Below are 244,936 nucleotides of genomic sequence, written 5' to 3' on the forward strand. Positions count from 1 at the left end.
GTGAGACAAACAGTCAACATTCGGTCTTTATCTTTTCTTCTTAAAGACTTATTTAGGGGAAATACACTTATTGTCTGTACGGTAAATAGGAAGCTGGTTAGCTTAGCATAAAGACTGGAAACGGGGAAACAGCTAGCCTGGCTCTGTCCACCAACCAGCACCTCTAATAAAGCTCACTAATTAATACTTTAAATCTAATTAAAAACAACAATAACTTCATTATTCACATGGGTTATGTGACCGACTGTCGTTTTACACTTCGGCTTTTGTTTGGATTAAATAAACGAGATATATCACGTGTTAATTAGTGAGCTTTAGAGACCAGGAGCCGGGCTAAATGTTTCCGCCTGATTCCAGTGTTTATGCTAAGCTAAGCTAACTGGTGGTCTAATTTCTCAGTTTTAAAGCTAGAGTAAAAATCCTGGTATCATATGAAACTACAAAACCTAATGAATCCATTGGTACCAACCATGTCATACTAGCTGTCATGAAGGAGGTTAAATAAAGCTCCAAACTTACGCTAAATTTTGGTGAGGAAAAACTGTCATGGCCATTTTCAAAGGGGTCCCTTGACCTCTGACCTCCAGGTATGTGAATGAAAATGGGTTCTCTGGGTACCCACGAGTCTCCCCTTTACAGACAAGCCCACTTTATGATAATCACATGCAGTTTGGGGCAAGTCATAGTCAAGTCAGCACACTGACATACTGACAGCTGTTGTTGCCTGTTGGGCTGCAGTTTGCCATGTTATGATTTGAGCATATTTTTTATGCTAAATGCAGTACCTGTGAGGGTTTCTGGACAATATTTGTCATTGTTTTGTGTTGTTAATTGATTTACAATAATAAATATATACATGCATTTGCATAAAGCAACATATTTGTCCACTCCCATGTTGATAAGAGTATTCAATATTTGACAAATCTCCCTTTAAGGTACATTTTGAACAGCCCTAGTATTAATATAACACTAAAATGCTTCTTTAAATATCTTAAATATAACAGAGCCTCTGTAGCCTCGGCTGTAAACACGTTTCTCCTCCCCACATACCAGCAACACATACAGCTGCTGTCATCCGAAGCTCGACATTGACCTTCAGCTTGAACATGTGTTCAGATCAGTTCAGACTCTCTGTCGGTCTGAACACTGATACGTCTTCAACAACTATTAGACTTTAACTATTAGACTGATTATCATGAGATTAATGTTCCCCAGAGGATGAGTCCTTATGAAGCAGCTCAACATTTACACCTATGTCGCTGTTTACTTATACATGTTTCTGATTGTTTGTTCGTATGATTCAATTGTCTGACTCTTTAGCTCCTATTTTCTGATCTCATGTGCTTGTATGTTTTCTTTAATGCCGTCAAAGTGTCAGGGACTGCAGATGAAAATTAACCTGTGTGGCTAAATCTAGTACTTTTACATGACGGCTCACGTTAATTAATGTGCATTGTCCCTTCTTAAATAAAATAAACATAAACAGGGACAAAGTCCATGATTTTATCTAATATGTTGTATTTTTATTAATAAATGAGAATTTTGTCAGTTAACCAACTAAAGCTGAAAGCACAGCATAGTCTGGTAATGCTTTATTTTAGGGGACACAAGTGATAATGTAACTCTAATATCAATTTACTAATATTATTAATTTGGTTCCTAATTACAGGATAAATGGAGACAGTGTGTAATTGTACATAATACATAAAATGTTAAATTTCAGCATACAATTCAACGTTAATTGGAAAAATAAAGCAATAAAAAATCCTCAATTAATTAATTAACAACTAATGAATATTTATTTGGGACTAAATTAAGCTTTTCTTTCAAGAAAGCTTCTCAGGAAACCAACAACTGCTGATAAACTCATCAAAAGCGACTAAATTTGAAGTAAAATCACTATTTCATAACTTTGTCTCGGTTTTCCCAACATTTACTACCAAATTACATCATTTTTTTGGACTAAATACAGATCATAACCCACTAAAACCGTCATTAACTGACTGATGCTACAAATGTTTGAGGGGTCATGAACTCTAAAGAGAAAGACTGTACATTTTATTCACACCTGCAAAGTCAATGTCATTCAAGAATGGGACAGATTGTGATGTTAATCCCTGGTTTAGTTCTGGATTACAGACACCATGTTGTGACACACTATCTGGGATTTACATACATTCATGTCTGAATCCAAGATTTACTGGGAGATTATCAGGAATTTAAAGACGAAGAAGAAGAAGAATGAGTAGAAGAAGAAGAAGAAGAAGAAGAAGAAGAAGAAGAGGTGTACTCACTCAGACATGTTGTTGTTGGTTTGTGGTCTTCAGCCTGTTGAGAGACAGAAACATTCATGAGGAGCTGTCTGTCTGTCTGACTGTCTGTCTGTCTGTCGGATCTGTTACAGTAAAGCTCAGCTGATCCTCCTGAACGTTATCGATCAGTGACTCTTTGACCTCTAGCAGGAAACACGAGACGCTTCACTACCATAGGAAACCTCCAGCCGGAGGCCACCAACCGGCTAATTTTAACATGCCCCCCACATGTCAGATGGCGGGGACCCTCTGCTCTCTTCAGTCAAACCCCTCTCAAGACATTTCTAACTGGAATTTAGCTCTGGGAACCAAATGTCACCAAGCAGAGCAGAGGAACCCAATGTGGCGCCGAGCACGTGGTGAGAACTGTTAACACCGACGCCGCTAATTCCTACATCCTGCAGGCATGCAAACCACCGCCCTGACACGGAGGCTAACACCTCAGATCAACAATTTAAACAATCAGAAACCATAAAAACTTTATAAGAGACATAAATGAAGAAGCTTTGAGGATTAAAAAAGGTTTAGAGGCTCAACAAAATCAGAACTTAAAAGAATTCAATGAACAAAAGTACAAAAGCTTCTTATCATACAACCATCAAACGATGAGTCACAAAAAAGCATCCAACGACAGCCAATAATAATCCTTATCATAAAAGAACCAAATTTATTTAATTTATAAGTCTTAATTTAGAAAGAAATATATAATTTGGTACTAATTAAAGGGGAAATACTGAGTTCAATTAGTACACCTCCAATTAGTAATTTCAAAATAAGAGTCTTATAATAAGTCATGCATAAGTAAAAGTAAATAAAATAAATAATAAATAAATAAATAACAAAACTAATAATAACAATAAATAAAGAGTCTTAATAGTCAGCTGTACATGCAAATACAAGCAAACAATTCAACGTATGTGGTAATTAGAGTTTCTAAAAATTAATGAATTAATATTAAGGTAGATTTAAATTAAATTGTTCATATAATTAGTACCAAATAACATTTTTTTTTTTGCGGGAAATTATTACAAATTATTTGTTTCTGTAATGTCCAAATATATTTGTTATATTTTGGAAGCACTTTAAAAGATTTAACATCCAAGCTGGTAACATTAACATTAACTCTTATATTATTTTAATAAATATTAACAATCAAAAATGTCACCAACACCAAGCTGGTAACATTAACGTTAACTTTATATTATTTTAATAAATAATAAAAATCAAAGATGTCACCAAGACCAAGCTGGTATCATTCAATTTATATTATTTTAATAAATATTAATAATCAAAAATTTCACCAACACCAAGCTGGTAACATTAACTTTATATTATTTTAATAATATAATAAAATATAATCAAAGATGTCAACAACACCATGCAAACTTAACTGTCTGATTTCAAAGATGAAAATAAAACTTAAGCATCAAACTTTAACCTGAACGTCCCAAAGTTACTCAGCTCCGATAAATCTCAGCTGAACGCAGCCTCAGAGGTCAAAGGTCACACCTGCAGCAGCACCTTTAAACCAGTTAAAGCACCTTAAAGTTCCACCTGGTGACAAGACCTCAGTGTGTCTGTATTGATCCCTACAGGAGTGAAACGAAGCCGAGCTGCAGAGAAGCTCACCTACTGAACGTGACGGGGAAAACGAAGACGAAGAAGAAGAGGGGGAGACACTGCCAAGTCCTGAACAGTAAAGATTAAACAGGGTATATAGGGTGTGAAGAGCTCGCTCAGCAGAAAGTCCGCCCTCTTTATGGTAGCAGAGCCACTTCAGACCAATGGGTCGGCAGGCTCCAGAAATACCTCCACAACTCTCCGAAGGAACCTCATAAATTTCTGCCACAAAAGTCTCCTCCCTGGAGTTGACGGTGAACAGATGCTATCAGGTTCCCTCCACAGAGACAGACGGAGGGATGAAGCAATTGTTACACAACAGTCGGGACGGGGGGAAGACATGAGTAATTTTAAAAATAATTTTATCTATAACAAAAATCTGGAAAGAAATATGTAATTTGGTACTAATTAAAGGGGAATTAAAATGTTCAATAAGCACATTTCTAATTACTAATTTCAAAATAAAAGTCTTTTAGTCAGCTGTACATGCAAATGCAAGCAAACAATTACTTCTTTGTCTGATTCAAACAGTTGAAATCTCAGATTCACTTCCGCTATAGTGGATTTTGTTCCCCTTAAAAACTGAAATATTGATATCATGTTAGTAATTTACATATGTTAATAGAGTGCTGATGGAAATGAGTTAGCATTTTAGCACTTCCTGTTCCCTCATCTGGAAGTCACGCGATAGTAACACGTTAACGCAAATTAGTTTTAACGCCACTAATTTCTTTAGCAGAGTGAAGATACTGGTATCATATAAAACTAGAAAACCTAAGGAATCCATTGATACCAACCATGTCATAATAGCTTGTCATGAAGGAGGTTAAATAATGCTCCAAACTTATGCTAAATTTTGGACAGGAAAAACCGTCATGGCCATTTTCAAAGGGGTCCCTTGACCTCTGACCTCTAGATATGTGAATGAAAATGGGTTCTATGGGTACCCACGAGTCTCGCCTTTACAGACATGCCCATTTTAAGATAATCACATGCAGTTTGGGGCAAGTCATAGTCAAGTGAATCCGTTTAAAATTAAGTTCTAAAGTCTTTGGTCCCACAAATGTTTAAGAAACTAATATTTAATGAAGCTTAAAGATGGAGGTAAATGGTTTCTTTTAATTTTAGACAAATTATAATCCGGATAAATTCATCAATAACTGTAAAAATGACCACCACACAAGAATAAATAACGAATTAGTTTTAAATCGGACAGACTGTGTTTATCATTAAGTATTATAGAAGGTGACTGAACTCCATAATGATTTTTATGGATTTTTTATTTTTACCACTTTCATCATTGAGTGAAATTTACTCAAATTATAATAACTATAATAACTGACAGAACTGAAATTTTGTTTATAAATAAATCAGAGATTTGGGCGGTGATTTAGGAGTCTAAAACCAGATTAAATAAGACAAACAAACAACAAAACACTGGAATATAAAGTGTTTCTTTGTTTGTTTTAACCATCAGGGTGAAACCAGATGTTAAATGTTGATTCCAGTAAGAACCTCCTGTTTCCTCAAACTTCGTTTTTTTTCTGAAATATCTTCTTATTTTGGCCAGATTATAATTTTTTTCCTCCAACCTCTAAATTCTGAATTCACCACTTGTAATAAGGCCAACCAAACTTATATATACAGCTACATTAAAAAGAATGTATGTATATGTGTGTGTTTCTATTAAATATATAATGTGGATGTTTTTAAAGCAACTTCCAGGGTGATATGAAGAGCTTAAGAGAACAAACTTCATGCAAAGATTACATTAAAAGTGAGAAGAGGAAAATAAAGTTACTCACCGTTTGTAGAACTTCATGCTGCTGCAGATTCGTTTGTGACGGAGAAGTAGAAGTGTGATTTTGATTTAAAAAAATATTGAAAATGTTTGGCAAGAAGCCATTTTTCCTGACAGAAGAAGAGACTCTGCTGACATCTGCTGGTTTGTTGTGAACACAACACTCAATGATTTAGATTTGCTGTTGTGCCAAAAGAAATCTTCATCGGTTTAATGAAAGTTAAAGGGACTTCTCGACCCTTATAACAGCTAAATTTGAGGTTCAGATCAGCACCAACATCTACCTGGTTCAGTAGAAGTAAGAGAATATAAATAAACCCTCCTTTAGTAAAGTTAATGAAATAAAAACAAACTGAATCCCAACTAAAAAAGCAACTGTCTGGAATAAACTGCAGTATGACAGTGTTGCCTTATTCCAAAAAATAATTTATTGGCAGAAGTTTTTTTTTCAATTCCATGAAAAAGGTGTGACGTAACAAAGAGGAAGTGAAAGTCTTTAGGAAGTCTCGAACATCTTCTTCCTGTCGGCCTTATCCTCGATGTTCTTACGCCAGTCACCCGCCTCCGCCGACTGCACAGAACAAACATCAACGTTAGAAGAATCACTTCAAACTACAAGAGAGAGCCTGGTTATGTTTAAAACATTTCTATTAAATTACTAATTTTTGTCCGAGGTGTACTTTGTTTTTAACCCCAGTCAGCCGTTGGTTTCCATTCATTTCACTAAAAAACAACCAGCAGGCACATTAAAGTAATACTTCACCGCCAATAATGACCATTTGTATATCAATTACTCACCCCGTTACCTTTGTTTTTCTCCATGCCTCCACGGGGATCGAAGAATTAAAAAACGGAGAAAGGTCTTGATGAATTTAAATAAATGGGGGCCAAATTTAACAAATGGTAAACAGTACTTGACGAGCAGCGTGCTTTTGTAAGCGTGAGACTATTTATGTGGAAGTGTTTTAAATAGTGAGGTTTTAGTGAAGATGTATGTGTTTGGGACGTACTGAGCGTACAACTGGATAGATGTCGATTATACTGCAGGAGTTGTGTGAGAGTTGGTAAATGATGTTTTATATAGTTTTGCTGTTAAACGTGGCTGCCATTTACTTCAATTCATCCAGACTTTTCTCCGTTTTTTGATTCTTGATTCTGAAGAATTCAAGGTAATACGCGGTGAGGAACTGATATACAGATGGTCATTTTTGGGCGTAAAGTTGTGCTTTAAACCTGCTTTAGATACAGTCAGTGATCCATCACACTGCAGTAAATCTACATATTAAGTCATTTTTGTCCTATAATTGAGTCCCTAAGATCATTATCTTAAGGCAGGTTTAAAAGCCAAAAATCCACCACTGCAGTGAAACTATTTCAACCTGTTTTTCTAGAAAATTAATAAAACAGATGTTTCATAGTCTATCTGCAGCAAGTCTCAGATCTCCAAAATCCAACAAAAATCCAACTGAAAACATTCACAGTGTAGTGAAGAGATTGGAAATCAAAGGCTGCTTGCAGAGTTAAAAAGCATTAAAACTAAACACTACAGCTTTGTAAAAGAGTTAACATTGATATAAAGTGTAAATGGTTTGTTGTAAAAGGAATGAAACATGCAAAAGGCCCTGCTATGATCCTTTAAAATATAAATAGTGTGCATTATGCATTACAAGTAACAGAGATGATGTTTCCCAACAGGACGTTTGAAGCCCATACTGAGGTAATAAATCAAGTGAGAAGTAGGCTCATTTTCTCATAGACTTCTCTACAATCAGACTTCTTTTTGCAACCAGAGGAGTCAACCCCTGCTGGCTGTTAGAAAGAATGCAGGTTTAAGGCACTTCAGCATTGGCTTCACTTCTCAGACCCGGAGGTTTCCCACTAGTGCAATGTAACTAGCTAACTGTATATGAAGTAGTAAACTAGCTCCACCTGAGCAGCTACAACAGTGACATGCTGCTCTAACATTGATGCTTCACTATTAACTATCTAATAATGTCACATAGAATCTATAACTCTCTCAGTTGACACTTTCATGACGTAAATAATCATGTGACAGACTTCTGTGATGGACTCCTTCCTCACCTCCTCTTTGACCTCCTTCTTGACCTGCTTCAGGTTGGCCCTCAGGTCCATGGTCACCTTGTGTTTTCCTCCCAGCAGAGCCTGCAGCATGGAGTCGGCCGACATACGAACCTTCTTCAGGGCCGGTTTCTTCACGCCGCCCAGCTCCACCACCTTCAGCTTCAGATCGTCAATCTACAGAGACGCAGACGAGACGCTCAGACACCAAACAAGCTGACGGATACGGTCAGATTAAAGCAGCTGTAAGTGAGACACATCTCTACCTCTTTATCTGACTTTGTCACTTTGGCCTCACTGTCGTACCTCTCCTCATCGATCTTGTCGAGGGACTGGTGCAGCTTCTTGCAGACTTCCTGTTGATATGAAAAGAGGACAGAATGAGCTCCTCTTTAGGATTCACAAAGAAGTTTTTATTGTGAGCGTTTCAGGGTTTTTTACCATCAGAGACGCCTGGTCTCCGCTCATGTCGGGGGTGGCACATTTCTCCGCCATGTAAGCTTCTTTGGCGGCTTTGAGTTCGCTAGCTTCCTGCTCCAGCCAGTTAGCAGCGATCTGCAGGATCAAACTCTGAAGGACAAGCATGGATGGATTAGTGAACGGGCCTGACGATCACAGAACCCCCAGAGGCCACAAAGAAATATAAAACAACTACAAACAGATGCAAAGCAACTGCAAAGAGACACAAAATAACTACAAAAGGGACAAAAACGACCAAAACGAGACACAAAATGACTATTACGAGACACAAAAGACCACAAAGAGACGCAAAATGACTACCTAAGACATAAACACGACACAAAACGACTACAAAGAGACACAAAACGACCACGACAAAAAATAACTAAAAGGAGACACAAAAGACCACAAAAAGACACAAAAATGACACAAAATGACCTCAAAGACACACAAAATACCACAAAAAGACCACAAAGAGACTCAAAAGACCACAAAAAGATGCATAACAACCAAGAAAAGGGGCAAAAGCATCATAAAGTCTGTGTTAAATAAAATGTTAAATCTTACCTTGAGATGATGCCTGCGGCTCGATGTCATCTTCTTTCCCCTTTAATTCATGAACAAGTGAAAATATTAATAACAACGTTTCAGGGATTCTCACGGAAATCATACAAAAGAAATTTAAATTCATACTCACTCAGACATCTCGGCTTCTTTTTAGTTTCACACTCTGTTAATAATCAGAAAAATGAAGTTAGGACAAAAATATGAAACAATTAAAACGACACCTGTTTCTGTTCGTCACTGTGGTATAAACACGTGTTTTCCAAACAGATGAACAAGAACTTGAATAAAATAAAATATTAAAATGAACAAAAACTAGAATCTAGGTTAGGAAATATCTCAAAACTTAATATATATATATATAATAAAATAAATAAATAAATATTTTACAAGTAAATAAAAAAATTAAAAATCTGCTACAGACACGAGTATTAATGTGTTTGTATATAACTGAAATGATTAGCTAATAAACTGAACAAACATCATTTAAATCTCATTATTATTATTTTTATATATATTTATATATATAATATGTATACATATATAGTCATACAAACAGAAATTTTATATTCAAACTCTCAATACTTATTATTTTAAATTCATCATCTTAACTTACAATTTTTTTAAATTCTAAAAAAACTTAACACCAAAAGCAATTCAATAATCTTTAATTAAAATGTTATTTTTTTATTTACATTATTTTATTATTATATCAATTCTTTATTTTCATAAAGATTCGTCATTTCATTTTCTAATTGTATTTCAAAATTATTTTTTTAAATATTAGTTATACTGTTTATAGAGTATACTATTGTAATCAATAGTAAATGTTTCTATTAATTTTAACATGAGATTATATTTGTTTTGTTTTACAGAAAGAATATTATTTAACATTTAGTTTTTAAGTGCTTTACAGGGCAATAGAAGGTAAAATTACCAGATAAAACATTAAAAGGCGTTAAAGCACTATAAATAAACGTTCAGTCAAAGTGGTCTGAGGGTCTCTGGGGGTCTCTGCAGGTTGCAGGTCAGAGCTAATCCTGGCTCAGGGTCAAAGGTTAACGCTGACATTTGATGAGCAGTAACAGGAGAGGTAAGAGACAACATTCAGTCATGTAATAATGGAAATAATTCCAGCGTTTTAAACCAAACTCCGTTTATATTTTGACTAATTTTATCTCAGCTGAATCAAACAGCTTCAGATGTTATTTACAAAGTGTAACATTCAATAAACCAGATTTTAAAAAGGCTTTTCAGACTTGCATTACTTTCATTTTTGATGTTATTATTATGTATTATTATTATTACAACTGTTTTCTTGACAGCAGTCAATCTCCCTCTTTAAATCTGTGAATGCAGAATTTAAAGATTTTAAGTTTTCTGCTCCAGTTTGAAAGATGTTTATTTGCAGTGTCAGCGTAATCTGATATTTAGGTTTATTTTTCACTCAAAGGTCGTTGGATATGTGAGACAACCTGGAAGGAGCCAAAGACTTTTAGAACAAATGCAAAAGTTTTTGATTCCGCAAGTTGTGGAGAGAAATAAAAACAAAGCATCCAGGACGACGGACGTGTTCTCACTCTGAGATCCACATTAACGTTAAGTGTTTGATGAACTATTAGTAAGAAATTAGAGACATTTAGAAAAAGAACTTCAGTTAGGAAATTTAGAAAAATACTAAATTTAGGCCGGACAAATCTTCACTTTTAACTTAAAAACTGGAAAGTTTTTGTGAACTTAAAAATGAAAAGGAATAAAAAATATAGAAAAAAAGAAGTCTCTGCACACTTAGTTCATTAGATATGAAAGAACTAATGTTGTTTTTTTGTGAACTAAAACATCCCATAGATATAACTTCACATCATCAAATTTGTAAATATGGGATTATTACTTGAACATAAACAGAAAATAAGACGATTTCCTCCAAACCACCCGCTGATATCAGACTATGAGGTGAAAGATTCAGAGCATCACCTTCACTTTATCCACTAAACCCACAAAGTAAAAGAGTTTCTCACCTACAAAGTGACGACGAGGAGGCGGCAGGGACTGACAGGAGGACAGTGAGGCTAATAAGTGAAATCTGTGGGAGTATATATGCGCTTGGACGGATATTCGGAGGTTCCTCTTTTAAGGCCATGAAAGAGCTCCTGAAATACTTTCATCCTTTGACCGCTCACCTCATAAATCCTCCATCAAACCGACATCAGCTCGGTCGTCAAAAACACAGGAAGACGACTGAAAGAGTCAAGACAAACATAAAATAATCACACCATCCGTCTTCTTCAGTGTTTTCTATCTGCAAAACATCTCAGGACAGATCAGAAGATCTTTAAATCACATGTTGTTTAAGTCTGGTAAAACAATAAAGTGTACTTTCAGGGTTTGTGGTCTGGATTCGCTTTTATCTGTTAAGTCACTTTTTAAAATCTATTTATGTACAAAGACACCCTCTTAACTTTTATTTTTCTAAGTGTGATTATCATAAAGTGGGCATGTCTGTAAAGGGGAGACTCGTGGGTACCCATAGAACCCATTTTCATTCACATATCTTGAGGTCAGAGGTCAAGGGACCCCTTTGAAAATGGCCATGACAGTTTTTCGTCGCCAAAATTTAGTGTAAGTTTGGAGCGTTATTTAACCTCCTTCATGACAAGCTATTATGACATGATTGATATCAATGGATTCCTCAGGTTTTGTAGTTTTATATGATACCAGTATCTTCACTCTGCTAAAGAAATTAGTGGCGTTAAAACGAATTTGCGTTAACGTGTTACTATCGTGTGACTTCCAGATGAGGGAACAGGAAGTGCTGGTGGTTTTCCCTCTCCAAAAATGTATCGTTAAATTTAGAGCGTTATTTTGTCATTACAGTAACATAATATTGATTTGATATTTGATCAGCGCTGCCTAGTTTGACCATTTGATCAGCCAATAGGAACGCTCTCTCTCTGAAATGACCTGTGATTGGCCAAAGTCTCCCGTCGCGGTTTAGATTTTCTAAAGCCTGAAAACAGAGCCACGATGAGGTGCAGAAGTCTGGTTTTCTCTCAGAACACTTGAATTACAATATGCTGAAAGGTTATTATGGAAGTTTTGCCCAATGATGCCAAAAATATTCTGCCTACTGCAGGTTTAACGGGATCAAAAGCAAAAGTACTCAGCAGAATGACCCCTCTTATATTACTGGATTATTATTACGGATGCATTAGCAGCATTTTATGTTGTCAAATTAAGATTATTTATAATGTTATTGGGTAGTTTGGTAAAATATAACAGTTAATCTGTAATGCATCAAATTTTTAATGTAAATGTAAAACGTTCATCTTCAAAGACAACTGTCAGATAAATGTAATGGGGTAAAAAAGGACAATATTTACCTCTGAGATGTAGTGGAGTAGAAGTTTAAAGTAGCAGAAAATGGAAATATATAGTCAAGTAATGTACAAGTACCTTGAATTTGTACTTAATATTCCACCACCGGGTATTTATGACATGAATACATCTGAGTATAAAGTTTTGTAAATGTGACGATTTGATATTTAACCACAATAACAGAAGTGCCAGTGATTTCACCACTCTCAAATTTAACAGTTTGTCATAAAAATGAATTGAATTCTTGTAGTAAGGAGTTTTAAAGACACACCTGAATTGTTGCTGCTGCAGTTTGGACTCAGACACAGCTACTGAAAACACAACAGAGACAGAAATAAAACGAAACAACAGTAAATACAACGATCAATAACTTCCCCTTTACATATATTTAACTGACTGCAGGTGAAATTTACTGAAGAAATCAGCTAAATGAGACATTTCTACACAAAAAACACACAATTACAAAATAAAAAGTGAAGTTGCTCACCTTCTGTTGCCTGAACAGAGTCCATCTCTGATCAATACGGTCGATTAGGAAATAATCCAGTTATTATCAGTGGAGGAACAAGGTAGTCAAACTTCAAATAACAAAAACACAGCTTTGAAAAAAATTAATAAATAAATAATAAATAAAATGTATAAAGAGGTTTGACATCAGTCATCAAACATTAGTAATAAACTATTTTAACAAACAATATTCAAACTGACCAAGGTTATAAATTATATTAAAATGATAATAATTTCTAATTAAAGTGTTAGAAAGAAGTGCTTTTAACTTTTAAATGTTTTAAAAAAATACATTAAAAACACTTAAGTAAACATTATTTTTGCCTCATTTTCAACACAAAACTGTAGTAATCTGTTTAAAAGGTTTAAATGTTGTGCTTTAAATAATCTGACTGGAGGAATTTGTCTTCTTCTGTCCAACAACAACATAATCTGAGATGTTTGCAGACAGTAAACAGTGAAGAAGACTAAAGGTGTGAAACAGAAAGTCCTCTGCTGACACTATGTGGTCGATGTAGGCAACAACACCTTCAGTCCTATTTAGTATTTACAGAAAGCAGCACACAAACATTTAATAACATATATTATAAGACATTATAATGTAGTTGTAAGCAGATATAAGGGCTTATTAATGTATTTGTAAACAGCTATAACTCCTCCAGGAGTGTATACTGCTATATGGAGAAAATATAGTAAAACACAGATGTAATAATATAAAATATGTTTTCATAAGAGACGCTATAGCTGCTGACAAATACTGTACATTAATAAAAAAACTTACATCTGTTTACAAATATGTTATTGTGCGTTATAAATAATTTATTAAATGTTGATATGCTGCTAATTAATAATAAAAGGGGACTTAAATTAAAATATTGCAGAATATATAATATATATATAAAAAATAATAAATAAATATATTTATTTATTTATTTATTTTTTCCTGAAATTTTGAAAGTAGTGACTGAGGAAAAGTTGGTAACTTTGAGTGAAAATACAGATACAATATTAAAGTATAGCTATGACATGTAAAAATATGATTATAAATAAATGTGTTTAGTGGTAAAACATAAAAACCTTAACATTGTTGATTTTCAAAACAAAAAGCTGAGTAAGTACAGTAATGTAAAAATGATGAAGCCGGGAGAGGGGTAATATTCAGAGAAAAGAAATACGAAAAAAATATATCGTAAAAAATATATAAATTAAATAAATATACATATTTTATATGTATTATTATTATTTATATGTTTTTAATATAAATATATATAATAACTAATAAAATAAGTGACAGTATTCTAACATCACACTTATGGTTAATTACTAATTAAAAATTTAAATGTGTAGATTTTCATAATACACAGTATCAATAAATGTACATTAAAAGCTTTCAACAGTCTCCCATGGCCTTCTTCAGCAAATGTTCAGGTGTTATCACGTGAAACACGGTTGAAAGCTCTGGAAAAGCTGGTAAGTGAACCTTAAGTTTAGAACATGTTATCATAGATATATTTTTTGGTTTTTTTCCATTTCATTATTAGAAATGTGAAATTTCCAACATTTGATGATGAAAATAACAAAAAGTATTTTCCTGAATCTGTGAGTTAAACGAGTAAAACGAACATTCACTTTTCACAGCTTCCCTGAACACATGTATGTCGGACACAAACATGGATATTGTGTCTCGTCCTTCACTGACATCCACAGATGCGCCACAAAGAGCATGACATGACCTCGTTAAAGTTCCAAACACAACTCTTGTTATTACAAATATTAATAACCATCAGCCCAGGTTTAATCTCAGGTTTTGTTTTTTATATTTTAATTAAATTAAAGTGTAAATGTCAGTGTAAAAATAGAAGTAAACATCATTTCACTCACAGTAAATGTCTTTTACGTCACTGAATAAATCAAGCATTAATTCTGTTTGAGGGACAGTTTTTTTTAACAAAAACAAACGCAGGTAAACGAGCTAAATGTCTGCGAGATGATTTAAATCTGATCGAGGTTTTGTCGTGCGCTTTGTCGGCCATGTTTAGCGTCACTGAGTCAAAGACAGAATACCTCATGATGACGAGCAGACGTAGGAAACAAAACACATTTATTACAAAAAACACTACGAAGCAGGAATCTGTCAAAAGTGAACATCAGCAGCACAGAAGGAAACAGGAAGTCATACTATAGAATAAAAGTCTGAATGGCTAGAAAGGATCCGTCTCGTGTAAATATGACGTCACGTTTTAATCGGAGAGAACCAGAAGCAGGACTGAGCGGGGCAGACTGTCAGACCCTGCTGCAGTAAAATTAGAGGTTTTCTAAAGGGACTCTGGTGCTCAGAAACACCACCGCTTTTGTCTAAAGGGACCGCCAAAATCAACACTAAATGAAAGTTACCCGTGGTGGCTTTAATGTGAAAACGTTTTTATTCTCTGGATGCTATTTGAATGTTTTATGTTTTCTTTTTCCAGATGAAGACGAAGAAGACGACGATGAGTGGGAGGACTGGTGAAGATGTCCCCCATCCCTGCACCTACAGCTGACACTACAATATCCTCTAAAAATCTGACTAAAATTGTAAAGTAAATGTTGTTTGAATTGGCTGTATATTTTTGCCTTTTTGTTTTGTTTTGTTATGATTAATCTGTGCAATACCTCATCTGTAACGTTCATCACACATCCGAGAGATCGGGGTTGTGTACGGATCCTGCAACAGGACAAACTAGACCGGTATAGAGGAGAGAGACAGGAGCCCAAATAAGCAACTACACTTTAGAAACAAGCCCAAATAAACACAACCTGCGACTACCAATATTTGTAAGCGACTCCTCAGGAAAACAAACCCAAAGTTGCGTATGATAAGCGGACTTACAGGATACAGGATACCTGCAGAACGTAAATACATGAACACAAGACGGCTCCTTTCTAGCCTTTCAACCAAATTAAGAGGTAATTTCTCACCTGAACCACTCGCTGTACAAATGTACAATAACAGACCGAGATGAAACTTACAGATTTAATGAAACAAAAAGTCAATTTAAAATCCCATCAATTCCATAAAAAGTGCTAACAGCCAACTACAGGAGGAGGTGAATGCTTTAGGAGGTCTCGAACATCTTCTTCCTGTCGGCTTTGTCCTCTATGTTCTTACGCCAGTCGCCAACCGCCTCTGCGGGCTGCAAGAAACAAACACAACAACAAGTCAACAAGTGTCCACAGTTTGTTTATCCGTTTACCTGTCTGGTCGTCCTCCTGTAAAGACTCACCTCCTCTTTGACCTCCTTCTTGACCTGCTTCAGGTTGGCCCTCAGGTCCATGTTGACTGTGTGTTTGGAGCCCAGCAGAGCTTTCAGCATGGCGTCGGCTGACATGCGTACCCTCTTCAGAGCGGGTTTCTTCACGCCGGCCAGGTCGACCACTTTGATCCTCAGGTCTGCAATCTAAGAGCCACAAAGGACGAGTCTGATGAAATCACATTAAAAGACTCCAAAACCAACAGTTAATGTATCTACTAGGGATGCACGATATATATACGCTTAGATAAATTATCAGCCGATGATGGGAAATTTATGTTATTATGTATTATTCCAATAATTAAATAAAATAAATAAATATTAGGATGATAATACAAAGCCAAATTGCTTTCATTGATTTAATGTCACATTCAAACCAAGAACGAAGTGAATTTTCGCCTCGCTTTACTTGCGCGAGTTGGACCGCTGGTATCATTTGTGTTCATTCGCTCTAGATGCACCGGAGAGGAGGAGGAGCTTGTCTCTATTGATACCAACAACTTTAATTTCCTCCATCAACCATGGAAGAAATAACCACTGTTGCTGCTTTGTACATGCTGGAGAAGTCCCAGATATGTCAGAAAACCAAACGCCGTCGTGTCTGGGTTCATAACATCACCCGGCGGCGAGCTGTATTCACATACTGTGTCATTGACTGTATCTAGCAGCCACACGTCGCTACTGCGGGATGAACCCAAAATAAACAGATTGTGCTGTGATTTAATTGCAATAAACAGATCAAAATGATGTGAAAATAACTACATAATGATGCTGATTTGTAAAAAGTCTGAATTCATGCTCTATCAGGTCTGTCTTCAAGACGACAAGCAAACAACTTTTAAAATGCTTGTTTTCTGAATAGAGTTTGGATCAGTGCCAGGCTATGCAGCTGCTCCATCAACACTCAACATAAAGTCATCTAGGCATAAATACAGCAGCGACGTTGTTGTTTCTACCATAGACGGTCTGTGGAGAATCTCCACACTGATTTCACGACACAGCGTCACGCAAATTTCTCGCCTCAAGTTGAAATAAGGTGGTGGCAGTATGCACTTTAAAGTTGGTTTGTAATCCGCTAATAAACACAGAAGACAAAGAAGTGTAGCACGCTGACTAGAGAGCCGAACATGTCGTCGCCTGTGTGGACGTTGTTCACAGGTTCAGAGGAAGACAACACAATTGCAATTTGCAATACAAGTTTTTTGATGTACTTTAAAAGAAAAAAAATGTATATTTGAAGAGTCAGACATGTTCTTTGTTTTTGTTAACAAAAGTAATGTCAGTTAGATTTGGTCAGAGAGCTATGGAATTATCTAATCATCCATCTTTGCTCCCTATCAGCCTTTCTTACCCTCATGTGAGCATAATAAACTACAGGTTAATAACTTCTTTTGAAAATACAAAAATATGTAAATATTATTACCATGTCATACTAGCTTGTCGTGAAGGAGGTCAAATAACGCTCCAAACTTACACTAAATTTTGGTGAAGAAAAACTGGCATGGCCATTTTCAAAGGGGTCCCTTGACCTCTGACCTCCAGATATGTGAATGAAAATGGGTTCTCTGGGTACCCACGAGTCTCCCCTTTACAGACATGCCCACTCTATGATAATCACATGCAGTTTGGGTCAAGTCATAGTCAAGTCAGCACACTGACACACTGACAGCTGTTGTTGCCTGTTGGGCTGCAGTTTGCCATGTTATGATTTGAGCATATTTTTTATGCTAAATGCAGTACCTGTGAGGGTTTCTGGACAATATTTGTCATTGTTTTGTGTTGTTAATTGATTTCCAATAATAAATATACACATACATTTGCATAAAGCAGCATATTTATCCACTCCCATGTTGATAAGGGTATTAAATACTTGATAAATCTCCCTTTAAGGTACATTTTGAACTGATAAAAAGTGTGATTAATCCTGATTAACTATGAAAAATCATGCGATTAAATATTTTAATCGATTGACAGTCCTAATAAATCTGATAAAAAAAACTAACAAGGACATTTGTCACAGGACTGAGAAACAAAAATTAACACTAGTCCAGACTGAGCGCAAAGAAGCTAATTTCAACTGTTTTTTAACCTGAACAAAAACTTAACCTGAAGCTTTACGACTCATGAACTGACCGACACTAACAGAAAAAGGAGAGAAATTATAGGAAAATAAAATCAGACTTCACAAACTCTCCAGCTGTCAGATGTGAGCGACTAACACAGCCGTCTCCTTTGGTTGCCATAGAAACACTCATCAGTAAATAAGCTCAAAGGCTGCCCAGCAGCAGGAAGTTTACCTCTTTATCAGCTTTGCCCACTTTGGACTCCAGGTCGTACCTGTCTTCATCCACTTTGTCGATGAGGGCGTGAAACTTTTTGCAGGTATCCTAAACACACAAACAGACGTGGTGTTTCACTGATGAGACGTTATAGTTCAAACTGCTGCTAATATTCCTGACAGTAGACGAAATGCAGTGTTGCCCCCTTCAGTACTGTGCTTGGCATAATAAATAACAAATCATGGAGGTAGTTTATCGAGGACAGAACCTGCCAAAATCAAAAATAATATTAAAAATAAATGTTGCCATTAATTAATTGATAAAATGTGACATAAATTGATTACAATTTTGAGTTTAATTTGCTTCTTTGTTTATTTATCTTTGTATTAATTCCCTTATTTATTTACTCTTCTGTTTAATTTTCCCTTTTATTTATTTATGTATTTATTTTTGTTATTTTTTAAATCTATTAATTTCTTTCTTTCTTTATTTATTTATTTATGCATTTATTTATTTGTATTTATTTTTAAATGACTGTATTTATTTATGTATTTATGCATTGATTGATTGATTTATTTATGCACAATTTTCCCTTTGCATTACACCCCTTATTTATTACTGCATTCTTTTCTTTATACATTTCTTTATGCATTTCTGCCTCATTATGCAAATTAAGAGGCTGTCACTCAATGGGTGTCGTTATGGGGTCAGAATGCATGACTATATGCTCGCAAGCTAGCTAGCTAACGATGTCTACTTCTATTTATGAAATCCAGTCTTTGTCCCCGGCTACGTACAGCGGGTCATCGGCCTGCCGCTGCCTCGTACCGGTACAGGTGTGCAGATCAACCGTCTGAAGCTGAACTGTTTCGCGGACCCACCGCCATTCTCCTCCCTGAAGCTGAGCTCATTCAGAGTGGGAACCTCCGTTATATCATATTTTATCAATTAATTAATGGCTACATTTATTTTTAATATTATTTTTGCTACATTTAATGACATTTATTTATTTATTGACTCATTTACCATGACCGTTAAGGTCGAGAGGGCCCTTTGCGAAAGGTGTAAGATAGGACCATTAGTCTTGTTTCACAGATAACAAAGTTTGTGACAGTCAAATAAAAGAAAACATCATCAGCATAAAATGAGATAAAGATAAAAGGTCATAACAGAAAGTAGGACGATTTTTAACTGTACTATTTTAGCTGCTAGTCTCAACTGTTCAGTGCATCATCATGACCAACACGTGGACTATTCTGGATGTGCTTTGGCTCAGGTTTTTAGATAATTAGCTTAAGTTTATAATAATTCCAGTCAAGTCAACTAATGGGATTCTGATGAAGGAATGATTTTAAACTGAGGTTTCTCTCACCATGAGGGTGGCATGGTCTCCGCTCGTACTGGGTTTAGTACAGTTTTCAGCCATGTAGGCCGCCTTGGCGACTACGAGGTCCTTTTTCTCCTGTATCATCCAGTTGGCCGCGATCTGCAGCATCAAACTCTGCAGGAAACACCAAGCGACAGTCAAAAGAAGAAGAAATCAACCTGCGTTTTTTATGTTTTTCAACCCGCGTTAATGTTTTTATTATCATTTCATTCGGTCATTTATCAGGTTTTAGGGGGTATGTGAGGATCTTTTCTCTACATGTGAACACTGTTGTGATCACTTGCACAGAGACGATCAAAAGTTGTTTTTCATATGTATAATTTGGCATTATATTTTTTTAAATTATGTGTGAATCTTCCAAAAACATGGTTTGAATTTCCATGTGGGTTCATGTGACCTTTTTCCGAATCCTTGAAGACAAAAAACAAAATCAAAATGTGATAATACAATAGTTAGTATTTAGTATGTATTAGCATTTCTTTAGTCACTGTTCTAACCCTTAAATTATTTAGAAATAAGTCCTTAATCTTGTTTTGGTCACAGACGTAATCTTGGTCCATCTATTTATAAATCAAATGATATTCTACATTTAATTCAAGTCAACTTAAAACACGGTATTATTAACAATGAATAAAACACAATGATGTTTCCCCCCCAAAAAGGGGGATTAAAGGAGAACAAAGTTTAAATAAAGGTGAGACAATAATGACTGACGTTAACCTGACCTGACCTGATATTAAATTTTGACATCTGTGTTTGTAAGAAATTAAAGTTTTTTATTCAACACATGAAACTTTCAATCCAAAGTAGTTTTTCCTTCCTATCTGCTTTTCAAATGATAAAATCTTTAAACACTATGAAACACTTTGTGTGCGAGTGTGTTGGACAGTTTCCACCAGCTGGGGGCGTCTCAGCGCTTTAAACTGTCTAATCAGGATTACACCTGAAACCAACATGTAAAAATCTAAACACTCATAAGAGAGCCAAACCAAAGAATAATATATATCAATATTACTGGGTTATACTTATTGATGCATTAATGTGTTCATCACTTTAAAGTTGCAGCTGGTAAACTTCACAGATTCAGATTATTAACATTTACAGGGATAAAAAGTGACTGATAGCTCTTTTAACAAATACATGTGTTCTTCTGATAAAAACTGTATAATAATGACTTTATATGTTGTAGTTCCTGCACTCCTGTGAAGCCGCTAATCAAACCTTTTTCACGACATATTCACTAATCAGCAGCTTCATTATCAATCACTGAATAACAGATAAATGAAACGGACTCCGTCGTACCTTCAGATGATGCCGGCGGCTCGAGTTCATCTTCTTGCTGTAAAGATCAGAAAACAACTTTATTAGTGTCTTTAACAGAAAACTGTCTTTAATCTCTCGATCAGTTCAACAACCTAAACAACAGATTAACTACTGGAGTCACTGTTTTACTATCATTCATATTTTACATCTTTCATTTTCTTTTTTCTTTCCTCCTCTCTTCACCTCCTTCCTTCCTTCCTCCCTTCTTTCTTTCCTTCTTCCTTCATTCCTTTGTCAAGTCAAGTAAAGTCATTTTATATATATATATATTGTATATACTGTAGCTCAATATCACAAATTTGCCTGAAGGAGTTTTACAATCTGTACAGGACACGATACCCTCTGACCTTTGACCCACGATTCAACAAAAACCCTGTTCTTTCCTTCTTTTTCTCTTTCTTTTTTCTTCCTTTATTTCTACATCCATTCTTTTGTTGTCTCTGTCTCTCCTTCATTTTCTTCTTCCTTCCTTCCTTCCTTTCTTTCTTTCTTTTTTCCTTTCTTTCTTCCCTGCATCTTTGTCTCTTTCATTTTGTCTCTCTTTCCTTCATTCTTTCCTTTATTTCCTCGTTCTGTCTTCCTTTCTTTCCTCCGTCTCCCCCCTTTCTTCCATGTCTTTCTTTCCTTTCTTTCTCCATTATTTGTACATCCATTCTTTCTTTCTCTCTGTCTTTCCTTCATTTTCTTCTTCCTTTCTCCTTTCTTTCTGCTGTGCTCTCTTTCCATCCTTCCCTTTCTCTTTCCTTTCTTCCTTCCCTGCTTACATTGTCTCTTTCATTTTGTCTGTCCTTCCTCCCTTCTTTCTTTCCATCCTTCTCTGCTCTCTCATTCCTTCTGTCCTATTCTATCCGTCCTTTTCTCTCTCTCTTCTTTCTTTCTTCATTCATTCATTCTTTCTTCCCTTCCTTCTTTGACTATGTGTGTTTGTCTCTATCTTTTCTTAATTTTCTCTTTCTTTCTTTCTCCCTTCCTCACTTATTTCTGTCTTTCTTTCCATCTTTCTTTCTTTCTTTCCTTTTGTCTCTCTCTCTCTTTTATCCTCCTTCTTTCCTCATTCAGTCCTTCCTTCTTTCTGTTCTCCTTTCCTTTTCTGCTGTAGAAGTCTAATAACCAAACCTGGCTGCACGTTTTCACCTAAAACTAAACTCTTATCCTTCACACGACTACTTTTTTTACTTTGGATACTCGAGTATATTTCACTGCTGATGAACTTAAATACAGCATTTTTACTGTAACATATATTTTAACACTGTGGAACAGATTATTTCTACCTATTTTCTATGGAAAATACACTGAAAACTATTTCCAATGCAGTTTATTTAACCACTAAACATCAATAATGAATAACAGAGAAGTGGCACTTACTCAGACATGTTGGCGTTTTTTCTTCTTCACGACCTGTTTGAGGAGAAAAAACAGAGCAGAAGAAGAACTCATTGAGAATAAACGATGTCATGTCATCTGCGTTCTGCTTAAATATCAGTGAGCCTCCTCGCTATGAAATGTGATCTATTAAAACAGTTGATGAGCAGCTGAGTGGTGACAGAGCTAAGTTTGGAAGTTGGAGTTTGGGTCGAATGTCGGCGCTGACGCCTGTGATAAGCTCCTTTACAGGTGTTCAAAACTGAATATCCCCCGGGAGTTAACACTTCAATTCCTTTCAGGGAGGAGAAATGTGCTGCGGCAGCGAGTCGGCTGCTAACGCCAGTCTGTCAATATAAACACTGCAAAAACAAACCAGTCGCTGAGTCCCAGAATCAGATGTCAAGAGTTATTCTTTACTATAAATAATTCAAGGTTTTAGTTTCCATCTCATTAAAGTCAGAATAATGAAGCACCACAGAAACAAGATCTCAGCACAGGCAGATTTTAACACTTCATAAACAACTTAAACACATTTATTTGCAGTGAACAAACTGCAAAATTTAAAAAGTTTTCTTAGATCAAAACAGTTTCTCAGTTTTCTAGACCAAAGCTCCAGAAACTTTAAAAACCTTCAAAATCACAACACTGTAAAAGCTTAGTCTTAACAAGTCATTTTTATCTTTTAATGCTTTTTTTCCAGACCAAAACTCCAGAAAAGTCAGCTTAGTGCAGAAGCCACATTTCTCAGCCTCTTAAGCCCAACGGTCGTACCCTTGTTGTGTAGTTACAAACAAAGTTATGATGGTAGATGATCTATTTATAGAACATATTCATGCAATACTGTTTTGAAAAGCTGAGGTCTCCAGCTTTCAGAATCTGTAAACAAACTGTATGTTGTCCAAACTGCAACTTATTACAAAGTATTTTAAGAATACATTCGTACAGAAATACATTTTGTAAATATAAAAACAATTTGAGATCAAAAGATATGCAATCATTTTCTTATAATTCTACAATATCATGCCTGGTATCGTTGGAAAATAGAATTTCTGAGCTTTCCAGTGGACATCAAACGCACCTTGTATCACAGAGACAGCAGGTGAAACCGAGTCGTCTAACTTCATATTTTACACTCACACTCACAAAATATTTCACAAAAGCATGTGTTATTTTCGCCTAAAACGAAAATCTAAAATTCACAAATATCGTAACCATAACGTAATTTTGTGAGTAAATCCAAGAGAGAACTTTTTAACTGTTTCGACGACAAACTCAACTTTATTTTCATGCTACTATTTAATCAATCCCTCGTTTTAATGCTCCAATTTCTAGAAAATTCCTGTAATAAAATAGAAATCTCAATTCGTAGCCAGATTTGGTCTCAATGGCTAAATTTGACTCCAAACTACCTGCTAAGATTAAAATATGTTGCAGCATACTCTCTTAAAAAAATAAAGTCTCATGATCTTCTCTTGAATCCAAAAGATCTCAAGCAACCAAAGATCAGAAATCAAAATGTGTAAACAACAGTCGTTCCAATCTTTCAATCTTGCAAGCTTCAGGAATCAGTCACATTTTTAAACTGCAAAACAGTCAAATGCTTCAAAAAAGAGATTATAAATGTAAGGATATAAATCTTCAGTGAAAGTGAGAAGCAGACGCAGCAGCGTGGCACATCCTGTGCTCATTAAATCTGGCAGTATATCCAGCCCTCTCCTTCACCCTGGATCACTTACTAACAAACCTCAGAGGTCAGGACTTCATCACCTTAGCACGTTATACCAACAGGACTCCCCAAAACGTCTCCACTCAGCTGCTTTGTATCCACTTACAGGCTCCGTTCAGGCATGCAGAGAGGAAAAGGAGGAGGAAGAAAGACAAACTGGTCTCACCTACGACGACGAGACAGAGAGTGGAGGAGGAAGAAGGCAGCAGTGGGAGGAAATCATCCCCGGGGTGTTTATATATACGAGGGCTTGGTTATGGATATGGAGGTCCTGTTTATGGAAATGCACAATCCTTAGACCAATCGGCCAGCAAGCTCCTGAAATATCATCATCCCTTGCCAACGTCTTGCTGCAAATCAACAAGGCATCGCCGAGGAGGAGCCTGAGTTCCTTTTAGGACTCCGCTTGGTGCCACCGGGTCGCTATAAAAGGGAGGAAAAGGACTATGAAACCATCAGAGTCCAAAACGTTTCACCAGATGAAGGTTGATGAACGTAGGAGGACAGCAGAGTCAGAGACATCTGGAGGACGGTGCTTCAGTGATGATACATACACTTTATAGGCTTCAGTTGGTCTCCAAATCACAACTTAAGGGGAAAATTAAGGGAAAATCTGTTGATTCTGTGTTGTTACATCATTTGAAATGGTCAAACATGTACTAGGAATCATATTTAGAGTCTTAAAGTCCCAGTGAAACATGAGTTAGAGCGTCTTTGGCTTCTGTACTGTGATGTATGCCCCAGTGAAACAGAATATTTGAGCGGTGTGCAGTTAAAGGAGGGATTTAAATCAGGTCCTTTTGATTGGACCACTAAAAAGTGGGCGTGCTCAGAATATTGTCACTTAAAGCTGCAGATTGATTGATGGATGGATGTCATGATATTATTAGTTGAAATTGGTCAGTCAATTCGTATTTAATCCATCGTGAACCAGGAAATATAAAGAGCGACAAAGGGCTCGTATAAGTAGGAGGTCGGAGTGGATGGGTGGGTCGAAAAACAAAGACTTTCACCCAGGAGGCCGCTGCTCGTACCCTATATGAAACCAGAAGTCAGCGTTGATTTATTTGTCACGTAACTTCCGTACTTAAGCTACACCACTCCCGTGGTTATTTTAACCCAAACTACGATCTTTTCCTAAACCTAACGGAAGTTTATTTTGAAAAGGCTGCATGCATCTAACGAGTGGAAATTTACTCGTGTTGCTGGACATTCGTAGGAAAACGAACGAAGAATGATGAATAACTTTTTGTAAGAAATCATACAAACCGTTGTATGAGGATACGTTGAATTGGTTGGCACTATGGGTGGGGGAACAAAATTGATACAGCATAGTATCGCAACTAGGGCTGTCAAAGTTAATGCGATAACAACACATTAACGCAGTTTTAAAGCTAACTTGTAGAAAAAAGGAGGTTAAATAACGCTCCAAACTTGCGCTAAACTTTGAAGAGGAAAAACTGGCATGGCCATTTTCAAAGAGTTCCCTTGACCTCTGACCTCAAGATATGTGAATGAAAATGGGTTCTGTGGGTACCCACGAGTCTCCCCTTTACAGACATACCCACTTTATGATAATCACATACAGTTTGGGGTCAAGTCACAGTCAAGTCAGCACACTGACACACTGACAGCTGTTGTTGCCTGTTGGGCTGCAGTTTGCAATGTTATGATTTGAGCATATTTGTTATGCTAAATGCAGTACCTGTGAGGGTTTCTGGACAAGATTTGTCATTGTTTTGTGTTGTTAATTGATTTCCAATAATAAATATACACATACATTTGCATAAAGCAACATATTTGCCGACTCCCATGTTGATAAGAGTATTAAATACTTGACAAATTTCCCTTTAAGGTACATTTTGAACAGATAAAAAATGTGCGATTAAGTTGCGATTAACTATGGACAATCATAATAATCACGATTAAATATTTTAATCAATTGACAGCCCTAATTGTGATATTTTGCATGGCAATATTGTATCGATACACGGACGTCACATATCGATCTTTTATTGTATAAACTAGTAACTTGTTAACAGCCTGACAGCCTGTCAGCAGGCCTGGCCACTATTCTGTCTTTCAGAGGTTGTAATGGGCTCTGTCTTAAAGCTAGAGCAAAGATACTGGTATCATATGAAACAAGAAGACCTAAAGAATACATTGGTATCAACCATGTCATACTAGCTTGTCGGGAAGAACACTAAATAACGCTCCAAAGTTTAACCTAACTTTGGACTTTCCTTAAACAGTGAAATCTGTATCTTATTAGATAAAACAGATGTTGACAAACTGCATAATTTGCAGTTGAAAAAAGGTCCCTAAAGAAGAGCAAAATAACAACCCATGAGTGCCCGATTTCATACATGATACACACAAGTTTGATTTTAGAGAGGACCACCTGGATCTGGAAGACGTTTTGTGATCATCCGAATGTAAAAGTAACGTTCCAGGAGTCAGCAGCTGACAACCTTTACCTCTCTGATCTACAGCATTTTCTAAATTATTTTCTTTTTGTGATAACAGCAGAAAAAAAAGCCCGTTTTAGATTTTCTCAAATATCGAAAATCAGGCGCAACGAACCTACAGACGAGTTCATAAAACAGGTTTAAAAGTAAGAAACCACAGGTGAAACTTTGATATGGCTTTTAACTATTGCTCAAAATAAAGTGTTTAGCAAGCTCACATTTCTGCCGTCTATAAATATCACGTAATCGGCCGGCTGGCCTAGTTAGCGTTTCATCTTGGATTGTGGATCTGCCCCTCAGAAAGGCTTCCAGACCTTTCTCTGGCTGCTGGAGGCCCTCTCATATTAACACTTGGGCTATAAAAAATATGTGGGCAGGACTTCAGGTAGGCAGGAAGGCAGATTTTCCATGTGGATAACGTTACATCGTGACTCGCTCATAAAAAGCATTCTTACTTAATTGCTTCAGATTCCTCTCAGGGGGGTTTACCTGAACATGAATGCTTCCTGCAGTATGTGAAAGCTTATACAGCAAAAACAAAACATTCTAGGATTCAGAGTGCTTAAAGAGCAACCTTTTTTTTTAAAGACTATTTGGTTAAGGGTCAGGTGAACATTGTGGTCATTGTTAAACAACCAGTGCTATCATTTTTAGACATGCTAGCGGCATGATGGCGATGTCAGTCCTCCACTTTGGTCCAGACTGAAATATCTCCGCAGCTATTGGCTGGATTGCCGTGACATTTTGTACAGACGTTCAGAGGATGAATTTTACTGACTTTGGTGATCTCTGGCTTTTCCTCTAGCACCACCAGCAGGTGACAGTTTATTCTGTGCAATGTCTTAACATCTACATGATGGATTGGTACTCACACATCAGGCTGTTCTCATACACCGTTCGTAGCTACGAAAAGTAATGCACTGTAATTCTTCGTAGCTTATACAGTATATCCCAGAAAATCAATACGTATTTAGTCCACATAATCATGAACCAGGAAGTACAAAGAGCGACAAACACTGCATAGGGAGGAGGTTGGGGTGGATGAGTGTCCCGGGTGAAACCAGAAGTAAGCGTTGACTCATTTGTCTCATAACTTCCGTAATTAAATTACGCCACTTCCGCAGTTATTTTAACCCAAACCACGATATTTTCCTAAACCTAACTGAGTAGTTTTGTTGCTTAAGTAGTCTACTGTGAAGACGGAAGTTTGTTTTGAAAAGACTGTATGCATGTACGGTGCAGAAATTGACGTTTTGCTGGATATTCGTAGGAAAACGCACGAAAAATGAGGAATAACTTTTCGTAAGATAAATTATACAAACCGTTGTATGAAGATACGTTACACAAATTCACGTTCCCGTCAGGATAAATTGTAATAACTTTGGTGATTTTTCATCTAGCGCCATCATCATGTTGACATTTGAATGTGTCCAATACTTTGGTTTATGACAAAATACCTGCAGAATTGATGACATTCCCATCAGCTTCAGCTAGACTTTGTGTTTAGTAACAATTAGCAATTGTTACAATGTTACAACTTAACATAGTAAACAGGGATGCTAATTTTGAAAAATGTTCTTAACCGATAACCGACCCTCGTTAACCGATTATTAACCGTTAACCGACAAGATTTGTGCCTCGCATGCAGCGGTGTACCAGCTGCAGTGTATGAGCACAACAGACAACTGTGTCCCCAGTTCACCCGTCCGGGAGCGTTAACTTAGCAGCCACGGTGTTGCGTGTAGTGTCACGGACATGCAGCCACTTTCCCAGTAAAAGTCTCCACCGAACATTTAGTTTAGTTTAGCAGGTTGTACGCTGTGTGTCTGCCCAGGAGGCTTTGTGCCACACGCATACAGTTTGTCAGCGAGGCGTTACTTTAGCGAGTGGCCGACAAACAGTGTGTGTATTTGAGCTACGTTAGCAGCTGTAGCGCTGCCGTGGCTTCCTGCCACACACATACAGTCTATCAGCGCAGTGTAATTTTAACGAGTGTCCGACAGACCATGTGTGTGTGGCGGCAGGGAGTGTGAATTTATCGGTGGCGTTATAGCTGTGAGGTGTAGCAGACAGAGCAGAGAGGGTGTGTACAGTTTATTTGTCGGAGAATAAATGCTATGAAACTACAACTCCTCCGCTACGCTCAAGCGAGCCGGAGAGACCGGAGCCAACTTCCTGTATCCTGCAACTCCGGCTCCGCCTCTTAAGGTAGGCTGTTAAGGTGGACCAGCTTTTTTTTGTTGTCTTAAAAACAGAGCATTTCAGGTAGAAGGTGAAAAGAGGTGCTGCAGCACAGCCGGTATGAGAAAAGTAAAGCGTTTTTTGAACATTAAAGCATGTAAACATGTTCTAGTAGGAACCTAAAATACAAGTATGAACCTGAAAATAAGCATAATAGGTCCTCTTTAATGTTAAAGGAGCAGAATGTAGGTTTTGGCGTCATCTAGCAGTGAGGTTTCTGATTGCAACCAACTGAAACCTTGTGTGCCAAACGTGTAGGAGAACTACGGTGGCCGACGCCAAAACGTTACAGTCTCTCGAGTCGGAGTTTGGTTTGTCCGTTCTGGGCTACTGTAGAAACATGACAGCCGGCTCCATGAAGAGAGGATACATAGATATAAACGGCTCATTCAAAGGTAACGAAAACACAACAATTCTTATTATCAGGTGATTATACACTAAAGAAAATATACTTATTGATATTATATTCCATTTCTGCCTATAGATCCCCCTAAATGTTACACACTGTTCCATAAAATTGACCTGACTTAAAGTCATATTTCAAGTGACTATAGACGTGATTTGTACAACATACAGCATAGTACAGCTAATATAGCAGCTAATATATACAAAATAATTAGGTACATGCTATAGCATTTAGTTTAGATCTATATGTACTCCATTTATAAAATATTAAACCAAATCTAAAAAAGAAAAAAAAAACAGAAAAGCCAGTGCAACAACACGGCACACTCACAATGGGAAAGGAGTCTATAGCCCATTTTTAGTAGGTTTTCCTGTGTTTAAAAAACTGCAAATTTTGGTGGGAAAAGCATCTGAGTAATTGATCAGCAGTGATCACCTCGGAGCAGAGTTATATAGACATGTAGCAGGTCAGACTATAGGAGCGCAGGCTGACGGTGTGGAGGTGGTGACAGGTCTGAGTGAAGTGCAGACAGCAGAGATGATGATGGAGCTGGAGACATGCTGGGAATGTGGCGGCGGAGGGTGATGCTGGGGGGGTCGGGTTCATGGTTCTGACAGAGAGACGGGCAGGTGTTTTCTACTTGAGCCTCAGGAATGTTCTGAACGGCAGGTCTGAGAGGCGTGTGGCTTTTCCTCACTATGTGGCAGAGTTTATAACTATATGTTTATGTTTACATGGAGTCTGATTCATAATCCTGATAGTAGTAGTAGTAGTAGTAGTAGTAGTTTTGATGCGTCCACCATCTGGTTATGTTTTTAGCGTGGACTTAAGTGTCCGTGTCGCCTCCCGTAGAGATGGTTTGCGGTTGCATTTACTGTCTGTCAGTAACGTTTTCTCTAATATGAATATATGTATTACAACCACACAAATCTCATCACAGCTTGTTTTTAAACATTATCACTGATGTTATTCATCAATACCTCTTACCTAGAATTATGAGAAATACTAAAACATTCATAGCATCTTTCCAGTTACTCTACAATCACCTGCAGAGCAAGGGCCAAAGGTGGAAAGTAACTTCATACATTTACTCAAGTACTGTACTTAAAGGGACTGTTTGTAACTTTTTACACGTATAAATCTACCGTGTTGGTTTCCAATGCGCGCTCGCATGTGGCTACGCTGTTCAGACTCAGACTCCAACACAAACTACACGGAAGCACCAAAACCGCAAAGTTATATCTAGTGAAGCCCCTACTTGCAAAACAGTGTCAGCTCTTCAGCCCCCCGACCACGGCCAGAAGACGCAGGGGAGACAGTAGCTTTGGTCTCCAGGACCGGAGTCTCTGCTCCTCTGCCTGCTTGCCTTCACTCACACACCGCGCGCGTTCTCGCGCTCCACTCTTACGTGCATGCACCCACACTACACACTGCAGAAGACTTCGTAGCTCTGAGAAATTCTAGTAAATGTACAGTGGATGTTTGTTGCAGAAATAAATGCTGCAGCTCCTCCAGACCAACAGAGGTTTTCCGTGTCTTGTGAAGTGACGGGGCTCCGCAACGAGAAACGTTATCGTCCCCGACCGGGTGCCGGTGTCTCCCCTGTTCCTGGTCGGGAGGCTGAAGCAGGAAAAGCCAACACTAGGATCAGATCTAAATCATGTTCATGGAGAGACCTTCGTCTGGTCAGCTAACATTACTGCCAAGCAGGTGAAATATAGAGTGATATTGTGGTTTTAGCTGACGTGTGTCGCCTCACTTTGTCAATTTAGAGCGAGCAAGCGTGAGCCCGACGCTGTCTTTCATTGACTTAACAGCCACAGGTGTCACTGTTAACAAGCATTTCTGAAAGTTACAAACAGTCCCTTTAAGTGACATTTTGAGGTACTTGTACTCTATTTTTCTGCTACTAGCTCTGAGCGTAGCATATTTACATGGATGCATTTACATTACAGTCAGTACAGACAACATGGCGTACAAATGACACGGCAAGAGCAAGAACGGTGTTCATACACCTTTTCGTGTAACCGGGCTAGAATAACAATAAAAGTAAAAGAAGTTAACTAAAAAAAAAAAGTAATATTGCACATGATATGGATATTAATGAATTCATGCACATGATATTATGGATATTGAATTAATTTGCGCATTCTGGTGAAATAGCTGTTGCTGGAAGCTCAGTGTATCCTCCTACAATGGTTCGTATGATATCTTCTATTCTCTATTCCTCATTTTCTGTGCGTTTTCCTACGAATCTATAGCAACACATGACAATTTTCACAAGTTACATGCATACTGCCTTCAAAACAAACCCTCTGTCTTCACAGGAAACAACTTAGTTAGGCTTAGGAAAAGATCACGGTTTGGGTTACAATAACACCAGAAGTGCTGTAACTTAAGTACGGAAGTTACGTGACAAATAAATCAACGTTGACTTCTGGTTTCACACCGGTCTCATGGTGAAAGTCCGGTGTTTTTTGACCCACCCATCCACCACGACCTCCTCCCTACACTGCGTTTGTCGCTCTTTACTTCCTGGTTCACTATTATGTGGATTAAATACACATTGAAATTGTGGAATATATACAAATTACACTGTATTACTTTTCGTAGGTATAGGTACTTAAAGCTAAATGAGAACAGCCTACATAGTGACAACGGGAAATATCCACTCCATCATGAAAAAAAAGAGAGTGAATCCACTAATCTGAGCAATTAGACTAAAATGTAATTGCTATAATTGCTGTGATCTTCCCCTTACAGTCCTGTTACTGTGGATGTTTCTCACAATAACGCTCACAAAGTTCTACGTTGGACAAAGTCCCACAAAAAAATACAAACAAACAGAGGTAGAACTGAAAGAGAAGTGAAAGTAAAGTAACAAAAACAGCACTAAAGCCTGAAACACACTCCGTGTTACAGTAAGTACATAAGTGTTAATGTCCAAACCCAGCTTGCACAGTGTTGTACATCCTCCTTTGAATATTTAAGTCGGGTATATTACTGACTGAAATTTATTATATTAAAGAGAACCTTGGTAAACTCCAACATGGCATGATTTAACATGTTTTTGTAACTTTGAAAATAACTTTATAACCTTATAGCCGACAATACTTATATGTTATTTTATTCTAGGTGTTTGGACTGTAATATGTTAATTTAGCAGTCACCAGGACAGAGGGTGAGTCAGTCAACCATTAATATCTTCTGAATACAATAATAATTTCAGAAAGTTTAAATTACCTATTGAGAGCCAAATGTGTTGTTTCTGCTTTTAAAAGTTAAAGTGGCAATCTCGAAGATTTTCATTTAAATAAATGTCTGTTAAGTCACTATCTGTAGCCGAGTGATGTCACACAATGACCCACTGATGAAAGTATTGCAGTATTTATATATTTGCAATATTATGAAATGGGTGTCTGTGGTGACATTCCCGGAAAATTACAGTTTTTCCCCGTTGTACACACAAAAAATGGAACTATATACACAATTCTGAAAACTTGAAGCTTATGTACATATAAATTGAATTTTTCTATTATATTTCTGCTCATGTATCAACACAAATACTCCAGACTGCTAAACTTGAGCAATTACACTATTTTCACTCTCATAAGAATTCTACATCAACCACGACTGAGATCTTAAGGATTGCTACTTCTATTTATATACTTATATATTTTGTGGAGCTTGCAGCAGCATCTAGTGGCCGTTTGAGGCGCTGCAGCTGAAGACAATAACTTCTGGCAGTGACTAGATGGCTGCTGATTCATTTATATTTTAGCTTCAGCAAATTTAATCACGTAAGACACAATTCTCAAATTATAAAACTCAAATAGTTGGGAGACAATACAGCCAAAGGATAGAGGTATAAGAGCTGTAACACTAAAGGACGACGTCTGTGTATGAAATTGGTACTTTGGTTTGTCTTCTATTTAGTCTGGTTCGGTTTCACAGTGCACAAATGAAAAAATTAGTTGTTGAGAGGCCTGTATGAGCAAATTTATCTTATTTGTCCACTTCTATGCAGGAAATCGCGGTCTTTTTTCTTATATTGCTGTTGAAGTTTTTTTGAGTTTCAGAGCAGCTCTCCGCCGGGAAAAGACATTAGGTGTAGCTCTAGTGTCGTCCGGTCTGGAAACATTGGGGCTGATACACGCTGTACAGCGCCAGAAACAGGTCGATATAACGAAAAGAAGAAAACAAACATGTGAAAGATTGTTATAAATTGGGAGAAATGCGGGAAATTGTGACCCCGAGAGGAAACCGGGAGAGGGCAATGAAAAACGGGAGTCTCCCAGGAAAATCGGGAGGGTTGGCAAGTATGCAAACGTCAAGCATTTTTATGTCAAGCAAACATCAGACTTCTGCAGAAGTCCAGGTCAGTCCTCTCACTCATGTTAACCTGTCGTTCACCTCAACAAATGTGTTTTGGTTCGCTTGTTAAGGGTCCGTGACCGCTTTTGAGAGGTGGTCTCGTTGTTTTGGTCCGCACCAGAGTACGATTACTGCGTTCAGAACTGCCCAAACCAGAGGTTGAACCACACCAGAGTTCGTTTAAATCCGACTACATGTTGGCTTGTGAAAGCACCCTGAATGACACTAGCGTCCTCATAAAACCTCTCTGAGCAAACAAACATGATACCTAGAAAATCCTCCCAGCAGGTGCTGTCAGAGTCTCCCAGCATGTGTCTGGTGTCAGTTTCCACCTTCAAAAGAAAAAACTAACCTCCTTTTTAACCTCCTTCTTCTTCTTCTTCTTTCTCTCCAGGTTCATAATGTCAGTTCTGCTGGAGCACCAGGATGTCCAGTGTTTTCTGAAATGTAAAAACATTGAACTGTAAACACAGTTGTTGTTCTAGAACATGAACTTCAGCTCCTGAGCTTCAATGTTCATGACGCCAAGACCTGAAGATGTGCGTCATTTTCTTAGTTCTAGCATGTTTCACCAACACAAAACCAGAAAAAATACACACCTTCAACACAATAAGAACCTCAGAACAGCAGCACACCAACACGTTTCTATTAAGAGCCAAAAGGTTGTTTCTACTTGATGAGGAAACAAACGTAATAGTCGCACACAACGCAAGTATTTCTCACATTTGACTCTAATTAAACGTGTCATCCAATAACTGTAATGCAATGCTTTAACGTCAAAGCGTGTTGCAACATGTTGTTTAATTTAGAAGTGCTAAAAGATGTGACATTGAGAGCAGCTAGTTTCACTGATTAACAACCTTCGTTTAGAGAGGAAGAACTAATCAGTGAAATCAGCTGCTGCGGTGTCTGATTGGAACAGAAACCTGCAGGTTGGACCAAGACTGCATTTCCCACCACAAATGAAACACAGCTATGTAATGTTAAATAAGTGCTAAATAATCTCACAAAGTGTTTATAACGCCTGAGGCTTATCTAGCTCAGAGGTCTAGAGACATTTTTAAAAAGTCAAATAGGAAAAAGGAATTATTTTTGGGCAAGTACATAATAGAAAGATGACAGGAAATAAGCGTTTGTTTGTAATGGACCTTTCAATGTGCAACCAATTTAATTTGTGCTACCTGGTGCACGTATTTGTGTTGTGAGCTTGACATTTTATATTTACAAAATGTCAGTGCTCTCTGCCCAGGTTCAAATTATTTATGATCAGTGCAAAAAATCCAGTCGCACAGCACTTCATGTCGAATAGTCGCGAAATTTTACGTATTGATTCGTGGACATAGACACGAATTTCAAATTTTTTTCATGATGGTCAGCACGAAATAAATTTGTATGCAATCCACGTACTTGTGAAGTATAAAGAGCGACAAACGCTGCGTGGAAGGAGATCAAGGTGGACGGGTGGGTCAAAAAACACCAGACTTTCACCAGGAGACCGCTGCTCATGTCCCGTGTGAAACCAGAAGTCAACGTTGATTTATTGAATTAGTGTTATTTTAACCCAAACAGCGATCTTTTCCTAAAGCTAACTAAGCAGTTTGTTGTCTAAACCTAACCAAGTCGATCTATTCCTAGTCCTAACTAAGTAGTTTTATTTTTAAAAGACTGGAGCGCTCCAGTCCATCAAAATGATGGATGGCCTTCAGATTCTTCCATCGTTGTTAAAAAAATGCAGTCAATGATGGAAGATATTCGGTTAACACAACCTCTGGCCTCGATATGCAGTATATATCTATTCTCTCTATGGCCACATTTGTAGTAATTGTAATAATACATTTTTATGTATTATTTCTTCTCTCTTCTGACTTTTCTTTAGTGGAAAAGGATCCTCGAACTGTCGGCTATTTCTTACCTGTAAGTCCTGACGACAGTTTTCATTCATGTGGCTCTGAGCAGGACAGAGATAACAGTTCACCTCCTTCCTGAAAGGAGAAAGAGATGTTTTTGTGAGGTGCTTCCACAGTATAACTGTGCACAGTGGTCAGTTGTAAAAATGCTAACAGTTGTAGCTCCTCTCTCCAGATGGCTCTCCTGCTCTGTTCACTCCTTTCTAATTCTGGCTGATGTGAGTCGAAGTGAGGAGGCAGCTGTTATCTGAGGATATGATACGGCCGTCAGCGGGGGTCAAATATAACCGGCATTAACTCTGAGGAATGAGATGCCAAACACAAGACATTGTTGAGGCTGTCTGTCAAGTGTTTACTGTTTAGAGAACTGTGTAAAATAAGCCATGCAGATTGTTTACCATCCAGTGAACCCATAAAACAGAGCCTATTTTGGACATGAAAAACCATGACATGCTTATACCTGTCAGTGCCGATCGGAGGCGGACGTGATCCAGATTATTATGGGACTTAACTGCTGTAACATTGTATGGTCGAGATCAGGACGAAACAGGAAACTCAAGCCTCTAGACTATGCATGACGTGCGAAAGAAAAAAAACATTATTTTCACAGGTTGGAACCATGACTGTATATAAGAAGTGGATGTAGTCACCATGACATCACTCACTGGTTTGTGGACTGCCGTTTTGAAGCATCGAGTTCGGCATTTTGGCCGTTGCCATCTTGTTTTTTTTTGCAACCAGAAGTGACACAAGAGGGTGGAGCCAAGTACAACCAAACTCTGAATAAGACCTTTTCAGGCGATTAAAAAGGTTATAATTAACTTTGATTAACTGAAAACAAACTATGAAAGGGTTAAAGTAGTAAGACGAAAACACGGACAACTCCCAGACCGGATAATGCCGTGGTAGCAACCTGTCAATCACAAGGTAGCCACGCCCTAAAGCATCCCCTGCTTTATGGTCTATTTGACTCTAAATGGGACCATAATTTACTAAATGAACATCATACTGTATTGAAGAAGACTTGAAATTAGCGATTGAGACCATAAACTCATGTTTACAATGTTTAATGAGGTAATAAATCAAGTGAGAAGTAGGCTCATTTTCTCATAGACCTCTATATATCTTATATCTTAACATGAAACTGAATGAACCTACCTCTGCAGCAAACCACACCAGGTCAGATTTAAATTCATCTGCAAGAACAAAAAAAGAAGACAAAATCAAATAAAAAACTTTAATGTCCACAAATAATGACACTAGATTCAATAACTCACCTCCTCTGCTCCGAATGAAAGGCAAAGCTTTTCCATTTAAGTCTGAACCAACAACAAATAATAATATAAAAGGGCTTTGAATTAAATCAAGAAACAAAATTGTTTAACCCAGCTGACAAATTATTCATTACAATAAAAGTTAACTCTCAGTATCACAATTGGGCAACATACAATTATTGGGGTCTCTAAGGGCTGTAAAACATCAAATAGACTAAAATCGACTTAATTTGTATTCCTATGAAGTTCAGAGGATCTTTTTACATTTGTAAAGTTGTTAAGTTTGTATAAAGATTGGCACCAAAATAATTTTCGGCTTTAGCTGTTTTTTGTTTATACTAACGATTACAGGTAACGTTAGCTAACGGTTACAGTTTAAACTCAAGCATGTAAGCCTTTCAAAAATCCCAAATTATTAGTATTGTTTCATATTCTGTGACCGGAGAGTTTATACATTTTGGAGAGACTTTTAAATCTTCATCATAAAATGTCTCATTAGCTAGGGATTAGCATAAAGTTGACGTTAGCATAAAGAGTGTAGCGGGTTGTTTGTTTGCCACAGAGCTTATTTTCTGCAATAATCAAAAACCCAATGGAACAATCCCATTGGTGGCTTCATGTCAAGAGAACACAATTCTAACATCCGGGTTGGCCTACAATACGTCATCCCTGTACCACCCTATATAGACAAAAAGGAACCGTGTAATTCTCAAAGCACCCGCGGAGGGTGAAATGCACCCCTAACTGCACTGCCAAACAAAAAGCGTCTTGATTCCCCTGTGCTTTGTACATTTACACATATTTAAATTAATTAATATGCAGACATTAGGTGCAAAATTGGCCCCTTTCTATGCAAATGAGCCTCCATTGCAAAACAGTTAAATTTACAAAGTTCAGTGCTGATAACCAAACGCAGCTACAATGAAATTATTAGTGTCTTCAGAGAGTTGATGGTAACTGACGGATTGGGATCATAGACTAAGAAGTGGAGGTAGTCACCGTGACGTCTCCCATTCGTTTGTGGACTACAGTTTTGAAACCTCGAGTTCGGCAATTTGGCCGTCGCCATCTCGTTTTTTTTTTTAGCTGTCACCATCTTGGTTTTTCGCAACCAGAATTTAGTTTTGGAGGTGGAGCTAAGTACAACCAAACGCTGGTCGTGTCTAGAAGGGAATCCGCAAATTGCGTAAACTTACAAAAACTCTTGTGAGACTCGCTGCCCGGCGACCTATTCTAAGCCGAACCATCTCACGAGAGTTTCGCAATTTGTGTGTTACCTTCTAGACACGACCCCAAACAGTGAACAAGACATTTTTAGGCAACAAAACGTTACAATTTAACTTGGATGAACTGAAAACACTGTGAAAGTGTTAAAGCCGTGGTAGCGGCCTGTCAATCACAAGGTACCCACGCCCTAAAGCATCTCCTGCTTTATGGTCTATTTGACTCTAAATGGGACCATAATTTACTAAATGAACATCATGCTGTATTGAAGAAGATTTGAAACTAGTGATTGAGACCATAAACTCATGTTTACAATGTTTACTGAGGTAATAAATCAAGTGAGAAGTAGGATCATTTTCTCATAGACTTCTATACACTCAGACTTCTTTTAGCAACCAGAGGAGTCGCCCCCTGCTGGCTGTTAGAAGGAATGCAGGTTTAAGACACTTCAGCATTAGCTTCACTTTTCAGACCCCGAGGTTGCTGCCTGACTGGGATATTAATGCTCAAATAGGGTTTCTCTCTGTCACGTTTAAATTCGTTGCCTGAAGTTTTCAGATCTGTAGCTAGTCTGAAAATTGAATTTGTTTTTTTTCTCTCCGCCATCATCTGCCGACTGTGTACTTGGTGCAAAGGCAACATTTATACTTTGCCACATGGACAATTTCTAAAGGGAAAATTGCACTCAGCTGCAAAACGTTTTGGCCGTGTTTGTGTCAGGTTTGACTTGAGTGGTTATTTGAGCAAGTTGTCTGAGATTTAGAGAACAGAAGACTTCATTTGCAAGAGAATGGTGAGCCAAATGTCGTTGGATATTCAAGGTCAGGTGCAAAAGTATTACAGTGAGTTAGTAATTAAAGGATGGCCACGCTGAATGTCCGACCAAAATGAACGCTGAACCAGAACGCTGAATGTCTCACCATGAATTGCTCAATGGGATGCGTAATTCATGGTGCTATCAGCGGCCGCAATCCGTTCTTTGTGAATTCGCCCGTGAGTGTTTACAAATTCAACAAGACTATAAACAAGATGAACATGAAGCTTTTGTATTTAATGTGACAGCAACAAGACGAGAAACGTACATCACATTTCCGTTTGAACACTTTAGAAAAGATGACATGATGCTAGTATAGACTGAGGGCTGAGTTATACTTCTGCAAAAGAATAGTCGCTCTTTTGCTAGCAATGCAAATCTGTTTAATTTTTTTTGCTCTACTTCATCTATGACTGCCAGGCTAAGGCAACACATTGGCTAACGTTACACTCTGTCTCTAACATGTGACACAAATGGTTCGAGGAAAGTACATCGCAGCCGGTATCACAATGTTTTGATGCAGAAGCATAAATCAGCCTTCACAGAACAAAAGCAGGTTTGATTCACCACTCGTACTAATACTGACATTAGTACATACAGTACAAATACATCACGGTATAGTGTCAATACAGGCAGAAGCAGAAGGCAGCTTAGATTCAACTGAAGAGTTTTGTTCCAACGTAAGATATCCAAAAACTACCCGAAACCTGCTTCATCTACCTCAGATTTAGACTCAGATGTAACTCAACTCATGCTGTGGATAAAATACTTAAATTTAATTAATTTGTTAAAAACACTTAACTTTTAATAGACTTAATTCAAAAAGTAAAAGGTTGAATATAATTTTATGTTTGCACAGTCAACTAAAATCACTTTTAAAATCCTGCAAACCACCTGAGAAGATTATCGTTTATCACATACTGTACCATACTAGAAGCTTAAAAACCCTAACATATTTCCTCCATTTCCCAGTTATTCACACTTGTTATCAGTATAACCTCCACGGCAGTCATGTCTTATCACTAAAAATAAAAGGTAGGTTTACAGTGGATATGCAGTATTTTGAAATAAAACTCTTCCGTCACAAAGACATTAGACCTGATTTCTGTCCTGAAAAGCACTCCAGTCAATGACGGATCACATTTAACTATCAAACATCTTCTTCCTATCAGACTTGTCTTCAATGTTCTTACGCCAGTCTCCCACATCGCGCAGCTGCTTGTCCTGTGAACACAGATGGTATTTCATTTTGTTAAAATAAAATGATGAAATAGCAACACAGTCTCACGGCAGTTTGTGAAATAGTCATGAAATTTAATCCATCAGCATGACTCTAAACAACGTATTTTTCATGCTTCTTCCTAGGAATGTCCAGCAACACATAACGCACCTGTCAATTTCCGCTCCAGTCTTTTCAAAATAAAACTACTTAGTTAGGTTTAGGCAACAAAATTATTTCGTTAGGTTTAGGCAACAAAACAACTTCGTTAGGTATAGGCAATAAAACTACTTAGTTAGGTTTAGGCAATAAAACTACTTAGTTAGGTTTAGGCAACAAAACTACTTAGTTAGGTTTAGGCAACAAAACTACTTAGTTAGGTTTAGTTAATAAAACTACTTAGTTAGGTTTAGGCAACAAAACTACTTAGTTAGGTTTAGGCAACAAAACTACTTAGTTAGGTTTAGGTAATAAAACTACTTAGTTAGGTTAGGCAAAAAAAAAAGCTACAGGTAGTTTTAGAAATATATAGACTTGGTTAGGTTTAGGCAACAAAACTACTTAGTTAGGTTTAGGCAATAAAACTAACTAGTTAGGTTAGGCAAAAAAAAAAGCTACAGGTAGGTTTAGAAATATATAGACTTGGTTAGGTTTAGGCAGAAAAACTACTTAGTTAGGTTTAGGCAAAAAACTACTTAACTAGGTTTGGGAATAGATCGACTTTGTTAGGTTTAGGCAAAAAAAAAAGACTTAGCTAGGTTTAGGAATAGATCGACTTGGTTAGGTTTAAGCAAAAAAAAAGACTTAGCTAGGTTTAGGAATAGATCAACTTGGTTAGGTTTAGGCAAAAAAAAAAGACGTAGCTAGGTTTAGGAATAGATCAACTTGGTTAGGTTTAGGCAAAAAAACTACGTAGTTAGGTTTTAAAGATGGTGGTTTGGGAATTTGAGTCTGTTGTGCCTGCCCTGTATAAACTAGCATAAACTGCAGTTCAGGATTTACCAACAGCCTTAAGATGGAACATTACATTTACATTACAAATATTTGTTATTTCATTTTTGGAATTATTTTTTTCTTATGACAATCTGTCAGTATTTGAGTGCCTTAACTGTCATAGTAAGAATTATGACCAATGAGCCACTGTTGATTGTTTACATTTTTAAAATTAAAAATAAATGTAAAGAATTTATTCACTATGAGGCTATTATGTTTTTGTTTTCTCTGTACCGAAAACATACCGAACCGTGACCCCAAAACCGAGGTACATACCGAACCGTGAATTTTGTGTACCGTTTCACCCCTAGAATGTAAGCATGTTCATGCATGAGTGTATGTATGATCTATGTTTTATGCATGTATGTACATTGTGACTTGGGTATGTATCTTATCTTATCTTATCTTATCTTATCTTATCTTATCTTATCTTATCAAAGTTGCGGGCAAGATACAAGTTGTGATAAACCAGATGAATCCTTAAACCCGTCTGCTAGTGGAACAGAAAAAGATTTTGTACGACTCAAACTATTAAAGTTGAAGCTGATGTAAAGGAGGTGAGAGAAACTAAGATGATAAACTAAACCACAGCTTTGGGGAAAAGAGGCGGTAGAATAGGGACTGAAGTCTGGATGAAGCAGGTAGCAGCTCACCTCCTCTTTGACCTCCTTCTTGACCTGCTTCAGGTTGGCTCTCAGGTCCATGTTGACCGTGTGCTTGGAGCCCAGCAGAGCTTTCAGCATGGCGTCAGCAGACATACGCACTTTCTTCAGACGGGGTCTCTTGAACTTTCCCCTCAAATCCACAATCTTAATGTTGAGGTCTCTGACCTTCAAGACAGAAATAAAGACATTTATTATAGGTCAAATTACCATATATTAGTATGGTCATTATAGTATAGTATAGTATATAGTACATATTATTTGTGTTAAGGTAAAAGAACATTCACATTTTTAAAGAACAGGACTTTCAAATGATGAAACACAAAATACAACAACAACTTTAAAACAAGGTTCCTGGACAAGAAAAAGAATAAGAACAAATTTACCAACGCGTGGTAGGCAATAATGTTTTAATTAAAATATTTTTACTTTAATAAAAACATCAAAGTGTTCCACAGGGTCTCACCTCATTCAGGACCATGTTCAGTTTGAACTCTATGCCGTATCTCTCCTCCTCACTGATGTCAATCTGCTCATGGAGTTTCTGGCAAAGATCCTGATGAGAAAACAGTATTTTAGTAGTTTTTGTTGGCTGACTGCAAGTGTTTACCACATTATTTTGACTTAATATTTTCATCGAACCCAAAGAACAGAGCCGGCAATTATGTTACTCGACATGACCAAAACAAAGTACAACAAAACGTTGTCCAACAGTTCAACCAGACTGACAACTGAAAGAGACAAAGATCCCTCTGAGCAACAGTTGAGCCTCAAAATGTGTGCAGATTTAAACAGGATCACAGGGTTTCCACTAGGGCTGAGACAATTCATCTATCTCCTGATCCAATACTATCACGATACTTGGGTGCCAATTTGATATGTATTGAGATTTTTAAGTATTGTGATTCTACAAGTATTGCATTCGATATTACGATTTTTGTTAACTTTTTTAACACTAGACCATGGGGAAAAAGCTGAATCATACACTTCTAGGGACTTTTACTTTGGAAAATCTCTAAATTAATTCAGTGAAAATGTTTGATTTTCAGCATGTATGTAGTCAGAGATGTCCTGAACTCAAATATATCAGTCATTGTCAGGAATTATTTATTTTTCCAGTAACCCAAAAATCAAAGAATAAAGATATTTCCCTCACAAATTAGTGGCATTTTCTTTTTAATTTATAAGGGACATGTAATGTTTTATACTTCTGTTGAATATAATCAATCAATCTTATTTCCATATATGTATTTTGTATATAGAGTTCCCTTTGTTAACACCTTATTTTGAAAACAGGACGTAGTCCCACGTGTATACTTCCTCCAAGGTGGTCTCTAGCTCTCCCGCCAGCTCCGTTCTCTTTATACATCCATGGTCAGCTCCATCGAGGCTGTTTGAATGCATTTAACATAAATGTCAGTATATGGGTGCTCTACAGTTGTAGCGTCGGCCCATTTGACCAAGGAGATGAGAGTGACGGCTGGCTTGACCGCACGTTACCGCAATACGATAACGTTTCCTGTCCATGACAGAGTTAGCATGCAGCTTTAGCCGTGATGTCTAGCTCTACTTTTCCTGCAATGTGTGAAATTCAAAGTGTTTCCATACTTTACTGGATGTGTAGTGTTTACCACTTTGGATTTAAAATGTGAGGGTGCAGGTCGTATCCACGCAGACCCTCCGCCATTTTCTGCTTTCTCGTTTCAGCTCGATGCGGTTTGTTTTGGTTGACGGATACGGAACGGATATGACATCACGTTACTCAGAGTATAACAATAAAAGCGGTAACTTCCCTCTACCTCCTCATAGACTCAAATGAAGCAAATATTTTGGCATTAAAAAAATGTATTTTAAAATCGTAAAAAAAAAAATCACGATACATAGGGGAATGGATTTTTTCCCCACTCCTAGTAATAACCCTGACAGCAGTTCATCCCGGTCCTGTTTGTGTCTCACCGTCAGCTCATCCTTGGAGTACGGCAGCTCTAGAGGAGGACATTTATCTGCCAGGAACTTCTCCCTCTCCCCAACCTTCACATTTGCTTCAGCGTCCAACAAATTTGTCGCCACCAGCAGCATACATCCCTGTGGATGACATCATCATGCAACTTTTAAGTATTTTCAGATAAAACGGCATCTCTGCTCTTCTTCATAAGAGAATAAAAATGTACTGATTTCTTACTTTCAGAGTATGCTTACGCCTCGCAGACAGTCTCTTCCTGCAGGTGAAAACACACAACATGAATCAGACATTTGGGCCATTATGTTATAAATAAACTGATAAATCTGTTATGATGATTATTTGTTGTATTTTATTAGAATCATAGCTAGCTAACGCTAGGTTCATTTCAGCTGTGTGCATCATTTTTTAGTGTTTCCTGGAAACTGTCTCTGTCGTCTGGTGCTACTTGCAGAGCGTTTCTGTATTCCCTTGTGGCACATATATCCACTAATCTTCTAAAATTGTTATTTTAATAATATACAAAGGAGATTTTTACACATTAAAAACACAGTGACAGATGATCAGATGGGATAAATACGCCAGTTTTCGTGTTCATTTTTATCCTTTAAAAAGTTTGTCAGCCCAGAGGCCTACATTTTTTTAAATCTGTTAACGAGTAGATGTGACATCCTGCCATCTAACAAACAGGACAACAAACATTTGATGCACATAAAACTGGTAACTTACTCGTCGGCCATCTTAGCTGCAGGATCCTGATGTTATCTGATAAAAAAAAAAACACATAAAAGACGGCATTAGAATTACATTTGTATCTTTTGATATATGATAAAACATCGATCACACTATGGATAAACTTCTATAAATGTAGATGCAAACACACAAAACATATACGCGACCTCCTCTGTTATACTCTTTCCTGTTATTAACACAGATTTTTTGTATTTATTGAAAATACCTTATTCGTCCCTCAAGTGGCAATACAAGGCAAGCGAGCGTGCAAACAGAAAAACATAATTCAATTCATACACACACATAAAAAGCAATACTTAAAGCTGACAGCGGTATATGATTTCATCTTGGTGTAACAATTGATTATAATCTTAAAAACAAATTAAGATGGTAACAAAGTTCAATTTGTCAAATTTTTGCCAGGAACTGTCTAACAACTAAGGCAACACTAAGTTATATAGTATATACCCACGAGTCTCCGCTTACAGACATGCCCACTTTATGATAATCACATGCAGTTTGGAGCAAGTCATAGTCAAGTCAGCACACTGACACACTGACAGCTGTTGTTGCCTGTTGGGCTGCAGTTTGCCATGTTATGATTTGAGCATATTGTTTTATGCTAAATGCAGTACCTGTGAGGGTTTCTGGACAATATTTATCATTGTTTTGTGTTGATAATTGATTCCCAATAATAAATATATACATACATTTGCATAAAGCAGCATATTTGTCCACTCCCATGTTGATAAGAGTATTAAATACTTGACAAATCTCCCTTTAAGGTACATTTTGAACAGATAAAAAATGTGTTTAATTTGCGATTAATCGCGATTAAATAATTTAATCGATTGAGAGCCCTAATTAAAAGACAATCAAGTGTGTGACTATACTCTGTAATTTATTCAAATAGCCTGAGCCACACTTTGTTTGATGTTTTATGTATTGTTATCCTTGTTTTAAAATATTTCATGTGTTCTTATGAAATGTGCTTTGCTCTATGTACAGTATTGCCGTTAATGTTCTCATGCATGTCTTTTGTAGCTGTCTTTACACCTCCCCACTGGGACAGCAGTTCAAAATTAGTCAGGATGGCTAAACTGGCACATTTACAGAGAGGTCTATTAATGTACACTGTCACTGTAACTTTAAACTGAATAAATAAATAAATAAATAAATATATAAAACTACTTCATGTTTGAAGCGACGTCTGCTCTTTTCTGCCGCAGAGACTCACCTGTCTCACATTTCATTTTTGGATCATGTTATTTCTATTTTAGGACTTCAATGTTAATTCCAAGACATTTAGTGGAACTGAACTTTGTAACCGAGGCCGCGTTAATGCCTTAAAGGACCACGCCGCTATTTTTAGCTGCGTGGCTCTGTGGTTCTCTACAGTACAAATATCTCCACAACTACTGGATGGATTGGCATGAAATTTGGTTTCAGACATTTACGATGCTCAGAGGATGACTCATGATGACTTAGGGGGATGTTCTTTTAGCGCCACCTACGGATCATAATATCAACTTCTCACTTCATGGCAGGATACCTCTAAAACTGGTAATTCCCTTTATTCAGGGCTCAGCCAATATAAATAAAATGTATTATTATGATAAAACTGGTAACTGAATCCCTGTCGGCCTAAGTTGATAATCAAGTTAATATCAATAAGTTAATATCAGTATGATAACAGGCTAGATTTTAGCATGTTGGAGTAACATTAGCAAGTCAAAATGTACATTTCAGTTCATGACATGATGCCTCTAAAACTGTCTGCTGACTCCAATGGCTAACATATCATGCTAACACCAGCATGTTAATATGTTAAATGTTACATAACTTACTAAACTTTAGCATTATCTTTAGTTACTATGCTAAATGTAGGCAGGAAAACATTCCAGCAAGTTAAAATTAGCATGATAACATGGCATGTATGTTCATGTGCTAAATTTAGCATCACAGTCTCTATTGCTATGTCGCTGTTGGCATTTTGTCTTGTTAGTTTACTCCATTAATTGTTCATCTCTATTAAATATTAATGCTGACCATTCTCCAAAATGTTTTATATGTTTTCAGATTAATTTCTCACTGTTCAGGGAGCTTTTGATTTTGTTTTATTTATTTGTGAAACTCAGACGTGAAACTTGCTTGAGAAGTAAACATCATGTCTGCAGCTGCTGTCGTCAGTAATGTGATTATTACATGATGCACTGCATTACCACATAACAATTACATCATTTTAACAAAATGGATTTACAATTCTTTCTTTTGATTCCTGAGAGCAAAGATTAGACTGTGCCTCTGTACACATTACTGTTACACACACACACATCAACAAGTGAAATATTTGCAAGATAATGAAGCTGTACAAGCTGCAACATTCATACAGTAATAATCAATGCACAACATCCACAACATGTCCTCCAACCTAAACAACAAATCAGGTCTCAACCTTACAAAAAGTAAATACAACTGGTTTCAACCCCCCATCAATAATTAATTTTTTTATTGTACTTTTTTATTGCTTTGAGTACCGCAAATGAAATTCCATTCACCCCCGTTGTATTGGACTGAAGACAAACATTTCAGACAGCTGAGCAGAAAGGTTTAAAAAAAACAAAACAACAACTAGTCAAATACAACCAAAACTATCCAAGTACTCAGATCTTTTACTTCAGTAAAAGTACCAACACAGCCATTTGAAAATACTACGTTACAAGTCGAACTCTTGCCTTAAAGTACAAAAGTATAATCAGCTAAATATACACGTAGTATCAAAGTGAAAGTACTTGCTCTGCAGTAAAATGTCCATTGTGACATTTTGTTAAAGGTGCAGTGTGTAGGATTTGGCGGCATCTAGCGGTGTTTTCTCTAATCTTTGCTTTGGTCAAACACATGAGCCAAAGCAGCACTGGTAACCACCATTTTTAAAAACGTGTTAGTCGTGTAAACTCAGACAACAGCTCATAAAGAGAAATAAATGGAAGAAAACACGGACAAATGGACCGATAGTGAAGTCCAGAAGTTAACTTTTTCATGAGCTCACACCCACTGATCCAAAAAAACGAATGAGCCACTGCTGAACAAGCTAACCCAGTAGCACAAGGGGAAACCCAGTAGCACAAAGGGAAACCCAGTAGCACAAGCCACACCCACTGAGCCAAAGAACAATAGCTGATTCAAACAGAAATCGACAAAGGCACTATTATGACGGCTATTTTGCTTGAGTGTATATTGTGGCATGTAACAGAGTTGTATATTTATTCTTATATTATTAAAAAAAAAAGCTAAGAGAGCTTGTGAAACGTAGCGAACTAGCCGCTCGCCGATCTCCCAGCTGAGATGTGTGCAAGCGGCTCAGCGTTCCTATTGGCGTTGTGAATGCAAACAAAAGTACGTAGTTCTGGGGGAGTCCCAGGAACTGTTGGGTCCGAAAACACCTCATGTCTCCAACCAGACAATGTTTTTGTAACAAGACAAAAAGGTTGTGAACCACTGATTTGTATTTTCTAAAGGTATCGTCTGCTTCTTTAATGTAAAAGCTGAATCTGAAAAGTAACCAGTAACAATAATTTTCAGATAAATGTAGCATAATTCCCTCTGAGAGGTAGTGGAAGTATAAAGTAATATAAAATGGAAATTGTATTTAAGTATAGTACTTGAATAAGGGTACTTTCCACCGTGACTAGATAGCACTCGAGTAGGTAAACCCAGCCTTTAAGTACGAGGCTGGAGGACTGCGAGGCCACTTCCTGAGGTACTCGGAGACCAGAGAGTCGCTGCTTGTGACGGAGCCGTGGATTAAGACTCTATTCCTGGAGCTTCAGCTGTTCTCAACATCTTCATTATGGAGAATAAAATAAATGACAGCAGGCTCATCTTTAAAGAAAAGACGTGTGACAACCAGTGCTGGCATCCCAAAACACATAGCTGGCCCAGGAACAAATGGCCGTCATCTGTAAACCAATAACAGGCCGGGGGATATCTGAGGGGCTGACAATGTATTTTAGGACACTCGAAACTCGCAGGACATAACAGCATGTTGCTCGGGAGATGGAATAATATCTGCAGGGTTAAATTTGGGGCCTGATTTTTGTCTTAAGTAAGTGTGAGTGTGTGTGTTATGTGTAGGATTGTCTCTGGAGGGAGGGATGACGGGTTCGCAGTAACCCAACACCGCAGAACATCCCTCGGACCGACAAGACATTATTGCAAAAATAACTCGCTGTTGGGCTGACCTCAGATGCACGAACAGTTCATCTGCTTCACACAGACAAAAATACTGACTGGAGGGTACAATGGCATTTAAACTCACTTCAAAAAGGAGTATCTGAAAGAAAACGTGTTGTTCAGGTCCGTGAAATTACGGAAAAAACAAAATAAAAGCTCCTCTATCGAAGGAACCTTGTTTTTAAAAGACGTTGAAATACAACTTTACGGTTGCTTAAACATTCAAACACGTTTGGTGAAGACCAGTGGTGGAAGTATTGAGATCTTTTACTCAAGTAAAAGTAGTAATGCACATATAAAAATACTCTGCTACAAGTAAAAGTCCTGCATTCAAAATCTAACTCAAGTAAAAGTAGTAATACCACAGTATAAAAATATTCTGTTACAAGCAAAAGTCCTATTTTTATATGCACATCATGATGGGTAATGAGGCGCAGCTTTCTATTTTCAGCTGAGATGCAACTGTCTGCGACCAGACAAGAAAAACAACATGCAGGGCTCAGTGCAGGATAAACGCTCGACGCCTCGTCATGCTGCTGGCATTTGTAGCATATAGTTTAAATACGCGGTGTTCCCATTGCAAAGAGTACAAAAAAGACAAAATGTGAACATAGCGGTTTGTGTCCGTCCCCTGCTGTTGGCTTGTCAATAGCGCGGTATCGCAATATATAATATACTATACTACAGCTAAATGTAGTGGAGTAAAAAGTACAATATTTCACTCCGAGATGTAGTGGAGTAGAAGTATGAAGTTATAGAAAAGCACAAGTACCTAAAAACTGTACTTGGTTACATTCCGTAACGGAGGTTTAGACCAGGTTTCTCACCAAAAACTAAAAACTTTAATTGTCACTAATTCTATAAAAAAATACAGCAAAGAACACATTCATGTAATGTGTAATTTATTTTCATATAACTTAAGGCTACACCTTAAAAGAGAAAAATCGGCGGTGCAGGAAGTACTCAGATCCAGTACAATAGTGTAAAAATACTTCATTACAAGTAAAAGTCCTGGATTCAAAATGTTACTGAAGTAAAAGCATAGAGGTATTATCAGCAAATTGTACTTAAAGTATAAAAAGTAAACATATTCATTATGCAGAATGACTCCTTTCAAAGTATTAAATTGTTACAGAATATCATATTATTCTGTTTTTATCACTAATGAATACATGTAAGAACATTTTAATGTTGTAGTTCATCAATGGAGCCAGTACTATATACCTTGTATACTACTGGGTAGATTAGTAGTATAGTACTGAATCATATCATATCAAATATCATGTTTTTATATGTAAAAAGTAACTATATGTGCAATATTTCCCTCTGAGATGTAGTGCAGTAGAAGTAGAAAGTAAAGTATGTCAGACTTGTACTTAAGAACAGTACTTGAGTAAATGTATTTAGTTACATTCCACCACTGGAAAAAATATACCTAAAAGAAAACTTGTTGTTCAGGACAAAGCTGAAACAAAATCGGTGATAAAAGCTCCTCTATTGAAGAAATCTTGTTTTGTAAAATAAAGCTTCAGCGTTGCTTTAACATCTGAATGCTTGCAAAGAAAACAGGCTAAATTTGGCGCGTGGGGATTAAAGTGAAGTGTAAAGTGAAGACAGAGACCGAGGCTGGCAGCCGCTGCAGATTAGAGCAGGTTTTCCTCCGAACCCCTCGGTGCTGACAGGAGGATAAACACTGACGGATCCTCTTTCAAGTTCATGCCTTGTAGTGGTGTTGCCTTTCAGCGCACCACATCACCAGGTCGTACATCAGCAGTGTTTCTACACCGATGCAAAAAAACAACTACTTCTGAAAAACCACTCAGGACACAAGAATAAGACTTTTACTAATAATATAATAATAAAAAAAAAAGATTCCACATTTTCACCTTATTTACCAAAAAAAAGTATATTAAAGTAATCTATTACCAATTAAACAACAACTATAACGTGCAAACTACTAAAACACTTCAAAAATCATATTAAATAATTCCAAAAAAACATCAAACAACCATGAACATTTGGCATTTTAACTGACACCTTGATAATAAAACAACCAAACGTCAGATAATCTGAAAAATCAAAGATTTCGACTTAAACACAAACCTTTTTTTCCACTGACAAAATTTGATTTGAGCAAAAAAAACATAAATTCCTAAAAAACGTACGACAAAATTAAGCATTTACACCTGCTGTCGTGCAAAGGATGTGCATGGAAACAACCAAAAATACTCTTCATCTACCAAACACACAGAGAAAGAGTTCTTACTTCAACCAGGCAGAGTATTCAGCTTGTTAGACAGGCAGACTGAGTCCCAACCAGACAAAGTGTTAAGAAGGTATATATTGCAATCTGTGATAGCCCTCTAAATCCTCCACTTTCTGTTTATGGAAGTGGATTACTGGTCAAACCAATGAGCTGGCAAGGTCATGAAATACAGTACAGTGTCATCTGCCCCTTTCCCTCTGCTCGCCTCATTATAAATAACCCGCCCTTTGAGATTGTTATCTGTATTATCTCACTCCATCCAGCTCCTGACAGACAGAATGCAGCAAAGTGATTAAACCACAGAGGCATTTTGTAATCAACAGTTTATATATTTATATCAAAAGTTAATAATCTGCTGCCACCAAAGCTTGATTGTGTCCAATCAGATGTGTGAGAGGACTAATCTATACCTCTATTTAGCTTGTAGAAAGTCCTCTTTACTAATAGATGTTATTTAATTTAGTACATGGAGAACAAAAAAAAAAGAATGTTGTTGGTAAAATGGGAATATGACGTATGACTATAGTAGAAGCTGCAGGTCAAAGGTCATCCTCCAAGCTGCAGGCGCTCTCATGATGGTTTGAGTCTGAGCAGCAAACTGATAAATCTGTTTATCTGTTTCTCAGTTTGTCTTTCCAGTTAGTTAGCTAGTTAAGTGTAGTTAACTAGCCCAACTTGTTGCATTAGCTAACTGAGGGTTTTCATTATATTTTTTAGTTTAGTTCAGTATGTTTAGTTTCACCATGGCATTTGTGTGTGCGATCAACGCAGTGAATTACATGAAATCCCTACAGCAGAATTAGCAGAACACACTGACTGTCTCTCTCACTCGCTCTCTTCTTTACCGTCTCCTCCTGCTGGAGATAAATTAACAGAAAGCAGCCGTTACCGGATGTCTGTGGGTTTCTAACAGGTTCGAACGACGGAGAGCACAACTCTCAGCTCAAAAGAAAACCAGAGAAAAGCCCCGTTAGAGAAAAGAACGAATCTCAGTGCAGCCCGGTACGGTGTCGGTACTGGAGCTGAGGAGAGAGCAGCCGGTGCTGGTGGACGGTGAATCAGTCAACTTCCCAGTAGGAACACTTAAATATCCCTCATTTAAATCATGATGTCCTAAAAGTAGTAAAATGAACTAATAGCTGAATCCAGAGTTATTTTCCTCGCCATAATGAACGGTCATCAGACCCACGGGACTGCACCGCCCTGCACGCTCATATGACATATCCGGGTTCTGCCAGCTTCCTGCTAGCTGTGTGTGGCTGTAATAATGGATCTATTGGCTGTAATTCATCACTTTTATTATCTTCTAATACACCCATGGGCTGTATGCTGTAATGCTGATGTGATGTAAATGAGAACATGAATACTCTTCATATTAATGTAATTTCACACACACGTCATAATTGTTTTACTCTGTGTGTTTGTCGTGTCTAGAAGGGAACCCACAATTGGGAGAAACTCTCGCGAGATGATCGAGGTTAGGCATTGACCTCAAATGGTTAAGGTCAGGATAAGTCATTGGGCAGCGAGTCTCGCAAGAGTTTTTGCAGATCTCAGATCAGATTTCCCTTCTAGACACGATGCACGCATCAACACACACACACACACTGACGGCCAATTATCCACACACACACACAAACACACACACACACGTATACACTGACCTCTGCGATGAAGGCGACGATGATGCAGTCCTCTTTCTCGGCGGGACTGAGCTCTGACATCAGAGAGCTGAGTGTGTCAGTCAGGTAGGAGTGGACCTCCCTCTTCACACTGGGAACTAGAGTTGAGGAAATTTCAGTGTTACAGATTACACTGGATATTTTACAAAAAAAGATGATGCTCAATATGTAGAGAGCTTAATTTGAGCTTTACCTTTGGATGGCAGTGTGTCTGGCCTCTCCGGTCCAGTTGTCGCTGCTGGGCCGCAGGTTTCCTCTTGGCGCTCCACTGTGACCGCTCCGTCCTCCGCACGACGATTACCTCATTAACGTTATCGTTCTTTTATAGCGTTGGGTTTAAATCTGAAGTATTGACAAATTGGCGCTTTTGCGTTTAACTTTGACACCAAATCCTCCGCCATCGTCTTGTCTGTCAACTGTCTCTCGTCCTGAGTGTGAAATCTGACTCCTGCTACTCTGAGCTGAGACTCCGTACTGAGTACACACTTTCAGTTTCAGTTTGTAGCTTCAACGTCCGACTAGGTATTGATAGTACATATTGATATCACGGCGCTGATACGCAAAATGAACTAAATGGGTTTTATTTCTGCTTGAACACCATGTAACAACCACGGCAAGCCTAGATTAGACCAGGTTATATTAGATTAAAACCAGATTATAGCACACTGGACCAGTTTAAATTAGATTAGACAAGGTTAGACTACGTTCTACCAGGTTAGTCCTGGTAAACAAAAACACAACAATCTGCTGTTCACTGACCGGGTGCGGTTGATGTCTCTCAGCGCCTGTTTCTCAGTGATGGTCCTCTTAATCTCCTCCAAGACCAAATTCAGCTCTTCGGAGCGCCGCAAGTGGAGGCACACCCTCAACGTCAGGAACTCCCTCAATGCCAGGAACTCCCTCAACGCCAGGAACTCCCTCAATGCCAGGAACTCCCTCAACGCCAGGAACTCCCTCAACGCCAGGAACTCCCTCTCGTAGATATCCACCACATCTCCTGCAGAGGGACGAGGTTATTATGGGTTTACAAATGTATTTGGTTAAACTATTCACATATTGGAAATCTAAATGGTTCCTCTCTCACCTGAAAAAAAAATATATATTTTTTTTATGGTTTAAAAACAGCTTTTTGGCAAGTAAAGAATGATAACCATGGATGTATTAACACTGGCTACAGGCAGCACTTAGCTAAATGATGTCACTTCCGCTCTAAAAGGAAGTGAGAACACAACATGATGCAATGAGGAAACACCCTGGTTCAGGCAAAGAATAAGGTGAATAAGGTCAAGATAAAATTACATTTAAGATAATAAAAAATATGCTCAAATAGTAGCATGGCAAACTGCAGCCGAACAGGCAACAACAGCAGTCAGTGTGTTGACTGTTGTACAGACCATTGAGTACTGTAATTGACCAATCAGTAACGTAATCAAAAAAGCATTGATTAAATGTTATACTTATAAATGCTTAATTATGGGGTTGAAATAAACTGTTAAAACAAAAGGTAAAAATCAACCAAAACAACATATTAATAAAAAAATATATATAAATATAAAAGACTTACCTCAGATCTGTTTCTCTTTTTGTGATTCAGTTTGTTGGGTGCTAAAAGTCACCAGTAGTTAAATATACTTAATTTCAGGGTTCATTTCAGGGACAAATGTTTTTATCTGACATTATTCTGGGTCATATTTCTCTCCGTCTCCATCAACGATGTGTTGAAGATGACACCTGCGGCTGGCAGTTTTTAGCTTCAGTCAGTCCGTCTGACACCATTAGAGGATTTACACCTCATAAAACAGCAACTACCAAGAAACCATAGCTCAGCGTTGGAATATGTTCACTGCTTTTCAACACTTCCAGCGGCTTAAGAGACGCCGCATTCATTTATTTGCATCCACCTGTTGTATCGATCCTCATTTTCCTCACAGTTTAATTATATATATACTTTTTCTTACTGTTTTTTTAATAATAATTATTATATTTTAAAACAGTGCATGTATTTTGTTTAGCGATTTAAATTCCCAAAATGCAATTTATATTTGTGCCATCGGAGGGCGGCGAAGCATTATCTATGAAACCCCCTCCCACATTCATTGATAGTGTATCCAAGATTATTTAGTAATTATGTTTAAAAATAATCATCATGACATTTAAAAGTTATCGTCTAATTATGTTAAAAACTATTTAATATATGCAATAAAATAATAATGTTATCTGACAGTACCTAATTGATAATGTTGTCAGCTGAGCCAAAGAGTACAGAAGCAAAGAGACAAAGCTCTGCTGTTTTTTTTTTTTTTTTTACAACAGTAGCGTCCGCTTGGTCACATGACTCGGTCACGGGGTCCCAACATCACGGTGTCGTCACGGCTTGCGCTCCAGCTACAAATAAGTATGACCAAAACGTCTCCTTCAGTTTGTTTATTAGTCAAAGTTTCTACAACTCACAAGGTAGTTTATTATTGTTATTTAATTTATTTGTACTAAACGGCAGATAACACTCTGACTTAAGCCTCGGCCTCAAACATCTTCTTCCTCCCGTCCATGCCAGCTTTGTCTTCAATGTTTTTACGCCAGTCACCGACGTCTCGCAGTTCCTTATCCTGAAACACCAAAGACAACCAAAAATCAGAGCTGGACCAGGAGGTTTCATCAAAGTTTCTCTTTCAATCACAAGTTTCAGTTGAAGATCTGAGTAAATGACTGGTCTGGTAACCCTGAAGACCTACCTGACCAGCTCCTGATAAAGGTAGTTAGAGTCAGTCAGGTTTAACTTGACTTCAACTTTTAACCACTTCCTCACCTCCTCTTTGACCTCCTTCTTGACCTGCTTCAGATTGGCCCTCAGGTCCAGGTTGACCGTGTGTTTGGAGCCCAGCAGAGCTTTCAGCATGGCGTCGGCCGACATGCGTACTTTCCTCAGGACGGGCTTCTTGAACTTCCCCATCAGGTCCTGAACTTTGATCTTCAAGTCGTCAATCTGGAAAGTGGAAACGGTAGAGACGCCACAATGAATGAAAATTAAGTCTGGGTTTACTGCAAACAGCGCAAACCAGTGTTTGGTTTGTCTGTTCTGGGCTACTGGAGCAACATGACGGACTCCATTAAGAGGACACACTCCCTATGTAGATATGAAGGACTCATTCTAAGCTAAAACACAACAATTCTCAGTTTCAGGTGATTATACACTAATGAAAACATAGTTATTAACATTATATTCCATTTCTACCAATAGATCACTCAAAATGCCACACTGGGCCTTTAAAATCTTACCAGTTAAAAATGAAGCTAAAGATGTAAAGTTTGTCCCGAGTGTGGGAGCAGAGGAAAATTATGGGACCATTAAAATCTAAAGGGCTGACCCTCTGGTTCTGTATTATGAATCATTTTATACACATTTCCCCAAAATTCAACATGACAAACTATCTTTTAAAACTCTGGAACCTCCGCTAGATTTAAAAAGAAAGTTTGTGAGTTTTGAACAATGTTTGGGAGCATAGCTTGAGTTTGAAGGTTCTGCTGGAGGTTAAATCGTTAAATAATTTAATATAATCTACCTCCTTGTTGGTTTTATTGACTTTCATATCCAGGTCGTATCGCTCCTCGTCCATCACGTCGATCTTGTGGTGGATCTCCCGGCACAGCTCCTGAACACAAACAACAGCAATATTGTCAAAGTGATGCACTGTGGACCATAGACTGTATATAAAGATGGACAACATGACTGCTCCCCAAAAGTGAAGCCAAAACATCTGGATCGCCCCCTGGTGGCTGGCTGCAGTATCGGTCATAAAGCCCGTCCCACATATACAGGAAGCATAATGCATTAACAAAGATTTAAGAGGGTAAATAGGAGCAGATCACAAAATAATAATTCATGCTAGAATATGACCAGATATACTTAAATATATAAAATACTATAAATAAAGGCCTGTCTCTAATATAAGCCTGCTTCAAATAAAGGCCTGGTACCCTCTGCAGTTAATTAAAGGCCCTGGACATTTATGGTAAGCTAATCACAACTATGGATGAATGGATGGATGGTTTTGATCCTATTATGTGTGGAGGAAGAACCTGCCAAAATCAAAAATGAAAAAATAAATGTCATTAAATGTACCAAAAATAATATTAAAAATAAATGTAGGCATTAATTAATTTATAAAATGTGACATAAATTGATATTTCTGTTTAAATATGCTTCTTCATTTAGTAACCTGTGTATTAATTCCACTATATGTCTACTCTTCTATTTAACTTCCCCTTATATTTATTAATTTTTATTAACTTTCAAATGTATTTATTCATTATTAAAATGTATGTATTTATTTATTTCTGCAGGGTTTTCCCTTTGCATTTCCCCACCGATTTATTTTCCCAAGCTTATTTATTTCTGTATTCTTTTCTTTACACATTTCTTTTTCCGTTTCTTTATGCATTACTGCCTCATTATGCAAATGAGGGGGCTGTCATTCAACATCTGTGTCATCATGGGGTCAACAACAGAATATCCAGCAGAAATAAATAAATACATACAAGTTAATAATTAATAAATACATTTTAAAAATAAATTTAAAATAAATAAAAACAAATAATTTAAAATAAATAAACATATTTAAAAGTTAATAAATAAATGGGGAAATTAAATAGGAGAGTATATAGATAGGGGAATTAATACAAAGGTAAATAAAGAAAGAAACTAATTAAAACAGAAATATCAATTTGTGTCACATTTTATCAATTAATTAACTCCTACATTTATTTTGTAACATTATTTTTTGTACATTTAATGGGATATTTATTTATTTATTGAGTCATTTATTTATTTATTCATTAATTTTTTTAATTTGGCAGGTTCTGTCCTCCATTATTATGTACTCCTTTTACTATATTTTATAAGACATAAATATATCTATAGTAATATGTCAAACTGAAAACACTGTCACTGCATGTTGTATGGAGGAATAAATAGAGTAAAGTCACAATATAAACCCTGTATAATGCATCACGCTGCACTGTGAACTGACCTGCAGCTCCTGCATGCTCCTGGGCATGGACACAGGAGGACAGCTCTCAGCCATGTACCTCGTCCTCTCCTTCTCTTGCTCCCTCTCCTCCTCCTCCAGTAAAATTTTAGCGATGGACAGCATCAAACTCTGCCAGACAACAGACACATTACATCACATATTTATAGTCTTAGCAGCAAGAGGCATCCCTCTGCTCACTGCTGTCACTGAAAAGTGTGAATGGGAAGAGATTTTTGCCACTTTCTGTGAACAAAAAATGACCCATTTTCTTTTATTACTCAATACTGTAAAAGATGTAAAAGGATCTTTTACCTTCACATGATGCTTGCGACTCGATGACATCTTTTTCCTGAAGGATTTGAGAAAACATTTATTAGTTATGACGGATTTCTTCGACAGTGTATTATGGCCATTGTAGGTAAAAAATATATATTTATGGAGCCGGGGATGGTCTAGTAATATTCTGATAAAAATCTCACAAAATGTGGATACTCTGAGATTATAAAGTCATACATTTGCTAGAAAAAAAATCTGAATTTCTGTGAAATTAAAGTCACATATTTACAAGAAAATAATTGTTGTTTTTTTCGTCAAGGAACCACGTTGCAAGGCTGGATCAACCTCATCACAGTAAAAACGCCGCCGCTTGTTTTGTATTATGCCTGCAGTTTATGATCTCATCAAATTAGACTTTGCAATCAGATTCAGGAATAAAGAAATACTCTGGATTTTAGAACAGAATCACCAGATTATCATAGCATCCGGACTTTGAAGAGACATTGTTGTGAGTTGGGTCTATTCAGAGGAAAACAACATACTGATTTGAGTTTTTTACTCTTAAATTAGTAATTTCTTTCTCGTAATTTACCACTTTAATCTCAGAGAAAGTTTTTTCTCTGAATATTACCCCCCTCTCCTGGCTCTGTAATTATTTTTAACCTACAATGGACCTAATATGCCGTCATAGATTTCTGATTGAAAGAATATATTATAGTCATAATTATCACAGTATGCAAAGGAAAGTGACTTCATTCTAGAAAAGTCCTGAAATCAATTAATCTTGATTTGAAACAATTCTTTTTACTTATTTACTTATTTTAAGGTTTTATGACTCAATAATAGACCAAATGGGATGATAAGATTTTTTTTTTCCCGTGCAAATATTTGCACAAATGTTGTTTCTGTAACACTTCTACGATATGTACTATATGTAAAATTCCTGTTTTAAATGCAACATATGGTTCTTCTGATTAGATACTTAAAACGTTTGACATGAGATTGACATTTTGAAGTTTATCTTCAGTGTTATGGGTTCAAAATAAAACATAGATGAACATATAAATGAATGAGATCCAGAATCACTCACTCTGACATCTTGGCGTTTGTCTGGCTTCAAAGCCTGCAGAAAAACATAATTTCATTTTTGACATATATAAGAAAAGTATCTGAGAAAGACAGAGAAGTCATTCAGTATGAGGTGGACAGCTGACACAAACAGAGAGGGAATAGGAAACGACTTGAAGACAGGTCAGGGTGAGGAGGACCAGGACTGGAATGTTTCTGTCTGGTCTCTCAGAAATAATAACTCCACTTAGAGGAAATAGGACACCAACTGAGAAACCTCCAGTCTAAATTAGGACAAGGGTTTGGGGTTCAGTTGTCTCCCCGTGGGCATCCTTGTCATGAAAGGTCTGTCTTCTGGAAGATTATCAGGAAACACTTGATACCTCCTCTGTTGATACAAACATCTCTGACTGTGACTGAGACGTCTTCTCTGAAAATAGAGACCGGGCAGAACAATCTATAGAGCGACAATCACTGCGTCCAAACGGAAAACAGAGAAATAAAGGCTCTCCAGTCTTTACTAAAATATCTAAAAGACGTCACAACAATGATTTCTCCACAAAGACATAGAATAGTTGATAAAACTCAGGGGTGTCACCATCATGTTTGTGTGGCCCCAAATCCCAATCCAGTGGTATAACATCGGGCCTCATGCAGGAAGCAATATATGAACAAATGTTCTCTTATTTTGTTCGTACCCACGATTTGTTCTTATTTTGTTAGTGCCCATTGATTTCTGTGATTCACCAATGTTTCCTTTTTTTGTTTGCTCTTCTCTGAGGTAAGAGAACATTTTACGAGTGGTTGAGAACACTCTTGCCAAGATAAGAAAAAAAAAATCTTTTTTTCAGAGTCCACAAATTGTTTGTCCAACGCAAGGAAACCTACGTTTTAAATTTGAGGAAAATAAAACAAATTATTTAATAATCAAATTTAGATTATGTTTGAGTAATTATAATGATTGGATTATTTAATTCATCATTCAGCACACCTGGGTAAGAGCAGATTTAAGAACGTTTGGTGCATCTGGAGTAGACTTCTCTTATTTTTTTTCTTAAAAGAAAATGAAGAGAAAATATAAGACACATTTAAGAGAATGCTGCTGCATGAGGCCCGTTGAGTAAGTGCCGATACCAATACAGAGTTTAATCCAATGTTTCTCTTACAGCACTGAGTATTTTTAGGTTTTTAACAGAACAAACAAAAAAGCATCAAAAATGTTTATATAGCCGATAGTGATCAATCAAACACAGAATCTGCATGATCCTGATTCTGCAGAGTGATCATGTTTTTTTTGTGCTCCCGATCAGAGTCCTTAAACACCGAGTATGTGCCAATACCAATATCAAGTCTGATCCAATATTTCTCTGACAACATTGTGTAAGTTGATTCTTTTTGAACAGCATAACAAACAAAAAAGGATCAGAAATGGACCTGACTTTATGTAGCTGATACTGATCCCGCTTCTGCAGATAGATTTGGGACATCCTGAGTACAAACCACATCTGTTAAACTGACTTAAAAGGATCGTGTGTGTCGTCCAAACACAAAAACAGTTTGGGAATAGGATGTCTAGCAGATCCAGTTTTTACAAAAAGGACATTTTATAATAGCCTTATTGTGTGTAACAATCTGACGGCCTCGCCGCTATTCAGTTTTTCAGAAGGCATAACGGTTTTAAAGATAGAGTGAAGTCTAAATAATGCTCCAAACTCCACAAAAACGAGCATGTCCATTTCCAAAGGGGTCCTTTGACCTCTGATCTCAAGATATGTGAATAAAAATTGGTTCTATTGGTACCCACGAGTCTTCCCTTTACAGACATGCCCACTTTACTGGGCCCAAATCACAGCATGGCTTTTTCTATGGTGTTCCTCAAGGTCTTGGTGTCTTAATGTGGTATTTTGGAGGAATTATTGATCATTTTTATCAATTCTTCAGTGGTAAAAAATTGTTAAATTTAGCACCAAATCTGTGTAACAAATGGTATCAACCCAAAAAATTACTGCAACAAAGTCTCGTTCCTCCTACAAATTCATAACGGATCTGAGATGTTTTACTGCAAAATCATACGATGACTTTGTGTCCATATTCTGAAAAAAAATATGAATTTGTTCTGTTGTACTCTGAAACCGGAGCTCATAGTAGATCCTCACTAAATTGACATTATAAACTATAAACAAAATATACTGTATGTATGTATTTGTAAGGTAACTGTATAATCCAAGCTATTCTATATTTTTCACCTTTTATATTTTCTTGGACTGTTGATGCTGCAGACTATTGTGAGCATAACTGGATCAAACATGAAGCAAAAAAACAACTTATTAAACAAAGGTGTCAGATTAATAACTAAGTCTGAGCTCTGACACATTAAATGTATTCAGTTTGTGATGATACGGCGATAAACACTGGGACCATCTGCATTTACACACACACACACCTCATCACACTTCACTTACTGACATTCTGCATTCTTGCTAACTCCTGCATGTTTACAGCCTCTATTTTATACTGATGTTCATTAACATGCTCTGTCCCGATCAAAGAAACAAATAAATGAAATGAAAATGACTTCATCCTCAGTGGACATCAACCCCCTTAGTCATCCTACAGCGAGGTTGTTTTTACCAACTTGTCAATAACAGCTTAAACATCCAAAAACAACACATTTGTTTTGACAAGAACTCATGACGACGAGGTCAAAAAGCTCATCTATGAATCACATTTGTGCAAAACCAATCAGCAGAAGAAAAGTAAAGCTTTGCTTACCTTTTGGTTCTTAGACGGAAACAGAGCGGAGCAACAGATTTTGGGAAGCAGCTCAGTTTTGGCACTATTAGTTGGTTTATATTGAATTCCCCAAAGGCAAAGGAAACCCCATCTTTCTCTTTATGGAAGTCGATTTTCTCTCAGACCAATGGGCTCACCAGCACCTGAAATATTATATCTGACCCCCCCTTCACCCTCAGATCTCCTCCCTATCTGACTTTATAAATAGCCCCTTCCTTCTAGATTGTTTCACTGATTATTATTCCTCCTTAAACGAAGCTACTCGTCAGCCTGGAGGTGAAGACGAAGAGAAGTAGAGTGGAGGTCGACAAGATGTGACTCAATAAACAGATTATTATCACACATGACCACTGCCAGGCTCAGTGTATAAAACAAGGCTGGACTCGATGAAGGAAACCAGCGAGCAGCCGTAATGAAAGTTGAAGCGACAGCAGGTGGAGGGCAAGAAGGAGTCAGGGTGTAGTTTCAAGGCGGTCATTTAAGACACACTAAGTGGATGCTATTAAGAAGCTGTTAACAGGAGAAGCTGTTAACAGGATCGTTTGGATGAAGATCACACAGGAAGTTCTGTGCAGGAAGACAAACAGGAAAGGGGCAGAAATATGAGAATAAAAAGGTCATAAATAGAAAAGACTGTTTGCAAACAAATAGTTAGAGGACTCATTTACACAACAGGGACATTTAGTTTAGTTTTAAAAACATATGGCCAACAGCAAAGCCTCTGAATATTTTCATTTAGCGGCTGAATTTAACGGCAAAGGATGAACGGAAATACAGCAAATAGTAGTGTTTGTTGGTTGCTTCATTCTAAGTTGCATAAATAATGCAGGAAGTTTCCTTAAAGGGCAGGTCTATTATTTTGTTTTGCATTTTAGGTTTTTATATCATTCTGTAGCTTCCCACAGTAGCGTTCCTTATGTAATCAGTAGCTAAACAACGTACTGCTGTAGACGCAACACAAACAAACTAACCGATCGATGCAGCGGTAGTCCAGAAACTCCTGAGAGGTAAAATTACTGTTTTTGTGAATGGAGTCTGGTGGCTTTGAAGATCATGATATAACGTCCCTGTTGAAAAGGCTGTCTAACGGCGAGGTAAAGCGGTGAAAATATTCTAAATATAGCGTAAACTTAATCTGATAAAATACGTTTTTCTGCTGCTCCCGTCCACAGCTGCTTTACCTCGCCGTCAGACAGCCCTTTCTGATGGGGAACTGAAGACGTTATATCGCTCTCTTTAAAGCCACCAGACTCCATTCACAAAAACAGTAATTTTACCTCTCAGAACACGGGAGTATACATACAAAACCACTTCAAAAAATCTAAACCAACCCTTTCAGTTATTTACAAACTTAGCACAGCTAATGTTGACTCGGCTAGTGCTAGCGTTCACATTATTCATAACATTATTGATTAGCTTACTGTGGTAACTTACATCATTGCTTTTTGCTAACGGCTGAGTGGGCGTTTCCATCTGAAAAACCCGGAAAAGAACGCAGATGGACCCTTTAAGTAACAATAATATACTCTATTAATGGTAAGAAAAAATTGGAAAAAAGCTACAAATATATAAAATAAATAAAGAATATAAAGTAAGAACAAAAATAAATACAACTACATGACACAAGAGATGACCTTGTGTTTTTGTGTCAAAGTAACACAGTAAAAATCCAAATACAGTTGTTGATTATCCTGTTCAGCTGCTGACTGCTTGTTTTGCTTACTCCTGTTCTAATTTGATATGTTGTGTTTTTTATCGGTTATTTTAATGGCTTATTTTAACAGCAGGCCGAGGGACAACAGTTAGAAATGTTTGGCTAACACTGGAACATCTCATTGTCCCTGAGGATAAAAATAAGTATATTAATTTAATATTATTATATTACGCTAAGGTATTCCTGACATGTGTAAAAGCTCTGGTGTTTCTCTATGAGAGGGGTGAGGCTAACAGATGGAGGGTTTCAGTCACGGCTGCTGGTGACAGACAAACTGCAGCATGTGAAGCCACGAATACACAAATGATACGAGACCCTTAAAACCACAACCACGACTATAACAGTTCTCCATGAAGTCAAAGTAGTTTTAAACTGGAATATCTCATGTGCGCTTGTACCAAGAATCTGTTGTTGTTGTTGCACTTTTAATCTGGTAGCTAATGTGTATAGAAGATGGATGCATTGTTGTTTCCTATGTAGTTAGTTGTTAGGTCATTACAGGTGGTTGCAACGTGGTTTTTATGGCTTTTGGGGGGGGGGGGAATTCATTATTATAGAGTTTTTCACAGCGTTCCACCCCTGCCAAGGACTAAATCCATCAGGTCCTGTCTCAGATATGTGGTGACAGGACGTGACCAAAATAGAAAGAATAGACGTCACCTAATGAGGCGGAAATTATAGTGATGACAGAATCAAAGCAGAACTCTCTACAGCTCTCTGATGCGACTGGTTTGAGGGTACTGAGCCATTTCCATTGATCAAACTGAGGGAAAATCCATTATTTCTTTTCAAAATACATCTCAAACTAGGGTGACCAGATCCCAACGAACCAAATGTGGGACAAAGAGTTTGTGTGGGACAATGTGGGACACGTTACCAAGGCTGAGAGGTAGTCTACAATTTTGATATAATGTCTGTGTAACTTAAATAATTAACATTTCTATTCAGCCCCTTATCTTGTAACATCTCTATGCTTTAATGCCCGAACACATCCATAGATCAACATGTCTCTTTTTGAGCTGAACGTTTCTTGTGACACTCACATGAACTGTGTCGCTTCATGTCGTATTCCCCCTGTGTGAAACTAAAAAATAACTCACAAAAAACTCTGAGAATCTCCTTCCACCAGCTTATCAATACTTATAAGTAGTTTCACAGTGTTTGTTGTAGCTGCTCTTCCTTTTCTTTGTGATAGTTTCCATCATATTCCTCCTGAATCTGCAGAGCTTGTGACTTTGCGGTGACTCGCAATTTTCTCCGTTGGGCGTAGCGTAGCAAAGACGGTGAAATGTTAACCTGCACTTGACCCACGTGTGCGATGTGTGTGTGTGATGACAGCCGTCCGTGCTTTCTTCACAGCCAATGGATAATAGACAGATTTTTTTTTAAAAAGCATCTGTCCTGCAGTGATTTGACTTTGAAAACTGGAGCCAAAGAAATGTTGTGGAATGATTTTGGACATCGTCTCAGTGTGGGACGTGGGACAAGGGATAAAAATGCTGTACAGTCCCTCGTAAAGTAGGACACCTGGTCACCCTATCTAAAACTGATAGCCATAACATACAATACAGTAACTTTGGTAAACACTGAGGTTCTTAAAACCTTTAGTTACTTACCAAACAAGCAGCTCGTGTGATGTCACTATACGCTAACATCGCCCCAAAAAACACCTTAACCTGCAATCCACTTTGCATTTTTTTAGGATTATTGTGGTGCCACTGGGGTCTGTTCCAGGTACCGTAAAGACAGATAGTTGTGATGTTGTCCAAGAGCATCTGAAGGGGAACATGTTTAAAGCCTCTGTTGACCCACACAGGTGTTTCCAGTTAATCTGGTTGATTAGACCTTTTCTCAGGACTGTGTGGGCGTGAACAGACTAACTGAATGACATCTTCCTGAGTTTCCTGTTAGCTTTGTTCAATCTGTTAGGGTGGGACAAATTTTATCATTCTTTTGGTACGTGTCCACAGGATCCGTCCAATGCATGGCTTATTTCTCGCCTTTATGGTACGTGTCCACAGGGGAGTTTTTTACCGCAAGGGATTGCCTCGCTTCCCAGCATTGGAAGCTTGATGGGCTGCCACTAGACACAACACACTCGGCTCCTGATTAGACGAACGCTTTCCCTCCGCGGGCTGCCGCTCTCAGCTTTCAAACCGGAAACAACATGGCGGCTCGTTCCTTTCTTCTCTTATTTCACGAAAACAGTTCACCGAAATGTGTTTCTGAAAACATTTGAGGCGAGAAATAAGCCATGCAGTTGCTGAATCTGTTTTTATTTTGGATCGACAACGTTTATTTTAAAAGATTCTCAGGGGTTTGGAGAGGCGGCGAGTCGCGTCGGACACCTGTGATTTGCATAAAGTAGACTAGACCTCAACTTTATGCAAATGAGGAGCAGGCAACGTGACGCTTCGTCTCTCGAATCGCACCGCCACGCTACCAGAATGCATTGGCTCCAAGCTATAGACCAGACCAGCATGGCGTGATCGCCGAGGCTGCGCTCTAAATATAGTTTCAATTTAGTTTTTCTTAAAGACTATAGTTTTTATTTAGTTCCAGTTTGCTTTGCGTTATAGTTTCCGTTTTAGTTTACTATAATAACCCCGGTTTGTACACCTTTAAAAAGACCTTTAGTCGTAGTGAGTACACTGGCTTTTGCTCATTTCAAGACCATTTTTTTTAAATATTCTGCATTGTACTTTTACTGCTTTGTACTACACGGTTGATTACAAAATCAGCACCAAAACATCTGTTAAGTACATACTTTTCTTTAATATTTCAACAGTACAAATTATATCTGACTTAATAAACATGACATGAGAAATACATCGCTTCACATTTCTGAATATCATATTCATTGAGAACATTCTGGGCCACTGAGAAATCACCTGAGAGAACAAGTTAGAAAACCTATTTGGTTTGATATGATGACTTTGACTTGGGAGCATTTACAACGAGGGATAAACCAAAATATTCAGATACGTTGTCTACTACAGTGCCTCGTATGAACATATGTGGAGAAATATATCCTCTTCTTCGGTCTCATCACCACCTGCATTAGTAAAACACTGGTACACTAATGACTAGCAAATATATTACAGCAAGGACCACTTTACACAAATGTCATGTTCATACTTTTGCTCAAAATAAAACATCAAAAAATATTCAACATTGTACAACATATCGAGAGAAGTTAAAGTCATACAAAGTGTGCAAATGTCACCGTACGGTCACGACTCCAAATGAAGGCACCAGCTTCCACTCCTACCACACCGCTCACATGACGACTTCACTGTGCTGCTGGGGGTTAATGTCACCAATGTTAGAAATGTCCTGTACAACTGATTCACACTGAGGCTTACCATGAACTCAAAAAATATCAAAATCAAGCCAACGAATTTAGGGGAAATGTCTGTATTTAAATAAAACGGTCCAACAGAAAAATACAATAGTGGGCTAGTTATATCTGTCTGGTTCATGCTTTGCTCAAAAAATGCTTCTAGCTTCGATGATACGGCTTCGAAGTTCAGAGCGCAATATGTTTTGTACGATGGGCATTGATTTAACAGGACATAAACCGTTAGCTAATCTGACCCAAAATTTTAACCACTAAACCTGAACCAAACTTTTAGCTTTTACCTAATTTATAGTTGTATAACTGAGCCTTTAGCTAAATACAACTTAACTTTTAATTGTTAGCACGCTACAACCAAACTTTAAGCTGCTTTATTGATCAATTAGCAAACCAGAGACAAACTTTTAGCTGCTTAATTGAAGCGTTAGCTAACGAGAACCAAACTTTTAGCTGCTTAATTGAACCGTCAGCTAAACAGACCCAAACTTTTTTTCACCGCTAAACCAAACCACCATAACACATGTAAAATGACTAACCTGAACCGTCTGATTTGCTTTTGTAACTATGGATTATGTTTTTTATTTAGTTTTTATTATCTAAATGGCATTTTCAGGCTTCTCAGGGCTGAACATTCCATAGTATTAAAATTGCATTTATAAGTATTACCCCTGTGCAATTATCTTTGCGTGATGAGACCACTTAAGCATTTGCGGTGAGTCTGATGCATAAAATCAAGCTCTCCTTAATCCTCCCTTTAAATTAGAGCACAGGTTCATGGAGCTAACCTGACTAGCAGCTAATAGTTGTTGAAAAACAGCCTTTTTAATTTTGTTAAATTTGTCATTAGCCATGTCTGTTCACTCACTGCCATCCAAACAGCATCCCTCATACTCTGCTACAAGACTGGAAAAAGGGTTTACCTTCTAATGGTGAGGAAAAATGTAATCTTAACTCAAAACATTATGATCCTCTTCATATCCAGAAACATTGACTATTGACATTAATATCCCATTATTAAGGCACAATCACACATGTGCGAAATCAACATTCGTCTCCTGTTCACTTCCATTCTAGGAGAGCGAAGTGGCTAAAAAACATTCGCTTCCGGAGGCGAAGCAAATACGCATCTTCGCATTCATGTGGAGTTCAATTTTGGTGACCTTGCATTCGTGCATGTGTGACCGTGCCTTTATTCCGAATTTGATACGGGTCATGTAAACAGCATATTCTGTTTGGATATTTTCCCAATTAGTTCTTATTCTGAATAGTTTTTTCCAATTAAGACGTGGAATATGCCGATATTATTCAGGTTTTAAAAGCATTCTTTAGACATGCATACAGCACATTCAGAATATGTCTAATTTTTTTTTACTGCAGTTTGTGACACGCGGCCTCTTGCCTGTTTACTGCCAGCTCTGTGTGTTGTACACAAACCAACTAATCAAAGAGTTTGCAGAGATGCATGCACATAGGAAAAGTTGGTAAAGAAAAAGGTAACGCCTGTCCACTACTCGGAGGAGGTGATTTAAATACCCTCTTACTCCAAAGAGAAAACTACTATATTTTCACCCTCCAGACTCTGAATCAAGAGGATGAGATCAAATATTTTCTCTAAAACGAATCATGGTGGTTGTACTATGATGGCTCTTCCTACATATACAGTTACAGTTATATATTCTGACGCGTATTCTTAAAAATTTAAAAATGTTATACAATAGGTGTCTTTTTTCCATATTGGGATTTGATATAGATAATTTATTTAGAAGGGTGTTTTAGACCCAATTTATTGTACAAGTATTAAATATTTCTTCTTTCCATTTTCCTCTACCTTAATGTAATATTTTAGATGGATTTTCTGATATATGTGATGATGAATATGACATGTTTGATATTTAGAAGTATGGCTTTTGTATTACTGTTATTATGTACTTAATGAAATTGTGAATTGTTTGTGGATGTTTTTATCACGTCGGTGCCATCACAGAGCTTGGTTATTGGTGTGCTTTATGTATAAATATGGGTGTTTTTTCCACTTTTTCAAACATTTTGACCTGATGAAGATCCAAGCAGATCGAAACATAGTCAATCAAAATATTGTGGCATGGAGTAGTGTGCAGGCGTTAACTTTTTCTTTACTGACGCTTTTCTGATAGCCTTGCACCTAAACATGATGTGCGTATAATTAATCTTCTTCTACCCAAAAGAAAAGCATTTCTGGACAGAAGGAGAAACACACCTACTTTTAAACATCATATAAAAGACTTGGAAACATTATTATAGTATGCACGGCTGCATGTAAACGGGAATATTAGTGTAATATTCATGTTCATTAGCCGTGTAGACAGCTTAGTAAATATTGTCTTTTTCGGAATAAGGGGAACAAAACGGTGTATTTTGTGCATGCAAGTCAGTGTCAGATTATTATGTTGGCTGAAAAGTAAAAAAACTAAAACAAAACATAGTCCTCCAGGTAATAAAATACAGGGCAAATATTAAACCTCAATAATTTTCTCAGTACTGGCTGAGTTGTCTATAGCACCGAGTATGAAAACCTGTCATCTACCAAATGTGGGCACTAGTGCTGAAACTATTAATTGAGCCATTAATTAGTCGATAGACAGAAAATTAAATCTGCGACAACTTTGATAATCAATAAATCGTTTAGGTTATTTATTAAAGCAGAAATACCAAACAATTCTCCAATGTGGGGATATGCAGATTTCCTGTTTTATATTATTATAAATTGAATTTTGGTAGGAAAAAACAAGACTTTTGAAGATGTCACCTGAAACTATTTTCTGCCTTTTATATAATCAATAGTTTTTATAATTTTATAATAATCAATAGTCTCAGCCCTAGTTAGCACTGGTCAAATTATTATTCTGTGATTAGACAATCACTGAGTAGTTGTGGAAAAACATTTTTGTATTTAAAAAGGTACAAGATGTTAAAAAAAAAAAAAAAAAAAAAAAAGGGTCCTGTTGAGACTGAAACTATTGTTTTAGTGGCGGGGCAACACAACAATCAAAAAAAATAATGTAAACTCAGGTTATTGGGGAAATCAGATAGTGTGAACCATGTAAACACTTTAATTGAACCATTACCTTAATCTGGTTATTGAAACATCTCCCTCCTCATATGTGAAATGTCATCAGCCATACTCCCAAAATAACAATAATTCAAACAATATCAAAACAAAAAGGCAATAATTTGCATTTTGGACAACCCTGTGAGTAGTGCAAAATCATCTCTTGCAGTGTAAATCCTGGATCGCAGTTTAGTGGCACCGATACAATAATACTGATAATCCACAGAGATGCACGTCACCCAGCTTCACTGCATACACCGAAGTTCATATTCACAAAGCCACAGTCTGAGCACCACCGAAGAGATTTAACCAAATAAAAACTGTGGCTGAAGATGGGGCTACAGTCTTCCTCACAGAGGACAGGTTGGGCCGTTCGTCTTCCATCAAGTACGACCTCGGAAAACACACAGAGAGAAAGTAAAGAAAAACAGCGTGGAAACGTCAAAGCAGGTCAGATTTAAAACGTGTCCGTGTGCAAAGTTCCCTCTTGCGATAGAAGCAGATTATTCAGTCATGTAATCCAGTCAGTGGTGATCGATCCAATAGTGATAAATCACATGTACATCCCCGAATCTTCAGAGAATCAGCAGCAGAGTTGCAGCTTTGTTTTAACAGGGAACCAACTTCTTTTTAATTAACCCACCGACTACAACGGCCAGTACATCCAAACAACCACTCTACCAGCAAAGTATAGTTTTAGGAAGAATAACAAAACTCCAAACAAATGGCCAGTTACTTGCTTCATTGACTACGTTTACATGCACACTTATACTCCGCTATTATTCTGAATTTTACACGGGTCATATAAACAGCATATTCCGTTTGGATATTCTGAATTAGGTCTTATGGTGCCTTCAAATGTGGTGGTGTTTACCGTGTTCACGAAAAGAGTCCATATGAACGCCCCCCTCATGTTGTATTCTCGACCTCGTAACCTCCGAGTTCACGAGTTGTGACGTATTAGTTGACGATGTCAGAAATGGCGGAGGCCTTGGAAGTTCATTTTTCGGTGCATAATAAGTTAATATATTGTAATTTTCATCATATACTATTTTTCTTCATAATTTCATATGTCTAAGGAGAATGTTGATATTCCCAACAGCCTCATCTTTTCCCCTGTCATGTCTTTGCATTTACTGCATTATGTTACCCACTTGCTAGCTTGCTAAATAGTTGGCCTCTGTGGCTACTAGATTCCGACAGTAACGTTAATATTGCCGTTGCTTAACAGCGGTGTTCTCATGACTTAACCACTTGAACGCCAAGTATATCGCGTACACGACTTCTTATGTTGTAAACACAAGCTCACGAGTTTCATTTGAAGGCACCAATATTACGAATGGAGCATTTTTAGATTAAGATATCTATGATATATTGATATTATTCAGGTTTTAGGATCAGTCTTTAGACATGTATATAACTCATTCACAATATGCGTCTCAATTGGGGTTTTTTCGTGAGTTTGTGACACAAACCAACTAGCCGACAGTTTGCAGAGATGCATACCCAAAATAAAAAGGAGAACCATCTAATTTTAAACATTATGAAAGACTTTGATATCAACAGGTTTTTGGATATTTCCAAATATCACAACGCCGACCTTTTCAAGAAGGTGGTTGAAGCAATGAAAGAGGGAGGCTGTGTTCACACAGTCACCACCGGTTACATTAAGGCCCTGACACACCAAGCTGACAGTCAGACAGTTTGGGGCCGTCTGTGAGCGTTATTTCATCTCACGCAGGCGCAGAACGTGGTAACTGGCCACGGTGAAGTTTAACTTGTCGGCCAAGACAAAGACGACGTGAGGCGACGCAACAGTCGGCCTTCATCGCCGCGAGTTCTTTGATGTCAGGTTGGTGTGTCATGTTGTAGTAGTCATGTTCATTAGCCATGTAAACAGCTTAGTAGGAATAATGGCTTTTTCCGGAATAAGGGTAAAAACTGGAATATTTTGTGCATGTAAACGTAGTCACTGTCAGATCTTTGCAGATTGTGTCAAAATCTGTATGAAACCGATTGAAGTTCACACCTGGCATCAGAAATATTTCTAAAATTCATCTCCAGTGACAGCTTGTGTTTCGATTTCACTTAAAATTTTGATTTTATCTGTGAGGAAAGTGAAACTGCTTACAGAATTGAACAGAATACGGGCTCAGCAGCAGTAAAGCCAGAGAGGAAGGCTTTCTCTCTGAGGGGGAAATAGTTTGAGCCTATGTGTTTTTTTAGGGCTGTCAAAGTTAACGCGATAATGCAAATTCATGAATGAATTCAATTTCGTTTAATGCATTAACGCAACTGGCGATTTTACTTTGTAGCAGGCTCAGTTTAAAGCTAGAGTGAAGATACTGGCATCATGTGAAACTTCTGTTGCAAAGTAGGCTAAATAACACTAAAGTTTGGTGAGGAAAAACTGTCATGGCCATTTTCAAAGGGGTCCCTTGAACTCTGACCTCCAGATATGTGAATGAAAATGGGTTCTATGGGTACCCACGAGTCTCCCCTTTACATACATGCCCACTTTATGATAATCACATGCAGTTTAAGGCAAGTCATAGTCAAGTCAGCACACTGACAGCTGTTGTTGTCTGTTGGGCTGCAGTTTGCCATGTTATGATTTGAGCATATTTCTTATGCTAAATGTAGTACCTGTGAGGGTTTCTGGACAATATGTCATTGTTTTGTGTTGTTAATTGATTTCCAATAATAAATATATACATACATTTGCATAAAGCAGCATATTTGTCCACTCCCATGTTGATAAGAGTAGTAAATACTTTACAAATCTCCTTTTAAGGTACATTTAGAACAGATAAGAAATGTGCGATTAATTGCAATTAACTGTTTTAATCAATTGACAGCCCTACTTTTTTTAGAACAAATATTCGAACGTCATTTTTGGCCAATTTTGACAGCCCTAATCTCTACCATCTGTCCCTTTAGCTGCTAAATGCTCTACTATGTTCACTAGCTGAACAGTCGGGTTTAAAGCAAAACATTAAAGTAGTGGACAGACAGCTGAACAATGAGCTGAAAGTGATGCCTGCTGTGTAATCTAGACGAACAGCGACCCTTCCAACACAAAGCTTACCAAGATGTATTTGAGTGCCAGGTGTGAACGGGGTTGTAGACTAACCTACTGAGTAATTTCCCACCCTGTACTGGAATGACATCAATAATCTCCTGAGATCTCCCGTTAAGAAATTCCCCTGATATAAAACACCACCACGACGGCATGGCACAGAACTGAAGCAGGACTATATCAACTATACAGCCAACACGATTACATCGTTATACCAAGAAGCTGTCTATATTACAGTGAAGTCTATTGCGTCTCCTGTTCTGAGAGGAGGGGTGTGGGGGGGCGTCACAGCCAGGTCACATTTACAGGTTTGAAATACATCATAACTTTTACAACCACTGAACTCAAGTGGGGACAATAATATCCAGTTGACCAGTCTACGTGGGAAGTACAGCTGCCTTTTAGGAACATATCTAATACCATGGGAGGGTGGAGGAGTAAAGAGAGTCTTGAGCAGCAGCCGAGCATGTTGGGAGTCAGGTCCACGCCACTTTGCGCGAGATGGCCTGTTTGAAGCACTCGGGGTCGACGTTGCCTCCGGGCCGCAGCGCCCTCTCCAGGCTCACCAGCACGTTTTGGTGGCACTCCCTGATGTTGACCGGGTACTTGGCCCTCAGCAGCTCGTAGGCGGCGATCAGCCTCATGTTCTGTTTCACCATCAGGTACTGGATGATGCACGTCGGCGCCAGAGAGAAACCATCTCGACAATGGACCAGGACGCGCTTCCTCTTCTCTGTGGAGGCGTCGATGCACTCGTTGATGTCCTCGAAGCAGCGCTGCTTCAGGGCCGGGCCGTCACCCAGGGCGTCCGGCACGTCTCCGATGTCCACTTTGAGGCGGGACCAGCTGTGGCGGGCGCCGCGGGAGCAGGTGCACGGTATGAGGTTGAGGCTGGGGCCCGGTTCTCCGGGCACACTGCTCATGTCGATGATGCTGTCAATGTTGTTGCGGCACAGAGTGCGCCCGTTGTACGCCGCGTTCAGGTTGCCCACATAGATGTAGTCCGTCACCTTGGAGATGACGGGTTCAGAGTACTGGAAGTGTTCCGGCCCGCTGGGTTTGGGCTCAGGCGTGTCGGGGCCCCTGGCACCGGCCGGCCCCGTGGCGGCTCGCCTGCTGTAGTTACGCAGCTTCTTGGAGCCCGAGCGGGACGGCGGGTTGGAGTCGGACTCGGAGCTGCTGTTCCAGGGCGGAGAGAAGAGAGAGAAGCGGCTGGAGGATTTACTCTTGTTGAGGATCTCCACTGGGCTGGACAGGCCGGAGCTGGACGCTGTGGTGGACGCCGAGGCGCAGAACAGAGACGCTCGCTCCAGAGATCCGGTGCTGCTGGCGGCTCCGGCACTGTGGGCCTGCTCCATCTGCAACAAACACACACACAGATCCAACATGTTGTCCACTCAGTTCCTCATCCTTCACTGGCCTACGATCCGGTCACGACGCTTTAATCACCCCAGAAAATGAGATTAGCACTGTCACAAATACCATTTTTTGGGCTTCGAAGCATCAGTGAGAAATATTCTCGCCGCTGCCGCACTACTGTATATATATAAAAAAATTGAAGCATTTGAATACTGACTTGAGGTTGATTACCATGCCAACGTTATGAAAGAAGCTTCGAACTATTTGGTACATTAAGCATTTATTAAGAACTGAAGGAGGATTTTAAACCTCTGTGTGTGTTCTGTGAAGTATTAATGACTTGTTTTGCTCAGTTATACTCAAGAACTCAGTAGCAGATGTGCATTTGGACGTACCTGAGCTTTGAGGTTGTTCTTCCACTCCTGCGTCTCCAGAGCTCTGAAGCGTCCGCTGCTGTCGGAGGAGACCGACATGCAGAGGGGCCGGTGAGCTCTGGGGGGGAGCTGGGGGGTGAGGGCCACGGGGACGGGCCTCGCATCGGCGTGCTCGCTCCTACTCATCATCAGATTTGGACAGGAGCCTGGGTCACACAGGAGGACACGTCTGAGATCAACAGCCAGATAACAGAGCAATCTGTCCTTGGTGGATAAATCAGTGAGAGTTGATCAGCTTTCATTTTCTTAAGTTGCATAAAGTATTTGACCGTTGCTTGTTTGGGGAAAAAAGTTTTTGCCAAACTCAGAAAAGAGCTGTAAAAATGTGCACACTAAACCTGATGCTGTGCCATTTACTACAACACTTATTGATGACACTCACTGGACCTGCCTTTACATGTAACGTACATTTAGAAAACTATAGCTTAAAATATATATTTACGTTACACTAGCCAGCCATTTTAGACCGTAGTCATTTCTTTGCATATCTGGTAAAGCCGCTAACTGAAGAACATTTTCCACAATTTAAAATGAAAAATCAGATGGTAGCTGGAAACAAATTTAAACTTTTATTATCCATCAGATATGCTGACAAAGCGAATTTTCACTTTGCTTTACTCACGCGAGTTGGACCGCCAGGTTTAGGCAACAAAACTACAACTTCTTTAGGTTTAGGCAAAGAAACAGTCAGTTAAGTTTAGGGAGAAACAACGGGTTTTGGCTTAAAATAACCTAAGAAGACAAAGACAACTACACATTGTTGACTCTGTTTTTTTGGGTGAAAACCCTGTCATAAGTCACTGTCGTGTCTTTCGGTGATCAGCCATGTAAATAGATGATAAAACCTACTAGTGTGTGTAGTAGGCCCCTATTGACCCACATGTATGGGGCTTATAGCGACTGATAACGCCTATTTCATAGCCTGACAACAGTCTAATCGGCTGGTTATGTATAGTCCTCAGTTAAACAGGATGCTGCACTCAATCACTGTATGTCCAGAGTGTCTGTACTAGCTAAACCACCAGATTAATGACATTTTTACTAATTTTTCACCTACCAGCACATTCTGAGCGGGCGATGGACTGAATCTGCAGTGTGTTCTGGGTTTTCAACAGGCTGTGGAGTGTTCTCACTATACCTGCAGAGAAGAAGAAGAAGAAGAAGAAGAAGAAGAAGAAGAAGAAGAAGAAGAAGAAGAAGAAGGGCATTTTATTGATCCCAGAGGGGAAATTCAATTTTTTCACTCTGTTATTTACACAGTACACATGGGCCCGAAATACACACACACACACACATGCACAAACAGGACCTATATACATGCATTAATGGAGACATGTCAGAGCAAGGGGGGCTGCCCCTGACAGGCGGATACCAACTGCGTCGCCCGGCGAAAATTTGCATCTATTGGCCTCTTTGCATTGACTTTGTATGTTACCGCGCTGTGCAAAAAATTAGGTTTAGTTAACAAAACTACAACTTCTTTAGGTTTAGGCAATAAAACTACAACTTCCTTTGATTTAGGCAACAAAACTACAACTTATTTAGGTATAGGCAATAAAACTACAACTTCCTTGATTTAGGCAACAAAACTACAACTTCTTTAGGTTTAGGCAATAAAACTACAACTTCCTTGATTTAGGCAACAAAACTACAACTACTTTAGGTTTAGGCAACAAGACTACAACTTCTTTAGGCTTAGGCAACAAAACTACAACTACTTAAGGTCTAGGCAATAAAACTACAACTTCCTTTGATTTAGGCAACAAAACTACAACTACTTTAGGTTGGTTTAGGCAACAAGATTACAAGGCCCCTGCCTTGCTCAAGGGCAGCTCAGCAGTGCCCTAGAGGCAAACTGGCATCTCTCCAGCTACCAGTTCACACTCAGTACTTGGTCCATGTGGGGACCCAAGCCAAGTCCCTATGAACTGAGCTACTAAAAGAGGTCACCCTGCAGTAAAGCTTGAATGTTCATAGTTTACAGTTTGGGAGGAGAAGAAGAAAAACACATGAGTCAGGGCGATGGACTGATCTGCAGTGTGTTCTGGGTTATCAACAGGCTGTGGAGAGTTCTCATTATACCTGCAGACAAAGAGGTCACCTTGCAGTAAAGCTTGAATGCATGAAGAGTATTTATAGTTTACAGTTTTGGAGAAGAAGAAGAAAACACCCCAGTCTTACCGATCCTTCCATTCTGCTTGTAGAGCACCTTTTTATCCAGCAGCAGTTTGTGTGCACTCAGGTCTTTGTTCCACTCTTCCTCCTCGGCTTCCATGTTCCTCCTCCTGCTGACAGAGGCACAAAAACACCCGGTGGATCAGGCGGCCCGTCATCTTTGGCAAGCCGAGCAACACTTCAGCTCCATCGGATAGACATCACCTCCAGCAGCAGCTAACCGTGGACGTGGACTGCTACTAGCTGGAGTTAGCCGCTAACTGCAGCTAACTCCAGTCCAGCAGACAGCAGCTCCTCTCTACTGTGTGTGAGTCATGTTGCTGGTTAGCAGAACTAGCCGCTGTCCGCTGCTGCTCTGCGGCTCATTGCGGGTTAACAGCAGCTACCGCCGCATCTTGTGTTCCGTCCAGCCGCTGCACAACACCGGAACACCGGCTACCGTCGGTGACGAACACCCAGAGTGTGATAAATGTAGCTCCGGTGACGAGCTGGCCCCGGCTAACCGAACAGCTTCACCAGACCACCAGCAGCATCATCATCATCATCATCACGGTGATGAGCCCGACCTCCTGCAGCGAGGACTCGAGTTAGTGATGTGTGGGTCGCGAACGAGCCGGTTCAAAGAGCCGGCTCTTTTAAGTGAACGATAAGAGCCGGCTCCCGTCCGAGAGCCGTTTTTTTCTTTCTTTTTTCTTAAAAGGGACTGTTTGTAACTTCTTACACGTATAAATCACCCGGGTCGGTTTCCAATGAGCGCTCGCATATACGCGCTCGTGTGTGACCGGAGTCTCTGCTGTACTCTGCTCCTCTGCCAGCTTGCCTTCACTCACACACACCGCGCGTTCTCGCTGTTTCTCTCCACCTCTACACGTGCATGCGCGCACACGACACACTGCAGAAGACTTCGTAGCTCTGAGAATATCTAGTGAATGTACAGTGGACGTTTGTGGAGAAATAAATGCTGCAGCTCCTCCAGGCAAACAGAGGTTTCCCGCAGAGAGTAACGTTATCGTCTCCGACCGGGTGCCGGTGTCTTCCTCCGGCTGCGGTCAGAGACGATAACGTTTCTCTTCCTGCTTCAGCCCCGGAGGCTGAAGCAGGAAAAGCCAACACTAGGATCAGCATTGATTCATGGAGAGACCTTCGTCTGGTCAGCTAACATTACTGCTAAGCAGGTGAAATATAGAGTGATATTGTGGTTTTAGCTGACGTGTGTCGCCTCACTGTGTTGAGCGATGCTCGTTCATGTCTATTTAGAGCGAGCAAGCCGGAGCCTGACGCTGACTTTTGGTGACTTAACAGCCATAGTTGTCGCTGTTAACAAGCAATTCTGAACGTTACAAACAGTCCCTTTAAGTGAATGATAATGGTACGTGTCCACAGGATCCGTGCTTTCCACGCTCCCCATTCATTGTCTATGTAAGCAGCCGCGCAATGCATTCTGGTATCGTGGCGTCGCGATTCGAGAAACGGAGCGTCACAGCGCCCGCTCCTCATTTGCATAAAGTTGAGGTCCAGTCTACTTTATGCAAATCACGGCATCTGACGCGACTCGCCGCCTCTCGAAACTCCTGAGAATCTTTTAAAATAAACGTTGTCGATTCCAAAATAAAGACAGATTCAGCAACTGCATGGCTTATTTCTCGCCTCAAATGTTTTCAGAAACACATTTCAGTGAATTATTTTCGTGAAATAAGAGAAGAAAGTTTCCAAACGAGCCTCCATACTGTTTCCGGTTTGAAAGCCGGGAGCAGCAGCCAACGGAGGGAAAGCGTTCATCCAATCAGGTGGGGACAGCCATGTGTCTAGTGACAGCCCACCAAGCGTCCAATGTTGGGAAGCGTCGCGTCCCCTCGCAATAAAAAACGCCCCTGTGGACACGTACCATAAGTGAACAATAATGGTACGTGTCCACAGGGGCATTTTTTATCGCGAGGGGACTCGGCGGTGCGCGAATAGCAGACAAGATGAGTGACAGTCAGAAACGAAGCAGCTTGTAAAATTATGGTATTCTGGAAATTATAAGGTTTAGTATAATTATATTTAATCATTTAAGTGATATATCTGCACACATACTAATCATAGGTCAAAACAGCGCTACATTTGGTTGAATTATAAAAGGAAGAAGTGGAAAAATGAAGAGCCGTTTGGGAGTCGAAAGAGCCGGCTCTTCTAGGTGAGCTGAGCCAAATGATCTGGCTCACTAAAAAGAGCCGGAATTCCCATCACTAACTCGAATGCGGTTTAAGTATGTGGGCACCTTTTCCCCTGAACTCAGCCTTACAGGTTGTGTTAAACCTCATTACAGACTCTACCAATTAAACACGTCAGGTAATACGTTATTAAAATGAGGTGGGCCATTGTTGGAGGTCAGGATTTGTGAATTACGGTGAAAGAGTTTAGGAATTATACGCATTTTGAGAGGAAAACAACCTGGAAGACTAAACTCTGCGTAAAAACGCTCATAGGTAGAGGTTTGCTCGATAATAACACTGGCATCTCTCAGAAAGGCGGAGTTAGTCAGTCATTCATCTCAATGAATCCAACTTCAACTAAGACGGTTGGGTTCATTTAACGGCTGATACAAAACACTAAAACTAACGCCCCCAAAGCAATGCAGCGTTTCAAGGATATTAACACAAATAATAATGATTAGAATTCTAATATTAACAAGTTATATGTTTATAAAATTATTTTGATTTTTTTTCACCTCCTTATTATTTCCATTTTCTGTTACTTACTACAACTTCACAACATGTCAGAGGGATATAATGTAATTTTTATTCCACTACATTTATTATTGTAGTTACTTTGCAGATTCAGATTAATAATACAAAATATAATCAACAAATAAATTATGATGTCTTATTGTAGGTTAAGATAAAACTTTATTGATCGTGGGGGAATTCACAATCTACCCAGTATATAAAGTAAATTAAATGATTCTAATTATAATCCATATTATTCTGATAATATACATATATATATGATATAATTTATATATATATATTTTAGATATATATCAAACCAAATAAACTTTTTTTTTTTAATATTTTCCTTTTCCTCTTCAAAATCCATTTTGCTTTAAATGAGCTAAACAGTTATTAGGGCTGTCAAAGTTAAAACAATAACAACGCGTTAACGCAAATTTGTTTTATATCCACTCATTTCTTTAACGCACTAACGCAACTTGCGATTTTTAGGTTGTAGCGGCTGTTTTAAAGCTAGAATGAAGTTACTGGTATCATGAAACTAGAAAAACCTAAAGAATCCATTGGTACCAACCATGTCATACGAAGGAGGATAAATACCGCTGCAAACTCACACAAAATTTTGGTGAGGAAAAACTGTCATGGCCACTTTCAAAGGGGTCCCTTGACCTCTGACCTCAACATATGTGAATGAAAATGGGTTCTATGGGTACCCACGAGTCTCCCCTTTACAGACATGCCCACTTTATGATAATCACATGCAGTTTGGGGTAAGTCATAGTCAAGTCAGCACACTGACACACTGACAGCTGTTGTTGCTTGTTGGGCTGCAGTTTGCCATGTTATGATTTGAGTATATTTTTATGCTAAATGCAGTACCTGTGAGGGTTTCTGGACAATATTTGTCATTGTTTTGTGTTGTTAATTGATTCCCAATAATAAATATATACATACATTTGCATAAAGCAGCATATTTGTCCACTCCCTTGTTGATAAGAGGATTAAATACTTGACAAATCTCCCTTTAAGGTACATTTTGAACAGATAAAAAATGATTGATTGAATGATTGGGATTACATATTTAAATCGATTGACAGCCCTAGTTGTTACATGAGCTGCCAAATAAAGAAATGCTTTATAGAACCATTTGACCAATAATTCAGTCACACATACGTGTTAAGAGAGCTCAAATATTCACACCATCTTTAATACACTCACCGTGTGTGTGTTTGTTGTAGTTCTCCGGCTGTTTCTCGTTTTCTCAGCAGACCGACCGAAGCAGCAGCAGCTTGCTCTGAAAATGATTATGTGGAGCTGATCTGGAGCCTGTTTTTTCTTCTTCTTCTTCTTCTTGTGTTTAATTGGACGGCCGGGGCCTCTCTCCAGGTATCCTGGTAACCCACCGACCTGCTGATGTCACTGCTCTCCATAATGAAGTGTGAGTGTATCTTGCTGCCTTTGTCAATAACCAGGCAGGGAAATTCACAAGAGATAAGACGGACAATGAAGGTCTGCCATGATGAGGACACGCTCAGTTCCTCTGCTTATTACCACAGACTATTACCTCAAATTATTTTACTTTTACTATCATTTACCTCCATGTTTTTAGGTTTAGTCTCATTTACATCCAGATTCTCTTGAGATGGACAAAACCAGTAAAATTAAAGGAGCTTTTTTTTTTTTTTTTTTTCAGCGATGATAAGATTTACCACAAATTATTTTTAATACTAACTAATATATGACTTTTAGGGGATCATATCATCCTTCCTTCCAGGCAGCCATTGGTGTCCATTCACTTCCCTCACTATGAATCTAAATCCCTTAATTTTTCACCTTAATATTACACAAATGTATCCATTAAAATTATGTAATGAAGAGATTTTAAGGAGATTTTAAGGAGATAATGTTTAATGGATAAATAAATGGATTGTAACACATTAAGGTATTTTAATTAGTAAAAATTAAGATGCAAATTATTAGGATCATCATTAGGATGAATTAATGGGTTATAATAAGTTTTAATGGATCACTTCCACCATAAGTTTTTTTTTTTTTTGCAGGTTTTATAACATTTAATACAAATGCTTTTTAATACTTAACATGACTGCTAACCACAGTGCTTTACTTTTGAAAAATATATATATATATTCTTCCGTCTTTCCAGGCAGCCAAATTTCTATTTACTTCACAACAAAATTCAGTGAATTTACCAATGACAAATAATCTAATTAAGATGTTTTTAGGGAAATAATGCATAAAACTGGAGATGCCATTTCATTGTATTGGGATGAATTAATGGATTATAATAAATTAAGTTTTTTTTTAATGGATTACTTCCACGTTTAAGAGCTTTTTAAGGAGGTAAAACCCATGATGTTCATTTTTTCAAGTAAGCTGAACATTTCAGTAATGACTCTTATGCTATTTGATAAACTCCTTAAACATGTAGATAATCCATTAAAGACCCCTGAACATATTATAGTTCATTCATTTATCTATTATGGGGTGAAATTTGCACCTTAATTGAAAAATATTTACAGGACTAGTCCTTTTAAGGTACTTTACAGAGTAAGGGTTATGGTATATAATGTTATTTTTATAAGTTAAGTTAAAGCTGAAGTAGGCGAGATTGGAGCAAATATGATTAAAAAAAAGTTGTTTTTATAAAACGGTCGCTATATCGTGACAGCAGTACATGAAACAGGTAACCCGTGCCTCTGGTGTCCTCCGGTGCTCCTAACGGCATCTGCAAGATTTCACAGACCGGAGGAAAACAAGCAGTAAGAGCTGATCTGAGGTCTGCCGTCCATCTGCTGTCTATAAGAGTCGGCTGTCAATCACTCGTGAACTCCGATCAAACGGTCAAACTAGGCAGCGCTGATCAAATATGAATCAATATTCTGTTACGTTAATGCCTATTTCTCGCCTCAAATGTTTTCAGAATCATGAGAAAGGAGAAGGAAAGGGTCCCGTCACGGGCTAGATTTTTTAAAGCCTGAAAACAGAGCCGTGATGAGGAGCAGAAGTCTAGTTATCTCTCAGAACACTTGAATTACATTATGCTGAAAGGTTATTATGGAATTTTTGCCCAATGATGCCAAAAATATACTGCCTACTGCCACTTTAAGTTAAGTTACCAATAAAAATAATCTATTTAAGATATTTTTAAGGGGATTTCAGGGAGATAATGTTTAATGCATACAAATTAAGGTGTAAGGTGTAACAAGTTAAGCGTAGCCAGCCGTGCGACCAGTGGCCAACGGCAGCGCTGTAAAGATAAATTGAGGCCGTATAAATCTTTGGATGCCTATAGTTAACTATCCTTCTGTAAAGTCAGTCAAAAAGAGAGTCGTACAATATCGGTGAAGCGTTTCAGAGATGGAGAGAAAGGGTTGCTAATAGTTTAGCCTCATGCTGAGGAACTGTAAGGAAGTAATAAATGGTGTAACGTGTTGTATCAGAGCTGAATGGATGGGTGGGACATTTGCATTTCAGAGAGAGCTCTTGAGCTCCTCACTGCCGGATCTGTTGGACCTTCACTGACCTGCTGCCTCCTTTAAATCTCACTCTGACGCTGACAAACACCTGCCTGAGGTAAACGGAGCATCACCACACTGAAAGAAAGAGCAATGATCGGTAAATAATCAGCACACAGCAGGAAGTTAAAGTATGAAAAGAAAACTTTTCTTTTCTCTTTATCGCCACTAGCATGAAAATAGAGTTTATCCTGAAGGTGGCGCCAGAGCGAAGATGATGTCATTACACTTAAATCAACAGCAGTGGTGGAAAGTATTGTATTTAAGTACAATTTTGAGTTACTTGTTCTTTACTTGAATATTAGAATCAGTAATCTCTTTTAAATAACTTTTTATAACACATTTTTATAGACTTGCTTTTATGTGATGTCATCCTTTTATCGTCTTTTTTCTGTTTTAATTTTTTTTTAATTTTATGTTTTTTATTTAATTTATGTATTTTTTGTAATTGTTTTTAATCTATTGTACTGTTTTATTGGTGTTTACATTTTACCTTAGTTTTGTTTGGCTTTCTGGTGTTATAATGTCTCATATCCTGCTTTTATTTGCTTTATTTGTCAAAGCACTTTGTGAACGTTGTTTTTTAAAGGTGCTATATAAATAAAGTTGTTATTATTATTTCCATTTTCTGCTAATTTATACTTCTACTCCACTACATCTCAGAGGGAAATAATGTACTTTTTACTGCACTACATTTATGCGATGAAGTTTAGTTACTTTGCAGATTCAGATTAATAATACAAAATATATTCAACAAATAAATATAATACACACACACACACACACACACATATATACATAAATATTATATAATAAATATAATTATTATTTAGATTTTTTTCACCTCCTGCAAAAAACTATTAGTATTATTTCAGATTTGTAATTGTTCTATATTTATGTTTCTTGACTTTTGCAGTAGTTTGATTTTATTTTTATTTCCTCATAATATGTTTATTATATGCACCTAAACACCAATGTAAATTCCTTATTTTTATATTCCTTATTATATTCCTTATTAGGTTAAGATCAAACTTTATTTTATTTATTCACAAACTACCCAGCAGAATATAAAGTCATTAAAATGAGCTCCATCTTTACCAGCTGCAACATTAAAGTGATGAACACATTAATGCATCAATAATTATAATGGATCATTCTGCATAATGAGTACTTTTACTTTTGGTACTTTAAGTATATTTTGATGCTTATACATTTGTACTTTTACTTCAGTAAAATATTGAATGCAGGTATTTTACTTGTAACAGAATATTCCTACTCTCTTTCACTTGAGTTATTTTTTAATTATATTATAAATGTAGGGAGACAAATACATGTATATAACTGATTGACATAACTTAGGTTATTTCAGACATACAGTTGTGTATCTGCTAATAGAGATGATTTTTTTTACCCCAGAGTAAATCCCAATGTTTCAAAAAATCTCTAATTTTATATTAGCATGTTATTTTACATTGTCCCATTGTGTTAAATTTATTTCTAATTTCAATGAGGGAAAGCATCCACAAGGTGTGGCAAAAAAAAAATCGAGTTTGAAGTATTCTGCCTCCTCTTAACACGTTTATTTCCTCCTCCAGGTGAAATGAGATGACATGTCAGCATCAGGTGCAGACAGTAAAAATCAAAGTTTCCTCCTGAGCTCAGGGTTTAATGAGTCGGATCTCTGGAGGCCTGAAGCAGCAGGAAGACACACCTGCTGAACTCAGCTTGATTGGTCTCCAGTCTAAATTTAAATTCTTCATCTATCGGGGGAAAGACGAGTGAACGCAGAGCAAGAACCAGATTGATTTAACCAGCAGCACATGTTGATGTTTCACGTTTACTGTTTAAACTTCTGCATGTTTGTGGACTGAAAATAAGTCAAAGTTTAAAATTACTCAAGTCCAAATATTTCTTCTGACAACCACAAAACTGAAATGATTATGTGTTTCTAGCTTTCATGATAAAAATATTAAATATTATAATTGAAGCAGCAGAGGTGGAGATACCCTTGTGATGGAAAGTACTCAAGTACTTTACTTAAGTACATATTTAAGGGTACTTATATTCTACTTTTTACTGCACTGCATTTATTTGATAATTTTAGTTACTTTGCAGATTAAACTACCAGTTTATTACCAGCAGTTTATACAAGAAAGTGGATTAATCAATTAGCTGAATATTTTGTAAGTTGTTTATTTTTTAAATTATTTGATTTTTTATGTAAAACTATTTGATGGTTTCAGATTTAATTATGTGAATGTTAAGTAATAATGTTAATAATGTTAATGTATTAGTAATAATGTTGAGGTTTGGACTAAACAAACATAGTGAAGGTGTGACTTTAGTTTCTGGGTCATTGTGACGCCATTTCTCACTTTTTTCACTATTTTTACAAACCAATCAATCGATTAATGGAGAAAATAATCAGCAGATTAATCCATAATGAAAATAATCATTAGTTAATAGTTTAAAATGAGCTCCAGCACAACCAACTAAATCCAGCTTTTACATTAATAATAATCTAATGATAGAATATATAATAGTATAACAGTCACAGTTTAATACTTTAACTACATTTTACTGATTTTATTGACATATTTTTACTGAAGGAACACTTTTACTGTAACAGAGTATTTATAGTGTGGTATTAGTACTTTTACTAAAGACTACTTCCTCCACCACATGTTTCCAACAAGTAAACTCCCTCTGGATATTAGAATGATGAGCTCGCTCTGTATTTTTAAAAGGAAATTAAAGATCTTTTTAATCTGATTGTTAAATTGGAGTAATGTTTTAGTTTTTAAGCTTTAATCATTTTTTTTTTTTTTTTTTTACATTATTTCATTCTATTCTATTGACTTTTATTGATCGATTTTTAACATTTTATTATATTATTTATTGTTGTTTTTGTTTATTGTCTACGAGTTAAACTGATCCACCTCTTTCCTTTGTCCACACGAGGGCGTTTCAGTATCACTGATATTTCTTTTTAACCCGGCATCCTGTGTGCAGCTGATAAAAATGTCCTGCAGATGTCAGCTTTGTGTGTTTTGTTGGTTTTTACACTCTAATCCTGAAGACATGACATTTATATTTAACAGTATTTCCTTTACAGTGGGAATGAGAAATAATCTTGAACTTGAAGAGACAGAGAGGGGATTTCATTTGATTATAAAATGTTTTTTTGAGGCTCAAAGCTAGAAATGATTTAACAGCAAAAAATTTTTTTTAATATTTAAGTTGTGACTAGAAAAGAATATAATTTTCAAATCCTACACAAACAGTCGTCACTTTGAATGAATAACTTTCCATAAAGGTTTCTATGACTTGATTGAAGATATCCTGATCTTAAACACATAGACGTGAGATATGTTTAATGCATATTACAGCAAACTTTAGAATATTATCATAAGTTTGAGGGATGAAATTCATTGTGTATGATACAATTCATACAGAAAGTGCTCAAGTTTGTAATTAAAATGTGATTCATAAATTAAATTGAATACTAAAATATAATTGTTAATCTTAAAGGTAAAATAGAAAGTAATCAGTTAGATAGATTTAAGAGGAGCAGCAGAGATGATCAGTATTTAAATCTCCTGACCCCCATCAGAACCGCAGTTTGTCTTGGAGGGGGATCAACTTCTTCTTCAGGGTCAAGGTGGAGTTGACCTGCTCGGCCGTCAGCAGGTTGTGCCACTGAGCGACCGGCCGCCGTGGGTTGGACAACATGTCGGCCCAGTGCCTCAGCTGGTTCCCCGCAGCGTCGCAGCCCAGGAAGATCTTCCCCATGGCATCGTTTCGGGTCACGGCGTCGTGGTCCCACATGGAGATCACCAGGTTCACCCTCTGTGGACGACAGCAGGAGTCTTTGGTCTCGTTTACATTAAGAATCACTCAAACAGCGGCGTTAAAAGGACCAAACTGTTTGGGTTTTATAACATTTATTACAAATTCTTATTAATAAATTTTGTACATGTTCTTCTTTCCTTCCTGACAGACTTTGGTTTCACTTCGCTCACTGTGAAACTGAAAATTACCTTAAAATTCAATGAATTTACCAATAAAAAAAATTATGTAATTTTAGGTATTTTTAAGGGGATTTTAAGGCGATAAAGAAAAAATGGACTGTAACACATTAAGGTATTTTTAATGAAATATCTATATGAATTAAATCATTTGTACAGAGTAAAATTAAGATGCAGATTCATGGTATTAGGATGAATTCATGGGTTATAACAAGAAGGTTTTAATGGGTTACTTCCAGGCTGAAGAGCTTTTTAAAGAGGTAAAACCCAGTAAAATTGTGAAAAAAACCCCACATAAATAATATCTTAAAAAGGTGTATATTTATTCTATTTGGTCAAATCCTTAAACATGGATATAATCCATTCAAGCCCACTGAACATATTATAGTCCACTAATTTATCCGTTAAGTAACCTCAAGGGGTGAACCTCTGAAATTTGCACCTTAATTGAAACATTATTTACAGGACTAATAATGGAGTATTTTAAGGGCGTAATGCGTAAATGGATAAATGAATGGATTGTAAAAAAAAAAAAAAATGTAAAAGTAGGGCTGTCAATCGATTAAAATATTGAATTGCAATTAATCGTATGATTGTCCATACTTAATCGTTATTAATTGCAAATTAATCACACATTTATTATCTGTTCACAATGTACCATAAAGGGAGATTTGTCAAGAATTTAATTCTCTTATCAACATGGGAGTGGGCAAATATGCTGCTTTATGCAAATGTATGTATATTTTTTATCATTGGAAATCAATTAACGACACAAAACAATGACAAATATTGTCCAGAAACCCTCACAGGTACTGCATTTAGAATAAACAATATGCTCAAATCATAACATGGCAAACTGCAGCCCAACAGGCAACAACAGTTAATCAGTTAATGTCCCACTTAGTAGGCTACATATTTGAGTCTCTTCATTAAATAGATCCTTGTTAAAAATGTTTGGTTATGTAATGTGTTAAAATATTAATCTATTTAAGTTCAAAACAAATATTATTAAATCCTGCATCTGTCAGGTTGTATTTCTGGTGCCACTCACCTGGATTTGTTCAAAGGACACGTTGAAGGTGAAGGACTCGTTGTAATACGGGTTCAGCGTCCTCTTTTTAACAGACGTCTTCTTCTTCTTCCACTTTCTCTTGTCCAGAGCCAGCTGTATCTTCACATAAGGATCTACATGTACAAACACAAAGCGCTTGTTAAACTCAGGCATAAAAAGTGGAAATGAAGTGAAATTTGTTCAAAAAGATGAAATATGTCTTTACTTCTCTCAGGAGTAAAATTGTCTGTAACTAAAATGAAAAAAACAAGAAAATACATATTTAAAAAAAATGTGTAAAGGATAAAAAAAAAAAAAAAAAATTATATTTCATTTGGATTTACACCGAAACCTAATCATTATTCTTTGGTCCATGGCCAACCCTTCTTCTAAATTTAAGTGAAATCTGTTTATTGGCAAATAAAAAAAACTTTTTATCCACCAGACAGTTCGATGTGTTGTGACCCACAGCAGAAATGAAAATTATTTAAAATTAATAAACCAGCACCAGTTTGATTGATATTCCCTGAATTCCACAATTTAAAAAAAAAACATTATTTATTCAAATTTATTTTTTAGATATCTTATCAAAACAGCCCAACATCATTGGTATTGATTGATGTTCCCTGGATTCCACAATAAAATATTATGATTTAGGACAATAAAGTCAGCCAGTGATGGCTTGTTAAATAATTACCTGGTTTGGCACTGAGGACTTCTGCCTACAAACTAACAATGATGTTGTCTAGTTTGGTGCACTGAGCTTCAGCTATAGAAGACTGTTAACGTTATATTTACTCAACAACTGAACAAAAGAAGGAAACACATCAACAGCTCAGACTGGATTATCAATGCTCACCAAACCTCTAGAAAACACAACAAACCTTGGACTCTTAAACATAAATGTGTTGAAAAGTTATGAATCAGCTGTTAAATTGTTGTTTTTCTTCTTTCCTTCAATAATAACTGTTTTAACAGAGATAAAAAAAAAAACAGAATTCAGACACCAAATGTGTTATTTACATTTGAAATGGACTAAAGTTACACATCTAAAATGTCATCTTGCTGTGTTGTTGGGTGCCAGAATCCAGATATCACATACATATGAGATGACAAACTGTGATTTGAGGCTCTATAGCGAGCTACAATATCTCCTCCCCTTCCGCTATCTGTGCTATCTATTTTGCAAGGGCACCGCATGGATGTATAAAGAGAACTGGATACGGCGTTGGAGGCGGGGCCCCGTTCATTCCTATGAGAGTTGCTCAGTGGCGCATGGAGCCGAAATGGCTCAACTTCCGAGTGTTAAAATTATCCGTATCTTCCGCCGATCTTCTGTATTCATTGGGCCCATAGTACATCAGAGTGGCACATACGGGTACTTCGCAAAAAAGTCAAGGCCACGCCCCCAAGAAAAGAAAACTGAAGATCTCATTGACTTCAATGTAATCTGACGTATGTTTGGATTGTAAATTTGACAAGTTGGTATGCACTCATCTCTTGTTAAACAAACTTTTGTTTTATACACATGTCTAATAATTATTTTGTGATCTTGTCTGAACCCGAGCGTTGGCGATACCTTAATAAATGAAGGTTGATCGCCGCCATGTCCCTTCAGTCTTACCCCGTCCAACACAGTGGAGGAAGTTGCTTATCCAGACATCTCTACATATCTGATTGAATCCCGTTAGGCTAAGTGTTGTCTGTAATGTTAATTGCCAACTGTTTGATCTAAAGGCTGAGATTTTGTCAGAGACGACAGTCTGATGCTGCTATAACGTTAACATATGACTGAATTACTGCAGCAGCCTCACTCTCAAGCTAACGTTAGGGAGCCATGCTAGTCACTGTCACCAGCATCACTTTCTTTAGGTCTGGCTATGCGAGACTACTCGACTACTAGACCTGACCTTACCTAACCTACCCTAACCTAACTTAACCTAAGACCGTGGGGAGATCTTTTGGAGAAGTGAATGATTTCAGTATGAGATCTTGTCTCAGTCTGACCTGAGGTTCCTGCGGCGTCCATGCTCTTCAGGTTTTTGGCCTCCAGCATCACGACGGTCAATTTGCCGGCGGTGGGAACGTAACGCAGAGAGAAGCAGATCTCGCCCAGGTTTTCCTCCTGCAGCACACAGAAAGATCAGCAAACAATTCAGGTAATTCTTCTTCTATGGTGCTGTTTTTGTGTTGGAAATTGTAGAAAATCAAAAAGAATGTATTTCCGCATATGTATTTAAAGGGACTGTATGTAAGTTTTTACACGTATAAACGTTTTTTAATAGTTTTTCATTGCCTGTGTGGTTTTAACCTAAACTAAAAAATTAGACCTTCTTTCTGACTTTCTGGGTTTCCTCTATCAGCCTGCAGGGCTGCAGGAAGGATGGTCCACACTACAAAAATAAGACCTATGTTGTGAAAAATGGACAACTAAACATCTTTCTAGCTGCTGTAACCACCATGTGGGTGTGATAAAGACACCAACGACAAAGAAAACCTCAAACTTGGCGGGCTCGGCGAGGTCCTGCCACTCCTCGATGACGTGGTTCCAGTCGTGGTTGCCGAGCTGCATCCTGAGCTCACCGATGATGTTGTGTTTGGAGAATCTGTTGAAGTCGTAAACCTGCATCACCGCCGTCGACTTCAGGAGGGAAGACTTGGATATCTGAGAAAAAGATTTAACAAGTTAGACACAAGACACCTTAAATTTAAGACTTTTTAAAAAACCTTTTAAGACATTTTTGTTTTGAGGGAAATTAATTCAGTGCAAGACTTTTCACATCTGACGTCTCATTATTATCTTTGCACATTGCACATATTCTTATACTTTATACTCGACATTTGCACATCCATTCATCCTCTTACTATATTTATTGTTATGTGCGACTGCATATTAGGGCCATTGTAGAAAAAAAAAACATTAGGGAACCAGTGTTTATTCCAAATAAAATCCTCAGAATATACGAGATTAAATTGTAAATTTACGAGACAAAAACTTGGATATTCTCTGAGATTAAAGTTCTGAAAACATTTGATGCGAGAAATAGGCATTAACGTAACATAATATTGATTCATATTTGATCAGCGCTGCCCTCAGATCAGCTCTTACTGCTTGTTTTCCTCCGGTCTGGGAAATCTTGCAGATGCCGTTAGGAGCACCGGAGGACACAGAGGCACATGATTTTTTTTAGGATACCTGTTTTATGTACTACTGTCACGATATAGCAACCGCTTTATAAAAACAACTTTTTTTAATCATATTTGCTCCAATCTTGCCTACTTCAGTTTAAAGGGGTACATTTAAGAGAAAGAAAAAAAAATTACGAGAAAAAAAGTAAAAAGATTCTCTGAGGTTACAGAGTCGAAAATTTACGAGAAAAAAAGATTTTTTTTTTTGTTTTGCTTTGCAATTGAGTTGGACGAAGCTAATCACACCACTGACGCCAACACTTGCCATGTATTATACCTGCAGTGAAATTATACTATACCCATATTGTGTCTTGTAAATTTACAACTTTAATATCAGAAAGTTTTTTCTCTTAATATTATCCCCCACCCCGGCTCTATAATTTTTTTCTTTCACCTACAATGGCCGTAAAACACCGTCGTAGTTATGCACCAAAACACCGAGGTCTTGTATGTAAGAACCAACTTGGCAATAAACCTGATTCTGATTCAAGACCTGCAGATTCTTCCCACGACCACCTCGTACCTGGAATTTGAATTGCTCGTTGAAGACGGGGTTCAGCGTGTTTCTCAACACTTTGGTCTCAAAGGTTTTGGATTTGTCGGGGCAGGTGTAGACTTTGACGTACGGGTCCGAGCTTCCTCCCAGGTCCATGGCCTTCAGGCCGTCGGCTTTTTTGATCCCGACTGTGAGCTGTAACAGACAGACAGGAAACAGACAGATAGAGACTGACCTTTAGTTACATCGGGAGTTTGAGGGGGACTACACATCACTGCTGCATGTGTGATCAAAGTAATATAAAACCTGTGGGTAATGTAGGCGCCAAGAGAGAAGAATGTGTGGAATAAAAATGAAGATATCTCTACTTCTGCTGCATCGATTTTGACCCTGTTTGTTTTAATCTGTCCATCACGAGTCAGACAATGTTGTAGGAGTGCATTGATAAATCAGTGTCTTATAGCGGAGGCTCTGTGGTCGGATATGCTGCACTGTAAACAGCTGGTTTTAATCACCTCAGACTGAGCGGTGTTGTAGTCCAGAGAGTACAGCAGCTTTCCTCTCTGCTTCTTGGCCGAACCGTAGTCCACATCTGTCACATCTGGCTGAACCTGCAGGAAACACATCAGCTCTCATTTTAATAGAAAGTAATAAACTAGGGACAAAACAAATGTAATGTACTGAAAAGTAACTCAACAAACCACAGCAGGAGTTATCTGAGTTACTGCTGGTACCGACTTTAGTATTTCTGATCACCAGTTAACAATTTCATAATTGAAGCGAAGCCTTCAGACTCATGAAATATTGCACCTGCTGTAATACATATCTAACGCACCCTTGACAATAGGGCAGTGTGTACATTAAACTTGCGGAAGGATGTCTACACACAATCACTCTCCACCTCGCCCTGAACGGACTCTCACTCTGTTAATACTACATCACTTGCTCCGACCGTAGAATAACGCCATGAGTGGGTTAGTGAGGAGGTCGGGGTGGATGGGTGGGTCAAAATACACTGGACTTTTGACCAGGAGACCGCTGTTCGTGTCCCATGTGAAATCAGAAGTCAATGTTGATTTATGTCACGTAACTTCTATACTTAAGTTACGGCACTTCCATAGTTAATTTAAAGAGGACCTATTGTGCTTTTGTGCTTTTTCCCTGTCCTTTAGTTCGTTATATAGTTTTTTTGTGCATGTAAAAGGTCTGCAAAGTTACAAAGCCCAAAGTCAAGAGTATCTCTCCCCCATAGAAACACTGCTCCTGAACTGCCTGAAACGCCTTGCTAGAAGTCCCGCATTTTCTTCTGTAACGTGGTGATGTCACCAAGTAACACATTTGCATAACGGCTAGCTTGGCACGCCCTCAAACAAAGCTAGTTGAGGGCAAACAGTGTTTCAGACAGAAGGTGAAAAGAGGTGCTGCGGCACAGCTGGTATGACAAAATAAAGCGTTTTTGAACATTAAAGCATGTAAAGATGTTCTAGTATAAACCAAAAATACAAGTATGAAGCTGAAAATGAGCATAATAGATCCTTTTGAACCCAAACCACAAACATTTCCTCAACCTAACTAAGCAGTTTTCGTAAGATATCATACGGACCGTTGTATGAGGATACGTTGCAATAGTTAAACTAGTGAAACCGCTGCTGTGTTGAACGTATTATCAGAGAGAATCAGATTCCCCTCCAGAGGGCTCCACCACTCACCAGGGCTGTGGTGGTTTTTCCGTTCGCTCCTTTCAGATTGATATTCTCATTGTTCTTCTTCTGCTTCTTCTTCTTCCCTTTGCAGCAGCACTTGATGCAGATACACAAACAGCAGAGCAGAATCAGCAGAGCGCCGGCCACAAAGATGAGGTAGATCGCCCATCGAGGCACTGCGGGAGACGAGATGGTAGACGGTTAGCGAGATATGTTGAATGAACATTAATGTTAACTTCAATATTACAGGATATAGGCTCACATGTTTTCATGTCGGGTCCCATACAAACATTAAAACTGTAAATCATTCGTCCCATTCACACTGGACATTAAGAAATCCCTTCCTAACATCAAACAGTAGAGAAGCGAAGAGACGAAACTCTGTCGCTAGATGGCGCTGCGGTAGCGCTGCCGCCATTTTGGACTGAAAACAACAATGAGTCTGTGGTCATGGATGTATAAAGAGACGTCTGTAAATCAGAGGATCTTTTTTTTTAGGTAAGTCAACTTCCCAGTAGGTACACTCTCATCACGTTAACTTTGGCAGCCCTACTTTTTACAAATCCTAAGAGGTAAAATTATCCAATACTTCACAAAAAAATAAAAGATTAAAGTGCAAAAAATAAAATAAAAAATGATTTGTGTATCAGAACTTAGTTTTGTCTTCTTTCTCCATTAATCATCTCACAACCCCTCATTATGTGGCCCGACTGGACTAAACTACACTGCACTAAAAATATAAAAAAAGCAACACTTTTGTCTTCGCTCCGGTTGAAATAAAAGATCTAAGACAAAAAGCTTATTTTTCTCTCAAATTGTGTTCACAGATTTGTTTAAATCTGCATTAATGAGCATTTCTCCTTTTTCAAGATCATCCATCCACCTGACAGGTGTGACATATAAAGATGCTGATTAAACAGCATCATTATTACACAGGTGTGGGCTGGTCACAATAAAAGACCACGCTTTTACTTTTGATACTTTAAACATATTTTTCTGATAATACTTCTGTACTTTTACTTAAATATAATATTAAATGTAGAACTCTGAGTATTTTGGACAACTTCTACTTAAGTAAAAGATCTCAGTACTCTGATTTTGGGGTAAACTTTATGTGAAGCTGCAGTCTGGAGACTCACAGGGGATCTTGTCGAGAATGTCGTTGACGAAGTGGGCAGCGGCGGCGGCGGCTGGGTTGACGGTGGAGTTAGTGTAGGGGGAGTCGGTCACTGGCAGGGGGGTGATGAAGGGATGAGATGAATTTAGTGATGGGTGGATGGCAGGCATGATGATGATGAGGAGGAGGAGGAGGAAGATGAAGAGAAGAGCTGTGGAAGAAAGAGAAAAGAGTTTCAGTCTGGTCTCTAATTGAATTATACCGTGAGCACGTTTAGATACTTTAAGTACAGTACAGTTACTTTCCAGCACTTCCTAACAACAGTGACGTATAAAATCAAACAAACATCGTCAAACCCTGCTGACATGACAGAGTGGAAACTCCACCTTCAGGCCGCCACCATGAACAAACAGCAGCAGCACATTAACCCTCAGTCTGATTCACTCTCTGATAACAACAACAAAGCTTCAACAATACTGTTACCAGCTTGAGGAATCCATTTGATTAAGTCAACAGGACTGCAAGAAATACCTCTACAGCAGTACTACCTGTAGGCTACTACCTGGCCTGACACTAACCTTAACCCTAAAACCAAGTCTGGACAAAATGTCCTCAGTTTTAAAAAAATAATTCCTCCCTTTCTCAAAAAAAAGTACTGTCAGATTTCTTCCAACGCTCGTTACTAAAGTCAGTTTCTGAGGAGACACTGTTAATGCTTCTTTGTACATTTACAACATATAGTTTGCATAGTTTTCAGCAAGTCACATGTTTTAAAGGAGAGTCCCAGTGATGTAATATTACATTTCCATAAGGTCAAGGGACCCACAAGAGACAGATTAAAACAAGAACGGTCAAAATCGAAGCAGCAGAGGTTTAGATATCCTGACTTTTAGTACCTAGCATCGCTCAAGTTCTAAAAACACTGGATCCTACATTTCCCACAATGCACCTGATGGCACCTCTTATTAAACCTTTCCTGCATGTTAAACTCCCTCAGCTCCAAGTCCCCAGTTCAACATATGTTTGAAGACTGAAGGCGGTCACAACACCAAGTAATATTCATTAAATGCCAGTTAGCAAACCTGTTAGCTCGTTGGCTTAGTTCGGTCGCTAATGGGACAATAAATTCACATAGATTGTCTGTGAGATTCTCTCGCTGACAAGCTACAGCCATGCTCAGCTCGCGGTTGGTTCGGGCGGGTGACCTCGATACCGCGTCTCCCCCCCCCCCGATCACTACAGCGCAGACTCTGGCTCCAAATAACGTCAAAATCTCAAGGTGGCTGCTCCCGTATCCGAGATATTTTGGCCTCACTTCTGTACGGTGGGAGGAATTGGAGACGCGTCGTAATCTTTATATACAATCTATAGATAAAACAGTATGGTGCAACACAGCTAATAAGCTACGGTAGCGTCCTCTGTTTTTAGACAGTTGGTCTACGGTGCAAATTTGCCTGTCAAAGTTCACCAGAGTTGAATAAAAACAGTAAAATCTGTGTTTCCTGAACACTGACAGATAGGAAGCCTTCATCAGCCAATAATCACAGTCTACATCGAGTACTCTACGACTAAAAACCCACTCAGCGTCTCATAAATAACAGCTGGAAACATTTTACTCACTAATGATGAGTTTGACAGAAATGTCGACGTCCCTACTCGCCGGCTGAAGTGTTTCTGAATAAAAAGGGAGTCGTGTTGGAGAACGAATGCAGAGGAAGGAGGTGACGTCTAACACAGACTTTTTCTAAAAAACAACAAACTGATCAGAGAGAGGAAACGTCTCCTCCCACCATCTCCATCCACGCGGTTTTCACTGTAATCAGCAGGAAAACACATCAACAACAGAGTCCAAACAACTTAAACTGGGAACGTGACAGAGGTGGAAGAAGTACGCACATCTTTTACTTTAGTAAAAGTAGTAATACTACAGTGTATAAATAACTTGTTAAGTAAAAGTCCTGCAGTCAAATTTCTATTTAAGAAAAAGTACAAAAGTAGTATCATCAAAATATACTTACCTCAATGCAGAAAATGAGGAAGGGAGCCCACTGGCATTTTTTGTTTTGTTTGTTTGAGGGCAACCAGCGCCCCCCAGAAGGTAACGCCCTAGGCGACCGCTTATTTGGCCTATGCTTTAAGCTGGCCCTGAGTTTGTATCTTGTTTAATTGAGGTAACAAATTAACAAATAAAGAAATACATAAATAAATACTATTTCAATCCTGTACTTCTCTTTATCACACTTTTCATCTGCTTGTTAATAAAAGTATAAATTGTAGTGAAACTGACTAAACACCAACAATATCAGGAAGCAATTGTTTATTTATATTAGTATAAATACAGTTATATATGTAAATACAAATCTTAATTTTTGTCTTAAAGCCAATGTGATGTCTGATGTGTGTTTCGGTTTATGGGGCTAATGTTAGGGTTGAACCCCCCGCCGCCATTCACCTATAGAGAACAGAGCTACGCTTCCGCCATTTTGGACTGAAAGCGACTACCGGACGCTAGTAAAACGTCCGCCTACAAAGAGCCGTACAAAAGTAAAACTAAATTATTTCTATTCTATTGTCATATTTAATGTTTCTACATACATTGCCCGTGTTGAACAATACAAATATTATAAATATGCATACTATTATAACTATTTACTACTTATTTATTTAACTTTTTGCCCGGCTGCTTCTCAGAGGAGCATAAAGTGACGAAACTCTGTTGTCAAAAAGCACCAGAGTTTCGTCTCTTTGTTTTGATACCATTTGGCCTAAAGGGCTAGAGCCGGCCCTGAGTACAAGAGTAAATAACAAACAGCAAAATGAGCACTGAGCAGAAAGGTCATGATGTAAAAGGACTAAACAGGGCCGGCTCTAGCCCTTTTGGTGCCCTCGGCGAAATTTGGATTTAGAGCCCCCCTATGGCGGCGGCGAGTTGGCACCCTAACACAGCTCTAGGGTTCAGGTTCAACCCCTCAGAAGCCTAACCCTCACCCCATAAACCACAACATACATCAGACATCACATTGGTTTTAAGACAAAAATGTATATATATATTTATTTCATAAATAATTTATTTATTATAATATAAATAAACAATTGTTGGCTTAAAAGCATTTAGTTAGTTTCATTACAATTTACACTTTTATTAACAAATAAGTACGGCCAGGCAGACTAAAAAGTGTGAGAAAAGAGTTAAGGGGTGAAAAGTTTCTGCATTTATTGCTTTGTTCATTTGTTACCTCAATGCAAAAAATGAGGAAGCGGCACACCGGCATTTTTAAAAAAATATAATATTATTAATTAATTAATTAAGTAATTTTTTGCCCGGTAGCGCCCTAGGCAACCACCTATATGGCCTATGCCTTAAGAACTCCTGCTGCTAAAGGAAAGGAAAGAAGAAAGAAATTAAAAAGGGGGTAAAGTGGAGGAAAAAATGGAAAAAAAGAGGTGGAAGATGAGAAGAAAGATGGAAAGAAAGAGGTAAATAGGGAAGGAAACAAAAAGGACTAAAACAATAAATGCTGAAACATGAAAGAAAGGGATGATGGGAAAATGAAGGGAAGAAGAGATGAAAAATGGGACAAAAACAAAGCAACAAAGAAAACCAGACAAACGAGGTTGAAGTTGCAAACAGTGAAAGTGTCGGTTGTGGTTTTTGGGATTTAACCACAAACAAGAGAAGCGGCTGCAGTTCAAACAACCAGAGTTCACATGAACAAAGTGTAAAATGACGGTAGACACAGAACCAGAACCGGAACCAGAACCAGAACCAGTGAAACAGTACCTGAGTGTAACGATGTCCACAAGCTTTATTTAAATCTCATTTCTTCTCCTTTTGTTCAGTCGGCTGTTGAATCTGTTTTTCTTTTCTGTCCCGCTGAACTTCAGTCGTCCATCTTCAACTCTGTTAGTGTCGACTTCAAACTGCAGCAGCCACCACACCTGCTGAACACACACACATGCACACACACACACACGCACACACACACACACACGCACACACACACACACACACACACACACACACTACTGTACGTAGTCAGTAGTTCAAACAGAGGTGGAGTCGCTGCTGTTAAAATACCAGTTATTCAGATATGTGTCATGCAGCGGCCAGGAAAAGGAATAAAAGTCAGAAACTGCTTCCTTCAATCCAAACATTTTGTGGTTTTTCACCATTTAGGCCCCTAATTAATGAATGTTTGTAAAGGGCCGTGTCTAGGCGAAATTCAGATTTAGATCTCCCCTGCCGCCGGCGCCGCTCTAGGGTTCGGGTTCAACCCCCCAGAACCCTAAACCGTCTAGCGACATAAACCGCAACACACATCAGACATCATATTGGGTTTTAAGACAAAAATTAAGATTTTAATTTTCATAAATAACTGTATTTATTATAATATAAATAAACGATTGGTTCCTGATATTGTTGGCCTAACAGTGTTTAGTCAGTTTCACTACAACGTGAGTTACAGCGGTGAAAAGTGTATTTATTTATTTATTTGTTCATTTTTTACTTCAATGCAGAAAATGAGGACGGGCGCCGGCCGGCATTTTGTTTTTTTAGAGGGTGACCAGCGCCCCCCAGAAGGTGGCGCCCTAGGCGTCCGGGTTAACGCAAAATCATTGTAACGCCACTCCACTGTTACTAACCATGTCATACTCCAAACTTATGCTAAATTATAGCGAGGAAAAACTGTCGTGACCATTTTCAAAGGGGTTATTAATTTGAAATTAATCATCATTAACTATGGACAATCATGCGATTAATCGTGATAAAACATTTTAATTGATTGACTGCCATACTACAAATAATAATCAGCATAATAATAAACTTTAATTCTAATTTGTTGATGAACAGTTTGACTGGGATTTTTTTTGTTTTCTTTTCAGTACTTAGAGACGATGAAAAGGAGTGGAGTGATGTAACAAAATTATGTGAACACCTTCCAGGAGAATATAAAACATGTGAACAAATATCCGAAAAAAAAATGTCTGAAAAATCTGTGTAAAATATTTGAAAACTAAACTAGATAACATCTATTAGTAAAGAGAACTGTCTACCATTCATACATACAGAAAATTATTGGTAAAATATGTGAACAAATATCTGACAAATATGTGTCCAATATGAGAAAACTAAAGTAAACATAAGTAAAGAGGACGTTCTACCATTCAGACAAATGTGAAAAATATCAGAAAATGATTAGTAAAATATGTGAAAAATGTCTGATAAAAATGTGTAAAATAAGTGAAAACTAAAGTAAATAACATGTATTAGTAAAGAGGACGTTGTACCATTCAGACATATAGAGTCGTCCTCTCACACATCTGACTGCAGCAGATTACTAACAGCAGGTTTCCACAACTGTGTGACTGAAGCCTGATGTATAAAGCAACATTTACTAAAGCTTTGACTCTGACAGGTAGTTTTACTGAGGACTAGAACAGAAACTCTTCAGCCCTTATATATATATATATATATATATATACATATATATATATATATATATATATATATATACGTATATACATATACACAGTATTACATTTTAAAGTTACAACCTCCGATCAAAAACAAAAGCACCACCATTTTCTGCTTCATGAGTCACTTTAATTTTCCAGTTGAAGCTTTAATCTCATTTCTAATGAAGAATTACAGTGAACAGATGATGTGAAATAAAATCTCTTTAACACTTTACATGAATAAACAAATCAATGTTTGAACCTGCTGTTCAAATACACAGAAACTTCACATTAAAGATATAATCAATAATCTTGCTCTCTGAAGCTCTGTACGCCGCTGTTTCCTGTTAAAGGCAGTGGTGTTGGTCATCATCATCATCATCATCATCATCATCATCATCATCATCACCACCACCATCATCATCATCATCATCATCATCATCATCATCATCATCATCATCATCATCTATTTCTGTTGTCCTACAGTCACAGAGACCTTCACTGGTAAAACCTTCAGTGGGAAATCCTCCAGATTGTAGATGTATGGAAACATCCTCTCAGTGAAAGTGTATTTGAAGGTGTGTATGTGTGTGTTAGTATCAGGATCAGAGAACGACAGCTTTCCTTTGTTCCAGTCCAGATTCACTCTGATCCTCTGGGGCTTCTTCTGCACTACGAGAACAGTGAATGGACCTGGTGGATAGACTGCTCTGTATTCACCATTATAGAACCATATTCTCCATAATCCAGACCGTATGTATCCCTTCCTCTGGACAGACTCTGCTAACACACCCAGTCCCCAGCCTTTACAGTCTCCAACCTGGACGTCCCAGCTGTGAGTCCCTGAGTTAAAGCCCTCAGAGCCCAGGACAGAGAGGTAGTAATCAATCCTCTCTGGATTATCAGGAAGCTGCTGTTTCTCTCCTCGTCTCACACTGGTCAGATCTTCAGACAGGATGAGTCTTGCATCAGCAGTGTTTGGGTCCAGAATCACAGGAGTGTAGGAGACCATGTCCTTCATCTTGTTCCAGATGTTGAAGGTCAGGTTGCCCAGGTGTTTGGCCTGGTCTATCAGAGCTCCTGAGAGCAGCTGTGGATCCTCCAGCAGGGGGCGCTGCTGGACTCTTTCCACTGCAGCCTTGTAGTTGAGCATGAATGAGACGTCTTCAGCTCTCAGCTCGTCCTCTGTGGCTCTGACTGTGTCTGAAAGAGCTGCTATCTCTCTGCTCACAGCCTCCATCTTCTCCTTCATCATCTGACTCTTCTGCTCCTCTTCCTCCCTCAGTGCAGCCATCCTGGCCTCCTCTTCCTCTTCTAGAAACTGGTGAAGCTTCTTAAACTGCTCCTTAATCTGCCTCTCTGTGTGTCGGGCCTGGACCTTCATGTGTTCTGCTGTTTGATCAAACTTCACTTTAACTTCTTCAAAAACCTTTAACTTCTCCTTTAAGGGCTCCAGAGTTTCCTGAAGTTTCTTCTTGTGTTGTCGTGCAGCTTCATCGATGGGTCTGAATCTGTGGTCGGTGTGTTTTTCTGAATCTCTGCAGATGTGACACACCGGCTGCTGATGGTCCAGACAGAAGAGTTTGAGTTTCTCAGAGTGCAGACTGCAGAGAGCCTCTGAAGATCTCTGAGCTCTCTCCTGTAACAAACTCTCACACAGGTTCTTTAAAGCCAAGTTAGGAGGTATGAAGTCCTTTGAATGTCTTCTCTTACAAAGTGGACACTCTTGGACGTGTTTCTCTGTCCACCAGCTCTGCAGACAGACTTTACAGAAGCTGTGGCTACATGACAGGATGACAGGATCTTTAAAGATGTCGTGGCAGACAGAACAGCAGAGATCGTCCTCTAATCTGGAAGCCATTTAGTCTCTGAGTGAAGCTGAAAACACAGCAGGCAGACGGCTCAGCCACTCCCTGTTCCCTGAAAGTTACTTTAACTTTGAGTCTTTGTTCTTGTAAAACTCTGGTTCAGTTTGTGGATTCAGCAGCTGGTTGAAGTGGTAGTATTCCAGTATTCCCAGTATTCCCTCCTGTAGATGTCCTCTCTCAGTGGAAGTGGTGGTTTTGGTCTGACGGTGAATCTTATCGTCCGTCTCTCAGTGTGTGTGTGTGTGTGTGTGTGTGTGTGTGTGTGTGTGTGTGTGTGACGTCTCAGTGAGGCAGAATAACAACCTGTTTCCTGGTTTGTCTCAGGTATATTAAATTAACCCCTTTAACCCTGTGGAGTTCTGACTCATGCTCAGTGTGACTGGAGCTGTGATGTTGGAGAGTTACAGCAGAGGGTGCTAGAAATAAATGGATGGTTCCCACTCAGGTGCTCTTTGGGTGGACTCGGACTGACTGAACCTTTTAGGTATGATTCCTATTTTTCAAATACTATGGTCTTTTATTAAAGATCTTTAAATAATTGCAGAGTTGTAATTCTCACCCGTAAAGTAGGCTAGTATGACACCCTGCCTTTATTTGACACAACATGCTTTTGTCTTAACCCTCTGAGACCCGACCAACTTTACTGTCTTTCAGTTTTAAAGCTAGAGTGAAGATACTGGTATCATATGAAACTATAAAAACTAATGAATCCATCGGTACCAACCATGTCACACTAGCTTGTCATGAAGGAGGATACATAACGCTCCAAACTTCAGCTAAAGTTTGGCGAGGAAAAACTGTCATGTCCATTTTCAGAGGGGTCCCTTGACCTCTGACCTCCAGATATGTGAATGAAAATGAGTTCTATGGGTACCCACGAGTCTCCCCTTTACAGACACGCCCACTTTATGATAATCACATGCAGTTTGGGGCAAGTCATAGTCAAGTCAGCACACTGACACACTGACAGCTGTTGTTGCCTGTTGGGCTGCAGTTTGCCATGTTATGATTTGAGCATATTTTTTATGCTAAATGCAGTACCTGTGAGGGTTTCTGGACAATATTTGTCATTGTTTTGTGTTGTTAATTGATTTACAATAATAAATATATACATACATTTGCATAAAGCAGCATATTTGCTTACTCCCATGTTGATAAGAGTATTAAATACTTGACAAATCTCCCTTTAAGGTACATTTTGAACAGATAAAAAAACGTTCCATTAATCGCGATTAAATATTTTAATTGATTGACAGCCCTAATATATATACTGTATTCACATACATACATACTGTATAACATAACACTGGGAGTTGGGTAATTTTCAATAAGGAGTACTTTTAGTTTTGATACTCTAAAGTACATTTTGATACAAATACTTATGTAGCCTACTTGAATACGATTTTGAATGCAGCACTTTTACTTGTAATGGACTATATTTATATTGTGGTATTACTACTTTTACTTGGGTAAAATATCTCACAAGAGTTATTGTAAACAAGTCTCGGTAAAAGAAAAGTTACACACTGTGGTCTTATTCAACTGGTACTGGATTTATTGGTTTAAATGGTGAGATGAGCGAGAGCAGGCCAGAGCCAATCACAGCGAAGCAACCAGAGCAGGAAACTACCAACTACACTGGATCTATACTGGTGTTTTAACGGGTAAAACAACACTGTAGTTCTGCATAGATCAGTAATGTCACAGCAGGTGTTGAACTTAAAGGTGCACCATGGAGTTTTGTAGTAAACAAATGTTTACGTTTAGTGTTATCACCAAAACACTGGAGTGCATGTCCTTTGTGCAGATTTAAAGTATTTCAAATCCTGCATTGTTTACTAGCTTCTTCCCTGCCTTTTTTGGTGCATTGCTGCATATCTTGGCGTGTAACGGCCACCTGTAGATCAGCACGAGATAAAGAAAACATGGACCCACAGCTCCATGAGGAGGTTTAAAACTCCACAGGGAAATTTAAAGTTGTTTAAATTACTTTACTCCCTCAAATTATCACCTTCCCTCCGTTTGTCATCCACACTCTTTTATACTTTGATTTTAATCTTCAGGCTTGAAATCATACCAGATATAATGTTAACTCAAGGTGGACTTACTAGCTTCTTCCAGGAGCTTTCAACCACATCTCAGTGAATGGATTGTGCTCAGTTGTCATGACGTGTTTGAAGGTTTTGGAAAAAAGCTAGGAAGTGAACCTTAAAAAACATTTCAAAGTACAAATGATCGTTTATGATTTTATATTGTTTTGTCTGCAACTTTTTATGCTACCATTTGTTAAATACAGGTTAATGAGAAATATTGATTTGGGGGAAGACATTATGCAAATTACTAAATTTAGTCGACAATTTCTCAAAAAAGTCTTCTATATATTTCTGATTTTCATACTAAATTTATTGATAATCCAGGGTTAAAACACCTGCTGTGATACCACTGATTGTAACTTTAAGAGTGGATTTAACCTTTAAAACGTACAGTTTCCTGCTCAGGTCACACATCCGATTTGTGGTGTTAGATTCTGTAAAAAACAGAGAAACAAAAACTTCTTCCTTTACAAGAGAAAGCGCAGCCACCCAGCCAAAAATAATATTTAGATCTCTATGTGCTGTAAATGAGTGAATAATATTCTTTTAAACTATGTATGTTTGGAAAGCAAGAAGACTGATCTGCAGTCAGTGTTTAACCCCTCCTTTATCGTTTTATTGAGAACATTTAAATAACATCAGAGCTAAATGTGGTACAGTTGGATGCCGGTGGGTTGGATGAAGGTTTGGACGCAGACACACACACACAGCTTCCTGTTTCCTCCTCTTGTTATTTACACTGAAGGTGCGACTGCGACAGCGGCGGCAGCAGGGGATCAGAAGTTGATGGCTTTGCCGAAGGAGGCGGCCAGGTTTGCTTCTCTGAAGGCCTCCGACACCGTCTGCAGGAGGAGGAGGAGGAGTAGGAGGAGGAGGAGGAGGATGGACAGAAGGTGGATGAAGAGAGGAAAGGAAAGGATGAAGCAACGGAAGAGTTTGAGATTTAATTTCAGTCTGGTTGTGTTTTAACTGTTAATATTTAAATTTTTGTCTGGATCGCAGAGGGCCAGCCCTACAAACGCAAAAGTCTGAGGGATGAAGTCACACGATTGGTCGGCCGAGTGTTGGAGTTTCCTCATTGGCCGTTGCTCTTTCAACATGAAAAGGCGGGGAACAATCCTTTATGCAAATGAGCCCGTCCGGCGCGACGCGTCCGGCTCACGAAACCAGGCTGTGAAACTAGGCGATCTAGTTCTAAAATGAAACCAGATTCAGCAATAGCATCGCCTCTCTCTTAAAATGTTTTCAGAAGTAGATTTTGGTGGATTGTTTGGACGGAATAACAGAAGGTTTACGAGCAGCGAGCAAAAAAACAGGGACCAATCAGGTGCATTCAACGAGAGGGCACGTCACCGCTTGAACAGCCAGTTGAGTGGAGCAGCGCGTCCTCTAGTGTCCTCCCCGGACCTGGTGGACATGTACTGCTGGATTTAACATTACAGACATGACCAACGACTATTAGTGGAACAATTTAGCCACAAATTCACAGACTGACCGAACACGGTCCAGATGTTTACTCGGTTTGGACCCAGTCTTGATTTACCACTTTTCAGCAGATTATGAGCCTTTATGTGCCGCTCCCCTACTTATTACAGTCCTGCGAGAGCCGCAGATACCGGATTAACTTCTTATGTCTGTCGAGATGTAATGAGAATTTCAACAAATATAACAAAAAAAGCTTTTGAAGAAGATTACCAACCCTAGCTTTAAGAGCCTCTTCTACGCTCTGTGTCAGTGTGTATCATTTCTTTCTATGTAAGTGTGTGTGTGTGTGTGTGTGTGTGTGTGTGTGTGTGTGTGTGTGTGTGTGTGTTGCAGTGGGACATACAGGATGGGCGTGGCAGACTCTGGCGATGTCCTCACAGGAAGCGCCGTACTCCATGGCCAAAGCAGCTTCATTGATCATCTCTCCTGCCCCCTGCAGGGAAACAACATGTTAATGGAACCGTCTGAATCTCTCTTCTCAAGAACACATTTTATTTTGAAGAACACATTTCATAGCAGTGCGTCTCCAGTGGTGTTTATAGGTCAGCCCAACACTTCTATCAACAGTGAAACATGTCAGAAGATATTAAAATGATTGCCAGAAAAGCTAAATCAAGTTATAGTGATTATATTGCTAACATGCTACCAGTTTGCACATTATAGTAACATGCTAGCAGGGCAAACGCAGTACTAATTTAGCCTGTTAGCTAACTGTGTTCATTTAATGTTACACCAACCCGCTAAATGTCAGCATGTTGCTGTGCTAGCTGTGAGCATGTTAGGACGCTAAACATTCTTACATTAACAACCAATAACGTCGTCTTTCTGATTTGTTTCCAGGTGTGTAATGAGCGTTATATATGTTGCACATTTTGACACGTCAAAGCAGGAAAACAGGTGTTTTAATTCATAGCATTAATGAAGGCTCTGTTCCATTTAGGTGGCAAGTTCTAGGGTTTGATATTGTGCATGCTGCCTCAGTGTTCACAAGCATGAGTTCTGCTCTGAAACTTAGCTCCACGCTGTTAGCAACATGTGCTGAGTTTAGCACGGAGCTGGAAAACCCGCCTGCAGGTTCCCGGTCAACAGTAACGGAGAGAGAGAGGGAGGGGGGAGAGAGAGAGAGAGAGAGAGAGAGAGAGAGAGTTGTGTTTAAGGCTGCATTCACACCAAATCAGGTGTTGCGACGAAATACAGTCCTCCCATTCATTTGAATGTGGGTAGTGCGTTTAGGCAACCCGACGTCACACTGTGGTGGTCAATCACGTAACCGGCGATCCAGAGCTACACAACCCAGTCGTGAGGAAACAAAGACGTAAATGGCCGTGCAGATGCTTGGCGTAAAATGGGCCATTTAAGTGACACTCCCACAACGCCGCACAACCCTGATTTGGAGTGAAACCTAATGCATATTTATCTATTTGTATCTATTTATTATTATTCTGTACATTTAGTATTTTCATTTTCACATCATAAGAGATGCTTTTCAGTTTTATAACATGTTGTGGCCCGTTGCCGAGACTTCTGTAAAAACTCTACACGGGACGAAACCGTCGTTAATGTTAGTAGCTCCACCTGTGCTTTTCCTGCTGCTTATTTGGCTGGTTGATGGTTTTCAAGGAATCACACACAGGTGATTTCACTTTGACTGATTTAGACTGCTTCATGGTCTCACTCTTGTTGCACCTTCATCATCATTACTACATGGAGTTTAACTTGAGATGACAGCTGGTCCTCCTGTTAGTGATTACATTATATTCACAGTTGGTCATGTGAGTGATGTTTGGGGTGAAAGCTCTTACAGTTCCGACGATGTGAGCTCCGAGCATCCTGTCCGTCTCCTTGTGGCTCAGGATCTTCACCATGCCGTCAGTGTCGGCGTTGGTCTTGGCTCGGCTGTTGGCTGCGAAGGGGAACTTGCCGACTTTGTACGGGATGCCCTGAGGAGGAGGAGGAGGAGGAGGAGGAAGAGGAGGAAGAGGAGGAAGAGGAGGAGAGGACTGTAAAAACACTGCTGGACTCTCGGCACCGAAAAACCACACAAAGATTCATTTATCAGTTATTATAGGCCTCATCCACGTGTTTTTGTCTGTTTTAGTGTGGACTGTCTGTCATCGTTTCGTAACCCTTCATATTATAATTATTCTTTGGTTTCTATCATTGTTCGATGTTTTATTTGTGTGTGAAGCATTTTGTAACGGTGTGTTTTCAAAGGTGCTATTTAAATAAAGCTTTACTAACTTATCCTAACAGCTTTAAATATTGTCCAATTCTGCTCGTGATGAAGCTGCAGAGAATTTATGCTTATTTCTGCTGGCCCCAAGTGGCCAATAACAATCAGTCATTGCAGGTTTAAATTAATTAAAATTGGACATGTTGTGTACAGTGTTGTTTGGAGACGCCTCCTGCAATTTACACATTGGTTTTATCTCATTTGCAGGTAGCTGTATTATTCTCCTCCTCTGGCTGCTTCTACAATGTGCACGTTTTCCATATATATCTAAATGAATCACCACCACCCTTCTCTTCATCATCAATCCCCCGACTCTCACCTCCTCTTTGAGCTGCTCCTCTGTCTTGCCCACCCAGGCCACCTCGGGGTGTGTGTAGATGACGGAGGGAACACAGTTGTAGTCGATGTGCACGGCGCCGCCGGCCATGCCCTCCACGCAGATGATGCCCTCGTCCTCGGCCTTGTGGGCCAACATCGGCCCAGCGACCACGTCACCGATCGCATGAATGCTGAGGAGGGGAGGACCCAAAGTTTCAGGAGTTTGTCACACTTCAGCAGCTTCTATTCCGCTCATTATTAATTATTACATCCGCCATGGAGGTTATGTTTTCTGGTTGGTTTGTTTATTTGTCAGCAGGATAACGGAAAAACTACTGGCCCCATTTTATTCTTGTGAAACTTGACAGAAGGGTGTAGCATGGACAAAGGAAGAACCCATTAAACCCCCCTTCAGCTAGTGTTACTTCCTGTTTTTGGTTAAAGTTCTTTCTCAAACAGAGAATGGGGGCGTGGTTAATAATAGTCTGACGTAATTCATCACCATAGCAACCAGATTGCCCTGTTTTTCAACCCAGTTTAGATGAAACAAGTTTAGATGAATTAACTGTTTATCAGACCCCAAAATATTTTTTCAATGTAAAAGCATGAGGATGCTCCGTTTTAGATAATCAATAAGCTGTAAAAGGGTTGTCTTATCACTCCGTCTCTCACAGATGACAGTTAGTTCAGACAGACAGCGTGACATCAGACAGCGTGAGCTCGGTGGTACCTGGGTACTTTGGTCTGGAAGCGGTTGTTGACGGGGATGCGGCCCCGGTTGTCCAGCTCAATGCCGACAGAATCTAGACCCAGGTTCTGGGTGAAAGGTCGTCTGCCGATACAGACCAGCAGCACGTCGCACGTCAGGGTCTCGTTCTTCCCTCCGGCCGCCGCCTCCACCCTGAAACACAAACACGTCAACATGCAGGCTTACAGATGGCTGCTGTATTTTAAAATAAATCCAGACTGGATGTGAAGACTCAGCGGTGTGTTACTCACGCCACATCGATCTTGCCGTCGGGCCTCTTGGTGGCGCCCATGACTTTGGTGCCGAGCTTGAACTTGAGTCCCTGCTTCTGCAGGATGCGCTGGAAGGTCTTGGACATCTCCATGTCAATGCCCATGCCGCCCACATGACCCAGGAACTCCACCGCTGTGACTTTAGAGCCCAGACGCTGCCAAACTGACCCCTGCAGGACGGGAGAACAAACTTACAGACCAGCGTTGCCAGCATGGGCTACTTTTTGAGTGATAATTTGGGATACTCTTTGCACCATTTGGACGGTTTTCCACCAATGAGAAGTTCAGCTATACTCCCAATAAGGGGCTGTTCACATGACAAGTTTTTTGCACCCTAAAATACATTGTTGTTAATGTAGACGCACGGAAGAAGCTCTCAAACGCAAGAGTGACACGAGCGTTCCCAAGCGCCTATTTTTCAAGCGCCCCAAGATACAAATTGTTCAACTTTGGGAACGCAGCAACGTGCATCGTATGTCATGTGACGAGGAATAACCAATCACAGCCGGAAGATATCTTTTCTTTCTTCCGTAAATATCATTCTACGGTAAATATGGAGGAGAAGTTAATCATTTTAGTGCAGGACTACCCAGAGCTTTATGATCTGTCTCACGGAGTATATTTACTGGCTTCAATCTTTCTGTCCGAGGACGCCACAACATCCGGTCAGCCAGACTGACACAGAGAAATGGAGCAGTATGTGAGGGATTTATGTTGCTGAAAATCGATTTCTTTGATTTGACTGTGTTTAGTTTAGTCAGTGAGGCTTCCTGCTAAATTACCGCAACTTCATCGTCATCGCAGCACGCCCGTTTTGGTTGCCTAGTAACGGCATGTGCAACAGGAGCGCAACCTCCAAAGCACCTTGGATAAAAAGATGAAAGAAACTGTCATTTCAGTTTAGAGTAAAAGTTTACGTCTGTTCCTATGAGTCTCTAAGATACTTTTATTTTTCATTATTGTAGCCATGGTTAAAAAAAGCGGGCTACTTTGGGGCGGGTTCTAGGCTCTGATTGGACTACACTGTGACAGTGGCAACACTGAACCAGACTGAATAGATGCTGACCAGCTCGACTCCGATGACTCCGGCTCCGATCACAATCATCTCCTCTGGAACTTTGTTCAGGGATAGAGCTCCTGTTGACGACACCACGGTGTCCTCATCAATCTATAAGGAAAAGAGAAAAACAGGTTTAAACATGCGTTTCTGGCACTGATGGAACATAATAATAGTGGAGAATATATGTTATTATTTCTAAAAGAGCGGGATCGTGGTGCAGCTGCAGGAAAAAAAAATAGTTCTTTGCAAAAAATGAAACGAAATACAAAAATTAAATAAAATGTTCAAATTATTTAAGTTTATAACAAGAAAAATGTAAAGCTACAAGCTAAAAATGGATGCAAAAATGCAATGAAATGCATGAAATCATAAATGATCAATATGTGACCAAGTGACCTCCTATCTCTCTGATATTGTGGTAGGTAGGTAAGGTTGTTTGTTTTGGGCTTGTTTCTATAGACTTGGTTGCTTGTTTCTCTAGCGAGATCTGGCAAAATGTTTCCCAGTACCCACCACTTCTAATTTGATATTTAATCCTTTTCCTGTTTGTTGGAATATTAATATTTTTACAATGACCACTTTAGATCATTGATTGAAATTCAAACAGCTGGTAAGGATCGAGACCGAGCCGTACCTGGATCCCGGGGAAGGGCGTGACCTCAGAGCCGGTGGCGATGAGAATGTTTTTGGTATTGATGACCTGCTCGCTGCCGTCTGCTGCTACGGCCGTCACCTGGTTCTTACCGGTCACCCTCCCGTAACCGTTGACATGGGTCACCTGAGGGGAGAGTAGATCAGTATTAATAAGATGTGAGTGAGCAACCATTAAAATCAAAGAGAGAGAGAGAGAGAAAGAAGGAGGCCTGACTTTGTTCTGTTTGAAAAGATGTGCGATTCCTCCGGTCAGCGCTTTGACCGCTCCGCTCTTCTGAGCCATCATCTTCTCCAGGTTCAACGAGAGGCCTGAAACTGAGAGACAAACTTCAATCAGCACTTTTATCCTGCTGAACTATTAATCAATAATTATCAATAAATTAGTTACTAATGCCGCCGACCGCCATCTAAGTTACTGTATTAATACACCGACTATCAGGATGTATATATATATATACACACTATACATGTAGCAGCGTCATCACGCAGAAACCTACGTCAGGTCACATGGGAAAAGGTTTTAGAAGGACTAACGATTTGACGCTAAAACAAACATAATTTGACCAAAAATGTGAATATTGGTATTTGAATACTTACAGAATACCACTGTGAAGATACAGAATGATATAAAAACCTGAAAAAAACAGTTAAATAATGGACCTAGTAAATACTTTAAAGTAAATGAATCTTTTAATTTAAAAGCTAAAATAATAAGCCATGTTCGGTGTGTTTGTGCATAATGGTTATTGGCTAATAATCACTTTACACTTTTTTAACTATAAAAGGTACTTTGGCATAAATGTAGGCAAAATTTAAGAGGTAACAAATTAGATTATCAAATGTGTGTTTAACACAATTAACAATTTTCCACTATTAAACTAATTTTAATGTTTGTTAATAAGATCAAACTACAGTTTTGTAAAAACAATAAATGATGATGATCATATCGTCAAGATACTTTCACTTAATAATACTGAATTAATTATGATTAAACCCTACAATGATTATAACAGCAGAAAAAAAATAGTTTATTAATATAATAATATAATATTACTATATTGATAATCAGTTAATTATTTTAGATCATTCATCAAACAAAACCGCCAACTATTCTCTGGCTCCAGCCACTCAAATGTCATATTACATTATAAACTGAGTATCTTTGGGTTTTGGACTTTGGTCAGACAAAACAAGACATTATAGATGGATGTTGATGTTGTCAACCTGAAAGGCTCGTCAGTGATTGAACGGACCCACTGAGCTGCACAAAACATCCATTTAAAGTCCAGTCAGTGACGAGGTTTCTTACTTTCGATGCCTCTGCTTTCAAAGTCCTTGCCGTGAGCCAAGTGGTACAAGTAGGAGTTGTTCAGCAGAGCCTGCAGACACAAAACAAAGTTGTTTTTATGCTTTTATATAGACTTCTTCGTCTGCTGTTGTTTAACCATACAGACTGCAGACATGCAGCTCAAACCACAGGTGGAGCATTATGATCAGGAAGAAAACCAGTTTATTACCTTGGAGGGGATGCAGCCGACGTTCAGACAGGTCCCACCCAGCGTGATATTTTTCTCAACGCACACCGTCTATCAAAGGAAAACAGCAGAGATGTCAACATTTGTATGTTTTTCTTCCCTTCAAAAGGAAACCTGCAGTATTCACTATAAATGAAATAAATAAATTGTGAATAAAAGGAATAGATTAACACCAGATGTCAAACTGCCCATGTTAAAGACCTTTACACACTGAGGGCTGACTACGGAGCCTCCGTGTTGTTGTACACTATAGTGTACGTATTGAAAATGTCCATTCCGCACAACGTGATTGGTTGATGCTTTTATTCACAGAGTGAAAACTCAGAAAAATTGTTCGCAGAAGAAAAACGATGGCACTTTTTCGCCACATAATATTTGAGTTCTGTGTGAAAGGATTCATGACAAAAACAACAGTTCAAAAAAATATAAATAATAAATAAATTAAAATAAATTAAAATTTATTGCACAAAAGGACGCACACGGTTTAAGATGGAAAATAATTAGTTCAACTCAGAAACAAATATCAAACTTCTGCTGTAATTGTTGTTTCAGCTCGGTGAGTGTGCACAATTATACATCCTGCAGTCTGCAGACTTTATCTGAAGTACATCCAGGATCAAATATACAAATGCTAGTGAGTTCACAGTTTATAACGACATAATTTATTTAATAAATTAGTTTCCAACGACCACGAAGCACATTTGACAATTGTCAAGCAAACACAAAGACATTTCACAGTATCTGATTTATAGGATTTCTACATCAATGTGCTGACATCCATCATCTTATTCTGTTTCTGTTGGAGGGCGGGACGCTTACCTTGAAACCGAGCTGCGCGGCTTTGATGGCGGCGACGTAGCCGCCTGGCCCGGAGCCCACCACTGTGACGTCTGCATCGACTACACAGAGGAGACACAGCGACTTTTATCACGGGTTCATAACAGCAGCTCGAAGACAGACACATATCCATTTATATCCAGTGTACATCCATGATGTATCCGTGATGTATTCATTTTATTCCCCGTTAATTCCCATAAATTTCTGTTAATTCCCCGGGAAAGTTTACATCTTGAATATTCATCGATGTTTGCAACCCTACTTTACATTACGTTTTCTTATTTGAGATACACCGATCCAACTTTTTCAGGCCGATACCGAGTACCGATCCGATACCGGTGTTTAATTAATAAGCTGTACGCCTCACTGTGTGGAAGTGACTGGGATCATTCTGTCCATCTGTTTTAATGAGCAGCTCTAACATGAAGTCCAACGTCTGCTATATGTGGAAACACACAACCATCGCACGTCTGGCTAAAGTTCATTAGAGAACATGCCATTAATTAATAAAGACAAGATGATAAGGTTAACAAGTTATCTTACTTGCTGCTTTGTCAGCGTAGGTTCTGACGGACAGCGCTGCAGCTCCGTGCAGTTTGCAGGGAAGGTGGTGGCTCCGCTATGAGAAAAGAAAAAAGAAAAACCTTAACAAGACAGTCAAACACAAAATGATCCAATACAGGGTCACGATCCAAAACGTAAAACTGGACTAAATCCATGCAGCGTGTGAAAACATGTTTCTCCAAATACAATGCAACCATTTGTCTTTTAGAAAACACTGAATGTTTTATCTATTAGTGGCTTGCTAAATGTTTAAAACAACATTTTAAGAGTAATTCGAACAATTTCAGAGACTAAAAGTAAGAAAGAAAAAGTAATCAAACCAGTTCCACTTCTAATAAACAATAGGTCTTTGTTCCTGATCTGATTTCCACAAACCACAAGTATTCATTTAAACTATTTTCCAGGGGAACTCTCAGACTTGACAATAACCTGCTTGTTAATTGTTTTGTGCATTTCCTTCAATATAATTTCCTTGTTCAACCATTAAAGTGTGTAAAAACCACATTGAAAAAAGGTTTTTGGGGAGATGCAAAGTCTGCCATAACACTGTCAGCATCACAGTTATTAAATTATGGAGGTAAAAATCTGATGTAAGATAAAACTTTATTCATCCAGAGGGAAATTGTTGTGCAGTACAAAGTGGTGAAGAGTGCAAATAAACACAATATAAACCTTTAATATTATTAATAAAAAGGTGCAAAAATCAAATGTACACAAAGCCAGAAATGTAAACAGGTGAACGGTTAAGTGTCATAAATACAGTAAACAGTAAGGTGCAAATTCAAAATACACACATGCCAAAAGCAAAAAAAAAATGCCAAAAGCATGCCAAAAGCATTATAAAAATAATATATTTATTCAAGATATTCTGTAGTCAGGATGGAGCTAAAGTCAGATTTACTCTATATGAAGGAAACAAGGAAGCAAATGTGTATTTTCACATTATTTTCTTTAGTTTTGCACATACAGAATACATTTATTTGGAGGGGTCACAGTAACTGGAGCAGGTTTGAGGTTCAATGTTTTGCTTTGTTTAGCTCTGTAGATATAATAACTGCTATATCTACATTTATCCACAATTGCTGTTTTAAAACCTAATCTTAGAACTCACCTGTTCCTCTTAGCTTTCCCCTAGGGTTTCATAATTACTATGATTTTTTTTGTTGCTTTTAACTTATGTCAGGAAATAATTTGTTTATAATTGTATTCGTCCTATTGCGACGCTTTTAATTGCACGTTTCTTGTGTAAATTGTCTTAACATTGTGATTGTTTAACCCTTTGTGTGAAGCACCTTGAGATTTCGCTATATTTGACTTCAGAACGTCTCTGACTACATACATGCTGAAAATCTAAAATTATTACTGTATTCATTTAGATAATTTCCAAAGTAAAAGTCCCTAGAAGTGTATGATTCAACTTTGTCCCGTGGTCTAGTTTTAAAAAGGTTAATAAAAATCACAATAAATCATAATATTGAGACACAATACTAGTATCGTGATAGCATCGAATCAGGAGATAGGTGAATCGTAAACTTACCTGTTCCTCTTAGCTTTCTTGTGTAAATGGTCTTAACATTGTGATTGTTTTACCCTTTGTGTGAAGCACCTTGAGATTTGGCTGTATTTTAAAGTGTGCTATATAAATTAAATCCATTATCTCAGCTAGGACACATCCATCCAATACCCAAGCAGGCAGCCTATCTCAGGACCTCAGGTTAGCTAGCTCTACTACCAATTTTAAATCTTTTTTAAAAACCCATTTTTATAATAAAAGGCTTTTTTAACGCCATAAGGCAACAGCTTGGTGCACCTCTTTTGGCATTTGTGGTGTAACTTATTGTTTTGATATCACTGGTTACGGGTTATAGTTTTCTCATTATTTGGTCTTTATGTTTTGTTCTTTTTTTGTGTTTTTATTTTGTCTGTATTTCATTGTATCTGTGTAAACACTTTGAAACTATGTTTAGAAAGGTGCTATACAAATAAAGATTATTATTATTATTATTATTATTATTATTATATTATTGTGATTGTTTTACCCTTTGTGTGAAGCACCTTGAGATTTCTCTGTATTTTAAAGAGTGCTATATAAATTAAATCCATTATTATTATTATTATTATTATTATTGCTAACTCTCAGATAGGACACATCCATCCAATAGACAAGTAGGCTGTTAGATAGTTGGCACCCAAACATGTTTATATCTTTAAATATGTGATCTAGAGACGGTAATCATGAATATACCTCTAAAAACTGAAATATAATTAGGAATAATGTGTTATTTTGCTCGAGAAGCTGTGAGACGACACAGACATCAGGTGCTGAGCCTCTGACATAAGCTACACTTATGTGACTCACATGAGTGTAGCTACCTTAGCATGCTAACAAGGCTTGTAGGGAGAAAGCTGTCAACTGTAAAGTCAATTTACTAATTAAAATACATGAATACACCTTTAACCTGAGCATACAAATATCACCTATCTGAAACTGTTTACAATCTGTAAAGGAAATAGCTAACATTCACTAATGTGTTTATGTTAACTTCACTGGGAAAACATTGAACAAAAGTCGTCATTTTATTAAAATAATGGATTTTTTTGTTCATTCTGCTCGTGCCGATTTAACACATGTAAGTTGTAAAAATAAGACAAAATATCAAATATATATCAAGTGACATATTTCTTAGACAAATAACCACAACAAGTCTAAATCACGTGTTTTTTCCAGTGGAGTCTGGCGGTACGGTTCCACCAGCTGTTAGCTGAACAGCCAGCACTTATGTGACTAATATCAGTGTAGCTACCTTAGCATGCTAACAAGGCTTGTAGGGAGAAAACTGTCAACTATAAAGTGAATTTACTAATTAAGATACATAAATAAACCTTTAACCTGAGCATACAAATATCAAGTATCTGAAACTGTTTACAATCTGTAAAGGAAATAGCTGACATTCACTAATGTGTTTATGTTAACTTCACTGGGAAAACATTGAACAAAAGTCGTCATTTTATTAAAATATGGATTTTTTTTATCATTCTGCTTATGCCGATTTAACACATGTAAGTTGGAAAAATAATACAATAAATCAAATACATATGAAACGATATATTTCTTAGAGAAATAACCACAACAAGTCTAAATCACGTGTTTTTCCAGTGGAGTCTGGCGGTGCGGTTTCACCGGCTGTTAGCTGACCAGCTATCCGGGCCTCGGGACGTAAAGTCTGGACATACCAGCATCCCAGAGGACCAACAGTTAGTGGGACCAGGTAGAAGGCTCTCCAGACAACACATACTGGTTAGTAGATGAATAAACCCCGTCCTTACCGTGGCCAGAGAGCGGTATAACTGCGTCCAGCTCTGCATGTTGTGTCTGTGTGTCACCGGATCTGTAACCTCCAGCAGGCCGAGCAGCCAAGGACTCCTCTCATTGCGCATGCGCACTACCAGTCCATAAAACACGCCTGTTAGAGTCGCCTCTTCATGACGTCAATGATAGTTTTGTTTGTTTGTTTGTTTGTTTGTTTTTTTGTTTGTTTACAAAATAACAATATACATAGTAACAGCAGAAAACATTAAAAACATTAACATACAAAAGAAACATAGCGAAAACATAAACAAAGAGCTGTGTCAAACATAAAAGGACAACAGAAATGAAACAAAACCAACATAAAATAATAATAAATAAAAAAAAAACACAATAAAAAAATAAAATAAATAATAACAAAAAGAGACGACGCAAGAGTATGACAATAATTTCACTTAAAAACTTTAAAGATATTGCATACATTCATTGTTTTTATTGCTTTTTTGTTTTGTGAGGAAGAAATTGTTGACAGATATAGATCCATTTCTTTCATAAATACAAAGAAATTTGGCTTTTTTTTGGTAAATTTACACTTGTGAATGTGGAACTTCGTGAGAATTAAAATTAAATTAATAAGAAAAAATGCACTACTGTCTTTGTCACTGTAATCATAGCAATCAAATATAATATTTCTATAGTATAGTGCAAAATATGAGAAAATGTTAACAAGTATAAAATTATTGACATCTTTCCACAATTCACATGTATATTAACAGTACCAGAATAAATGAGAGGAAGTTTCAGGATGTGATTCGCAGAAGGAACAATTTACATCTATGTCACTCTTAAACTTTTGAAAGAAATGTTTCACTGGATAGAATCTGTGGATCAACTTAAAGAGACTGTTTGTAAGAATCATAAATGCTTGTTAACAGCGACACCTGTGGCCGTTAAGTCAACGTCGGGCTCGCGCTTGCTCGCTCTACATAGACATGAACGAGCATCGCTCAAAACAGTGAAGCGACACATGTCAGCTAAAACCACAATATCACTCTATATTTCAGCTGCTTGGCAGTAATGTTAGCTGACCAGACGAAGGTCTTTCCATGAATCACTGCTGATCCTAGTTTAAGAGAAAATGAAACAAAGCAATTTATTAAAGTTCATCTCAAAAAGAGGTCGTGAGCAGGAGGATGAGAATTTAGATGTTCAGGAGCCATTGATCTTGAGTAGTAACGAGTTGGACAGCTCTGCCAACGTTAATTCAGCCATTTCCCCACCACCAGCAGCGCTCAGTTCTCCAACGTCCGCCTCCCCTCCATGCCAATGTACAGGTATATGCAGCCATATCTTAGGCTAATTATATATGCAAATGCGCAAAAATTAAAATGAATGAATTGTATTTTACTATAGTAACGTTATTTTCATTCATTGTTTCAGGCTCGGCTAAGCGTAGGGCCAGCGTTGAGGACGCAGCCCCATCAGACTTGTCCACCATTGATCAAAATGCGACCCAGCCCAAACTCAGCTCATTCCCAGTCACCACTATAGCAGGCAAAGCAAGGAGTTTTAATGCCAGGTGGTATGACAAGTTCCCATGGCTAGAGTACAGTACTTTGAGAGACGCTGTGTTTTGTAAGGCATGTCGCCATTTCCCCGAAGCAGCCACCAAGAGCCGATTTATAAAAACTGGTTTCAAAGACTAGAAGCATCTTTCCCAATGTTGTGTTAAACCTGAAGCTAGCAGGGCACACGCTACAGCGCTGGGCAGGACAAAAGGATACAGACAAAGCCATCAACCAGGACGTGGAAATATTATCAACCAGCTAAACAAAGATGCTATCAACAGCTTGTTTGTGGAAAGGAAGAGAGAGCACATTAAAGTTGTAATAGACCTCGTTTTATTCTGTGCAAAACAAGACATCCCCTTATGTGGGCATCATGAAAACGAAGAGGCACCGAACAAAGGCAACTTCTTGGAATTATTTCAACTGATCTCCAACTATGACCCAGAAATAAAAAAGCAATTGGACGAATTGCCTAGAAACATCCAGAATGAGATACTGGAAATTGCAGCATCAATACTTATCTGCAAAATAAAGGAGGATTTGCATGAAGAGATGGACACATACGATGTAATTTTGGCAGCCGAATGTAAAGACTTGTCAAAAAAAGAGCTTGTGGCATTCTGTATCCGATACATACACAAAGAGCTGCTGAAGGAAAGGGCTGTGGGGTTTTTAGAGACAGGGGACATGAGTACAAAAGCTATATCAGCAAAGACCCTGGAAGTATTGGAGCCATTGCAGCTGGATCCCACTTACTGCATTGGTTTTGGGTTCGATGGGGCATCGGTTATGTCCGGCAATAAAGGAGGGGTACATATGATTTTTATGCTGTTAAAATCAGTGAGTTGTAGTAAAAAACTAGAAGTGCACTCGGAGAGCACAGACCTTCGCCAAGGCAGGTTTCATGTACGTTCCTGCTCCCCTCCCCGCCACCAAAATTGAATGGATTGTTCATTGTGCCACACCCCACCCCTCCAAAAAAAATTTCATTAAAATCCATCGCGGACTTTTGGAGTTATCCTCCAAATGGACAAACCAACAAACCAATGCCGGTGAAAACATAACCTCCTTCCTAGGCCTTCGGCCTTGGTGGAGGTCACAATGTGTAAACCGTACATCACAAATAAATATACATTTATTACATTAAATGATAGTAATAGTGAAATCAAACGGTTGTTCTACTCAGTGTGATTGACAGGAGAGATGATCAGAGCGGCACCATCATAATTAAGACTAGGACTAAAAAGTGGGTAGAGTTTCTCAGTGAAGGAGCAGCCAGTAAAGGAGTAGATAAGAGCTGCAGTATCAACGTCATAAAAGGAGACCAGACCCTCCTCATAATCCACAAACACCCCCACCTTCTCAGGCTGAGACTTCAGAGAGAGACGGATTGCAGGGTCAGCAGCAGCAGTGTAGTACCTATTGTTATACATCAAAGATATCGTCCAGTAGCCATTCTGAGGAGTAACTGTGATTTTTGCCTTCCTGTTGATCGACTCACTGACCACTCCTAAAGACCATGCAGTATTCCCTTTAACCTGAACCTCATAGTAAAACCTTCCTGAAGAGAAACTCTCCTTTGCTAAGACATTAAAATCTGAATCAAATCTCTTTGGACTGTCTGGGTGATACTTCCATACATGACCAAGTTTAACTTCTTTTCCATCATCAGACAGGATGAACCCAGTATGGGCTGTATCAAGATCAAGTGTGAGATCCACTGCAGACCGCTGGACCCTCTTATGCTCGGCGAAAACCAGATACATTATCTCTTCTTTAAGCATCTCCTCCAGCTGATTTACAGCTCTCCTCACAGTCCCTTCATAAAAAGGTGGACGGACGTTGACTTGTGTCCAGTCCTTGGTGGGTTGAGCAGCGTTCAGGGACGTGAAGCTTTGGATGAGATGGAGGTTGTCTTCAGAGCGTGAGAGCTGCTCCACCTCAGTGCTTCTCTTCTTTAGCTTAGAGATCTCCTGTTCCAGCTCTTTGATGAAGCCTTCAGCCTGTTTCTCTGTCTTTCTCTGCTTCTCTTTGATCGTGTCGATGAGCTCGGCCTGGCTTCTGTCAATAGTCTCCTTCAGAGTGGTGAAGACCTGAACACCATCTGCTATCTCTCTGTCTGCATCTTCCTTACTGAGCCCCACTGAGTGTTTGATCTCCAGAATCTTCAGACGTCTCTTCTGGATCATCTGCTGAATTTCAGCCTCTGTCTTCCCCAGCTCGGCCTTCTTTCCAACAACATGTGTCTTGTGGTTTAAAATCATCCAGAGTATGCAGACACACATCAGACACAACAGGCAGACCATCCAGGCCTTCACTTCTCCTGGTTTGGCAGCTTGTTGCTCTGAACTGCTGCTGGTGGCTTTCTGTTGAGATGACTTTCTGAACTGAGCAGCCATCTCAGAGATGAAAGTATTGACCTGCAGCTCAGGTCCAGTGTTGAAAACCTTTGACAGTTGGGACACCGACGCGGGACATTAATATCCCAGTGTTTAGTGATGCAGGTTTTGCAGAAGTTGTGTCCACATGGTATGGTGACTGGATCAGTGAACACATCCAGACAGATGGAGCACAGAAACTGATCTTCATTCAGCAGACAGCTGGCAGCAGACATATCTACACTCTGAGAACAAAAAGTGTGAAAAAACAAAACTGTTAGTCCATATCTCTTGAATCAAACTGTGACCGGGCAAGGAGCAATATGTAGCACTGACAGCCAGCGTTTAAAATGAGTAACAGCAGTCCAAATCCAAAACATTGATCGCGTGGCCCTTGCGCTCCTCCAGTGTGATCAAGCCCCCAGGAAGAGCGAAGGATTTGAAGCTAATTTCCACAGTGGCCAAACAGCGGTACTACAACTTCAAAGTCCGTCACGTGATGCCATTGGGCCCAAAAATACTTTTTCCCATAGACTTACATTGGGAAAAAGACGTCTGTAACTCAGAGGATAATTTTATTTGTTGAAGTGAATCAACTTCCCAATATGAACACAAATCATTAGGTCCTTAAAGTTGTAAAATGCACTAATAGTTGAATCCAGAGTTATTTTCCTTCCTCCGTTCATGCGAATGAGACCCAGACCGAGGCTGGAGTGAGGGCTGGGAGGCGGAGTTAAAGGAAACGCTGCTGCGCCTGCTCTGTGGGCCCAATGGATGCGGAAGATCGCCAGATGATCCGGGTACTTTATCACTCGGCAGTCGAGCCATTTTGGCTTCATGCGCCACTGAGCAACTCTCATAGGAATGAACGGGAGCCTCCAACGTTGTATCCAGTTCTCTTAATACATCCATGGGTATGACTGATAGCAGTTAGCGTGTGTTAGCGTCGCGGCATTAGCCTCTGGTCACCATCAGTCGTCAGAATCACTTTACTGTCTAAAAAACTGGCTGCCTTTATAACCAGCTGCACACAGAGAGATGTGCCGAGGCTTTTCAGGTTGGGTAGAATCTAACATTAACGTTATCTCTGTTGATCCAGTTTGTTTGCTTGTTTACATGGCTGCAGAAGGCTGTGTTTGTATACTGATTTGTTTCCTATGCAGCAACGGGGTGTTGAAATGGGCAGTGGACGGGAGAAAAGATGGAAACTACTGCTGCAGGAAATTATATATAGACTAATATCCAAAGGACCTCAGTTAAAAACATACCCTGAGTGGAACTTCCTGTCTGAGTAGAGCTGAGGTTTTGAGTTCAGTTGTTGAAACACAGTAAATATTATCAGCTGTGCAGCCTTATAGAGGCAGAGAGCAGTAACTACAGAAACAGAGAAGTTGAGAGTAAAGGGTTTAAAGTTCAAGGCTGTTTACCAAAGTGTGTAACAGCTATAGAAGTTGAAAAACTTAAATTTTGTAGGCTACCTTTATGAGCAATAAAAGATAAAATCAGACTTTTATTTTGGACAAGCTAGTTAGCTTTTAGCATGATTGCTTTTTCTTTGTTATGGTTTCTGGTTTTAACTCAATTATGACCAAATATTTAGTTAATTTATTCTCTGTAGGTCAGTGTACTCACCAGTGTTTGGCAGAGATTCTGCTGTGTTGTTGTTAAAAAAAACCTGCTGGATTCAGTTGAATGTTTCTGTAGAGAGAAACACAGAGAGACTTGTCTGGACTGCAGCTCTGCTGTCACTCAGACAAACCTTAACTTTCATTTCAGGAAATGTGACATTTCAGCTCTCCTCTTTCAGTGTTGCTCCTCCTCTCAGTGTAGCTATGTAGGTGAGGTTTTAATGCCTCCTTGGAAAATACCTCCACATAGCCTCACCAAAAACAGGTTTAATCAAGTGTGCTATTATTATACTTATTTTCAACTTACAATAAGAGAGTATACTTTCAGTTTACTTTTTATGTACTTATCAGAGATATGCTTAAGTATACTTGGCTTATACTTGTACTTAATCTTTTGATCGATATATACTTAAGAAAAGTATGATTAAGTATTCTTGCCTTAAAAGGTCGACAGAAAGGTATACTAGGCTTGTAGTTGTGATTACTTTTTGATAGAGTATTAAAGCGAGTGAGTTTGTAAACAAATGTTTTGATATGAATATACTTCAATTCATCAAGGATTCTCTGTTCACCGTGGAGGCATGTGAGAAAAATTCATTTTTAATTTTTTTTATCATCACAAAACATCAAGTCAAATAGCAAAAGGAGCAGGTCTCTTTAACATAATAAACATAATACATAAATCATTGTCTAAGTACTATAAGTTAAAGTATACAAAGTGTACTTTCAGAAACTAAAAAGTGGGCTACAAGAATATAACTATTAAACTAACAGTGTACCTATCAACTTGTAGTATAGTGCATAATATAGCTGCAGTACAAAATATAACTTTGATGTAAACTAGTTGTGTACTCAGAGTTTACTGTTCTTACACTTAAAAGTTAACTTAAAAGTATACTTTTATAAACTAAAAAGTGGGCCAATTTAGTCTCAATAAGTATTGAATTAGTACACTTACAAGTTTACTATTAGTACATTGATATTAGTATACTTACTAGATAAAGTATACTTGAACTTTACTTAAGTATACTTCATAACATAAACTTGAAGTATACTACTTTTTTCGTAACGATAGCTTTAGAACAAGATGAGTTTTAACTCTTTTTTCTACAGTGGAAGTTAACAGCAGCCAAAAGAACATCCAACTACAAACAGACAACATAACAAAAGAGGTCAGTGCAACCTATTCAAGAACATCCTGTGAAGATCTTTTGATCAACAGGCTACAACGCTCCCTTTACAATCCCACAAACACTCTTCTGCTGCTTTCCAAACTGTTAACCATCTTTTCTTTATGTGAGAGATTCATTACACATTACAGGAGAAAAAAGTAAAGAAAAGATTGAAAACTGTTTTCCCACTGGACCACAAGTAGACTTCTCTGTGATTTTGAGGTTTGAAAAGCAGTAAAGTAAAATACTTCTTTCAAAGAAGTGAAATAGCATATTTTAGTAAACGCTCCTTAATTAGAGGGAGTAGTAGGTCTAAATTAGTTTCCACCACTGGAAAATACATAAGAAAAAAAACATTTATTATTAGGAAAAGAGTAAAAAATCATCAATGATATTAGACAGAGTACTTGTTTTAATTAGACTTCATTCAGCATCAAACTGTGATCATTTACACTGTGTAGTTATTTATTAATAGCATGACCTCATATGACCACAGGCTGCAGTTTGTTATAAACTCCACTAGAGGACGTCCTCAGGCGTCTCTTATTCTGTATAAACTAGTAGCACTGGTTTAGTGTAGTTACTCAGCTGTCAGGCCGCCATTGTAAATAAGAATTTGTTCTTAACTGATTTGCCTGGCTACATAAAAAAATAAAAAAATAAATATATCAATCAAAAATGAAATACCTTCATCAACACAATAAATATTTTATTTTGCTTTTGTTTATATAAAAAGAAAAAGGAGGGAGAAGGAGAAATTACTTTTGTCTTATTTATAAACTGCTCTTCAGTGATTTGTGCCAATGTGCAACGCTTCTTATAATGATCAGATAATAAAAGGTTATGAATTTGACACCCAGACAATTAGGGAACGTGCTTATTCATGAGTACATTTTTTTTTATGATTTAAGAGTCTTGAAGGCAGGTAATGCCGTTATTAGAATAAATTATAATGTATTTAATAATAATATATAATAATAATATAACGTCACTAAATTCTTTAACGCGTTAACGCAACATGCAATTTTTTAGGTTGTAGCTCAGTTTTAAAGCTATAGTGAAGATACTGGTATCATATGAAACTAAAAATACTAATGAATCCATTGGTATCAACCATGTCATACTAGCTTGTTGTGAAGGAGGTTAAATAATGCTCCAAACTTACACTAAAATATGGAAAAACTGTCATGGCCATTTTCAAAGGGGTCCCTTGACCTCTGACCTCCAGATATGTGATGTGATGTTGCAAACGGAGCTGCTGTTATGCAAAACAAATTTCAGACCTGTCTGACAATAAAGTATAAAGTATAAAGTAAAGTATATGTGAATGAAAATGGGTTCTATGGGTACTCACGAGTCTCCCCTTTACAGACATGCCCACTTTATGATAATCACATGCAGTTTGGGGCAAGTCATAGTCAAGTCAGCACACTGACACACTGACAGCTGTTGTTGCCTGTTGGGCAAAAGAGTGAGGTGTATATTATCACACTAGACAAAAATATTAGAAAACATACCAAAACAAACCGCAGCGAGCCGAAACGAGAAAGTAGAAAACAGCAGAGAGTTGGCCTGGATACCACCTGCACCCTCACATGTTAAATCCAAAGTGGTAAACACTACACATACAGTAAAGTATGGAAACTCTTTGGGTTTCACACATTACAGGAAAAGCAGAGCTAGACATCATGACTAAAGCTGCACGCTAACTCTGTCACGGATAGGAAACGTTATCGTATTGCGGTAACGTGCGGTCAAGCCAGCAGTCACTCTCATCTCTGTGGCCAAATGGGCTGACGTTACAACTGTAGAGCACCCATATACTGCCATTTATGTTAAATGCATTCAAACGGCCCCGATGGAGCTGACCATGGATGTATAAAGAGAACGGAGCTGACGGGAGAGCTAGAGACGACCTTGGAGACGTTAGAGGAAGTAGACAAGTGAGACTACGTCCTGTTTTCAAAATAAGGTGTTAACAAAGGGAACTGTATATACAAAATACATATATAGAAATAAGATTGATTGGATTATATTCACCAGAAGTATAAAACATTACATGTCCCTTATAATTTAAAAAGAAAATACCACAAATTTGTGACGGAAATGTCATTATTTTTGATTTTTATGTTGCTGGAAAAATGTTATCAAATGGAAAATCAAATGGTTATTCTACTCGGTGTGATTGACAGGAGAGATGATGAGAGGGGCAGAGTTTTTACCATTATTATTATGCAATGGACCAAAGAATGGGTAGAGTTTTTCAGTGAAGGAGCAGCCAGTAAAGGAGTAGATAAGAGCTGCAGCATCAACGTCATAAAAGGAGACCAGACCCTCCTCATAATCCACAAACACCCCCACCTTCTCAGGCTGAGACTCCAGAGAGCGACGGATATCAGGCCCAGCAGCAGCATAGTACCTACCGCCGTACAGCCAAGATATCGTCCAGTAGCCATTCTGAGGGCTCATTGTGATTTCTCCCTTTCTGTTGATCGACTCTCTGACCACTCCTAAATCCCATGCAGTCTTCCCTTTAACCTGAACCTCGTAGTAAAATCTTCCTGAAGAGAAACTCTGCTGTGCTAAGACATTAAAACCTCTATCAAATCTCTTTGGACTGTCTGGGAGATTCTTATATACATTACTATTTTTAACTTGTTTTCCATCACCAGACAGGATGAGTTTGGGTTGTGCTGTATCAGGATCAAGTGTGAGATCCACTGCAGACCACTGGACCCTCTTCAGCTCGGCGAAAACCAGATAAATTATCTCTACATTAAGCGTCTCCTCCAGCTGATTCACAGCTCTCCTCACAGTCCCCTCATATGAAGGTGGACGGATGCTGACTTCTGTCCAGTCCTTGGTGGGTGGAGCAGCGTTCAGGGACGGGAAGCTTTGGAGGAGGTGGAGGTGGTCTTCAGAGTGTGAGAGCTGCACCACCTCAGTGCTTCTCTTCTTCAGCTCAGAGATTTCCTGTTCCAGCTCTTTGATGAAGCCTTCAGCCTGTTTCTCTGTCTTTCTCTGCTTCTCTTTGATCATGTCGATTAGCTCAGCCTGGCTTCTCTCAACATACTCCTTCAGAGCGGTGAAGACCTGAACACCATCTGCTATCTCTCTGTCTGCATCTTCCTTACTGAGCCCCACTGAGTGTTTCATCTCCTGAATCTTCAGTTGTCTCTTCTGGATCATCTGCTGAATTTCAGCCTCTGTCTTCCCCAGCTCTACCTTCTTTCCTTCATATTCTTCTTTCAGAAGAACAACAACATGTGTCTTGTGGTTTAAAATCATCCACAGCATAAAGACACACATCAGACACAACAGGTAGAACATCCAGGCCTTCACTTCTCCTGGCTTGGCAGCTTGCTGCTCTGAGCTGCTGTTGCTGGCTTTCTGTTGAGCTGACTGTCTGAACTGAGCAGCCATCTCAGAGATGAAAGTATTGACCCGCAGCTCAGGTCTAGTGTTAAAAACCTCTTTACAGTTGGGACACTGACACGGGACATTAATACCCCAGTGTTCAGTGATGCAGGTTTTGCAGAAGTTGTGTCCACATGGTGTGGTGACTGGATCAGTGAACACATCCAGACAGATGGAGCACAGAAACTGATCTTCAGTCAGCAGACAGCTGGCAGCAGACATATCTACACTCTGAGGACAAAAAGTGTGAAAAAACAAAACTGTTAGTACATATCTTTTGAATCAAACTGTGACAGGCTAAGGAGCAATATGTAACACTAACAGCTAGCGTTTAAAATGAGTAACAGCAGTCCAAATTCAAAACATTGGACCTGTGGCCCGTCCGCTCCTCCAGCGTGACCAAGCCCCCAGGAAGAGCGAAGCTAATTTCCATAGTGGCCAAACAGCGGTAGTACAACTTCTGTGTCCGTCACGTGATGCCATTGGGCCCAAAAATACTTTTTCCCATTGACTTACATTGGGAAAAAGACGTCTGTAACTCAGAGGATAGTTGTTGTTTTTTAAGTGAATCAACTTCCCAGGATGAACACAAATCATTAGGTCCTTAAAGTTGTAAAATGCACTAATAGCTGAATCCAGAGTTATCTTCCTTAATGCGAATGAGACCCAGACCGAGGCTGGAGTGAGGGCTGGGAGGCGGAGTTAAAGGAAACGCTGCTGCACCTGCTCTATAGGCCCAATGGATGCGGAAGATCGCCAGATGATCCGGCTACTTTATCACTCGGCAGTCGAGTCATTTTGGCTTCATGAGCCACTGAGCAACTCTCACAGGAATGAACGGGAGCCTCCAACGTTGTATCCAGTTCTCTTAATACATCCATAGGTGTGACTGATAACAGTTAGCGTGTGTCAGCATCGCAGTGTTAGCCTCTGGCCACCAGCAGTCGTCAGAATCACTTTACCATCTCAAATACTGGCTGCCTTGATAACCAGCTGCACACAGAGAGATGTGCCGAGGCTTTTCAGGTCGGGTAGAATCTAACGCTAACGTTATCTCTGTTGATCCAGTTTGTTTGCTTGCTTACATGGCTACAGAAGGCTGTGTTTGTATACTGATTTGTTTCCTATGCAGCAACGGGGTGTTGAAATGGGCAGTGGACGGGATCCAACGGCCAAAACAAAAACAGACGTTCTGGACCGAAATGGAAATTTCAAAAGAGAACATACTGGCTGTAGCGTTATTGTCGGAGAAGCCAGTATTTAAACTTAGCATGTTTCCTTAATGGTCATTTTATGATTTATTACAGTAAATATATTACATATTGGCCCTTTAAAGGTCCAGTGTGTAGGATTTGGCGGCATGTAGTGGTGAGGTTGCAGACTGCAACCAACTGAAACTTCCCCCGTGTGCCGAGCACATAGGAGAACTACGTCTGACACAAAAACATGAAAACGCGAATGGCCTCATTTAGAGCCAGGGTTTGGTTTGTACGTTCTGGGCTACGTGAAGAGGGTCGTGTCTAGAAGGTAACCCGCAAATTATGAAACTCACTTCCGACAAACACAATACCTAACCGTAATCATCTCGCGAGAGTTTCACAATTTGCGTCTTACCTTCTAGCATAAAGTGGGCATGTCTGTAAAGGGGAGACTCGTGGGTACCCATAGAACCCATTTTCATTCACATATCTTGAGGTCAGAGGTCAAGGGACCCCTTTGAAAATGACCATGCCAGTTGTTCCTCGCCCAAATTTAGGGTAAGTTTGGAGCGTTATTTAGCCTCCTTCCTGACAAGCTAGTGTGACATGGTTGGTACCTATGAATTCATTAGGTTTTTTCTAGTTTCATATGATACCAGTATCTTCACTCTAGCTTTAAACCTCTGAAATACAGTAAAGTTGATCTGGATCCCGGGTCTCAGTTAACACATTTATTACAAGATATACTATACTAATATATTTGTCTTTTATTATCTGTTTAATTGAAGCGTTTGAGGGAGTAGAGGAAAAGAAAAATCCGTTTCTCTGTCCAAAGATGTTTACAATCACACACATTAAATGTGCAGAAGAAAAGATGGAAACTACTGCTGCAGGAAATTATATATAGACTAATATCCAAAGGACCTCAGTTAAAAACATACCCTGAGTGGAACTTCCTGTCTGAGTAGAGCTGAGGTTTTGAGATCAGTTGTTGAAACACAGTAAATATTATCAGCTGTGCAGCCTTATAGAGGCAGAGAGCAGTAACTACAGAAACAGTGAAGTTGAGAGAAAAGGGTTTAAAGTTCAAGGCTGTTTACCAGAGTGTGTAACAGCTATAGAAGTTGAAAAACTTAAATTTTGTGCCTTTATGAGCAATAAAAGATAAATCATACTCTGTGTTTAGACAGCCCAAAGGGAATCTAGAGCTAGTTAGCTTTTAGCATTTTTTCTTTGTTATGGTTTCTGGTTTTAACTCAATTATGACCGAATATTTAGTTAATTTATTCTCTGTAGGTCAGTGTACTCACCAGTGTTTGGCAGAGATTCTGCTGTGTTGTTGATAAAAAAAAACTGCTGGATTCAGTTGAAGGTTTCTTTAGAGAGAAACACAGATAGACTTGTCTCGACTGCAGCTCTGCTGTCTCTCAGACAAACTTTCACTTTCATTTCAGCTCTCCTCTTTCAGTGTTGCTCCTCCTCTCAGTGTAGCTATGTAGGTGAGGTTTTAATGCCTCCTTGGGAAATACCTCCACATAGCCTCACCAAAAAAAGGTTTAATCAAGTGGGCTATTGGTATACTTCTTTTCAACTTACAATAAGAGAGTATACTTTCAGTTTACTTTTTATGTACTTATCAGAGATATGCTTAAGTATACTTGGCTTATACTTGTACTTAATCTTTTTGTTGGGCTGCAGTTTGCCATGTTATGATTTGAGCATATTTTTTATACTAAATGCAGTACCTGTGAGGGTTTCTGGATAATATTTATCATTGTTTTGTGTTATTAATTGATTTCCAATAATAAATATATACATACATTTGCATAAAGCAGCATATTTGTCCACTCCCATCTTGATAAGAGCATTAAATACTTGACAAATCTCCCTTTAAGGTACATTTGAACAGACAAAACTATGGACAATTATACGATTAATCATGATTAAATATTTTAATCGATTGACAGCCCTAATTATTACATTAGATAATATCAATCAAGTAAGGGATAATGTACAGCGAGCCGGTCATTGTTGTGAAAGAAACCCTGATAATAGGGGTCTCTCATCGCCCTGAAGGGGTTTATTTCACAACAATGACCCGCTAGCTGTACATTATCCTGCTTATTACACAGCTACTTACTTAAGAAATCAATATTTTGACACAAAAACGGTCCACCAGAGTCTGACATCAGAACTGCGCCCATAGCAACGGTCTGTTATAAAGAAATAACAGACCGCAGAACGGCGTGATTGACCAATCAGAATCAAGTATTCAACAACGCCGTGTAATAATATGGTATAATAATTATGTTGTAGTAGTAAGCAATGTGACATATCAAAGAAAATATCTACAGAAAAATCTGAAAAAACATATACATGTACATCAGCAGTAAATTTACATTTATTACATTAAATGATCAATCAAAAACAAATTAATTTAAAAAGACACAATAAAAAAAATATTTTGCTTTTGTTTATTTAAAAAGAAAAGGAAAGAAATGTGAATTACTTCATGAAATGCTCTTCATAATTTGTGCTAGTATGCAACACTTCTTATATATACAATGATCAGACAATATAGGTTTTGAATTTGGCACTCAGGACTTTAAACATGCAAATGCTTCTTATTTCTGAGTACATTGTTTTCTGATGATTTAACAGTCAGGTAATGCAGTTATTAGAATAATAATAATATCAGTGTGGTAAAGTGTGTGTTTTATAGTAGTAAGTAGCAATGTCACACATCAAAATAAAAACATTTACAGAAAAAAGGATAAAAAAAAAAAGACATTGATCAGAATCAGAAAAACAACGATGTATACGCCATACATCACCAGTAAATATACATTTACTAAGATAGAGAGGTGAAGTCTCTGGCCTTCCGGTGGACCCCATGGGACCTTATTTCAGGAAAAATATGTACGGTAGGCAACGGAGAGAGACTAATGTTTATTTTGCGGCATGAATCACACACATTTGTCAATTTAAAAGATAATTTTTCAAGTCAAGAAAGTCACTTTTTGTTGTAGGTTTGTCGTAGTATCATTTAGTTTAGTGTGAAACTGTTCAGTGAACTACATCTTTGGTCTCGTACAATATACGTCACCAACACTAGCTAACTAGATAGTTATCTATCGCCAAATTGTTAGCTATAAATAGCTATCGCTGGCTAGTTTCAGTTGGTTGCATCTCCTCACCACTAGATACCACCAGATCCTACACACTGGTCCTTTAAGTGACAGTGAATCTTCCTGAAGAAACTCAAATGGTTGTTCTAATCAGTGTGATTGACAGGAGAGATGACCAGAGGGGCATAGTTACCATCAAAAAGTGCAAAGAATGATCGTAAGATTATATAACAAGGACGGAAGAATGGGTAGAGTTTGTCAGTGAAGCAGCAGCCAGTGAAGGAGTAGATAAGAGCTGCAGTATCAACATCATAAAAGGAGACCAGACCCTCCTCATAATCCACTAACACCCCCACCTTCTCAGGCTGAGACTCCAGAGAGAGACAGATTGGAAGGTCAAAAGCAGCAGCGTAGTACTTACCAGTCAGCATCTTAGATATTGTCCAGTAGCCATTCTGAGGGCTCAGTGTGTTTTCTCCCTTCCTGTTGATCGACTCTCTGGCCACTCCTAAAGCCCAGTTAGTCTTCCCTTTAACCCGAACCTCGTAGTAAAATCTTCCTGAAGAGAAACTCTCCTTTGCTAAGACATTATAATCTTTATCAAATCTCTCTGGATTGTCTGGGAGATTCTTATATAAATGACAAGGTTTAACTTGTTTTCCATCATCAGACAGGATGAGAGAATGATGAGCTGTATCAGGATCAAGTGTCACATCCACTGCATGCTGCTGGACCCTCTTCAGCTCGGCTTCAGACAGCTTCTTCATCTCTTTCTTCATCTGTTTACTGAGCTTCTCTTCCAGCTGAGTCACAGCTCTCACCACAGTCCCCTCATAGGAAGATGGACGGACACTTACTTTGGTCCAGTCCTTGGTGGGTGGAGCAGTGCTTCTCTTCTTCAGCTCAGAGATTTCCTGTTCCAGCTCTTTGATGAAGCCTTTAGCCTGTTTCTCTGTCTTTCTCTGCTTCTCTTTGATCGTGTCGATGAGCTCGGCCTGGCTTCTCTCAACAGACTCCTTCAGAGCGGTGAAGACCTGAACACCATCTGCTATCTCTCTGTCGGCATCTTTCTTACTGAACTCCACTGAGTGTTTCATCTCCTGAATCCTCAGCCGTCTCTTCTGGATCATCTGCTGAATTTCAGCCTCTGTCGTCCCCAGCTCGGCCTTCTTTCCTTCATATCCTTCTTTCAGATGAACAACATCATGTGTCTTGTGGTCTAAAACAGTGCAGAGCATGCAGACACACATCTGGTCGGTCTTACAGAACAGCTCCAGCGGTTTATCGTGCTTCGTACACATCCTGCCTTCCAGGTTCTCCACAGGGTCGATTAGCGGATGTCTTTTCAGACGTGAAGCTGTCAGATGAGGCTCCAGGTGAGTCTCACAGTAGGAGGCTAGACACACCAGGCAGGACTTCAGGGCCTTCAGTTTGGTTCCAGTGCAGAGGTCACAGGGAACTTCACCTGGTTTGGCAGCTTGTTGCTCTGAGCTGATGCTGCTGGCTTTCTGTTGAGCTGACTGTCTGAACTGAGCAGCCACCTCAGAGATGAAAGTATTGACCTGCAGCTCAGGTCTAGTGGAGAAAACCTTTTGACAGTTGGGACACCGACACCGGGCATTAACACCCCAGTGTTTAGTGATGCAGGTTTTGCAGAAGTTGTGTCCACATGGTGTGCTGACTGGATCAGTGAACACATTCAGACAGATGGAGCACAGAAACTGATCTTCAGTCAGCAGACAGCTGGCAGCAGACATATCTACACTCTGAGGACAAAAATGTGTGAAAAAACAAAACTGTTATTACATATCTTTTGATTATTTGTTGAATAAAATCAAACTATGATCAGTGGAATATAAGGACATATGTTTTTATATTGCATCCAACTGAGCACCAAATTTACTAAGAAAATGATGCAATGCAAATAAGCACTGTGGTTGTCAATGAATGTAGTCAGGTCTATGATATATATATAAATATGATATAAATAATATAATAATACTGCTAACCTAATGCCTATAATGTTGTTAGAGTGAAAATATTTTTAATGTAGGCTAGTCATTTTAAATTTCGATCTAATATTGAATTTAACACATTTATTACAATTTATTGTATATATATATATGTATATCACTGATCAGCCATAACATTAAGACCACTGACAGGTGAAGTGAATAACATTGATTATCTCGTTACAAAGGCACCTGGCAGTGGGTGGGATATATTAGACAGCAAGTGAACATTTTGAAATTTGTGTTAGAAGCAGAAAATATGGGCAAGCGTAAGGATGTGAGCGACTTTGACAAGGGCCAAATTGTGATGGCTAGACGACTGGTTCAGAGCATCTCCAAAACTGCAGCTCTTCAGTGCTCATTGATGCACGTGGGGAGTGAAGGCCCGTGTTGTCCGATCCAATAGAAGAGCTACTGGAGTTCAAATTGCTGAAAAACGTAATGCTGGTTCTGATAGAAAGGTGTCAGAACACACAGTGCATCGCAGTTTGTTGCGTATGGGGCTGCGTAGCCGCAGACCGGTCAGGGTGCCCATGCTGACCCGTGTCCACCGCCAAAAGCGCCTTTTCTTTTACATCATGTGGATGGCAACGAGTTTGAGGTGTTGACTTGGCCTCAAAATTCTCCAGATCTCAATCCAATTGAGCATCTATGGGATGGGCTGGACAAACGAGTCCGATCCATGGAGGCCCCACCTCGCAACTTACAGGACTTAAAGGATCTGCTACTGACGGCTTGGTGCCAGATACCACAGAATACCTTCAGAGGTCTGGTGGAGTCCATGCCTCGACGGGTCAGGGCTGTTTTGGCAGCAAAAGGGGGACCTACTCAATATTAGGCAGGTGGTCATAATGTGATGGCTGATCGGTGTATATATGCAGGGGATTATACAGTATATAGACAAATATAATTTTTCTCCACATCCCCCACGGCCAGCGATGGATCTCAGTTAAACATCTGCCCTGAGTGTAACTTGCTGTGTGAGTAAAGTTGAGGTTTAGAGGTAATATCGGTTGTTGAAACACAGTAAATATAATAATAATACAATTAGAGAAAAAGGGTTTAAAGTTCAAGGCTGTTTACCAGAGTGTGTAACAGCTATAGAAGTTGGAAAAACTTACATTTTGTGCCTTTATGAGCAATAAAAGATAAATCATACTCTGTGTTTAGCCAACCCAAAGGGAGTCTAAACTGAGCCAGTTAGCTTTTAGCATGACTGTTGTTTTTTCTTTGTTATGGTTTCTGGTTTTAACTCAATTATGACAAAATATTTAATGCATTTAGTCTCTGTAGGTCAGTGTACTCACCAGTGTTTGGCAGAGATTCTGCTGTGTTGTTGATAAAAAGCTGCTGGATTCAGTTGAATGTTTCTTTAGAGAGAAACACAGAGGCTTGTCTCGACTGCAGCTCTGCTGTCTCTCAGACAAACCTTCACTTTCATACCAGGAAATGTGACGTTGCTGCTTTCCTCTTTCAGTGTTGCTCCTCCTCTCAGTGTTTTCCACTTCTTACAGTTTTCTCCTGTAATGTGATCCTCAGTAAGAAATCTGTCACATAAAGAAACAATGGTGAACAGTTCGGACAGCAGCAGAAAAGGAGTGTTTGTGGGATTGTAGAGGGACTGTAAAGGAAGCATTATATTGTTGATCAAAAGATGTTCACAGGATGTTCTTGAATATGTTGCACTGACCTCTTTTGTGTGTTTGTTATGAAACAATCAGATCCCAATTGTTCCTGTGGTGTCGTTCTAATCTGTAATCTACTGGTTTGACTCTTGTGAGTTGAATCTGAGTGCTGTGACAAGCTCAGAGAACAAAGTGACGCAAAGCAGGGTTCAGTCAAAATACTACGATGGAGTACTAGGGCCACATTGAGGGAAATAAATAAATCTGAGAATTCGAGAATAAAGTCATAGGTTTATGAGAAAAAAAGTTGTAATATTATGAGAATAAAGTCATAATATTATAAAGTAGTAATTTTACGTGTTATTTTAGAGGGGAATAACTAATAAATAACGAAATACTTTTGGCACATCAGCAACACATTATCATAAGTATCATGACCTTGAAAAGATTGTGCAAAGAACTGCGTTTATTCCGAAGAAAGAACCACACGGACCTGCTGGGGAAATTTCCTCCTTTGTGGAGGAAGATATACATTTTTTTTCTTGTATTATTTAATTATTTATTTTTTCCAATTATCTATTATCTATTATCTATTATTATTATTATTATTATTATTATTATTTATTTTATCTATCTATTTCTTTATTGATTTCTTTCTTTATGCATATATATGTATATATATATATATATATATACATATATATACATATATATATATTTCCAATTCATCTATTATTATTATTATTATTATTATTATTATTGTTATTATTATTATTATTGTTATTATTTATTTTATTTATTTATTTATTTGTTTGTTTTTCCTTCATTGTGATTACTTAATGTAATTCCATGTGTAAATTGCCAAATCTTCCATCTCCATCACTTCAAATGCAATTTTTTTTAATGCAAAAAAAGTGAAGGTATCAAAAACACATTACTACTTTGCAGTTAAATAATTAACAATTATTTTATTCCACCAGGAAGATTAAATAATGCTTTGAAAAACACAACAGTATAAAATGTACTCAGTGGTGGAATGTAACTAAGTACTTAAATACAATTTTGAGGTACTTCTACTTTACTTGAGTATTTCCATGTTATGCTACTTTCTACTTCTACTCAACTACATCTCAGAGGGAAATATTAGACTTTTTACTCCACTACATTTATCTGACAACTTAAGTTACTTTACAGATTCAGATTATTAAAGGGACTATTTGTAACTTTCAGAAATGCTTCTTAACAGCGACACCTGTGGCCGTGAAGTCAACGAAAGTCAGCGTCGAGCTTGCGCTTGCTCGCTCTAAATATACATGAACGAGCATCACTCAAACAGTGAGGCGACACACGTCAGCTAAAACCACAATATCACTCTATATTTCAGCTGCTTGGCAGTAATGTTAGCTGACCAGATGAAGGTCTCTCCATGAATCATTGCTGATCCTAGTGTTGGCTTTTTCTGCCTCAGCGCAGGCTGAAGAAGCGGGGCTCTGCAGCGAGTAACGTTGTCGTCTCCGCCCGCAGCCGGAGAGAGCAGGAAGACACCGGCACCCGGTCGGTAACGAGACGACAACGTTTCTCTCTGCGGAGCCCCGTCACTTCACAAGACACGGGAAACCTCTGTTGGTCTGGAGGAGCTGCAGCATTTATTTCTGAACAAACGTCCACTGTACATTCACTAGATATTCTCAGAGCTAAACTAACTCTTCTGCAGTGTGTAGAGAGCGCGCATGCACGTGAGTTGGAGCGAGCTGACTGAAGGCAGGCAGGCAGAGGAGCAGAGACTCTGGCCCTGGAGACCAAAGCTACGGTCTCCCTCGCATCCTCCGACCTCCGACACTGTTTTGCAAAACGGGCTTCACTAGATATAACTTTGCGGTTTTGAGTGAAGGCAAGCAGGCAGAGGAGACGAGGCTCCGGCCACACGCGAGCGCGCATATGTCCCGACCCAGTACATTTATACGCTTAAAAAGTTACAAACAGTCCCTTTAATACAAAACATAATCAGATTACAATCAAATTACACATATTACTGGGTGCATTCCATATTCAAAACACAAATATTGACAATTTGTATAATTTGTATTATCATTATTATTATTAGTAGTAGTAGTAGTAATGTTATTTTTGTGTGTGACTCAGGGCCGCCACTGATTTTAAATGCATATGACAAATAAACTTGAAACTTGAAGCTTGAAACCTGGAAGAGGTGAGAGCAGCAGCAGCAGCAGCTCGGTTCCTCCTGGTGTCCCTGAACGCATCGTGGTGAGTCCAGGGTATTTAACATTCTAGCCTGGACAGCGGCAGGTTGTTGCGCAAGCGCAGCCCATTCAGTCTGCATGAATACGGAGCAGGAGGAGGAGAGGACAGACAGGAGCTCTGGGAGGACTGGGACTGGGAGGACACAGTGGACTGGACGGACCGGACCGGACCCGGGCAGGCGGACATGGATGGACAGAACGGCAAGAGCATCAAGAAGAAGAAGGAGGAGGAGAAGGACAAGAAGAAGATCCCTGACAGGGTGACTCTGAAGAAGGAGATTGGGCTGCTGAGCGCCTGCACCATCATCATAGGTGAGGCAGGAAAACAAGCTGCCACTCTGCCTACAGCTCTGCTTTTTACTTTATTAATGCACAACTTAGAAAAAAAAAAAAAAAAAGTGTTGTTTGACTTTCTTTCTGCAGGACTGACACATTATAAAGTGTTAAATTACCTGTGAACTACTAATAACTTGAGGAAAAAACATAGTTTTTTTTGTGTGGCATCAGAAAAATGAGGGACTCCATGTTTGTTTGCATGTGTGACCACATCAAGTTGTAAGTGCTTACGTGGCTGAAATATATGAAGTGTGGTGGTCAAGCAGAAGAACATTGTCTGCTGGGGCAGAATCAGCAGTGGAGCTTTAAAGTCACCTAGTAAATATGTGAGCAGCATCCAGGCTGGATGGAGGAAGAGGAGGAGGAGGAGGAGGAGGGCCTGCAGGGAGTCTGGCTGCATGCAAAGGGCCGGCTGCACCACTCTGCTCTTCTTAGACATCACTGCTAGTATTAATATTAACTCTCTGCCTTGCAGGAGGGTGATGATGGAGAAATGTCAGGAATGAATCTGCTGTCTGGTTTCCACCAAACTTCAGCCCCAAAAAAGTCACTCTTTTCCACCTGTTAGATAGGACTTAAAGTGTGTAACTAATTAATTATGGGGATTTATTGGCAGAAATGTAATAATAGGGCTGTCGATCCATTAAAATAATTAATCGCAATTAATCACACATTTTTTATCTGTTCATCCCCAAAGGGAGATTTGTCAAATATTTAATACTCTTATCAACATGGGAGTGGACAAATATGCTGCTTTATGCAAATGTATGTATATATTTATTACTGGAAATCAATTAACAACACAAAACAATAACACATTTTGTCCAGAAACCCTCACAGGTACTGCATTTAGCATACAAAATATGCTCAAATCTTAACATGGCAAACTGCAGCCCAACAGGCAACAACAGCTGTCAGTGTGTCAGTGTGCTGACTTGACTATGACTTGCCCCAAACTGCATGTGATTATCATAAAGTGGGCATGTCTGTAAAGGGGAGACTCGTGGGTACCCATAGAACCCATTTTCATTCACATATCTGGAGGTCAGAGGTCAAGGGACCCCTTTGAAAATGGCCATGACAGTTTTCCTCGCCAAAATTTAGCATAAGTTTGGAGCGTATTTAGTATATATGACATGGTTGGTACCAATGGATTCCTTCCTATATATATATACAGTATATACATATATAAATGCAACATACTCACATGGTGCGTTCAACATGCAATCTGATGGATGGAAGGCTGAGATGGAGCTGCTGTAGAGGATAGACTATGAATTTACTATTTACCGACAAATTAAACTTTGTTGAAACCTTGAGGTGACATGAGGAGTCAGGGTGGAAGTGATTTGTGGAAACAGCAACCACAACTGTCAAGTTTTGATCAGCTCGGACATCTGTGGTATTGACAGAGTGTCTACGTTTTTACCAGTAGGTATATGACAGGTAGTCTCAGCTGTGCATTGAGCTTAAAGGAAGCATGATTTTATATCTTCTCATCAACAAATCCCAGGAAAACGCCCAAAAACAACAACACTGTCTGACTTCCTGTCTGTGTCTCTCAGCTCCAAGACCATCGGTTCCTACTGAAGACGTAACTCTTTAAAAACACAGATACATAGTTTCATCAGTAATCTCCTGACACAGCTGCTCACTGTAGTTTTTATCAAATAAACAGGAGGAAATAGTGCATGTGGTGCTCTAGTGAGTGTTGGTGGCAGCAGTACGGTGTATGTAGGATTGAGTCAGAATAAGCTACAGCGTGTGTTTTCATGGTGATGAAGGAACATGACACCCAGTGACACAGTGAGGCTCAGTGAGGCTAAAAAGTCCAACTTAGACTGATGGAAGTTGAACGAGCTGAGCCTGATCAGCTGAGTCTTAGATGAACTGATGGATGTATTAAGAAAAACTGGATACTGGGTTCCAAGATGGATTTCCGCGACAACTTGCAGAGCCTTCGCGCACCAACCACGCAAAAGCGGTGATAACTTAATTTTCTGGCACACGCACGTCGCACCGGCTTCACTACGGTGACCATAAACGAGGCTTAAAGTAGTAGTAAGATAGAGCTCAGAAATGGAGGAGCAACTTGTTGATTAGTGTTTATTTAACGTGTCTCCATGACTTCATCCATCCATCCTTCGTCAATTTTCAGTACAAAGTAAAAACTAACATCACTAATTCTTCCTGCCTCTCGTCCGCCATGTTTGTTTACACTAAAGTCACATTTGATCGCCAGAGATTTTGTGATTTCTGTTTTTTTTTAGTGGGGACTCTTGTGGTTGATGAATGAATCTGTTAGTGTGTGATGTGCTGTTTTGGCCAAATCGTTTCTCTCCACAAAACTGTTTCTGATTTAACTGAACATGTCGTTATGTGTGGGCTCTCTCACATTTTACACATCTGGTAAGATCTGAAACATCTGTTAGTGTGGGCCAGCCTTAGCTGACGAAGGGCAGGAAGAATTATTGATTTTAGTTTTTACTTTGTACTGATAATTGACGAAGAATGGATGGATGAAGTCATGGAGTCCTCCATTTCTGAGCTCCATCTTACTACTACTTTATGCTTCACGTTTAGCATTAGCTCATGCTTTAGCCGAGGCCGCCATGACGGCGGTGGTTGTCTTTCCTTCTTCAGTCAGCTTGGTTCTCTATTGGCTATCATTCTTTCCAACGTGACTGCGTCATTGGCTGTCCTCAGGGTTCCTCACACACAACAGGATATCCCATCGTAAATATTGAACATGTTTAATATTTACGATTTGAGATCAGTAACACCACAGGAACATCTGGAAAGATCATCTTTAGAACCATCAAACTATCAGGGCTTTGCTGACGACCGTCTGGAGGAGGAATCAGACCCAAAATCAGCTTGTTTCTCGTGTAGTGTGAACCCGGCATAAGCTGCTGTTGCTTGCTCAAAGCAGACATTTTTTGTAAAAAAGAAAAGAGAAAGGTCCCGTGTGCCGAATGCTGAAGCACCTTTCCATTCAGAGAGACCACTGATCCAGGCTAAGCATCCAGAGTCATTTTTGCCACTAAATTAAATTGAACTACACTTTTTTTGTCGACCTTCATCTCCTCAACACCAATCCTTGTTTTATTTTAGGAAGCTGCAGAAGGTGAGTCGGTCACTTCCCACCTCTGCAGCCCGGAGTGGATAATTTATGTCTGGTTATGTAATGGCTGTCTGTGCCACTTGGCTGCCTTCTGCCGTGCTACTGGTAGCGCTGTAGTCTGAATGTGTCCCATCTGCTGGTACTCTACACTGCATACTGAGGCTCTGGGCAGGAGGGATTGTCCCGGCCTGAGTGATGGCCTCTACCTCCTTCTCTAACTCAGAGCTCTTTGTGTTTTAATGCCCTCTGTATTAACTCAGAGGGGAACAGTTTGGATTATGTGACTGAGGTTGCTCAACGGGTCACTGAAATGAAATGTTGGAGATGTTCTGGGTGATGCGTACCATGAGAAAACCCCTCCAAACTAGTCACATGTGCTGTGTGGACATGCATTTCACTCTAGCTTTAAAACTGTACCCTAAAAAGCCCAAATTGCGTTAATGCATTAAAGAAATTAGTGGCGTTGAAACAATTAAAACGTTAAAACGCATTATTACGCTTTGAAATAGACGGCCCTAATCTCCATATTTTATCTGGAAGACAAGTGTAGGCCATATTTTATTTCAGTAGTTAACAGAAAACATTTCACCTTTCAGTATCTAACAACCTTCTTCTTCCTCTCCTCAGGGAACATCATAGGCTCCGGGATCTTCATCTCTCCGAAGGGGGTCCTGGAGCACTCGGGCTCGGTGGGTTTGGCGTTGGTGGTTTGGGTACTTGGAGGCTGCATCGCTGCCTTGGGCTCCCTCTGCTACGCTGAACTGGGCGTCACCATCCCCAAATCTGGAGGAGACTACTCCTACGTCACCGAGATATTCGGAGGTCTGATGGGGTGAGTGAGGAGCCTCTGCTGTTCAGTCAGGTCGGGCAGCGTAGGGACTACAATTCATTCAGCCTTCAGTCTGTCTGTCTGCTTCATGCATGATGGTTGTTAGCTCTCAGTTAAGCTGGGCATACACTGTACGATTTTAGCCCGTTTCTGGCCCCAATTTTGAGCCTCATGACTCATTTTAGGGTCGTACCAAATTTCAGCTTCGTTGGGCGTCGTTTTCCGTGCAGTATACAGGGGGGCGAGGACCGATTAACTCCTCCCGACCGGCCGATGGACGGTCGGATGAATTTCTGATAATTCTAGTGATGGTTCTATGGGTACCCACGAGTCTCCCCTTTACAGACATGCCCACTTTATGATAATCACATGCAGTTTGGGGCAAGTCATAGTCAAGTCAGCACACTGACACACTGACAGCTGTTGTTGTCTGTTGGGCTGCACTTTGCCATGTTATAATTTGAGCATATTTTTTATGCTAAATGCAGTACCTGTGAGGATTTCTGGACAATATTTGTCATTGTTTACTGTTGTTAATTGATGTCCAATAATGAATATATCCAATCATTTGCATGCATGATTAACTTTGGACAATCATGCGATTATATGAAATGAAATATTTTAATCGATTGGCAGCCCTAATGTAATCTAAAGTAAACTGTTACTGAAGTAAAGTAATGTTTCTCTTATCCAGGTTTCTCCTATTGTGGAGCGCCGTCCTCATCATGTACCCGACCACGCTAGCCGTCATCGCCCTCACATTCTCCAGCTACGTCCTGCAGCCCGTCTTCCCAAACTGTGTTCCTCCTTACATGGCGACACGGATGCTGTCCGCCACCTGTCTCCGTAAGTGGCTTCTTTACCATCTGCTGTCTTTTTTCCTCAGATTTATCAGATATTTAAATTCATTTTTTTTAAATGCAAAATAAATAAATAATTTAAAAAATCAATAGAAATACATACATAATAAATAAAAGAAAAAATTAAACAGAAGAGTAATTAAATAAGGGAATTAATACAAAGATAAATAAATGAAGTAATATCAATCTATGTCACATTTGATCAATTAATTAATGGCTACATTTATTTTTTACATTATTTTTGCTACATTTAATGACATATTTATTTATTTATTGAATAATTATTTTGTAATTAATATTTAAAAACAATTTTTTAAAAATACAAAAATAAATAAATACATTTAAAAATCAATAAAAATACATACATAATAAATAAAAGAGAAAATTAAACCGAAGAGTAAATAAATAAGGGTATTAATAATGGCTACATTTATTTTTAATATTATTTTTGCTCCATTTAATGACATATTTGTTTATTTATCGAGTCATTTATTTTTGATTTTGGCAGGTTCCGTCCTCCATAGTATTAGGGCCATTGTAGGTAAAACCATTATTTACAGAGCCTGGTGAGGGGGGTAATATTTCTAGAAAAAAATTTCCGAGATTAAAGTCATAAATTTATGACAAAAGAAATTCTCTGAGATTAAACAATAAAACATTTTACCCTGTGACCCTAATAAATTAAAAAGAAAAATACCGCTTATTTATGAGGAAAATGTCTTTATTCTTTGATTTTTAGGTTGCTGGAAAAAACATGTATATGATATTTTTGACATCTGTGACAACATACAGACACAAAATCAAGCATTTTTACTGTATCAATTTAGAGATATGCAATTTATTTTTATAGCACCTCAAGTATTCAGGGTCTCAGAGAGTTTCTGAGTTTTTTCTTGCAAATTTATGACTTTATAATGTCGGAGAATATTCAAATCTTTTCTCGTAAATGTACTAGTTTAATCTCAGAGAATATCCACATTGTTTTTCTTGTAAATTTACGACTTTAATCTCTGAAATCTTGAGGGTTTTTTTTATATTCCGCCTCTCCCCCAGCTCCGTTATCTTATGTTTTTTTCACCTCTAATGGCTCTGATACGCCGTCATACATAACAGCTCCTCTACTGCTCTATTTTTGATTCAGCGTGGAGGGATGGTGGATGTTGCTGCTGACAGCCTCACAGTACGCCTGCATCATTCATGAAGGATGATTTATTTTCTCGTGGTTGTTGCTGTTGTTGCTGGTGGATCCTGATGTTTCCTCTCTAATGATGATCATAATCCAGCTCATCAATAAACTACCGCTCCATTCCTTTGTGTGTCAGAGGGGAAGTGGTCACATGTGAAATGTCTCTTATGTAACGGCTGGCTGAAGGCTTTTTAAAAACCTTTTTCTATAGCTGTAGAAAAAATGCACAGCGTCCCTCGACGACGGAGGAGAGCAGCACTAGACGACGAGATGAGGGAGAATATTTGGAAAGCAAAATCTAGTTTTGGCACATGGAGAAATCCTAAAACTTGCTGTGTCTAGTTAGAGTCACTAAGCGATGCAACGTGTTTTGACTGTTGCGTCGCTCCACGCCGCCTTTGTCTTGGCCGACAAGTTGCACTCAAACACACCAGAAAGACTTCAGCCGACGGCCAGTTAGCACGAACGTTCTGCGCCTAAGTGAGAGGAAATAACTCTCCGCACCAGCAGGTGGCGGTAGTCTGTATTCATCATTCAAAAAGAGAAACAGGAAGACCGAGCACGGTGGATATACAAGCCGTTGTTCTGATACGTACATGAAACATTAATTATTATTTCATTGTTTGTTAATAGTAAAATAACTAACTCAGTTTAATTAACTATCCATTTACCATTTATAAATAATGGTTATTAAAAAGTGTTACCCAAGACGATGGCTTAGTATCTGCAGATGTTATGAAGCATCCTGCTGAGTTTGGGGGGATGTGAAAGCAGCTTCTTCACTCCTCAAAAATTTAAACGTTCCCATCAAAAATTCATTGCGTAGAAAAAAGAACTGCTGCATGAGGACTTTAAAGACGAGGCAGGCCGAGCAGACTTGGTGCAGGATCTCTGAGCTGATTTCACATATGTCAGCGTGGACCTGTCATGGACCTGTCAGGCTGCTTAATTGCTTGGTGTCTTGCCGGAGACTACCTGCACTGACCATCATTAATCCACACGGCCTCTTTGTCGTATCAATGAGTAAATAACTGTCTGGCCTGAAATCCCGTGTGCAAGGTGAAACGGCGGGACTTCAGTGTGTGATTCCTCGCCTCTGACGCCATCATTCACACTTGTTTTTGGAGCTGGATGCTGAAACGTGAGCTCTGCCTGGCCTCCTCGGGGTGGTGGTGGTGATGGTGGTGGTGGGGGGAGCTCGCCACGTTTTGTTTGCTCTTCGCAACGGAAGTGGTTTGTTTTGTGGGGCTGACAGCTCGTCTTTGTGTTGGAGAGCGAGGCCACCATGGGGCAAAGCCGGTGACAATGATGGACGAGGTGAAACAATCATGCCCTCACTCGCTCGCCCGTTTCCCAGATTCCTGCATCCCATGGCAACTGGCTACTGCCGCCCACCGCCGGCAAGAGCACCAGCGCCGGTTCCCCAATGCAGTGCCCATACTGGTGCTGATGTATTTAAAGGAGCACTCCACCAATTGTACATTAAGTCACTTTACTTGTCATGGTTAGTAATACTAGGCCTGCTGTATAAAGTCTTCTGTTGCTCTGCAGGAACTTTGTCAAGTCTGACAAAATAACCTTGATGATGTCATACTGTGGTGATGTCATCAGGGTTATCTCAGCTTGGGTTTGGAGACAAATGTCATAATAAATAAATATAAATTTATAACAGAAAGCTTGCGTTACAAACTGGAGGTGTGGAGTTTGGAAGATGTTGGTGTTTACCAGCGTCTGATGAAAAGATGCTACTGAGTTGCATTATGGGAAATGTAGGATCCAGTGTTTGTGGAGCTTGACCCATACCAAAGAATGTGTATTGATAAGAAGTGAAAGTAAATTGTTCGTTACATTGCAACGTCAGCGCCCAGCAGCAGAGCTACGCTTCCGCCATCTTGGATTGAAAGCGACTAGCGGAAGTCAGTAAAACGTCCGCCTACAAAGTGCCACACAAAACAAAATTATTTCTATTCTATTGTCATATTTAATGTCTCTACTGAAATGGCCTGTGTTGAACAATAAAGATATTATAAATATGCATACTATTATATCTATTTACTTACTTACTTATTTATTTATTAAACCTTTTGCCCCTAGGCCTAATATTGATTTTCTTTGTGTATTTCCCCTCCAAATAAGTTCTGTTCAATTTTTATATTGAAATTGTGAAAGGACTTTCTTCCCATGGAACATGTCCATAAATTTCTCGACCCATTGCAACCCCAGACATGCCAAGACCTAGTATTACTTTTGTGTGTGTATTTCCGCTCCAAATAAGTTCACTATTAAAATGTTTATTTTGCAATTGTCAAAAAAGTGTTTTTTTCCAAAGTTCCCTATCTTAACTTCCCTTGGACAATTTCCAGAAATTACCAGAAATTACCAGAAATTTACCTGAATTTTACCAGAAATGTATTGACCCTTTGCACCCTAGGATTTTAACGAAAACATGCCAAGACCTAGTACTGATTTTGTTTGTGTATTTCCCCTTCAAATAAGTTCACTATTAAAATGTTCTTATTGCAGTTACCAAAAACATTTTTTTCCAAAATTCCCAAGCTTAATTTCCCTTGGAAAATTTCCAGAAATACCAGAATACCAGAATTTTACCAAAAATGTACTAAAAATTTACTGACCATTTGTGCCATAGGATTTTAACCAAAACATGCCAAGACCTAGTATTGCATTGTTTGTGTATTTCCCCTCCGAATAAGTCCACTATTAAAATGTTTATTTTGCAACTGTCAAAAATGTTTTTTTCCAAAATTCACGAGCTTAACTTCCACTGGAAAATGTCCAGAAATTTCCCACAAATTTACTGACCCTTTGCAACTCTAGGATTTTAACCAAAACATGCCAAGACCTAGTGCTGATTTTGTTTGTGTATTTCCCCTTCAAATAAGTTCACTATTAAAATTTTCTTATTGCAGTTATCAAAAACATTTTTTTCCAAAATTCCCAAGCTTAACTTCCCTTGGAAAACTTCCAAAAATGTACCAGAATTTTCCCAAAAAGTTACTGAAAATTTACTGACCATTTGTGCCATCGGTTATGAACCAAAACATGCCAAGACCTAGTATTGCATTTGTTTGAGTATTTCCCCTCCGAATAAGTCCACTATTAAAATGTTTATTTTGCAACTGTCAAAAATGTTTTTTTCCAAAATTCACGAGCTTAACTTCCACTGGAAAATGTCCAGAAATTTCCCACAAATTTACTGACCCTTTGCAACTCTAGGATTTTAACCAAAACATGCCAAGACCTAGTATTGCATTTGTTTGTGTATTTCCCCTCCAAATAAGTTCACTATTAAAATTGTAATTGTCAAAAACGCTCTTTTTCCAAAAAATTACCAGAAATTTACCAACTCTTTCCATCCCTTGTCCAGACCGAAATGTCTCAACAACTACTGGATGGATTGCCATGACATTTGGTTCAGACATTCATGTTCCCCTCAGGATGACTTGTAATAACTTTGAAGAACGTTAACTTATCATCCAGGTCCACAGCACTGTTAGTTTTGTTAAAATTTAAATATTGATCAGCCATTGGAGTTGGGTGTATCTCCTGAATGTCACCATTGTTGTTATTGTTATCGTGTTTTCTGACCAGTTAGTGCTGTGTTCAGAAGGTGTGCAGAACATTTATTAATTCATAAAATAAGACCTTAATGTAAAAGATTAATAAATACTTTTCTTAACAATTTCACTACGTTATTCATAATTATTGATTAGTATTCCCAGAGCCTTGTGTGTACCCCTGTAAGTCCTCTTGGTTTGCCTGTGATCCTGACACAGTGTGTTTTCTGCTCAGTGCTGCTGACCTGGGTGAACTGCTCCAGCGTTCGTATGGCCACCAGGATCCAGGACGTCTTCACGGTGGGGAAGCTGATGGCTCTGGGCCTCATCATTGTGGTCGGCCTGGTCCAGATCTGCAATGGTAACATCCTCAGCCTGTGGCCTAAAGCTTTACTGCCCCCTGTAGTAAAAAGAAACCACTCAAATGTGTGATTTATCCTCCAGGGAACTACGAGGCGCTGACTCCTCAGGTGGCCTTCGCCCTGGACAGGACGCCGTCGGTGGGTCAGATCGCTCTGGCCTTCCTGCAGGCGTCCTTCGCCTTCAGCGGCTGGAACTTCCTCAACTACGTCACGGAGGAAGTGATTGAACCCAGACGGTGAATATTTACGCTTCTCAACGTCTTCCAGTACTGTAACGCTAAATGTTCAGCTCCCATCTCAGCTTGTTTCTTTGTTCCGCTTGCTCAGATTGTTGGCGACACTTTGGCCTTTTTGTCTAATTCAAATGTTAAAGGAAGAGTTTGACATTGTGGAAAATGTATTTATTGGATACTCTGGCAGAGAGTTTGATGAGAAGATCGATACCACAAGATCTGTTCATTAAATATTGAGGTGGCACCAGCGGCTGGTTAGCGGGACTATTTCTGGGCTGGTTTTAAAATGAATTGTTGTTTTTACGCTACGTTCTTTTGCACAGATTAAACAAACGAGAAACTGTCAAACTGTTCCTTTAATATTGTCTTTCGCATTCGCAAAATTCACAAAAATCTGTAAAATGTTCTATTTTTTTAAATGGCTATCGTTACCATATTTTATATATAAATATATATATATATATATATATATATATATATATATACCGTAGGGTTGTCAAAGTTATTGTGATAACAATGCGTTAACGCAAATTTGTTTAACGCCACTAATTTCTTTAACGCATTAACACAACTTGCGATTTTTAGGTTGTAGCGGGATCAGTTTTAAAGCTAGAGTGAAGATACTGGTATCATATGAAACTAGAAAAGGAATCCATTAATACCAACCAAATCATACTAGCTTGTCGCGAAGGAGGATAAATAACGCTTCAAACCAAATTTTGGCGAGGAAAAACTGGCACGGCCATTTTCAAAGGGGTCCCTTGACCTCTGACCTCCAGATATGTGAATGAAAATGTGTTCTATGGGTACCCACGAGTCTCCCCTTTACAGACATGCCCACTTTATGATAATCACATGCAGTTTGGGGCAAGTCATAGTCAAGTTTTGTGTTTTTAATTTATTTTCAATAATAAATACATACATTTCCATAAAGCAGCATATTTGTCCACTCCCATGTTGATAAGAGTATTAAATACTTGACAAATCTCCCTTTAAGGTATATTTTGAACGGACAAAAAATGTGCGATTAATTTGCAATTGATCACAGTTAAATATTTTATTTCGATTGACAGCCCTAATATATACGGTATATATGTATATGTATACAGTATATATATATATATATTTATATTATTTACATTATACAATATGGGTGAAAATCTGACTCTAAAAATACCTGTAGTTTAACCATTTATCTCTTCAACTTTCGTAGAGGGAGTGTTTGTCACAAGAGAACCATATTTACTGTTCACGTCTACTTGCAGCAGGACACTCACAAGTTTTTCCCCTTAAAATAAATTATTTTTATGCCTCTGCGCCTGCGATAGCCGTGGCCGCAGGCATTATGTTTTCCGGTTGTCCGTTTATCCATTCTCGTAAACACTATATCTCAGGAAAGCCAGAAGGGAATTTCTTCATATTTGGCACAAACGTCCACATCGACTCAAGGATGAAGTGATTTTAATTTGGCGGTCAAAGGTCACTTTGACCTTAAAAAACACGTTTTTAGCCATACAGTACCTCAGTAATTCGTACACTAATTATGACAATTTTACACAAATGTCTAACAGGATAAGATGATGACATGATGACATTTTGTACAGACATGGATGTAAACTGACACTAGACTGGTTGGCGGAGGCATACAACCGCAAGGTGGTAATTCCAGTTTTTGGAGGGGTAAAATTGGTAAAAGTCAAAACATGTTAGTTATTGGAGGGATTTGTGTTGGTTGGTATTTTCCACCCACACCGGCTGCCAACAGCTTCTACTGTTTATGATTGTGTGTGACGCCAATATTCATGCATGTTTGATTGCTTTTTTTTTTGGTTTTGACTGTATCATCTGTGCATGGTGTGTGACGCGGGTCAGGAATCTACCTCGTGCCATCTACATCTCCATACCATTGGTGACCTTTGTGTACACGCTCACCAACATCGCCTACTTCTCCTCCATGTCGCCTGAGGAGCTGCTGTCATCCAATGCCGTGGCTGTAGTGAGTAACATGGCTAAATGATGATCAGTCACAGTTATGCTTCATCTGTCAGGCATTTAGGTCGGTGGTGGATAAGAATCACTTTCTAGAGCAGGAACATTACAAGAAACCAGTGGAGGAAACTCAAGTACTGTTCTTAAGTACAATTCTGACATACTTGTACTTGAGTATTTCCATTTTATGCTACTTTGTACTTCCACTCCACTTCATCTCAGGAGGCAGATATTGTTCTTTTTACTTCACTACATTTATTTGGCACTTATAGTTACTTTTACATATAAAAATATGATATTATTATATATGTTGGAGTACTTTACTGCTAATCTACCCAATAGACAAATCTCCTTTTAAAGCTGAAGTATGCGAGATTGGAGCAAATGTAATTAAAAAAAGTTATTTTTATAAAACGGTCGATATATCGTGACAGTAGTACATGAAACAGGTAACCTGAAAAATCATGTGTCTCTGTGTGCTCCTAACGGCATCTGCAAGATTTCACAGACCGGAGGGAAACAAGCAGTAAGAGCTGATCTGAGGTCTGCTGTCCAGCTGCCGTCTATGAGAGCTGGCTGTCAATCACTCGTGAACTCCGACCAAACGGTCAAACTAGGCAGCGCTGATCAAATATGAATCAATATTATGTTACGTTAATGCCTATTTCTCGCCTCAAATGTTTTCAGAATCATGAGAAAGGAGAAGGAAAGGGTTCCGTCACGGGTTAGATGTTTTAAAGCCTGAAAACAGAGCCGTGAGGAGGTGCAGAGGTCTAGTTATCTCTCAGAACACTTGAATTACAATATGCTGAAACGTTATTATGGAATTTTTGCCCAATGATGCCAAAAATATACTGCCTACTACCACTTTAACTATGGACAATGATGCGATTAATTGTGATTAAATACTTTAATCAATTGACAGCTCTGTTACATAATGAATAGACAAAACTGTATAAAAAAGGCTGCGCAGCATTCGAATGTCAACGTTATGAGTGAAGCTTCGAATCTTCTAACTATTCGGTACAGCCCTAGATTTTGCCGTCGCTCACCATAATGTGGCTAAAAGCATTCAAAACTAGACTCTAGATAGTTTCTGATGTGGAATGAAATGTTTTCAGATGAAACAGTAGAGGAATACCACCCAAGAAAGCACACATGGGCCAGCTGGAGTTCATGTTGTGGTGTTCATCAGGTCTGTGCACATCAGTGATTCTGTCTGTCGTTCTGCTGTTCAGACATTCGGAGAGAAGTTGCTGGGAATGTTCTCCGTCATCATGCCGATCTCCGTGGCTCTGTCCACCTTCGGAGGAATCAACGGCTACCTGTTCACCTCCTCCAGGTGAGATCCGCTGCTCCTCCGTGCTCCGACAGTACACTGCTTTAATATGGCTGCTGACGGGCCGTCTGATGCTTCTGCCTGCAGGTTGTGTTTCTCTGGAGCCAGAGAAGGTCACCTGCCCAGCCTGCTGGCCATGATTCATTATAAGAACTGCACACCAATCCCTGCCCTGCTGGTCTGCGTACGTACAACCTCACATTGATATTACACCAATCTCATCTTTTGAGGACTACTCTATATGTCTGAATGGTCTTTCATGCTTTTAGCTTTTAGAAGTGCTCTGCAAATAGAAATAGAAATTGAATCATTTCATTCTTCTTCTTTTGGAGACAAAACTATTTCAAATGTAAATTCAAGCTGCAAGCAGCGATGAACGGGCCCTCGCACCTTCTGGCAAGTTTAGGGTACTTTCGCGACGCAGCCCTACATTTCTGTGACCATCGGACACTGCACGCACAAGTTAGACGTTATTTCCTTCATCAGAATTGCTTGTTAACAGCGACACCTGTGGCCGTTAGGTCAACGAAAATCAGCGTCGGGTTCGCGCTTGTGCTCGCTCTACATAGACATGAACGAGCATCAGTGAGGCGACACACGTCAGCTAAAACCACAATATCACTCTATATTTCACCTGCTTGGCAGTAATGTTAGCTGACCAGACGAAGGTCTCTCCATGAATCAATGCTGATCCTAGTGTTGGCTTTTCTTGCTTGAAACCAGGGATGGACCTAGTTTTTCAAAATAAAAGTGATCATCATCAATTCAACTCTTGTCGAGACCTCAGCAGATGTTTCATCTGTATTCCAACAAAGACAATTAAAGGAAACCTCAACTCCTCTAGTCCTTGCTCTAAAGCTTCCATTTGAATATCTTTCATGGCTCCCAACCTATATTTTAGCATCCCTTTATCCTATTTTCCTACTATTCATACTGTTTCATGCATTTTCCACATTTATCTACTGATTCATACTGCACTCAAACCTTAAGATAAATTACATCTTTCATACATTATTGGTATTATTCAGCATTTAAAACGAGCAAGGCAGTGTAGCGTCAGCTTTTCAAAAAACAACAACTATTGATATTATTCAACTTTTCAATCATATTCATACGAATTCAACCATTCCCATTTTTCCAACTATTCCTACTACTTCACTTTCTTTATACAGATTAAAGCCAGCAATGCAGTGTAGCATCAGCTTTTCAAGAACCTTTAAAATGTTCAACATATTTTGTACATTATTGGTATTATTCAACTTTTAATGACATTCATATGAATTAATCCCAGTCCCACTTTTCCAACTATTCTTACTACTTCACCATGCTCACACATTTAAGACAGCAATTCAGTTTAGCGTCAGCTTTTCAGCATTCAGCATCCAGCATTCACACTGCAATTTCTTTGCGGAAATTGCCTTTTCTAGTTCCTCACTGTTGTTGTTGTTGTTGTTGTTGTTGTTGTTGTTGTTGTTGTTGTTGTTGTTGTTGTTGAGGGCGTCATGGTCACAGTCATCATCTCTGTTGTACCAGGTGTAAATGGGGCCTGAGGTTCAGGTTCATGACGTTTCTACGAGATGACAAATTCATGGTTTTCAGTTACCTGTAGTTTGGTGGTTTTAGATTATTTGGTATAATTTATTTTGGATCATTTCTTGTGTGAATGAACTTCAAGACAAAGACAGAAGCAGTAAACAGTATCAAATGGGGATTAAACAGTTAATCAGTTTGGAATTTAATTCTTCAAACCTGACAAACTGGAATGATGAAGCTCCGCCCGTCATCTGACTCACCGAGACAACACACACACACACATTGAGAGACGGACCAAAACCACCACTTCCACTGAGAGAGGAGGGAATACTGGAATACTACCACTTCAACCAGCTGCTGAATCCACAAACTGAACGAGAGTTTTACAAGAAAAAAGTCTCAAATTGAAAGTATCTTTCAGGGAACAGGGAGTGGTTGAGCCGTCTGCCTGCTGTGTTTTCAGCTTCATTCGGAGACAAAATGCAGTGTGAGAGTTTGTTACAGGAGAGAGCTCAGAGAGCTTCAGAGGCTCTCTGCAGTCTGCACTCTGAGAAACTCAAACTCTTCTGTCTGGACCATCAGCAGCCGGTGTGTCTCGTCTGCAGAGATTCAGAAAAACACACCGACCACAGATTCACACCCATCGATGAAGCTGCACGACAACACAAGAAGGAACTTCAGGAAACTCTGGAGCCCTTAAAGGAGAAGTTAAAGGTTTTTGAAGAAGTTAAAGTGAAGTTTGATCAAACAGCAGAACACATGAAGGTCCAGGCCCGACACACAGAGAGGCAGATTAAGGAGCAGTTTAAGAAGCTTCACCAGTTTCTAGAAGAGGAAGAGGAGGCCAGGATGGCTGCACTGAGGGAGGAAGAGGAGCAGAAGAGTCAGATGATGAAGGAGAAGATGGAGGCTGTGAGCAGAGAGATAGCAGCTCTTTCAGACACAGTCAGAGCCACAGAGGACGAGCTGAGAGCTGAAGACGTCTCATTCCTGCTCAACTACAAGGCTGCAGTAGAAAGAGTCCAGCAGCGCCCCCTGCTGGAGGATCCACAGCTGCTCTCAGGAGCTCTGATAGACCAGGCCAAACATCTGGGCAACCTGACCTTCAACATCTGGAACAAGATGAAGGACATGGTCTCCTACACTCCTGTGATTCTGGACCCAAACACTGCTGGCACAAGATTCATCCTGTCTGAAGATCTGACCAGTGGGAGACGAGGAGAGAAACAGCAGCTTCCTGATAATCCAGAGAGGATTGATGGTTACTATTACTTCTCTGTCCTGGGCTCTGAGGGCTTTAACTCAGGGACTCACAGCTGGGACGTCCAGGTTGGAGACTGTGAAGTCTGGTCAGTGGGTGTGTTTGCAGAGTCTGCCCAGAGGAAGGGAGTCATACCATCGGGAATATGGAGAATAGAGTTCTTTTATGTTAAATACAGCACATTCTCCCCATCAGATCCAGACGGTGATCTCGTAGTGCAGAAGAAGCTCCAGAGGATCAGAGTGAATCTGGACTGGAACGAAGGAAAGCTGTCGTTCTCTGATCCTGATACTAATACACACATACACACCTACACACACACACTTTCACTGAGAGGATGTTTCCATTCATTCACACTGTGAATCTCCCACTGAAGGTTTTACCAGTGAAGGTCTCTGTGACTGTTGAGCAACATGGTGGTGATGATGACGATGAAAATGATGACTGGGTTTATTTAGTAACATGATCCAGATAAACTCAGTGAACTTGAGTTTATCAAGTTCACTGAGTTTATCTTGGACCGGATTTACTGCTGTGTTTACAAACATACTGATGATACTGATGTAACGTGTCCTGTTTCTTAATCACAAGACCTGTCAGTCAGGTTGTGACAGCTTCAAATGAATGTTGGTGTTGGGAGTGGCTGCCCTGTGGTTTACCATCGGATTATTGATTATATCTTTAAAGTGTCTGTGTAGTTGAACAGCAGCAAAACTTGATCCAGTAACACTTTATAATAACCATCATTTATAAATGATAAATTGATAGTTAATTAAAATTGTATTAATAGCTATCTTACTGTTAACAAACCATGGAATTATAATTAATAATGTTTACTGATTATTAGTAATGCTATAATTTGTTATTTTTAACAGTTTATTGTTGCACACATTAAACATTTTATATACTATATTATAAGAATGTGTTAATGATACAGATATTATTTGTAAACATTTAAGACATTGCTTGTAAAACATTACATACGCTTTGTTAAATGGTTAATAAATACTTTGTAAACCGTCTATAAACATTATTTAGATAGTTAATTAATACTTTGTCAATGATTAATATTTGGTTTCTGGTCCATGTAATGTTTATAGATGTTTTTACAAATGATAGATGATTTACAAACCATTTGGTAATTATTAACAAATACTTAATATAGTATATAAAATGTTATAATGTGTAACAATAAACTGTTAATAAATACTCTACTAATGTAATCAGAATAGAATTGTTATCGCCTTTTATCAGCTACTGAGTACAATATATAATTTAATTTATAAACTAATTATCTCATATTACACAAACTAATGATAAAATAACAGAAATTATAGCATTACTAATAATTAGTAAACATTATAGATTGTCATTTTATTGTTTGTTAACTGTAAAATAAGTATTAACTAAGTTTAATTAATTATCATTTTACTATTTATAAATGATGGTTATTATAAAGTGTTACCCTTGATTACTTATTGATTTGAAGTGTTAAAGAGATTTTATTTTACATTATCTGTCCATTGTTCATCATGTGTTTCTGTGCTGCTGCGTTCAGCAAATAGAAAATGAGATTAAGGTTTCAACTGGAAAATTAAAGTGTCTCATGAAGAAGAAACTGGTGACGCTTTTGTTTTTGATCTGTTCTTTAAAATGTAAGGGCTGACTACTAATAATAATAATAATAGCAGCTGCGGATATAATAGAATGATAATAGTAATAGCAGAAATAATAATAGAAATATGACTACTACTAATAATAATAGTAGCGGTGGTTATGATAGAATGATAATAGTATTAGCCATACTAATACTAATATTAATATTAATATCCCATACTATATGTGTTGTACCAAGTGAATCGACTGGAAGGGAAACACACTTTTCTTGTTGAATTCCACATGCATGTAAAGTTATATTTCCAGGTTATTTTTTAATCCTTTAACGTGGCGCTCCAATGATTAACATCTGTGGAGTATCCCTTTAATATTCATCACATTGTCACGCCTTGCTGTGTTTTTCAGTGCGCTGCCACGATTGTTATACTCTGCATCGGAGAGACACACAACCTGATCAACTACGTCTCCTTCATCAACTATCTGTCGTATGGCGTCACCATCGCAGGCCTGCTGTACCACCGCTGGAAGAAACCCAACCTGTACCGACCCATCAAGGTACTTCTTTATACCAGTGGTGGAATGTAACCAAGTACATTTACTCAAGTACTGTACTTAAGTACACATTTGAAGTACTTTACTTGAGTCTGAGAGGGAAGTATTGCACTTTTTACTTCATTACATTTATCTGACAGCTTTAGTTACTTTACAAATTAAGATTTTTGCACACAAAACATATGAAAAGTTGATATGTTAAAATATTTAAACATGTTGTTTTATGATAAATAAAACAGATTTACAGCTAAAACGATTCGTCGATTTGACAAAATTAATTGGAAACTATCTTGGCTCTCGCGACGGCGCATGACGTCACATACGTTGGATTTTCCCAGAAAGATCGGCCCGGGTTCTTCACATTAAAATCAGTCTACAGGCTGATAGAGGAAACCCAGAATGTCACAGAAGGTCTAATTTTTTAGGTTAGGTTACAACCTGTTCACACATTGGCAATAAAAATCGATTAAAAAGCGTTTATACTTGTAAAAACTTACATACAGTCCCTTTAATGCATGAGTAATAATAATCTAATGATAGAATATATAACAGTAGAACAGTCACAGTTAAATACTTCAACTACATTTTAATTATTATTCTTACATACTGTTAATGAAGGAACATTTCAATGCAGGACTTTTACTGTAACAGAGTATTTTTTACGGTGTGGTATTAGTACTTTTTTTAAAGTAAAAGATCTGAGTACTTCCTCCACCACTGCCTTTTACCTCACCAACACATGCACCTCATTAACAATATATATTTTTAAATCCATAAACTATGAATGATGGTAAACGTTTAACCACATGTTTCCTTCCAACCCGTTCTCAACTCGTCAAATACCGCCGTTCTGTCAGCGCCCCTCGGCTTCGGAAAACAACGCACGGAGACGCCCTTTAGCAAAAGTATGTGACGAACTGGGCTTTCAACTGCGGCGTTATTCGACAGTCGGAGCAAGTGACGTAGTATTAATAGCGTGAGACTCCCGGCGGGCGGGAGGGGTGGATGGGTCAAACAAACACAAGACTTTCAACCAGGAGTTTGTGTCCTGTGTGAAACTAAAAGTAATGTTGACTTATTTTGTCACGTGACTCGTCGATATTGTCAGCCCCGTGAGTCACTAGTCAGTGAAGTTAACGTCAACCACGACCGTTTCCTAACCCTACCTAAGTAGTTGTGTTGCCTAAACCTAAAACGGAAGTTTATTTTGAAAGGACACTATGCATGTAACGAGCGTATATTGACACGCCGTCACTGGTCCGTCCAGAAGTAACGAGGGGTACCCGGTGCGTTAGTCTCCGATGCCGAGGGGCACTGACCAAGCGGCGCTATTTGACGAGTTGGGAGTGAGAATGTGTTGTTTCTTCAGGTGAACCTGTTGGTTCCGGTGTGCTACCTGATGTTCTGGGCGCTGCTGCTGGGTTTCAGCCTTTACTCAGAGCCGGTGGTTTGCGGCGTCGGTTTAGTCATCATGCTCACCGGCGTACCCGTCTACTTCCTGGGTGTCCATTGGAAAGAAAAACCAAAGTGCATCTATAATTTCATTGGTGAGTTTCTAAAAGATGGTCTGATTAAAAGTTTGGACTGTTAATATATAATGTATATATAATCTATAACTCTTGTGTGACTTGTGCTTCCCTGCAGAGAGGGCGACGTACGTGGGCCAGAGGTTGTGTTTTGTGGTCTTTCCTCAGATCGACCCCATCGAGATCGACAATCCTTCAGAATGGACTGACCGGTCATCAGGCAGGAGCAATTTGTCTGCCAATTCTTAAAACTTTTTCTCTGAATATATGAAGATCTTTTTGTTTTTATTCCGTCACTGTGTATGTCCAGACACTTCTTCCTGGTTTGGGAGCTTCCTGTCTGACCTTTGACCCTCTGAGACTCTGGTTTCCCAACAGTCGAGTGGAAACGCCTGTTCTTCTGCGCGGGCTGCTTGCACTTTTTATTTTCTCCTCTTTTCTACTAAGTCGTCAAGTTTCAACAACCTAATGCCAACAGTGTCACGCTGTTGAAAAGGACTTTTATTCCCATTTTGGACCCATTTGTTCCTTTTTTTTTCTGTAACATGACAGAACTCTGACTGAGTGGCGGCTCTTTCTTCTGAATGTTGCTGCTGTTTTATCGTGCCTTAAGGCCTTTTCACACCAAGTCCCAAACAAATCCATAGTCTGAAAACAGTAAGACAACAGTTATTTCAGAGAAGATCTGCAGTTGAGTGAAACCTCAAACTACTTCAGCTACCTTCATGTATTTTTATTCTTCTTTCCTGCTGCATGACTGCTTGTAGAATCCCGTTTTTCCCCCTAATATACACATTTCTGAGGTTTCACCACTGGAAAAAGATGTTGAGACAGCATTTCAGGCGTATGTATCAGTAGAGATCGATAATGTACATGATAATACCGTCCTTATGAGAGCCAAAGTGAAAACCAGGACTTTGAGTTCTGTAACAGATGTAATTGCGCATTCACACCAAGAGCGAAGCAAACTTTTTGCAAATTCACGCCGGGCAACGCGAATGGTGCGAATGACGCGAATGACGCGAATGACACGTATTCGCGGGAGTTAAACTCGAGCGAGAAATTCGCAGGACGCTGTGTCATGACAGCCTCTCAGCGCTGAGATTGTCCTCCTGTCCTCACTGTCGTCCTGACGTTGTTGAATCAGAAAAGGAGTAAATAAATCTTGTATGTGTCTGTGGTCACCCAGAGCTACGATAGTACATCATATCTGTACAGAGACCGGACCAAACTCTGTGTAGAAACCACAGACTGTCTATGGTAGAAACAACAACGTCGCTGTCGTATTTATGCCGAGATGACTTTATGTTGAGTTTTGATGGAGCAGCTGCATAGACTGGCACTGATCCATCCAAACTCCATTAAGAAAAAAAGCAATTTAAAAGTCGTTTGCTTGTCGTCTTGTGGACAGACCTGACATGAATTCACAGTTTTTACAAATCAGCATCATTATGTAGTTATTTCGGCATCATTTTGATCTGTTTATTGAAATCAGATCACAGTACAATCTGTTTATTTTGGGTTCATACCGCAGTAGTGACGTTTTGCTTGCTAGATACAGTCAGTTCAATGGCACTGTATGTGAATATAGCTCGCCGCCGGGTGATGTTATGAACCAAGACACGACGGCGTTTGGTTTTCTGACATATCTGGGACTTCCACAACATGTACAAAGCAGCAACAGTGGTTATTTCTTCCATTCTTGATGGAGGAAAGAAAAGTTGTTGGTATCTATGGAGACAAGCTCCTCCTCCTCTATGGCGCGTCTAGCACGAATGAACACAAATGATACCGGCGGTCCAACTCGCACGAGTAAAGCAAGGCGAAAATTCGCTTTGCTCTTGGTGTGAACACAGCATAAGGAAACTTAAATCACTTTGGCGGAAATGACTAAAAGAAACCAGCATGTTGTGTTGGTCACTCCGTGTTTATAAGAGTCTTAACAACCATTGGATGGATTACCATGTAATTTAGTACAGACATTCATGTTCCCCAGAGGATGAACTGTAATAACTTCGGTGATCCTCTGACTTTTCCTTCAGTTTGTAGACTCTTGTTTAAAAGAGATCTAACGTTTATTTCATATTTCTGTTGTAGCGGCCTTTAACGAACCCACAAGCCCAACAGAGGAGCTGGTCCACACACGGCTAAGCTACATCTAAGAATTTGGAAAGATGGATAAACAGCGAGAGTGGATATCATGGATAAAGGAGAAACAAATAGTTACTCTAATATGAGAGCTGTAGTTTTTGTTTGCAGCTAAAATTGAATTGTTGTTAACTTTTGGTTTTTAATTCTAATATCCTCTGCTGTAGTAAATAGCTACTCATTTATCTCAGAATATGGACAGTAAACAGAACATGTTTCACTTTTTCAGAAACACCAGTGAAAGTTACTCTCAATGAGAGATCGCGTTGAGTTTCAGAAGCGAGTAGAACTGCGTAACAGCGTGTTGTTGGTAATTTGATACGTATTCTTTGGTTTGGTAAAGTTCTTCTCATCTATTACGAAAACAGTTCACCGAAATGTGTTTCTGAAAACATTTTATAAGAGAAATAATCCATGCAGTTGATGAATCTGTTTTTATTTTAGATCGACAATGTGAGTCACGCCGGACGCCCCTGATTTGCATAAAGTAGCCTAGATCTCAACTTTATGTAAATGAGAAGCGGTCAACGTTGCGCCCCGTCCCTTAAATCGCACCGCCACGCTACCAGAATGCATTGCACGGCTGCTTACATAGACAATGAATGGGAAGCATGGAAAGAACGGCAGCTTTGGACACGTACCAAGAGCCTGACAAAATGTATGCCAGGCGGACCCTCGTGTACTCGTGAACGAGGAAGGTATGACTTCGGCTTTAAGTCATCTGGACGAATCTAGAACATGGGCTTATGTCAGATGGCGCAAATATCATATATATATATATACATTTTAAACACACATGAACAACTTACTGTGCAGACTTTGTGCAAGACATCATTGAAAAAATTGGGTATTTCTGTGGAAATGTCAAACTTGGTGTGAAAATGCCTTTACTGGGGGAAAATGTATTTTCAAATGTTGCTTATTAACTAATTCACTCTGTTAGATTTTAATATATTTTGCGAGTTGCCTTTTGCTTTGTGTATTGTATTTGATTATTTGAGAGGCACTTTTGTCTTCCATCGTCTGTTTTCTTTGCCGTTCAGTTTGAACTCTTTTTTCCTCTCATTTGTAAAACCAGATGGCGCCGGACTCATTTTGCACAAAGCACCGTCGTATCCCTGAGACCAAGGGCAAGCTCGAGTTTATTAATCTATTGTTAACAAAGTAGTTCATTTGACCTGCTGCTGTACTCCCACATCAATCCACATCGCTCTGGTTTGTTGGTTTGATTTACTGTAGAAATGCTTACAGATCCTTGCAGCAAAGTAAGATTTTAAAATGTTGTTGTGGCAGCTTTTGTTCTGTATATTAAGCCGTGCTAATGAAATGTGTGACTGAGACAGAATCGCCCCTTTTTACAAGTATTCTCCATGTAGTTCCACTTCTTCTTGGTAGGGAATTAATCACATTGCTCAAGTTGGCTCTATAAACGGTACAAAGCCAACTTTCAATAACCCCTGACTCTGTGTGGTCACTTAGTATTTTATGTTTTTATATGGCACATAATACTTTGCAGGTGTTACCACTGATACATCTTTCTGTTTTGTTGTTGTCAGACAAATGTGCTGTTATAAAACAGTGATTTCATTACAGTTAGCCAGTCAGCATTTTTAGACTCTTGTCTAAAAAATCTAAATTTTAAACTGTTCAGTTGTTTGACACATAAAAACAGAGATATGTCAATGACAGAGTGTCTGTATTGTATTATGATGCAAAATATAATAATCAATATCAGCGTTTATGTTTGCACAAAAAAACAAGTGGATGCAGCAGAAGTATATGCAAAATTACTTTTATTACAACAAATCTGAATCTCTGGTTTAAATAGTTTAGTTTACACGTTTATGAATTAAGCAGTTGTTGATGGTGGTTTTAAATGCTAGCTGTGTCCCAGCCGATTAACTGTATACTGTATGCACTATATACACTAATCGTTATACTGTTTTGCAGTTAGTACAAAAAATCGACATACAATTTATACTAACAGGAAATTATCAGCGGTGGAAGAAGTATTCTGATCTGTTACTTAAGTAAAAGTAGTAATACCACAGTGTAGAAATACTCTGGTACAAGTAAATGTCCTGCATTTTTACTTAAGTAAATGTACAATAGTATTAGCATCAAAATAAAAAGTAAACGTTCTCATTATGCAGAATAATATATATTATATTATTATATTATAATTATTGATGCATTAATGTGTTTATCAATTTAATGTTGCAGCTGGTAAAGGTGGAGCTACTTTTAATTACTTTATATACTGCTGAGTAGTTTAACCTATAATAATATATCATAATTTATTTGTTGATTTATATTTTGATTTAAAAATCTGAATCTGTAAAGTAACTAAAATGATCAAATAAATGTCGTGGAGTAGAAGAATAAAGTAGCATAAAATGGAAATCAAATAAAGTACAAGTACCTCAAAATTGTGCTCAAGTACAGGACTTGAGTAAATGTACTTAATTACATTCCACCACTGGAAATTGTGCACCATCAGACGACTGAAATGCCAATTAAACTTCACAGAGAAAGAAATGTCTTTCCTAAAGATTTTGACTTTTTTGTTTGTTTTTCAAAGATCTTTCTGGAGATTTTTCAACTCTTGATTTATTTATTTTTGCAGCTGCGAACCATGCCTCCATTTCCTTTGTGCATTGCATTGTGGGAAAATATCGAACAGTATATCAACAGCCATATAACAACTTGCTTTTTTAAGTACACTTAATAGGTAATTTTTCCAGAACGTACTACTTACTCAAAATGTGCTTTGAGTTATTATGAAGTATGGGATTGGGACACAGCTTCATTTATTCATGCACAAGGTTTTAGCTGTTTATATATCACTGTACATTCTTCTGCTTTATTTCACTTGCTTCTGCTTGAATGTAGAGACCAGCTGACTGGGAGTATTTCTGTATTTTAATATTTTGTTTAAGTATTTAAGTTACAGTAGATGATCCCCCCCAATCTGAGGATCTCCCTCCAACAGCTGCCCTTTACACATGTACTTTTTAAAGCATTGGATTTTAACAAAGAAATAAGTTTGAAGTATTTACAGAACTCAAAAATTTACCAAAAGGAAGTTTATTCAAGTGTGCTATTATACTTCTTTTAAACTTGTAATAAGAGAGTATACTTTCAGTATACTTTGTATGTACTTATCAGAGAAATACTTAACAAAAGTATACTTAAGTATACTTGGCTCATACTGACAAGTATACAGAAAAGTTTAAGTATACTTGGTTTATACTTGTACTTAATCTTTTGATCAAGATATACTTAAGAAAAGTATAAGTTAGTATACTTGTAGTATAAAAACTATTCAACTAGTAGTTTACTGAATATCCATAAAAGTGCACTTTCATAAACTATAAAGTGGGTTACAAGTATATACAAGTATACTTGCAGTATAAAAACTATTAAACTAGTAGTTTACTGAGAGTATACTTTAAAGTGCACTTTCGTAAACTAAAAAGTGGGCTACCAGTATAAAACTAGTAAACTATCAGTACAATACTTGCACTTAAAGTATACTTTTATAAATTAAAAAGTGGGCCTATTTAGTCCCAAAAAGTATCGAAGAAGTACACTTACAAGTATAAAACTAGTAAACTATCTGTATACTTATAGTATAGTTTCAGTACAAAATAAGACTTAAATGTTAACTAGTTGTGTACTCAAAGTTTACTATTCTTACACTTAAAGTATACTTAAAAGTATACTTTTATAATCTAAAAAGTGGTCCTATTTAGTCCCAAGAAGTATCGAAGAAGTACACTTACAAGTATTACTAGACATTGATATTAGTATACTTACTGCATAAAGGATACTTGGGAAATACATACTTGAACTTTGCTTAAGTATACTTCATGAAGTAAACTTGAAGTATACAACTTTTTCGTGAGGGTTTACATGAATAATTGTACTCTGTCCCAGATGTCAGACCAGAGCTAACCTTATGTTAAAACCGAGTGTTGATGGAGCAGCTAGAATGTTATCATAACGTAGCCCTGATTGATCCCTTCTGCCAAACTCCATTCAGAAAAGTCACATTTTAAAGGTTGCTTGCTTGTTAGTAACCTGCCAGAGCATAAATTTAATCTTTCTATGAATATTTATCGCTCTGTTGTTATTTCGGCATACTTTTAATCTGTTAATTGCAATTAAATTTCAATCAAATCTTGGATGAGATGCGAAATATCTTGAAGATTATACAGCCTTTGACCGAGTATGTATAGTAAGCAAAGCTCACAGATTGGCTGCCACAGTTTTCCTTAATGAGCAATTCTTCTGTCCAGTAATTATTTTTTTAGGATGTCTGCTTTCTCAAAGAGTGGAAACCTTATTTTGTAACACAGGTTTTTAATCGTCTTACGTAGACTCTGTCTTCATAGACTAGAGGGGGATTCATTCTGTTGGTAAATAACATGTAAACAAAAAAAAGCTGAAATCCAGGAGAACCACGGCTCAGGATGTGTAGCAGCTGTTGTCTTCACATACAGACACTTTTACACTGTAAATTATTTGTAAAGCATCCAGCTTTTACAACGGGATCATTACACGGAGTGTTAACTTGGATGTATTTTAGAGCACTTTTTTGTAAAAATGAGTAAAATAACTATAGTGGCACAATAAATCGAGAATGAATTGGAACAGGACTCATGCTGTTTGTGTGCTGATGGATCAAAGTACTCCAGATATTCAAGAAATTTAACTACAATGACTTTTCTGTTGTTCTATATATCAGTGGTGGAAGTAGATTTACTCAAGTACTGTACTTGAGTATAAATTTGAGGTACTTGACTTGAGTCTTTTATTATCATGCTAATTTATAGTTCTACTCCACTACACAGCTTTAGTTACTTTACAAACGAACTTTGCACACAAAACACACAAAGAGCTTATAAAATATGATATTTTGTTATAAATAATACAGTTTATACAAGTGCAGCTGAAACAATCAGTTGATTGACAGAAAAATAATTGGCAACTTTCATCGAGTAATTTTTCATGTAAAAACATTTCATGATTTCTGCTTTTCCTTTTAATAATGTTAATGTATCAGTAATAATGTTATAATTTATTAGTAATAATGTTGAGTTTTGGACTAAACAAACATAGTGAAGGTGTCACTTTGGGTTCTGGGTCATTGTGACGCCATTTCTCACTATTTTCACTGTTTTTTCAAACCAAACAATCAGTCGATTAATGGAGCGTGAATGTGATTGACAGCTAAAAATACAATATCACTATATATTTCACATGCTTTGCAGTTATGTTCACGTACCTGTCCAAAAGAAAATGTATAAAGAAAATAATACAGAAATTAATAGGTTTGGGGAAATAAATAAGGGGTGAAATGCAAAGGGAAAATAAATAAATAAATTTGAAAATACATAAATAAATAGATACATTTTAAAAAACATATAAAATCAATAGAATAAAAATAAATTAAAAAGTGCAAATATAAGTAAAAGTGCAAAAATTAATTAATTAATTAAAAATAAGTGCAAAAATAATGAATAAAAAAAAATAAAGGAACATTTTCATTGCAGTACTTTTACTGTAACTGAGTATTTTCAGTGTGGTAAAAATAAATAAATAAATACATTTTAAAATACATATAAAATCAATAGAATCAAAATAAATTAAAAAGTACAAATATAAATAAAAGTGCAAAAATAAATAAAGAAATTAAAAATAAGTGCAAAAATAAATGAATAAATTAAAAAAAAAAATAAAGGAACATTTTCAATGCAGTACTTTTACTGTAGCAGAGTATTTTCACCGTGTGGTATTAGTACTATTAATTCAGGATCTGAATACTTCCTCCACCACTTCTATATAATCGTTGTTCTATTAATGCTGATCTATATTTCAGTGATCTATTATGTCATGATGACGTAGAAGTCCAAACAGGAAGTGTAAACAGCACGCTTCATTTTCTCCCCACATGACCACCTCACGTTACAGCTGCTGTCGTCAGTATTAGACAACATAAATGCCGGTGAGTGTATTTCATGCAAAGCTATACAATATACGAATAAACATGTGTACAAACAGAAGCGTCAGTGCCACATTAAAGCCTATTTTAGCTGATTATTGTGTAGAAACAGCCTGGTGTTGATGGAGCAGCTAGACTGTTAGCAATAGCATCGATCCGTCCCACCAGACTCCATTCAGAAAAGTCGCATTTTAAAGGTTTCTTGCTTGTCGGTTTGCCTACAGACCACACAGAGCATTAATGTAATATTTTTACAAATCCTTATCGCTCTGTTGTTATTTCGGCATACTTTTAAATTAAAATTTCCGTACAGTATTAATGTGTTTTTGTCTGTTTCCGCTGGAGAAAGCAGATTAATTCGCCGATTTGTAGAAGTAACGTTAGCTATGGAGGGTGGTAGTAAAAGTTAATATAATGTCTTATATGTGTGGCATTGTGTGATAATTGTTAGCCGAATTAAAGATTAGATTACTCAATTGAGGTTTTAAGATTAGGGTCTTCAATTGTTGCCTGTTAAATGTGCACTTTGGCTGGAACCGAAACTGCATAAAATCGACTGTTTTTTGAACGGAGTCTGGCGTGATGTGTCTGGTGCGAGAAAAATCGAGGCTTTTTGCAGTAAAACGAACCAAGAATAGTTGATAATATATAAGCCAGTGTTTTACAGATGGGTGTTGGAGTGACTGTTGTCTCCTCTGTGTTGTTAACAGGACGACTGAGCCACCATGAGCAGGCTGAGCTTCAGAAACATCACCGCCCTGGCACCGATGGTCCGGGTGGGCACTCTGCCCATGAGGCTGCTGGCTCTGGAATACGGAGCTGATGTGGTTTACTGTGAGGTGAGCATCCAGGCTACAGACCTTAATACATCCAGGCTATAGACCTTAATACATCCAGGCTACAGACCTTAATACATCCAGGCTACAGACCTTAATACATCCAGGCTATAGACCTTAATACATCCAGGCTATAGACCTTAATACATCCAGGCTATAGACCTTAATACATCCAGGCTACAGACCTTAATACATCCAGGCTACAGACCTTAATACATCCAGGCTATAGACCTTAATACATCCAGGCTACAGACCTTAATACATCCAGGCTGTAGACCTTAATACATCCAGGCTATAGACCTTAATACATCCAGGCTACAGACCTTAATACAGCCAGGCTATAGACCTTAATACAGCCAGGCTATAGACCTTAATACATCCAGGCTATAGACCTTAATACATCCAGGCTATAGACCTTAATACATCCAGGCTGTAGACCTTAATACATCCAGGCTATAGACCTTAATACATCCAGGCTGTAGACCTTAATACATCCAGGCTATAGACCTTAATACATCCAGGCTACAGACCTTAATACATCCAGGCTATAGACCTTAATACATCCAGGCTACAGACCTTAATACATCCAGGCTGTAGACCTTAATACATCCAGGCTATAGACCTTAATACATCCAGGCTACAGACCTTAATACAGCCAGGCTATAGACCTTAATACATCCAGGCTATAGACCTTAATACATCCAGGCTGTAGACCTTAATACATCCAGGCTACAGACCTTAATACATCCACGCTATAGACCTTAATACATCCAGGCTACAGACCTTAATACATCCAGGCTATAGACCTTAATACATCCAGGCTATAGACCTTAATACATCCAGGCTATAGACCTTAATACATCCAGGCTATAGACCTTAATACATCCAGGCTACAGACCTTAATACATCCAGGCTACAGACCTTAATACATCCAGGCTACAGACCTTAATACAGCCAGGCTATAGACCTTAATACATCCAGGCTATAGACCTTAATACAGCCAGGCTATAGACCTTAATACATCCAGGCTATAGACCTTAATACATACAGGCTATAGACCTTAATACATCCAGGCTGTAGACCTTAATACAGCCAGGCTATAGACCTTAATACAGCCAGGCTATAGACCTTAATACATCCAGGCTATAGACCTTAATACATCCAGGCTACAGACCTTAATACATCCAGGCTATAGACCTTAATACATCCAGGCTATAGACCTTAATACATCCAGGCTATAGACCTTAATACATCCAGGCTGTAGACCTTAATACATCCAGGCTACAGACCTTAATACATCCAGGCTATAGACCTTAATACATCCAGGCTGTAGACCTTAATACATCCAGGCTACAGACCTTAATACATCCAGGCTATAGACCTTAATACATCCAGGCTATAGACCTTAATACATCCAGGCTATAGACCTTAATACATACAGGCTATAGACCTTAATACATCCAGGCTATAGACCTTAATACATCCAGGCTACAGACCTTAATACATCCAGGCTACAGACCTTAATACATCCAGAGTATAGACCTTAATACATCCAGAGTATAGACCTTAATACATCCAGGCTACAGACAGGGACATGCATCTGATACCCTGTGGAAGCCCATTTTCACCAGAGCATTAACAAAAACAAAAAAAGATCCTGTAGCTAAGTCATTATTTTGAGATACTAAATCATTATTTTGAGATATTAAGTCATTATTTTAAGCTATTAAATCATTATTTTGAGGTATTAAGTCATTATTTTGAGCTATTAAATCATTATTTTGAGGTATTAAATCATTATTTTGAGATACTAAGTCATTATTTTGAGATATGAAATCATTATTTTGAGATATTAAATCATTATTTTGAGATATTAAATCATTATTTTGAGATATGAAATCATTATTTTGAGATATTAAATCATTATTTTGAGATATTAAGTCATTATTTGGAGATATTAAATCATTAATTTGAGATATTAAATCATTATTTTGAGATATGAAGTCATTGTTATTATATATCACAAGGAATATTTTTTTCTTTTTCTGGCAGAAATGGGCTTCCATAGATATCAGTGTTTATACGAGTGTTAAATTGTTGTTAACTGTGTTCTGTCTGTTTCAGGAGTTGATCGACATCAAAATGGCCCAGTGTCATCGGGTGGTGAACGGTGAGAGTCTGTTAGTTTACACCTGATGATCCAGACCGACGGACACAACAACACACTTTAAATTTAAACACTGGCAGCGGTGGAAGAAGTACTCACATCTTCTACTTCAGTAAAAGGAGCGACAACCGACAAAAATCTAAATTTTATTCAACTTTATTTATATAGCACCTTTCATACAAACATGCAGCCAAAAGTGCTTCACATAAAAAAACAACAAATAAAAGACTAAAATAAAATGTTAAAAATCAATAAATAAAATAAAATAAGCATCAGGGATGAAAATAATAATATAAAAACCACTGACTCAAGCTTAATAACTAAGGCTATAACATTACTCCAAATTGAGAGCCAGATTAAAAAGATAGGTCTTTAATTGCATGTTTTTTTTCTTATATATTTTCTAGTAGCATTGTTGGAGGGAGCCTGAGAACGACTGCTCCTATGTGGTTGTTGTGCATTCAGTATTATGACAAATGAAGACTTAAAACTTGAAACATGTTTGTGTTGTGTTGTGTGTTTGCCAGAGGTGCTGGAGACGGTGGATTTTGTCGCCCCAGATGATCGAGTGATGTTCAGGACCTGTGAGAGGGAGAAGGACAGAGTTGTCTTCCAGATGGTGAGACAGAGAACACAAATATTCGCTGTCAGTTTGCTGTAGCGTCTCAATCAGAGGCGTGAGTTTTCTCTTCTTGTTTTTCAGGGAACTGCTGACCCGGACAGAGCGCTGACCGTGGCCCGGCTTGTGTGAGTTCACAGCTACGTCTCTGAACCTTTAAACTGTGTTTTAATTCACAGTTAAAGCTTCAAACGTTGTGCTTGTCTGGCAGACAATCAGTATGTATGTATTCTAATAATACATAGATACATACATTTGCATAAAGCAGAATATTTGTCCACTCCCATGTTGATAAGAGTATTAAATACTTGACAAATCTCCCTTTAAGGTGCATTTTGAACAGATAAAAAATATGTAATTTATTCACGATTAAATATTTTAATCGATTGACAGCCCTATTTGAAATAAATTTACTAAATGAGCCATTTTGTATCCCATGATGCATTGTTGCAGCTGTGCAGTTAAAGACTAGTTAATGTGTTTGTCCTGCAGGGAGAAGGACGTGGCTGCTGTCGATGTGAATATGGGCTGTCCAAAAGAATACTCCACTAAGGTGAGTTTCCTGTCACTACCTAACCTGCTGCTGCTCTGACCTCTGACCTTTGACCTCTGGCTGACCTATGACATCTTGCAGGGCGGGATGGGAGCTGCTCTACTGTCAGATCCCGATAAGATCGAGGCGGTGAGTACTTCAGCTAGATGATGCATCTCTGATGAACAATAGGACCCTATTTAAACGAAGTCAGGTGCGCCTGCGCATTGCTATTTAAAAGGCAGATTGGAGAAGCGAGCGGTGAAACGGATCTGCTCGTGCACAAAGTGAAAGTTCACATTTCCTGGCTGCCGTTTAAGAGCGGCACACCCACAAATGTCTCAGAAACGCTGAGGAAAACATGAAACACGTCCGTTTCCTTCTGCTGCCGTGCATCATTAAAAGAGTTACACACTTATTTGCGAGTTATTTGTAGAGTTCCTTCGTCCCTTGACCTGCTCAGAAACTGCCGTTATGTGTTAAATTGACTAAATACAGACAGAAAGTTAGCAGAGTAACTTCTTCTTTTATCTGTAGATCCTCAGGAAGCTCGTCACAGGAGTCTCCATACCGGTCACCTGTAAAATCCGAATCCTGCCTTCGGTAAGATGTGAAAAAGTCATCATCAGTTTATAATTGTTTCCTGTTTTCATTTTTCTTCAGATCAGATTTCATTCATAATGAATTTCTTTTATCGTACAATATTCTTATTTATTGTTGTCTCATGATGTTTTTACTGCTGTTACTAGATTATACAAGTTTGTCATCATATATTCACACCACCGTTGAAAAGTTAGTAATCAGCTGTTATATTGATGTTTCTCTTCGTTCCTTCAATAATACCTATTCTAACAGAGATAAAAACAGCCCTGTAGCTCAGAGCGATCGACGTCTCTTTGTCTGGTTGAACCATCGTACAGCGTTTTGTTCTCCGTGTACTAAACTAAATAACATCTATTAGTAAAGAGGACTTTCAGACATATAGAGGAGTCCTCTCACACATCTGACTCTAATCCAGCTTTGTGGCAGCAGATTATGAACATTTCAACGTCGGTGTACAGTACGTCTCACTTTATGTTCTCCATATCGTGGGTTATGTTATATTTCATATTGTAACATGTTCTTCACTGGTTCAAGTTGGAGGAGACGATCAGTCTGGTCCGGAGAATCGAGAAGACGGGCGTCGCTGCTGTCGCTGTTCACGGCAGGTAAACTGGTTAGAGACAATATGAAATATTATTTTAAATTATATATTACAGTGTGTCAATATTTGATATTTTCTCATATCCGCATTTGACATGTTTTGAATATTAGTTTCATATCTCTGCTGCTTTTTGTGCATCTTCATTTATTATATTAGTTATAATTAGGGCTGTCAATCGATTAAAATAGTTAATCGCAATTAATCGCACATTTTTTTTATCAGTTCAAAATGTACCTTAAAGGGAGATTTGTCAAGTATTTAACACTCTTATCAACATGGGAGTGGACAAATATGCTGCTTTATGCAAATGCATGTATATATTTATTATTGTAAATCAATTAACAACACAAAACAAATACAGATATTGTCCAGAAACCCTCACAGGTACTGCATTTAGCATAAAAAATATGCTCAAATCATAACATGGCAAACTGCAGCCCAACATGCAACAACAGCTGTCAGTGTGCCAGTGTGCTGACTTGACTATGACTTGCCCCAAACTGCATGTGATTATCATAAAGTGGGCATGTCTGTAAAGGGGAGACTCGTGGGTACCCATAGAACCCATTTTGGTTCACATATCTAGAGGTCAGAGGTCAAGGGACCCCTTTGAAAATGGACATGACAGTTTTTCCTAGCCAAAATTGAGTATAAGTTTGAAGCGTTATTTAGCCTCCTTTGCAACAATTTTGTTTTATTTTTTATGACATGGTTGGTACCAATAGATTCTTTAGGTTTTCTAGTTTCATATGATACCAGTATCTTCACTCTGGCTTTACAACTGAGGACGCTACAACCTAAAAATCGCAAGTTGCGTTAATAAGTTAAAGAAATTAGTGGAGTTAAAACAAATTCATGTAAACGCATTATCGCGTTAACTTTGACAGCCCTAGTTATAATTCACAATTTTTTCTGCCTGATGCATTTAAAGTGCAGATGCATCTTGTTCCTGATTGGTCGAGTGCTGCCTGCTTCATTCATGTAGTTCGATGTATTTACTTGCAACACTTCTGTGTTTCTCTGCTGGTTGACGTGTTGTTCAGGTTGAAGGAGGAGCGTCCTCGCCACCCGCTCCACTGCGACTACATCCAGGCCGTCGCTCGGGCTGTTTCCATCCCCGTCATCGCCAAGTAAACCTCAACTCCTCCTTGTTCTAACAGATGAAGAAATGGTCTCCGTTTATTAGAAAGTGCAATGCAATCAAATTGATTTGAGAATAGTTTGGTACAGATAATCCATCATAATCCATGTGTCAGTAAAATGTTCTTTATCAGTGTTTTCCTATAATCTATCTGATGTTTCTGGATTGATATTACTGCTGCATTAACGTGTATGTTGCATTTTAACTCCTTTAAATCCTATTGGCTAGTTTAATCTACAGCAATGCATCATGGTCTATCAGATCATCATCATATTTCCTGTGAGAACCACGAATCTCTAAAAACAGCCTGTTTCCAGCTTTGTAACGATGCATTTCCAGCTGATCCAAAGAGTTTGTTTAGCTTCAGGAGGACGAGGAGGATTTTCACTTCATCCTTCAGTTTATCATAAACATTCAACATCAACACACCTGGAGACATACCTGCTTTTACCTGGACAGGAAGGAACTAAAGCTGTCAGATAAATGTAGTGGAGTAAAAAATGTCTTGAATTTGTACCTAAGTAGAGTACTTGAGTAAATGTACTTAGTTACATTCCACCACTGGTTATTTGTATGGAGGACAGAACCTGCCAAAATCAAAATTAAATAATTAAATGGCTTGATAAATAAATAAAAATGTCATTAAATGTAGCAAAAATTATATTAAATATAAATGTAGCCAATAATTAATTAATAAAATGTGACATAAATTGATATTTCTATTTGAATTTGCTTCTTTATATATTTTTCTTTGTATTGTTCAGAAAGGCATAAAGAAATGCATTTATAAATGGTTACATTTATTTTTAATATTATTTTTGCTACATTTAATGACATATTTATTTATTTATTGAGTCATTTATTTATCATTTATTTTTGATGTTGGCAGGTTCCATCCTCAATACATTTGTGCTAGATTACTAGACTTAAGCAGGTTTCAGGTCTGAGCAAGTAGATTTTCATGGCTCACTGAATTAAACTTAAACCAAAGGCGGATAGAAAATCTTGTTTGTTAATGAATCATTAAACCCGGTCGGCGTCCCGTCTCTCTCTCTGTCCTGCAGCGGAGGTTCTCTGGATCTGGTGAAGATCAACGCCGACATCGAGGACTTCAGGAAGGCGACGGGCGCCTCGTCGGTCATGTTGGCTCGTGCCGCCATGTGGAACGCATCAGTGTTCAGCAACCAGGGACCACTTCCTCTGGAGAGGGTCATGGAGGACTACCTCAAATATGTGAGTTTATGCATGAACATAGACCCATAATTAATTTATTAGAGGGCTTATTTATTACCGTGCAATGACAGATTCTTCAGCTGGAGTGTGTGGATAATAGATAAACACTTCTGTTGTTTTTTAGTTCCCAGTTGAAACTTCTGACTTCTCTTCTACGTCTTCCACTTCTCTGAAAAACCGGTGGAGAAACTGGGATGCAGACTTACTGGTTGTCTCGTGTTTTACAGGCGATCCGGTACAACAACCACGCCTTCAACACAAAGTACTGTCTGTGTCAGATGCTGAGAGACAAGGTGGAGTCTCCTCTGGGGAAGCAGCTGCAGGCGGCTCAGAACAACGCCGAGATCAGGTACACGACTGGTTTATTTAATGACTCCTGTTCGTTATAAACCAGAGGTGGGGTGCTGGTGTCTGATGTCAGGTATCAGTGACGTGGTGTGAACGTGGTGTTGTGTTGCAGCGAGGCGTACGGGCTGCAGGAGCTTTACCAGCAGACCCAGGAACAGCTGAAGGCCAAGAGGGACGCCCTGCAGAGCAGCAGCCAGCCGGACCGACTCGTGATGGACGGAGACGTCACCACCATGGCTGTCAAGTTTGAGCGGTCAGTCATCGTGCTCAACATGCTCCTTGATATATATGTATGGTGTGTGTGGTCTGTAAAATGATTGCCATGCAGATGATGAGCTTTATGAGTGTATTCAGCAGCTACATTGACAAAGGATTTTAAAAAAAACATGCGTCGTTCATACGACTAGTCGCGGCAGCTCTCGACGTCACCCAGTGAATATTAGTGAAGGCTGTTTTTCATGTGTTAATCTGACTTGTGTTTGTGGTTTTAGGAGAGAGTATCCACCTCACATCACTCCAAAGATGTTCCTGCTGGAGTGGACCCGCAAGGAGAAGCTGGAGCAGCCGCTGTATGAGATGGTGAGAAACAGAGGGGCGTCACCACAGGTCATTTTATACAGTGAGGTTTCAAAACATTGTCTCACTACAGTGAAATGGCTCCTATGGGGACTAACATCATCGCACATGAATACAGTTGGGCTCATTTGATCCACAAGAGTCTCAACTTTACAGTGATACCCAATTTATGTAATTCAAGACTGTTTAAGGACCCCAGTATGCAGAAATATTCAAACACACCATTTTAGAAGTGTTGAAGTCTAAGGAAGCAGCGTGTGTTGTGTTTTCAGGCGCAGCGCTCTCAGGATCGAGCCTTTCAATCGACCGTGACCATAGCAGAGAAGAAATACAGATCTTCACTGTGGTCAGCACACACACAAACTCTCACTCTCACTCACACACAGCAAAATATTACTGCAGTTTTATTGACACCAGGCACAGAGGACTCTCATGATAAATTGTCTCGTTGTTTTCAGGGAGAAGTCGAAGAAATTTGCCGAACAAGCGGCCGCCGTCGTCTGTCTGCGAGTCCTGGAAATACCGGAGGGTCGCATCGGTGAGGAAGACTCCGGCCTGGTCTGCAAGAGGAAGAGGGAGGGAAAGCTGAACGGCACCACAGAGGAAGAGGGGAGCAATAAACGACACGTGGCCGATATCCTACAGGAAACGGACAACTCCAAGAGCGCTACTGTGGCCAACGGTGACCATCACAAAGCAGAACAACCGTAGACGTCATGAAAGTCATAAACTTTTAGTTTAAACTGAAAGACAGGAAGCTTCTCTAACCGTTGACAGACGTTTGCGTGAACCGGAAGAACAAATGAAGGGAGTTTCTTTTTTTGTTTCTCTGCACCAAAAGCTTCTCAGTTCATTTTAGTTTCCTGTCTGTACATTTTTTAATAATCCTCGGAATTAAGTTTTACGATTATTTGCTCTCAAACACAAACAGCAGCTACGACGTCGTATTCGGGCCATTTTAGGTCATACAAAGGTAACAAATTACAGAGCCGGAGGAAGGGTTTAGTAGTATAGTCTGAGAAAAAACTTGAATGTTCTCTGATGTTACAGTCACAAATTTACAAGAAAAACACTTTAACCACTGCGGTAACGTGAGCCGCTGAGTGCAAAATCTGTTAATTATATTAGTATTTATTTATGTTGATAAAAGAATACAGAAAGAACATGAAATAAAACACGTTTATGTATTTTTTTCGACCTTCTTCTCGCTCAGGGTCTGTCCTTACCATAATAACACTACTTTAGGCCCAACAAAACTCAGACGGCGGTTGGCGATACCACGGTTTTGCACTCGCCAGCTCACGTTATCGCATTATTTAACGGGGAGATGAGGTTGATCCAACCTTGAACAGAGAAGCGATGTGGTTCTTAGAAAAAAAGAAAAAAAAAAATGTTTTCTGAGTTTTATTCTCGTAAATTTGTGACTTTAATCTCAGAGAATATTAGAGTTTTGTTTTCCTCGTAAATTTACGACTTTAATCCGTCATACAACGACGTATCAGGGCCATTGTATGTAACAAAAATAACAATTACGGAGAATTACGAGAAAAAACACACAAATTTGCGAGATTATAAAGTCATAGGTTTATGAGAAAAAAAATCGGAAAAATACTGGACTGCAAACTGGTAATAAAAAATAGTTTTACGTACAATGGCCCCTTATTCGCTGTCGTAGGCTGAACTCAACTTTTAATTTTTTTTTTCATCAAAACTGTTATCACAAACTGGGATCTGTCCAGCACAAAATACAGTCTTCCTCTGGGTCGTTATTCACCCCTCCTGATTTTCCATATCTGTATTATTTGAATTTAAACCATGTTTTTAATTTATGTTCAGAAGTAAACATACAGCCAGTAGGGGGCAGTAACGAACCTTCATATTAAGGTTTTATCATTTCAGATATTTCAGAAAAACACATTAATTTGAACCTTGGTGCCTTACAGAAGAACTTTTTAAATCCTGATTTTTGGACGGACCTTAAACTCCTCATTTGTCTCCTAATTTCATCCGTTAGTCTCTGTTGAAGACGACTGATGCTGGATTAAGTACTTAATACGGTGCCACATGTTTCTGTTTGTACTGGTATCCACATCTGGTTCTCATTTATACCTTTTCACCTGATAAATCCTCCGAATGCTGCAGACACTGTTGGTTTCATCTTCATGTTGAAGGAACAGTCTGTGTTATTTATTATTTTCTGGTCGTGTCGTTGCAGCCTGATGGTGAAGTTGATGTCTCAACTCAAACTATTAAAAACACATGAAAGAGCCCAACTGCTTGCCTTCATTATGATGAACAAGACAAGTGATAAAATGATCAAATAAAAACCTTCAGGCCTTTAATTTAAATGCAGCCTTTGGTCTTATGAAGTGGTGGAATGTAACTAAGTACATTTACTCAAGTACTGTACTCAAGTACAAATTTGAGCTACTTTTCATGCTACTTTATACTTCTACTCCACTACATTTTCAAGTTACTATTATTTATTTGACAGCTTTAGTTACTTTACAAATTAAGAGTTTTACAAACAAAACATATAAAGGGTTAATAAAACATATTTTTTTTATAAATTAAACTACCCAACAGATTATACAAGTACAGCTGAAACAATTAGTCCATTAATCAATTATTGGATTGACAGACCGAAAAATTAATGAAAGTATTTTGATAATCGTTTCAGTCATTTGTCATGTAAAACAAATTGATAATTCCAGATTTGATAATGTTAATAATGTTAATTTATTAGTAATAATGTTCAGGTTTGGACTGTTGGTTGGACCAAACAAACATGGTGAAGGTGTCTCTTTGGGCTCTGGGTCACTGTGACACCATTTCTCACTATTTTCACTATTTTTACAAACCAAACAATCAATCGATTAATGGAGAAAATAATCAGTTGATTAATCCATAATGAAAATAATCAGCTGATTAATCCATAGTGGAAAATAATCATGATTAATAGTTCAAAATAAGCTCCAGATCAACCAAGAAACAACAGTAAAATCCTGCTTTTACATTAATAATCTAATGATAGGATAAATATTAGTACAACAGTCACAGTTTTAATACTTTAACTACATTTCACTGGTTATACTGACATACTTTTATTGCAGGAACACTTTCAATACAAGACTTTTAATTGTTAATAGAGTATTTTTACACTGTGGTTTTAGTAGCTTTACTTGTAGTGTACTGTAATATTTTCACAGTGTCGTAATAGTACTTTTACTGTAGAATACTTCCTCCAACACTGTTTGTTTGTTTTGTTTGTTTGTATAATTAAAAAGTCCTGAATTGAACTTGAGAGATATTTCCGCCCAGCTACTGACGTCATCACCGGGCTGGCTAATGATGCCTTCAAGGGTACTGGGAAATATGTCATTAACGATTTAATTGAGCGTCTGCAGGAAACAACAAAGCAAAAATATAAACCATACTTTCATTGCAGCTCACTAAATCTCAAATAAACTGCAATTAAAAGTTATTGCACCCTGTGGAGAGCTTAAAAATTCGACTAAATGTATTATTTAGTGAATATTGTTGTCCAAACAAACGACAAGATATCAGATAAACTTCCCAGGAAACAGTGTCACGGCGGCAAAAGGAAATACAAAAACAGATGCATAGGAAAGATGTGAGAAGTAACATAATAAAACTAAAATATCATAAATACATTATGAACATCTATCACATACTGTATATACCGAGCCTCGAGAGTGCCACCAGAATAATTATACTTTATTTTAAAATAAAAAAACCCAATAATTCAGTCTGTCTTTAGATGATGAATACATAATTGAATTATAAAATAAAGTTTGTGATCACTGTAATTTTAATTTATATGATTTAAGTTAAGATGGTTTAAATGTAATCTCTTTAAAGTGATTTAATAGCAAAGTCAATGACAATTCTGACTTTTTTTTAAACTGATTATATTATTATTATATTATATTATTGTATCATATAAATACAAACTTAAATATTTTATTTACATTAGCTCTTTTAAATCTATTAATCTCTGAATTGAAAGTGTATAATTATTCTAGTGGCACACACCAGGCTCCATATATATACAGCAAGAGCTACTAAAAAATAGAGGTACTGTATAAAGTCCAAAAATCGCAATATATCGTCTTGCTTACTGTATCACAATATATTGCAATATATTGAATCGTAAACCCTGTATCATGATACTTATCATATCGCTAGATTCTTGCCAATACACAGCCCTAATAACAATAATAATAATAAGAAGAAGAATATATCTGAGTTTCTCAGAATTCTAACTTTATAGTCGAGAATTTTCATTTTTATAGAAAATGCCTATGCTAGTAGTGAAAATGCAAATTGCATTATTGTATTTTAATTTAAAATTTGACCCAATGAATGCATATGTAAGTGGGAAATGCTATTGTGAGATTACATTTTCATTTTTATTTACTCCACTAAATAGGGATGCACCGATACCGATAATGGATCGGATATCAGGCGATACTAACTCAAATAGCTGGATCGGATATCGGTGACAATGGAGCCGATCTATTCAATTCAATTCTATGTTTATATACTATATACAGTATATTATACATTATTTACTGGAATTTTAATTCCTGTTTAAGATTTGACCAATTTGTTGCTGCATTAAAAAGGTTTACACATGAATTGTTTAAGAGAAAAAAGTTTTAATATTATGACAATAAAGTCATAGTATTATAAAGTAGTAATTTTACGTGTTATTTTAGAGGGGAAATGGAGCAGCGTGCCGTCTGTGTGAAAATGAGAAACGTGGAGCATCTTGTGAAGTTATACTTTAGTTTAGGTTTCACAGATAACCAAATACTTCATCTTTTGGCCCATCAGCACCACATTATCATCAGTATCAGGACCTTGAAAAAATTGTGCCATAAACTGCGTTTATTCCGAAGAAAGAACCACATGGACCTGATGGGCAAACTGCCTCTTTTGTGGAGGAGGAAATTACTTTTTTTCTCTTAAAGTTATGACTTTATTCTCGTAATATTTAGACTTTATTCACGTAATATTAAAGCTTTTTTCTTGTAAAGTTATGACTTTTTTCTAGTAATATTATGACTTTTTTTCCTCATAAAGTTATGACTTTATTCTCGTAATATTTCAACTTTATTCTTGTAATATTATGACTTTTTTCTTGTAAAGTTATGACTTTTTTCTAGTAATATTATGACTTTTTTTCTCGTAAAAATTATGACTTTTTCCTTGTAAAGTTATGACTTTATTTTCGAAATATTACGACTTTTTTTCTCATAAAGTTATGAGTTTATTCTTGTAATATTACGACTTTTTTTCTCGTAAAGTTATGACTTTTTTCTCGTAAAGTTATGACTTTATTCTGGTAACATTACAACTTTTTTTCTCGTAAAGTTATGACTTTATTCTGGTAATATTACGACTCTTTTTCTCGTAAAGTTATGACTTTATTCTGGTAATATTACAACTTTTCTTCTCGTAAAGTTATGACTTTATTCTGGTAATATTACAACTTTTCTTCTCATAAAGTTATGACTTTATTCTCGTAATATTACGACTCTTTTTCTTGAAATAGTATGACTTTATTCTCATTAAATTACGACTTTTTTCTCGTAAATCTATGACTTTATTATCGTCAAAATTTCAACTTTATTCTCGTAATATTACGACTTTTTTCCTCGTAAAGTTAAGACTTTATTCTCGTAATATAACAACTTTTTTTCTTGTTAAGTTATGACTTTATTCTCGTAATATTGAGACTTTTTTTTCTCTTGAAATAGTATGAGTTTATTCTCATTAAATTAAAACTTTTTTCTTGTGATATTATGACTTTATTCTCGAAATCTCAGATGGTTTTCCCCACCTCAATGTGGCCCTAATACTCTACCCCTATAGTTTTTGCTTCCATATCATTTCTGGTTCATTTTTTTATAATGTCCTAACATCGCTGTAAGTGTTGAGTTTAACGAGGCGACCTTGAACGCAGCGCAGGGATCAACCTGGAGGAGAGTAAAACTCGCTGCAACCTGAAAACAGAAAACAGCGAACACAACAAGTTCACTCAATAATGAGACTCTCCCGCTTCTACTACCGAGTCCGGAGCGTCCGGAGGCGTGTTTACTGATCGTGTTGGTGTCGGTTAACAACTTTTATTGGGGTATTTAGTCGACGTGTTGCGTTGTGTTGTTGTCGCTGCAGTTGAACCAGAGTTCTGCTTTCAGTCGGATGGAAGTCAGTGAGACAGGTCAGAGTTAAACAGACAGACAGGTCGGTTCAATGTCCACAGTCAACTGCGCTGAGGAGCTGGACTTCACTCTCATCTTTGAGGACGACGGCAGACAGACAGCAGGTACGTGTCATTTTGGCGACGTTAGTTAGACATTTGTCAACATGAAGCATGAAGCTAACGACGACTAGCGGCCGGAAGTAGAGCGCTGCGGCCTTCAAAATAAAACACGGAAACAGAATGTCTAGATCAGAGCCTTTATACCCATGATGTTTATACCTGCATGGATCAGAGTACTCAAATATTTTAGTAATAATACTACAGTGTAAAATAAAAGTAGTATACTTCAAGTTTATTTTATGTAGTAAACTTAAAGGTCCCCTATTATAAAAAAGTGATATTTTCATGTTTTTTATTATAAAGCAGGCTTAAGTCCTTTATAAATACTGTGAAAGTATTGAAACGCTTAATCCACAGGGAAATACACACAGCCCGTATTCAGAAACTCTGCACACGAAATAAGCTGTCAGGATTTTTGTCCATTTGTGATGTCACAAATATACAATATTTAGACCCTTTACACCAGGGGTGCACACACTTTTTCAGCATGCGAGCTACTTATAAAATGACCAAGTCAAAATGATCTACCTACTATAAAAATGCAAAACATATATTTATTTATAAATATATTGAGTATTCTTTATATGTACAATATATGTTGGTGTACCTTGCATAACTGCATGAACCCATATTGTACAATATAACTCTGTACATTTTTTGTCATTACCTTACTCTGATGACTTGCACTGAATGGAATCAGCCAGGGATGCATAGTCCGGACAGTAGCTGCTGATAGCCAGCCTCAAGCACACTTCCAAATGATCATCAGTCAAGGTGGAACGGTATTTGGACTTAATAATCTTCATGTGGGAAAAGGCTGACTCGCATAAATAAGTGGAGCCGAATAATGCAGTCAAGGAGGTAGCACATTTCCTCATGTTGAGGTACTTTTCCTCTGTGAGTAAGTTCCAGAACTGTCCATGAGCCCTGGACTTAAGCTGAATGTCAGCTCGTAGTGTCAAAATCTCATCCTCCACTCCAGATGAGTTCAGGTGAAACAGTGTTGCAATTTGTTGGCTGACGTCTATTAAAAAAAAAAAAAATAAAAAATTTAATTTTTTTTTTTTTTTTTTTTTAATGCTATGCGATCTACCCACACTACCTTTGCGATCGACCGGTAGATCGCGATCGACGTATTGGGCACCCCTGCTTTACACAGATTTAAACGTAAACATTCTAAATGTGTCCCAGTTTATTCCTGGTTGTAGTGTATGTGAATGTCATCAGCTGACAGGAAGTACACATGGACTCAAGCTGTTGCCTAGCAACGCAATTCTGTCGAAATGCACTAAAACAGAGTGTTTCAGACAGAGGGTAAATACAGGTATATTCAGACAGACAGTATGAGGAAAATAAAGTTTTTTTTGAACATTACAACATTACAACATGTTCTAGTAGAAACACAAAATACAAGTATGAACCTGAAAATGAGCACGATATGGGACCTTTAAGTAAAGCCTTTTACTTGTTATGTTTATAAAACTAGTGAGAAATGGTATTAAATGTTTTTACATGAAAAATGACTTAAAAGATCATCAAAATAGTTGCCAATTAATTATCAATGAATCAACTAATGATACATCAATTAATTGTTTCAGCTCTAGCGGAAACCTTCAAAATAAAACATGAAAACAGCAGGAAACAGAATGTCTAGATCAGAGCCTTTATACCTCCATGGATCAGAGCACTCAAATCTTTAGTAATAATACTACAGTGTAAAAATACTCTGTTACAAATACAACATTTTACTCAAGTAACCTTTTATATACTTTCACCTCTGTATATCTATACTTATCATTATGCATATACATTTACTACATTCCTATTAACATTCAGGTTATTCTTTTGCAATTTATATTAATTCATTTTCTATATATTATGTTATATTTTATCCCTTATTTTAAATTGCAGTATTTTATGTTTAGATTCTCGTTTTGTTTTTACTTAGGTGAACTTTTTCTTACATATTTAATGAGCGTTGTTGGAGGGACCTGAGATTTTCATTGCTACCGATCAAACTGTGACTGTTGTACTATTACATTTTCTCTCATTAGATTATTATAACTCATGCATTAATGTAAAAGCAGGATTTTACTGTTGTAGTTGGTAACACTGGAGCTCATTTAGAACTATTAACTAACGATTATTTTCATTATGGATTAATCTGCTGATTATTAATTGATTGTTTGGTTTGTAAAAATAGTGAAAATAGTGAGAAATGGCATCACAGTGACCCAGAGTGACACCTTCACTATGTTTGTTTAGTCCAACCAACAGTCCAAACCTCAACATTATTACTAATACATTAACATTATTAACATTATTACTAATACATTAACATTATTAACATGATTACTAATACATTAACATTATTAACATTATTACTAATACATTAACATTAATAACATGATTACTAATACATTAACATTATTAACATTATTACTAATACATTAACATTATTAACATGATTCCTAACACATTAGCATTATTAACATTATTACGAACACATTAACACATTAACATTATTACTGATATCAGTGTCTAATAATCACTAGCTGTTATGTGACTAACAACCAATCAGTCTGCCAATGATTTTATTGATTAAGCGATTAATGTTTAGAGTATTAAATGTTAGATAATTGTTAAAATCTCCCATCTCAGTTTCCCAGAGCTGACACATTTAAATTGCTTATTTTTCCTCATCCTTAATATAAAACCCAAAGAGTTTCAGTTTGTAATCATAAAAGTTAGGCACACATGGGAAATGCTGAGGTTTTGGGCTTTTTTACTTCCGAATAACTTAAAATATGAATTAAATAGTAAATAGTTGGTTATTAATTTTCTTTTGATTGACAATTCGATGAATAAACGAATAGTTTCAGCACTGCACTGCATCATTTTCTATGTGGATATCAGATCTGTAAAAGAAAACACTTTCACGTTGTTACTTGTTGTTACAGGATTTTACTTTGAAAATTGTGACAGGAAGTTGTGTTGTCTGATGTTAGTGGATGTGACACGTCCAGCTGTCTGCTGTTAAATTTAGGTGAATTTTAAAATGTGGATCAGGAGGTGAAGAAGTGACTAAATCAGTTTCCTCTAAAACCACTGAAAGCTACAGAGACTCTTTACAGAGTATTGATTAGTATTATTGATTAGTCTGCTGTAGTTTTAAAGTATTGATCAGTAGGTTGTTGGACAAGTTGCTGAAATTATTTAGGATCAGCTAATGTTAAACTCACAAAGCGGTTACTAGTTATATTTTAGGATTTAACTCACCAAAACTTTTATATTACTGGCAATCATATATTAAGATACAATGATATGAAATATCACCTATGAATAAAACAACTTTATTCATTATATCTGTCATTATATCTCATTATATATAACAATTTTTATCATTATTTACTACTCTCAGTAAGTCATTTTTCAGTCTTTTAATGGCACATTCTAGTGAAATTGGGATTTTTTTAAGAGACTCATTGAAGAAGAGGAACAGGGCTGCAACTTGTGATTATTTTTTTTAATATATATTAATTTGCAGATTATATTTTATAATCATTTGGTCTATAAAATGTCAGCAAATAGAGATATATTCCCATCACAGTTTGCCACTAACCAAGTTGACATCTACAAATGTGCTGACAGACCAAAACTGGCAAATATTCACATTTGAGAAGTTGGAAATGTTTTGTCGATAAATCGCAATTAATCAATTAATCATTCAAGTTCTTTATCAAGCAACAAGACTAATGCTGTGTTCAGACCAAGAGTGAGGCGAATTTTTGCCTCGTTTTACTCGCATGAGTTGGACCGACGGTAGCATTTGTGTTCATTCGTGCTAGACTCGCCGTAGAGGAGGAGGAGCTGGTCTCCATAGATACTTACTTTGGCTTTGAAGAGAGTGATATAGCAGATTCAGTTCCCCGTCAGAAAGGGCTGTCTGATGGCGAGGTAATGCGGTGGATGGACCCACCCTTTAATCACGATAATAATCCTCAGATTAATCAGTAATTTGTTGCAGCCTTGGATGAATAACGTAGACTGAGAGATAAAATTACTGTTTTTATGAATGGAGTCTGGTGGCTTTGAAGACGGCGATCTAACAGCTTCAGTTCCCTGTCAGAAAAGGCTGTCTGACGGCGAGGTAAAGCGGTGATAATACTCTAAATATAGCGTACACTTAAACTGATAAAATATGTTTTTCTGCTGCTCCTGTCCACAGCCGTTTTACCTCACCGTCAGACAGCCCTTTCTGACAGGAAACTGAAGCCGTTATATCGCTGTCTTCAAAGCCACCAGACTCCATTCACAAAAACAGTATTTTTACATCTCAGAACGCTGGAGTATACATACAACCCCACTTCAAAACAATCCAAACTAACCCTTTCAGTTATTTCCAAACTTATCACAGCTAACGTTGACTCAGCTAGTGCTAGTGTTCACATTATTCATAACCTTATTGATTAGTTTACTGTGGTAACCTACGTCTCAGCTTACGGCTGAGTGGGCGTTTCCATTTTAAAAACCTGGAAAAGAACGCAGATGGACTCGCCCTTTAATCATGTTAATACATCTCAGCTTTATCAGTGATGAAAATGTTTGTTTCAGACTGAAAAGATTGATTTCATACTTTTATCTGTACTTTTTTGTACCAATTTTGTCCACATGAAGCAGAGGTAATGTGAATATTTTGGCTGCTCAGATTATTCAAAGTTCAAATCCCTCACAAACTACATGACATCAAGCAGATAAAGGAACACGGTGGACTTCTCGGTTATAAAATATATGATACGATATACTTTATTGTCCCAGTAGGGAAATTTGTCTCGGACTCAAATGCTGCTCACATGACATGTCGTCTTATCATATAGCTATCACCTGGCTATAGATAGATAGATGGTGTGTAGATGTGTGTTGGGTGGTTGTGTTTCAGGCTCTGTACCGACAGACAGCGTGCTGCCGCCCCGCCCGTCTGCCGGCAGGTTTTACTTCCTGGTTTTCTAACCGCTCTGTGGCACCCAGCTGGTGGCGGGCATCGTCTCCTCCTCCTCCTCCTCCCCCTCCTCTGAGCACGTTGAGGGTCATTTGCAAAAAGAAGCAAGTGGAGCTGTTGAAGCAGATCACAGTTGTTGCTTTGACGCCTTTTTTGCATGCAGCCTGCAGTGTGTGTGTTAGAGCGACAAAGAGGGGTATTAATAGGAGGGTTGTGGTGAGGAGTGTGTGCAGCTGTGTGAACTAATTTACTGTTGTAGAAGTGTAGTGTAGTAGTCCAGTGCATGAACTACTAACTTCTGCCATAGTGTCACTGTACTGCTGCTGCTGACAGTTTAACATGTGACATAAGGGGCAGACCACTTCAGGTTACAATTACATCACACAGGCCGAGTAATAAAGTTGTGTAGTTTGACATAAATATGACATTAACGTATAAAGTTTAGAGAATAAATGTGGGGATGAAACAGGTTGTTGAGCTGCAACTAACATTGTCATTATCAATTCTAGGGATGCACGATTCAACTTTTTCAGTCCCAATACCGATACCTGGGCTTTGGGTATCGGCTGATACCAAGTACCGATCGATACCGAGTACCGATCGATACCGAGTACCGATCGATACCGAGTACCGATCGATACCGGTGTTTAATTGACAAGCTGTACGCCTCACTGTGAGGAAGTCACTGGGATCATTCTGTTATGTGTAAGGCAACATCAGGCTTGACTTAAACATTGCTTCCTGACTTTATAAAACAAAATGTAACAAATAAATACATAGATAGAAATTTACTGAATTGTTTTTTATTATTAAAATAATAAATTGTACACCAGCAATTGTGTAAAAAAAGAAATTACATTTCAAGTGTAAACCAGAATTAAAATTCCAAAATATAATATTTATAGTATATAAACATAGAATTGAATTGAATAGATCGGCCCCATTGTCACGATACCCGATCCAGCTGTTTGAGTCAGTATCGGCCCAGTATGCGATATCCGGTATTGGTATTGGTGCATCCCTAAAATTCATCTGCATCTAAACATTATTGTCATTATCAATCTCTAAGGTCCAAAGTGACATCTTAGTTCAAATGACACTTTGTTCGACCAACAGTCCAAAACTAAAAGATATTCAATTCGTACTGATATAAAACAGAAAAAGCAGCAAATTCTCACAATTAAGAAGCTGGAACCCAAGAATGTTTGGCATTTTTGCTAAAAGTTATCGATTCGTTTTCGATCAACTAATGGATAAATTGACTAATATTTCCTCACTAAATGTATTACTAGATAATAAAAGTACACAAAGAAATGTTGCTACTTGAAACAAAGAACTAGCACATTTAAAAGTAATACAACTTCAATATAATAAAACTATACTATAATATAATTATTAATCAATTATTTAAAGGGACTGTTTGTAACTTTTTAAGCGTATAAATGTAGCTGGTCGGCACACATGCGCGTTCGCATATGCGCGCTCACGTGTGGCCGGAGCCTCGTCTCCGCTGCCTGCTCTCGTAACTCGTTGAGGAGCCCCGCTGCTGAAGCCTACGCTGAGCAGGAAAAGCCAACACTAGGATCAGCATTGATTCATGGAGAGACCTTCGTCTGGTCAGCTAACATTACTGCCAAGCAGCTGAAATATAGAGTGATATTGTGCTTTTAGCTGACGTGTGTCGCCTCACTGTTTTGAGCGATGCTCGTTCATGTCTATGTAGAGCAAGCGCGAGCTTGACGCTGACTTTCGTTGATTTCAAGGCCACGGGTGTCGCTGTTAAGCAGCATTTCTGAATCTTACAAATAGTCCCTTTAAGGGATTAATCAATTATCAAAACCCTTAAAATATATAGAATCAGGCTATAATCGTTGCAGCTGTAGCTCAGGTGGTAGAGTGGATTGGTGGTTGGATTCCTGAGTCATCACACATGCCCATCACAAAAAGAAACCCAAACAAATACAGTTTACAGCAAAGGGAAACAGAGAAAATCTTATAATTCGTGTCAGTCATTTTTAAATTTTCTTCCTGTTGACTAATCATTTCAGCACCAGATGTCGTGGTGGACAAACGCCAAACAAGTTTGATATGAAGGAACCAAAATGTAAAGAGACGGAAGCAGAAGGCAGAAACTGATGCAGTAGATGTTGTCCTAAACAATAACCACACACATTAAATATCTTGCATTTGCTGTATGATTTTGTGTTAATATTTTATTTCATCAAAGTGTATAAAGTTTTAGGATGCTGTCGTTATTCCATACACCTCCTCTATAAAACACGGTGGGACCCTGTGATGCTTATTTATTTGTCAGTGTTATATGACTCAGTGTGCTGGTTGTATCCAGATGATAGATGAGTCCTAACTGTCAGGTGCAGCACTGAGGCTGCTGCCACATGGCAATAAAGAAGAAGCGTGTTTGCAATGCAAATGATGACACATTAACATGTTGGTTCCTCTCTTCCACCTCACAGGTCCAGAGCTCAATGTGAGGACACCTCCATCCTCCACTCAGGCTCTGGCCGAGCTGCTTGTCAGCCAGGGGCCGCCGAGTCACCCTCCATGTTTCCCCTACCAGCATGTCGGCTACCATTCGCAGGGGCCCCAGTACGTAGCCCAGGGGAACCTCAGAACCTTTGACTGCCCAAGTATCCAGATCACCTCCATCGCTCCTAACAATCATGTGGAGCTGGGCAGTAGCCAGGAAGTTTTGGCGTTGGGCGGGGCGGAGGGGGGCTACCCCGAGGCATCGTGGTCCAGAGGCCAGCTCTACCTGCCCCTGGACCCCTGCTACCGGGACCCGACGCTCTGCCCGAGCCCCTGCAGCAGCCTGTCCTCCAGGAGCTGGATGTCCGACCTGTCCTCCTGCGAGTCCTTCTCCCACGTCTACGACGATGTGGAGGGGGAGCTGCGTGATGCCGCCCGCCTCGCCCTGGGGTCACCCGTTGGGTCACCTGTGGGGTCACCGGGCTGCGGGGGCGGGGCCTTCGGGGTGGAGCTGTGGCAACAAAAATACCAACATCCTATAGCCATCAGTCCGGTGCTGTCGCCTCATCAGTCGCCCCGCCAGTCGCCCTGCCACTCCCCTCGCAACAGTGTCACCGAGGAGAGCTGGCTGAACCGCCGGCCCACCTCCAGGTACGTCTCCTCGTGGTTCTAATTAGTAACTTGATTTATTTAACTCTCATAGGGATCAAGATCTCTTCTCTTCTTCTGTGATCTTCTTGTCAGAAAGGAAGTCCATGCAATTTGAAATTTGTATTTTTTGTGTCAAATGTTGAGTATGAATCTTGATTCAACGCTGAAGCTGCTAATCCCAACTTCCCTTCTTTCTCAGGCCGTCATCCAGACCGACGTCCCCCTGCGGGAAGCGACGCCACTCCAGCGCCGACCCCCGCGCCCGCTCACCCTCCCCTCACCACTCTCCCAGCCCCACGCCAGGCGCCTCTCCACGGGGCAGCGTGACGGACGACAGCTGGGTGGGAAGCCCCGCCGGCCCCCTGGGGCCCCTCCTGATGTCCGGCTACCAGGAGCTGGACGTCCCCTCCAAGACCAGGAGGACATCGGGGACCCAGCTGGGCCTCTTGGCCGGTCAAGGAGACCCGGGGCTGGAGTCCTTCCTGGATTCTCCCGGGGAGGAGGGACGTGAGCAGGACGGCCTGGCTGATCTCTTCCTTCAGGTGCCCTCCCACTTCAGCTGGAACAAACCCAAACCTGGGAACCCCCCTCTCTTCAGGTTGGCATCATATTAATAGATAATATTACTTTTACATGTGCTACCTCTCTGAACATTAGGCAGCTTTTCTTTGTCTACTTTTATCATGTAGTTAATGAATTTAGTGCTGAAACGTCATTTAATCGATTTACAGCACTCTCATATCTACTGGTTACGTATAAAGCTACAGCCAGCAGCTGGTTAGCTTAGCTTCGCTTAGCACAAAGACTGGAAACAGCTAGCCTGGCTCTGTCCAAAGGTAATAAAATCCAGCTTCATATTTACCAGAGAGTGATATCAATCTTCTCAATCTATCTTCTCATCCTCTCATCTAGATAATCACACATTTTTTATCTGTTCAAAATGTATCTTAAAGGGAGATTTGTCAAGTATTTAATACTCAAATACACAAATATTCTGCTTTATGCAAATGTATGTATATATTTACTATTGGAAATCAGTTAACAACACAAAACAATGACAAATATTGTCCAGAAACCCTCACAGGTACTGCATTTAGCATAACAAATATGCTCAAATCATAACATGGCAAACTGCAGCCCAACAGGCAACAACAGCTGTCAGTGTGTCAGTGTGCTGACTTAACTATGACTTGCCCCAAACTGCATGTGATTATCATAAAGTGGGCTTGTCTGTAAAGGGGAGACTCGTGGGTACCCATAGAACCCATTTCCATTCACATATCTTGAGGTCAGAGGTCAAGGGACCTCTTGACCTCCAGTTTTTCCTCGCCAAAATTTAGCGAAGTTTGGAGCGTTATTTAACCTCCTAGTTTGTCGTGAAACGAGCCTGCCGAACTCCCTTCAGAGTTCCGCTACTTTAAGGAATAGTTTAAGTGACTGTTGTCATGCTGTTGTCTCTGCCCCCAGGACCTCGTCGCCCCCTCCTCTAGACTGGCCTCTGCCCAACCAGTTTGACCAGTGTGAGCTAAAGGTGGAGGTCCAGCCCAAGTCCTACCACAGGGCGCATTATGAGACGGAGGGCAGCAGAGGGTCCATTAAAGCAGCTACTGCAGGACATCCTGTCGTCAAAGTAAGTCCTCGCTTCTTAGTAACACACTCAGTTTCACTTGACCCTGATTTTCACCTAAATTATACAAGAATTAGATTATGTTTTGTCCCTGCACGTGGTTTCCTTGTAACTTTAGTCTTAAATGTTGTCTGGTTCCAGCTTCTAAAATGTGAGGATTTTCTACTTTTCTCTGGTTTATATAAATCGAATGGGAGGTTTGGGTTTAGACTGTTGGTTCAAAACAAACATTTAATGAATTGATCAGAGAGCGGCTGAGGTTGTGTTTTGCTCGTGGATCAGAGAACAGAGGCAGGCTGAGGCGAAGTAAAGCTCCATCAAGGCCTCGTATGTAACGGACACCAGCAGGGCTATTCTGGGGGTCACATTCTCAGATGAGCTTCCTGCTGCAACATGTGTAAAAACTCACAGGACTTTTATTTTACAGAGGGATGACAATAAAACCCTGCTATGGGAATCCATATTTTACATGTTTAGATTCATTTCTTTAATTTTGTGTCTTTTATTATGTATTCATTTATGTTTCATTTATTTGTTTCTTAATTTCCACAAGTCGTTGTAATTCACTTTTATTTGTTATCATTGTACAACAATATTTATCGGTCTTCTGAACTGTTCAGGGAGCTTTTTATACAGCAAATGCAAATAAAGGTTTCTTGCATTTCTTGAAGTAAATTTATCTTCCCTTACTCATGATGAAAGTTCGGTGCTTTTTTGAGAACAGCCGCTAGCCACTGTAATAATGGATATATTGGCTGTAATTCATCACTTTTATTAACCTATAATACATCCATGAGCTGTATGCTGTCAGCCTGTACCGTGGTGGATGTATTAACGTTAATTGATTTGTTGTTCACAGTGTCGCATTATCAGGGAAAAAATAGGGTCCGCCCCTCAGGTTTAGTAGTAGTAGCGCCATGTAGCGCTTCATTTCTCCCCGCCGTGGCTCCGGTCCCAAACAAACTGAAACATGATACAGCGTGCGTAGGCATTGCCTCATCGGCATGCATAATTGTCGGAAAGCATCAATACAGAGTTTTCCCTGCCTGCCAAAGTGGCAGATAGCCTTACGATTTTACCCACCACTGCCAACAATTTACCCGCATTTGGCAGGTGGCGGGGGCTAATTTCAGTCCCTGCAGTCAGTGTATGAAAACACCAGAACATGCTGCCAACATGCATCCACTCCACTCCGATTCAAAATCAGACTGATTCTATCTGAGATATCCCACATTTTATGTCTCACTCTTTCTGGAACTTTTTACACCTGAGTCTACGTCTAATCCTGTGGAGTCTAATCCTGTGGAGTGTGAAGATGCTTCATAACCTCTGAGTTTCAACGAGTCATAACCTCTGAGTTTCAACGAGTCAAAGTGACAGTTGAGATGTTTGGCAGCTGTTCATCACATCTGTATCTTTGTGTCTCCAGTTGATCGGATCCAACGAGCAGCCGCTCAGCCTGCTGTTGTTCATCGGCACCGCGGACGACCGCTACCTCCGCCCTCATTCCTTCTACCAGGTCCACCGAGTGACGGGGAAGACGGTCACCACTGCCTGCCAGGAGAAGATTATGGGTGGCACGAAAATCCTGGAGGTCCCTCTGCTTCCAGAAAACAGCATGTCCTGCAGGTAACAGAGGGTTGTGGAGTTTTCTGGTTGTTTTCATCCATGTTTTCATCGTCTAGCAGTCTTCTTTCCTGCCTTCTGCTGGTGCGTTACTACATTTCTTGGCACCAACAAACTGTTGATCAGTGTCTACATTATATATATTATGTAGCTTTTCAGACATGGCTATTCTTTTAGGTAAATGACACTGTCATCGACCAAAACATTGGATGATTTAACATGCAGGCAAAGCTAGCAACTAATGATGTGCTTCCAGCCAAAGTAAGACCTTCTCCAGTTCTTCGGTTCTTCTGTGTATCTTGATAAACTCTATGTCTTTTGGTTTTCTTGTCCACAGCATTGACTGTGCCGGCATCATGAAGCTGCGTAACGCCGACATCGAGCTGAAGAAAGGCGAGATGGATATCGGGAGGAAGAACACGAGGGTGCGAGTTGTGTTCAGGGTCGCCGTCCCTCAGCCGGACGGCCGAATGCTGTGGCTGCAGACTACGTCTAATCCTGTGGAGTGCTGTGAGTCACATCTACATCTGACTTTTGTCATTCAGAGCGACTTCCAGTGAGGTCAACAGTACGTTCAACAGAGAGTCATAGTTTTTAGTTCCTTCATTTCGAAACCAAACTATTGTCAAACGGAGGAGGAACTTCATGCGATGTGAGGTATTGCTTCATGCTTGTGCAGATCATAATCAGTGAGTTTTTTTTTCTTACAGCTGAGTGAATATTTCCTCTGTCTCAAAGTAAATGTGGTTATGCTGTTGTCTGCCATGTTGCATGGAGAAACGACAGAGATATTTAAATTAGGGCTGTCAAAGTTAACGTGATAATAAAGCGTTAATGCAAATTCGTTTTTCACATTAACAGAACTTGTGATTTTTAGGTTGTAGTAGGCTCAGTTTTAAAGCTAGAGTGAAGATACTGGTATCATATGAAACTAGAAAACCTAAGGAATCCACTGGTACCGACCATGTCATACTAGCTTGTCATGAAGGAGGCTAAATAAATAACTAACTAACTCCAAACTTGCGCTAAATTTTGGCGAGGAAAAACTGTCATGGCCATTTTCAACGGGGTCCCTTGACCTGAAAATGGCTTCTATGGGTACCCACGAGCCTCCCCATGCTAAATGTGAGGTACCTGTGAGGGTTTCTGGACAATATTTGTCATTGTTTTGTGTTGATAATGGATTTCCAATAATAAATATATTTGTATAAATCTGTATATTTGCCCACTCCTATGTTGATAAGAGTCTTAAATACTTGACAAATCTCCCTTTAAGGTACATTTTGAATTCATTTGCGATTAAATGTGGTTAAATATTTTAATCGATTGACAGCCCTAATTTAAATACCATCTGGTGTTTCAGCCCAGCGCTCGGGCCAGGAGCTTCCTCAGGTGGAGAGCTTCAGTCCAGCCAGCTGCTCCGTGGACGGAGGAGAGGAGCTGCTCATCATCGGATCCAACATCTCCACACAGTCCAGGGTTGTTTTCATGGAGAAAGGGCCTGGTGAGATCGGTTTACGCTCATTTACTGCACATTAAATACGTTAACATCAGATGAATGACGAGTTTTTTTAACGAACATGTTTTGTCCCCTCAGATGGAAGATCACTGTGGGAAATGGACGCCAGAATTGTGACAGAAAAAAGCAGCGGAGTAAGTAGAAACATTATCTAAAAAACACCATGAAAATATGTTTTACATTTTAAAATACCAGTGTTCATAGATAAGATTAACGTCCATTATTATTATTATTATTATTATAATTATTTTTATTATTATTATTATTATTATTTTTAGGTTTTTATATAATTCTGTAGTTTTCCAGTGATGTTCCTTATGTATTCAAATCAAACATTAAAATTCCCAACATTAAAATTTGGGAAAATTTTCCCGAGGTCTAAATCTAAAAAAATGTATGGCGGTTGTTATGCTCCCAGTTGAACTAACGTGGACGCCATTTTAGTTCAGATCAGAAAGTCACACAATAACACAAACATACTAACCGATCGATGCAGCGGTAGACCAGCAACTCCCCTGTTCTGAGGGGTTAAATTACTGTTTTTATGAATGGAGTTTGGTGGCTTTGAAGACGGCGATATATCAGCTTCAGTTCCCCGTCAGAAAGGGCTGTGTGACGACAAGGTAAAGCGGTGAAAATATTCTAAATATAGCGTACACTTAAACTGATATAGATTTATTTTAAGGTGACTAAAATACGTTTTTCTGCTGCTCCCGTCCACAGCCGCTTTACCTCGCTGTCAGACAGCCCTTTCTGGCTGGGAACTGAAGCCGTTATATCGCTCTTTTCAAAGCCACCAGACTCCATTCATAATAGCAGTAATTTTACCTCTCAGAACACGGGAGTATACATACAACCCCACTTCAAAACATCCAAACTAACCCTTTCAGTTATTTCCAAACTTACACAGCTAACGTTGACTCAGCTAGTGCTGGTGTTCACATTATTCATAACCTAATTGATTAGCTTACTGTGGTAACCCTACGTCACTGCTTTTTGCTGACGGCTGAGTGGACGTTTACGTGTAAAAAAAAAAATCAGAGACAAAATTGGGATGTGTGAGATACAAAACATGAAATATGGGGATAATAAAATATAAAATGTGCCATATATGAAATGTGTAACTATAAAACATAAAATATATATTTAAAAACATTAGAATACATTTATACATTATAACAAGGAAGACAGGTCATGAGAGACAGTGGTTCCCAATCCTCTGGTGGTACTAATAATTATAGAGCTTAATAGGCTGTCTGTGCATCTTTCATCATCACTCCCGGTCGTCCCACAACAACAGGATGCTGATGTTGAACTAAAGTAGGTCATCAGTGTGCCATCAGTCCTTCATCACCCGCTCCGTTACTCAGTGTGTGTGTGTGTGTGTGTGTGTGTGCTGTGTTCCCATTACTGCTGCAACCAGCTAACCAGCTAGATAACATCCAAGTGTTTGACCTAATTAGAGCCTAACCTTTATGTCGGTTGTGATACCACAGAGAGAAATATCTCCCTCAGGAGTTAATATAGTTCATCAGGTGGACAAAAACACGACTCAGTGGTGGAAAGGAGGAGATTTACTCAACTACTGTACTAAGGTACAATGTTTGAGATACTTGTACTTTACTTTTTATTTTCATAGTTTGCTACTTTCTACCTCTCCTCCACTACATCTCAGAGGTAAATATTGTACTTTTTACTGCACTACATTTATTTAACAGGTGTGGCTACTTTTCAGATAGCGATTTGGATGGATGGATGGATGGATGGATGGATGGATGGATGGATGGATGGATGGATGGATTTTATTGATCCCAAAATGGGAAATTGTTGTGTTACAGCAGCGGGTTATCCAGGTAATGCACAGGAACAGTAAATATACATATCAACACTGGAGATAAATATCTATAGTACACACAATATAAAAAATATATTAGAATACACTATAAATATACCAGAGTACTACAACTGGCTTAGAAAATATAAACACAGAACAACAATAAAATATTATATACAATAGCAAAGTGGCAATGACATACTATATACATTTTATTTTACATAAAAAACACTTTTTTTATTTTTAAATGTTTTACTTTAAGTCCCACTATTTAGTACGGCGGCATATTAGGGCCATCATAGGTTAAAAAAAGGAAAATTGCGGAGCCCGGGGAGGGAGGTAATATTCTGAGAAAAATCACACATTTCCAAGAAAAAAACCCTCAAATCAGTATTTAGTTTAAGTCCGGATGCTGCTGGTAGTCTGGTGATTCTTGGCTAAAATCACAAGTATTTCCTTATTGATAAATCCGACTACAAAATATAATTTGATGAGGTCATCCACTGCAGGCTTAATACACGGCAAGCGGCGTCGTCTGTGGTGTGATGAGGTTGATCCAACTTTGTAAACTGAAGCTTGGTTGTGGTTCTTTGACAAAAAAACCCCACAATTTTTCTGATTTTTTTTTTCTCGCAAATTTATGACTTTATAATATCAGAGTTTATTCACGTTTTTTCCTTGTAAATTTACGACTTTAATCTTGTAAGATCAGAGTTTTTCTCTCTGAATTTTACCCCCCTCCCCTGCTTCTGTAATTCTTTTTTTTTTTTACCTACAATGGCTCTAATACGCCGTCGTACATTTAGCAATTAATACAACATTTAATGAATCAGAATTTGTTCATTTGGCTAGTACATACTTACAAGGAATTTAACTTCAGTTTAATGCATTTCTCTATGTGTACTTACACAGAAATATAAATAACAGCTAGGAACAAGGACAACAAAGCTAGACAGATAAATGTGAGGAATAGACAGGACTGTTATGTACACAAGTGGTGGAAAAAAATAGGTTTATATATGAATATTTTATGAATATAGAGCACCAATGACCAACAATAAAATAAGAATAAAATAAAAATGTCTATATACAAGTCAAGTGTTCATTAAGGGTAAACCATACAAATAGTGCAAAGAAATAAATACTGAATGGATATACATGGGCTGGATTATGTACAGTATATACATGTATATACATGTCTATACTTCTGTATGTACAACGTGTAGGATTTATATTGGCAGTGACAGCTGATATGTACATATTTAAAAACCGTTAGTGGATTAAAGAGTGAAAGAATTAAAATTATAACGGCAGCAGTGGATATTTTGGTATTAAATGGTTTTTAACACACAATAATATAATTATTAAATAATAATAATATAGTTGTTCGCAGCTTTAAGGACGTTTTAAAGTGTTCATTAATGTACAGTATTAGTCAGAAATGACTATCTTCACCTAGGAAGGACATATGTTATATTATTACAGCTGTGTTTTACCCTCTTATTATTCATTATGTGTTTATACAGCAGCATACTGGTATGGGTGTCCACAGGAGGAGTTGCAGTTGAGGACAAATACAATACTTTACTACTAGTACTAGTACTTTAACTTGAGTAAAGGATCTGATTACTTCTTTCACCACTGCCAACGGGATGATGATGTTGCTGGATGTGTAACTAGGCAGCTGTTTGCTAACAAGTTCGCCCTAACAACGAGGTGATGTCACACTTCTGTCTTTGTCAGATTATTGTGGAGTTCTTTTGCCCTCAAGTGGCCAAAAATGGATTATTGCAGCTTTAATTCAGCTTTGTTTACTTACACATGTGCTGTATATCACGAGATGTTCTGTTATGTAATGAGCTGAGGGAATACAGAAAGCTCACAAAGCTTTCTGGATCAAATGTTCCCTTTTTGAAGGGTCGATCTCAGATATTCACTCTAGTTTTTGGAGCATTTAAACGTCACTCAATATGGCGACGAGGATTCCCTCGAGAGGAAGTAGAAAGAGGAAGTTAACGAGAGCTTGTTGAGACCACAAAGAGTCAGAGAGGAGAGGGGGGGCGATGAAGGAGTCACCGTAGCATCACTGAACATCTTTAGTAGATGTACTTGGATGGGAGTGAGACTCTTATTGTTTATTTACTTTTGTTTCATTACCTTCAATATAATGAAAAATGTGTTTCTGTTACATGTTCTCCTTTTGTAATCTAGCAGATGTTGCAATGACACAAACTACATTTTTGTTTATTTTTATGTTGAAATCATATGTGTTGAAATCATATGTTGCTGACGCATTTTACTGTCATGTGGCTCAGGGTAAGGTGTGGCAGAGAATGCACTATAACTATGCACATAGTAGGGCTGCACAATTAATTGAATATTTATTGGGATCACGATTTTGGCTTCCCACAATTAAATGAACATGATCACCGAGTTTTTTTCTCGTCAATTTGTGACCTTAATCTCAAAGAATTTCTGAGTTTTTTCTCTCAAATTTATGATTATATTAATCTCAGAGACTATTATATTAATAGAAGTTTTTTCTTGTGAATTAGTGATTTTTTTTTTTCTCTGAAATGTATGAATTTAATCTTTGAAATTCTGAGTATTTTCTCAGAATATTAGTCCCCTCCACCGGCTCTGTAATCTAATTTTTTTTACCTACAGTGTCCCTAATACGCCGTCGTACATTTAGCATCTCTACAAGACAGGGGCACATAAAGCAGATAAAATAAATATAATTTCGCGGCCTCTGGGTGCCTCGGGGTGCCTTCGGGTAGGGGAAGGGGAGTTGCCTGCTTTGCCTGAAGGTGTGAAAAAAAATCATAGTAGCTGTGTGACAGATATTTAAGTTTTAAATGAACTCCAAAGTTAAGTTTTGTTTTTAAATCCTTTTAATGTGAAATGTATAAACCCAAAGAGGAAAATCATTGTCATCATGTCAGAGACGTGTTTTTGTTTTTCAGTAGTATTTAATCTGGTAGATTAATGTCTCTGTGTGTCTGTGTTTCAGTCCAGCATCGTGGTGGAGGTTCCTCCTTACAATAAGAAGACAACAGATCCGGTCCAGGTCCAGTTCTACGTCTCAAACGGGAAGAGAAAAAGAAGTCTGACTCAGAGTTTGACCTACCTGCCTGGAGTCAGACGTCACCTCCCTGCTGCTGCTGCTGGAGTCAAACAGGAGCGCTGGGAGACGGACCACATCTCCCACAATCCACCTAGCTTCTGCCACGACCGAGTGCTCGGCCCAGACATGGTTTATTATGATTCCCGTGACCTCCCGGTGCATTGTGGTCCTCCTTCACAGAGCGTGCCTCGTCTTCATCACCCCCCTCCCTCCTCTGTCCACCTTCAGACCTCCTTAATGTTTCCTCACACCTCCTCCATCCCTCTTCACATCTCCTCCTTGTCCTCTCAGACCTCCTCAGTCCCCCTTCAGACCTTGATTCCTCTTCAGACCTGCATCATGCCTCAGCAGACCTTCACCGTCTCCCCTCAGACCTCCTCCCTCCCTCCTCAAATCTCCACGCTGCCTCCCCAGGCCTCTTCGGTGCCCCTTCAGACCTTCACCGCCCCCCCTCCCACCTCCTCCGGTGGACCTCAGAGGGAACACCCTCCATCTCTGAGCTCCAGAAGAGCCTTTGTGACCCCTGCTGACCCCCAGAACGACTCTCCGCTCTCCAGCCCAGGAGAGACGCCGAGCATCAAGCAGGAGCCGGAAGACCGGCCAAATCTGGGATCCTTGGGCCTCCAGGAGATCACGCTGGATGACGGTAGGAAGCTGGCTCTACTCATTCATTAACAATGAACCCCTGTAGGTTTGAAAGGCGGCTCTGACGTTTGTTGAGGGCAGCGTTAGTTAGATTTAAAAGATAAAAGATTCTTTTAAAAAACTCCAAAACACCCACAGAAACATCTCAAACTTCTCCTGCAGCATGATCGACTTCAATACCGTTGATCCGTCCGTATATTCAGCAGGTTTCAAACAGACACCTGTTGCTAGGTATAACAGACCGTTGCTATGGGTGCGGTTCTGATGGACCGTTTTTGTGTCGAATTATTGATTTGAAGTAAGTAGCCGTGTAAAAAGAGAACTGAATCCTCTTTCAAATGAACTGACAATGTAAATGCAAAAAGAAGTGAGTCCCTTTTCTGTTGTTCCACTTTAAGAGGACTGAGTTTGGTTCGTTTAAAAAGGACGATATGTGAAGACACCCATAAACTTGTGGGATCTGGTCCTGGGACTCAGATCTGGATCTCATATAACCAGAGCTCCCTGTGTGTTCCCTGCAGCTGTGTGTCTGCTGGCCTCATGAGGGTTGTGTCTGTGTCCGTCTGTCCACAGCGGCTCTGTGATGTTGGTTATTTATACGTCGGGGCCTCTGTGTGTGTGTGTGTGTGTGTGTGTGTGTGTGTGTGTGTGTGTGTGTGTGTGTGTGTGTGAGTGAATACTGTGTTTCTCTCTGATCCGGGTTAATAATAGCTGTGTCTGCTTGTTGCTGCTCTGAATGATGCAGATGGGGGTTAAATTTGTTGCTGCGCCTCAGTTGGCGGGCAGCAGCTGTCGTCGGGCCTCTGACCCTCTGCCTAGCCGCCCCTCCCCCCCATCCTCCTCGCCTCCTCGCCTTTCAGCTTGACTTTGACCTCAGCAGCCTAAACTGGTGCTGCTGGAGAAACGTCTGAGGCCGCTCACAGGATTAAAACCACTGTGACTGCAGCGGTTTAATGATTATTACTGGTACCCAGTAGAGATTGATTTGGTGATTTGAAGGTCGTTTGTGACCCTTCGTCACAGGTTGTATGTGTGAACGGGTTGTGTCCAGGTCAACTAAGGAGTGGCTCTGTTTGTTTTATTTGATGGATTTATTGAAGAGATAGAATTATCCAGTAAAGCAAAAAGCAAAGATTAGATCAAAAAGTGAACGTGTAGCAGACGAATGTTTTCTCTTCTTTGCTATCTTGTTATCGTACTCGTCTTTTGACCTCACACATTTATCTTGAGAGCCCTCCGGTTGGGAAGCCATCGATCGGTTCAAACTGGGACGAATCTTAATGGGAAGTTTTTTAGAAGTCCGAGAAAAAACTTGGATATTCTCTGAGATTATAAAGTCATAAATTTGTTCAAAAAAATTCTGTTTTTTTGGTCAAGGAACCACATCGCTTTACATTGCAAGGTTGGATCAACCTCATCACACCACAGACGCCACCGTTAAAAACGGCGGTAATTTGAGCCGTCGAGTGCAAAATCTATTAATTATATTAGTATTTATTTATGTTGATAAAAGAACACAGAAAGAACATGAAAGAAAACATGTATATGTATCTTTCAGGACCTTTGCCTCACTCAGAGATCGTCCGTCAGAGAGGACATCAGAAACATCAATCTCAAGGATTTATCAGATAACTCATTGTCAAAATAAAACATACAACAGGTCTAACATACGGACAAAATTCAATGTATATCGATGTCAGCATTATGTTCATAAAATAACACAAAGAACATGAAAGAAAACGCGTATAATGGACCTTCACCTGGCTCCGAGGCCGTCCTTAATAAAAATGGTAAATGCAAAAGTAGCCGACAGAAGTATAGCACGTCATAAACTCCAGCTGATGTCGGGGTGATAACGGTGTAATTCACTTGTTATATCGGCGGAATTGGTTTTCCTGCTCCAAACTATTGTTATTATATTGGCCTTTAACCTTTAATCCACTGACCTCTGGTTTGTTTTGATTCATGAGCTTCAGGTTTCACAGCAGAGTTATGTATAGACTGAATAGACTCAGCAGAGCAGCTTTATTACTGCTACTACTACTAATAATAAACTCAATCATTTCTCACCTCCACTGAGAGCCCGGCATGTGTCACACACTAAAGTACTGGTTTCTGATGTTGAATCAGTTTGTAGGTATCAGTGGAGTAGTTTTGATTACAAGATGCCGAACGTGTTGCTTAAGACATTTTATCTCTTTTACAACCACATACAAACCTGTCGAGGTAAATTTAGTCGGCACTAAACGCGTCATCACAAGTCAAATGTAGTAAATAATGTTTAGTTTGTGTCAAGCTGCTCCCTCCTGTGGCTGAGCTGAAACACAGAATCTAGTTTATTTCCCTGAATTCGTTTAGAGCATGCTGTTTAATATCATTTCTGTTTGGTGATTTGAGCAAAAAAACGTCCATTTCATATTATTTTCTGTGGTGTTTACGACACTAGAGGTGTTTACCCCACCCTCTCGCCAACACGTGACAAGAAAATCTGAAGAAATTATGAATTAAAACATTCCAATGAAAGGTTACTTATCAATATATTTATTTTCAATGAATAATTTAGTCTGTAAAATGCCAAAAGATTTACTTCGAAGTACCAGAGTCCAGAGTGATGTCTTTAAATCGCATTAGATTGATCAACATTCAAAAACGAATTTTCTAGTATTTTCCCCAACTGCAAATTCTCATTTAAATGTTTTCTTTTAATGATTTCCAACTGTGAACCACATGAATCTCCTTGACAATTTAATGATACCAAAGAACGTAAATTGCTAAGAAGTGAAAGTCAATTGTTACAGCAACTCACTTGCCCGAATTAAACACATCGGAGCTGATGATGGAAGTAAATTTAGATATAGGTATCGATTGCTCTCAAAATCTGTGTGCTGGATTTTTCTAACTTCCATTTATGTCCATCACTCACTTTAAAAAGTCTAATAAATAAATAAGTAAGTAATTAAATAGTTATAATAGTATGAATTTTTATAATATTTTATTGTTAAACACAGGACATTTCAGCAGAGACGTTAAATATGACAATAGAATAGAATAGAATAGTTTTACTTTTGTACGTCACTTTGTAGGCGCACGTTTTACTGGCGTCCGGTAGTCGCTTTCAGTCCAAAATGGCGGAAGCGTAGCTCTGCTGCTGGGCGGTGATTGACTTTCACTTCTAATCAATATACGTTCTTTGGCTGCAGAACAAACTAAATTTGAGTTAAGAATTGTTCTTGTCAAAACACTTTAAAATTGTAAACAAAGGTTGTACAAACTTAGAAAAGTCTGTATGCCTAAAGCAAACTGTTGTTATAGATAATCCTGTCTCCTGTTTTTGTTGCAGTGAGCGAGATAATCGGCAGAGACATCGGCAGTCTGAGCAGCAGCGCCCAGCCCGACCAGTTTGACCAGTACCACCAGTACGACTGGGAGCACAAGTCCAGTGACGCTGCCTCACCGTTCAGTGGAGGCCGTCAGTAGTCGCTCTGCTTCCTCAGGATACGACTGCAGAGCTTCTTCTACGGTTTCGCTTCTTCTTGGACAAAAACAAACCGACGGTCACGTTTGCACAAAGTGCATCAAACTGACCTGCAAGTGCCTGAAAACCAATCAGCAGCCTCTCGTCTCATCAGGTGTCACATCACATCACTGTTTCCTCGTCTGTCTCAGGAATTTTAGTGGGAAGCCGACTCGTACCTCTCCGACAAACCAAAGATGTTGTAGCTTTTCATGAATTGTAGAACACAACAAAAGGGCTGAAATTCAACTTTTACATAATCAGAACAATGAGAGGCTAAAGTAAATCATTATTTATTGGCCAGTTAATTAAGAAATCTATTTTTGATACTCTGGATCTGATCCAGTAAAAAAGCTAAAAAGTCCTTCAGCTGATCATTTACATTTTTTATAGCTTGGTTTTTCTCTCTGTACGGTTTACATTTTCCTTCGCTGAATTACAATAATGCTGTTCAACCTGAACTGTTTTGGTGTGAAGCTTAAGACAGTGAATTATAGAAATGTATCATGAGGTTGAAGTAAAAAGAAAAGAAAATATTGGCTATGTTTTGACAAATAATTTGTTGTAAAATACTTTATTCTGTGTTCTAGGTTTTAGAACCAGCATCTCTTCTGGAGTTTAGATATTGTCACATACATCTTTCCAACAGTTATAGTTCAGGTGTTTCTCAGTGTGGTTGTATGAGCTACTTCTCCATAGTCAGCGTATTACCTACAGTAGATGTAGATAAACAGACAGGAGCACCAGCACGGGAGCAATGTACTGTAAAATAATCAGTTTAATCAGTTTAAGTGTACGCTATAAATATTTTCACCTCTTCACCTCGCTGTCAGACAGCCGTTTACGACGGGGAACTGAAGTTATTTAGTTATTTATCTATGCCCTCTTCAAAGCCTCCACGATATCTTTGGTTTCATTGATTTTGGCGCGTCCAGAGACACAACATGCATACATACAGTCGGCAGAGTTGTTACAGTTAGGGGCGTGGCTTAGGGCAGAGTCGCCGTGGGGGAAAACAATCCTTTAGAGAGTAGAAGTCGGGTCTAAACGGTCCCTCCTCCTGGGGACAAGCTACCTGGCTAACTAACCAGCCAGCTGTCTCCGGGAGCTGCATCCGTTCTCTTCTCGGTGAGCTGCGACCAAACACTTACTGACGTAGGTTCTGTTGTCACAATAACAATTAACAATCTGCATTTTCTTTTGTACCAGTCAAATTACCACAGCAAACAGTTCAATGACCCTTCTACTCCTATTCTATTTCTATGTTTGACTCTTTAAAGTGTAACTGTAGCAGCGTTTCTCTTTGGTTGAAAGTTTCATGTCTGTTTCACCTCTGAACACATTCAGCATCACCAAACGTCAGAGAGGTGTGGTGTTTTGCACATGTAGCCACACCCAACAGTGATGTCACGGTCTCCTGGAGTCAACATCAGTGCAGCAAGGTGAGATATTAAACCACTGCAGGTCCTCAAAAACATCACCGGCATCCACAACCTGATCTGTTTTCCATTTTTAAACTTTTTTTCTGTTTTGACGGACAAATCACAGCAAGGATCAAACAAATCCTTTAAAGGAACAGTGTGTAACATTTTGGTGGATCTATTGGTAAAATGGAATATAAAGAGACAAAACTGGTGTTTTTTTCGACAACAGCCGCTGCTGCCATTTTGGACTGAAAACGCTTCTTATATTTATAATATTTTTATTGTTCAACACAGGACATTTCGGTAGACACATTAAATATGACAATAGAATAGAAATAATTTAGTTTTACTTTTGTACGGCACTTTAAAAGCGGGCGTTTTACTGGCGTCCGGTAGTCGCTTTCAGTCCAAAATGGTGGAAGCGTAACTCTGCTGGGTGCTGAATGGAACGACTAATTGACTTTCACTTCTTAACAATATACGTTCGTTCTGCCATGTTTCTACAGCAGCCCAGAACGGACAAACAGAACTGTTAACTTTTCCTGCTTGGACCGGAGTCAATAATGTAACTTGCTCCTGTTGCCGCTCTCTCTCTCTTGCTTCACCACTCACTTCCACAACTGGCTGTAGAGAGGGACATTGGTATTTTTGCATTGGCCACCGTAGTTCTCCAACACGCTTGGCACACTGGAGAAGTTGTAATCTGCAACCTCACCGCTAGATACCGCCAGATGTTACACACTGTTCCTTTAACCTGATGGGTCATTTAAAGAGCTGCTGGTCGGGGTCTGACTGAACAAAGCAGAACTCCTCCACAGCTGATCCTGATCCGGCCGTCCAGCAGCTGTTTGTGCAGGTGTAAACCAGCACCGTCCCAAACTCCAGCTCTGCCTCAGCGCTGCTGTCGTCCGTCCTCCGCAGCAGACTGACCAGAGCCGGCATCAGCTGCAGCTCAAAAGTCCTGGATCCTCCACAGGAGCCGCACGCCGACACCACCTGAGCCATGTTGGACGGCGGCTCGGAGATGAAGAGCGGTTTCCCGCCGCGGCAGTAGCGCAGGATCTGCTGAGGACAGAGAGAGATCTTCTTCATGAACCTGGAGAAGACGGCGTCTCCGTGTCTGGCTCTCATCTTCTCGTACTTCTCCTCCCCACCTCCGCCCTCTCCGCCCTCCAGCTCTCCCACCGCCACTCCTTCTCTCCTCTCGTACTCCTTCAGCAGCTTCTGAGCGTGCTTCAGGTCGTCTTCCTCTCCGCCCAGATCCGACTCTTCCACCACACTGATGAAGAACGGACGAAGGACAGGAACATCCTCCTGTGGATCTCCCAAACTCAGATCCTGAAGCTGGCTGCTGACATCAATCTCACCGGCTGCTGGACAAAAAGGGGAAAAATAAACAAGTCAAAAGAAGTTTATCTGACAGATAAATATTACAGCTTATGTTTAGATATGAAAAAAAAAAAGTGCAGAAAGTGTGACATCTTTAATCTGTGGGAGACATCTTTGCTTTTTGATCAGACAGGTGAGTTTGCAGATTAACCCAGATGACAGGATAGACACAGTGGTGTTGAATTGTATAAACTCATCAAATGTTTTTTAATGTAAAATCTTGATTTAAAAGTAACTGCTAACTCCAGCTGTCAGATAAATGTAGTGCAGTAAAAAGTACAATATAAATCCCCTCTGAATAGTGGAGTAGAATAAAGTGGCCAAGAAAAGAAAAACTCAAGGAAAGTACCTCCAAATAGTGCTTTAGTAAATATATTTGAAATAAAAAAAATATACAAGATGTACAAAGTTATTCATGTTATGCAGCAACATTTCGGCTTCATAACTTTAGAAAAAAAAGATGGATTTTCAATCAGTTTAGTGTCTTTCTGATAAATAATAAATATAAATAAATATTATTTATATATAAATAAATATACAAGATGTACAAAGTCATTCCTGTTATGCAGCAACATTTCTGCCTCATAACTTTAGACAAAATTAGGGATTTTCAGTCAGTTTGTTGTCTTTCTGATAAATAATAAATATAAATATATAAATAAATATACAAGATGTACAAAGTCATTCCTGTTATCCAGCAACATTTCTGCCTCATAACTTTAGACAAAATAAGGGATTTTCAGTCAGTTTGTTGTCTTTCTGATAAATAATAAATATAAATAAATATTATTTATATATAAATAAATATACAAGATGTACAAAGTCATTCCTGTTATGCAGCAACACTTCTGCCTCATAACTTTAGACAAAATTAGGGATTTTCAGTCAGTTTGGTGTCTTTCTGATAAATAATAAATATAAATATATATAAATATTTATATATAAATAAATATACAAGATGTACAAAGTCATTCCTGTTATGCAGCAACACTTCTGCCTCATAACTTTAGAAAAAAAGATGGATTTTCAGTCAGTTTGGTGTCTTTCTCTTTGCTTTGTTAACAGTATTATATTTATATTACTCACCACTACCCTCTGCCTCAGGAGCTGCTGCCTCCTCTTGATCCTGGCTGTCCTTCTTCTTCACACCTCCTCCCCATCCATCCTCCTCCTCCTCCATCCCCCAGTCATCAGCGGTGTCACACCAGTCAGTGGCCGACAGAGGAGCCTCCTGAGGCGGGGCTGGCCGGCTGGGTGTCTGCGCCTCCTCCAGACACTGAGAGCGGATCACCCTCCAGCAGTCTGACCGGCCGCTGCAGCCAGCAGCTGGGCACGCGAACAGGTGCAGGTTCCTGTGGTAGGGGGAGTCATGCAGGGGACAGTAGACCTGAACCACCTGGACTACCGGGGCTCCGCAGCGACCACAGCGGGGAACCGTCCGGGAGACGACCGGAGACCAGTCCGGCTGACCCCCGACTTTACTGGTCAGATAAGAGGACCGGTGTCTTTTAGGGTCGATCTCTCCATCACACAGACCGACCAGAGTGGACTCCTGAGCGGCTGAAGACATCTCTCACATGTGGTGAAAACACCAACCGGATATGACGGTTTATTATATAAAAAATACACCCACACTGTTATACAATTAATGGCAACAAGCAGATAAAAAATTATATTAATATATGATTATATAAACAGTAATAAAGCGGGAAAAATGTGAAGCTTATTCGTTAAATTTGTGAACTAGATGGAGAAGAAAAGTTCCTACCGGAACTCGACACTCCAGTTAGTTAAAGTAACGGAAACAAAAACAGTGTTGCAATATCCGTTGAAGTGATTTTGCCTTCAAAATAAAAAATAAATTCCACTTTGTATGTGAAACGACTTTTTTTTTGTAATTAACTTATTTAGGCTTTATAGCACATTTCCACAGTAGAATGGCACAGTGTTTTTATTGTAAAATAACAAAGGCAACAGACAGAATATACAGAGTAATGAAGACTAAAAACAACATAAAATTAAATGATATAATGTATTAATGAAAAAATAATACTGATTCTGAAAATATAAATAAATATATTGAAAATAATCAAAATGATCTACATTTATTGTGTTCTTATATGTCGTTGCTTTACATATAAATGCTCGATTTTGAAAAAGTAAAAAAAAAAAAAAATTTTAAAGTCCTCAGGTGGTGGTAGCTTTATTTTGAAAAACAAAAATTCAAAACGACCCAAACAAATTTACTCGTCTGAAAATGTGACATACAGGATTAAACCAAACACTCCATAGAATAGGCAAGCACCCAACTGGACTATGCACACACTGTAATAAAACCTGAAAACTGTCAAGCATGTTCTTATAGAGTGCAACAAATATGACAAAGAAAGAAGGGAGTTGTGGAAAAATGTCAATAATTTTATACTTGTTAACATTTTTCTCAGATCTTGCACTGTACTATAGAAATATTATATTTGGTTGCTATGATTACAGTGACAAAGACAGTAAAACATTTTTTCTTAAATAATTTAATTTTAATTCTTGTGAAGTGTAAATTTACCAAGAAAAAGCCTAATTTCTTTGTATTTACGAAATAAATGGAATTATATCTGTCAACAATTTCTTCCTCACAAAAAACAATGAATGTATGCAATATCTTTAATGTTTTTAAGTGAAATTATTTTCATACTCTTGCGTGGTCTTTTTTTTTTATCATTATCGACTTATTTATTTATTTCTATTGTGTGTTTTTTTATTTTATGTTGGTTTTGTTTCAATTCTGTTGTCATTTTATGTTCGTCACAGCTCTTTGTTTATGTTTTCGCTTTGCTTCTTTTGTATGTAAATGTTTTTAATGTTTTCTGCTGTTACTGTGTATACTGTAATTTTGAAATAATAATAAAAAAAATATGACAAAGAAAGAAGGGAATTGCTATCTGCAGTACATGATGGAAATATTACAATGGGGAATCTGCTAGGAAAGACATCTAAGAATGTACACAATCTTCTAATTAATTACTTAAGGGAAACAGGAATAATGGAGAGAATTTAATTATTATTATTATTGTTATTATTAATTATTATTATTATTTATTTTATTTTATTTATTTTTTATTTTATTTTATTTTATTTTATTGTTAATTTTTAATTTTTAATTTTATTTATCACCAAATATGACAAAGAAAGAAGGGAATTGCTATCAGGAGTAGATGATGGAAATATTACAATGGGGAATCTGCTAGGAAAGACATCTAAGAAAGTACACAATCTTCTAATTAATTACTTAAGGGAAACAGGAATAATGGAGAGAATTTAATTATTATTATTATTATTATTGTTATTATTAATTATTATTATTATTATTTATTTAATTTTATTTATTTTTAATTTAATTTAATTTATTTTTAATTTAATTTTATTTTATTTTATTGTTAATTTTTAATTTTTAATTTTATTTATTTATTTATCACCAAATATGACAAAGAAAGAAGGGAATTGCTATCAGGAGTAGATGATGGAAATATTACAATGGGGAATCTGCTAGGAAAGACATCTAAGAAAGTACACAATCTTCTAATTAATTACTTAAGGGAAACAGGAATAATGGAGAGAATTTAATTATTATTATTATTATTGTTATTATTAATTATTATTATTATTATTTATTTTATTTTATTTATTTTTTATTTTATTTTATTTTATTGTTAATTTTTAATTTTTAATTTTAATTTTATTTATTTATTTATCACCAAATATGACAAAGAAAGAAGGGAAATGCTATCAGGAGTAGATGATGGAAATATTACAATGGGGAATCTGCGAGGAAAGACATCTAAGAAAGTACACAATCTTCTAATTAATTACTTAAGGGAAACAGGAATAATGGAGAGAATTTAATTATTATTATTATTATTGTTATTATTAATTATTATTATTATTATTATCATTTATTTTTTATTTTATTTTATTGTTAATTTTTTATTTTTATTTTTTATTTTATTTATTTATTTATCACCAAATATGACAAAGAAAGAAGGGAATTGCTATCAGGAGTAGATGATGGAAATATTACAATGGGGAATTTGCTAGGAAAGACATCTAAGAAAGTACACAATCTTCTAATTAAGGAATAATGGAGAGAATTTAATTATTATTATTATTATTATTATTTTATTTTAGTTAGTGATTATTATTGTTGTTATTATTAATAATATTTTTTTATTATTATTATTTGTCCTGCCAATCTCCTGCTCCACACTCCAGTAGTCCAGTAGGTGGCGGTAATGCACCAATAACCTGGTTTTCCAACCACCAATAAACACCAAAGAAGAAGAGGAAGACCCAAACAAACGTCACTTCCGGTGCTTGACGCTAATGTTTGACTGTGGAGATGCTAAGCGAAGCTAACACGACTAGCACTATTTAACGAGACCCAATAAGAGAACAAGCTTACGAAATATTTAAATAGTGTCAACCGGGTTTAAAAAAGGAGTAAAAATGCTCATTAAATGTAAAATATACCAGCTTGTCTGCGAGCTGTCTCGTGACTACAACGAGCAACGGTTCCTGGTTGCTAACGTTACTACTCAGTGACGTCACGTTTAGCGTTGAATGACCACAGCTTCCATCATCGCTCCAGCATCATCATGCCTCTCTGGTTCCTGGAGCGGTTCCCATGGCCCAGTTTACAGACGTACACGCTGCTGAGTGCTGCCCTGCTGGCCGGGACCGTCCTGACCGCCTGCTCCTCCCAGTCCAGCCCGGAGGAGACCCACAGCCAGCCGGTCCACAGCTCCAGGATCAGCCGCTACATCAGGGATGGAGGACAGTATCTGAGTGCAGGGTGTGGAGATGTGGCTGCAGATGTTCTGCTGCACCTGCTGACTGACAGTGTCTTTGTTTGGGTCAGTGCATTCACTCATAAGCTGTGTTGTGATTTACTTCTACTTGTTTCAGGAGTTCTGTTATATGTGATCATTTTGAAAAGGTGATTTGTGTCTCTGTGTGTGCAGGTGATGGTGAACACAGCCTGCTGTGTCTTGCTGCTGATCGCCAAACTCATCCAGTTTGTCGTGTTCGGTCCACTTCGTGTCAGTGAAAAACAGGTCAGTGTTTCTGTTTGTGCTGTTTGTTGTTAGTTTCCTATTAATATCATTCAGCTCCAAATCTCTTGGATGACCTGATCTGTGATTTGGTCTTTAAGAGGGAAAAACTGTTCAGTTCTGAGTTAGTCAGCTCACCCACATACTGTATGAACTTTACATTCTGGTTAAACAACCAATTTGATACCACGGTAAAAAAACAAAACTAAAACAATAAATCCCATGTACTTCAACATCCACTCCTTTGTTACCGTTTAATTGCACTGTTTTGTGGACTGGACCCACTGTCAGTCTCCTGCCCAAGGTTAGCTCGTTCAGAGTGGGATCTTGATGATGCTATTAGGATACATAAATAAATAAGGGGTGAAATGCAAAGGGAAAATCGTGCAGAAGTAAATAAATAAATGCAAAAATAAATAAATACATTTTAAAAATTTATAAAAACAAATACATAAATAAATAAAAGGGAAAATTAAACAGAAGAGTAAATAGATAAGATAATTAATACAAAGATAAATAAATAAAGAAGCAAATTAAAACAAATATCAATTTATGTCACATTTCATCATTAATTAATAGCTATATTTATTTTTTATATTATTTTTGCTACATTTAAGGACTTATTTATTTATCAGGTAATTTATTCATTTATTGATTTATTTTTTGATTTTGGCAGGTTCCGTCCTCTATATAAATTACGTCTTTTGGTCAAATCCAAATATAGCTGGTTGTATAAAAGAGAAACAAGTCTTTTTGTGATCACAAACCTGCTTTTTGTTTTTTTCTGCAGCACTTGAAGGACAAGTTCTGGAACTTCATCTTCTACAAGTTCATCTTTGTGTTCGGCGTCCTGAACGTCCAGACGGTGGACGAGGTGGTGATGTGGTGGCTATGGTTCGCCGTCCTGGTCTTCCTCCATCTCCTGGTTCAGCTCTGCAAGGACCGCTTTGAATATGTAAGCGTTCACTAAATCCTACACGACCACAGACAGTGATGTACCTATAATTACTCTCCTACAACAGTGTTTATCATTTTAAACGATTTTTCATTTCACAAATGAAACAATTTCAAATGGCTCTCATTCACAATGTTTAACCTTATAGATTCAATTCTGAGTGTTTTCTTACTTTAAGACTAGTCATCTAGTCTTAGTTTAAACTTCTGTTTAAACATCAGGGAAATTAGTCGTTAGGAAGGAACATCTCTAGTAACTGGTCAAAAATATTCTTGGTGATTAACCGTTGACATCCCTAAATTAGGGTAAATATAACCCAGCAATAAATCGTAACAATTTACGATTGTTTTGTATGTGGGAAACACCAAAACAAATGCACCAACATTTCTCTGAGTTCTGTTTCTGTTTCTTATATTAACTAACAGGAGCATGATAACTGTCCTCCATCAGTTAATCAATGTGTGTATATGTGTCTGTTCCTCCAGCTGTCCTTCTCTCCGACCACTCCTCTGTCCAGCCATGCGCGGGTGCTGCTGCTGTTGGTGATGCTGCTGTTGTGTTGCGGTGGTCTGGCTACTCTCTGCAGCCAGCTGGCTCGCAGTCAAGGACGCCATAACGCCGCATTCATGGCTGCTGAGGTGAGAAAGTCTCTCTGACACGATCATTACAGGACATCTGCAGAAAATGTTTCACAACACATGACCTGAATTTAAGACTTTAAGGGCGTGTTCATAAGCCATAGTCCGATTGGTCTGAATCAGAGTGAGGTTGATACTTTTGGTTCATTTTCTATTTAGTCTGGTTCGGTTTCACAGTGCATAAATTAAAGTAGACCAAATAAAAATATAACTTGCTGAGAGGTGTGTACGATAGGGCTGGGACAATACACCTATCTCCCGATCATGATACCTGGGTGCCGATTCGATATGTATTGCGATTTTAAAATATTGCAATTCTATATTATGATTTGTTGTGCTTTTTTAACACTAGACCATGAGAAAAAGTTGAATCATACACTTCTAGGGACTTTTACTTTGGAAAATATCCAACAATAGAGCCGACGATGCGGGACACAAAAACTAGGCCGACAGACGCTCACCGACGGCCCCAAACTGTCCGACGGCCGACCATCAGCTTGGTGTATCAGGGCCTTAAGAGGATCTTAAGAAGTATAAACATTTTAGTTTTCTAACCTCAGCAGATTGTCTGCTAGTTTTCAGTGTGAAATTCTTTGAGTTTGTTCTTGTGTTAATGTTGATGAATAAAGTTTCCTGTAACCTGATCTGCTGTCTGTGTTGTTTCAGTGTATGTTGGTGACTGTCAGGACCGCACACGTCGTGTTTCGGTAAGTGAAATGATTTTCACACTTCCTGTTTGCAGATCGGATGGATGGTTTCATGGGATGGTTGTTTTCTGCACCTGTAGGTACTCCCTCCATCCGTGGGACGTGAACCAGGAGGGCAGCAGGGAGAATAAATCCTCCTACGTTTACTACACCGACCTGCTGATGGAGCTGCTGCTGCTGGGCCTCGACCTGCTGCATCACATCCACATGCTGGTCAGTTCAAAGAGCATTTGTTTTAGTCCCACTTTTCTCATGATTTTTCATTTCAGGTTCAGTTTACTGCTCTGAGCTGAGTTTTCTAAAGTTTGTTGTGATTTTAGAGGCAGATTTTATCGTAGTCTTAAAGTGCCAATTTATTTTGCATGATACATGTTACACTAGGGAAAGTATATAATATGTATATTTTAAATTATTTCATAAATTAAATTGACCCAAGCGCTCACCTTCTCAATCAAGTCCCTATAAACATGAAGTCTCACCGCACAGATCCAGTTTCATGCAACAACACCTCAAATCAAGGAAGAAAACTACAAACTCAAACCGCTTAATGAGACTTTAACTACCTGTGAAATTAAAACATGAAGTCTTCTGGAAGGTCTGACAAAGTTTTCAGCTCAGCAAAGTTTTCAGCTCAAGTCTTCAGATGGAAGTGCTAATGTGCAAATATGGAAAAAATGAAAATCCTTTCACCAGAGCAGGTTTGGTTTCAAAGGGACCCCTTTGAAAATGGCCATGACAGTTTTTCCTCACCAAAATGTAGCCTAACTTTGGAGCATTATTTAGCCTCCACAATTGGTACCAATGGATTCCTTGGGTTTTCTAGTTTCATATGATATCGTTACTGAACTTGCTACAGCATCGGAAAGACAATATAGTCGGTCCAGGTCTCAGAGGGTTAATGTATTCTGTAGTGTGGAATTTTTTTTTCATAAGGCGTTTATAAAATCTAGAAGTAGCTAAGTTGTTTTATTGTTACGTCATGTAAATTCCTTCTCCGTGTCTCTCTCAGTTCTTCAGTAACATCTGGTTGTCGATGGCGAGTCTGGTGATCGTCATGCAGCTTCGGTTCCTCGTTCAGGAGGTTCAGAAGAGAATCCGCCGCCACCGCAACTACCTACGAGTCCTCCGCAACATGGAGACCCGGTCAGTATCGGAGCATCAGACTATCAGGGTGTCAGTTCATCAGAGAATCACACCGTCGAATTAATTAGTGCTGAAGCTGGAGATGCAACTTCTTCTCCCTCTGCAGATTCTCATACTTCAGATGTCCAAAATTTAAAATCTGTGTATGTCACTGTGTTGGAACGAGGCCAGAGATTGCTGTGCCGCTATATTCACATTGACAAAATAAAACTGTATGTATGTGGTTTTAAATGAAATATCTTTGGGTTTTGGACTGTCGGTCGGACAAAACGAGCGATTTGAACACCCTCTGAGAACTATTTTTTTAAATTTTAAGAAAGATTTAGAATAGGAAAGAACAGAAGTCAGCCCGAAACCTAAGCTAAAACTGAGATAACAACAGCTTCATTCAGTGGTCTGAGGAGGCTGGTTGAACACAAACAGCAGAAACGCTCAGGGTAAACAAACAAGAGTGTGTATGTGTGTCCATCAGGTAAAAAAGGACACTTTAAACAGATGTTTCATTGTGTCTCCAGGCTTCCTGTGGCGTCTGCAGATGAACTGTTAGCCAATAACGACGACTGTGCGATCTGCTGGGATGTGATGAGTACAGCTCGGAAACTTCCCTGCGGTCACCTCTTCCACAGGTCAGTACAAGAGGTTTCATTTGGGACACAACAACTCCACAACTCTATTATGCTCTAATTATGTCTCATAAGTTGTTGCAGCAATTTTTGTGTTGATACCATTTGTTACACAGATTTGGTGCTAAATGTAACCATTTTTTACCCCTCGAGAATTGATAAAAATGATAAATAATCCCTCCAAAATACCACATTAAGACACAGAGACCTTGAGGAACACCATAGAAAAAGTCATGCTGTGTGTTGGTATCAAAAACTTTTGACATTTGGAGATTTTTGCAAGAATTGCATTTTTCAGTGATTGGATGGCGAGCACTTCTATTGTGTAAACTGCTCAGAAACCTCCTTAAATTAACAAAAATGACACATTTATACTGCATGTGATTATCATAAAGTGGGCACGTCTGTAAAGGGGAGACTCGTGGGTACCCATAGAACCCATTTTCATTCACATATCTTGAGGTCAGAGGTCAAGGGACCCCTTTGAAAATGGCCATGACAGTTTTTCCACACCAAAATTTATCCTAACTTTGGAGCGTTATTTAACCTCCAAACTAGCATGACATGGTTGGTAACAATGGATTCTTTAGGTTTTCTGGTTTCATATGATATCTGGATCATTGTTGGAAACATTTGGCATAATAAGTACACAACTCAACAACATATATAACATAGGTTTAGTCATTGTTAGACATTTTAATGTGGAAAAGTTACATATTATACCTTTTAACAAAGCGCTGTTGTGATTTGGGAGTCATTACAATAATGAGGTACAGTAAATGACAAACACAATGATGACATAGATAGATCAGATTTATTTTCCATGCATGAGTCACTGAGTTAATAAACACAGATTGTTTAACGCTGAGTCTTTGTGTGTCCTCAGCACGTGTCTGCGCTCCTGGCTCGAACAGGACACATCCTGTCCGACGTGTCGGATGTCCCTGGACATCGGCGAAGGAGGTGACGGACACGTTGAGCGGGAGACCAGGGAGGCCGCTGCCGACAACATGGCTGCCGCTCCTGGAGTCGACGCTCGGCCGAACCTCAACCACTTCTTCCACTTTGATGGTGAGACAGTGAACTTCACATCTAGTCACTTTGATCAGTTCCTCTACTAGTCCACTATCTTTTGCTATCTTTTATATCAGGATGTAAAGTCTGCAGACACACTAGCATATTTACTTGTCTATGCGGAGGTAGAGGAAGTTATCACTTTTATTGTTGTAGTCTGAGTAACGTGACGTCACATCCGTTCTGTATCCGTCAATCAAAACAAACCACAGCGAGCCGAAATGAGAAAGCAGTAAACTTTGGAGGGTCTGCGAGGATATGACCTGCACCCTCACATTTTAAATCCAAAGTGACAATCCAAAGTAACACGCTAACGTTACGCCAGGCAGACACACACAGCTGACAACCCCGCAGCTAAACTAAATGATGTGGCTGCATGTTTCCACGACGATACATGCATCGCCGTGGCTGCTAACTCTCCCGGACGAGTGAACTGGGGTCTCAGTTGTCTGTTTTGCTCATACACTGCAGCTGGTGATAAATGATGATTTAACCTGTTTGTCGTTGCAGCTGGGCGGCTTGTCGCACTACAATCACAGCACCACTGTGTTTCTGTATGCAGTTTAATATGCCTTGTGCACTGATTTAGGATGGTTGTTAAACTGTTGATTGGAACTACGTCTGAGGTTTAAACGACCGCCCGCCAGCTAATCAGAAATTAGGTTTTATTTTCAGTTCATCACCAAGAAAATTGGTTTATTTCATGTGCAGGGCTCTCCGTTTCCCATTTTAAGTTAATCTCTTTCCACAATCTTTAATGATGATTTCTGCCTTGCTCCTGTTGGTGGAACCCCCTGACCTTTGACCTCGTTGTGTTTCCAGGCTCTCGTATTGCCAGCTGGTTGCCCAGTTTCTCAGTGGAAGTTATGGCCACAACCAACTTTTTGGGAATCGCACCAACCAACCCGTCGCAGATCAACAACACGGTGAGTTTACAGAGGACAGGACTGAAGCTTCACTAGAGAATCTAATCCCTTCTGTTCAGGTTTCTGACTTCAGGTCTGTCTGTCTGTGTCCCAGGCTCAGCAGATCCAGGAGATGTTTCCTCAGGTTCCCCTCCAGCTGATCCTGCAGGACCTGGAGATCACTCGATCCCCCGAGGTCACCACCGACAACATCCTGGAGGGACGAGTCCAGACCGCTACGCCGCCACTGGTGAGTCTCACAGTGAACACCACAGCAGGGGCAGAATGTGTCTGTAGCATTAAGCATCAAAAACTATTATTATAAACTATATATTTATTATTGGAAATCAATTAACAACACAAATGCAGTACATTTATCATAAAAAATATGCTCAAATCATAACATGGCAAACTCAAGCCCGACAGGAATTTGCAATTGACATTCAAAGAACTAAAACTCGAGGCACATTACTTATTAAACAGTTAGCTGAATGAACACATATTTTATTTATGTTCTTTGCTAACAACAGAAAGATAAGATTTAATGTGACATTAATAAGACTTAATAAATCTGGATAATAAAACTGTCCTGGAAAGACATTTAGTTTTTTGCCCTATTTAAAGACAATTCTGGGTTAATCACTGAATTGTCTTAGATGTTATTTGCACAGGTAACAAGACACAAAAACATTAATAGGTAAGAAAAACAATGTGACTTATAAAAGAATCTCACCAAAAAATAGAAACAATTGCCAACAAAAATTGTTTTTTTCATAAATAATAAAACAAATCTCTGTCTTTAAAGCTGCAGTCATTCACTTAAGTTACTTCAGTTTCAGCTTTAAACCAAAAATATAAAAATCAGTAAAGTAAACCAGCTGCACTTCAGCAAAGAAACATCACAAACAGAAAGAATCACAGTTTCCTCTCTCGTCAGGTCTTCGAGCACCTGGTCATACAGGTGACTCCTCCACCTGAGGACGAGGCCGGAGCCAGCAGCGCGTCAGAGCAAGACGAGGAAGGTGATGATGAGGAGGAGAAGATGGACGAAGATACAGAGATTCGGTTTTCTACGTCAGCGGAGCAGCGACAGACGTTTCTGCTGCAGCGGAAGGAGGAGCTGCTGCAGCGAGCGCGCAAGTAATGAAGAATCACTTTTTCTGCTTTGTGAATGGGAGAGAAAAATATGAAACATGACTTTTAAGGTTAAATTGAATCAATCATCAATCTATATCCAGTTATTATTAACAACAAGGATGAGCTAATCTCGATGTAAATACGGAGGTGATTATAAAGCCCTTTTGTGTCGACGTCATGATGAGGTCAGTGTTAGCTGGAGGCTAAACAAAGGAAAGACTGGAGGCTAACACTAGCAGTGGGCTAAAGTTACACATCTAAAATGTCAATGTTGTTTTTGTAACTTGTAAACTCGTCTCTGCTGCTAATTAGCTCCAACACTGATGAGCCTTTGAGCTGCGGGTCCATTAGTGAAATCACAGCGGCGTTTTTCAAGTGACACATCAGTGACTTTGCATGTTTTAGCCCATTTACCACAAATCACCTGCACTTCACATCACTGCTGAGAGTTTGTTATGCCTCCGCAACAGTCGTGGCCGTAGGCCCCATTGTCATGAACGCGATAACTGCCGCAAACGTCCACTTGAACTCAAGGATGAACCCATTAGAATTTGGCGGTCAAAGGTCACTGCGACCTCGCAAAATTCTTGGCCATAACTGAAGAATTCATATGCTAATTATTATTGAGGAAATAAATGAATAAATAAATATGTCAGTAAATATAGCAAAAATAATATTGAAAATAAATGTAGCCATTAATTAATTGATCAAATGTGACATAAATTGATGTTTCTGTTTAATTTTCCCTTCTATTTATATTTATATTTTTAAATTATTTATTTTTATTTATTTTTGCATGCATTATTTTTTATTTATTTTTAAATGTATTTATTTATTTATGCACGATTTCCCCTTTGCATTTCACCCCTTACTTATTTCCCCAAGCTTATTTATTTATGTATTCTGTTCCTTACACATTTCTTAATGCATTTCTGCCTCATTATTACAACACATTACAAATATCAATTTGTCACTTTTGATTAATTAATTAATGTCTACATTTGTTGTTAATATTTTTAATACATTTAATGACATATTTATTCATTTAACGAGTCATTTATCTATTTATTTTTTATTTTGGTAGCTTCTGTCCTCCATAAACTGATATTTTGGACGGACATGGATGTAAACTGCAACTTGACTGGTTGGCAGAGGCATACAACCGTGAGGCAGTAATTCTAGTTTAGATTTATTTCCTTCCTACGTTGCCCTCTGCAGATAGATAATCCATCACAGTGAACATCCTGCTCAGTTTTATCTGACAGAGTTACTGAACATTAACGGAAGTTTTCACTGCAGTTTTATGTCTGCTGGCAATGTCTGTATTTTTAAATCTCCCTTCCAAATCCATTTTTATAGATCTGCTTTCCTGCATAGCCATTTGCTTTTTATTGTATTCACTCCGTCGTCTCATTTTACTGCTTTATTCCTCGATATTTGTCATAATATTGTGTTAGTATATTTGTTTTATCCTTGTATATTATTATTTTTATGGTTTTCTATAAACTGACAGTACATTTTATGTTCTTTCCCTCAAAAGCACCATTTTATTATTACTATTACATGGTAACAGTAAAATGGAGCAGATCGTTTGAAGGAATATAGCCCCAAGACTTTAATTCAGCTGCTGAACATCGCTGTTGAAATCAAACCCAGAAGACAGACAGTAACGTTGGGAGCAGGACAATGTAAATTGGGATTTTTATCTCATTGTAAATCAAACTGTGTGGCAGCCAAATCTCAAGTGATGGATGTCAAAGATTACCACATAAAACATTGTTCCATCTGTAAATATATCTCAAAACAATCTGCGCTTACAATTGAAAATGAAAATAATCAGTTGTAGTTATAACTAGAAATACCGCCTTGCGGTTGTATGCCTCCGCCAATTAGTCAAGTTGCAGTTTACATCCATGTCTGTCCAAAATGTCATTACTTCATAATTGTATCCTGTTAGACATCTGTCTGAAATTGTCATAATTAACATATGAATTGTTGAGTTATGGCCAAGAATGTGTTTTGAGAGGTCATAAATTAAAAAAAGAATACATTTAAAAATAAATAAATAAAAGGGAAAATTAAAGGAATTAAGGGAATTAATACAAAGATGAATAAATAAAGAAGTAAATTAAAACACAAATATCAATTTATGTCACATTTCATCAATTAATTAATTAATGGCTACATTTATTTTTAATATTATTTTTGCTACATTTAATGACATTTATTTATTTAAAGAGTCATTTATTTATTTATTTGTGATTTTGGCAGCTTCGTCCTCCATAATAATTAATATATAAATTCTTGAGTTGCGGCTAAAAACGTGTTTTGCGAGGTCACAGTGACCTTTGAACACCAAAATCTGATCAGTTCATCCTTAAGTCCAAGTGCACGTTTGGGCCAAATGTAGGGAAATTCTCTAAAGGCGTTCCTGAGATACCGCGTTCACGAGAATGGGTTAGACGGACGTCTCAAACACTGCTAATCTTTGGTGAAAGGTTGGCCATAATGTAAATCTAAAGTACTGTAAAATCTGAAACATCTTTACGTTATAGAAAGACACTTATTCCTAATTTCCGATGTTTTTTCTAATTATTTTAATACCGCTGCGCCGGCAACAGTCTGGCCATTCTCGTGTACGCAATATCTCAGGAACGTCTTGAAGGAATTTTTTCAAATTTGGCTCAAACGTCCACCTGAAAACGTGGCACGGAGGCTTATAAGGGATAATGTACAGCGAGCATCGCCCTGAAACGGTCCTGTAGCAACGGTCTGTTGTAAAGAAATAACCGACCGTAGAAAGCCGTGATTGACCAATCGGAATCAAGTATTCAAAAAGCTGTGTAATAAAAAAAAAAAAAAAAAGGTAAATTCACGTAAAGCAGGGGAATGGCCCTTTACCTGTGAACTTTGCTCTCCTGTGCAGGAACTATCTGACCAGGAACTCCAACTCAGGAAACCCCGACTCCTCAGACAGCGATGCCTTGACCTTCGACTCTGTGACCCTGCGACGAGAAACATTAGCGTCAGCAGCAGAACGCCGTCTGCAGAGACAGTCCGACTCCGCCCTTTGAGCGCAGACGTCTATGTCGTTTTACTGGTGAGGAGTGTTTTTACTGTCTGTATCAGAATTAACAAACTACTGGTCCTACTGGTCCGAGTCCACCTCTGCTAATGATAATGCTAAGAGATAAATACAATCTCATTAAATTTAAATGACAATTTAGGAACCTTTAATGCATGTTTTATACTTCTGGTGAATATAATCCGATCAATCTCATTTCCATATATGTATTTTGTATATAGAGTTCCCTCTGTTAACACCTTATTTTGAAAATCGGACGTAGTCCCACGTGTCTACTTCCTCTAACTTCTCCAAGGTGGTCTCTAGCTCTCCCGTCAGCTCCGTTCTCTTTATACATCCATGGTCAGCTCCATCGGGGCCGTTTGAATGCATTTAACATAAATATCAGTATATGGGTGCTCTACAGTTGTAGCGTCGGCCCATTTGACCACGGAGATGAGAGTGACCGCAATACGATAACGTTTCCTGTCCATGACAGAGTTAGCATGCAGCTTTAGCCATGATGTCTAGCTCTGCTTTTCCTGACAATGTGTGAAACCCAAAGTGTTTCCATACTTTACTGGATGTGTAGTGTTTACCACGCTGGATTTATCATGTGAGGCTGCAGGTCGTATCCACGCAGACCCTCCGCCGTTTTCTACCTTCTGTGGTTTGTTTTGGTTGACGGATACGGAACGGATATGACGTCCCGTTACTCAGACTACAACAATAAAAGCGGTAACTTCCTTCTACCTCAAATGAAGCAAATATATTGATTCTTGAATTAAAAAATGTATTTCAAAATCTTAAAAAATAAATAAATCGCGATACGTAGGTGAATCGATTTTTTCCCCCCACCCTAGTATATAGTATATAAACATAGAATTGAATAGATCGGCCCCATTGTCACCTATATCCAATCCCGCTATTTGAGTCGGTATCGGTGCATCCCTAATTAAATGTACAAATCATGTATTAAATACATCAAGTATTAAAATTTGGCGCTGAATGTTTGTCAATTCTTATTCTTTGATCTGATATTTCCTGATAACGCTATTTTGTTATATGCATTTTCTATTTTTAGTTATTTAAGTAAACTTCTAGTGTTTAGACAACTACACATGCTTTCAGGAATTTGGGTGTATTTTTTTTTTTTAAATGGAAGCCTTATCAGAAAACATGCTTGTATTCAGGAGATTACATTTTTATGAAGTATAGTTTTGGTACAGAAACTTTGTCAGGTATCCTGTCAGCTGATACCTAAACCTTCCGAACAGCGTTTTCGCCTAGTTCAAGTATAACTTTAACAACCTGTAGCTGCACTGCGTCCTCTATGATGGATCCATCCAAATGTTTCAAATCGGGTTAGACGGATTATCAATATGTTATTGATCAGCTGATGTTCAACTTTCAACTAAGTTTATTCAAAACTCCCTGCAGGTGTTTTTATGTTTGTGTTGACCTAAAAATAAAATGCTGGAATTCATAGAAAAGCAAATTATTTTTGTGTTTTAAAACCTTTTACAGTATTTAACTGACAGTCTTTATTTGTATGATTTGTTACAGCAGAAATATTTTTAAAGTGTAGCATTTATGCTTCAATGGGTTGTGTTGTGTTTTCACATTTTAAATTGTTTTATTAAGTTATTGTTTGAATAACTACATGAAGAGTCCGTCTCTTTTCAAATGGTCATATTGGTTTTAATAGTTTTGTTTGTTTTTTTGCACGTCTGCACCTTCAGAGTTTTGGCACTTTTAGTTCATTTGTTCTTCCTCATCTGGACTCTGTTCCTGTTTACAGATTGTATAAATAATTTTGCATTTTATTCAGAGATTTCAAATAAAAAAAAACCTGTTGTACAGTTTGACTGTAGGAGTTTGTACCAATAAATTCATAATCAGATACATTTTTTAACCTGTCAGCTCTTCTTTCTGGTGGATTTTAACATTTCTCACGTTTTTTCATTTAAAAGTGTTTTATTATATTATCTATATTAAGAATAATTGGTGGCTATAATTGTTCCTAATGTTTACACTAGATAAGTCAGATAACTACACTACTATGACTTTTTTTCATAAAATATTTCGACATACTATACTATGACTTTTTTCGACATACCATACTATGACTTTTTTTCATGAATTCTTCGACAAACTATACTATGACTATTTCATAAAATGTTTCTCTATACTAAAATATGATTCTTTGTTCATGAAATTTTTCGATATACTATACTAAGATGTTTTTCATGCAATTTTTCGCCATACTATACTATGACTTTTCATGAATTTTTCGACAAGTAATGGAATAGTGTGTTTTTATGAAAAAAGTAATAGTATAGTATGTCGAAAACTTTCATGAAAAAAAAGTCATAGTATAGTATACCGAAAAATTTCATGAAAAAACTTCATAGTATAGTATGTCAAAAAATTTCATGAAAAAAAGTCAGAACATTTTTTCGATAAAAATGTAATCGAAAAATTTCATGAAAAAAAGTCAAAGTATAGTCTGTCGAATTTTTTTTTTTTTTTAAAAAGTCATATTGTAGTTTGTCGATAAATTTCATGAAAAAAAAGTTATAGTATAGTCTGTCGAAAAAATGTCATGAAAAAAGTCATAGTATAGTATTTTGAAAAAATGAATGAAAAAAAGTCACAGTATAGTGTGTTGAAATAATTTTTTTTTTTAAAAAGTCATAGTATAGTGTGTTGAAAAATTGTATGAAAAAAAGTAATAGTATAGTATGTTGAAAAGTTTCATGAAAAAAGTTAATATGGTATGTCAAAACATTTCATGAAAAAAAGTCTGAATTTTTTTTCGATAAAAATGTATCGAAAAATTTCATGAACAAAGAATCATATAGTATATCTAAAAAAATTTATGAAAAAAAAGTCAAAGTATATTTTTTCGAAATATTTCATGAAAAAACATCATAGTATAGTTTATCGAAAAATTTCATGAAAAAAGTAATAGTATATTGTGTCGAAAACTTTCATGAAAAAAAGTCAAAGTATAGTCTGTCGAAAATTTTTTTTTTTTTTTTAAAAAAGTCATATTGTAGTTTGTCGAAATTTCATGAAAAAAGTCATTATATAGTATGTTGATAAATTTTATGAAAAAAAGTAATAGTATAGTCTGTCGAAAAATTTCATGAAAAAAGTCATAGTATGGTATGTCGAAATATTTCATGAAAGAAAACTCAGTGTGGTATGTCGAAAAATTATATGAAAAAAGTAATAGTATAGTCTGTCAAAATATGTCATGAAAAAAGTCATACTATATACATAGACATACTATACTATGACTTTAAAAAAAAAAAAGAATTTCGACATACTATATTGTGACTGTTTTTCGACACTATACTATGACTTTTCATATAATTTTTCGACATACTATACTATTAGTTTTCTTTCATGAAATTTTTCAACATACTATACTATTACTTTTTTTCATGAAATATTTCGACAAACTATACTATGACTTTTTTCATAAATTTTTTAGACATACTATATGATTCTTTGTTCATGAATTATTTTGATAAACCATACTATGACTTTTTTACATGACATTTTTCGACATACTATACTATGACATTTTTTCATTATTTTTTTCAAGATACTATACAATGACTTTTTTCATATCATTTTTCGACATACCACTATGACTTTTCTTTCATGAAATCTTTCGAAATTTATACTATAACTTTTTTCATAACATTTTTCGACATACTATATAATTACTTTTTTCATGAATTTTTTTAGACATGGACTATGACGTTTTTCGACATACAATACTATGACTTTTTTCGACATACTATACTTTGACTTTTTTTCATGACATTTTTCAGCATACTATTCTATGACTTTTTGACATACTATACTATGACATTTTTTCATGAAATCTTTCGAAATACTATACTATAACTTTTTTTCATAACACTTTTCGAATTACTTTTTTCTTGAATTTTTTTTGACATATACTATTACTTTTTTCAACATACTATACTATTACTTTTTTCAACATACTATTACTTAGAATTTTTTTCATGAAATTTTTCAGCATACTATACTATGACTTTTCATAAAATATTTCGAAACACTATACTTTGACTTTTTTCATGAAATCTTTTGACAAACTATACTATTACTTTTTTTCATGAAACTTTTTCATGAAACTTTTATGACTTTTTTCGTCATACTATACGTTTAATTTTTTCCATGACTTTTTCAACACTATTATTTGCTACTTTCACTTAAGTAGAATATTTGATTACTTCTCCCACCACTGTGTTATTCTGATTAAATGCAGACATCAAAGAAAAGTATAATTTTGTGTGTTTATTTTAGTGAGTTAATTTAGCTTCAGACTCACTGAATTAAAGTGATGTTCACTTACTGAGTTGGTGGTAGTTTAGTATCTTGCTCAAGGACACGTCATCAGCACAGCGAAGCCTGCAGATGGAGGGATAAATTAAAGGCAGAGTCCGTAAGACAAATGTAAACAGATTTAAAAACATAAAATTAGAACATTATCACACGATCCACTGAACCAGCTTTTTCCTGAGATTTCAACAGCACCTCACAATCTTCCTCAGCAAAACACAATCTGCTGAGAAGATGCGGTTGAAAGACTGTAAAAAAATCTAGTAAGAGGACCTTGAGTTAGGATTTTTTACATTTTCAACAAGATGGATAGATAAAGAAAACATGTTAAAAACAGACATTTGTTGAAAGACTCAAGTAAAATCATTTTGCTTAATAATAACCTGAAGTAGGAGAAGCACTCTGATCTTTCATTCAAGTAATAGTAATACTACTCTGTAAAGTGACTCCAATACTTAATATAACTTGTAAGTAATTTTTCCATCATTTCTTTTTAAGAGGTTTTACTTGGAGTGATTTTATTGATTATGATGATGATGATGATGATGATGATGATGTTATTTATTGTGCTGGTTTGTTGGTATAATAATGTTGGATAGTAACTTCTTTACAGTAGAAATAAATCTCACACTTTAATGAGTCATCCATGACATGTTTGTAGTTGTGTGTGATTTAATGTTCTCCTTTTCATAAAGTCTTTCCCTTTGTCATTATGAATTTGAATGCATGTCGTCGAGCCAGCAGGGGGCAGTCACACTTCACTGTTGTCTTCAGCTCATCACATTTCCTGTTGAAACATGCTGCTGAAATAATAATATTTGTCTGCATGCAGAGATGAGTTTTTTTTCCCCATTCCTTTTCAGTGTCCTCTCTAAGATTACAATCGCTACAGGCAACTCAACATTATAATTTCTAATTACTGTAATTATTATAGATGCTCCAGGGGGAAAAAAATCTTTATCTTGTTCATGTGCAGCTCTCCCATAGTTGTAAAGCACAAAGAAAATCAAGCTTTTATTCTGCCCAACAGCATGATTAAGGAAACAGTGAATGAAGTCTTCAGAGGCTCCTGATGATGGAAAGTTTAGTACAATATATCTCTTATTGTATATCACAGATTTATCATCAATTAACATTTTTTACTGGTACAAAACTGAACCATAACATTGTCTATGAACATTTCATATAAATAGTGACACCATAGGGGGAAAATAAAAATCACATATATATAAACATTGAATATATAAGACATAGTTTTGAGTTTGTTGAGGAACATTTCAGTAATTTTTAGACGTATGTTGTTTGATTTTAATGTTTAATTGATATGAAAACCATCTAACCATGACTTGCTAAAACTCTACATTTTATGTATTTATAAGTTTTAGTTTAGTTTGACATAATGAGAAGGTGGATATTAAATCTCACACAACTACAAACCATACTACAAAACAGTGTACAGTTATGCTTGCAGCTCTGTGAGTCTGTATTTAGGCTGTACACAGCAGTGCTTAAAGCTACGCGCTAACATCAGCATGCTAACATGATGTGTGTGAAAGAAACCCCGACAGGGTGATGCTGCACCCTGAAGCGAAGCAGCTGTACATTATCCCTCTTATCACACGGCTACTTACTTAAGAAATCAATAATTTGATACAAACATTTTTCAATTTCATGATTGCAGATTTCCCTTTAAATTATTTTAATGTACTTTTAATCAGGTTTGAGGTTGGTACAACAGTAAAATCCTGCTTTTACATTAATGCATGAATAATTTAATGATATAATTGGGGCTGTCAAAGTTAACGCAAATTAGCTTTAACGAAACTAATTTCTTGAACGCATTAACGCAACTTGAGATTTTTAGGTTGTAGCGGGCTTAGCTTTAAATCTAGTGTGAAGATACAGGTTCAATATGAAACTAGAAAACACTAAGGAATACATTGGTACCAACCATGTTGTACTAGTTTGTCAGGAAATAACTAAATAAATAACGCTCCAAACTTGCACTATATTTTGGCATGGCCATTTTCAAAGGGGTCCCTGCAGCTGTTGTTGCCTGTTGGGCTGCTGTTTGCCACGTTATGATTTGAGCATATTTTTATGATAAATGCAGTACCTGTGAGGGTTTCTGGACAACACTGTCATTGTTTTGTGTTGTCAATTTATTTCCAATAATAAATATATACATAAATTTGCATAAAGCAGCATATTTGTCCACTCCCATGTTGATAAGAGTATTAAATACTTGACAAATCTCCCTTTAAGGTACATTTTGAACAAATAAAAAATGTGTGATTAATTTGAGATAATTGCGATTAACTATGGACAATTATGTGATTAAATATTTTAATCTATTGACAGCCCTAGATAAAATAAATAATAGTATAACAATCACAGGAAATTTGTTCTGCATTAAGTACTTTCCTTTTAATACTTTAACTACATTTTCAGGATTATACTTGCATACTTTTCCTTAAATAATATTTTCAATGCAGGACTTCTACTAGTAGTTGAGTATTTTCACTGTGTGGTATTACAGAAGTACTTTTACTGCAGTAAAGAACCTGAGTACTTCCTCCACCACCATGTTTAACATCCCTGTATGATGGGGGGATGTTTGAGGTCGTGGAACACTTCAGGTTTTACCTTTCCCATGCTCACCTACTTATGATGCTCGGAGGAACTTTACTGACCTGCGGGTCCAGATCTCTGCAGGGTTTATCAGACTCCAGATAGCCGACTTCAGAGGTAAGAACGGCCAGAGTGGAGACTCCTTGATCTGTGGGAGATTAGAGGCGAGCCGGAGAGTTCAGCCATGTTGTCTTCGCCCTGGACTCGGTTCTTTCTGATGAGAAACGGTCCATAAAACGCAGTTTGTTCTGTCTCCTCTCAGTCAGGGATTCTTCACTTGTGCAGCGGCTTTTTAGGATTCAGCCTGACGGGTGGGACGCGGGCTTCAAAGTAAAGGCCTGCAAAGGTTTGAAGTGAATAAAATTTAGACAGACGTATTCTCTAAACCAGCACAGACACACATTCATAGAAGGGTTTACACTGGGCTGAATAAATGTGGGATTTATTTCACAGAGACTGTGTGTTTGCAGCTGAGAAAAGCAACCCAGTTCTTGGCTTATTGTGTTTGTTCTGTTTCACAAAGTAAACCTTATCTTTAACCTTAAATTAAATGACTCACAAGCTGAAAATATATTCAAAACTTGCAGTGGAACTTTTTAAATAAACTTTGTCCTTGTGTAAATAGTAATTTCAGAGTTCGTGCTGCATTGAAAATATTTTTAAGTTGCTGATAGATCACACTGACTACTTAGTTTTAACGGTCTTCTGATGATACAAACAGGATTTAAGTTGACACTGGAGAGAAGTTCTCCATTTATTTAATTTCCAATAAACTATTTAGCAAAATGTTGATAAATATAAAAATCACACAGTCAAAATCACTGTTAAGTGTATGATAAGCGATGTGATTTAAAACAACACTGTACTGTACGGGGGATGTTGCTTCTCAGGGGTTTCATGCAAACTTTATGAGTTTTTGTGTTCTTAATGGGTGATTAGCACTGCTTGTTATTAGTTTTAAATGAATAGGCTACTGTAGACGTCAAGGCAATGATTGTTTATTCAAATATATATATATTTTTTTATCACTTTTTTTATATATATATATATATATATATATATATATATATATATATATATTTTTATGTTTTATTTTTATAACGAAAATAAATTGTGGACAGTATTCACTGCATTCACAGGACTTCTTTGTGCTCTGACGCCCAGAAAAGTTCCTTTTTGTCCCCCATTTGTCTTTAGATAGTTCTCTTTTAATGGAAACTTTAGTGGTTTTAGTGTTTGTGAATTTTATTTTATTTGTGTCAATGTGTCTGCAACTTTGTGTTCTCGCTGCTGACCGTCTTGGCCAGGTCTCCCTTGGAAAAGAAGTTCTTAATCTCAATGGGACTAACCTGGTTAAATAAAAGGACAATTATTGAGGAACATTTCAGTCATTTTTAGACGTATGTTGTTTGATTTTAATGTTTAATTGATATGAAAACCACCTAACCATGACTTGCTAAAATTCTACATTTTGTGTATTTATAAGTTTTAGTTTGGTTTGACATATTGAGAAGGTGGATATTAAATCTCTAAAAATATTAAATAATAAACAAAAAATAAATAAATAAATAAATAAAATATGGAAGCTGATTCATATTTTTTCAGATATTGCCCCCCAGTTATTAATACATTTTCTGAAAAGTAAAAGAGGTTTTCCACTTTAGCAAAGTGAGGGGTTTTATTTTAATAACTATGTTCAATTTCTGTGAATACACTGTGTACACTGTATTCACTAGAGGCCTGGTGTGGCCTACTGCTGCACAGCTGACCTGCTGCTGCTTTTACTTCACATTAACAACACTTACTGTACAGTTTACTGGTGCAGATCCAGCAGGGCAGAAAGTTGATGAAGTGGCATTTATTTATTTGACAATGAAAGCCAGTCATCTCTTCAGTAAATCTCAGTACTACTGCAGAGAGAAGAGGCCTGTCTGGGTGCAGCTCAGGCTTAGGCCATGTGGTGGTTTATTAGGCTACATGGACTCTGATAGCTGCTCACCTGGTGTTGTCAGGTGGAGGTGTGTTGTCAGGTGGAGGTGTGTTGAGGATGTTGCTCCACTTTCTCCAAGTTTCGGTCATATGCGTCCTAATGTGGTCAATATGGTGGAAGCTGCTCTTTACTGCAGCTGGATGTTTGTCTCCAGATGTGCTCTGCTCAGTCCTCTCCTCCATACAAGTTAATGTCTACATCTTGTTGAAGCTTTTAGCAGCTAACTTTGTTGTTGTTACCTTTTTATCTGTCGGCGGAAGTGATTCCCAACGTGACCCTGTCGCTAAGCAATCATCGTGCTGCACAGTCACACGTGCGCGAAATAATAATAATAATAATAATAATAACGTTTTATTTAGTTTTTATCTTATGTTTGTGTGAAACAAATCAATAAAATGATATTTATTTATTTATGTGTGAAAAAAATTAAATAAATGTTATTTATTTATTTATGTGTGAAACAAATAAATAAATAAACAAATACATAATTAACATTTTACTTTTTTGTGTGAACAAATGAATAAATAAATAACATTTATTTATGTGTTTCACACATAAATAAATACATAAATAAATAAATAACATTTTATTTATTTGTTTCACACATCTAAAAAAATAAAATGTGAATCAGCTATTTATTTATGTATTTATTTATGTGTGAAACAAATAAATAAATAAATTATTTATTTGTTTCACACATACAAAAAAATTATGTTAATTTTTTATTTTGTTTCTTAATTTATTTATATTTGTGTGAAGCAAATAAATAATAAAACAAATAAATAAATGAATAATTCATCTTTTTTGGGCATACTACTTCTTCATAATATTGCGCCTTGAACTTTGACCCTCATGAAGCTGGTTATCATCAGTGGTGGACAAAGTACTCGGATATTTAAAAAAAAAGAAGCAAAAGTAGTAATACCACAAACTATAAAGTGGTAAAACACTTAATACTTGCAACACTCACAAATCAGGAGGTCCCTGTGGTGAAGCTGTTAAACTCTTCTATCCAAAGAAACACAGCAGCTTCAGCTCATACATTCTCACTGTTTATATCCCCGACCCTGACAGAGTGAGAGTCTGTTCTCAACTTCCTGACCAGACCTTCTTCCATCTTAGTGGACGCTCTTCTCTCTGAGTGCTTTCTGCTCCATCAGAGTCTGGGTTTTAAGGGTTGGAGGTCGTCTCCTCCAGTCAGGTCATCAGCATCAGCATCAGTCTCCGTCTCCTGCCTAAAGCTTGAAGAGACTCAAGAAATACTTCACGTCCTACCTTCCTTCTTCACTTCCTTTAATTAAATCTGGAGTAAAGAGCATTAAAATCCAATCTGCCTCCTTCTGGAAAACAAGTTGTGAACACAACGTTGGCATATCATCCTCTTTTTAAGTTGATATGATGAACTTGTTAGCAAACAGTTGCTTATTTCCACATCCATCCAGAACATGACCAGAAGTGATGCCAAATAAAGGAACATTTCCCACCGTACACCTGCTGGAATAGGATTGGATATCACTAGCCAGCTGGAAGCCAAGCAGCAGATGAACGAGCATGAATGAAGCAGCTAACAGAGAGCTGCAGGAGCCAGTCCTAAAACACAGAAATGATTTAGTTAGCACTTCCTGTTCCCTCTTCTGGAAGTCAATGGGTTTTTAGTTAGATGCCTGAAATACAGAATCACATTTTAACAATCATACAGATTACATAATGACGAGGAGGTACTTCAGCCGTCTGACACCAATTGTTGATTAATCCGCCGCTGAAAATAGTCCCCAAAAAATGCACCATTTTCCTTACATTTGATAAAAACTACAGTGTGCAGCTGTTTTAGGAAATTACTGAGACTTAAAAAAAAACCGATTAACATCTTCAAACCAGAAAATGAGAAAATGAAAATAAGGTCTGTGGTTAACACAAGCTGAAGAGATTTTAACGTTTTGTTCTTTGATATAAAATATGTCAGTAAATATCCCACTCATGAATTTTGAAGCTTTTATGTGTCTTAAAAAAGGTGGTTGCAGTTACTTTCCACCACTGATACCAACACACCTCAGTACACGAGTACTTGTAGCACTTTATTCTACACTGTAGTACTTCTTTGTGACCTCACAGTGAAGATGATCTGAGACGACATTCAGGACGTTTTATTCTGATATATTTTTAAATACTAAATATCTTTAAATTTGACTCTTTTGAGGCAAAATATCCTCAAATTACAAATCATTTTCTTCAAGATACTAATTTATGTGCTCAGTGTAGTGCTTTTTGCCCCCTATAATTAGTAATTTCTACCCTTAAATGACTTAATTAGTCTCCATTAATCCTATATTTGTCTTGTCAGATGATTTAATTTGACCCTTTGTGGCTCTCTGGTGCAGCTATGAAGTTAAAACTGTGTTTTTTTTTAACAGTCAAGTGCAGAAAATTAAACCAATATTAGATATTTCTAACATTTATATACATTTATGAACCGCGCAAATTACATTTTCTGTTGAAATTGGTGTTAAGTGTAAAGTGTCAAAAAAGAAATAAAAAAAACATAAAACACCGGTGGATAGAATAAAGTTTTAGAAAAGTAAAATGACAAGAGAAAAGAAAGTTTTATGCTATCATGTAGTTTGTAAGGTTTTTAACTTATTTACTGCTTCAGATGAACAATAAACATGAAGGTTTGTAGTTAGAACTAGAATGGCACTCGGAGAGCGCAGACCTCCGCCAAGCTGCCCGAGTACGATTGCCCCCCCTCTCCGTGCAGCTTGCGCCAACATCCACATGTATTTTTGTTTATGTTGAGATCAGCTGTACGTAGTGGAGCATACAAAACTCACCTAACCTGTCATCGTTACTCTTTCTAACAATCACCAAATGTGCTTTGGTCGAACTGTAATTTCACAGAGTTTAATGTGAAAAAACGCCAAATCTACAGCTGTCCCCCTCCCTCCCTCCACCCCCCGCTCTCTCTCTGTCCCTCTCTCTGCAGGCAGAACGAAAGAGGCAGGGTGACGCGTCATGAACACGTCATCAGTTACACTGCGCATGTCTTAAAGCCTATGGTGAAAAAAAATTCCCGAAGCCGGATCATAATCCGGATCGCCACCAAAATCAAATCGATTGTTCATTGTGCCACACCCCACCCCTCAAAAACATTTCATTCAAATCCATCGCAGACTTTTGGAGTAATCCTTCAAACGGACAAACCAATAAACAAACAAACCAACAAACCAACGCCGGTGAAAACCTAACCTCCTTCCTAGGCCTTTGGCTTTGGCGGAGGTAATAAGAGCGTAAAGTTAAACAGCAGATGCAAAGTGAATGTTTGAGTGATCCTCCACTCTGTCTTCATTTCCACCTGCAGCTCGTTGTCTCTACATGGCGGCGGCGTCTCGGTGGCAGACGCCCTGAGGGAAACACAAACATGATATGTCAGCCAACACCACACGGCACATTTGTTAATTACCCTATATAACCCTCCACAAATTGCCTGTTGTTGCCACCGGTGCTGGAGATAGCCCAGGTCGGAGCGGCACTTCCTCAGCAGGAGTGGGAGCGTTGAGGGGGGGATGTGTGTGTTGTAATACAGAGCGTTGAGCCGCTTATCAGCTCGACCGCGGCATCGGTCTCTCAGCAGGACTCTGAGCTGCTGAATTGGGTTTTTTAATTGGTTCTGCTGCGTACCGGGAGCCTCTGCGGGGGAGGCCATGTTGGCTCCATGTTGGAAAGCTGCCTGCTGGGGACTCGGCGTGTTTATGCTGTTGACACCCAGCTGAGAGGCTCGCTCTGTCAATAGTGAGGTCAGCTGAGCCGCCACAGGTTTGGTTTGGGGGCAGAGTAATAAAGGAGAGCGCTGTCATGCAGTGACAGACTGGCTGGGCTTCATTATTAACTGGGGATTAATATTAATATTTCATTTATAATATTTCTGTTATCATGCAGACGTTTGGGGCACCTCTGGATTTTATCATCCTCAGTGGACGATGCTTTGTGCAGCTAAATGCATCTAACACCAACTCTGTGTACTTTATACTTTGTGATAATAATAATACTTGTAGTACTTCTAATTAAAATTATAATATTTCTACAGGTATGCATCATCAAGTTTAGTCCATTAACAACCAATAACACTTTACAATTCTACTAATCAGTGGTGGAATGTACCTAAGTATATGTACTCAAGTACTGTACTTAAGTACAATTTTGAGGTACTTATACTTTACTTGAGTATTTCCATTTTATGCTTTATATCAATATTTAATTTAAAATATTTCTATTATTATGCAGTGTTGAGAAGAAGATGCAGAGGTTTGTGGCAATTCTGGATTTTAATACTAATCTAACACCAACTCTGTGTACTTTATACTTTGTGATGATAATAATACTGCTGCTACAACTACAACATGTAGTACTTCTGATTACAATTATAATATTTCTACAGGTTTGCATAAGACAAGTTTAGTCCATTAATAACGAATAACACTTTACAATTGTTTGTTACTAACTAATCTGTGGTGGAAGTATATTTACTTAAGTACTGTACTTAAGTACATCTCAGAGGCAAATATTGTACTTTTACTGCACTACATTTATCTGATTAATAGAAAAATATAGTCAACAAATAAATTATATTATGATATCAATAAGACTTTATTGATCCCCAGGTGAAAATTCACAAGCTACCCAGCAGTACCCCACCTTTACCAGCTGCAACATTAAAGTGATGAACACATTAATGCGTCAATAATTATAATACAATAATATAATATATTATTCTGCAAAATGCATACTTTTATTTTTGGTACTTTAAGTATATTTTGATGCTAATATTTTTGTACTTTTACTTTTTAAAATGTTATAGTGCGCATGCGCCAACCGTGCATGCAGACTGTTGCAGTTGCTCCTGCTCCTTTTCTTATTTTTTAGCTTTCTTCTTTTTAGCTTTTTTTGTTGGATTTGTTTAGTGGGAACTTATTTAAGCTGCGCCCTCTCTAAACATGTTTGTAGAGAGACTTTTGTTTTGCACGTCTTAATGCAAATTTTTGTATATACTGTATTTCATATTTTTAATATTCTCATTTTCTTATTTTTTTAAATTTAGTACTTATATTTCTTTATATATTTTTTGTTTCGTATGTTTATATGTATATTTCGTATGTTTATATAAATGCAATTGTATCCCCCCGGGGATCAATAAAGTATTTCTTATTCAGATTTTAAACGTTACTTGTAACAGAGTATTTCTACACTGTAGTATTACTTCTACTGAAGTAAAAGATCTTCTTGGTAAATACTCGTGCCCTGAGCTCTGTCTATCGAGCTCCTTCCTGAACAGCCAATAAAAGTCAACATCAAACTCATAAAGTAAATTAAAACCAGTAAAACACGAGAGCAGAAGAAGCCGCAGAGAGACGTATCAGGACAGTAAAAACAGCAGGATAAAATACATCTAATCCTGCAACAGTAAGTCAATAGAAATGACTTTCCAGATGAGGAGGATTCTGCTGGTCTCAGCTCATCATGCAGGTCGTGTCTCGGGGTCGTGACAGTAAAAGCCCATTTTCAGCTTCTAACAAATCGTACAAAGTGCTGCTTATTATTGAACCCCTCTTTCATCTGCGCTGCCTCCGCGACCTCCAGCTCCTCTTCCTCATCCCTCTTCATCCTCTGAAGGGCTCAGCTGAGGGGCCCGGGGCTAAACACACTGCCTCACTTCCTCTCTCTGTGTGTGTCTGTGTGTGTCTCGCTTGTCAGATGATGGTAGATATCTGAATCCATAATGAAGACGGAGGATGCCTCCCAGAGGACGGGCTGGTTCAAGAGCCGCTGACCTGCATCTCTAAGCAGCAGCTCGGCCGCTGTCACGACGCCTCTGAGTAATGACACTTCATGAATTGGTAATCTCTGAGGGGACCGGGGCCCCTGAGGAAACCCCGATGCCTGGGAACAAACAACACGGAGTCTCCTTCTGGCAGACAGACAACATGTGGTCGGTCACTTGTGATAAATTACATCCATTTATCGAGAAATGTTTGATTTTTACTGATTTCAGCAGACGTAAAACCCAGGAAACTTTTTTACACAACAACAAATTATACAGAAATATAATTATCATTACTATTATTTTTAAGGTTTTTTTATAAGCGTTTTTTGATCCGTCATCCGATAAAAAACGTTACGCACAGAAACCTTGCACACTGAGTCTGAAGCGTTTTATTATTCTATCCGTTGCGAAAATTCTCAGTACAAGACAAAACTGAATTAATTACGTGGGGGCGATGGGTAGCGCTGGTCCCAAACTGGGCTAATGAATGAATGACATTAGCAAGAAGATATCAGTTAGCTGCCTAGAGCTCGGTCACTACTGTCTAATCTTTCCTACATCCTTTGTTTTACAACCATCTCTGATTCCAAGCTGTTCTGCAATCACCTGCCACAATCTATCTTTAAATTCAGCATCTCTATATTCTTTTATTTCTTTATCATAAAGTGCGTTGTGCTGGGAGACGTAGTGATTGTTTATCAAATGTCATTTTGGATGATGGCGTTTGCACCGACAGTGGTTCTGAGTGGCCAAACAACCCTCTTTTGCTTTTTTACCAAAGCAAAAAAAAGGTTTCGGAGTCGGTGTGTACAGTAAACGTGATTAACACATTGTGAGGTTGTATTTATTTTTAAACGTGCAACAATTTTGGACGAAATATACGAAGGAGGTGTACTTTTTATATTTCTGTTTCTGTACGAGTTAAACAAACGAGATGCGCTGTGTGTACATAGGTCAGTTTTAGAGATGTTGGTAGGAGCATTTTATAACATTGTGCAATTTATGCCAAGCTAGGCTGACTGCATGACTCCATCTCTGTAATTAACAACATGAGAGTGGTATCGATCTTCTCATCTCACTCTCAGAAAGGAAGCAAATGAGCATAGTTCTGAAAATGTGGAACTACTCCTTTAAACAGACCATAACCGTGGTGATGCCAGATACGCAAATACACATTGTTTTCTTTTTTTTGGAATAACAAACCTATTTTGTAGATTGTCTTCATCACTTCTGTGTTTCATGCATGGAAAAGAAGAAAATAGCCATTCTTCTTCTCTCTCCATTCATTGTCATTGCATGAGGAAAACCTGGGCTCAAAATTACACTTAAAGCTCCTAAACAAAAGGAAACAAAGCTGATTCAAAGGACACTGCAACACAAATAGATGGAGCCTTTTAACTTTCCCTAAAATAAGGAACAGAACCCAGTTTTCAGACAATAGCCCAATCCCCTTTGTCTCTGTTGATTTATGTGCTAAATTTATGACTTTAAGAACTGTTTTTGTCATGCAGAGAGAATGGAAACAGAAAAATACCCTATTTGTGTAGTACGGGAGCGTTGGATAGAAAATGTAAAATGTTTGGAAGCACAACAGGGATCCATGGACCCACGGTTCAGGCTGTTCTCATACACTGTTCGTACTGTAGCTATATCTATGAAAAGTAACGCTGTGTAAATACAAAACAGTTTCCAATAACGGCTTCTCAGATGGTTATGTGTAATAAACCATCTGACAGGGTCTGGATATTCGTAGTAAAACTATTTGTAAGATATCATATGAACCGCTGCATGAGGATACGTTGCTGCATGGTTAGATTTGGAAGAGTCTTTGGCTGGATGACTCCCTCATTTACTAATTCACTACTCCTATTGAGATGTCCGTCTGTCATGAATCATCATCATTTTGTCACACAACTGTAATTTTCCAACAGTCTCACGGCAGTTCGTTAAATAGTCACAAAATGTAATCTATTTGATTCATGTACATAGACACCAATTAAATTTTGTTTTCGTGACGCTCAGCACGACTGACAACGTATTTTCATGCTTTTTTCTACGAATGTCCAGCAACATATGACATGTGTCAATTTCCTCTCCAGTCTTTTCAAAATAAAACTACTTAGTTAAGTTTAGGAAAAGATCAACTTGGTTAGGGTTAGGCAACAAACTACTTAGTTAGGTTTAGGAACAGATCGCGGTTTGGGTTAAAATAACACCAGAAGTGACGTTGCGGTTCACAATTACGTGGATTACATACGAATTGATTTTGTGCTGACCATCACAAAAAAAAATCGAAATTTGTGTCCATGTGACACAAATCAATACATTCAATTTTGTGACCATTTCATGAACTGCTGTGCGACTGGGCTGAATTTTCACATCCATTAAATACAATACATTGCATCGTCAGCAGAAAGTAGTGTACATACCATAGAGTTGTTAAGTGGCTGGAGTTATTTCAGAAGCTCCACTTACCACGCATTAATACGTTGGACTACAGCCACTGTAACATTAAAGTGTGGGGTCTCTCTTTCTCTCTCGCATATATGCCATTAATTAATCATCAATAGACGGGGGGAGGTCAGTCACATTCTCCTGACTGTGTTGAGGAGAGGTCAAAATGACATCTCATTTAAGATTAGGTCCCGAGGCGCTCGTGTTTGAACCTCCCCACTGCGAGGGGAGATAAATGAGAGTAACTAGGCCTGGAAGAGGCTTTCTATTCCCCGGACGGTTTGCTCAAGGGCAACAGCCGCTCACCGACACCTTGAACGCGATCAGGGCTGGTGAAAAGTAAGAAGGAGGGAGAGGGCCAAATCATCGTACTGAGGAAAAACTGGAAACATCACTGCCACCTGTAAATATCACATATGAGCCTCTTATAATACAGTATATTTAATTATGAAGCTAAGATACGTATTTAATTATCTCTCTGCAATATTTTATTAAGGCTTACAACTTATGAAGGATGTTTAAGAAGCCTTTATGTAATTAGAGGGGATTTATTCAAGGCGAGCGCTGTGCAGATATGGATCTCTGAACCCTAATTCAACATGGATGGTAATACTGGCACTTTAATGTTATTACTAGAGGCTTTAAAGTCCAATAAGGGGCATTTTTTCCTCTCTTTCATTTGCTTTATCTAACCAGACGGTGACATCTGGAGATAATGAACTTTAATTTCTGTCACAGCCGGAGCAAAAAAAAAAAACTTTATCACATAACTTATTTTAAATATTTTATTTTTCAACACAACTTTAAAATTATTCAAGACGAGCTCATCAGTTGTTATCTCTCTGAACCAATACTCTTTTATCCATTGTCAAAGCATAAAGTGCCGATCCGCTGGAGAGAATAGAATTGGCCATGGTGCCGTCTGAGGAGCTCACAGGGATGAAACGTATCACAGCAGCACGTATGGCAGCTTAGAAACTGGCGGAAGCTCACGGAGAGACGACGCAGTATTTTAATCTCTATAATACACTCGGTTACATCACGGCATTGCTGCTGCTGCTGGGTGTGGGAACCTTTCGACCTCTTCCTTAACTCAGCTGTGGCAAAAAGCGCCCATTTGGCCGTCCTCATCTACCATGACCTCTGACCCCAACCTCAACAACTATCTGGAGTGTGGTCCAACGCTCTCCTACCAAGAAAAACAGGTGGAAAGTAACCAATTATAAATGTGTGCCGTTAGTGTAATTCCAAAATAGTTGAAGGGTTTAAAACTTGCTATTTGCAGCAGTGTCCAAAATTAACTTTTTGTCTCTCCGGCCAAGTCTATTTTAATAATAAATTACCTTTTTGTGTCACATATACATTTGTTTCAGTACATTTCATTGAAATAATAAAGTATTATGTTGAATACAAAGAGAAGAGGCCAGAGTAAAATAATCTAAATACATTGACGGTTTATCAAATGAAGCCTGAATACTAAAGCAGAGTAAACTCGGAGGAGCGGCTTGTCACTAAAATGAGAATTGCTAGTCCACCTTAAAAGGTCAGCACACCTTTAGTGAGTCTGAGCAGATGTTATCGCTAACTTTGGGGCTAACCCCCTTCACTATAATCAGCAGGTGGCAAAACACAGGAACTTGGCTTGGGTTTTGAGGAGTCGTAGCATTTATTCACCGACAGTCTGAACTGTACACACACTGCACTGCTACGTTCAGCCATAACGACACTGATAACGTCATACTCACCGTCAGTCACACGCTCTCTTGCTCGACCGGACACTCGTTAACGTTACGGGTCGCCGGGCTTGTCTCGCCGTCACCCCAAAAAACACAAGAACTTTCTAGTTAACAAACACAACGTGTGCCGTGCGTCCGTTTCCCCCTCCCACCTCGACTGAAATCTGCACACTCGCTGACGTTAAGCACACGGTGTGTGTGTGTCAAACTCCGACACACAGAGAGCAGAGGACAGAAGCAGCACGTCCGAAATTACACCAAAACGCAGTACAGTATATACTCTCAGTGAAACCGAGCATAGTCTTTTATTACACGACTATTTTGATACAAACGTATACCCGCCAGTGTGGCGGATAGCCTTCAGAGATTTACTCGCCAAACAGAAAATTTAACGGCATTTGGTGGGTGATGGGTTTTTAATTTTGGACCCTGATTTGCAGCCTGTTTCATTAGCAAATTTCTGCACATGGGTTTGGGTTTGTTTGTCCTGCTACTGGCATTAGCATCTATTTATGGTTAGAGCAGGAGGTAATGGAAGCTGCAATAATGGAGTTTGATAAGAGAACGTGCATATTTCAGTTATCTAAAACATCAGTGCCAAATGTCAGGTTTTGATGTATCAAAAAATCTAAAAATAATCAAAAAACTTCTTTATTGAGCTGCCAAAGAATCATACAGGCAGAAATGCATCATGGATGAGGTAGCACAGAGACCAGAGAGACATAAAGCTAAGTCAGGCCGGGCTGGAGCAGCTCTCACTCGACACCACTAAAACTTTCTGTTTGTTGAATCCACCATGTTTACTCTCTCTGGTTGTTGTTCGGAAACACTTCTGGAAAATTGAGAAAGCAGGAAAAAATGTGGCTGGAGGACTGAAAATAATTAAATTAAACTTTTAAAATAATTTCCAGTCGGGGTCTTCAAAACCTCCTGGAAGAAAACCCAATTATAAAACTTGACTCGTTGAGAACTAAACAAAAACTTTGTGAAGCACGCAACTTGTGTAAACTTATTGTTCTAATCTCGCTGTGGAGGTTTTGGTAATTTAAGAGTCTTCTGAAATCTGCTGTGTCAGCCTGAATAATAGCCTTTAATTAGTAAAGAGTGGAAATCTTCTCTTTATTGTAGCTGATGGTTTGTTAAGTTGCTTTTGTTTCTTAAGCATTTCTTAAGTGCTAAGCAATTATTGTTATCATTAAGAAGGTAATGACATAGCACGGCAATTAAAAAAAATAACTGGTGTAACCCTTCAGATCATGAAAGGTCGTCAGCAGCTCTCTTGCTGAGTTAATCTAATCAGGCGTTTAAACACATGCAGTGTGTTTGGCCTCACCCTGACACTGAACTAATGAGTCACTGCAAAGAGACGCTCATCCGATAACACACTCAGGGACGTGAACGGTAAAGCCCTTTTTGGTGCCCAACAGGACAACACAAATAATTCATTATACATTTATTTGTTCATTTGCAGAGAAGGAACAACTTCAAAACGCTGTTATGAAATGAAAACAGCAGACGTCACTGTAGCTCTTGAATGGCGTTACACTTAGTTTAGTACATCTTTTCTACCTATGATCAGTGGTGATCAGTGATACATTACTCACTTAGCGTTTTAGTAATTACATTAGAGTTACCAATAAAGCTTAATGGACTGAACTTATTGAACAGTCCAGCTCAGTCATACAGCAGTTTGTAAAATAGTCACGAAATTGAATGTATTGCTTCGTGGACATAGACACAAATTTCAAATTTTTTCTCATGATGGTCTGCACGAAATCAATTCAAATGTAATCCACAGTAATTGTGAACAAGGAAGTATAAAGAGCGGCGAACGCTGCGTAGGGAAGAGGTCGGGGTGGATGGGTGGGTCTAAAAACACCAGGAGACCGCTGTTCATGTCTCGTGTGAAACCAGAAGTCAACGTTGATTTATTTGTCACGTAACTCTCGTACTTAAGTTACGCAACTTCCGGTGTTATTTTAAGACAAAAACCACAATCTTTTCCTAAATCTAAGTTAGTAGTTTTGTTGCCTAAGCCAAACCAATTCTATCTTTTCCTAAACCTATCTAACTAGTTTTATTTTGAAAAGACTGGAGCGGAAATTGACACTTTCGTCACTTGCTGCTGGACATTCGTAGGAAAACGCGCTAAAAATACGTTGTTGAACGTCGTGCTGAGCATCCCAAAAAAAAGGGAAAATTTGTGTCTATGTACACGAATAAATAGATTAAATTTCGTGACTATTTCACAAACTGCCGTGAAAACTGTGTTGTACAGTATATAATGCCTTTGTACCTTAATAGACAAAGCGCTTTACAATTGGCCTCTCATTCATCATTCACAAGAACATTCATACACCGATGGCAACAATGATGGCCTTCCTATCGGGAGCAACTTGGGGTTCAGTGTCTTGCCCAAAGCAAATCGACTCGTGGACAGGAGGGGCGAGGGGTCAAAACGCCAACCTTAGTGGCCAAGCCGCTCTACCTCCAGAGCCACATCTGCACCGTAAAATACATATCTACCAACCAGTTCTTACAGACTTTATCTCAAGTAAATGATTTTTGTCTGTCTTGAGATTTGAGCCACTGTCCCTGGATGGAACATTTAGGACTTTGTTCTTTGACATCAGCAGGTTGATTCATAGTCGGACAAGCATCAAGCTGCTGCTGTTTCCTCCCGGGGCTCGGGAGGCGACCTCGGACCGGTGGAGGTTAATTTCCATCGCTCTCCTACAAGCATCAGTCAAGCATTGTTTAATATCTATTACGGGGCCGGATGAAACACCTCCGTCCACAAGGCTCCGGGGCACAGATATTCACGGGCGAGGTAAAGGCCCAAAGTGCAGGACTGACCCTGCACGGAGCTCCCATTAGCATAATTGCATTTCAAACTGGTCAAGATTGCGGTGCGAGAGGAGCAATCAAACAGTCAAATGAGCCATAGAGTGTTTAGAGACGGCTCCGAGATTTCATCAGGGATCCAGAAAAACCTGGTGCAGGGCAGTAATGGGGCAAACGGTTGTAAAATGCATGACCTCATGACATTGATATGGGGGTAGATTTCAACCCCGGATGATTGGTTTGATTCATTCTCCCAATAGCACACAAGCAGCGATCATATGTTTCTTTAGAGGTATCTTCGGACTAATGGACGGCTGGGGAAGGCTGTAAGTTTCATAATGACTTAAGGGAGATGAAGCATCAGTAAAATGGCAGCCTCAGCAGTACGACAACCAGAATGAGGTGGATTGTCCTTGAGAACGAACCCATATTGACATGTTGAAAACAGGATCCCATTATCTATGGACTTATCGCTCTCACAGACATAAAAAATCCCCTTTATGAAGATTTAACGCACAGAACCGGCCCGTTCACACGAAAAGGCGTTTAAATGCCACGATAATGCACGAGGTGTGCAATAAGTATGTCTTTCTTGATTTCCGCGTGTCATTTGTACACCATCTATCCTCTACTGACTGTAAACACATCTACGGTAAGACTTAGTGACGTAGTATAAAAAGCGAGAAAGACCACTTATGGTGGACGGGCCCAACAAAAATCAGAGTTTTAACCAGGAGATCGGTGTTCAAGACTGTTGTTAACCAGCGTTTTGTTTTGCAAGTTACGTTAAAGACATTTGTTACGTGTTTTTTATTGATGTTTGTGACGTGTTTTCCGTAGTCGTTTCCGTACGTGTTTTACTTACTTTTACATACTTATTTTAAGCCCAACTATGACATTTTCCCTTACCCTAACTAAGTGGTTTTCTTGTCTTAACCTAACTGCAGACGTTTGTGTGGCGTACAAATGAAACGCGAAAAATGCGTACTCATGACACAAGAAATGTCCATGGAATGTCGTGGTATTTATACGCCTTCCCGTGAGACCGGGTTGACAGAACGGACGCAGCAAGACAACAATTTTCAGACAGGTGATACATTTGTCATAAAACCTCATTTCCACAGCAATTAGACCATAAAAGGGGGATGATCTCCCCGATTTATGAATCCGTGGGTAAGTTGGACCCGTTTGTCTGTTTGCGAAGCCCTCATCAAGCTACTGTTCTCACACTGCACATATGGAGTTTGAATGCTAGCGCATGTTAGATTTACCATTAAAATTCTCACATGATAAACTACGCTATGGCAGATGGGTTTACATTGGAGTTAGTTGAAAGCCAGGTGTGTCCTGTGTAATACGGTCCCATGGTGGTCCACCAGAAGGGGCGAGACTTCGCCTCTCTATTGTAAAGGAGCATAAAGCCAGGGAAGGCTGCCCGCTCTACGATTATTTAGTGTTGTTGCCTTAACCTGCTTGTTAATCCGTCGTCTAATCCTAATTAAATGGAGAAATTTAAAACCCTCATCTCGTGCCAGGTGGTTGAAAAATGTCATGTTTCATTCACAGCTACAGAAAATCTAATTTTAAAAAATGGAGTGACTAATAGTGCCCCTTATGAAGATGTGTATGAATAATTACTTTCCTTTAATATTGTAACTCCTATGGTAGTCCATCTCTATAATTTTATCATTTCATATTTCACCTGTTGGGTGAGGGAGTCGGTTTCTTGAGTGTTTTTTCCTGCATGCCGGGATTCTTTGGAAAATTGAATAAAGATAATTTGATTAAAAAAACAAAAACAAACAAAATCAAATAAAACGTGTTTGCAGCAGGACTCTGTGCGTC

The 244,936-nt window shown here is 38.3% G+C and overlaps 17 protein-coding genes and 2 long non-coding RNA genes across 27 annotated transcripts in view; 4 read left to right on the plus strand and 15 right to left on the minus strand.

Moving 5' to 3' along the window:
* Window positions 1-4,067, minus strand: part of LOC119486367 (troponin I, fast skeletal muscle-like) — an 8,241-nt gene extending 4,174 nt beyond the window's left edge. The window contains exons 1-2 of one of the 3 annotated variants that reach the window (XM_037766445.1): window positions 3,942-4,067; window positions 2,295-2,328 (exon numbers count right to left, since the gene is read on the minus strand). In XM_037766445.1, coding sequence (XP_037622373.1) covers window positions 2,295-2,302 — 8 coding nt within the window. In that variant the 5' untranslated portion in view covers window positions 2,303-2,328; window positions 3,942-4,067. Of the gene's footprint in view, window positions 1-2,294; window positions 2,329-3,853; window positions 3,873-3,941 lie in introns of those variants that run through there. The other 2 variants (XM_037766446.1, XM_037766447.1) reach the window with 2 other exon arrangements.
* Window positions 4,068-6,214: 2,147 nt separating this feature from the next.
* On the minus strand, window positions 6,215-8,991 carry LOC119486370 (troponin I, fast skeletal muscle-like). The gene is made up of 6 exons (XM_037766449.1): window positions 8,969-8,991; window positions 8,839-8,878; window positions 8,254-8,382; window positions 8,079-8,168; window positions 7,816-7,989; window positions 6,215-6,304 (listed from the first exon to the last, which is right to left on the minus strand). The coding sequence occupies exons 1-6, from the start codon at window positions 8,974-8,976 to the stop codon at window positions 6,230-6,232; spliced, it is 516 nt and encodes a 171-aa protein (XP_037622377.1). The 5' UTR covers window positions 8,977-8,991; the 3' UTR covers window positions 6,215-6,229.
* Window positions 8,992-14,801: 5,810 nt separating this feature from the next.
* LOC119486369 (troponin I, fast skeletal muscle-like) lies at window positions 14,802-24,372 on the minus strand. The gene is made up of 7 exons (XM_037766448.1): window positions 24,254-24,372; window positions 22,362-22,394; window positions 20,976-21,012; window positions 19,659-19,787; window positions 18,305-18,394; window positions 15,981-16,154; window positions 14,802-15,890 (listed from the first exon to the last, which is right to left on the minus strand). The coding sequence occupies exons 2-7, from the start codon at window positions 22,367-22,369 to the stop codon at window positions 15,813-15,815; spliced, it is 516 nt and encodes a 171-aa protein (XP_037622376.1). The 5' UTR covers window positions 22,370-22,394; window positions 24,254-24,372; the 3' UTR covers window positions 14,802-15,812.
* LOC119486364 (troponin I, fast skeletal muscle-like) lies at window positions 22,036-50,976 on the minus strand. 2 transcript variants are annotated; one of them, XM_037766443.1, is made up of 9 exons: window positions 50,861-50,976; window positions 44,359-44,394; window positions 43,852-43,888; window positions 43,626-43,754; window positions 42,136-42,225; window positions 41,661-41,837; window positions 35,467-35,477; window positions 30,477-30,483; window positions 22,036-22,160 (listed from the first exon to the last, which is right to left on the minus strand). In XM_037766443.1, the coding sequence occupies exons 2-9, from the start codon at window positions 44,367-44,369 to the stop codon at window positions 22,152-22,154; spliced, it is 471 nt and encodes a 156-aa protein (XP_037622371.1). In that variant the 5' UTR covers window positions 44,370-44,394; window positions 50,861-50,976; the 3' UTR covers window positions 22,036-22,151. The 2 variants fall into 2 exon arrangements, with proteins under 2 accessions (XP_037622371.1, XP_037622370.1); XM_037766442.1 differs by lacking the exons at window positions 22,036-22,160; window positions 30,477-30,483; window positions 35,467-35,477 and adding an exon at window positions 39,007-40,019.
* A 3,975-nt stretch (window positions 50,977-54,951) lies between these two features.
* LOC119486362 (troponin I, fast skeletal muscle-like) lies at window positions 54,952-65,213 on the minus strand. 2 transcript variants are annotated; one of them, XM_037766436.1, is made up of 7 exons: window positions 65,037-65,213; window positions 58,936-58,968; window positions 57,882-57,918; window positions 57,570-57,698; window positions 56,103-56,192; window positions 55,349-55,525; window positions 54,952-55,148 (listed from the first exon to the last, which is right to left on the minus strand). In XM_037766436.1, the coding sequence occupies exons 2-7, from the start codon at window positions 58,941-58,943 to the stop codon at window positions 55,053-55,055; spliced, it is 537 nt and encodes a 178-aa protein (XP_037622364.1). In that variant the 5' UTR covers window positions 58,944-58,968; window positions 65,037-65,213; the 3' UTR covers window positions 54,952-55,052. The 2 variants fall into 2 exon arrangements, with proteins under 2 accessions (XP_037622364.1, XP_037622363.1); XM_037766435.1 differs by lacking the exon at window positions 65,037-65,213 and adding an exon at window positions 61,686-61,996.
* Window positions 65,214-69,844: 4,631 nt separating this feature from the next.
* On the minus strand, window positions 69,845-77,504 carry LOC119486336. Of its 2 annotated transcripts, none has more exons than XR_005206506.1 (5): window positions 76,920-77,504; window positions 75,796-75,876; window positions 74,700-74,884; window positions 73,366-74,303; window positions 69,845-70,260 (listed from the first exon to the last, which is right to left on the minus strand). XR_005206506.1 is itself a non-coding variant. In XM_037766383.1 (5 exons), exons 2-5 carry the CDS (start codon window positions 77,011-77,013, stop codon window positions 73,422-73,424), a joined length of 1,242 nt encoding a protein of 413 aa, XP_037622311.1. In that variant the 5' UTR covers window positions 77,014-77,023; window positions 77,118-77,504; the 3' UTR covers window positions 72,620-73,421. The 2 variants fall into 2 exon arrangements, 1 of the variants encoding a protein (XP_037622311.1); XM_037766383.1 differs by lacking the exon at window positions 69,845-70,260 and having other exon boundaries at window positions 72,620-74,303; window positions 76,920-77,023; window positions 77,118-77,504.
* An 8,236-nt stretch (window positions 77,505-85,740) lies between these two features.
* On the minus strand, window positions 85,741-98,673 carry syt8 (synaptotagmin VIII). 2 transcript variants are annotated; one of them, XM_037766380.1, is made up of 9 exons: window positions 98,526-98,673; window positions 94,767-94,955; window positions 93,634-93,803; window positions 92,440-92,535; window positions 91,952-92,119; window positions 90,737-90,904; window positions 90,247-90,364; window positions 88,240-88,373; window positions 85,741-87,009 (listed from the first exon to the last, which is right to left on the minus strand). In XM_037766380.1, the coding sequence occupies exons 2-9, from the start codon at window positions 94,912-94,914 to the stop codon at window positions 86,770-86,772; spliced, it is 1,242 nt and encodes a 413-aa protein (XP_037622308.1). In that variant the 5' UTR covers window positions 94,915-94,955; window positions 98,526-98,673; the 3' UTR covers window positions 85,741-86,769. The 2 variants fall into 2 exon arrangements, with proteins under 2 accessions (XP_037622308.1, XP_037622310.1); XM_037766382.1 differs by lacking the exon at window positions 98,526-98,673 and adding an exon at window positions 96,365-96,500.
* Window positions 98,674-100,338: 1,665 nt separating this feature from the next.
* Window positions 100,339-102,422, minus strand: LOC119486322 (nuclear factor 7, brain-like). The gene has a single exon (XM_037766366.1). The coding sequence runs from the start codon at window positions 102,060-102,062 to the stop codon at window positions 100,668-100,670; it is 1,395 nt and encodes a 464-aa protein (XP_037622294.1). The 5' UTR covers window positions 102,063-102,422; the 3' UTR covers window positions 100,339-100,667.
* A 1,179-nt stretch (window positions 102,423-103,601) lies between these two features.
* dldh (dihydrolipoamide dehydrogenase) lies at window positions 103,602-117,353 on the minus strand. Its single transcript, XM_037766342.1, has 14 exons — window positions 117,196-117,353; window positions 113,848-113,923; window positions 113,287-113,366; window positions 112,450-112,518; window positions 112,242-112,311; window positions 111,147-111,247; window positions 110,913-111,056; window positions 110,285-110,386; window positions 109,198-109,388; window positions 108,929-109,099; window positions 108,200-108,389; window positions 107,450-107,587; window positions 105,991-106,080; window positions 103,602-105,004 (listed from the first exon to the last, which is right to left on the minus strand). The coding sequence occupies exons 1-14, from the start codon at window positions 117,304-117,306 to the stop codon at window positions 104,939-104,941; spliced, it is 1,599 nt and encodes a 532-aa protein (XP_037622270.1). The 5' UTR covers window positions 117,307-117,353; the 3' UTR covers window positions 103,602-104,938.
* Window positions 117,354-119,778: 2,425 nt separating this feature from the next.
* On the minus strand, window positions 119,779-123,256 carry LOC119486312 (nuclear factor 7, ovary-like). The gene is given in 3 exon segments (XM_037766356.1): window positions 119,779-121,189; window positions 121,192-121,366; window positions 122,754-123,256. Coding segments are annotated over 2 exon segments (1,434 nt in total). The 5' UTR covers window positions 121,358-121,366; window positions 122,754-123,256; the 3' UTR covers window positions 119,779-119,921.
* Window positions 123,257-125,927: 2,671 nt separating this feature from the next.
* On the minus strand, window positions 125,928-129,974 carry LOC119486309 (E3 ubiquitin-protein ligase TRIM21-like). The gene is made up of 2 exons (XM_037766352.1): window positions 129,848-129,974; window positions 125,928-127,569 (listed from the first exon to the last, which is right to left on the minus strand). Exon 2 carries the CDS (start codon window positions 127,558-127,560, stop codon window positions 126,094-126,096), a length of 1,467 nt encoding a protein of 488 aa, XP_037622280.1. The 5' UTR covers window positions 127,561-127,569; window positions 129,848-129,974; the 3' UTR covers window positions 125,928-126,093.
* Window positions 129,975-130,988: 1,014 nt separating this feature from the next.
* LOC119486302 (zinc finger protein RFP-like) lies at window positions 130,989-135,203 on the minus strand. Its single transcript, XM_037766341.1, has 2 exons — window positions 134,985-135,203; window positions 130,989-133,431 (listed from the first exon to the last, which is right to left on the minus strand). The coding sequence occupies exon 2, from the start codon at window positions 133,420-133,422 to the stop codon at window positions 131,812-131,814; it is 1,611 nt and encodes a 536-aa protein (XP_037622269.1). The 5' UTR covers window positions 133,423-133,431; window positions 134,985-135,203; the 3' UTR covers window positions 130,989-131,811.
* Window positions 135,204-137,636: 2,433 nt separating this feature from the next.
* Window positions 137,637-159,105, plus strand: slc7a10b (solute carrier family 7 member 10b). Its single transcript, XM_037766343.1, has 11 exons — window positions 137,637-137,875; window positions 141,651-141,855; window positions 142,547-142,698; window positions 147,709-147,834; window positions 147,918-148,071; window positions 149,941-150,064; window positions 151,296-151,399; window positions 151,484-151,580; window positions 156,213-156,362; window positions 157,729-157,906; window positions 158,004-159,105. Exons 1-11 carry the CDS (start codon window positions 137,749-137,751, stop codon window positions 158,132-158,134), a joined length of 1,548 nt encoding a protein of 515 aa, XP_037622271.1. The 5' UTR covers window positions 137,637-137,748; the 3' UTR covers window positions 158,135-159,105.
* A 6,803-nt stretch (window positions 159,106-165,908) lies between these two features.
* On the plus strand, window positions 165,909-176,969 carry dus2 (dihydrouridine synthase 2). Its single transcript, XM_037766351.1, has 16 exons — window positions 165,909-166,043; window positions 166,751-166,879; window positions 169,001-169,046; window positions 169,571-169,662; window positions 169,747-169,790; window positions 170,155-170,215; window positions 170,297-170,344; window positions 170,732-170,797; window positions 171,332-171,402; window positions 172,442-172,528; window positions 173,604-173,772; window positions 174,000-174,121; window positions 174,233-174,373; window positions 174,612-174,699; window positions 174,969-175,042; window positions 175,155-176,969. The coding sequence occupies exons 2-16, from the start codon at window positions 166,766-166,768 to the stop codon at window positions 175,405-175,407; spliced, it is 1,476 nt and encodes a 491-aa protein (XP_037622279.1). The 5' UTR covers window positions 165,909-166,043; window positions 166,751-166,765; the 3' UTR covers window positions 175,408-176,969.
* Window positions 176,970-180,673: 3,704 nt separating this feature from the next.
* On the plus strand, window positions 180,674-203,731 carry LOC119486285 (nuclear factor of activated T-cells, cytoplasmic 3-like). The gene is made up of 10 exons (XM_037766305.1): window positions 180,674-181,051; window positions 188,522-189,185; window positions 189,385-189,783; window positions 190,653-190,815; window positions 192,242-192,441; window positions 192,776-192,948; window positions 193,802-193,942; window positions 194,036-194,091; window positions 198,805-199,564; window positions 202,904-203,731. Exons 1-10 carry the CDS (start codon window positions 180,979-180,981, stop codon window positions 203,038-203,040), a joined length of 2,766 nt encoding a protein of 921 aa, XP_037622233.1. The 5' UTR covers window positions 180,674-180,978; the 3' UTR covers window positions 203,041-203,731.
* On the minus strand, window positions 185,396-196,462 carry LOC119486390. Its single transcript, XR_005206521.1, has 3 exons — window positions 194,948-196,462; window positions 193,787-193,789; window positions 185,396-185,541 (listed from the first exon to the last, which is right to left on the minus strand). It is a non-coding gene; the product is annotated as an uncharacterized LOC119486390 (long non-coding RNA).
* A 1,193-nt stretch (window positions 203,732-204,924) lies between the features above and the next one.
* Window positions 204,925-207,488, minus strand: pdcd2l (programmed cell death 2-like). Of its 2 annotated transcripts, none has more exons than XM_037766395.1 (2): window positions 206,977-207,488; window positions 204,925-205,871 (listed from the first exon to the last, which is right to left on the minus strand). In XM_037766395.1, exons 1-2 carry the CDS (start codon window positions 207,458-207,460, stop codon window positions 205,264-205,266), a joined length of 1,092 nt encoding a protein of 363 aa, XP_037622323.1. In that variant the 5' UTR covers window positions 207,461-207,488; the 3' UTR covers window positions 204,925-205,263. The 2 variants fall into 2 exon arrangements, with proteins under 2 accessions (XP_037622323.1, XP_037622322.1); XM_037766394.1 differs by having other exon boundaries at window positions 204,925-205,874.
* A 2,738-nt stretch (window positions 207,489-210,226) lies between these two features.
* LOC119486296 (E3 ubiquitin-protein ligase AMFR-like) lies at window positions 210,227-221,492 on the plus strand. Its single transcript, XM_037766327.1, has 13 exons — window positions 210,227-210,794; window positions 210,903-210,995; window positions 211,783-211,947; window positions 212,433-212,585; window positions 213,252-213,292; window positions 213,373-213,505; window positions 214,302-214,435; window positions 214,951-215,061; window positions 215,945-216,129; window positions 216,955-217,058; window positions 217,153-217,287; window positions 217,975-218,177; window positions 221,101-221,492. Exons 1-13 carry the CDS (start codon window positions 210,537-210,539, stop codon window positions 221,246-221,248), a joined length of 1,863 nt encoding a protein of 620 aa, XP_037622255.1. The 5' UTR covers window positions 210,227-210,536; the 3' UTR covers window positions 221,249-221,492.
* On the minus strand, window positions 218,039-230,560 carry LOC119486385. 2 transcript variants are annotated; one of them, XR_005206515.1, is made up of 5 exons: window positions 230,252-230,560; window positions 228,315-228,590; window positions 225,635-225,690; window positions 221,076-221,179; window positions 218,039-218,197 (listed from the first exon to the last, which is right to left on the minus strand). It is a non-coding gene; the product is annotated as an uncharacterized LOC119486385 (long non-coding RNA). The 2 variants fall into 2 exon arrangements; XR_005206516.1 differs by having other exon boundaries at window positions 218,069-218,200.
* Between the last annotated feature and the right edge of the window lie 14,376 nt (window positions 230,561-244,936).

This window comes from Sebastes umbrosus, chromosome 4 (assembly GCF_015220745.1).
Source record: "Sebastes umbrosus isolate fSebUmb1 chromosome 4, fSebUmb1.pri, whole genome shotgun sequence".
Taxonomy (NCBI): Eukaryota; Metazoa; Chordata; class Actinopteri; order Perciformes; family Sebastidae; genus Sebastes; species Sebastes umbrosus.

What these genes read in the sequence shown, in the direction of transcription:
- LOC119486370 (XM_037766449.1), bottom strand. An exon ending in GCCGCAGGCATCATCTCAAG is followed by an intron (nt 8,383 to 8,838) that starts GTAAGATTTAAC and finishes CTTGTCCTTCAG; the next exon opens with AGTTTGATCCTGCAGATCGC. An exon ending in GAGACCAGGCGTCTCTGATG is followed by an intron (nt 8,169 to 8,253) that starts GTAAAAAACCCT and finishes TCATATCAACAG; the next exon opens with GAAGTCTGCAAGAAGCTGCA.
- LOC119486369 (XM_037766448.1), bottom strand. An exon ending in GAGACCATGCCACCCTCATG is followed by an intron (nt 18,395 to 19,658) that starts GTGAGAGAAACC and finishes TTGTGTGTTTAG; the next exon opens with GATACCTGCAAAAAGTTTCA. An exon ending in TGGGCAAAGCTGATAAAGAG is followed by an intron (nt 16,155 to 18,304) that starts GTAAACTTCCTG and finishes TGTGGCTCTTAG; the next exon opens with ATTGCAGACCTGAGGATCAA.
- LOC119486364 (XM_037766442.1), bottom strand. An exon ending in GGCGTAAGCATACTCTGAAA is followed by an intron (nt 43,755 to 43,851) that starts GTAAGAAATCAG and finishes TGTCATCCACAG; the next exon opens with GGATGTATGCTGCTGGTGGC. An exon ending in AGAAGGAGGTCAAAGAGGAG is followed by an intron (nt 40,020 to 41,660) that starts GTGAGCTGCTAC and finishes CTGTGTTCACAG; the next exon opens with GACAAGCAGCTGCGCGATGT.
- LOC119486362 (XM_037766436.1), bottom strand. An exon ending in GGAGCATGCAGGAGCTGCAG is followed by an intron (nt 56,193 to 57,569) that starts GTCAGTTCACAG and finishes GTTTGTGTTCAG; the next exon opens with GAGCTGTGCCGGGAGATCCA. An exon ending in TCAATAAAACCAACAAGGAG is followed by an intron (nt 55,526 to 56,102) that starts GTAGATTATATT and finishes TCCACTTTCCAG; the next exon opens with ATTGACGACTTGAAGATCAA.
- LOC119486336 (XM_037766383.1), bottom strand. Translation starts at nt 77,013, where the DNA reads ATGGAAGCCGAGGAGGAAGAGTGGAACAAAGACCTGAGTGCACACAAA. An exon ending in CAAGCAGAATGGAAGGATCG is followed by an intron (nt 75,877 to 76,919) that starts GTAAGACTGGGG and finishes TCTTCTCTGCAG; the next exon opens with GTATAGTGAGAACACTCCAC. An exon ending in AGAACAACCTCAAAGCTCAG is followed by an intron (nt 74,304 to 74,699) that starts GTACGTCCAAAT and finishes TGTTTGTTGCAG; the next exon opens with ATGGAGCAGGCCCACAGTGC.
- syt8 (XM_037766380.1), bottom strand. Translation starts at nt 94,914, where the DNA reads ATGCCTGCCATCCACCCATCACTAAATTCATCTCATCCCTTCATCACC. An exon ending in ACAACACCGCTCAGTCTGAG is followed by an intron (nt 92,120 to 92,439) that starts GTGATTAAAACC and finishes TGTCTGTTACAG; the next exon opens with CTCACAGTCGGGATCAAAAA. An exon ending in GGACGCCGCAGGAACCTCAG is followed by an intron (nt 88,374 to 90,246) that starts GTCAGACTGAGA and finishes TTGTACATGTAG; the next exon opens with ATCCTTATGTGAAGATACAG.
- LOC119486322 (XM_037766366.1), bottom strand. Translation starts at nt 102,062, where the DNA reads ATGGCTTCCAGATTAGAGGACGATCTCTGCTGTTCTGTCTGCCACGAC.
- dldh (XM_037766342.1), bottom strand. Translation starts at nt 117,306, where the DNA reads ATGCGCAATGAGAGGAGTCCTTGGCTGCTCGGCCTGCTGGAGGTTACA. An exon ending in CGCCCTTCCCCGGGATCCAG is followed by an intron (nt 110,387 to 110,912) that starts GTACGGCTCGGT and finishes TTTTCCTTATAG; the next exon opens with ATTGATGAGGACACCGTGGT. An exon ending in TTCCAGACCAAAGTACCCAG is followed by an intron (nt 108,390 to 108,928) that starts GTACCACCGAGC and finishes TCCCCTCCTCAG; the next exon opens with CATTCATGCGATCGGTGACG.
- LOC119486309 (XM_037766352.1), bottom strand. Translation starts at nt 127,560, where the DNA reads ATGTCTGCTGCCAGCTGTCTGCTGACTGAAGATCAGTTTCTGTGCTCC.
- LOC119486302 (XM_037766341.1), bottom strand. Translation starts at nt 133,422, where the DNA reads ATGTCTGCTGCCAGCTGTCTGCTGACTGAAGATCAGTTTCTGTGCTCC.
- slc7a10b (XM_037766343.1), top strand. Translation starts at nt 137,749, where the DNA reads ATGGATGGACAGAACGGCAAGAGCATCAAGAAGAAGAAGGAGGAGGAG. An exon ending in GAAGTGATTGAACCCAGACG is followed by an intron (nt 148,072 to 149,940) that starts GTGAATATTTAC and finishes GACGCGGGTCAG; the next exon opens with GAATCTACCTCGTGCCATCT. An exon ending in GTGCATCTATAATTTCATTG is followed by an intron (nt 157,907 to 158,003) that starts GTGAGTTTCTAA and finishes GCTTCCCTGCAG; the next exon opens with AGAGGGCGACGTACGTGGGC.
- dus2 (XM_037766351.1), top strand. Translation starts at nt 166,766, where the DNA reads ATGAGCAGGCTGAGCTTCAGAAACATCACCGCCCTGGCACCGATGGTC. An exon ending in CAAAAGAATACTCCACTAAG is followed by an intron (nt 170,216 to 170,296) that starts GTGAGTTTCCTG and finishes GACATCTTGCAG; the next exon opens with GGCGGGATGGGAGCTGCTCT. An exon ending in ATCCCGATAAGATCGAGGCG is followed by an intron (nt 170,345 to 170,731) that starts GTGAGTACTTCA and finishes TTTTATCTGTAG; the next exon opens with ATCCTCAGGAAGCTCGTCAC.
- LOC119486285 (XM_037766305.1), top strand. Translation starts at nt 180,979, where the DNA reads ATGTCCACAGTCAACTGCGCTGAGGAGCTGGACTTCACTCTCATCTTT. An exon ending in GGGAACCCCCCTCTCTTCAG is followed by an intron (nt 189,784 to 190,652) that starts GTTGGCATCATA and finishes CTCTGCCCCCAG; the next exon opens with GACCTCGTCGCCCCCTCCTC. An exon ending in TTTCATGGAGAAAGGGCCTG is followed by an intron (nt 193,943 to 194,035) that starts GTGAGATCGGTT and finishes TTGTCCCCTCAG; the next exon opens with ATGGAAGATCACTGTGGGAA.
- pdcd2l (XM_037766394.1), bottom strand. Translation starts at nt 207,460, where the DNA reads ATGTCTTCAGCCGCTCAGGAGTCCACTCTGGTCGGTCTGTGTGATGGA. An exon ending in TCCTGAGGCAGAGGGTAGTG is followed by an intron (nt 205,875 to 206,976) that starts GTGAGTAATATA and finishes CTTTTTGTCCAG; the next exon opens with CAGCCGGTGAGATTGATGTC.
- LOC119486296 (XM_037766327.1), top strand. Translation starts at nt 210,537, where the DNA reads ATGCCTCTCTGGTTCCTGGAGCGGTTCCCATGGCCCAGTTTACAGACG. An exon ending in CTGACAGTGTCTTTGTTTGG is followed by an intron (nt 210,795 to 210,902) that starts GTCAGTGCATTC and finishes CTGTGTGTGCAG; the next exon opens with GTGATGGTGAACACAGCCTG. An exon ending in ACCGCACACGTCGTGTTTCG is followed by an intron (nt 213,293 to 213,372) that starts GTAAGTGAAATG and finishes CTGCACCTGTAG; the next exon opens with GTACTCCCTCCATCCGTGGG.